Here is a 245,865-nt window from a genome sequence, read left to right as displayed (position 1 = left end):
GATTACAGGTGGGAGCTACTGTACGCCTGGCCTTATCTAAGCTGTTTCCCTGAAAATGCCCGTCTTGGGTAATGATTCCATTGGCCCCACCATGCCCTGTCCTGCTTTCCTGGCTGTGCCCAAGCTTGGTCCCTGCCTGCCTGCCTGCCTGCCTCACTCTCTGGGTCTCGAGCTCCTGTGACACGTGACTCCTCTCTCTTCCTGGAGTGATCCAAGCCCTGCCACTTCCTGACTTTGCCCACATTGTACCCTCTGCCTGGGGCAACTTCATGTCTGCCCATTGTCCCTTAGGCCTCAGCCCAGGCACAAGCCCCTGCCTGCAGAGGTCATCCAGGCCTCACCAGGCTACACCCTCTCATAAAATTGGATTTCCTCCCTTCAGGGCAGGTTTATAATGAAACCCTCCTCAGAGGCCAGCTGCGGTGACACCCATCTGTAATCCCAGCACTTTGGGAGGCTGAGGTGGGAGGATCACTTGAGGCCAGGGGGTCGAGACCAGCCTGGGCAACATAAGAGAGACTCTTGTCTCTCTTGTCTCTATAACAAATTTAAAAATTAGCTCCCCAGGCCAGGCTCAGTGGCTCCTGCCTGTAATCCCAACACTTTGAGAGGCCGAGGCAGGTGGATCACGAGGTCAGGAGCTCGAGAGCAGCCTGACCAACATGGCGAAACCCTGTGTCTACTAAAAATACAAAATTAGCCAGGCATGCTGGCACGCACCTGTAATCCCAGCAACTCGGGAGGCTGAGGCAGGAGAATCGCTTGAACCCAGGAGGTGGAGGTTGCGGTGAGCCAAGATCACGCCATTGCAGTCCAGCCTGAGCAACAGAGCAAGACTCTGTCTCGAGAAAATAAAAACACACAAAAAATTAACTCGCCATGATGGCACATGCCTATAGTCCTAGCTACTTGGGAGGCTGAGGTGGGAGGATTCCCTTCAGCCCAGGAGTTTGAGGCTGCAGTGAGCCACTATGATTGTGCCACTGCACTCTAACCTGGGCAAAAGCGAGACCCCAGGCTAGAGTGCATGATTTTGGGTCACTGCAACCTCCACCTCCCAGGTTCGAGTGATTCTCCTGCCTCAGCTTCTTGAGTAGCTGGGACTACAGGCATGTGCCACCACGCCTGGGTAATTTTTGTATTTTTAGTAGAGACAGAGTTTAGTAGAGACCATGGTGAAACCCCATCTCTACAAAAAACAGCTGGGCATGGTAGTGCACACCTGTAATTCCAGCTACTTGGGAGGCTGAGGCACGAGAATCATTTGCATCTTGGAGGCAGAGTTTGCAGTGAGCTGAGATCGCACCACTGCACTCCAGCCGGGATGACAGAGCAAGACCCTGTCTCAAAAAAAAAAAAGAAAAAGGAACAAACAACAGCAACAACAACAAAAAAACCTCTGTGTCAATCACAGCCTTCGAGCTAGGGGAGAGGCGGCCGAATTCTGCCCTCTGCTAACGAGCTATAGCTTTGTGGAAATGGGTGAGTGCTGTGCCCTTGTGAGCCTCAGGGCCCCATCTGTAAAATGGGCATAACTGTCATGCCCGTCTTTAAGAACAGCCTTGGGGGTAAATGAATGGAAGTCATGGAAAGATCTCAGCCCACAACCTTCCACAGAACAGGCGCTTCTCACACAGTAAGTAGCAGGAGTGCAGAGGCTGCAGGCATGAATCCAGCCAGACTGCCTGGGTTCAAGTCCCAGCTCCCACGTCTTGGTAACTAAGTGGCCTCAGACAAGTTACTTAGTATTTCTTTTTTCTTTTTTTTTTTTCAGACGGAGTTTTGCTCTGTCACCCAGGCTGGAGTGCAGTGGTGTGATCTCGGCTCACTGCAACCTCTGCCTCCCGGGTTCAAGCAATTCTCCTCCCTCAGCCTCCTGAGTAGCTGGAATTACAGGCACCTGCCACCACACCCAGCTAATTTTTGTATTTTTAGTAGAGACGGGGTTTCACCATGTTGGCCAGGATGGTCTCGAACTCCTGACCTCGTGATCTGCCTGCCTCAGCCTCCCAAAGTACTGGGATTACAGGCATGAGCCACCGCACCTGGACACGTTACTGAATATTTCTGTGCCTTGGTTTCTTCATCTGTGAAATGGGATTGTTGTGAGAATGCAACGGGATTCCCAGGGCAGTTCCTAGTGCATAGTCTGGCTGCCTTTGTGTGTGTGTGTGTGTGTGTGTGTGTGTGTGTGTGTGCGTGCGTGTGCATGTGTGTGTGTGTTTAATATAGAGACACGCTATCACCCTCCTGTCTCCACCACATCTCAGATGGGAAGGGAGAGTGTCCTGGATTAGCCACAGGCCAAGCATGGGTCATCCCTTCATCTGCATAGGGCGCCAGTTCACATTAGCCTTTTATGAGCCACAGACCAAATCCTTCATCCAGATAAGGGGTAGCCAATAGAACCTCAAAAGCAGTACTTAAAACCCAGGAGGCTGGGTGCCATGGCTCGTGCCTGTAATCCCAGCACTTTGGGAGGCCGAGGTGGGCCGATTAACGAGGTCAGGAGTTCAAGACCAGCCTGTCCAACATGGTGAAACCCCATCTCTACAAAAAATATGAAAATTAGCCGGGCGTGGTGGGTGCTTACCTGTAATCCCAGCTACTTGGGAGGCTGAGGCCAGAGAATCACTTGAACTCAGGAGGCGGAGATTGCAGTGAGCCAAGATCATGCCACTGTGCTCCAGCCTGGGTAAGAGACTTCTCAAAAATAATAATAATAAAAAAAAAACACAAAAACAAACTAACAAAACACCTAGGAAACTTTGTAACCAGGCTCTTGAGCCGCTTGCTTAGGCCCACTCCCGCCCTGCAGAGTGCTTTATCTGTTTCATAAATTCCTGCTTTCACTGCTTCCTTCCCATGTTTCATTGCTATGTTACTTTGTGGGTTTTGTTCAATTCTTTGTTCAAAATGCCAAGGACCTGGACCGCTCACACTCACAGCCCTGCTTCCCGGAACAGGCCTGGCTGAGTTCCAGCTATGCAGGGAAGCCCAACTGTGGGAGGCGGGGGACCCTGGACTCCCTCTCATGATCTGGACAGAGATGGGGTCTGGGGGTACACCTGGTCTCAGACCAGCCCCAGATTCTTTTGTGACCTGAAGGCAGCTGGCTGGTCATTGGAACTGGCAGAGTCCCTCCAACGATTCAGGGAGGGAGCCTCTGAAGCAATCTTTAGAGTGACATCTGGGACACAGTGAGGAACCCCCTGGCTGCTGAACGAGGGGTGTCGGTGAGCCAGGACCACTGGGCACCAAGGGCCTGAATCCAGGCTCCTCTGCCCCAGGACTCGTGGTATGCTGTGACTGCAGGGACAGGCAGGACCCCATCCCCTTCTCCCCAAATGCAGTCACACCCAGACGGGCCCACTTGCAAGGGTCCTGCGCTTCATTTATGCTCTGCTGTCCTCATCTTGAAATTTTTAGCACATGCCTGTAATCCTACCACTTTGGGAGGCCGAGGCAGGTAGATCGCCTGAGGTCAGGAGTTCGAGACCAGCCAGGTGGAGAAACCCTGTCTCTACTAAAAATACAAAAATTACCCAGAGGTGGTGGCGGGCACCTGGAATCCCACCTACTTGGGAGGCTGAGGCAGGAGAATCACTTGAACCCGGGAGGCAGAGGTTGCACTGAGCCAAGATCGTGCCATTGCACTCCCGCCGGGGTAACAGAGTGAGACTCCATCTCAAAAAAAAAAAAAAAAAAAATTCTTAGTAACTTCTGAATAAGGGCCCCACATTTTCATTCTGCACCAGGCCCCACAAATGATGTAGCCGGCCCTGCACACCTGCCTTGCTCACCAGTTGCCCAAAGTGGCTGACCTGGAAGGATCCTTCATACTCTGAAGCCCACGGTGCTTATGTCTTGGGAACTGCATCCTTTACTCTGAACAAACGGCGGCCAGGTAGAAGAGGCTGTAGACAGGCCCAGAAGAACCTCACAGCCTCTATCTTTCCCTTCCATCTGGTAGGTTGGGCTGCCCGAGCTTCCCCTGCACAGGGCGACCCGCAGGAAACTTGTTTCAGACAGCTGTGTATATTCTCCCAGTGAGGTGACAAAGTCAGGAGGAAGGAAACCTCGGGTCGGGCTGGAGAACTCTTTGCTGAGCTTGTTCACTGCTCCTGGCATCCCCACTATGCAGAAGAAAAGGGGACTCCCCAAGCAGTGGGATCCCCCGCTTCCCAGCCCAGGCTCTGTCTGCCTTGGCAGAGGCTGGGCTGGCTGAGCACCTGTGGGCAGCCACGCACCTCAGGATGTTGCGCTACAGCCTGACCCTATAGAAAGCCAAGTGCAAACGCTGCTCATGAACCTCCACTCCCAAGAATCAGGCTGCTTGGCCTTGTCTCTGCTGTGGCCCCACCACTCGAGCCCTTCCTGCCAGGCTTGGAACCTCCATGGCCATTTAGGGACAGCATCTAAGCTACCTTTGCAACCTTGGCCTTAGAATGGGCTGTTGCACAGGGAGCTCAGCAAATGTTCCTCCAAGTGCCTCAGGCCCCGATTCCCTCTCATCATCCCTAGAATAGCTTTTCCTTTTGAGATGCTCAGGACAGGCAGACACAGGCCTCCTGTTCCCAAGAAGCAGAGAAGGGGACATGGGGCTGCAGGGCCAACACAGGGAGAGTCTTCCTGAGTCCTCCTCCTGCCAGCTGGTCTTTGCAGCTGCGGCCAGCCCTGGAGGCAGGAGACACAGCCCCAGGGTTCTGCGGCAGCGCCTGCCCCCATTCCTCCAAGACGGCGTTCTGGGTGCTCTGAGCAAAACTGGATGCTGGCAGGAAGCAGCTCAGCCCTGGCCTTCGCGGGAAGGGCAGGCACCCTCTCCTGACCTGGGGCTTCCCAGGCCCTCCTTTGGCACGTACTGAACTGTTTGCGGAACCATCTATGCCACCTCCCTCTTCCCTCCCAGGCTGAGACAGGACAGAGCCGCTCTTTGGAGCTCCTTGTCCCTGTGCAAGGCCAGGGAAGCAGAGGGCAGGGGAGGAGATGGCAGGACCAGCGCTGCTTCGGCTTCGCAGCCTCCACCTCCATAACCAGACAGAGCAGGAAAATCAGACTCCAGGCCTGGGAGGGCAATGAGTCCAAACGCCTTCCCCTTCCTGGCTGTCACCCAGAAGTCCTCCAAGATGCCAGAGCAAGGGCTTTTCATCTTTACTTTCCTCCTGAAACCTGAGACCCCATGAAATCAACAAGGAGCAAGTGAGTACTTCCCAGAGGAAGCTTTACCTCTCAGCTGCTTCTCAGGGAATATCTACCCCAACGCTGAACTCCTGAAGATTTCAGTTAAATGCAACCCTCAGCCTGATCCCACGGGGAGCCCCAGGGTGTGAACTGCACATCTGAGATTGTCTTTGTTTTTTTGAGATGGAGTTTCACTCTGTTGCTGAGGCTGGGGTGCAGCGGAGCAATCTTGGTTCACTGCAGCCTCCGCCTCCCGGGTTCAAGGATTCTCCTGCCTCACCCTCCTGAGTAGCTGGGACTCCGGGCACACACCACCCCAACCTGGCTAATTTTTGTATTTTTAGTAGAGACAGAGTTTAACCATGTTATCCAGGCTGGTCTCAAACTCCTGACCTCAAGTGATCCACCCACCTCGGCCTCCCAAAGTGCTGGGATTACAGGCATGAGCCACTGCTACCAGCCTGAGATTGTCCTGTCACCTACAACACCTGGCCCACCCTGAAAGTCACAAAAGTCACATCTCCCCCTTCTCATTCCAGTCTAAGGATAAACAGCCGCAGCACTTCTCAGAGAAATTTGCACACCGGAGGATACTTTCCAAAGTCCTTTCACATCGTGTACAGGAGCCCTGTGACCTAAGAAGAGCAAATGTCTTTACCCCGTTTCTCAGATGAGTAAACAGAGGCCCAGGGAGACAAAGTTAACTTGCACAAGGCCATGAAGCATTTTGCCAGAAGTGGGGATGTAATCAGTCCACGCACGATTCCCAGGCATGGAATCTTTCCAGTACCCTAGTGCTCACCCACACTCTCCGCCAGAACTCTTTTTTTTTTTTTTTTTTTTTTGAGACTGTCTCGCTCTGTCACCCAGGCTGGAGTGTAGTGGCGTGATCTCGGCTCACTGCAAGCTCCACCTCCCAGATTCACGCCATTCTCCTGCCTCAGCCTCCTGAGTAGCTGGGACTACAGGCACCCGCCTCCACGCCCAGCTAATTTTTTGTATTTTTAGTAGAGACAGGGTTTCACCGTGTTAGCCAGGATGGTCTTGATCTCCTGACCTCATGATCCGCCTACCTCGGCCTCCCGAAGTGCTGGGATTACAGGCATGAGCCACTGCACCTGGCCGACCTGTTTCATTCTGCTTTCTTCCCATCTGGCTACTGACCTCCCCTGTCCTGGTGTCATCTGCTGTCATTCATGATGACCCTGCTCATTAGCTGCCCTACCCATGCTCCACGCACTCAGCTGTGGCGGTGCAGGAGGAAGTCCACCTGGGGAGTCCACTCCTGAGCCAGGAGTCCAGAGCAAGCATCTCCAGCCCGCTTCCAGGTGCTTGGCCCCGTGATGGTTCATTCATTTATTCTCCAGACCCCTACTGAGCACCTGCCTCATGCCCAGCCCTGAGCAGACAGCAGTGAGCAGGTTCCCACCCTCACTTTCTGGTGTAGAGCTGTCCTCTCTGGTAGCAAGTGCTGAGAGAGGGGCCCAAAACCAATGGTACCTCCACCAGGTGATCTGGCCGTGGGAAGCACAGGGGTGGCGTCACCTGACTTCCCAGCCCTCCTTGAAGCTGACTCTTGCCTTTAAACCCATGGAGCTTTCTTTCTCTTTTTCTTGTTCTTTCTCTTTTTCTTTTTTCATTTTCTTTTTCTTTCTTTCCCTTTTTCTTTTTGTCTTTTTTCTTTGTCTTTCAAGAAATTGAGGCCAGGCATGGTGACTCACCTGTAATCCTAGCACTTTGGGAGGCCGAGGTGGGTGGATCACCTGAGGTCAGGAGTTCAAGACCAGCCTCACCAACATGGAGAAACTTCATCTCTACTAAAGAAAAAACAACAACAACAAACACAACTAGCATGGTGGGAGATCACATCATTGCACTCCAGCTTGGATGACAGAGTGCGACTCCTCAAAAAAAAAAAAAAAAAAAGGCCAGCCGGGCACAGTGGCTCATGCCTGTAATCCCAGCACTTTGGGAGGCCAAGGTGGGTGGATCACCTGAGGTCAGGAGGTCGAAACCAGCCCGACCAATGTGATGAAACCCCATCTCTACTAAAAATACAAAAACTAGCCAGGTATGGTGGCACGCACCTGTAGTCCCAGCTACTCGGGAGGCTGAGACAGGAGAATCGCTTGAACAAGGAGGCGGAGGTTGCAGTGAGCTGAGACGGTGCTATGGCACTCCAGCCTGGGCAACACGAGTGAAACTCCATCTCCCAAAAACAAACAAACAAAACAAACAAACAAAAAAGCCACGTGATCTGAGACTCAGCCTACAAGTGCTGGCTTTGTCAGTCCCATGTTCTGACCAGGGCCTCATTGACCATTGCATTCCATGCGGGGTGAAGCTAGTAGAGAGCGGCCTTGTGCGAAGGCAGTAAGGCCTGGAGCTGGGTGCCCTGAGTATCTGTGATGTCATCTAACTTCTTGAAACAGTGTATCGGCCATGAGGCAGGAGACGGAGATCTCATTCCTCTCTCAAGGTGTTCTCCATGCGGCCCTGGACACATCTGTTAACTGTTCTGTAAGACGCGGGTATTGATAGCACCTGCTTTGTGAGATGATTTTGAGGATTAAATGAGAAGAGGAGGTTGGGCACCACGGCTCACACCTGTAATCCCAGCGCTTTGGGAGGCCGAGGTGGGTGGATCACCTGACGTCAGGAATTCAAGACCAGCCTGGCCAATATGATGAAAGCCAGTCTCTACTAAAAATAACTTCTTTGCCCAGTTACCTTCTTTTTTGGGGGGATGGGGGTGGGGAGACAGCTCCTCACTCTGTCACCCAGGTGGGAGTTTAATGATGTGATCACTGCACCCTCGGACTCCTGGGCTCAAGCAATCCTCCTACCTCATTCTTCCAAAGAGCTGGGATTACAGGCACGAGCCACTGTGCCTGGCCCAATGTCTTTATTTTTTATTTATTTATTTTATTTTTTTTTTTTGAGCCACAGTTCCACTCTTGTTGCCCAGGCTAGAGTGCAATGGCGCGATCTTGGCTCACCACAACCTCCGCCTCCCAGGTTTAAGTGATTCTCATGCCTCAGCCTCCCCAATAGCTGGGATTACAGGCATGCGCAACCATGCCTGGCTAATTTTTGTATTTTTAGTAGAGACAGGGTTTCTCCGTGTTGGTCAGGCTGGTCTTGAACTCCCGACCTCAGGTGATCCACCCACCTCGGACTCCCAAAGTGCTGGAATTACAGGCGTGAGCCACCATACCCGGCCTGTTTCTTTATTCTTGTCCTTCCATCGACGTGGCGCCTATTTTTTTTTTTTTTTTTTTTTGAGACTAGTCTTGCTCTGTCACCCAGCGGGGAGTGCAATGGTGAGATCTCAGCTCACTACAACCTCCACCTCCCGGGTTCAAGCGATTCTCCTACCTCAGTCTCCTGAGTAGCTGGGATTACAGGCGTGTGCCACCACACCTGACTAATTTTTGGTATATTTAGTAGAGACAGTGTTTCACCGTGTTGGCCAGGCTAATCTCAAACTTCTGACCTCAGGTGATCCACCCGCCTCAGCCTCCTGAAGTGCTGGGATTACAGGCATGAGCCATTTTCTTTCTGCCCAGCTATTTTTTTCGTATTTTTTGGCTAGACGGGGTCTCACCCTGTTGCCCAGGCTGATCTCAAACTCCCGTCCTCAAGCGATCCTCTTGTCTTGGCCTCCCAAAGTGCTGGCATTACAGGCATGAGCCACTGCACCTGGCCTTCGCTTTGAATTAAAGTGGCAGGCAGGAAGAAGCATCATCTCAAAAATTGATGGTGACAGCGACAGCGACTACATCTAGCTTGCACAGGTGGCAGCTTCTGTCCCACTTCGGTGGTGCCAATTGTAGCTTCTGTGCCAGCAGAGGCTGTGGGGTCTTCACCTGGCCAGCTTTGCCCAATGGCCTCTTCCCAATTTGATTTTCTGACCCTTTCAGAGCTCCTAGGAACTAGCCAGTACCTCTGACAAAGTCCCTTTCTGCTTCGAGTTGCCAGAATTAGTTTCTGTTGGTTAAAACTAAGAACCTTGATTCTCACAAAAATAGGACCAGGACTGGACAGAGCAAGAAGCCCCAAAGGAAACAGGAGCAATTGAAGGCTGGAAAGTGGCCAGAGGACAGTGAAAATCCAGCCGGTATTATGGGACAGGACACCAGCAGCCCCATGACACGCCCTGGCAAGACAGCTAATCCCATTGTCCCCGGGAACAAAGTACCCATCAAAGGCAAGGCTTTGGGGGACCTAATGGCTCCTGCCATAGAAGAGAATAAAGATTACACTGAAGTCAAGATCTGCTGGGCAGGGCGGTCATGTTAACAGTGCCACATAGCTTAAATGAAAAGACAAGCTCAGAATCCAAATTCTTGGCTCAAGGTATGGTTAGAAAACCCGAGTGTGCCTGGCCAAAATGGCGAAACCCCGTCTCTACTAAAAATACAGAAATTAGCCAGGTGTGGTGGCGGGTGCCTGTAATCCCAGGTACTTGGGAGGCTGAGGCAGGAGAATTGCTTATATCCAGGAGGCGGAGGTTACAGTGAGCTGAGATCACACCACTGCACTCCAGCCTGGGCGACAGAGTGAGACTTTGTCTCAAAAAAAAAAAAAAAAAAAAAAAAACACCAAAACTCAAATGTGTTATTTTGCAGCTGAGAGAGCAGAAAAAACTGAAAACTTGATCCAATGGTTACAGAATGACCAAGGGGACCCACACCTTAAAAGGCCTTTATTTGGGAAAGAGTGAAATGTGGAGACCAGAGGCTATGAAAATTAGGCTGTGTGGAAAGATAGGGAAGCCTTAGGTACCTAGCCCCTCCCCTCCCCACCACCCTTGCCAGCCAAAGCTTCCTCTTTGTCACTCTGAAGATCCTAGTAGCAGGAACTCCCTTGCGGGCAGTTAGGTGTTCTATGTAGCTGAGGTATGGCCTGCAGCGACGGGTGAGTCTGTTTCTACACTGCTATAAAGAAACATCCAAGGTTGGGTGCGGTGGCTCATGCCTGTAATCCCAGCACTTTGGGAGGCCGAGGTGGGCGGATCACCTGAGGCTTGGAGCACGAGACCAGCCTGACCAACATAATGAAACCCCCTCTCTACTAAAAATACAAAACTAGCTGGGTGTGGTGGTTCACGCCTGTAATCCCAGCTACTTGGGAGGCTGAGGCAGGAGAATAGCTTCAACCCGAGAGGCAGAGGTTGCAAAGAGCCGAGATCACGCCATTGCACTCCAACCTGGGCAACAAGAGCAAATCTCCATCTCAAAAAAACAAATACCGAGACTGGGTAACTTATAAAGAAGTTTAATTGACTCACAGTTCCACACGGCTGGGGAGGCTTCAGGAAACTTACAACCATGCAGGTAGGGGAAAGCAGACACCTTCTCCACAGGACAGTTACGAGGATCTAAGCACGAGAAAGAGGAACTGCCACGCTTTGAAACCATCAGATCTCGTGAGAACTCACTCACTGTCACGAGCACAGCATGGGGGAAACTGCCCCCATGATGCAAGTACCTCCACCTGGTCCATCCCTCAACCCGTGGGGATTGTAATTCGAGATGAGATCTGGGTGGGGACACAAAGCCTAACCATATGGGTGGGACGGATGGCAGTTATTTCCAGGGTGGGCTGTAGCCTCTTCCTCCAACCTACATCTCCTGTTTCCCAAGCTGGTAACCTGGATGCCCTGGGTGACCTAAGAAGCCATGTGCTAAAGATGTCAGGACCTCAGTCGGCCAGGGTTCCCCCTTCCCCATTTCAGTTGAGGGAGGAAGAGCCTTTCAAGAGCGAGAGCTAGCCAGCAGCTAGCATTTCCCTATGTAACACACCCTGTAATGACCCTGCCCCGAAGGAATCTCCTTATAAGCCCTACCCCTCATTTTCTCCAGAATTAAATAACAAGTCACATCCCCGCAGGCCCCAGGGGCCAAATCTAGGAGGGTACTGAATCATCAAAAAACTCCACAGGGGAAGATACTGAATCACCAAAAGAAACTAAAGATTTTGCTAATTGATATTGGCTTACTCACAGTACATGGTTGGCTAAAAAATTTTTTTAATTGATATTGGCAAAACTCTGGGAAGCTGATCTGAGAATGAATTCTGAGGGTGCAGGACGGGCGAGGGAGGAAGGGGATGCTAGATAGGGATGAATGTACCGATATGGAGGATTCCACAGGGACAGCTTGAGAAGCTGGGATTACAGGCGTGAGCCACAGCGATAATGTAGTACTTTCAATGCTGAAATCAGGACAGTGCCAGGCAAACTCGGACAATTGGTCAACCTAGCTGTTAAGTAACTAACTTGCTCTAAATCACAGTTATTAAGCGGCAGGGCCTGTATTCAAATGCAGGTGGGCTGACTTCAGATTCAAATGGTTTGCTTTTGCCAGTGGTTCTCAATCTTGAGCATGCAAACCTGGAGGCCTTGTTAAAATTCAGATAGCCCCATCTTCAGGGTCTCCAATTCAGTAGGTTGGGGCGGCCGAGAATTTGCCTAACCAGCTCCCTGGTGATGCTGAGGCTGCTGGACTGGGAAGACTGGGAACCAACTGAGAAGACCTTTGTATTTGGCTTTCTCACCTCCAGATAAGGACTTTTTAACTTTTATTTTGTGAGACAAGGTCTCAATCTCTCACTCACGCTGAAATACAGCTTATGATCATGGTTCACTGCAACCTCAAACTCTTGGGCTCAAGCAATCCCCTGCCTCAGCAATATGAATAAACATATTGGAGGCCAGGTGTGAGACTCCACCTCAAAAAAAAAAAGTAAAGGAATAGGGCTGGGCACGGTGGCTCACGCCTATAATCCCAGCACTTTGGGAGGCCAAGGCGGGCAGATCATCTGAGGACAGGAGTTCGAGACCACCCTGGCCATCGTGGTGAAACCCCGTCTCTACTAAAATTACAAAAAAAAAAAAAAGCCGGCATGGTGGTGGGCACCTGTAGTCCCAGCCACTCGAAAGCTGAGGCAGGAGAATCGCTTGAACCCAGGAGAAGGAGATTGCAGTGAGCCGAGATCACGCCACTGCACTCCAGCCTGAGCAAAAGCAAGACTCCCTCTCAAAAAAAAAAAGTAAAGAAATAAAACAACGGCTACTCCATAGAGCAGCCCCGAGGGCTGCTGGTTGCTCATTTTTATGGTTATTTATTGATTATATGCTAAAGAAGGGGTGGATTATTCATGCCTCCCCTTTTTAGACCATATAGGGTAACATTCTGGCGTTGCCACGGCATTTGTAAGCTGTCTTGGCGCTGGTGGGAGTGTAGCAGTGAGGACGACCAGAGGTCATTCGCATCACCATCTTGGTTTTGGTGGGTTTTGGCCGCGGCTTCTTTACTGCTTGTGCCGACCTCTCATCTCATCCTGTGACTTAGAATGCCTCAACCGCCTGGGAACACAGCCCAGTAGGTCTCAGCCTCATTTTACCAAGCGCCTACCCAAGATGGAGTTGCTCTGGTTCAAAGGCCTCTAACAGAAGCTAAACACAGGTGGGGGCTTTCAAAGAAGCAGATCCAATGCCCACTGCCCTTCTTCACTCCCCTAATAGATGTAGGGCACCATGGACTTTTACAGACTGAGGGACATACTCTGGATGAGAATAGTTTACCCTATCAAGGAAAAGTAAGTTCCCCAGATGAAACGCCACAGATAACAGGCATACTGTAAGTCAGGCTTTGTACGTTTTCCAAAACTCACTACAGGGATCCCCTTTGAGGTGCAGAATCTTGTATCAAAATAATCACGATTCCTTTGCCAAGGCCTTTTGATGTCATGGTCCGTGTTTTTCTCCGGATCGTTGGGCATGCGGAGGCAGGAGGAGAGCCTGGCAGAGTGAATGACAAACGCAAGGGAGGCTGCAGAGGGCAGGGAGTGAGGGCGGCCCAGGGCCCAGCCCGGCGGGAGCCGCGGAAGAGAAGGACCAGCCAGCCAAGGGCGGGCGGCTCCAGAGGAGGCCCGGGACTCCCCAGTTTCCCAGCCTCTTCCACCCCACGCGGATCCCTGCCCTGACGCTGATTCAGGGGGTCAAAGCCTCGGGCAGGGCGGACCGCGGCGGTGACTGAAGGCGCCCCAGTTTCTCTGGGTGTGGCCTGCGGACCCCCTCGGGAGCAGGTCGTCCCGCACCAGTGTCTGCCCCCGGCCCCCAGGGACACCTGCACCCGCCCCACTCACGACGGCGCGTCAGGTCCCCAACCAGGCGTGGGGCGGGGTGGGAAGGTCTCGGCTCGGCCGCCCCGCCTGTGCTGTCCCCACCGCCCCCCGGCCTCGGGCAGCGCGCGCCCGGGTCACCCGCCTCCCGCGGGCATGCGCAGGGCGGCCCCTCCGGGCGCTGCGGCCGCGGCCCGGCCAAGGGGCAGGTCCCGGGTCCGGGAGGAAGAGGCGCGGCTGCTGGCTGACCCGGGAACCAGACCGAGCCGGAGAGCTGGCCCTCCCGTCTCCCACCGGGCAGGAAGGCCTGGCGCTCGCAGGCGACCTTGCGCCAGTGCCCGGGCAGGGATCAGGGGGCTCAGCGCCTTCGCGGGAGGTAGAGAGAGCTGGGGGCATCTGTGTGATCACCCCGCGTAGGTCCGCGCTGAGCCAGGACACAGAACAACTGCCCGCGCCCGGTTAGACAGGCGAAGCCCTGGGAAGCAGTGGGAGAGGGAAAGACTGGGCCGGCGCGAGGCCGCATGCCTGTAACCCCAGCACTTTGGGAGGCCCAGGATGGCGGATCGCTTGAGCACAGGAGTTCGAGACCAGCCTGAGCAACATGGTGCAACCCCGTCCCTACAAAAAACACAAAAAATAGCGGGGCGTGGTGGTGCGGACCTGTGGTTCCAGCTACTTGGGAGGCTGAGGCAGGAGGATCGCTTGAGCCTGGGAGTTGGAGGCTGCAGTGAACCCTGATTGCACCCCTGCACTCCAGCCTGTACGACAAAGCGAGGCTCTGTCTCAAAAAAAAAAAAATAGGGCCGGGCGCGGTGGCTCACGCCTGTAATCCCAGCACTTTGGGAGGCCGAGGCGGGTGGATCACGAGGTCGGGAGATCGATACCATCCTGGGTAACACGGTGAAACCCCTTCTCTACTAAAAATACAAAAAAAAAAAATTAGCCGGGCGTGGTGGCGGGCGTCTGTAGTCCCAGCTACTCGGGAGGCTGAGGCAGGAGAATGGCGTGAACCTGGGAGGCGGAGCTTGCAGTGAGCCGAGATCGTGCCACTGCACTCCAGCCTGGGCGACAGAGCGAGACTCCGTCTCAAAAAAAAAAAAAAAAAGAAAAGAAAAATAAATAAATAAATGACAGCCAGACTCACTGGGTTTGATTCCCAGCTGTATGATCTTATGCAAGTTACTCAATCTCTCTGCCTTCATTTCTTCCGCTGTAAACTGGGATAGTGATAACCCCTTGTGGGTGATGTCTGAGGAGCTGGGTGAGGGAGCGGGACTGCACAGGCTCTGACTACCATTGGCCCTGGTGCGATGACACTCCGCCGGTGGGGGCAACACACACGCGTCGTCTCCCAGACATTCAGAGCAACTTCTATTAATACCCTGCCTGCCTGGGCCCCAGCCATGAGAACTGCCCCTCACTGAGGCAGAGTCTGGTCTTCCTCTTCTTGGGGAGACCCAGAACTTCCAGAGAGTGTCCTGGACCATGAAGGTGACCAGGAAAGGGAATAGGTGGGTGGAGGCCGCTGCAGTGAAGCCTCAGGCCCCCTCTGGTCTCTCCAGGGTCATCCTGGATCATCTGAATTTCCCTTTGACATGAGCATGCACAGGTTCAGCTGATTCATAATTTAATACCCTGTGGGGTTCATGCCACAGGGAAGCTCTGCTGCCCCACAGGGTCTGAGCCAGGTGGAAGAGAGCAGCCTTTTTGGACCACTGGCGGGGTCCTCTCCTTCGGCATCTAATTGAAGCCCATCTTCCCAATCAAAAGCAGGCGAAGGGCCCCAGCTTCTTCTAACACTCACTCCCTGGCCCTCACTGGCCTCCCTGCCTCTCTCTGCCCAACTTCTGGCATTGTGCAAGGTCTGAGACCTGTTTGGACATGAGGCATGTGGTCTTAACCTGGCCCTTGTTCCAGACAGGTGGGCAGACAGGTAACCAGAGCCGGTGCTCCCAGGGCAGGCGAGGGAGCCATGTGGTCAGGCCTCAGGACCCTGGGCCCCACTGGGAGATGTGCTCCTGGGCTGGAAGGAAGCAGAAGAGAGCAGGGCTCAATGGCAGCCCAGGCAGTCCCAAGATGGCAGCCCTGCTGCACTCGGTCTGGAAGTGCCCATGGCCGTGGTCCCTGTGGCGCTCCAGGCCTTCCTAGCAGAGGCTGCTGGGAGCTGGTGCCATGCTAGGTTTTGCCTCTGCCTCCACCACAGTTCATGGGGCTCCCAGGAACACCAACAAACCCAACAGGTTCCCAGGCAGCAGCTTTCATGACAGGAGAGGGTCCTTGGAGAAATCCCCTGCAGAGCTGTAGCTCTAGTCCTTCCTGCATGGCCTTGCTGTATGAAGCTGGGCCCGTCGTTGCCCCTCTGGGCTCAGGAGCCCACAGGTACAAGGCCATCAACAGGGCATCCTCTATGGCCCCGTGTGCCCAGACCCACTCTGAACCTGCCACCTAGATACCCTTGCAGGCTGGACCGGGTCAGCAGCACCCCCAGGGTCAGGGATCAGAGAAGGGGAGCCTCAGGAAGTCCCTCACCAAACTGGCAGATGTAACGGTTTCGGGTTTTGCAGCGCTGGTCGTTCCAGTTGAAGGCAGCTGAAGCCTGCAGCTCCATGCAGTTGCCAAACCTATAGGCCAGGGTGTGGTGCTCAGGAGGCAAGAGTGAAGTCAGGGATCCGGGAGAGGCCTAAGCCCTCCACCCATCAGGACCCTGCATCTCAGCGGCTCCAGTGCCCCCACCTGCCGATGGGGCTGCTGGGAGACAGGCCCGCCCCAAGCCCCCAGCCCTGTTCCACTTCTCAGGGAAGCCCCTTCCTGGGGTAACAGCTCTGCCTACCCCATGGCAGCACTCAGCCACACCAGCCTGTGGGGATGGTGGGGACTGGAATAGACAGCCCACTTGAGAGGTACACCTGGGAACCCAACAAGGCCCAGACTTCCTCCAGGCAACAGGCCAGGGGCACAGGCCGGCTGTTGGCAAGGAGGGCTGGCTGAAATCGCTGGAGCCCTTGGTGGCCTTGCAGCTGGACCACCTCCACCCTGGCCCTGGGCATTGCTGGGCTTTGAAGAGCAGGGTGGGGCCACATGACCAGAGGGTTCTTGCTACAGGATGGCTGGTGGGTCTGCAGGTGCAGGGTTGTATTGTGAATGAGTGCAGGTGGGTGACAGCTAAGGAATGCTGGCATCAGTGTAACTGATGCAGGCAGAGGGCATGCAGAGGGAGGGGTGAGTGGATGAGAATTGGAGGGATGGAGTCACAGCCAGGGGACACTGGGGATGGACAGATGGATGGAGGCTTCCTGGGTCCCTCTCTCCCCCATGTGACGTGCCTTCTGGCTTGCATCTCCCTCACCCCACCACCGGCCCACACCAGCTGTGCCCACAACTCTCTGGCACCTGGGCAGGCACCAGGGAAGGATCAGACCCTCAAAGGGCCCAGCCAGGCAGCGGGATGGGGGGCTCCACCAGGCAGGCCCAAGTGAGAAGGAGGCCCAGGGGAGGGAGGCACCCCACACTTACCCGTGGTTGTCAGGCTGCTCAAAGGCAAAACTGGTGAAGGCCTGGTGCTCCCCTGTGGCCCAGCGGAAGGAGTCCTTGGCGGTCTTGTAGGTGAGCCCTGGGCCGGGGTAGTCAAGGTTGGCCCACTCAGACCCTGGAGTCTGCTGCCAGCTGCCTTTCTGGCCCCTCTTCCCAGCGCTGGCAGCCCCCATGTGCTCCCTACCTGGGCCCTCCCCGGGAAAGGGGGTGAGCAGCTGGCCCTGCTCTGGGCTCCAGGCCCTCAACACACCCTTGCCATCTGCTGGCAGCCGCCATGGCCCAGGGTTCCTGCAGCAGGGTGGGGCATCACAACCCCTTACTCGCCATACCCCCAATCAGCTGGGCACTCACCGATCCAGAAGTTCGTGGTCTCGAAGTCACTGTCAATCACCTCGTTGGTGGTCTCCAGGCGGCCCAGATAGAAGGCGAGGATGTCCTGCACTTTCTGGCTCTTGATCTGGGCCAGCACCCCGCCTTTCCTCTGTAACCCCACCCTGGGTCACACAGGCAAGGCTCCCAGAGCCCAGGCTGCCCCTTCCTGCCACCCCTGCCCATGGCCTAAGATGCCACGTGTGTGTGCTGGCCGGGCTATCATCACCCCCAGCCCGCACAGCCTCCCTTCCAAGAGCAGGGGTCCCTTCTGCTCCCGTCTGCTTCTCTTCTCCCTGTGCACAGGGGCGCGACCAGCAGCCCACGAGCCCAGGCAAGGTCTGGCCCCTGAGGAGGTTCTGTTTCACCTGCACAGTGTCTTAAATATATCCAAGTTGATTGCCAACCCCAGTAATTAATTGTGGTTTCGAGAGTTGCCAGTGGAAGTCTGGGTTGCTGGTTTTCTTGAACAACCCCGAGCTCTGGCCACCCTGACCTTGCATTCCTGCAAGGAAACCAGTGGCTGGAACTCCCTTAGATGGAGGTTGGTCTTGACCTTGGCCCCTCAGGTCAATAAGTGACCTCCTGGCTTCTATGAGCCTTGGGGTCCATGACCCCTGCTTTACGCTGATGAATAGGGTGAGGTCAGAGACATTGAAGGAACCACTCTCACTCCAGGGTCCCTGCATTAAGACCCTCACTTGAGGCCCTAGGGGGTTCCTAGGAAGCTAGGGGTGACTGTCACCTGACATTTCATCCTGGCTCTGTAATACGTGTCTGCCTCTGAAGACACCATGAAGCAGTCTCCGTCGATCCTCAGGTCACAGGTGTGGAAGGGAAAATGCACCTTGGCTGGGGTAGGGGAGCCTGAGTTTGTGTGTGGACTTCAGAATCCCTGCCCTTTCCCCTGCCCTGCCGGGGAGCTAAGCTCAGGGTGCCCCTTTCTCTGGCCACCTGCTCCAAAAGAGTGGGTGGGAGGGTCAGGAGTGAGCTGGTAAGTTGGAATATTGAGCTTGCTCTCTCTCAAAAGAAAAAAAAATCCATGGTTTATAGCATTTGCCAATTTCTTTGGTGTAAATATCCATGCTGTGGCCAGTTTCAAGATCTCAATGTGTTGTCACTGAATGAGTTGGAAAGAGAGACACACAGCGGGCTCCTGGGAGCTGATGCCCCATTGAAGGGGGGTCTTGAGAGGAGCTGGCTCTTTGGGGGCCCTGGGGCAGGACTCACTGGCACACTGGGCTCCCCCGTAGCCGATGTCACAGACGCACGAGCACTCCTCCTCCCGGAACCGGCCGTGCACACACTGCAGGCTGCACCTCACTGCCAGGGCAGGGCAGTGGGGCAGAGGCTCAGCCCACAGCCTTCTGGACCCCACACTGCCCCCCAAAGGCCTCGAACATCCAGGGAATGCCAACCACAGCAAGAATACCCCTCCCAGAGAGAGAACCCACCAAGGCTTCCGATTGCTGGCACGCCTGGTGTCTTTGGTTTGGTCCCCATTGCAGAGTGAGGCATATTGGAGTTTGGGAGGTGACCTGCCCATGGTCACAGAGTGGGTTAGGGTAGAGGGGCAGTAGGGCAAGAATCCACTTCTGGGTCCTAATTCTGTCCTCCTCCCAGAGCCTAAGGGGCTGAACCTGATTTCACTTTGAATCTCTTGCACAGCTCAGGGTCTGGCAAACAGCTAGTGCTCAGTGAATGCTTGTTGAAAGAATGTATGCAGTGGGCAGACTCAGGGAGTACACAGTCAGCACCTCTGACACCCTTGAGACTCTCAGGAAGTGTAGCAGCCCTAGGACCTGCCACGAGAGCAGGGCTGGGCACACCCAGGCTCCAGTGCCCTCACCTTGGCAGTATCTGCCCGTGTAGCCAGGGGGACAGTGGCAGTGGCAGGTGCTGATGTTGAGACGTCCATGGTTCTGGCAGCTCATGCGACAAGGATTCCTGGGGACCTCTGGTCAGAGGAGGAGGGGACTCTGAGAAAAGGGTCTCCTCCCAGCAGGCCGGGCAGGAGCCTCCCTGGGTGCTAAGGGCCAGGGCTTCTGGGACAGCCCAGTAGGATGCTACCACCCCCACCCCAGGGTCAGCAGACTGAGCCCTCATGCACTCACCACAGAGCCCCCCTGCATGGTCCCAGGCTTTGAAGCAGCCTGAGACACTGGCTGTGCAGAGCGAACACCAGGCACCCTTCTTATAGGGGACGATTGTCTTCCCGTTGACCTCCCAATTGCCTCTGTGAGAACGAGCAGGCACCACAGGGTGTGGGAGGGCCTGGCCTTGGGCAAGGCAGTGGCAGGGCCCTGCTGCCTGCCCCCCTGGCCCCTTCAGCTCCTGCAGCCAGGCCAGGGAGTCAGGGAGCTGGGTGAGATAGGGAGATTCCCTGGGAGAGAAGAGATGGCCTCCAAACCAATCCTGGACAAACTCCCTGATACCAGAACCAGTATCCAGGAAGGGACATCCGCAGAGCAGCACCTTCTGCATGGCCAGAATCTTTAGCACCCTCTGCCTTTCCTCTCCTCCCCTCTCCCACCAAGGGTGCAGAGCAAGGCATCAGGGACTTTACTTTCGGGTGGATGGGTGGGAATCTCACCCTCGGTGAAAGCACCCCTCCCTGTCTCCCAGACATCCCAGCAGAGGGTGTAGCAGGGCTTACCCGGGGGAGTAGGCACAGACAAAGGCTTCTATCGCTGCCTGGCCTGCAGAGCACAGGTGCCGCCCACAGCCCAGCTGGCTTGAGGTGGCCCACACGAGCTACAGGAGACACAGGGGATCAGAAACCCTATTGTGAACCACCCCTGGGGAGGGGGACACAGCTTTCACTATCATCCAGGCGAACAGAGGGCTCCCTTACCTCCTCGAGGGCTCAGGAGCAGCAGCTGTCCTGGGCAGGGGTAGAAACATGGGTGGGAATAGTTCAGGAAGGCTTATTTATTTATTTATTTATTTATTTATTTATTTATTTATTTTTGAGATGGAGTTTTGCTCTTGTTGCCCAGGCTGGAGTGCAATGGCCCGATCTTGGCTCACCACAACCTCTACCTCCTGGGTTCATGTGATTCTCCTGCCTCAGCCTCCCGAGTAGCTAGGATTACAGGCGACTGCCACCATGCCTGGTTAATTTTTTTGTATTTTTAGTAGAGATAGGGCTTCTCCATGTTGGTCAGGCTGGTCTTGAACTCCTGACCTCAGGTGAACTGCTTGCCTCGACCTCCCAAAGTGCTGGGATTATAGGTGTGAGCCACCGTGCCCGGCCTAGGAAGGCTTTCTTAGTTGAGAGGGGGATGGAGAGGGGAGGTATCTGAAATGAGGGGAGATTGTTGATGGGTGGAGGGGAGTAGCCAAAAAAAGACTGGAACATCAAGGGCCTTGTGACTGCATGGTGACCACAACCATTCATTTCTTGCACTAGGCCACTCCTTTAAATGTGACTCTGCAGCTTTTTGCAGCAAAGAGAGGTGTCTCTTTCCTTGCTCCTTGAATCTGGCTGGCTCTGTAACTGGTTTGGCCACCAGAATGCCACAGAAGTGATATACTGAGCCGATTTTGAACCTAGGCCTTAAGAGACCTTGCCATTTCCACTCATTCTCATAGAACCATGCTCAGTCACCACATGAACAAACTCAGTATAGCCTGGTGGAGTCTGGAAGGCCTCATGGAACAGAGATGAACCATTAGAGGCCTTTTTGCACAGCCAGCTCCCAGCCGGCCCCCTAGTTGATTGCAGGTGTATGAGTGGGCCCAGCCAAGACCAGAAAACCTCCCTGCTGAGCCCAACCCAAGTGGCTGACCTGCAGAATCGTAAGCTGCTAAATTTTGGGGTAGTATGTCATGCAATAAAAGCTAATAGATAGAGGTCTGCAAACCAGTTTAAAGTCTTAGAATCAGCAACAGCTTGGAAATAGCACAAATGGTCAATATATAAGAAGAGTGAAACAAACTCTCCAGTAGAGACTGTAAATGACATGTACAAGACTGGCTTGAAGCAGGCAGATGTGAACATGTGATCATATACATGTATCCAACACTTAAAGAATATGTATCATTTTTAGGAATGCATGGGACTTTTGCAAACCACAAAGGAGGACCACACATTAGACCACTAAGCAAGTTTCAACAAATAGCAAAGAATCAGCACATCCTACAGGCCACATTCTATGAATTCAATGCAATGAAATTTAAAGTAAATAATTTACAAGTAAATAGAGAAGATAACATAGTTTAGAAACTTAAAGATACACTTCCAAATCTAAAACAACATCATGGCCAGGTGTGGTGGTTCACATCTGTAATCCCAGCACTTTGGGAGGCTGAGTTGGGTGGATCATGTGAGTTCAGAAGTTCAAGATCAGCCTGGCCAACATGGCAAAACCCCGTCTCTATTACAAATACAAAAAATTAGCCAGGCATGGTGGCACACACCTGCAGTCCCAGCTACTCCGGACCTGAGGTGAGAAGATCACCTGAACCCAGAAAATTGAGGCTGCAGTGAGCTGAGATTGCACCACTGCACTCCAGCCTGGGTGACAGAGCCAGACCCTGTCTCAAAACAAACAAAAACAACATCATGATTGGAAATAGAAAAAACATCAAAACTTATTGGATGCAGCTGAAATCGTTTAAAGGGAAATTTATAGCTTTAAATGTATATAGTAGAAACAAAAAAAGATTTAAAATTAATGATCTAAACATTCACATCAAGAAAATTAGAAACAATAATAGAGGCTGGGCATGGTGGCTCAAGCCTGTAATCCCAACAGTTTAGGAGGCCAAGGCAGGTGGATTACCTGATGTCAGGAGTACTAAAAATACAAAAATTAGCCAGGTGTGGTGGCAGGCGCCTGTAATCCCAGCTACTCAGGAGGCTGACGCAGGAGAATCTCTTGAACTGGGGAGGTGGAGGTTGTAGTGAGCTGTGATCGCACCACTGCACTCTGGCCTGGGCAACAGAGCAAGACTCTGAATCAAAAAAACAAAAACAAAAACAAAACAAACAAAAAACAACCACCAACAACAAAACAGAGTTAGGTTTTTCACACCTTTGAGTCTGACAAAACTTAAGGAGCCAAGGCTGGGCACGGTGGCTCACACCTGTAATCCCAGCACTCTGGGAGGCCGAGGCAGGCGGATCATGAGGTCAGGAGATCAAGACCACCCTGGCTAATACGGTGAAACCCTGTCTCTACTAAACAAAATACAAAAAAATAGCCGGGTGTGGTGGCGTGTGCCTGCAGTCCCAGCTACTAGGAAGGATGAGGCAGGAGAATGGTGTGAACCCAGGAGGCGGAGCTTGCAGTGAGCCAAGATCGCACCACTGCACAGTAGTAGCCTGCGCGACAGAGCAAGACTCCGTCTCAAAAAAAAAAAAAAAAAATTAAGGAGCCAGAAGATCTTCGGGAAGTGGGAACTGGTTTGCTGGTCTGCACAGTTGGTGTAAGTACTTTGGCAACACCTAGTTGTAGGGGCACATGTTCTTTTTTTTTCTGAGCCAGGGTTTTACTCCTGCTGCCCAGGCTGGAGTGCAATGGCACAATCTCAGCTCACTGCAATCTTCACCTCCCAGGCTCGAGCAATTCTCCTACCTCAGCCTCCCAAGTAGCTGGAACTACAGGTGCACACCATCACACCTGGGTAATTTATGTGTTTTTTTGTAGAGGCAGGTTTTTGCCATGTGGCCCAGGCTGGTCTCGAACTCCCGGGCTCAGGCAATCCTGCCACCTTGGCCTCCCAAAGTGCTGGGATTACAGGCGTGAGCCACCGCACCCAGCCTTGTGTAATATTTAAACATGCACAACCCACTTGCACAGGTAGGAGAGGTATTAAATATTTCCTGGGATTTTGCTTGTGTTTTTCAGCGCATCTGAAGAGCGCCAGGTGTGTGTAGAAGACCCTCAACAAATATTTGTTGAATGAAGAGAAAAAATGGAAACTTGCTTGGCAGTGATGCTCCTGAACTTTGGGAAGATTCCCTGCAGGGAGGGACAGCGGGAAAAGGGGAGGAGCAGGGCTTTAGTTTAGTAGCATCTTCTAAACCTAGGTAGTGGGTAAGAGTGGGGCCGTTTTAAATTTATGTTTGAGGCTGGGTGTGGTGTCTCACACGTGTAATCCCAGCACTTTGGGAGGCCCAGGCAGGTGGATCATTTGAGATCAGGAGTTTGAGACCCAGCCTGGCCAACATGGTGAAACCCTATCTCTACTAAAAATACAAAAATTAGGGGGGTGTGGTGGCTCGTGCCTGTAGTCCCAGCTACTTGGGAGGCTGAGGCAGGACAGTCACTTGAATCTGGGAGGCAGAGGTTCTAGTGAACTGAGATCAAGCCATTGCACTCCATCCTGGGTGACAGAACAAGACTTCGTCTCAAATAAATAAATAAATACATTTATGTTTGAAATTATTTATATTTCAGATTGAAAAAAACTGGCTTAGGCCAGGCATGGTGGCTCACGCCTGTAATCCCAGCACTTTGGGAGGCTGAGGCAGGCAGATCATTTGAGGTCAGGAGTTCGAGACCAGCCTGGCCAACATGGTGAAACCCTGTCTCTACTAAAAATACAAAAAAATGAGCTGGGTGTAGTGGCGCACACCTGTAATCCCAGCTACTTGTGAGGCTGAGGCACAAGAATCGCTTGAATCTAGGAGACGGAGGTTGCAGTGAGCTGAGATCACGCCACTGCACTCCAGCCTGGGGTGACAGAGTGAGACCATGTCTCCAAAAAAAGAAAAAATGTGGCGGGGCACAGTGGCTCACGCCTGTAATCCCAGCACTTTGGGAGGCTGAGGTGGGTGGATCACTTGAGGCCAGGAGTTCAAGACCAACCTGGCCAACATGGTAAAACCCCATCTCTACTAAAAGTATAAAGCCATTAGCCAGGCCTGGTGGCACATGCCTGTAGTCCCAGCTAGTCAGGAGGCTGAAGTACAAGAATCACTTGAACCCAGGAGGCGGAGGTTGCAGTGAGCCGAGATCACGCCACTGCACTCTAGCCTGGGCAACAGAGCAAGACTCCGTATCAAAAAAAAAAAAGTAAAATTAAACCAATTGGAGGAAAAGGAATCCCAACATTTAGGACAAACTGTAGCCTCTTCTGAGATGGCCCAGTGGAAGTCTGTATCTGGGAGCTGGCACACTGGCCTCACCTGCAGCACACTCACCTGCGTGTAGTGGGTGCAGGTGGCGTTGTGAGCACACTCTCCTGCCGCGTGGCTGTACCGCTGCCCCTCTGCAAACCATAGGCTGACCACTTCGACAAAGGACACCAAGCCTGCGGGCAGCAGCTGCATGTTCCAGCCCACTTGCAGGGTGCGCCACGGGCCGGACGCCAGGCTTGGGGTTGGGGTTCCACAGAGGGCTGCCCTGGCTTGAGCCAGTTGGGCCAGGCTGTCACTCCAGTCCTGGGGGCAGCACAAACAGACATCTGTGGGAGGCCTTTGACTGCTGGGCCAGGCCTCAAAGATTCAACTCCCCTGCCATCTCTGAGCATCCACCGGGTGCCAGGTCAGGCGGCAAAGAGAGCACTGGATGAGGAGTCCTGCTGGAGGAAGCACTGGTGTTGTCTGATGTCCCTCCAGGAGGAGCCCAGCTCCTCTCATGACTGAGCCTCCATCTCCAAATCCTGTCATGGGCATCCTTCGGCCCTGCCCAGGCAGTGGGACCCACTCCTGCTGTCTTTCTCCCATCTGGTCATGTGAGCAGTGCCCACGCGTTGCAGACTGGTTCTGTGTTTGGGCCCTGGCCATTGTCAGAAAGGCTCCACTGCTCCCACCCGGCCATGCTGCCCTCCTGTGATGCAAAAAGCCCTACAGCCATGCCTCTCTGCCCTAGTCTCCTGCCCCCAGGAGCCTGGCCTCATATGCTCCCCACCACGCACAGGTGACCCCGCCCCCTCCCTCTTCTTTTTTTTTTTTTTGGGAGAGTCTCACCCTGTCGCCCAGGCTGGAGTGCAGTGGAGAAATCTCGGCTTACTGCAACCTCCGCCTCCCAGGTTCAAGCAATTCTCCTGCCTCAGCCTCCCAAGCAGCTGGGATTATAGCCATGTGACACCACGCCTGGCTAATTTTTGTATTTTTAGTAGAGACGGGGTTTCACCATGTTGGCCATTGCTGGTCTCAAACTGCTGACCTTAGGTGATCTGCTTGTGTCAGCCTCCCAGAGTGCTGGGATTACAGGTGTGAGCCACCGTGCCCAGCCCCCTCCCTCTTCTTAAACAAGGGGCCTGGCAATCACCACCCCTGGGTGACTTGGTGCAGTCCCCTGATCTCCCGAGACTCCCTGAGCTCATCTGTAAACGGAGCAGGGAGGTGCCTGCAGGATAGGACTCACAAGCACAGAGTGGATGCAGGGAGGGGGGCCCCTCGGGGCTGCACCCCAAGCCAACTTCATCCTGCACTAATGTCCATCGGGGTTTTACCTCTGATGAAGGCTGGGGCCAGGAGCTGGGGGCTCCCCGGGTCCCTCAGCAGCCCTCCACCCCCACAAGACCTTCAGTCTCCACTGTGTCCAAAGAAGGGGTGCCCTGGAGCCCTAGAGGCCCGGAGGGTGCTTGGGGCCGGGCCACGAGGGAGGCTGAGCCATGGAGCTCCATTTGCACCTTTATGGAAATGAAGTTTTCTAGGACTTTGACAAAAGGGCCCTGGAAAGGGTGCCAGCTGCCAGCCAACGACCACCGCAGCCCCTCCTGGGGTCCCAGGCAGGAGTACCCAACCACAGAGGTCACAGCTGGGAGCACCCCTGGTTGCCCAGGGTCTGAGCCTGAGGAGAGGCAGAGCCAGTCAGGGCTGGGAATGGGGGAGAAGCGACCCCCCGCATTTAGCCACCCCACCCCCACCTCCTGGGAAACTGACCCTAGAGTGCTCAAGGTCGCCACCGTGGCCGCCTGCCTTGGAGGAGTTCATGGGAAGCAGCCATGGGGAACCCTCCCGCCCCCACCACCCTGCCCTGGCTCCCTGGCCTGCTAACATGGGCTGGGGCTGCTGGGGTCCCAGACAATGGGGGGCAGCATTTCTGAGCCTCCAGATGACAGTCCCAACCCCGCAGCCCCAGCCGGGCTGGTGGGGAACTCTATACCCCCGACCCCCGGCCCCTGCTGAAAATGTGGAAAATGTGGACGAGTGAGTGAGCAGAGAACATGGGCAAGGCCCGTCCTAGTGGCTCAGATAAGCTCAGGAGGAGGCGCTGGGTCCTTGCCGCACAGAAGCCCCTCCCCAGCCCAGCACGACCTTCTCCCTCCCTGGCCCGGCCGCCCATCCTGCAGGGCTCCTCGTGAAGCTCCCCTTCCCTGGAGGAGGGGATCCGGCTCCTCCTGTGGCTCCTGGTCTCTGTGGCAACAAGATGCCAGGGAATGCCCAAGGTCCTGCCCTTCAGGCGAGTGGGAGCCAAGGGGCCCGACCTCCTGAACTGAGGGTGGGGGGTTAAGAAACTGCAGAGACCCCCAGCAACCAGGGCCTCCATCCCTCAGGGGCAAGGTGGCTGGCTGTGCCTGCCCACCCTGGTCAAGTGGAAGGGCACCTGGACAGGCGTGAGCTGCCCTCTGGGGTCCACGCCTCCGGCCACCCCCCTGGCAGAGCCCAGCTGGGTCGGGTACTCACCAGCCTCCGCATGTCAGCCGCAGGGGGCTGGACCCAGCTGCGCAGGCGGTTGTGCAGGGAGAGGAGCAAGAAACTCTCCTTCCTGTTCAGGGCTGGGGTGGAGAGAGAAGGTCAGGCAGCCTGAGGATGGGGGGACCTGAACCCAACACACGGCAAAATAAGCATGTGTCCCCGCCCTTGGAAAACAAGATGGGAGAGGAGTGTGGTGGGTGCAGGGGACGTGGGGCATAGCAATGGAGCGAGGCTGAGAGAGAGACCAGGTACAGCAGGCGTGGGCTGAGTGCTGGGGTTGGGGTGGTGGGAGGGAACAGCGGTGGGGGCTGGGTGTAGGGGGGCCAGCCCTGGCTCCCAGCAGGCCCCTGTCTGGGGCTCCTCTGGGCCACTGAGTTTCTCCAGGCCCCAGCCACAGCGTTCCTCGGGCGTTCCTCCTTGACCCCAGCCCTGGCCCTCCTTCCTCCTCCTTCTTCCCCGGTCCAGCATCCACCCCTCACCGCCCACAGGCTGTCCCAGGGCTTCCTCATTAAACCACCCGCACGGCCTGGGGCTCAGGCCTGGGACCGGGCTTCCAGAAGTCTCCTAGCACCCACTCCTCAGAGCTCGTAATGGTGCCTCCACCTACCTCCTCACCAGGTGTCCCTTACCTCCGGCCATCGGAGCCTGCTCCTGCAGCTGAGGTGGCCACACCTCTGCCCAGGTGGTGCCAAGGAGGGCCAGGAGCACAGCCAGGAGATGCCCCCAGCCAGGGGAGGTCTCTGGATGCAGCATGGGTCTGTTGGGCCCGTCAGGCGCTCTGTGCACAGCCTGGCTCAGCCACCCGGCTTGTTTCTCAGGCTGGATGGAGCTATTCACAATCTCCAGGAGTCAGGCTGGGCTGGTGGACAAAAGAGGGAGGCTGGTGAGTGAGTAATCAGTGTGTCCAAACAGCCTCCTGTTGGCGCTGGCATGAAAAGAGACAACTCCGGGGGATGCCTGCCTGCTCCGGCCTCGGCCTGGCCAGCCCGCCCCCGACAGCAGGCAGAGTGGCATGCACTGACCCGCGGCCCCTGCTAATCATTGTGGGATTATTAGCACCCTTGGGGAGCCCCCAGAGACCCCGCTGATTGGCCCGCGGACATTCCAGTGCTGCAGATTAGTGACCGATGGCCGTGTCCTGGCTGGGACAGTGTCCTCCGAGCCCACTGATGGCTTCCGCTCCCCAGCCCCGGGCCCTGGGAGGAGGACCTCGGCTATGGTCCTTCTGGTGAGCAGGAACTGGGCAAGACCCCAGGGGAGTTCTTTCCTTTCTTGGGAAGCTCGTCCCAACCCCCCAGCCATGAATTAAACATAGGCAAGAGGTAACCGCACACCAGAGGGGTGCAATCTGTGGGCTCAAAGGGGGGTGGGCTGAGGCTGCACCTGCACGGGGAAAAGGGTGCCTTAGGAAAGTCTGTCTGGGCAGGGTCGGGGGCTGGGCCCAGCCCCGGTGCCCACCACCCTCACCCACGTGACTACAGGCCAGGGGGGAGTGAGGCAGGAGGAGTCAAAGCAGGCGGGGACCAGAGCACGTGATGCCCTGGGCTGACTCCAGTCCTGCTGGGATCACGTCCGCCTCTAGAAAAACAGGCGGCGTAGCAGATGGGCAGCACGTTGCCATGATGTGCCATGGCCCGGCCGTGGCTGGCGTGATCCCACCAGAGTGAGCTGGAGCAGATCTGCACCATGGGCCAAGTTTCTCAGAAAATACATCGCTTCCTGCGGGCTGCAGCCTAATGCCCACGTTTCTCTCAGGGCAGACCAAAGGTTATTCAACCAGGGCAAAGGACAGCCTTGCAAACCAACTACGTCCTCCTTCTGGAGTTTGTGTGACCCCTGGCCCCTGAGCCCACACCCTCTCGGAGCAGGGTTCCAACTCCGTGGAAGCTCTGCTGAGATGCAGGTAGGGTTGGCTTTCCTGGGGAAACACCAGTGGAATGTGGCTATCGTCATGGGTGCCAGGGATGGGGATGAGGCCAGGCATACAGGCCATGAAGGCAGTCTGGAACTGCGTGTCCCCCACAATACCTAGGGGCTCAGGAGTTTCTTCTCCCTCAAACAGAAACCCAGCACCCTCAGGGTCACTGCATGTGGGTCCTAGCAATGCTTAATAGCTACCTGTTTTTTGATGTATTTTTATTTTTATTTTTTTGACAGTTTCACTCTGCCACTCAGGTTGGAGTGTTATAATCTCAGCTCACTGCAGCCTTGACCTCTTGGGCCCAAGTGATCCTCCCACCTCAGCCTCCCAAGTAGCTGGGACCAGGTGTGTGCCAACATGCCTGGCTAATTATTATTTTTTTTTTTTGGTAGAGACAGGATTTCATCGTCTTGCCCAGGCTGGCCTCCAACTCCTGGGCTCAAGGGATCTTCCCACCTTGGCCTCCCAAGGTGCTGGGGTTGCAGGCATGAGCCACCACACCTGGCCAAGCCACCTGTGTTTATGGAGCTCACAAAGCCTGTTTGCATGTGTGAGTTCAAGTTATTGCCACAAGAACCTGGTGCGGTAGCAGATGGGATGCCCGTCGTGTAGATGAGGAAATGGGCTTAGTGTGTCTAAGGGGCTTGTCCAAGGTCACTCAGCGAGTGCATGGAGCATCCCAGTTAATCCAAGGTTTCTGCCTTCCCATTCCCAACGCTTTAATTCACATCCTGATCTTTCCCAGTGCAGTTTCCACAGCTCTGCTATGCCGGGTGATAAAAGACCCACTTCCTACAATTGGGCTTCCATGGCAAACACGGCCAGTTGACCCATACAGTATGATGCCAGGCACTTGGGACAGGCGGGAGAAAAAGATATTTTGGGGATTAGGGTGGAGCAACTTTTGAAGGGTCCCATGGCCCTGGCTCACTGCAAGAAGAGTCCCAGGCCGGGTGTGATGGCTCATGCCTGTAATCCCAGAACTTTGGGAGGCCAAGGCAGCCAGATCACTTAAGGTCAGGAGCTCGAGACCAGCCTGGCCAACATGGTGAAATCCTGTCTCTACTAAAAATACAAAAATTAGCTGGGCAGGGTGGTGGGTGCCTGTAGTCCCAGCTACTCGGTAGGCTGAGGCAGGAGAATTGCTTGAATCTGGGAGGCGGAGGTTGCAGTGAACCAAGATGGCACCACTGCACGCCATCCTGGGCAACAGACCGAGACTCTATCCCACCCCCGACCCCTCAAAAAAAAAAAAAAGAGTCCCAGGAGAGCAAGGTTCAAGGGCCAGAAGAGAAGCTGAGTGGATAAAAGATTAATGAGACACTGGAAGACCTAGGCTGGAACCGACACGCTGTGTGACCCAGAGGATGGCACTCCCACTCCTGAAACTCAGTATCCAATGGTGTAGAGCTGGGATGACCTCTCTGCTGGGCCCCTAACCAGGGCATTGCAACTTGGTTTCCATGGTACTCCCTCCTGGAGTACCATGGAGCCTGCTCGGTGGCTGGGGTGGGTTTGGAGAATGGGCAGCCTCATTCTTGCAAGGCAGCTTTCCCCAGGTGAGGCTACTACAGGGTTTACATCCACCACCCAGATTGTAGGATTCACATTTTGCTATATTTTCTTTATCACCTGTGTCTCTATCTATCCCACCCCTCTCCAGCTCATGCATAGCTGATACCTCTTCTCACAGTCTGCATTTGAAGGTTATAGCGTTCGAGTCATTTTGTCTCTTCCTGAAGCAGCTCCTTTCTTTAAAGCCTTGAAATCTTGTTGATGGTCTCAAAAAAAAAAAAAAACATTTAACTCTAGGAGAGTTGTGGCCACATTTTCTTTTAAAAATTACATGTCCAGGCCAGGCGTAGTAGCTCACTCACACCTATAATCCCAGCACTTTGGGAGGCCAAGCTGGGTGGACTGCTTGATCTCAGGAGTTTGAGACCAGCCTGGGCAGCATGGTGAAACCCTGTCTCTAAAAAAAATACAAAAAATTAGCTGGGCGTGGTAGCACGTGTCCATAGTCCCACCTACCTGGGAGGCTGAGGTGGGAGGATAGCCTGAGCCAGGGATATCAAGGCTGCAGTGAGCTGTAATCGTGCCACTACACACCAGCCTGGGTAACAGACCAAGATTCTGTCTCAAGAAAAAAAAAAAATTAGGCCAGGTGCAGTGGCTCATGCCTGTAGTACCAGCACTTTGGGAGGCCAAGGTGGGCGGATCACCTGAGGTCAGGAGTTTGAGACCAGCCTGGCCAACATGGCAAAATCCCGTCTCTACTAAAAATACAAAAATTAGCTGGGTATGGTGGCACACACCTGTAATCCCAGCTACTTGGGAGGCTGAGGCATGAGAATCACTTGAGCCCAGGAGACAGAGGTTGCAGTGAGCTGAGATCACACCACTGCACTCCAGCCTGGGCAACAGAATGAGACTCTGTCTAAAAAAAAATCATGTCTATTTGATTTTTAAATTTTTCTTGAGACGAAGTCTGGCTCTGTTGCCCAGCTGGAATGCAGTGGCACAATTTTGGTTCACTGTGACCTCTGCTTCTGGGGCTTTGACCTCCACATCCCAGGCTCAAGCCATCCTCCTACCTCAAGCTCCTGAGTAGCTGGACTGTGGGTGTTAGCCACCATGCCAGGTAATTTTTGTATTTTTAGTAGAGATGGGGCTTCACCATGTTGCCCAGGCTGGTCTCAAAGCTCAAGTCATCTGCTGGGATTATAGGCGTGAGCCACCACAACCAGCCCCAAATTAGTATGTTGAAGTCCTACCTCCATTACCTCCATGTCACTGTATTTAGAGATAGGGTCTTTAAAGAGGTAATTAAAGTTAAATGAGGTCACTGGGGTGGATCCTGATCCAGTCTGACTGGCCTCGTTATAAGAAGAGACACAGAGGGAAGATCCTGTGAAGACACAGGGAGAAGGCCGCTATAGACAAGCCAAGGAGAGAGGTCCTCAGAGGGAACCAACCCCCCGGCACCTTGATCCTGGCCTTTATGCCTCCAGAACTCTGAGAAAATACATTCTGTTTTTTAAGCCACCCAGTGTGTGGTACCTTGTATGGCAGTCCTAGCAAACGAATACAGCCCTTATGCAAAACATACAGCTAATATCACACTTAACAGTGAGACCAAAGACTTTCCTCCCTAAGATCAAAACAAGGCAAGGATGTCTTTTCTCACCGGTCCCACTAAACATTGTACTATTGAATGCGCAATTTGTGCAATAAGTTAAGAAAAAGACATTAAAGGCATCCACACTGAAAAGAAAGAAGTAAAACTATCTTCATTTGCAGATGACATAATTCTACCGTAGAAAATCCGAAGGAATGTATAAAAAAAAAAAAAACCCTACTAGAATAAAGGTCTCAGAATACAAAATTAACATACCAAAATCCACTGCATTTCTACAAATTGGCAATAAACAATCCGAAAATGAAATTGAGGAAACAGTTCCACACAAGGCCAGGCACAGTGGCCGACATCTGTAATCCCAGCACTTTCCGAGACCGAGGCAGATGGATTGCTTGAGGTCAGGAGTTCAAGACCAGCCTGGCCAACATGGTGAAACCTCATCTCTACTAAAAATACAAAAAATTAGCCAGGCGTGGTGGTGGGCAACTGTAATCCCAGCTACTCTACTCAGGAGGCTGAGGCAGGAGAATTGCTTGAACCCGGGAGGTGGAGGTTACAGTGAGCCGAGATTGCGCCACTGCACTCCAGACTAGGCGACAGAGTGACTCATTCTCAAAAAAAAAAAAAAAAAAAAATCCATACACATAAAACTGTAAAACAACATTGCTGAGAGAAACTAAAGATCTAAAAAAATGCATAGACATTTCACATTCATGGAATAGAAGACTCAATATTGTTTTATTGTTTGTTTTTTGAGACTGAGTCTTGCTCTGTCGTCCAGGCTGGAGTGCAGTGGCGTGATCTCTTCCTACTGCAACCTCCGCCTCCTGGGTTCAAGTGATTCTCCTGCCTCAGCCTCCCGTGTAGCTGAGATTACAAGCACCTGCCACCATGTCCAGCTAATTTCTTTTCTTTTATTTTTTTTATTTTTTTTGAGACAGAGTCTCACTCTGTCACTGAGGCTGGAGTGCAGTGGCGCGATCTGGGCTCACTGCAACTTCCACCCCTTCGGTTTAAGTGATTCTCCTGCCTCAGCCTCCCAAGTAGCTTGGATCACAGGCGCCCGCCACCACACCCGGCTAATTTTTGTATTTTTAGTAGAGACATGGTTTCACCATGTTGGCCAGGCAGGTCTTGAGCTCCTGACCTCAAGTGAGCCACCCACCTTGGCCTCCCAAAGTGCTGAAATTACAGGCATGAGCCACTGCATCTGGCCAATTTTTGTATTTTTAGTAGAGACAGATTTCACCATGTTGGCCAGGGGAAGACTCAATATTGTTAAGATAGATGGTAATTCTCTCCAAATTTGTCTATTAATTCAATGCAATGCCCATCAAACTTCCAAAAGACTTTTGTTGTTGTTGTGTTTATTTTAAAGCAATTGAGAGGCCAGGTTTGGTGGCATGTGCCTGTAATCCCAGCTATTTGGGAGACTGAGGCAAGAGGATCCCTTGAGCCCTGGAGTTTGAGACCAGCCTGGGCAATATAGCAAGATCCATCTCAAAAAAAATTTGAAAACTGGATCTTAAAATTTGCATGGAAAGGCAAAGGAATTAGAATAACCAAAACACATTTGAAAAAGAATAAAACTGGAGAATGTATACTACCTGATTTCAAAACTTGCTATGAAACTTCTAGTAATCACATCTATAAGATATGGAAAAAGGGCAAGACATATAGATCAAGGGAACAGAATGAACAATACAGGAAAAAACTCTTACATTTATGGCCAATTTATTTTGTTTTATTTGAGGGTCTCACTTTGTCACCCAGGCTGGAGTGCAGTGGTACCATAATTGCTGAGTAGCCTCGAATTCCTGGGCTCAAGCCATCCTCAAGCCTCAGCCTCCTGAGCAGGTAGGACGATAGGCACATGCCACCATACCCAGCTACTTTTTTTTTTTCCAGACAGGGTCTCACTCTGTCACCCAGGCTGGAGTACAGTGGTGTGCTCACGGCTCCGGGGTTCAGGTGATCCTCCCATTTCAGCGTCCCAGGTAGTTGGGACTATGGGCATGCACCACCATGCCCGGCTAATTTTTTGTATTTTTGGTAGAGACGGGGTCTTGCCATGTTGTCTAGGCTGGTCTAAAACTCCTGGGCTCAAGCGATCCTCCTGCCTTGGCCTCCCAAAGCGCTGGCATTACAGTTGTGAGCCACCGCGCCCGGCCCTATTCTTTTTTTTCTTTTTTTTGAGACGGAGTATCGCTCTGTCGCCCAGGCTGGAGTGCAGTGGTGCCATCTCGGCTCACTGCAAGCTCCGCCTCCCGGGTTTACACCATTCTCCTGCCTCAGCTTCCCGAGTAGCCGGGACTACAGGTGCCCACCACCACACCCGGCTAATTTTTTGTATCTTTAGTAGAGATGGGGTTTCACTGTGTGAGCCAGGATGGTCTTGATCTGACCTTGTGATCCACCTGCCTTGGCCTCCCAAAGTGCTGGGATTACAATCATGAGCCACCGTGCCTGGCCCTTCTTTTTCTTTTTTTTAGATAGGGGTCTCACTATGTTGCCCAGGCTGGAGTGCAGTGGCTATTCATAAGTGCAATCACAGTGCACTGCAATCTCCAACTCCTGGTCAGCCGCTACTTCTTAAAATGTTTCTCTGTCTGGTTCATGTTTCAAAGTCTGGTTCATGACTCTGCTACACTTCAGTTTCAAAAGCTGGTAGCAAAGGAAAGAACATGCCAAGAGCTGAGGTTCTGCTGTGATGAGACCACCCAAGCTCCCCGTATCTATACCAAGGGATCTGTTGCCCAGGCTGGAGTGCAGTGGTGCGGTCTTGGCTCACTGCAACCTCTGCCTCCCGGGTTCAAGCGATTATCCTGCTTCAGCCTCTCAAGTAGCTGGGATTATAGATATGCACTACCACACCCGGCTAATTTTTGTATTTTTAGTAGAGATGGCGTTTCACCATGTTGGCCAGACTGGTTTTGAACTCCTGACCTCAAGTGATCTGCCCGCCTTGGCCTTCCAAAGTGCTGGGATTACAGGCATGAGCCACCGCACCCGGCCTGGATGACTTACTTAGCTCTTCAAGGCTTACGGAAGTTGGTACCTTGTGGAACTAGGCTGGGGAGGTCTGGATGCCAGATGTTCTTCTGAGGTTGCTGTTCTTATAATTGCTGTATTCAAATATATCACCCAGTTGAGATGAAATGCCTAGAGCACAGCTGCGGAGTGGGACCAGCTGGGCTGAGGAGGGAATGAAGTACAAACATCCAGCGATGTTCAGGGCCCTGAAGCAGCTGGGAAGCGCAGGCGTTCAAATCACCAGAGGCATGGCTATATCAGCTCACATATCATGCACACAGATGCATGTCCTAGGCGTGGAAACAAAGCTCCCCAGGCCATGGTTAACTCACCGCATGCACCTGGAGTTCCATCTGCACCAAGGCGCCAGTGGTTACTTTTAGAAATAAACAAGTCACAACGAGGACATTATGTGAAGTGAAATAAACCAGTCACGAAACGACAAGTACTATATGATTCCACTCGTAAGGAGGTAGTTAAGAGGAGTCACAATCAAAGGGACAGAAAGGAGAATGGTGGTTGCCAGGGGCTGCAGGGAAGAGGAATGAGGGGTCAGAGTTTCCATTTTGCAAGACGAAAAGAGTTCTGGAGATGGATGATGGTGATGGATACACAACGTTATGAATGTATTTAATGCCACTGAATTGTGCACTTAAAAATGATTAAGATAGCAATTTGTGTATTCTGTGTATTTTACCACAATAAAAAACAAAACAAAAACAGCCAGGCACGCGGTGGCTCATGCCTGTAATCCCAGCACTTTGGAAAGCCGAGGCGGGAGGATCACCTGAGGTCAGTAGTTTGAGACCAGCCTGGCCAACATGGCGAAACCCTATGTCTACTAAAAATCCCCAAAGTGCTGGGATTACAGATGTGAGCCACCACACCTGTCCCCACTGGGATTTTTAAAGTATATCTGGAAAGATCCAAAAGCAGCCAGCAGCGATGGTTGCCTCCGGGAAGGCATCAGGGTGGCTGAGGGACGGAAGAGTAAGGGAGGCCTTACACAGCAGCTCCTTTGCATCTTTCAACTGAACCTTCACCAAATTTTTAAATAAAAATAAAGGTGCATGATCAACAATCAAACTTCTAGGACCATCCCCTAGCAGGACAGCAGCAGCAGCAGCAGCACACAGACCTGCCCGAGGGCGTTTCCCGGAGCTCCACAGCCACCAGCAAACTGTGGGACACAACTGCCACCCCCTTTAGGAAGAAGGTGAGCATATTACAGAACTGCAATCATACAGAATATCACACTGTGGCTAAAGAGTTAAGTAGTGTCTACTTCGACGAACATGGAAAAGGGTCCATAGCATCTCATTTAATGAAAAAAGTGAGTTGCGCAGTGTGTACAATATTCCATTTTTGGTATATTTAAAAATCATATGTGTAAACGATTTGCCCACCCTCACAGAAGCGTCTGGAAATGCCACCGCCAATTGTGAACAGTAGGTCCCTCTGGGGACAAGGGTTGGGGGAACGATTTCCACTGGGGCATGTCTTATTGAATTTATCATGAGACATCTGGACCTTTTCCAGTAATTTTGTCCAAGTACAGCCTTGGCCTGTTGCCTGAAAATAAGGTTTTGGAGCTGGAGGCAGTGAGTCCAGCTGATGAACCCAGGAGGGAGCTCGCTCTGAACACGTCTGCCCCGCTGAGCATCGGAGGCACAGTCAGGGCCCTGCTTGGTCCATGACAAAGTCACTTCCTTGTCAAATGCATCAAGACCCGCCAGCATGGTGATCTGTCAAAAACAAAAAAAAGTGGGTGGCAAGCCCTTACGTGACCCTGAGGTCAAGATCACAGAGTCCCTCGACCGTCGTGGAACTTGTGAAACCTGAGTATTTCCCAAATAAATGACTGCCTACAACACTCTCCCTGCAAGCCAGTTTCGGAAGCCCACCCAGTCTGTAGCTGTTATTGTTCTGCACCCCACAGCAACTGCTTGGAGACCCCCGGGTCCAGCAGGCGAAGGCAGAGGGTGCCGAAAGGGTACAGTGGGGCGGCCGACCAAGGGCTGAAGCCGGTGACCCCTGGGCCAGGACTCAGCTGCCCAGCCCAGAAGTGGGGGGCTGCCTCGGTCCATGACACACATGCTTCTCAAAACCAGCGAGGTCAGGGAATTTCCACCCCTATCCAGGCCTAGAGGGTCTGTGAGGCCTGGAGTCCTCTTGACTGGTGGACTGTGGGTTTGTAAACATCCACACCAACACCACCCACAGCTGCTGATTGTTTATTGCACAAGAAACTGGCAATATCGAGGCAAGGGGCGGGCATTACAAAACAATCTGGTGACCAGCCCATGGCTAGCAAAGAGCATTCCGTACAGACACTTCAGTTATATACACGTACGCACACACACGCACGAACACACATGAACACCCGTGAGCCTGATGCTTCCAAACCTCACCAGCAGCTTGCACCCTGACCCACCCTGGAGCGGCTTCCGTGGTAACGTGCCACAGGGAAGTACAGCAAATGACTGAAAGGGACAGAAGAGGTTGCGCTGTGGCAAGCTAAGCCACTCAAATCAGCACACACGACAGAGGCAGACGCAGGCTGCACCTCCCGGGCGGGGGGAAGGTCGAGAATCTGGGAGCATGGAGACTGTGCTTGGAAGGCACCTGGGACCAGTCCAAGGGGCTGCCTGGGGTCCTAGAATCCTGGGGGCCCAGGCCGGGAGTCTGCCATGACTACTGCCCCAGCACCCCGGTGGGGCATGGTCACCTTGAAGATTTCAATATGACCTATGAAGATTCCAATTATGGCAGAGTCCCCGTGTTGGAGGCTGGCGGGAACTGCAGAAATCAGATGGGGCTATGCAGCAGCTCAGGGCCTTTCTGCTGGTTTTCATGTCCTGTGTGCAGATAAAGCCTCACACCTATGCAGAATGAACACTTTCCGCTGGCGGGCTGCACTCCATTCTGAACAGGGGACCAACAGGCCCGCCTGGAGCTCCAGGGGCTGGCAGGGGAGCTCCACAGCCGGACCCCTGTGTCCCGCCACTGGGGACTGCCTGGGAGACCCTATCTAGCAAAGGGATTTCTTCTCTATTGAAGGCGGCAAGGCTAGGAGTGGCGCTCGGGACCTCAACCCCTCTCATTCTGCCAGGCTTGGGGACGAGGTCCCTGCCAGCCTGTGCCGCCGGGTCAGGCCCGCCTGAGCTCATGGAACCGCCAGGTGGGTTCCTGAGAGGCGTGGCTGTTTGGGAAACTCTTGGACCCAAAGGCCTGGGTCCCTCAAGGTCTCAGAACACCTGGGGTACCAGCTCCTGGACAGAAAGTGACAGCAGCGTAACAAAAAAACCTGCAACCCTACAACACAACCACTTCAAGTTTATACATGGACAAAGTCTGAGGGAGTTTGCTGTTTTTGTCCCGTGGATACCCAGGCAGCTTAGACAAACCTTCATACGCTGAGAATGAATTAACTGGCCGGCATGTGTCCTGCGACTCAGCCTCCACCGCTGGCGCCTGCTAGGGAGGCAGGCAGAGATGGCCTCGCCCCAGGGCCCACTCCCTCAGACCTTCACTTCATCTCCATCATCAGAGAGGCTCAATTACAGGCAGAACCTCCTTTGCTGGCAAAGACCCTTGGCGCTCTCAGTCCCGAACAGCCACCCCCAGTGGCCAGTCTCCTCGCCGAACTAGTCCGGGAGGTCTCCGGCCTCTGCGGCAGCCCCTGGGGATGCAACACCTTCCCTTGCACACTCACATACACCCAGGGTGGGGTCTAGAGGACAGGGGAGAGTTTTGCAGAGAGGGTCAGCCCTCTGGAACTTTGCAAAGGTGGGGCCAAAGGCAACTAGGGGGCTTTATTCCAGACTGCCATCCGCGGGTCGGGGGAACTGCAGGGCCTCCTGGGATCCGGCTTTTCTGCTAGCAGCGAGATGACAGTGTGGTCCCACACAGAGCCACGTCCACGGGGGCCTCCCAAGGGCTGCGGGGCCAGTGGCCTCTCAGGCAGGGAGGACTCAGGACTACATGTGCGCTGGGGGGGCGTGGGAGGGGCAGCCTCGGTTACTCCTGTCCAAAGCCCTCGGTCTCCTCAATGGCATACAGCAGCTTCTCTCTCAGCTGTTCGTAGCTCTTGTAGGGTGGAAGATCCAGACGGTTGAAGCTATCGAGAGTGGGGAAGCACGACAGTCAGCCCCAGGAGGCCAGGGCTCTGATAGCCCCACCACGCCTGCCTGCAGCAGGGCCACAGGGCTTGCACCACACTGGCTAGGGCTCAGGGGCTGCCAGTCAGGCCTTCACATTGCAGGTGCCTGGACCATGGGGTGTTAAGGGAGGGGCCAGGACAGCTGGAAATTGGTTGCGGGGGACACTTAGGGCAGTAGCTCTTGGACTACTGGAACAGAAGTGCTTCATATGTAAAACCCGGTAGATCAGATGCCCATCACAGCCCCATCTCTCCAACCCAACATCCCAGGGCCACGCAAAAGCTGCCAGACTCGAGGCTATGAAGCTGCTACACCCACTGGGCTGTCCCAGGAGCTCATCGGGTCTGAGGCCCCCCGACCTCCCACTAAAACCAGCAGGCTCACCAGGTGTGGCTTCTGGGCAGCCAGGTTTCCTTGCCAACTTTGTCAATGCAAAACTTCTGTGGTCCGTTGCTACCTGTGATCCAAGGTAAAACACACCGACGTCAACAGAGACGTCCCTTCCCAAAGCAGGACCCTCTGGCTCCACCCACAGATGGGCTCGGCCCCAGGACGCAGAGGCCACAGCTCTTCTCCATTCCACTGACGTGCTTCCAGGAAGAGACTAGGTTTCCCCCTCCCTCTGAGCTGTCCTCACTGCCAGCCAGGACGCCAGAGGGCGAGAGAAAACATACCAATGAGTTCGGCAAATCCCCCGACGGGCAGGCGGCAGGTACCAGTGACAAACTGCAGCAGCCGGATCCTCTTCTCGTTGTCCATCTCCTTCACCACCTGGAAGTCCGCAAGTCAAGGCACAGTCAGGCAACCCACGGGGTCCAGTACTTTGCCCGAACGTGGAGCTCTCTAGCTCGGTGGGGCCCCTCTTTGGGGCTGAGAACACAAAGCCAGGTTGGCCAGGGGATGACAGCCTCCAACCTGAGAAACCCCAGAAGTGCTTTTGCTAAGAGGCTGTGTTTGCATGAAATTCCCACCAGTCCATGGGACATCTCTGGGTCTCAGGGACACCTCGGGCTGGGTATTCTCTTCCCATCCACGTTCTGCTTTTAGAGATGACTAAATATGGGAGTGACTGCTTAATGGGTATAAGGTTTTTGGGGAGATGAAATGTTCCAGAATTAGATAGTGGTACCAGGTGCACAACACTGTGAATGTACTGGAAGCCACTGCTCTGTCGCCCAGGCTGGAGTGCAGTGGCACGGTCCAGCTCACTGCAGTCTCCACCTCCCAGGTTCAAGTGATTCTCATGCATCAGCTTCCCGAGTAGCTGGGATTACAGGTGTCCACCACCATGCCTGGCTAATTTTTTATACTGTTAGTAGAAAGAGGGTTTCACTATTTTGGCCAGGCTGGTCTTGAACTCCTGACCTCAAGTGATCTGCCCACCTCGGCCTGGGTGGGAAGCCAAGGAACCCAAAGTGGAAAGCCACTGAATTGTGTATCTTAAAAAACTTAAATGGGTTGGGCACAGTGGCTCACGCCTGTAATCCCAGCACTTTGGGAGGGTGAGATGGAAGGACTGCTTGAGCCCAGGAGTTCAGGACCAGGCTGGGCACCATAGCAAGACCCTGTCTCTATTGAAAAAAAAAAATTAATAGTTAATTGTATGTTATACAAATTTTACCTCCACAAAAAATTTGTATACGTACATATGCACACAGACATGTACTAAGAATATCTGTAATCGCTATTTTTTTTTTTGTATGCTGTACTTCATAACGACAACAACAAAACCCATACGTATAAAAGAATCAACACATTAATTATACATAGGATGACAGCTCTTTCTGTTTTCTGGAGCCAAGCCCCTGCCTTCCTGTCCCATCTGGCTGGCAGGGGACCTCTCAACCAGTGGCAGCTGCTGTCTGCCTGCAGGTCTGTCCCTGCACACCAGCTGGCCCAAGGCTGACCACTGACGACCTCCTGTCACATCCACCGGCCACCACTCAGCTGGAACTGTCCCCGTTCATCCCAAGGCTGGTCTATCGTCTCCTTTTGCAAGGTGTGGGAGGCAAGGACAGGGCCAAAGCTGAAGGTCCTTGCGCGTGAGGCCTCCTCAGGACCCGTTTCCTTTGGTTGATGGCCCAAATGTCCCTGCCAAGGCCTGGGCCTGGGACCCACCTGCCAGAACCACTGGATCTGCTTGCTGTTCTTGGTGTAGTGCCGGTAGATGGTGCTCTTCTGCCAGTCGCTCATGTCTATCTCCTGCATGCCGCACAGCATCAGCTGGGGAGAGGCGGCAGTCAGCATCCCCGGCGGGCCCCTCCCCGCACATCGTCCACTCGCTAGCACTTGACATTACCCCAAACATGTTCAACTAGCTATTTTTGGTGTCAGCGTTAATAATATGGGTAATGTAAGTCCCTGCTTTCTTGAAACAAGTGTCTGGGGAAGGGTGGGTCCCAAATCAAACCCATCTGCCCTGCCGAAGTGGGAGTTTTACGCTGAGTGTCTGTGGGTACACAGTGAGCGTATCACAGAGCAGGATCGCCCCAGAGGCAGGGGCTCAGGGTCCCAGCAACCTCAGACACTCACCTCCAGCTCTTTCTCGTCAAAGTAGCGCAGCCACTCCAGCGGGGCCACCTCGTTGAAGCCATCCAGGAAGGCTTTGGTCTGCTCTTCCACGCCTCGGGTGAAACGCCAGTCAGTCAGCAGCCTGAGACCAAAGAGCAGCCATGGGTGGAGTCTGAGACCCACTGCTCAGGGGCGGCTCCCGGCCAGGCCGCGTGGCCGTTACCGCGCAGGACCACCAGATCAGCAGAGCCCACTTCGCACACCCAGACCCAGCCTGCTGGAGGACCTAGAGTGCGGCCCTGAAAACCTCACAGTGACCTGCAGACACCGGAGTCTTTGAAATCATCCTCACCACCACCTCCTCCTGCTCCTGCCCCCAGCACCGACTGAACCTCAGACGTATGGAAGCGTGGAGATAAAGACTAAAGCAAGAGGCCTGAGGAACAGGCACGGAGAACGGGCACACGTGAGATGGTGGGTCTAGACACACAGGCCACAGAGATCCTTTCGGCCCGGAGAAAGATGCAGATGTCTCAGCTTGATGCCATGTCAAAGAAATTCCACGCTGCAGGCTTGAAGTCTCCCACATGGCGAAAAAGCACAGCTGGGAGTCGGTAACTAAGGACCTCGGCTCTGGTTCCCCCAGCTCGCGCCATCACATGACCGCCCACCAGCAGCCACCATCAAGGCAAATGCAAATGGCATCCACAGTGACCGATGGGCCACAGGTGGGGGCCCATCTTTCTCTGCAACCCACTAGATCTCCACGCCACCCCTGGAGCGGAGCCCCCGGCGCCTGAGACTCACATGATGTACTCTTCCTTGTTCTCCTCCGTGACCCGGATGCTCTCGCCGCCCTCCTTCAGCTCGTGGGTTGTCACCTTGCCCAGTATCTCCATGTCCTGGATGAAGTACAGCTCCAGGCCACATTCTTCCAGGTTGTTCTCTCTGGGGGCACAGGAGACCAAGTGGGGAGATGTCTACCGTGGCAGGGTCTTTCCTGGATCCTGCTCTGTTGCCCGTGGGACACCAAGGGCCCACAGGTGGCCTAGAATCCTGAACAGTGACAGGGGACAGCTCCCTGACTCAAGAAGAAGGTTCTAGAACTGTCCCCAGGGGACCCAGACGACATTCCTCTCCACAAGCTCTTATAGAGGCTGGACAAGAGCTCAGGGGCCACACTGGCAGACAAAATAAAGGCCATCAGTACCTGCTTCCCACGCAGAGACGTCCCTCCTATCAGCGCAGTGGGGCAAGGGGGCAGGGAACTCACTTGATCCAGACAATGGAGTTGTAGAACTCAGGGTCAATGGACTCCAGGTCTTTCAGGGTTGGTCTCTTATTGAGCATCCGCTTGTAGAAAGGGAGGGTGAAGCCCGTGTCGATGAACTTTCCGTGGTACAGCGCCTGGGAAGGAAGAGGCACAGCACAGAGGTTTGGCCTTCCCTGGGCACTGCCAAGACCAGCTCTCGGATGCTCGGTATCAAACTCTGCTACCGCTACCCGCCTTCCTTCCCTGACAGAACTACAGCAGCAGCTGCCTCGGACGCAGCGGGAGGGCCTCAGGAGTAAACAACGCCTTTATCCTGACTTGTACCTACAGAGGGACTCCCACCCTGCCCTGCAGACCGCAAGGACTGGGCAGAGCCAGCTGGTGCGGGAACCCACGTCCGGGCCCGCATCTGCCCTGCACGCTGGCCGGCTGGCTCCTGGCCTAGCAAAGGTCTGCCCCACGCTCACAGAAAAGGCTTGCTCAGAACAGCTCCAGGTGGCAGCCCTGATTCACTGGCGCTCAGGGTAGGTGGCAAAGGCAGCCAAAAATAATGCAGACACCACTGACAGTGAGAGCTGGCGGCCAATGGTGAGTAATAGTCTAGGGTTTTACCCGTCTGTCCTGTTGGCTGCTGGGCCAGGCGGGTCTCTAGACCTGGGAAGAATGTGCCCATTTCCAGAGCCCAGCACCTTGGCCAAGAACTCCTTGACGATGGGAAGGGCCGGCCATATTTAGTCACAGGCTCGTGGGGCGCTTGGGTCCTCCTAAGAGGGGAGCCGGGTGGGACACTCAGGAAGGCAGGGGAAGAAGCGAAGGAAAGGAGAATTGAAACATCTCCAGCTACGAATGTGGCTCCCACGCTGTGCCTCCCACGGGCTCCGCTTCTCAATCCGGGTTCTCCACGCTCCCAGGACCCTCAACGGGGCACGTGGCAGGACTTCCCTTTCCATATTCACATTGTGTCCCTCTTTCCAGTTAAATACAGACGCTGGGACGCCCCTCCCCAGAACTGGCTCACTTTCTGACAGATGTCCCTACACCCTGCACCAGCCAGTCTACTGTTCACCAGGAGGCAGCGTGGCGTGAACAGCAGCCCCCATGGACTGGCGCGCCCTCTCTGGGCTCTACCCTTCACCCCCATAGAGCTGGTAACCTAAAAATGCAAAAAGCTGGAGATAGTTCTGGAGAAACCAGAGCTTTCTCAGTGGCTGCCCTGTAGGTACTGAAGAGTTTCCATGTTGCTTTGCATAGGACTTGTCAAGAGGGGGCCCAGGGTCTCTGGGCCACAGACTTTACATTTTGTTCTACACTAGTGTTGACTCCAAATGCCCTTCCAGAAGGCTTAGTGTCTCAGTGGGACATTCCCAAATGCCGTGACAGTGTCACCTCCCAGAGACAGGCAGCAGGTGGGCAGCTATGGTTTCACCTGGCCCTGTCATCCCAAGGCCCTCAACAGAGCACATATTTAATGTTCAGTAAAGTCTGTGGCCCAGAGACCCTGGGCTCCCTCTTGACAAGTCCTATACAAAGCAACATGGAAACTCTTCACTACCTACAGGGCAGCCACTGAGAAAGCTCTGGTTTCTCCAGAACTCTCTCTAGCTTTTTGCATTTTTAGGTTACGAGCTCTATGGGGGCAAAGGGTGGAGCCCCGAGAGGGTAAGCCAGTCCACGGGGGCTGCTGTTCACGCCACGCTGCCTCCTGGTGAACAGGCCCAGGGCCTCCTCCAATGCTGCCCCTTCCTGGAGGTCTCAGAGAAAGAGCAGATTCCCCTGGTGCCCCTGGCACACTTCACCAGGAGAGGGAAGAGGAGGGAGAGGAGGAGGGAACTAGGCAGACCCCTGGGGCCCCCTTACCATGGCGATGAATCTGCCTATAAAGCGAAAGTAGGTGAGGTGGTCCGGGTTGATGGAGGAGGCGGGGTTGATCTGCAGGCAGTAATTGTTCTTTCCGGCATATTCAAATAAACAATACATAGGGTTGAGCACCTCGTGAGACAGGAGGAAAAACCACTCTCTGTGAGGGAAGAGACAGAAAAGACAAGAATAATGGGTCCCTTCGTGCACATCTGCACAGGAGCTGTGTCTCTTCACCATCGTGTCTCAGGTTAGTATGGGGACACGTGTCCCAGGGAGTCGAGCCCTGTGACAAGCACCCAGGCTAACCTATATGAACAGCTGGTCAGTGAACAGGGCAGGCTCAGACCTACAGTGAACCAGGGCGGCAACTGCATTTGAGGATGATATTTGGGAAAACGTGTGATTGTCAGCTCCCAGGTGATGTGTTCCAAGACTTTACATCACAATATCCAGAGCTTCTAATGGTAAAGGGGGTCCTTGTACCCTGGGTCACCATGCTCAGTTGCATAGGCTGTGCACTGCACAAGGGCACGATGCATGTTTATTACAATAATTTTTCTGCAAAGGTTCTGTTTGAATAGCAACTACCCTGTTTCCACTCTACCTGGGTGGGCAACATAACGTAAATACACAGCAACACATTTCCAACCCCAATCCATGACAATGTAATCCATGCTGCCTTCAGATGAGAAACCTCATGCCCACCAGCTACGCCACACTCTTGCACTTTGCCCTCCCTTCACCCCTAGACCCCAACACCATCCCCGTTCCCACACTTCCACGCATTCATCTGAACCAACACCTGTGCCCTGGGTGCGAGCCTCAGGCATGAATTCAGAGTCCTTTTGGGCTTGAGCTAAACCAGCAAGGGGATGTCCCAAGGGAGCCAGTCCCCAGCTGCTGGGCTGTTTGTGGCTGGGCAGACGAGGAGTCCTTCGACGCAGAGGGTGCCCCGGTATCCTGTCCGTGGTTCTACCCTGTGGTAGAACAGCATGACGTAACCTACCATAGGGTAAAACCACTGGCAGGACACAGAGAGAGACACACACAGGGCGCGGCCACACCAGAAGCCCACCAAGCAGAGCCTGGAGAGGAGGTCACCATGGAAAAAAGGAACATCCATCCACGGGGCCAGCGCAGAAGGCAACGCCACCACCGAACAGAGGACCAGAAGCAAGTTAACCCAACACCAAGCGGGAAGACATGCCCACACCGGGAGAGGTCTCGAGCGGAGAGGTCGCTGCGGGCCACAGCGCTCTCTCTCTCTGCCGGGGCCCTTCTGCCCTGCTGTCCAAGGCAGCATTTCCCAGAGGGCCTGTTAACTTTTATGGGTGGACCAGGGTAAAGGCAAGACAATGCTTTGGACTCTTTTTAGGGTGACATAAGCCGTTACAGTTTTACTGACCCCAGGCATGTGACATGCAGTTGAGCCCTGCTCAAGGCCCTGTGGATCGTGACACAGCTTATCCACACGGGGACACCTGACTTCACCTGCCCTGGCTGCCTTAAGAGGAGGGGATCCCAGGGTCAACTCTAATGGATGACCACATGGCCCCTATATTCAACTGCCCAGATGCTGCTGGCCTGGTTGTTAAAGTACAGAAACATGACACATTGGTAGATAACAGAGCCATTGTACTGAGCTCTCGCCCCTCCCAGGAGTCCTCCGTCGCCTCATGACCCAGTAACTAAAGGCTTAATGTCCAGCCCAGCGGGGCACCCCAGGCCCCTGTTCCAGGCCCAATGGACTGGCCACATGGATTCACGTATTTTGTTTTTTTGTTTGTTTTGTTTTTGAGATGGAGTTTCGCTCTTGTTGCCCAGGATGGAGTGCAATGGCACGATCTCGGCTCACTGCAACCTCCTGCCTCCCAGGTTCAAGCGATTCTCCCGCCTCAGCCTCCCCAGGAGCTGGGATTACAGGCATGCACCACCACGCCCAGCTAATTGTGTATTTTTAGTAGAGACGGGGTTTCTCCATGTTGGTCAGGCTGGTCTCGAACCCCCGACCTCAGGTGATCCACCTGCCTCAGCCTCCCAAAGTGCTGGGATTATAGGCATGAGCCACCGCGCCTGGCGGGTTCATGTATTTTGAATGCCACACTGTGCCCATTCCTGAAGATGCATGAGAGCTTTGGGAGGGAATGTGAGCAGGGGGCAGGCAGCTTTCTGGCCATGGATGCTGTAGCCTGGGGAAGCGGGGTACAGGGCAGCCTTCCGGGGCACTCAAGCTCACCTGGCAATGCCCCCATAGTCCAGGCCCTCCTCGCCACGCATGATGATGTAGAGCCGGCGGCGCAGGTCATAGGGTTTCATGTTCATGATCTGGGAAGACAGAGCATCGGGCCAGCCTGCCACTCTCCCTTCCACAGCAGGCAGGGGCGGGAGGGACAGGGGACTCTAAGGCCCAATATCCAGCAGACACAGTCACCAAGACCCATGCCCTGGAAAGTCTGCAGTGTCGGTTTAACAGGCCACGCGATAGGAGATGGGGTGCTGGGAGGAGGGCGTCGGCCTGCCACCGGTTTCGGGCACCATGATCTAACCTGTTGGAAGGAATCTTCGAAAAGCGTCTGCCTGGAAACGCTGATCTTCACGTGGCTAGGTAGGGCATTTGACTGAAAAAAAAGAAAAGAACTTTAAATCGAGCCTCAAGTGGTCATCTGTTCTCCTGTCTGTATGAACAGGCATTCCCCAGCCTGCTGGGCCAGGAGGCAACAGCATGTCCCCTAGGAATGAAAACTCGCTTCCTAGAGACAGCCAGCTCCGGGTTAGACAAGTGTCTTGCCCCCGCCTAAGACACAAACATTCCGATACCTGCTGCTGTGCCGGGAACTCACACTGAAATAACTCAATAACCCCAACTGCCACGGGAGCCCCAGTACCAGAACTCACATGGCAGAGGAAACGGAACTGGTGATACTTCCACCGAAAACTGCGGTCATAAGCACCAGGGGAACCTTGCTTCGTCCTGGGAAGAGCAAAGATGTTTAGGGGTTCATGCAATTTCTCAGAAAATGAATAACTTGTCTTTGTCAGCCCTAAGGAAAGCTGGTGCTATGTTAATTTAAAGATTAGTAATGTAAGGTGAGGAAGTGACTGTCATTAAGATCCTTGAAGAATAAAAAAGAAAATCTAGAAATAAAGCCAGACTTCTTGCTTTTAGAGAAATAACTCTAGTGTCATTCGGAATAAACAGGATAGTCCCTTCCTCCCCATCCCATCTTATTTATTTGTTTGTTCGTTTTCTAGAGATGGAGTCTTGCTCTGTCACCCAGGCTGCAGTGCAGTGGTGTGATCATGGCTCACTGCGGCCTCGAATTCCTGATCTTAAGCGATCCTCCCGCCTCAGCTTTCCAAGTAGCTAGGACTACAGGAGTGTGCTACCATACCAAGCTAATTTTAAATGTATTATTATTTTTTAGAAACAGGGACTCACTCTGTCACCTGAGCTGGAGTGCAGTGGTGCCATCATAGCTCACTGCAGCCTCAAACTCCTGAGCTCAAGGGATCCTCCCACCTCAGCCTCCTATGTAGCTGGGACTACAGGCATGCACCACCACATCCAGCTAATTTTAAAATTTTTTTTGTAGAGATGGGGTCTTGCCATTTTTCTCAGCCTGGTTAATCTTTTTTATTCTTGTGGAGACACGGTCTCGCTATGTTGTCCAGGCTGGTCTCAAACTCCTGGGCTCAAGCTATCCTCCCATCCCCTTTAATATGACATCAACCTTGGCCACTAGAGGGCAGTAAGGGCAGTAGAACGCACCACAGGGGCCACCCAAAGTGGGCCTCCCAGAGCCAGAACAAGGACAGCCTGGGCCTCGGCTCCTGACACTGCTGCTACCTGCACAAAGTCCTTACCCCGACTCAAACCCCGGGCGAGGATCCTTAAAGGTGGTGGTGCGGGTATTGTGGTCCACAAAGTATCGCACCCCCTCACTGGTGTATTTCATCTCCCATCCTGGGGGCAGAGCTGGTTCCTGGATCATCCTGGAAACACGAGAAGAAAAGGGTGAAGGGCTGGCCCCACCTTCTGGACCTTGGTGGTTGGAGGCTGGGTCCTCAAAGTGTGGCTTTGTCTCTGCAGAGCCCATGAGGGACCTTGAGGACATGCACCCAAGAAGCATGACCCAAGTCGTGAGGACAGTTCTGCAGCACGGAGAGGTCACTTATTATCTCATGGCCAAAAACCCAGCTCTGCATGGATGGCATTGGACTGAGCAGCCACCAGCAATCCTGAGGCACCCTGTGCCCCAGCACAGCTTCACTTGGGGGTGTTGGGAGACCAGGATGCCCTCAACCTTTTTGCAATCCAATTATCAGCAGCCAGCACAATCAGTATGGAGACCAGCAACACCCGCCAGCCGGGCCGCCCTCCATCCACCAGGAAGGTCTATTTAAGAAACCCCTTTTAAGCTCTCATCAGGCCAACAGTGTATCTGTACGGTGAGAGTCTCAAGACACTTGTGTCTAAAAGTCCCTGACATCAGCCCTCTGGGAGGATGCAGTCCAAAGCCACCTGCCCAATGCTGGAGCTGCACAGAGACCCAGCCCAGCCCGGCCCCCCTCTCAGCCCAAGTCCTTACCCCTGGGTCCGGGGATCCTCCCACTGGGTCGTGCGAGTGTTATGGTTCACGTAATATACCCGTCCATTGTCCTGTCTCTTCTCTGCCACATGAGAAGAAAGAAAGAACATCAGATTCAAACACGGAGAGCCGGTGTCCTTTCCCTGAGGTTCCCACCTCCTGGGTGCTGGGTCTGAGTTTATCTCCCTGTTGTCAGCCTGTTAGAGAAGAACCAGCCAAAGCCAAGCTCACTCACACTTGTCACTGGGAAAGGGACAAAGAGGGTCCTTCCTTGTTGGTGGTGGTGGTGGGGGGGGGGGGTGACACACTTCCAACTCGAGATGAAGCACTTCTTTGGTTGGTTGGTCGGAGGGAGGGGGTGGTGTGGCCACCCGGAGGGAGCAACACAGCTCAAACCAGAGGCATAATTGCTCCCAGCTGTGTGCAGCACGGAAGCCGGGCAGTCCCTAACCCGCCAGGCCCCCGACCCAAGTCCCTCACAGCTGATCCCTGGTCCTGGGACCCTCTGCACTGCATGCAGCTAACCTGGGCGCCTCTGTCCTACAGGGCGCGGTCCTTATGGGGTGGCTGCATTTTCCTCGCACCTCTCTGATCAGTGCTCTGCACCCTGCGCCCCTGTACCCTCCAAGTTCTCCCTCTTCTCCCACTTACAGGCTAAGTCTTGTTATAAAACTCTCATACCCTGGCACGCCTCTTTCTTGCTTATAAGCAAATAAATGATATCTGGGGCTGAGGACACTTACACTGCCCAGCCTCTTCTTAGACTTGTATCTTTTTTTCCTTTTTTATATAAAGACAGGGTCTCGCTATGTTGTCCTGGCTGGTCTCGAACTCCTGGCCTCAAGTGATCCTCCCGCCTCAGCCTCCCAAAGTACTGGGATTACAGGCAATAAGCCACCGTGCCTGGCCTGCCTATCCTGTTCTTACGCCTAAGTATGTGCTTTGAGACAGGGGAATGTTCATGGAGTGGGGCTGGGGAACAAATACACTTTTCCTCTGCTCTGAACAATCTCTGTTCTCTTGCCCTTTACTGATATACTGATAAGGGCTCTGGGGTCCCCAAGGGAGGAGTCTGGGCTCCAGGGGCAGACCCAACCCTAGCTGGTGATTCTGGACCTTGAGAGGGATTGAAAGGGATAACCTCTCAGCTCCAGGTAGACAGGAGAAAAAAAAAAAAAAAAAAAAAAAACTAGGGGGTAAAGCTCTTGGCTCAAAAGAGGTCACCTTTCCCAGGAAGTTCCTGAGCCTTCAAATCTGCTTCTCTCCTGAAAACAAATGATGCTAATGGCTCTCCTTTAGCAGCATTAAAGACAGCATTAAAGGCAGCATTAAAGAAACAAAAATAATCAGTTCCAGAAGCTACAGGGAACCAGAAAGCTGAAAAAGGAGCAGAACAGGGAAGTGCAACAACCCCCTCCTGACTCCAAGACTCGAGCTGCAGTGCTCCCAACACCAGACCAAGGCCTCAGTCTCCCTCCCACTCTCTGCCTTACCTGGTATCTATGACTCGACTGAAATTTTACAAACAGACATTATTTGTCAATCATACCTCAATAAAGCTGGAAAAACAAATAAATAAAATAAAAATAAAGACAGGCTGGGCATGGTGGATCACGCCTGTAATCCCAGCACTTTGGGAGGCTGAGGCAGGAGGATCGCTCGAGCCCAGGAGTTCGAGACCAGCCTGGGCAACACGGCGAGACTTCATCTCTATTTTATAAATAAAAAATAAATAAAAGAAAGCCAAAGGAAAGAAAGAACAGGAGGTGCCCAGAGCTGTTACAGAGCTACCACCACCTCAGAACACACAGAAGGAAGGCTTCCCAAGAGGTTTCCAGGGGAGGGGCTGCTCCCAGCCCCGAAGCTACTGCTTTGAACTAGATCCTCCACGTCTGCCCTGTTAAGAGCCAAAGCCAAGGCTAACCACAGGGCCAGGGGGATCTGTCCAGCGGGCCTGAGGCTTGTGTCGTCATTTCTGGCACTGCTGCTGTGTGGAGGCCTCCCAAGGCCAGCTGGCTGCCTCGCGGCATTCAGTTTCCGTTGGGGGCTGGGAAAGACCCCAGGAACACCTGGCTCGACCTCATTTTAGGACAAATGGACTCAGACATATTCAGCCACAGGCCCAGGGTCAGGGCTGCCGAGGGCAGATGTGGATCTGAACCCGAGGTGTCCTGAGTCCCACAGCAGTGTGTGGGGAAGATGCAGGGTCTCTCCTGGGGCAGCAGAGAGGGACACCAGCAGGCTGGGTTAGCAAGCTGCCGATCACTCTCACTTGGTCTGGCTGTTCTTCCTGTTCATTCTCGGTGAGCCCTGGGGAGGCGGCCCCAGCCACAGCCCTGGGGCAGCCAACACAGATCCCCAAGGATCTGAGATTCAGAAGGAGCCCTGGCCTTTAGCCAGAATGTTCTTCCTCTTAATTCTAGACTATGACAGTTTTGTGGGTTTTTTTCTGATCGTTCATTAACAGCATCGACTCTGACCACGGCTCCTCCATTTCTATCTCAAATATTTCCACACTTAGCATTCGAGAGCTGTTTTCAAGTCTCCATCAGCTGTGCTTACCTGGTGACCATCACTCAGCAGAACTGGCATGAAAACCCACTTGACTGGGCTACATCACCTGCCTCTACAGAGCCTCAAACACACTAGAAGTCCCCGGCTTCTATGCCACTGGCTACTAAACAGCAGTACAGATTCTTGTTTAATCTGACGCATTTTCCCCTGCCTACTGACGACGCAGGGTCTTCAGAGTTTTACTCTCTCACATTGGAGTTGCTGCCAATCTCTGAGATACTAATGATCTTCCTTTGATCCAGGGAGCCATGTGGGGCAGCTGTCTGCGTAAGGGATCCCTGAGCTGAACATCAACAAATGTGTGGAAGCTTCACTAAATGATCTCTCCAATCAGAAGGACCAGAAGGCCCTTCTGGCACATTGGACTGCAGTGCTCACTGACTAAGTGGTACCCTGCAGGTATAACAGGGTTGACACAACCTCTTAAATAACTACCCGAGAGCAGAAGTGTCTGCATCGAGAAGATCCAGCTCCAAAGCTGCATGTTTCCAGGCATCAGATGCCCATCCTATCACTGCCAACTTCCCAGGATGCACCTCTCCATCTTTGTTGTCGAGCGCACCCCCTCCCAGTTTCACACCATCTGTCAACACCACCAAACCAACGTTTACCGTCTTCTGCTGGCCTAACCAATAAATGAAACCCAACACATGCTGGTTCCCGCAAAAACTGCTTTCTTCTGCTCCCAGTGACTCTCACAAGATTAAATAAAACTCTGCCCCAGCTCTATCAAATGTGCTAAGTCTCATCATCTCTAATGACCCTTTTTGCATGGCTACTCCTTCCTAGAATAGCCATGAAGCCTATCATCTCTCCTAAGTCATGGATGTCCATCCCTTAACTCACTGTCAGCAAATCACATCAAGGACTTGGGATACGTAAGAGGCGGCTACCAAGGGAGAGGAGAAATCTACACGGCGATAATAACTAGCAGCGATGCGTTTCCAGAGTCACCACCTGGCATTAAACTCTCGTATCTGCTTCCCTCTGGTCTCTTTCACAGCTATGTCAGAAATAAAAAGGTGGCTTCTATCAGTCAAAATTAGACCAAAGCCCTCCAACATCTCAGCTGCAAAGAAAGATTTGTTAAGGTGGATCATTCCAACCATACGGTCACAGATCTGAAACAAATCCATTTGGGAGTTAGGCAGTGTCAAAATATCTTAGTGGTAGCATGGACTCTTGAGTAGACACCTTGAAACTCAAGACCAAAAGCCAATAGCCCCCCAGCTGCTCAGGGACATCTTTTCTTAGGGTCACACTCCTTTAGCGATGGTGGGTGGATGCTACAGTTGTTCGGTGGAGCTTGGTTACTTTCCCAGCTGCCCAGCTCCATCACCTGTAATTGCTCTGGTGGGGCATGCCCAGAGAGTGTGCTGGAGAGGGGAGAGATGGAAAACAGAGGGACAGGAACAGGGAAGGAAGACACGCGGGAGGAGAGGACAGAGCACCGTGGCTGACGGAAGGCCGAGGGCCGGGAAGAGAACTCAGTACTTACCCCAGCCAGGAGGGAGGGGGCCCAGGGGATCATGGTCAGTCGAAGCACTCGAAGACTAAACACAAGAAACACAGCAGAACACAGAGGTTACAAAAAGCCACTGGTGAAAAAATAAATCAATCAATAAAAAATAAAAATGCCAATGACTGGCTTCCACATTTGAGCACTTTGCAGGGAATGCAGTGGGACTTTAGGTGGCATCTGCTCCTCTCAAAAGTCTCTGTTTTTTGTTTTGATTTTTACAGAAAAACCAAAAAAGAACCCTGCGCACGGAGGGCCCAAGTGAGTTTTGGAAAAGGTAGAGCGACGGGGAGGAGGAGGTATGCGGATGAAGGTGTGCCAGGGTGGCAGAGGCAGGGAGCAGCCCTGGCGTGGTAGGAAGGCCCGGGAAGCAGGCTCGGCCCAGTGCCTCCGCTCAGCTCCGGCTCAAGGCGGCCAAGGCGACTGAAATCACCACCACCTCCAACTTTCTCCAAGAACCACACGCAGGAGGGGAAAAAATATCGCAGGCCTTTCCAATGAAATCATTCCCACAAGCCCTGCCCACGCCCAGAGCTTCCTGGCTGGGGCCCAGCCCTCCTCCCTCCACCTCGGCGTCTCCCCCAACCTCCCATCTGGGTGTGCAGCGTCCACCCAGACTGAGGGCACATTCATGCCCCAAGCCCTCACCTCCCCCAGGAATGTTTTCCTTCCCCTTTACAAAGCACCTTTATTCCTCCCTTGCCTGAACCTGAAGTTGCTCAGTGTTCTGTGTTTGTCCGGGGCGGGGGGGGGGGGGGGGGGGGTTGGGGCTGGGGGCGGGGCAGCAAGACAGAAGGGGAGACAGGGGAAAGAAGGGGGAACCGGCTCCAGGGCTTCAGGGTCACTGTTTACATTAGAATCCCCCCCACACCCCCTCCAGCCAAATTCTGCTTCGAGGTCCCTGGGGATGGACTGCAGTGGACCAGGCATTCTCATATCCTGCGGCGAAGGGGGGTGCTGTCAAAAAGTTCTGGTTGTTAAATAAAACAAGTATTGTTCCACTCTTTCTTCCTTTCTTTTTTTTCTTTCTGAAGCATTTTTATTTTACTTACTAAAATTTAATCGTTATAAGAGGGGATCAAGTTCTAAATGCGGACTTCAGGCTGCTGGGCTGGCCCCGTCTGGGGGTGCCGGGGCCACACATGGGCAGGAGGATGAATGGGGCTCAGTGTCGGCTTGAGAAAACATTGGTGGAACTCAACTGCCAGCAAGCCCCCTTCCACAGCCCTCCCTCCACCCCCAGCTGAAAGGACAGAGAAACTTTCTTTCCAAGGTGGCAACACAGGCCCCTCTTCCAAGCAAGTTCCAACAAAGACGTTTAAGTCTTGAAACCATAGGCTCTTGACAGGACGGAGCCCCCTTTCAGGGCAGGGCCTCCTGCCCACACAGAATGCAAGTGCACGGAGGTGGGGGAAGCTCACCTTGATTTAGGGCCCCTTATCATTGATCTCTAGCTGTGCCTAAAATTCTCCATCACAAATCACGTTGAATCATTACTGAAAAAAATCTCCCGAATTCCAAGTCATGGGGGCGTGTGTCTGTGTGTTGGGGGGTTGGGGGAGATAGGGTACAGCATCTCATAAAATCCAAGTTCCTCCAACTCTGTTTTGTAGTTAACACATTAAAAACATTCGGCAACAGAGGCAAAGGAACAAATGCGAAAACACACGTATTCTACATCATGGAGCCAGAGGCACTGGGTAAGTGCTGAGCTACAGCAGCGACCTTGCAAAAGGGAAGGACTATAGAAAAGGTTATTTTAAGACATTAAAAGAAGACGCATTTGGTGTAAAAGTGTTTGCTGCTTCAGGTCTTGTTTTGGAGTCAGTAGATCATCTGTAAAGCGTTCAGGGTTCTCCTGGGAAATCAGCTACCAGCTGGTACCAACCCACCTTCCATAGGGGCATGGTCATCTTTTGCTTAATTCTACAAATCAATAGACCAAAAAGGTCTTTACTGACAGTCTCCCTGACTAGCACTAAACTAGGATCAGAAAATACTGATCAGCCCTTTTCTGAATCCTTGCCTTTTAAAAAAAATCTCAGCCTTCATGCAATGTTGGCTCTCTTTCGTTAAAGGGTTTTTAAAAAATTTTCCTTGGTATCCTCTGATTGTTATTCTATCAGAACGCCCCCCCCCCACCCCCCCAACACACACACCTATAAGAAGCGAGGAGAAGAGGAGGCAGATAGGAAAGGGAGAGACACCAGAGACTGATAAACACAAACAACATTTATTAGGTTGGTGCAAAAGTAATTGTGGAGTCATGGCGGCCGGGTGCCGTGGCTCAGGCTGGTGATCCCAGCACTTTGGGAGTCTGAGGCAGATGGATCACTTGAGGTCAGGAGTTCGAGACCAGCCTGGCCAACATGGGGAAACCCTGTCTCTACTGAAAATACAAAAATTAGCCAGGCATAGTGGCAGGCACCTATAATCCCAGCTACTCAGTAGGCTGAGGCAGGATAATCGCTTAAACCCAGGAGGCAGAGGTTGCAGTGAGCCGAGATTGCGCCACTGCACTCTAACCTGGGCAACAGAGCGAGACTCCGTCTCTAAAAAAAAAAGAGTCGTGGCAAAAACCACAATTTTGCACCAACCTAATAAAATCAGAATCAATGGGAGCTGATCCTCACAATTTTACTTTTCATTGTTAAATAGAAGCACTTGACGATTTTGGATACTTCTTCCCTAAGGTACGCAGTACAACTTGAAAAATAAAGCCAGAAGGAAGGAACAAGAAGAAATGAAAAATAAAAACTATGCATCATGGCCAGAAAACCAAAAGCCAAAAACCCCACACCTCCTATGAGCCAACCGGCTGCCCCTCCTCTTCTACCACATTCCCCTAAAATGAGAGATGTCAAGGTGTTACGTGGAGCAGAAAAGGATGGAGATGGGGGAAAGCGGGACTCTGCAGCCAGAAGGGAGATCCTAGATGTTCTCTATCACTAGGAGCAGAAAAGAACACTGTGGAATCCTCTTCCCGGGTAACGGTCCCTGGGTTGGGAGATCTGGGGTGCAGGCCATGAGCCAGAGAGCTCATGAGAGTTCAAGTCCCTTGGGAACTAAGCACAAAGTTCCAGTAATATTTTAAGATACAAACTCAGAAATAAAGAATGTCTAGCAAATACAGCTGAGGGTAAGAAAGGTCTGGGAAGGGCATAAAGGTTGCAGAGTGGAACGCAGGCATTTTTTTTTTTTTTTTTTTTTTTAAGGATGCACCAGACGGATGCAGAACAAAATCCAGGTGCTTGAGAATTCAATGCAAGGGGCTCATTGCAGAGTAAGAAACAAGTTGTCTGTTTCTCGATAATGCAATTTGGAGTCCACACCCTAAGAGCCACAGAATAATCTGTTTCGTTTACCTTTTTTTTTTTTTTGAGATGGAGTCTCACTCTGTCGCTCTGGCTGGAGTGCGGTGGCATGATCTCAGCTCACCACAACCAACCTCTGCCTCCCGAGTTCAAGCGATTCTCCTGCCTCAGCCTCCCAAGTAGCTGGGACTACAGGTGCCCGCCACCACGCCCAGCTAATTGTTGTATTTTTAGTAGAGACGGGGTTTCACCATGTTGGCCAGGATGGTCTTGAACTCCCGACCTCAAGTGATCCGCCTGCCTCAGCCTCCCAAAGTGCTGGGATTACAGGCATGAGCCACCGCGCCCGGTCAAAATAATCTGTTTCAATACTGCAGAGAGAGATGCCCCAGAAATTGCCGGCCGTGTGATAGTCCCGTCACAACAGCACAATATGCAAGGCTGTACCAGGCATCTTCAGTGGGTCCCAGCAGGAACACGATACAAGACGGCAAAAAGAAACTGCAACGGTGAAACAAGCAAACGAAAAGATACACGATGATCACGGGCAACATTAGCACACTAGGAGTTGGGAAAGGGAAACATGGCAGAAAAACTAAGAACCAGAATTTAGAGGAACTGGAAAAGGTGTGTGTTGAGGCAGACAGCAGGAAGGAATTACAGGAGACTGCAATCTGGGATTCCCTTGATTTCCATTTTGAACTGTATTTCATGTTCTCTGCAGTAAAGCAAAGAAGAACAAGGTCTCAGTTGAAGCCCAGCAAGAGGAGGAGGGGAGGCCGCTAGCTAGTCTAGTATTGGGTCTTAAGTCTTCCGAGTCAAACTCTGGGCCTAAGCCAAACCCCAAAATAACTATATGAAAGCAACCCTTCTTACTTGTAACCAGGACATGGCACCATAGCAAACAAGAGGAGAAAACCAATGCCAGAGGGGGAGGAAAATCAACAGAGAGACATTGAAAGCAGACCAAAGAAAGATTCCTGCCACATTTTTCAATATGAGTCTTGTTTCATGGAGAAAAGGTAACTATCACCTCCATGCAGAACCCTCCCACATCCCTAGCGAGGCTGAGAAAACCATTTTAGAGTACTCAGAAAGAAGAATTTTTTAATGTTTAATTTTTACTTCTAGGGAACCCTCCAAGTCAAAGTTCTACCTCTATAAACCCAGAATAATGTTGCTAAGAGAGGCAAGCAAAAGGAAGGAAGACTCCAAAAAGACCAGGCAGATGTGAGCTCCAGAATCTGGGAATCTTCCCTTTCACACACCAACATCTTGGTCAACCCACAGCCTAACTAGTGGGGCTTTTAAGGGGAAAAAAAAGTTGCTTTAATGCATTTTATTTTATTTATTTATTTATTGAGACAGGATCTTACTGTCATCTAGACTGGAGTGCAGTGGCACTATTATAGGTCACTGCAGCCTCAAACTCCTGGGCTCAAGTGATCCTCCCACCCGCCAGTCTTCCAAGTTGCTGGAATTACAGGTGTGCACCACAACATTCGGTTCCATTTTTTTTTTTAATGAGAAATTTTGGATAATCAGGTAGACAAAAACCATGTGAAACTCCTAAAATACGTCCTTGTCTCTAAGTCAAAGGACAGATAGGTCAAAGAAGAAAGATGCCCCAGACCTTCCCAGTTTTGCAGCCACAACCACCCAAGAAAATGGCAGGAAAAATCTTTGGGGCCCAGCTCAAAAGGAGCAATCTCTGAAATGTGGTGAAAGACCAGATTCCATCCAATTCTGAAACATGCCAGAAGTGGATGTCAGGCATGTGTGGCAGGCATGGGTGGGAAGCCTAGCCCAAGAAAGTGTGCAGAGCTGCACTGGGCTAGACAGCGGGGCCCTGGCTGGAGAGGGGCATGATCGTTGACCCTGGAGCAACTTACTAAGACAAACACCACACTTTCTGCTCACCTCTGCTAAGGAAACTGAGGTCCTCCATGGTTTCCTCCCTGTACAATGAGCAATCCATCCCCACAGACAGAACTAACCAAGGGAGATGCTACAGTGACTTATGGCTGATGATTAAAAGTCGGGGGTCCATCAGCTGGGTGTGGTGACTCACACCTGTAATCCCAGCACTTTGGGAGGCCAAGGCAGGTGGATCACTTGAGCCCAGGAGTTCAAGACCAGCCTGGGCAACATGGCAAAACCCCATCTCTACTAAAAATACAAAAAATTAGCCAGGTGTGACTGTGCATGCCTGTAGTCCCAGCTACTTGAGGGGGCTGAGGTGGGAGGATCACTTCAGCCCAGGAGGTCAAGGCTGCAATAAGCCATGATCATGCCACTGCACTCCACCCTGGGTGACACAGAATGAGACCTTGTCTCAAAAAAAAAAAAAAAAAAAAAAGTCAGGGACCCTAGCTCAAAACATTTCCAGCCTGCAATGCACCATCATATCCTGTGTTAGTTCTGCTGTAGATCCCAACCTTCGCATCTAAAGCGCTCTGAGAAAATACAATCAGCCAACTTGGGAGTCCCACGTCTCCCTACCAAAGAGGCTTTGCAGCTGGGCTTCCCCACCTCCAGCTCATTGTGGACCCTCTAATGGGATGGAGACTCCAGCAGGTGGAACTGGGAGGGTTCCCACAGGGACACGGTATAGGAGACTGTTTAGGCAGTTAGTTTGAAACCAGAGCACCCACAATTCTGGACTAGAAAATTTAAATGTGGGCCAGGCATGGTGGTTCACACCTGTAATCCCAGCACTTTGGGAGGCCAAGGTGGGCGGATTACCTGAGGTCAGGAGTTCGAGACCAGCCTGACCAACATGGTGAAACCCCGTCTCTACTAAAAATACAAAAAATTAGCCAGGCATGGTGGCGTGCGCCTGTAATCCCAGCTACTTGGGAGGGTGAGGCAGGAGAATTGCTTGAACCCGGGCGGTGGAGGTTGCAGTGAGCTGAGATCATGCCATTGCACTCCAGCTTGGGCAACAAGAGTGAAACTCCATCTTAAAAAAAAGAAAAAAGAAAAGAAAAGAAAATTTAAATTTAGTCAGGGATGGAGCTGAGATCATGCCATTGCACTCCAGCTTGGGCAACAAGAGCAAAACTCCATCTTAAAAAAAAGAAATAAGAAAAGAAAAGAAAATTTAAATGTGGTCGGGGATGGTGGCTCATGCTTGTAATCCCAGCACTTTGGGAGGTCGAGGAGGGCAGGTCACTTGAGGTCAGGAGTTCAAGACCAGCCTGGCCAACATGGCAAAACCCCCATCTCTACTAAAAATACAAAAATTAGCCGGGTGTGGTGGTGGGCACCTGTAATCCCAGCTACTTGGGAGGCTGGGGCAGGAGAATTGCTTGAACCTAGGAGACAGAGGTTGCAGTGAGCCGAGATTGTGCCACTGCACTCCAGCATGGGCAACAGAGCAAGACTCCATCTCAAAAAAAAAAAAAAAAAAGAAAGAAAAAGAAAAAAGAAAATTTAAATGTTACTCTTTAGGTAAAGACCACAAAAGGTTTTGAGCCAGTAAATGGATGCAATGACAGTGACATTTGAAGACTGCTCTGAGGGGAATAGGCCAGATGGATTGGAAGAGAGAGAAGGCCAATGGAGAGGACAATTTAGAGGCTGCTCTAGCAACTCAGATGGGAAGGGGCAGAAGATGATCAAGCATCAGAAAGAAGGAGGCTCAGCTAGACCAAAGATAACAAACTTTTTCTGCAAAGGGTCAGACAGTAGGCTTAGGCTACTTTAGGATTTCTGAGCTGTACAGTCTTTATTGTGATACTTAACTCTACCATTGTACCACGAAAGCAGCCACCATTAATATGTAAACTGCTGGGTGTTCTTATGTTTCAATGAAACTTTATTAACAAAATGAAGTGGCAGGCCAGCTTGGCCCATGGACTATTATTTGCCAATCCCTGATCTAGATGAGCCCGAGGATCCTTCATCCCTGAGAATGTGTCAGATAATAAAGATCTAACAAAAAACCAGTAGCAGTATTTTTTGTTTTTGTTTTTGTTTTTTTTTTAGAGACAGGGTCTCACTATGTTGCCTGGTGATTGCTTTGATCTGGAAAGGTGAGGGATGGGAGAAGTCAAAGCTGACATTCAGGGTGCAAGTCAGGGAAAATGGACTTGAATGAAGGGGGCAGAAATGAAAGCCGATCTTGGAAGAAAGACAGGGAATTCAGTTTTAGACACGTTGATTCCTTAAACACAGAGGCTAGACATGGAGCTGCTGAGTGAGGAACGCTGGAATTTGAGGAATTTCACTGTGATGAGTAAAATCTCCAGGGGCAGAGCACTGACGTTGCCAGACGCTGTTTTCCCTGCTCACTAAGCAGGTCAACAGAGAACACGTGAGGCTGCACATTCGCAAGCGCAGGGAGGCGGCCCCACCTCGGGCCAAGCGCCTGCCGTCTCACCTGGTAGAGGAATCTTTGGCTGAAGTGCTGCATGGCCCCCTGGAGCTGATTCCGCTGCGACTGCCACTGCTCATAGTTGCGCACGTACTCCGCGGTCGGACGCTGCCAGGTGGTGGTCCGAGTATTGTGATCCACATAGTAAAACCTGCCTCGGGGATCTGTGCGTTTTTCCCAGCTGGAAATAGGAACCTCAGAATGAATATAATGACCACCCCACTCCCATCCCCCAATTCTAGAAAAGTCTCAGGATGCCTAGCACAGCCGGGCAGGCCCTGTCACAGAGGTTGCTGGGGCTTAGCTGATTATAGCAGACATCTGTGGTTGTCTCTGCAGCACCCAATCCCTCCTTGCCATTAGCTCTCAATTTCTAATTTGGGGATCCATGTGGTTCTGGGGAAGCTGACTCTGTTCCCAACCTCAGAGTTGCATGGTTGCCTGGACCAGAAGTGCACATGTGATGTATGTTGAGCCAGCCACAGCCAATCTCAGGACATCTGCTAGCAAATCTAGGAAAAATAATAGTTGCTCATCCTTTCTGAATATGACTGAGGAAGCATGTGGTCCTGGGGGCCACTGGCTATTATTTTGGACCCGAAGACAATAGGAAGTTGACCCAGTGGATGACAGAGCAGAAAAATGGGAGAAAAGCCAATTCCTTGGTGATATTGTTGAGTAGCCCAAGCTTCGCTTGGAATCAGGATTGATATCTAGAATTTTCAGTTACATGAGCCAATACATTCCCTTCCTTATTTAAGCCAGTGTTGATAACAACTTTTGTTACTTGCAACTGAAACTCACCTGATATAAGGTGCCAGTGTAAACATGTTGCATGGTCTTCGGTTTTGTTTTGTTTTGAGACAGAGTCTCACTGTTTATATTTTTAGTAGAGATGGAGTTTCGCCATGTTGCCCAGACTGGTCTCGAACTCCTGGACTCAAATGATCCTCCCACCTCGGCCTCCCAAAGTGCTGAGATTACAGGCGTGAGCCACTGCACCCGGCCTCAATGATTTTTTTTTAAACTCAAGGCCTCCCTAAAAATGGTTTCCCCTCAAGTGGTTCCTAGGACCCACAGTCAGTTCCCAGATTTTGTCTGGATTCTGCCTGCTAGAGTGCCTCACCTTCATGACCGGCTGTCACCCTTCATTCAATTGAATGCCACAGCTCTCTCCCCACACCCAGGCCTTTCCTCAGTCTCCTCATGTCAATTCTCCTCCCAGGGATGAAACCAGGCCAACATCATTCCCGCTGCTATCAATCATTCAGCCTGACTGCTGCTTTTTCACTGTCTCCCTGCCTCTGACTTTCCATTTTCCATTCCTATGTCCAGATCTGTATCACCTCACCCCTGGACTACTGCTCCTACCCCAGAATTAACCTCCCCACTCCATCCAGCCTACAAATAGCCATCAGAGTAACCCATTAGACTGAGCCCTTCGGTCACACTCCTGCTCAAAAACTTCAATTGACCAGCCTAAGCAACAGAGGGAGACCCCCATCTCTATAAAAATATTTTTTAAAAATCAGCTGGGGGTGGTGGAGTGTGCGCCCTTGGTCCCAGCTACTTGGGCGGCTGAGGTGGGAGGACTGCTTGTGCCTGGGAGGTCAAGGCTACAGTGAACTATGATTATGCTGCTACACTCCAGCCTGGGCGACAGAGTGAGATCCTGTCTCAAACAACAACAACAACAACAACAACAACAACACTTCAATTGACTCCCCATTGCCCTTGAGTCAAAATCCTTTAGTAAGTACACAAGGCTCACAAAAATCTGGAACCTTCCTAGCTTTCTCATAATTTGTCTAAACTAGTAATTTTTATTTATTTTTATTTGTTACCAAATATATATATATTTTTTTGACAGGGTCTCACTCTGTTAGTCCAGGCTAGAGTAGAGTAGCAGGATCATGGCTCACTGCAGCCTCACCTCCCAGGCTCAAGTGATCCTCCCACCTTAGCCTCCTGAATAGCTGGGACCACAGGAATGCACCATCACATTCAACTAATTTTTTAAAAAAATTTTTGTAGACATGGAAGCCTCCCCATGTGGCTCAGGCTAGTCTCAAACTCCTGGGCTCAAGCAATCCTCTCGCCTCAGCCTCCCAAAGTGCTAGGATTACAGGTGTGAGCCCCCGCACCTGGCCCGAAGTCATATGTATATAGTTTTGAAACATAAACAGGACTGCAGGGAATATAATGAAAAACGATGGTCTCTTGCCCCATTGCTGACTCCTGTTCCCCGAAGGCAACCACTTTCAACTCTCAATTGCTTCTACTAGTATATGTGTACATCTGTGTCTCTAAATAACATGTCTATTTCATTGCTTTTTGTCTTTTCTTTAATACAGAGACAGGATCTCACTATGTTGCCCAAACTGGATTTGAACTGCTGGGCTCAAACTATCCTCCAGCCTCAGCCTCCTGAGTAGCTGAGTAGTCTCAGGTGTGCACCACCAAGCCTGGCTCATTATTTCTTGATTTTTGCCATATTTGCTATCGCTTATGGACTTTCCACTACCAAAGATGAGGGATGAGGATGTAGGTATTGTATTCCATCCCTCAACTATCTCCTCCCCTCGTCCTCTCAATATGGAAAATCACCATTAAATCAATATTCAGGGTTTGGATGACAATGTAGAATACTATAAGTACATTTCCTTACTTGTAACAACTTTTTTCTTTTTTCTGGAGGTGAGAACTTCCTTGTTGTCTTCTGTGTGGTTTTCAAGAACCTATCACTGATGCATCCCCAGATTCTCAGACGGGACAGGTGGCCTGGCAGTGGCCTTCCTCTCTCGGCCACATCTCTCCCTCATCTGACGTGGACAGTTGTGTGTCCACCTCACACCTGCTCTGTGTCCTTGACCTGACTTGCCTTCCCTTCTCCTCCTCCTGGGAGATTCCACGGCCTCGGGGTTAAGTTCCCTGCGTCTTGTATCCCATTCATTCTTCTTTCTTGGCTTCCTGGTGGGATTTGGTGCGATAAATCATGGAGTAGCTTCCAAGACAGGATGTATCAAGGTTAATTTTTTGAAGCCCAGAATGTCTGAAGATGCCTTTACTTCTACTCTCACACTCAAATGTTAAAATAACTCAAAGTTGATTTCTAGACAGGAAATCATTTTCTTTTTTGTTTCTTTGAGACAGGGTCTTGCTCTGTTGCCCAGGCTGGAGTGCAGTGGCATGATCATGGCTCACTGCAGCCTCGACCTCCCAGCTCAAGTGATCCTCCCACCTCAGCCTCCCAAGTAGCTAGGACTACAGGCACGCACCACCACGCGGGGCCAATTTTTTGTTTTTTGAAGAGATAGTGTCTCACTGTGTTGCCCAGGCTGGTCTTGAACTCCTGGACTCAAACGATCCTCCTGCCTTGGCCCCCCAAAGTGCTGGGATTAGACGTTTGAGCCACTGTGCCCGGCAGGAAATCATTTTCCATCGGAATTGCGAAGGTCCTGCTCTACAGCTGCTGAGAAGAAGGTTCCTGATCCACTCTTGGTTCCTGATCCTTTCTAGGTACTCTGTTTTTTCCCTCTGGAAGTTTCTGAGGCTGTCTCTTGGCACTCAGAAATTCAATCAGATGAGCCTTGGGGTGAGTCTTTTTTTATCCTCTGGGCTAGGCATGTGGTGAGCTGTTTGAATCTGGATACTTGAGTTCTGGCAATTTTCTTTTCTAATGATTTCCTATTGCCTGTTTCTCTGTTCTTTCCTGCTATTCCGCAAGTTCTTGCTAAAGAACTATTCTTCAGATATTGAATGTCTTGGTCACATCTTCTCATCTTCTTATCTCCAAATTTATCACTTTCTTTTTTTTTTTTGAGACAGAGTCTTGCTCTGTCGCCCAGGCTGGAGTGCAATGGTGTGATCTCAGTTCACTGCAACCTCCGCCTCCCAGGTTCAAGCGATTCTCCTTCCTCAGCCTCGCGAGTAGCTGGGATTATAGGCATGCACCACCACACCTGGCTAATTTTTTATATTTTTAGTAGAGACGGGGGTTTCACCATGTTGGCCAGGCTGGTCTCGAACTTCTGACCTCAGGTGATCCACCTGCCTCGCCCTCCCAAAGTGCTGGGATTACATGCGTGAGCCACCATGCCCAGCCCAAATTTACCTTTCAACCATTCTACTGAATTTTTCATTTCTGTTGTCATATATATTAATTTCTAAAAGCTCTTGTTTTCTGCCTGGTCCATTTCATGGCCTCCTGTTCTTGTTGCACAGATGCCATTATTTTCTCCCAAATCTTTGAGGATATCAATTATAATCTGGTTTTCCTTTCCAAAGCTGTTTTTCAGCTTCCTATATTATTTTCACCAAGTCTCTTTTTTCTGTCTGCTCATCTTTGGCTGTTTGTTCACATTTATTTTTATTTATTATTATAATTTTTTGAGACAGGGTCTTGCTCTGTCACCCAGGCTGGAGCGCAGTGGCACAATCACGGCTCACTGCAGCCTCAACCTTCCAGGCCCAACTGATTCTCCCACCTCAGCCTCCCAAGTAGCTGGGAACACAGGCACGCACCACCACATTCAGCTAATTTAAAAAAAACTTTTTTTTGGCCGGGCGTGGTGGCTCACGCCTGTAATCCCACCACTTTGGGAGGCCGAGGTGGGTGGCTCACCTGATGTCAGGAGTTCAAGACCAGCCTGGCCAACATGGTGAAACTCCATCTCTACTTAAAATATATATATATATATTTTTTTTGTAGAGACTGGTTCTCCATATGTTGCCCAGGCTAGTCTCGAACTCCTGGACTCGAGTGATCCTCCCGCCTTGGCCTCTGGAAGTTCTACTTCCAGATCCTCCTGCCTTGGCCTCTGGAAGTTCTACTATTACAGGTGTGAGCCACCGTGCCCAGCTGTGTTCATTCGCATTTAACAGTGAGCCATTAAAACACTGACTGAGTTCTGTATCCTCAGATGAGGGCTGCAGACTGTAGAGTGACCAGGAAGAGTCTCAGCTATTTCACTAGAAGGTTCCCAAATATCACAATCTATGTTTCTTTCTCTTAGACTATCACTTTCCCCAGCAAAAACAAACAAACAAACAAACAAAACTACCCTCCAATTTTCAGCCTGGGGAATGGAGATAGCATCTGCATTTAATCTCTTGTTTCTGAGTTCATCCTGGCCTTCAGCTATAGTTTGTGTCCCCTGACCTGGTCCTCCCACTCTCTCTGCAGCTTCTCAATGTCAGAGGCAGTCATGAGGCTGTCTGTGTGTGTGTGTGTGTGTGTGTGTGTGTGTGTGTGTGTGTGTGTGAATCTAACTCCCTGCAAAAACTTCCAACTCATCTTCCAACTGATCTAAAACCAATGAGGTTTGGTTTTGTTTTTTTTTGAGATGGAGTCTCGCTCTGTCGTCCAGGCTAAAGTGGTGCAGTGGTGCGATCTCAGCTCACTGTAACCTCCGCCGCTGGGGTTCAAACAATTCTGCCTCAGCCTCCCAAGCAGCTGGGACTACAGGTGTGTGCCACCATGCCTGGCTAATTTTTTGTATTTTTAGTACAGATGGGGTTTCACCGTGTTAGCCAGGATGGTCTCAATCTCCTGACTTCATGATCCACCTGCCTCGGCCTCCCAAAGTGCTGGGATTACAGGCGTGAGCAACCGAGCCCAGCCAAGGTTTTAATCTCATTCCACACCCATCCTTGGTGCCTCTAATCGCTGAGGCTTTCCAGAGCCCCATGGTGCACATCAGCCGGCTTCCTGGTGGATTCCTCATCCTGCAGGTGTGGGTTTCGTTCTCTCGGCTCTGCCATTTATCTATCAGAAACTAAACTTTGATTAACATCTCCCATATGCTATTTCTCCTCTTCCATCCCTTTATTGTTGAAGGTTTATGCCTTTTTAATACCTTTATTACTATTTTAGTGGGTTTTCAGGAAGAATAGAAATAAACACATGTTCAAGCCACATGTTTAACTAAAAGTACTCTGCTGTGGTGAATTTCCACTTCTAAGAAGCACGATTGCACTCTTTACTTCAGTTGAAATCTTGCACAGAACAGTGACTGGAGGCCCAGTCAGCCCTTCCACCCTCTTTGGCTCCGGTGGGCATCTCCCCCAAACCTGAGAGCCCCGCCGGGCACACTTGGACCATCTTTACTTCATACAACCCTTCCACTCCAGCATAACCACCCCATGCATCCTTCCCCAAACACATCCTTTCCCTTCCCATATGCAGGCAGCCACCTCCACTGTCCCCCCAACCTGGATCATCTTCCTGCAAGAGTTGGAGACACTGCCCTCTGTGAGGCCTCCTCAATCCTCCTGTTTCACAGTGATCACTCTTTGCTTACCTGTGGTCTGAGCATTGCTTAAGAGTGACTGATGAGCAAATGGATGCATTCACCCTGAGCTACTAGGTCCAATACTTATTGCTCCCGGATAAAAGGACCCATTCTCATACAAGTTTCCTGTGGGTTTCCTATGCAGGGACGGCCATGATTAAGTGAATCGGTGGTTCAATCTTGCTCCCCAGGGACTAGGTCTGTTGAGATCATGGCTCCATCTGTAGTTTCAAAATTGTTTTCACCATGGTTAATACTTCCCTGGAGGCAGGACTTCTGCCATTAATGAGAAATGAAAGCTTAAGCATTCATTCTGTTCTCTCTGGATCCCCTGTGATTACAGAGCAGAAATGAGAGCTAGAGGCTCAAAGTTCTTGACCTAAAACTCAGGAAGGACTAGTAAGCTATGCAGGGCGTACAGGTGAGCCATCTCCCAGGAAAACATGAAAACTACCCTGAAATAAGACAGCTTGATTAGTAGTGTCCCACCTCAACACCTGGAGGAGAGCAAGTCCCCAGCGATCCTTAGAAGGTACCACTGAATATCTTTACTTAAATTCCATGCAAATGCTCACTGGGTCAAGGCCTACGTCCCTCCTAGACAAGAGAGGTTAAGAAGAAGCCACAGTAGGCTGGGCGCGGTGGCTCACGTCTGTAATCCCAGCACTTTGGGAGGCAAAGGCAGGCGAATCACAAGGTCAAGAGTTCAAGACCGGCCTGGCCAAAATGGTGAAACCCTGTCTCTACTAAAAATACAAAAAATTAGTTGGGCATAGTGGTGGGCGCCTGTAATCCCAGCTACTTAGGAGGCTGAGACAGGAGAATCGCTTGAACCCAGGAGGTGGAGGTTGCAGTGAGCTGGAGATTGCACCACTGCACTCCAGCCTGGGCAACACAGCGAGACTCCGTCTAAAAAAAAAAAAAATGCCACAGTACACAGAGCTCCTGCTGTTTTAAAGTGCACATGTTATAAAGTACACAAAGTACAAGTGTGTAATACATACTGTTAAAGTCAATGTTTAATTTGTGACACAATTATAGAAAGTCAAATATTGACTGGGTATTTGATAATATAAACAAAATACTGTTAATGATATTAGAGTTTTATTTTGAATAAAAGAATATGTTTTAAAAATACATAGTGAAATATGGATAGATGATGTGACATTTGGGATTTGCTTCAAAATTACCTAGATCAGGGTGCGGGGGATAGGTTGGGGGTTACAGATCGGGAGTTAGCAAATTTTTTCTATAAAGCGCTACACAAAGTAATTATTTGAGGTTTTGCAAGCCATAGAGTCTGCTGCAATTACTCAACTCTGCCAATGAAGTACAAAAACAGCCAAAAACAATAAGTCAACAAATATGTGTGGCTGTGTTCCAATAAAACCTTATTTACAAAAACAGTCAGAGGGCCGGATTTTGTCCACAGGCCATCATAGTGTGCCGACTAGTTTGTACAGATGAAACAAAACCCGCCATGAGTTGATAATTTTTGAAGCTAAATGTTGAGTATGTGGGGGTTTGTAACATTATTCTCTCTATATCTATTTGAAATTTTCCATAATAACATTTTCATAATTTTCATAACAAAACGCTTAACCTGTTTTTTTGTTGTTTGTTTTTTTCTAATTTGAGAAGTCCATGTTTAACTTTGGTAACTTCATTTGACTTCAAGTCAAAGTGGAAAACAGAGTGAGCACTGATGATGACAGGTTATGAGTTTCATCCTCCAGGAGGTACGGAAAAAAGGAAAACTCAAGCATTCTACTGGAAAACTGGAGCTAAAAGCAGCCCATCCATGGAGAATTATGGGACCAGAAGATGAGGTGGGATGTGTGTGGCACACGCCTGACAGCTGAACCAAACAGGGCACATGGGCTCTCCTGAGAGTCCCCACTTCCGACAGCCTTTCCCTCCACAAACTCAGGGCAGGGGAAGTGTGCATATTTTATACAGGAGCCCTTCATGGCTACTTTACTGGGAGGTGATTCTTTCTTGGAGCAGAATACATCCCCTTTTGAAAGCTCTCGGGACCAGGAGACACATGTGGAAAGAACTTTCTGTCCCTGGCAGACAGGGAACCAAACCCCTTCTCCTTGAACTTGGACAGTCTTCCCTCTCTTGGAAGCCTCTCTCATCCTTTGTTTTTGGATAACTTGGCGGCATTCTCGCAAAGCCCTGCCAAATAAGAAGCACTCTGCCTTTAGGGACAGGCTGGGCATAGGGTACGGCGGAACGCATCAACACTCTAAATCTTGGCTTCCCATGCGCCTTTTGTTTCCCAGAGATCTTCTAATAATTCTAATATGTCCTAAGACATGGAAGCAATATTAAGGTAAGTGGACAGGAAAAGCAATCAAGTGACCCGGAATAAACGTCACTGTGCTATGCTACCTCTGCAGAAAGGGACCGTTTCAAGAAGCCATTGGGTGACTCATGGTGTCAGTTCCAGAGTCTCAGGTCTTCTCAGTTGATGACTTACCCTGGAGGAAGGGGCCGCTCCCAGGTGGTGGTCTTGGTATTGTGGTCAACATAATAGACACGTCCGTTGGGCAGCTCTCGCTGTTCCCATCTGAAAAATAAAGTCAAGGGTAGCATGAGACACACAGTGGAAAGGCATAGGCCCCTGTTAGAAAGGAAGACCTTCATCACTCATGTGGCTAATTTACAGGAAGCATCAAAGATGACATGTGAGGCCGACCCAATGGTGAAGCCGGTTCCTGCTGTGGCTGAGAGTGCCAGCCAGGAGTGCTTCTTGAAGAAACTATAATAGCTCCCCTGTATGGAATCAATGGACCAGGATCCACTATAGATCACTCTAAATTTCCCTAAATGACTGATAGGAATATATATTCCATGGATTTTTTTAAAAAATTCAGCATTTCTCCACCATTTCACAAAGGTCCCTTTAGGAACATGATGAAAGCTGAGGACCCTTTCCCTTCAAAATGCACTTAGGACAAAAATGCACTTAGGTAGCAGGTGATTCAGAGATAATACACAAGCCCGATCAGTACAAAATACAGCCAAGGACCACTTATCCCCACACTCCTGTTATTTGCATGCAGTCTGACAATAACTCTACTTACCTAGAATATAGTAACCTATATATAAAGGATGCAAAAATGTATTTATATAATGCTTACCACTTTCTCAAGGATATTAATGGTGCTGTGGGCCTTTATGTTTTACACTGAATTTATTTACTTCTACTTTTGGGTACTGTCTAGGAGAAGTTGACCTTTTCTGGGAAGCTACTACAGTCAGTTCTGCTGTAATGCTCGCTTTGAAAATGCAAATTTGTTCCAATGCTATTGATATAGAAGCAGACGATGTGAGCATAATGGGAATTCTATTTGCTTATGCATGATTTTGTCTGTGAGAAACACTAGATGAACACAGAAGACTTCCCCTAGCTAAACCTAGTTACACAAGAATGCACAAAACCCACAGGCATCTAGCAGCCTCCTCAGTTTACAATGTATTAATAGGCTACACCGTCAACATGTGGAGTTACAACTCCCATCTGATTTCAGATAGCCCTCCATGCACCAGTTCACAGTAATACTCACAAGCTCCAACTTCTGACACCTGCTTCCACAAGCAAACTTCAGGTCTTCTCAAGAGAAAATGCCATATTTACTGTAGTGTTATCTATTTCGTAATCATTTAACATGTGTAAAACTGCTATCATTATTAGGTTCCTTTTTAATGTGTCATTGACAAATATTTTTAGTATTACGTTCCTACTCACTTTTCCCCACAAGCCCTGTGGTTTTTATCCTTTTAACATATTTTTCTTTTTATTTTTTTAAAGACAGAGTCTTGCTCTGTTGCCCAAGCTGGAGTGTGGTGGTGTGATCATAGCTCACTACAGCCTCTGATTCTTGGGTTCAAGTGATACCCCTGCCTCAGCCTCCCAAGTAGCTAGGAAAACAAGTGCATGCCACGAGGCCCAGCTAATCTTTTTATTTTGTAGAGACAGGGTCTTGCTTTGCCCAGGCTGGTCTTGAACTCTTGGGCTCAAATAATCCTCCCACTTCAGCCTCTCAAAGTGCTGGTATCACAAACCAACGTGCCTACCCTCTATGGTCTTTAACTGCATAATTCTGCATCACGTGCTGACTTTTAGGAGCACATATGTTATAGCAGAACTAACTGTATATGAAAAAAAAAGTCCTAACTTCTACTATTAAGCCTGATGTATCTACACTGATAGATATTACCTGTACTCAATGCCATTTCTTATTTAAACTGGGATGTCTGGTTAGTGGACTGCATTGATCAGCCCCTCAGAAGCTAGTCCAGAAACAGATACGTAAGGCCGGGTGCGGTGGCTGACGCCTGTAATCCCAGCACTTTGGGAGGCCAAGGCGGGCAGATCACAAGGTCAGGAGATCAAGATCATCCTGGCTAACACGGTAAAACCCTGTCTCTACTAAAAATATAAAAAAATAGCTGGGCATGGTGGCAGGCACCTGTAGCCCCAGCTACTTGGGAGGCTGAGGCAGGAGAATGGCGTGAACCCAGAAGGCGGAGCTTGCAGTGAGCTAAGATCGCACCACTGCACTCCAGTCTGGGCGACAGAGCAAGACTCCGTCTCAAAAAAAGAAAAGAAAGAAAAGAAAAGGAAAGAAAAAGAAACAGATACATAAGGTTTTCAAGGTAAGAAAGAAGCAGAGGAGACACCATTACCCACTGAGAATCTACCATGAGCTACAGGCTAACACCATGTATGCAATCCTTGCCTCCATCCTTTAAGGTGGAATCACCATCACCACTGAGGAAACTGAAGCTCAGAGAAACTATGTAACTCTTCAATGGGATTCAAACTCAGCTCTGCCCCCCAAGCCCATGAGTTTCACCATGCTTTGCTGAAAGGAAGAATGGGAAGAAAAGGAAGATGAACTGAAATTTATAAGGACTCTACTAAATGGCCATGTGCCAGGTGGCTTCCCAATCCTGATCTCAAAGTTAGCAGCCTTCCCTAGCACTGGCATCGAGGTAGGATCAAGATGACTAGGGAGGAATTATACAGGTTGAGTAGCCCCTTCTCTAGATGCTTGGACCAGAAGTGTTTCAGATTTTGGATTTTTTGTTTTCAGATTTTGGAATATCTGCAGAATACATACCAGCTGAACATCCCTAATCTGAAAACCTGAAATCCTAAATTCTCCAGTATTTCCTTTAAGCATCATGTCAGAACTCAAAAAGTTCTGGATTTGGGGGCATTTCAGAACAGGAATGCTCAACATGTAATGGGTCCACAGATATTTCTAGGCTCCATTTTAATCACAATCTTCTGCTCAGATCTGATCTCCTGGAAGAAGGTACACATTTTGCACCACTAGGAGGGCTGGCCCCAAGAACAGTGAGATCTGGAGGTTCTACACACCCCCCAAAGCTGACAACTCTTGGTTGGGGACCAGAGTGCTACTGTTTAAAGACAAACATTAGACAAAATAAATTTAACCAAGTTTATTTAAGAATGATCCAGGAACTGGGCAGCACTCAGAACCAGGAGAGGCTCAGAGAGCGCTGCCAAGCAGTGTGAGCGGCAAGTCTTTAGAGGCTGAACACGGAAGCAAGGTAGAGAAATCATCTAAACAGCTACAGCTGGGCGTCTGCCTTATTTGGGCGTGGTCTGATCAGCTGCCTGCCTGTGACTGGCTGGAACCCAGCTATTTGTTACAAAAAACATATACTCCTAATTTGGGTTTTGGTTGGTTTACGTACTAAGTTAGGTTGTAGTTTACTATGTAAGAACTGGAAGTATGGAGACAGCTTCAGGCTAATGGCCTCTTGCTTACTTATTTAACATGACAAACACCATTAAATAGCATGTAGGGATGTTTTCTCTCCCGGGCATTCTTGCTCAAGGCTCTGACTGATGAGACTCCTGGGGATTTGACCCAGATGCCCTGGTTCCTCCCACTGCAAAAGGGAGATCTTCATATTTCATTTAGTATTTTACCAAAAGGGCAGGATCTGGCAAAAGTGGCCAGATGAAAATGCACACTAGGGCCAGGTACAGTGGCTCATGCCTACAGTACCAGAACTTTGGGAGGCTAAGGCAGGAGGATCACTTGAAGCCAGGAGTTTGAGGCCAGCTTGGGCAACATAGCAAGATCCCATCTCTATAAAAAAAAAATTTTTAAATAGTCAGATGTGCTGGCACATACCTGTAATCGTACCTACTCAGGAGACTGAGGCAGGAGGATCACTTGAGCCCAGGAGTTGGAGGCTGCAGTGAGCCGTGATCACACCTCTGCACTCCAGCCTAGGCAACAGACCCCAACTCAAAAAAAAAAAAAAAGAAAAAAGAAAATGCGCACTGGGTATAGTTAAAGATCTTCTCCCTCTGAATGCCCTTCTGATTTAAAAACAGAGGAGTAACAATATTGCCAGCTCAAGAGGCTGGTGTTTCATCTGTGGGGATTTGGCAGGGCCTTCTAGCACAGAAGGCAGCCGACATACTGTAGCTTCACAGCAATTCTCCAAATACCTTCTGTCTGCTCGGTAACAGAGGAGCAAATCTGATACCCTCTTTATTCATCTGAATTTGGAAATGAAGAAAGTCCTGAGAAAGATATTTGGCTTAAGGATAAGTATTAAAAAATGAAAGCGCTGAGCGCCAATGGCAGCAAGCCTCTCTTTTATAACATCTGCTCCTAATGCAATTTAAGTAGCTGAGAACTCTCCAGCACTCCCGAAGAATTTAGCTGCATCCTTCCCTTCCTTGAAAACAGTTCTTTGGGTAGTTTTGTGGCACAAAAGCCCTAATACTAGTACGCTCATTTTTCAGTCACTATTTGGAAAACTCTAACATTTGGGTGGGCTGCCCCTTTTATAAAGACAAAATATCTGTTGTAGCAATTGGAGCTTAAAAACAAAACTTAAACACATTTTTCTTTTTTTTCTTTTTTTTTTTTTTTTTGAGGCGGATTCTTGCTCTGTCTCCAGGCTGGAGTGCAGTGGCGCAATCTCGGCTCACTGCAACCTCCACCTCCTGGGTTCAAGCGATTCCCCTGCCTCAGCCTCCTGAGTAGCTGGGACTACAGGTATGCGCCACCACACCTGGCTAATTTTTTTCTATTTTAGTAGAGATGGGGTTTCACCATGTTGGCCAGGACGGTCTCGATCTTCTGACCTTGTGATCCACCCTCCTCGGCCTCCCAAAGTGCTGGGATTGCAGGTGTGAGCCACGGCGCCCGGCCATTTTTCTTTTATTCCAAAAATTCTTTCAACTTTCATCTTATCAGCAGTCTCCACTTTTGACATCTTTTATGTTCATTTGAGACAAGGAGAGAAACACTGATTTTATTACACTTTGGCTAACGTTTTAATATGAAGGTAGGCTAATGCTTCAAATTCCATGAAATAAATGTCAGTAATTGACACAGTGGTATTCCCACACACTGCCAGAAATGAAATCAGTGCTGAGTCCTCTTCCCTTATATTCAACAGTTTCAGCAGGTCTTCAGAGGACACAGGCCCAGATAAGGCCCACCCTTCCATCTTTGATCACGGCTGATGCTGGAAATGAAAGTCTCTCTTTCAGGGACTATTATTGTCCCGCAAAGCTCAATGTCCTTCTATGAACCCCCTCAACTGGCTTAGCGAGAAGAATAGTTGCCAGAGGAACAAGACCTTTCTTCCATCACCTTTTTTGATATCATTTTTTCCTTTTGCAGTTGGACCCCTGCTCAGATTAAATGTCCCTGCGGGTCCTCCCTGATCCACGACCTGGCCTGCCTCCCTTTCTCACAGAACCTCACTCCTCCCTCACCTGCATGGCTATTCATAATTCACACAAATCTCTCCCCTTCATTCAGGCAGCACAGTCGGTGGATTCTATCACCAACCAGACGAGCCTCCTGATTCCCGTTCCTCCTCAGTGGCCGCTGACTCACATAGCTGGAGCCTCCGACTGTCTTGGTTTGGTCCCCCCCATGCCAAGAAAGTGACACTGGTATCAATTTTTCATCAGCGCATCCCTGTCAGAGGTTATATTTCTGTCACTTATAAGCAACTCCTTCACACTGAGATTAAAAGGCTTTTCAATCAAACTACCCATGGGTCTCAACACTGCATCTTGGTCACATGGGTCATCTCCTGTCCCCCTCGATAGCTTCCGTTGATGCTCTCAGGAACAGTGTTCAAAGCACCAAGCTTGTTTTCAGTCCCTACCCAACACATTGCTCCTTGGCCTTCAATGAGTAACATTTGGTTGGATCATGGACTACACGAGGTCTTTGTACTTCAAAGTACTTTAAAAGCAGTCTCCGTCTGACTGCAATTAATCTTAGGTACTTTTTCTTTTCCCTAAATTACCTTTGCACTGATGGATTGTAGCTGCCCTTGGTTCAGTTGTATATGAACCATGTTCCAACCCTACGTCCCAATCCACTCACAATTGCCATCTTCACAGGTTAAAGGCTAAACATCTCCATCTCATTATTAGAATGACATCAGCATCTCTCTCATGTTATCAGACAGGAAATCATCTGGTCTCCTGAACCATGTTTTCTTGTCAAAGGTTTCCCAAAGGTCTTCAGGAAATTAATGCTCAATTACCCGTTGTTACAGTATGTGTTCAACCATTCTGATCACCATATTTCTTGGTCAGATTCACCTGTTTGAACCAAATCAACATTTCACCAAGAATAGGATTAAGCTAAAAGGGATTAAAGCTGGGCAAAGAGTTCAAGTGAATATTAGATAAATTCTCTATTTATATATTTATTTATTTAGAGACGAAGTCTCGTTCTGTCACCCAGGCTGGAGTGCAGTGGTGCAATCTCAACTCACTGTAACCTCCATCTCCCAAGTTCAAGTGATTCTCCTGCCTCAGCCTCCCGAGTAGCTGGGATTATAGGGACTCGCCACCATGCCTGGCTAATAGAAATTCTTTTCAAGTGGCCCTTATAAATTGATATACCAAAATGGTCAAAATTTCAGTCTTGGTAAGAGCATTATCAGCTTGTATTATTCATTAATTTGCTTACTTTTCATTGACACAAGCACTGGGTATTATTAGTAAAGCTAACTCAATCAAAATCCACTCTCTCCATTAGAAAATAAGACCACGTGAAACCCCGTCTCTACTCAAAATACAAAAAAATTAGCTGGGCGTGGTGGTACATGCCTGTAGTCCCAGCTACTCGGGAGGCTGAAGCAGGAGAATGGCATGAACCCAGGAGGCAGAGCTTGCAATGAGCTGAGATCGCGCCACTGCACCCCAGACTGGGCGACAGAGCAAGACTCCATCTCAAAGAAAAGGAAATAAGACCACACCTGAACCCTTTCACATCCTAAAGAAAAGATGTCTTGCTGGTTACTTAGACAAAAATTAAACTTAGGAAGAATACACTGGAAGTACTCAAGTATTCTTAAAGCTGCCTCTTCAGAAGTTCAATGCCCCACAGGCAAAAGCTACATAAAATCACATTTTTGTATTCTATGCTCCTATAATAAATGTTTCTGAGCCAAGTCCTATTCTTCCTCCAAGCTTTGGCCACTTCCGGGGAGAACCATAAGATTTATTTCTTCTGTAGGGATGTTTTCAGGCTGTTTTATGAGTCAGCAATCTGTCTGCAGTGGAACATAATTCCTGTGCACTGTGTTTAGTGCTTCAGTAGGTCCTTTGTAAACTGGGTAGGAAATGTGTTAAACTCAGTCCTTCCCCGAAGGACCCTTCCTGAAATAAGGAACTAGCCTTTAAATCTAAGCACACTAACCTTTTAATAACTCAACAACCAGCACTTTATGCCTCCAAACACAGGATGGCATGGGAGCAGCTACCAAAGCTCCTGAATTAAGTCTTTCTTCTTATCTTTTTTATCTTTACCAAAGCTCCTCAATAGAGGTTGGCAACACTAGCCAGGCACAGTGACTCACGCCTGTAATTCCAGCACTTTGGGAGGCCAAGGCGGGCAGATCACCTGAGGTCAAGAGTTCGAGACCACCCTGGCCAACATGGTGAAACCCCGCCTCTACTAAAAATACAAAAAATTAGGCAGACATGGTGGCACACACCTGTAGTCCCAGCTACTCAGGAGGCTGAGGCAGGACAATCGCTTGAGTCCAGGAGGTGGAGGATGCAGTGAGCTGAGATCGCACCACTGCACTCCAGCCTGGGTGACAGAGCAAGACTCTGTCTCAAAGAAAAAAAAAAAGTTGGCAACATTAAAATATATGCATCTATAAAAAATTCTTTAAATTATCTTTTTTAAAAATAGAGACAGAGTCTCGCCATATTACCCAGGGTGGTTTTGAACTCCTGGGCTCAAGCAATCTTCCTGCTTCGGCCTCCCAAAAGTGCTGGGATTACAGGCGTGAGCCACTGCACCCAGCCTCTAAAAAATTCTTTTTAACATTTTTGCAGATAAAAGGTTGGTAGTATAGGGATAGTTACTATCAAGAACGATCAATGGGAGCAAAAATGGGTACACTCTTTCCAAAGGGCAATTTGGCCAAAAAACCTTTATTATGTGAATACCATTTAATTATTTTTCTTGTGAATGGCCCTTAACTCAGCTACTTTACTTCTAGGACATATCCCAAAGAAATAATTAGGTGTCAAAAATTTAGCTATAAGTGCATCTGTCACGGCATATTACAGCAGTTACAGAAAAACTGGAAGCAACCTAAACACCCCCAAATGGAGAGTTAATCAAATAAATCATGTTATTCCTATAATGGGTATTCATTCCTTAAAAATAACATTGTAGATAAATATTGACTTGTTCAGGTATTTACAATATATTGGGTAGAAAAGGCAAGTTTAAGGTAATATGCCTAAGACAATCAAAATTTTGTTTAGAAATTATATATTGTTTTTCATCAAATCTAAAATGCCATCGATTGTAAGATTATTAAACAAAACACTAAGAAAATAAAACACTGCCAATTAAATTATGCCACCCCAGTGCCTATAAATCACATCTCGATTTTTTTTGTTTTTTTTTTTTTTTTGAGACGGAGTCTCACTCTGTCACCCAGGCTGGAGTGCAGTGGTACAATCTTGGCTCTGCAACCTCCGCCTCCCGGGTTCAAGCAATTCCCTGCCTCAGCCTCCCGAGTAGCTGAGATTACAGGCATGCACCAACACACCTGGCTAATTTTTGTATTTTTAGTAGAGACAGGGTTTCACCATCTTGGCTAGGCTGGTCTTGAACTCCTGACCTCAGGTGATCCACCTGCCTCGGCCTCCCAAACTGCTGGGATTATAGGCATGAGCCATTGCGCCCGACCCACATCTTGATTTTTTAAACAAGTTAAAATGTGAAATAACATGCATATCAGAATAAATAAAATATGGAATGTGTATTAAATTTGTGTTGTTGTTGTTGTTGCTGAGATGGGTATCTCCCCATGCTGTTCAGGCTGGTCTTGAACTCCTGGGCTCAAGCAATCTGCCTGCCTCAGCCTCCCAAAGTGCTAAAGTTACAGGCATGAACCACCAAGTGTGGCCTGTAACATTTTTATGTAACTTAGGAGTAGGGAAGAATTTTAGACAAAACACAAAAGACACATGAAAAAGATTACAGATTTGGCTATTTAAAATTATTAACTCTTGTACAATAAAAGGCACCATAAGCAAATTGAAAAGACAAGCCACAGACTGGGAGCAAATATTTGCAATGCGTATAATTGAGAAGCAATTTGTACCTAGCATTATTAAGAATCCTGCAGATTGGCTGGGTGTGGTGGCTCATGCCTGTAATCCCAGCACTTTGGGAGGCCAAGGCAGGTGGATCACCTGAGGTCAGGAGTTCAAGACCAGCCTGACCAACATGGTGAATTCCCGTCTCTACTAAATACAGAAAAAGTATCTGGGAGTGGTGGCACATGCCTGTAATCCCAGCTACTCAGGAGGCTGAGGCAAGAGAACTGCTTGAACCTGGGAGGCAGAGGTTGCAGTGAGCCAAGATTGCGCCATTGCACGCCAGCATGGGCAACAAGAGTGAAACTCCGTCTCAAAAAAAACAAAAACAACAATAAAAAAGAATCCTGCAGATTAAAAATAAATATATATAAAGACAAATAAAAAAATGGACAAAAATAAATAGGCAATTTATAAAAGAAGAAACCAAAGAACCTAATAAAGACATGTAAAAAGAGGTTCAATCTCAATAGTAATCAGGGAACTTCAAACTGAATCCTCAAAGAGGTACCATTCATGCCCATTAGACTGGCCCACATGAAGCGAATCTGACAACACTAAGTTTTAGCAGGAATGCTTATGCATGTTCACAGGAGTATGAATTGGTTAGGTGACTCAGGCAATTTGATAATACCTACTAAAGTTGAAGATCTTCATTTCCTATAATGCAGAAATTCCAGTTGCTGTACAAACCTTTAAGAAATAACTGGCTGGGAGTGGTGGCTCACACCTGTAATCCCAGCACTTTGGGAGGCCGAGGTGGGCAGATCACCTGAGGTTGGGAATTTGAGACCACCCTGGCTAAAATGGCGAAACCCTGTCTCTACTAAAAAAACAAAAACTAGCCAAGCATGGCGGCAGATGCCTGTAATCCCAGCTACTTGGGAGGCTGAGGCAGGAGAATCACTTGAATTCGGGAGGTGGAGGTTGCAGTGAGCCGAGATTGTGCCACTGCACACTCCAGCCTGGGCAACAGAGCAAGACTCTGTCTCAAAAAAAAAAAAAAGAAAAAGAAAAGAAAAAGAAAAAGAAAAAACCACGTACACAAAAAGGCATGCACAGGAAAACTTTACTGCAGCCATTGTTTCATTGTTTTTTTTTGTTTTGTTTTGTTTTTTTGTTTTGAGAATGGAGTCTCACTCTGTCGCCCAGGCTAGAGTGCAGTGGTACGATCTCGGCTCACTGTAACCTCCGCCTCCCTGGTTCAAGCCATTCTTCTGCCTCAGCCTCCCGAGTAGCTGGGACTACAGGCATGCGCCACCACACCTGGCTAATATTCGTATTTTTAGTAGAGATGGGGTTTCACCATATTGGCCAGGCTGGTCTCGAACTCCTGACCTTGTGATCCGCCCACCTCGGCCTCCCAAAGTGCTGGGATTACAGGTGTGAGCCACTGTACCTGGCCTACTGCAGCCATTGTTTATAGCTGTCACGAAACAAGTAAATGGATAAATTTTTATCTGTTCATGTAACAGAATACCGTATAGCAGTTTAAATGCATGTCCCAAGTTCCATGTATCACTGTATACAAGGAATGAGATCAGAGAGTTGATGGAACCTTCAGCTGTACTGGTAACATCTTATACATCAAGGGGTTAAAAAGAGTGGTTAAAAAAAGACCTCCTCAGGTGCTGGGCATAGTGACTCACACCTGTAACCCCAGCACTTTGGGAAGTTTAGGGGAGCAGATTGCTTGAGCCCAGGAGTTCAAGACCAGCCTGAGCAACACGGCAAAACCCCATCTCTACAAAAAATATAAAAATTAGCCTGGCATGGTAGGATGTGCCTGTGGTCTCAGGTACTCGAGAGGCTGAAGCGAGAGGATCACCTGAGCCTGGGAGGTCAAGGCTGCAGTGAGCTGAGACCACGCCACTGCACTCCAGCCTGGGTGACACAGATTCTGTCTCAAAAACAAAACACACAAACAAAAAAAAAGACGGGGGGAGACCTGTAGCAAATGCAGCACAGAGCCAAAGATGATGAGCCACAGGTATTTTTTACATTCTTCTCCATTTGTATCTGCATGCTTACAATATTTTACAATAAAAACGAATGGATTTTAAAAGCATATACTGGAAGATTATCAAATTTTGGTAGATGTGTGTTATATGTGTGTCTGTATATGCGGTGGCAGGCAAATTGCTTAAGTTCTCCTCACTTGCAAGATGAGGATAAAAGTAGCTCTCTCACAGAGGGAAGACTGCATGAAATCATCCATGTAGGAAACTGGGCAGTCCCCAGCACCTTAGAAACACTTAGAATACACGGTAGCTGTAGTTAGTGTTTAAAAAAAAAAATACACACAAGCTGCAGAAGAAATACCAATGGTCAGCTCTGGGTGGGTGTTTGTTAACTGTTGTTATTATGTACTGTTCTTCTCCCGCCTCCAATTTTTTTCTAATTTTCCATCAATGGGCTTTTATAATAAGATCAAAAAGAAACTTTAAAAAATTTTAAGGGCCACTGAGAATGTGATATCATTTTTCCACTCATGTAACATCACTCCCTCTCTTTGGAAGCCAAGTTGTATGCTGGGTACAGGGAATACACAGACGGACACAATATTCTTTGCTCTTGAGGAGCTCTCAAGAAATTGCAGTGAGGATGGGCACGGTGGTTCACACCTGTAACCCCAGCACTTTGGTAGGCCAAGATAGGAGGATCGCTTGAGCCTCCAGGAGTTCAAGACCAGCCTGGGTAACATAGCAAGACCTTGTCTCTACAAAAAGTACAAAAATTAGCTGGGCATGGTGGCGCATGGTAGTCCCAGCTACTTGGGAGGCTGAGGCAGGAGAACTGCTTGAGCTAAGGAAGTTGAGGCTGCAGTGAGCTATGATCACGCCACTATACTCCAGCCTGGGTGACAAAATGAGACCCTGTCTCCAAAAAAAGGAAAGAAAGTGCAGTAGAAATGAAAATGAATAATTATGCATGAATACATACATACAAGGTGAAAACATCTCATGGCCCAGCCTCCGACAACAGTAGAATCTTTGGAAATAAGAGTTTAAGTTCTGAGATGGTGATGAGGAAGCCAGAAACACGCGCTATTCCATGTGACCTAAGCATGTAATAATCCCTGCAGAGTCACAAACTAACCATACTAAGCAAAGAAACAAACTGGAGGAAAGACACAGATGCTCACAGTGTAATCCTTTAATCTGATGCTACTCAAAGAATGGTCTACAGCCCAAACTGTTACTGTTCTGTGACCAGAAAAGTACTGAAGTTTCTAAGCACTTAGAAACTTTTTTTTCTTTCAACTGAGACAGGGTCTCCCTCAGTCATCCAGGCTGAAGGGCAGTGACTTAAACACAGCTCACTACAGCCTTGACTTCCGGGACTTATGCGATCCTCCTGCCTCAGCCTCCAGAATAGCTAGGATCACAGGTGCACACAGCTGATGTTTTTGTTTGTATTTTTTGTAGAGACGAAGTCTTGCTATGTTGCCCAGGCTGGTCTCAAACTCCTGGACTCAACCAATCCTCCTGACTCGGCCTCCCAAAGTGCTGAGATTACAGGCATGAGCCACCACGCCTGGCCCACTTTAGAAACTTTTGTACCAATCTGACATTGCTGTAATATCCACATATGTGCTCAATAGATTCGTCTCATTGAACAGAGTATAGAATAAAAGGATTCACAATAGACAGAATATTTTAAAATAAATTAAAACAAAACAACAACCAAAAAGGACTGTTTTCTCACAAATAGTTTTGAGAAGTGCAGTGTTAAAACTCCTTGGGTAAGACTCTTTGGCTAGTGCTGAAGTTGAGTTTGGAATGAAATTCAATGGCAGCGCCTGGTTTATAACTTAGCAGAGAAGCTCCAAATTCCAACATCTCTTAGAGTGTCTCCACAAACAAACATCCAAGAACTCTTACAAGGCTGTCATCCTTGATACTGTCTTAAGGGCCATCTCAAGAGAGTGCCTCTGGATATCCATAATTGGGCAGGGGGGTAGAGGAGATGGCAAATCCGAATGATCCAGAAAACATCCCTCCTCAATTAATTCCACTTGGAGGCAGGAAACAGAAGGGGCAGCCAATGGCTGCGGGAGAAAAAGCATGGTGTGAAATGGCAGAGCTGAGGTAAGTCGGCAGTCCAAACACAACGCCCTCCGTTATGTAAGAAACCACAGTGGCGTGCTGGCTGCCAGGGCAAAATAATGTGCCTCTGTGTGTGTGGGACCGAGGGAGCTGCAAAGACTGTAAGGGACACACTTGGAGTTTATCTAAGCCATGTACACACAGTTGGCTCATTGATAATGAGCATTGGGTCCCCAAAGTGGGCTGAGCGCTGAGAAAAAACAGATACAGGGCCCGCAGACCAGAGCAGCCTCGCTTCCCATTGCCCATGGCCTGAACCACTATCTCACCAGCCCCCTCAAACCTTCCTGGCACCCCTTCTTTCACAGACATTTGCAACCTGAAAACTTCATACCCCTCCAGTTGGCTTCTTTCATGCTAGTTAATTGAAAAGCTATGGAAAGCAGGAGGGTTTACAGATGGGGACAGAGAAAAGGGATGGGGAGTGCTATATTTGGACATCTTCAGCCCAGGTTTCAGCAGCCTTCAGTTCTTAAAACGTGCAGACGTGTGTAACCACGTATGGCCAAAGTCTCATCTGCTGCATATTTCAAAAAGACAATGCAGCCAGGTGCGGTGGCTCATGCCTGGAATCCCAGCACTTTGGGAGGCCAAGGCGGGAAGATTGCTTGAGCCCAGGAGTTTGAGATCCGCATGGGCAACAGAGTGAGACCCTCATCTCTACTAAAAAAAAAAAAAAAAAAAAAAAGCCTGGGTATAGTGGCATGCACCTGTAGTCCCAGCTACTCAGGAGGCCAAGGCAGGAGTATTACTTGAGCCTTGGAATTTGAGGCTGCCATGAGCCATGATCGTGCCACTGCACTCCAGCCTGGGTGACAGAACGAGATCCCATCTCAGTTAAAAAAAAAAAATGCAGCAACCTGAAAAATACAGCCATGAGATCCCCAAGAGAACCTTGCTCCTGTCACTCAGTGAGGGAGATTGGATGAGTTGAGAAGATAAAGTTAGAAAGACAGAGTCCCCTGAAGGGCCCAGAAGGCAATCAAGCTTAGCTCAAATGCCTCAGTGAAGAGGAGCCGTGCTGCACAGTATCTGCCAGTGCGGGAAGAGCGATCCTTTATGAACAGAGAAGAGCATTCTGAGGGCTGGGTGCGGTGGCTCACTCCTGTAATCCCAGCATTTTGGGAGGCCGAGGCAGGTGGATCACTTGAGGTCGGGAGTTCGAGCACAGCCTGGCCAACATGGTGAAACCCTGGCTCTACTAAAAAATACAAAAAATTAGCTGGGCGTGGTGGCGCAAGCCTGTATTCCCAGATACTCAGGAGGCTGAGGCAGAATTGTTTGAAGCTGGGAGACGGAGCCTGGACCAGCAGAGTGACATTCCATCTCAGAAAAAAAAAAACAAAACAAAAGCAAACAAACAAACAAAAATAGCATTCTGAACTATGAGAGATGCATATTTGAACCCAAAGCCAGTCAAGCCAGTGAATGACAGCATTAGGCTCAACTTTCTTGCCCTTGGGAAGAAAATGCAATATTGCTGTCATAGCTGTTCTTTCTTTGAGGCATCAGAGAGGCAAAAAACATTCATCTAGGTGAAGGAAAGAAAAAATAAGATGGCATTTAAAAGCACTCATCCATTCATTGCAAACATGTCTTGGGGGCCTACTCTGTGCCAGGCTCCCGGCCACCTTGGCGTGCAGAGCCAAGAATAGCAGAGAGGCAGAAAACAAGCAAGGACAGGTGTGAGAAGAGTGACAGAGGAAGGACATGCTTCTTCCTGTATATCAGGGATCAGGGAGGGGGTCCCAGAGGATTTACTGATTAAGTTGACACTTGAAGATGTATAGGAATTAATGGACAAGATGGCAAGGAAGGTTTCAGAAAGAGTGGCCAGCATGGGGGAGGATCCTAAGTCTGGAGAGGGTGATGCATTTGTCAAATTAAAGTTAAGTTATCGTGGCTTAGGCAGAGATGTGGAGCGGATCCCACCGAAGGCTTGAAGGGTAGGTGCGGTCATATTACACAGGCCTTTTTAGACCTTATTAAGGATTTGGGAATTTATCCCCAAAGACAATATGAAGCCACTGGAGCATTCTAAGTGGTGAAAGGTCATGCTCAGAGCTTTATTTTTGAAAGTTAAAACAGGGCCGGGCGCAGTGGCTCATGCCTGTAATCCCAGCACTTTGGAAGGCCAAGGCAGGATGATTGCTTGAGCCTAGGAGTTTAAGACCAGCCTTGGAAACGTAGGGAGACCTTGTTTCTGTGAAAATAAACAAAATTAGCTGGGTGTGGTGGCAGGCGCCTGTAGTCCCAGCTACTCAGGAGGCTGAGGTGGGAGGATCACTTGAGCCCGTGAGGCTGAGGCTGCAATGAGCCAAGATTGCACAACTACACTTCAGCCTGGGTGACAGACGGAGACCATGTCTCAAAAAAAGAAAAGTTAAAATAGATGGGAAAGGGTAAGAACAGTCACTCGAGTGACAGATCATGGTAATTTGGTCTGGAATATTGCAAAAGCATGTAGCCAAGTGGGCAGATTTGAGAGTTGTTTAAGAGAATCATTGTTTCAATGAGAACACATGGACACAGGGAGGGGAACATCACACACCGGGACCTGTCAGGGGCGGGTGGGGGGCTAGGGGAGGGATAGCATTAGGAGAAATACCTAATGTAGATGACAGGTTGATGGGTACAGCAAACCACCACGGCACGTGTATACCTATGTAACGAAACTGCACATTCTGCACATATACCCCGGAACTTAAAGTATAATTAAAAGAAAAATCATAAAATAAAATTTTAAATTAAGAAAAAGAGAGAATCATTGTTTCATTTAACTATTTCCTGGAGTCCCACTATGTGCCAGGCTAGGTACATATGTGCTAGGTGCTGGGCATACAGGGGCAAATAAGAAAGACACGATCCCTGCCCGTATGGCACCTAGAGTATGGTGGAAGAGATGGTCACTTAATAAATCGTATGCAAATTACACCTGTGATAAATGCAAAGCAGGATCAGTATGGGAAGCTGAGACAGCACAGTCTGGAGGCCCAGAGGCAGGGCTTGATGACTGAACGGATGTCAGGGTCAGGGGAAAAATGTATGACTTGAAGGTCACCTGGGCAGATGGTGGCACCATTCCCGGGAGGGGGACCAGGTTCTAGCCCGGATGGGATGGGTAAGACGATAAGTTCTGTTGGGTTGAGATAGCTATGTGGAACTGTCCAGGCAGTGAGTCAGGAGAGAACTGGGCTCAAGAGGCAGATATGGGACTTAGCATCAGATCCCAGAGGCAGCCAAGGGAATGGCTGAGTCGAGCCAGGGGGAGAACTGAGTGACCAGAGCATGCATCGTGAAACAGTCTGGTAGCAAGAACCATTTCTTGTTTAGCACTGCATCTGCCATACCCAGCACCTGACCTGCCATCTCTTAAATAGTAACAGATATTTTGTCTAATGAAAGAATCAACAGTGTAAAACCTCGACTATAGAACTTGGGCACTAGTAGATACTCAATTCAGCTGCTGCATTTATATATCCTCATAAAAGATAAAGGCATTCTGCAAACTCAAGAAGATGCAGTTCCCATGAGATAGCACTCCAATCCCTCTGCCACAACACACCCTTTGTTGGTACTGGAATTAGAAATGACAGATTTCCTTTTCTCATTGGTCCCCTGACTCTGGAACACCAGGGGTAAATTAATAACCCGCCTTGCCTGGATCTCCTAAACTTTTAAGTAAGCTGGGGTGGGGCTGGCAGGCCTATGAACTGGAAGGATCGCTGGCAGAAATCGTACTCTCTCTGGCTTCCATCAGCCAACCAAAAGCCTGCCGTGCTCCCTCTTAGACACTCAGCAGTGCTAGTCAGTCTCCAGGTAGGTGGCTGACGATCTCCAGGCCCTGAGTCAGCCCACAAAGCCCTCCTAGCCATCTTAGAGAAGAGCACGTGGAAGCCGTCTGGGTTGGAAAATTGGGTCTCCGACACCCTTCTCTGGACCATCGTACATGTTCAAGTGGGGAGCAGCCTCCCCAGGCCCACACGTGGGCCTCATCACGTTCTAAATGCCCCAAGGAAAAGATGCTGTTTAGGCTCTACCTCAGAAATGTGTTTCAGCCTCTGGCAGGATGAGGGAGGGGAATCGGCTTCCCTGGGCTGCTCGATCTGCCAGACTTAGAATAAAGAGCGTTTTCAGAGCCTGGAGTTTTCCAGCTGCCTGGAAACAGGAAGTGCCCAATCCCCGAGAACAGTAACCCTCACACACACCCTACATAAAGACATGTTGAGCCATTAGCCCTAATTGCCTGTGACTGACACAGGAGTGAGGCCGGCCTTCCAGGCATTCGCTCAGCGGAAAAAAAACAAACAGCACACTGGGGACACAGGCGGCCATTTTCTCTCCTTTCTGCCAACATGATTCTGCTCTGTTCCCCCCAAATTATAACATACAGGCTTGAAATTACAAACCAAACAAAGGTCTTTCGAGTATTCCTTACCACATACAAAAGAGAAATATCTCTATAGGGAGTAGCTGGACACGAAGCAATTGATTAGTGAGCTTTTCACTTTAACCTTCACTAAAATCAAAAACCTCACAAAAAAACATCCCAGAGCTGCCTCTCAATCCTGCCAATTCTCTCCAGGTTTGAGGTACAAAGGTATGTGGAACAGGACTTTCTGAACAGACGGGAGTTAGGTAGCGTGGTGCATGACAGGAAAACAGTACGTACGTAGTAAAGGTCACATGTGCCTTCCGATAAAAGATTTTTGTTTTGACAACTGGGTTTTTGAAAGTGGCTTAAGCCAGCCTGGGCAACATGGTGAAACCCTGTCTCTACAAAAAAAAAAAATTATCCAGGCGTGGTGGTGCACACCTGTAGTCCCAGCTACTTGGGAGGCTGGGGTGGAAGAATCGCTTGAGCCCAGGAAGTCAAGGCTGCAGTGAGCCAAGACTGTACTACTGCACTCCAGCCTGGGCAACAGAGTGAGACCCTGTCTCAAACAACAACAACAACAATGAAAGTAGCTTAATAATAGAATAAGGAGATGGGATAAGGGAGTGAAAAAAAGAATAATACAGCACCTTGTAGTCAAGTAAGAGGCCTTAAACCCTTCCTTTTTCCTTTATGAGTCACAACGGTTCACAGGACACACACCACCAAGTCATCGTCAACCAGATCACCAGCAACTAGAGTGATACAGATGTGGGTTTCCTCCACACCAAACTGATAACCAGGAGAGGCAGTGAAAACTGGCCCCAACCATGATCAGAGCTGCGGAGAAAGGACTTCACCTCCCGGTTCAGAAGCATTCCCTTCCTTTAGGGCCCCTTCACAACCACTTGAAAAATATCACTTACCAGGTGTAACACCAACCAATCAGTGAGGGCTTCATGTTCACCATCTTATTTGAGTCCCTTAACTTCCTGGGGAGATATGTATGATGATTATCTCCACCTTACCAAGAGGCTAAGTCATTCGGCCAAGGTCACATGGTGGGGGGATTCAAACCCAGAGCTGTTTGATTCACAGGTCCATGCTTGTAATCTCCACTCACCATATAACCAAACTTGAACTTCCCTTTGGCTTACAGCGGCTGTCTTCTTATCATTCAAGGTCTTTGCTGTCAGATTTAATTTTTATTTTTGAGACAGGGGTCTCGCTTCATAGTTCAGGCTGGGGTACAGTGGTGTGATCATAGCTCACTGCTGCCTCTAACTCCTGGCTCAAGCAATCCTCCCACCTTGGCCTCCCCAGTAGCTACGACTACAGGCACAGGTCACTGTGCCCACATTTGTGTGTGTGTGTGTGTGCGGAGGCAGGATATCACTATATTGCCCAGGCTGGTCTCAAACTTCTGACCTCAAGTGATCCTCCCACCCCAGCCTCCCAAAGCACTGGAATTGATTGGCACGTGAGCCACCAAGCCATCTGACTGAACTAAAGGATGGCAAGAGGGCCGGGTGTGGTGGCTCCAGCCTGTAATCCCAGCACTTTGGGAGGCCGAGGCAGGTGGACGACGTGAGGTCAGGAGTTCGAGACCAGCCTGGCCAACATGGTGAAACCATATCTCTACTAAAAATACAAAAAAATTAGCCAGCATGGTGGTGTGCGCCAGTAGCCCCAGCTACTTGGGAGGCTGAGGCAGGAGAATCACTTGAACCCGGGAGGCAGAGGCTGCAGTGAGCTGAGATCGTGCCATTGCACTCCAGCCTGGGCGACAGATTAAGACTCCATCTCTAAAAAAAAAAAAGGATGGCAAGAAAACTTGTAGTTTATGTTAACTTAAGTCCCAATTATGAGAATAACATACAGCAATATTCACAGCCTAAAACACAACTCCTCCGTGGGCTGATAAGATAAAATTCAAGAGAGAAAAGCTGTTTTCTAGGCAGGATCTAGGCGAACACCCTCCAATGATTCAGGAAAGCAAAATGAGCTCCTTGTTCCGTAAAAGCCACACTTTTTGAGTCAAGCTGTTCATTTGAAGTCACGGTACAAGGTAGCATTGATTCTGCCCCAGGCGACTGAGATTCTTTTTAAGATTTATGTAGAACAAGCAGTTCTTCCACATCTCCCTTGCTTCAACGCACAGCAGCCTCCCCAGAGGCTACTAGCCACTAGGTAATAAATAACCACGTTGTTTCCGCCCCCGTAAAGGAGCCTCAGTCTTTGAGGAGGAGAGATCTGTTACGGGACAGAAGACTACTCACCCGGCAGGCAGAGCGTCGGGGGCCTGGGCAGCCGCTGGGAGCTGCTGTGTACCCGAAGTGCTGGGTTCCTCTCCTTCAGCCGGTGTGGCTGGGGCAGGGAGAGAAGTCGTGTTGGGATTCGGGGTCACACTCAAGGGTGCAGCAGGTGGGGATGTCACACCAACAACGGAAGGTTCTTCGGGATCAGTGGCTGTTGTGGGTTCATCATTCACTGAAGATGCACAAATCATACTTTAAAGATCAACTAAGAATGAGAATTTTATTTATACTTGCTAGGTTTTTCACTTAATAGGCTCACATGGTATCTACAATGTTACACTACATGTATTGGGCGACAGCAAAAAGTTTTACAAAACATGACTTTGGAAAGTACAGCAAGTCATTAATGCCTGTCCAAAGGAAATCAGGATGAATCCGAAATAAATATATTAACACTACCTTTTTTACATAACTTTATCAAGTTTTTCTAACATACTGTGGTTACATTTACATTTATTGCAACAAAAGAGTAGCAGGAAAGATCAACATAACAGGAATGTGTTGGGGTCGGGCGCAGTGGCTCACAACTGTAATCCCAGCACTTTGGGAGGCTGAGGCGGGCGGATCACTTGAGGTCAGGAGTTCGAGATCCACCTGGCCAACATGGCAAAACCCCGTCTCTGCTAAAAATACAAAATTTAGCTGGGCATGGTGGCGCACACCTATAATCCCAGCTACTTGGGAGGCTGAGGCAGGAGAATCGCTTGAACCCGGGAGGCAGAGTTTGTAGTCAGCCAAGACTATGCCACTGCACTCCAGCCTTGCAAAAAATTTGCCTGACAGCAAAATTCTGTCTCAAAAAAAAAAAAGTGTTGGGGCTAAATGCAGCAAGGCCAAGTTTATAGGGTCACATCCTTTTCTTTAAATTTGTCATTTGTTTGCTAGACATGACTAGCACCTTCTTTCAAAAAGCTCATACACACTAAAGAGGCAGAAAACTTCCAGTAATGTGCTCATTCTTTTAAAGGCTCATGCTCAAAGTAGGAAGCAAGAAGGGCTCATAGCTAAGGGTCTTCTCTCTGAGATAATAGACAATGAGACAGAAGTGAAACACACTAGTCCCCAAGTCTCCCTATTTCACCATCTCTTCACCTCTTTGATGATCACTTACGTTCACAAGGACCCCAAGGTGCATTGCAATATCCTCTAACTCAAAAAAGGATCAAATAAGGTTTCAAAGAACTGTGGTTTTTTGGAAGTGATAAGCTATATGCAGAGAATTTTCCATATATATGATTGCATATGTGTACATGTACACTAGAAATTCATAGGAAAACACCTTAGTCATCATTTAGCCTCATCTTCCTAATGCAGAAATTCTTTTTGTTGTATCCCTAACAAGTGGCTATCCAGATTCTTCGTGAACATTTCTTACAGGGAGCTCACTACAGAATCATCCCATCATTGAACAGATGTACTTGCCAGAAAGTTGGTGAGGGGTTGTTTTGTTTTGAGACACAGTCTCGCTCCGTCACCCAAGCTGGAGTGGAATGGCGCCATCTTGGCTCACTGCAACCTCTGCCTCCCAGGTTTAAGCAATTCTCATGCCTCAGTCTCCCAAGTAGCTAGGATTACAGGTGTGTGCCACCACACCCAGCTAATTTTTGTATTTTTAATAGAGACGGGGTTTCACCATGTTGGCCAGGTTGGTCTCGAACTCCTGGCCTCAAGTGATATGCCCACTGCAGCCTCCCAAAGTGCTGGGATTACAGGCATGAGCCAGGGCACCTGGCCCAGAAAGTTGTTTGTTTGGTTTTTTTTTCTTCATGTGAGGCTGATTCTATTACCTGGTCTGAGTCTCCCCATCTCTATCTCCAAAGCAATTCAGAGTATCTAGGCCGGATACCTAGATACTTTGCCTCTAATTCCAGCACTTTGGGAGCCTGAAGCAGGAGGATTGCTTGAGCCCAGGAATTCCAGACCTGGGCAACCTAGCGAGGACTCATCTCTACAAATAATTTAAAAGAGTAGCTGGGCATGGTGGTGCCCACCTGTGGTCCCAGCTACTCAGGAGGCTGAGGGAGAATCACTGGAGCTGAGGAGGTGGAGGCTGAAGTGAGCCATGATTGCACCACTGCAACCCAGCCTAGGTGACAGGGTGAGACCCATCAATCAATCAACCAACCAATCAATGGCTACTGTTTCATGTTAGTATTCCCTCTTCTAGTAAAGAGGCCTACCATTTCTTCAGTGTTTCTAGGCAACCCCCCTTTCCTGATCATCTGGCTGCCCTCTTCGAGATATCGTCTACTGCCTCTTCTAGCTAATCATATCAGGAACTAAACATAATAAATCAGATACCATGAGGCCAGCAGAGTCAGATTACCAACTTAAATACCAGGTAACATTTCCAGAACACCAGCATGTGCAGGAAAGGTGCAAAGCACTTTAGATCATCTCATTTAGGCCTCACATGCAACCCCACAAGTTAGTTACAATTGATATCCCCACTTAACACTTAAGGAAACTATAGCTCAAAGAGGCTACAACACCTCTCAAGGTCATGTAGCACCTAATTCACACCCTGCTGTCTGCCTCCAGAGCCTAAACCACTTGTCACTATGCTCCACTTCTCCCTCTCTGCACATCCTCTAATTCAACCGAAGATTATAATAACTCTTAGCAACCATGTAAAAATTGGCACACATGGAACTGGTGGTCAGCTGAAAGTCAAATTTCTTCATATGATGTGATGGATGCCAAGCTAGATCTTAACAAACAGGTAAGAGCCTGATGCTAGAAATTGGCTATGATTTATTTGCTTGTTTTCTCTGAAGTATATAAAATATTGCCTGGTACACAGGCTAAATTAGTTGTTTAATAAATGACTAAATCTTGTGCAATTAATGTTTCCCTAACAGAAATGCAAGGCTTGATATTTATATTCCTATTCTATCTCAGGCAAGCCAGTAAAACACAACAGATGGCAATTCACTTTATGCACAGCTACACATTTTACTCAATTTTTAAAAAAATACTATGACTTTTTTCAGAGCTAGATGAATTTATTCTAAAATTTATTAGGAAAACTAAATACACAAGAATAGCCATGAACATTCTAAAGAAGAAGAATGGTGTGTGTGTGTGTGTGTGTGTGTGTGTGTGTAGGAGGAGTTTGTAAAAGAGTGGTGTGTGTGTGTAGGGGGAGTTTCTAAAGTATTAAAACATACTACAAAGCTACAGCAATTAAAACAATGTGGTACTGATGTATGAGTAGGCAAGTGTCAATTAATAAGAAAGTTCAGAAATAGGCTTAAATAATTAAATAATTCACTGAAGCCTGCAAAATAGTAATATTCTAATTTTACCACACCTTCTTCATTTATTAGCTACAATACTTCTATAAAGAGAAACCTCCCCATATCAACTATTTGGCTTCCTGGAGGTTCAGTTTGTAAAGAAAAGGCAGGAGAAATGCTTGCTTCTTTCCCTTTGTTTACCAGTCTTCAGAATGAGTTGATTTCCTTGCATCCTCTAAAAATGAACAATGAGGTTTCATTTTGTTTAAGAATCTTTATGAGGCACTGGATTCAAATATGTTTTAAAATATTTCAATCCATTGTTTTTTGTTTTTTGTTTTTAAGATAGGGTCTTGCTCTGTCACCCAGGCTGGAGTACAGCGGCACAATTATGGCTCACTGCAGCCTTGACCTCCCAGGCTCAAGCAATCCCCTTGCCTCAGCCTCTCAAGCAGCTGGGACTACAGGCTCATGCTACCATGCCTGGCTAATTTTTAGTTTTATTTTTTGTAGAGATAGGGTCTCACTATTTTGCCCAGGCTGGTCTCAAACTCCTGAGCTCAAGCAATCCTCCCACCTCAGCCTCCCGAAGTGCTGGGATCAGAGGCATGAGCCACTGCACCCAGCCTAATATTCTTTTTGATCCTAAAATTGTCCCCATCCTTGGCTGGAGTTAGTGGGGAAAGGGGAGATGAACGAAGCTCTTCAAGTTAGCTTCAAATACTATGGGAACATTCTAAGATAACTACTAAATGAAAAAGTGCAGAACAATGTATAATTGTGCTATCATTTGTGAGTTTGTGTGCATACACATGTGTGTGTTTTTTCAAGGAATATATATATATACGCTTGTATGTTCCAAGAATATCTTTGAAAGAATCGCAAGAAACACAACAGTGGGCCTTGGGGGAGGAAACTGAAGGTGAGCAGAATAGGAAAAAGACATTCTTTATACTGTCTAAGCTTTTATTTTTTTAAAGTTTTAGTAACATATATGTACTACTATTAAAAATAATTATTACAAAATAGCTGACCACGAAAAGAACAAAAGCAGAGCCCCCATGGCATGCCAGGGCAGAAGACCCTCCAATCAACACTACTCGGATCTGACTGGTTTATGCAGCTGCAAATCTAGTTAGAAAGGTTCCCTCCAGGGCTGTACATGTCCACAGGCCTAACCAAGAGCCTCTGAGTCAACCTGGTTCACCCATAGTAGCTCTTCTGTTTAACAGTTTTTGCAGGGTGGGGTGCGGGGAGGGAGAGCATCAGAAAGAATGGCTAACCGATGCTGGGCTTAATACCTAGGTGATGGGTTGATCTGTGCAGTAAACCACCATGGCACATGTTTAACCGAGGTAACAAACCTGCACATCCTGTACACGTACCCCGGAACTTAAAGTTGAAAAAAAGAAAGTTTGTGCTATACCTTGAGTTCAGATTTGGAAATAGAAAAATATGAAGGCTAGATATCCTAGCATGGACAAGCCTTCTGTGCCCACGAACACTCATAAGTACCCTTCTTCTGCCCTCAAAAAGTAGGAGTAAGTGAGTGTGTGTGTGTGTGTGTGTGTGTGCACATTCTTAGAACATGAAAGCTTGAAAGAACCTCAGGAGTCAATCCACCCCATCACAACTCATAGTCAGCAGAAATTAAGTTCTAACAATACATTACTGGCCCATGGTCACCCTGGTCAACCAGGGACAGGGCACCATACTCAAGTCTAATGAGGCTTCAAATAGAAAAACTGGATTGTCAAAGACAAGGAGTTACAAGTCCATCATGCCTTACAGAATTGCTGTATTAATTTTTTTATTTTTGAGATGGAGTCTCACCCTACCACCCAAACTGGAGTGCAGTGACATGATCTTGGCTCACTGCAAACTCCACCTCCTGGGTTGAAGCGATCCTCCTGCCTCAGCCTCCCAAGTAGCTGGGATTACAAGCGAGTGCCACCACGCCTGGCTAATTCTTGTATTTTTAGTAGAAATGGGGTTTTACTATGTTGGCCAGGCTGGTCTGGAACTCCTGACCTCAAGTGATCTGCCTGCCTCAGCCTCCCAAAGTTCTGGGAGTACAGGCATGAGCCACCGCACCCGGTCTGCTGTATTAACTTTTAACTGTATTCAATATAGCCAATGTTCTCTAGCTTTTAACCCTAATTATTTGATGTACACCCATATCTCCCCAAAAGGACTGCACCCATCTTGAGAGCGAGGGCAGATTTGTTTCCCGCATTTTTCACTACTTCCACTCTCTGTCCCTTGTGTTCTTGCTGCATCTCTTTGCCGACATCGGCCTTCTTCCCTGGACGCCCTCCCCACCCCTGCGGCCCAGGGAAAGCACTGCACACTGTGAAGCCAACAGCACCCATGGTCTCAGCTACTCAGTCGCACAGCCCCTGTGACATGCTGTTTTGACTTTGCTGATGTGTGGTTTCAACTTCTTTTCTGGAACAAGATCACAGGGCAGAGGCCTTATCTTATATGCTTTACATTGTCCGTAATGCTTAACATTTGACAAATATTTGTTCAAGAAATACTTATTCAATAAGCCCAATAATCTAGCAAAAGAAAGATATTTGATTGAATAGGAGAGTTTCAAAGGGAAAAGAAAAGAAATAAAAAAAATTAAAAACTAAAAAATAAAAGAAAGATATTTGAAATAAAACCACCTGACATTTGTATAACAATATCATTTACAAAACAGGTTCTTTAGGCTGGGCGCAGTAGTTCACACCTATAATCCCAGCACTTTGGGAGGCCGAGGCAGGTGAATCACCTGAGGTCAGGAGTTCAAGACCAGTGTGGTTAACATGGTGAAACCCCGTCTCTACTAAAAATACAAAACTTAGGCTGGACGGGGTGGCTCATGCCTGTAATCCCAGTACTTTCGGAGGCCAAAGCGGGTGGATCATTTGAAGCCAGGAGTTCGAGACCAGCTTGGTCAACATGGCAAAACCCCATCTCTACAAAAATTAGGCCGGGCGTAGTGGCTCACCTCTATAATCCCAGCACTTTGGGAGGCCAAGGCAGGTGGATCACTGGAGGTCAGGAGTTCAAGACCAGCCTGGCCAACATGGCAAAACTCTGTCTCTACTAAAAATAGAAAAAATTAGCTGTGTGTGGTGGCGTGTGCCTGTAGTCCCAGCTACTCGGGAGGCTAAGGCAGGAGAATCGCTTGAGCCCAGGAAGGGGAGGCTGCAGTGAGCTGAGAGCATGCCATTGCACTCCAGCCTGGGTGACAGAGTGAGGCTCTATCTAAAAAATAAAAAATTTAAAAAATTTAAAACCACAGGTTCTTTTTGTTTTATTTTGGAATAATTTTGGATATTACTTTCAGAAAATCTGAAAAGATAGTATGGTCTTCACCCAGTTTCCCTTAATAATACTATCTTATATAATCATGGCACATTTGCCAATGCTAAAATAATAATTAGTATACTACTATTAACTAAACTCCAGACTTTATTTGGATTTCACCAACTTTTGCACTAATGTTTTATTTCTGTTCCAAGATCCAACCCAGGATCCTGCATTGCCTTTAGCAAGTTTACTTTTATTAGCTCATTGATCCTCCCAATGCCCTTATGAGGAAGATATTATTATTCCCATTTCACTGCAGACAAAACTGAGGCTCACAGAGGGACCACTCAGAGAGGCGTTGTGCAGTCAGCAAGTAGCAGAACCAGTACTCAAACCAGAACACCACGAAGTAAAAACAGTGGGCGTGGGGAGCAAAGACAGCTTTGATGTTTCCCAAATGGGAGGAAAAGTAGGGTACCAAGGACCAGGAAAGTGGGGTACCAAGGAGGGAAAGTGGGGTACCAAATGGTAAGCAGTAAGATGGCAGTTGCATGGCCTCTGCTTTCTATAACCTTGGGTATTTCACAAGGTTCCCTCTGTGATGTTGGTGAAACATTCTAACTTTATGAATCACATATTCATTCAGGACTGAGACACACTCTAGTCACAGTTAGCCAAAAAAAAGATCAGGAATTGGAAATTCTTTTGCTTAATCCTAGAGACACTGCCAGCCCACTGTGTGTTCCAAGATGCTTAGGTGCGTGTGGTGTATCACAGACTCGTGGTGGACACTCAGGACTTCTCGGCCCTGCACTCAGGCACATAGAAAGCCAGCACCAATAACAACAGAAGTTCTTTCTACTGAAGATCAGCTCGTAACATGTAGGCCACAGTAAAGCAGTTGGTGTCTTTCACCCGTGAAACACAAGCAACTGCACTGCCAAGGCAGCTGATCAGTCGGCTCTTCACGAGAGCAACCAAAACTGGACAAAGATTTCGTAATTAGCACGGCATGGGATGAGTGAAGCTCATATAAAGAAAAACAGTTATATTACGTGAGGAAAAAAGGAGCAAAACTTAAAAATGGACGAAGCCATACTGTGTTACCTGATTGATGGGAAGGTAAAATCCTTCCCCGGTGTATATACAAATGAACACGGTTCCTACTTACATCCTACTGTGCTTCAAAGAATTCAAAGTCTGAAATTTGTTTTGAAAATGTATGAACGATCAAAGAATATCATGGAGGAAAAAAAAGGCAAAACTAGCTCTTCCAGACATTAAAGAAAATACGATAACACATCAGTAATAAAAATCATATGGGACTCACTCAAAACAAGAAACAAATTCTCACTGTATGTAAGAATGTTAAAAGTGATCAACACTAAAAAAAAAAATCACAGTAAAAAATGACACTGTTTAATGTCTTTGTGATAATAGGATCCCAGCATAGAAAATAATTTAGACCCAGTCCTCATTTTATATACATGTCTATATAATATATATTATGTACATGTCTATATAATATATATTATGTATAAATACATATTTATAGTTATATATTATAGTGACACATATAACACTATAAATTCCAATGGGATATTTATTTTGATAACATAACATCATGAAGAAAGCAAGCGAAAACAGAAAAAAGTATTTATCTGTGCAGATCCAATGTGGCCATAAAGAAAAAAAAAAGTATCTCATTTTATAGACAAGAACTTTTACATTATTGACGCAAAAACCGAAATTATACACATTTTTTAAATGCACAGGCCTAATTATTTTTAAAATTCTTAAATCCTTTTCTGCAATACTCACAGAAGTAAGATAAAATGCAAAACAGTGATATGGGAAAACTTATAAATATAACAGATAAAATTTGCAGCTATACACGTCATGCCCATTAGCATGGGCATGACATGTTAAATACAAAATTACCATAGTAATTCCACTCCTAGGTATACAACCAAAAGAACTGAAATCTTGGGCTCAGATACTTGTACAGCCAAGTTCTCAGCCGCATTATTCCAACAGCCAAAAGGTGGAGACAACCCAAATGTCCATCTACAGATGAACTGAGAAACAAAATGTGGTATGTATATACAATGGAATATTATTCAGCCTTAAAAAGGAAGGAAATTCTGATACACGCTACAACATGGATGAATCAAAAATGCCACACTAAGTGAAATAAGCCAGACACAAAAGGACACGTTAGTCTACTTATATGAGGTATCTAGAATAAGAAAATGCAGAAACAGGAGAATAGGGGTCACCGTGGGCTGCGGGCGGGGGGCGGGCAGGTTGGGGGGAAATGTTATTGTTTAATGGATACAGAGAATCCATTTGGGATGATGAAAAAGTTCTGGAAATGGACACTGGTGGTTATAGTTACCCAACATTGTGATTGTACTTAATGCCACTGAATTACACACCTAAAAATGGGTTAAATGGTAAATTTCATGTTATGTGTTTTTCACTACAGTTTTTTAAAATTGTACCTAGAATATACTAAGAACTTATATAAACCTCTAAAATAAACTTCGAAATCTCGGAAGGACAAATGATCAAATACTATGAAAAGAGACACAAGAAAAAAGAAATAGTTAAGCAACTAGTAAATGAGGAAACGCAACGAGGTTAAACTTTTTAACCAATGAGGTGGCACTTAATACTATTAGCAAAAAATTATAAACTGATATTTACAAGGCTGCAGAAAAAATAAACCTCATATACCACTTTATGAGTATTTTATACTACTTTGGATATATGATTGATCCTCTTAGAAAGACGGTCTGCTAATACACACTAGAGCTCATTTTTAAAATTCACATCCTTTGTCTTAAGAATTTCACTCAAGAAGAAACAAAGCTATATGCAGGTATTTACAGCAGAATTTTGTAACAGGGAAATACACAAGAATTAAGGAATGGTTAGATGAATTATGGAACATTAACTGCAAAATAGTATGAGGTCACTTTTAAAAAGCAAAGAAGAAGAGCACATAGATACATGAAACCATGTATAAAAACAGGCTGGGTGCAGTGGCTCACGTATGCAATCCCTTTGGAAGGCCGAGACAAGAGGATCGATCCAAGCCAGGAGTTGGAGACCGGCCTGGGCAACAAAATGAGACCCACATTCTATAAGAAAATTTTAAAAAAGAAAAATGAAGTGAAAAATGTATATATTCATGCTGCATAATTAAAACTCCATGAAATTATTCATAAAGATAAAAGCTCTGTGCCAGGCACCCTGCCAAACACTCTGCATGTTTTATATACAGGCATACCTTGTTTTGTTGAGTTGCACTATGTGATTTTTTACAAACTGAAGGCTTGTGGCAACCTGACATCCAGCAGGTCTATTTCTCAATCATTTTTCCAACAGCATGAACTCACTTCATGTCTCTGTGTCACATTTTGGTAATTCTCAGAATATGTCAAACTTTTCCAACTTAAAATTTTTCGTTATTGTTATTTATATCCATCATGGAGATCTGTGACCAGTGATCTTTGATATATTAATATTGCCATTGTTTTGCAGTGCCACAAACCCCATCCATATAAAATAGCAAATTTGGGCTGGGCACGGTGGCTCACACCTGTAATCCCAACACTTTGGGAGGCTGAGGCGGGTGGATCACCTGAGGTCAGGAGTTTGAGATCAGCCTGGCCAACATGGTAAAACTCCAGCTCTACTAAAAATACAAAAATTAGCTGGGCACGGTGGCATGTGCCTATAATCCCAGCTACTGGGGGTGCTGAGGCAGGAGAATCGCTTGAACCTGGGAGGCGGAGGTTGCAGCGAGCCAAGATCATGCCATTGCACTCCAGCGTGGGCAACAGCATGAGACACCGTCTCAATAAATAAATAAATAAATAAATAAATAAATAAATAAATAAATAAATAAATAAATAAAAAGCAAATTTAATAATAAATATTGTGTGTGTTCTGACGGCTCCACCGCCTGGCTGTTCTCTCTCTCTCCTTATATCCTACATTGGCCTCTAAGTGTTCAAGCAAAAGGAAGAGTCATATGTCTCTCACTTTAAATCAAATACTAGAAATTATTAAGTTTAGTGATAAGGAAGGTGGGTTGAAAGCCAAGACAGGCCAAAGCTGGGGCTCTTGTGACAGTGAGCCAAGTTGTGAATGCAAAGGAGAAGTTCTTGAAGGAAATTAAAAGTGCTACTCTGATGAACACTTGAGTGATAAGAAAGTAAAACAGCCTTACCAAGAAAAGTGATAGGGAGAAAGCGATAGGGAGTAGTCTGAAAAGAAGATCAAACCAGCCTCGACATTCTCTTAAGCCAAAGCCTAATCTGGAGCAAGACCCGAACTCTCTTCAATTCTATGAAGGCTGAGAGTGGTGAGGAAGTTGCAGAAGAAAAGTTGGAAGATAGCAAAGATTGGTTCATGAGGTTTAAGGAAAGATCCCTCAAACACAGCATAAAAGTCCAAGTGAAGAAAATGCTGAGGAAGAAGCTGCAGCAAGCTATCCAGAAGATCTAGCTAAGATCTTTGACGGGGTTGGCCACACGAAACAACAGCTTTTCAATGTTGACGAAAGAGCCTTCTATTGCAAGAAGATGCTATCTTGGACATTCATAGATAAAGAGAAGTTCATGCCTTCAAAGCTTCAAAGGACAGGTTGTCTCTCTTCTTAGCAGCTAATGTTGCTGGTGATTTTAAGTTGAAGCCAATGTTCACTTAACATTCTGAAAATCCTAGGGCCCTTATCAATCATGCTAAATCTACTCTGCTTGTGTTTTATAAGTGGAGCAACAAAGCCTGGATCACAGCACATCTGTCTGCAGCATGGTTTACTGAATATTTTAAGCCCACTGTTGAGACCTACTGTTCAGGAAAAAAGATTCCTTTCAACATATTACTGCTCATGGATAATGCACCTGGTTACCCAAGAGCTCTGATGGAGATTTACAAGGAGATTAATGTTGTTTTCATGCCCGCTAACACAACATCCATGCTGTAGCCCATGGATCAAGGAGTCATCTTGCCTTTCAAGTCTTACTATTTAAGAAATACATTTTATGGCTGGGCACAGTGGCTCACGCCTATAATCTCAGCACTTTGGGAGGCCGAGGTAAGTGAATCACTTGAGGTCAGGAGTTTGAGACCAGCCTGCCCAACATGATGACACCCTGTCTCTGCTAAAATACAAAAATTAGCCGGATGTGGTAGCAGATGCCTGTAATCCCAGCTACTTTGGAGGCTGAGGCCCAAGAATCACTTGAACCCGGGAGGTGTAGGTTATAGTGAGCCAAGATCATGCCACGGCATTCCAGCCTAGGCAACAGAGTGAGACTCCATCTCAAAAACAAAAAACGAAAAAAAAAAAAACCCAAAAAACATGCCCCAAAAAAACCAAATACATTTTATAAGGCTATAACTGCCTTAGATCATGATTCCTCTGATGGATGTGGCCAAAACCCATTAAAAAACCTCCTAAAGGCTTAAGCCTACAATCCCAGCACTTTGGGAGGCCAAGGCAGGCAGATCACCTGAGGTCAGGAGTTCAAGACCAGACTGGCCCACATGATGAAACCCCATCTCTACTGAAAATACAAAAATTAGCTGGGTGTGGTGGTGCATGCCTATAATCCCAGCTACTCCTGGGACTGAGGTAGGAGAACTGCTTTAACCCAGGAGGCGGAGGTTGCAGTAGTGAGCTGAGCTCATGCCACTGCATGCCAGCCTGGGCAACAAGAGCAAAACTCCATCTCAAAAAAATAAAAAAATACAAAATAAATAAAAACTAAAAAGGACTCACCATTCTAGATGCCATTAAGAACATTTGTGATTCATGGGAGGAGGTCAACATATCAACACAACAGGAGTTTGGAAGAAGCTCAAACCCTGATAGATGGCTCTGAGGGGTTCAAGATTTCAGTGGAGGAAGGAAATGCAGGTGTGGTGGAAATAGCAAGAGAGCTAGAATAAGAAGTAGGCCTGAATATGTGACTAAACTGCTTCAATCTCATAAGAAGACTGGAATAGATTAGGAGTTGTGTCTTATGGATGAGCAAAGAAAGCAGTTTCTTGAGATGGAATCAACTTCTAGTGAAAATGCTGTGAACATTGTTGAAATGACAACAAGGATTTAGAATATTCCATATACTTAGTTGATAAAGCTGCGGCAAAGTTTGAGAGAATTGACTGCAAATTTGAAAGGTTTTCTACTGTTGCTAAAATGCTATCAAACAGCGTCGCATGCTACAGAGAAATCTTTGATGAAAGGGAGAGTCAACTGATGCGGCGAACTTCATGTTGTCTTATTAGAAATTGCCACAGCCACGCTGACCTTCAACAACTACCATCCTGATCAGTCAGCAGCCATCAACATTGAGGAGAGACCTTCCACCAGTGAAGAGATTTCCACTGGCTAAAGGCTCAGATAATTGTTAGCATTTTTAGCAATAAAGTATTTTTTAATTAAAGTGTATACATTTTTTAGACATAATGCTGTTGTACCTTTTATGGACTATAGTATAGTGTAAACATAACTTTTATATGCACTGGGAAACCAAAAAATTCATGTGACTTGCTTTTTTGTGATATTCACTTTATTGTGATAGTCTGGAAACAAACCCATAATATCTTGAAGGTGTGTCTGTAATTTACGCCTTATGACAACTTATGAGATATATACTTTTGCTGTAATTTTTTTTTTTTTTTTGACACAGGGTCTCACTCTGTTGCCCAGGCTGGAGTGTAGTGGTGCCATCTCAGCTCACTGCAACATCTGCCTCCTAGGCTCAAACGATCTTCCTGGCTCAGCCTCCTGAGTAGCAGGGACTACAGATGCATGTCACCACGCCCAATTTTTGCCCTAATTTTATAAATGAGAAAACTAAGACCTAGCGAGTCACTGGGCCTTAAACGCATTAAAGATGAAGAATCGGAATCTGACCACGGCTGATGCAACTTCTGACTGATGTGTATGGAAATTACATTTAGGGAAGAAGTAAAATATGTAAAATTTGGGGGTAAAGTCTTCAATAAAGAATTAGCAAGTAAATCATCCCATACAAGTCTCAATGAAGGGCTATGCCATTAGTCTGTTTCTTGATTCCACCACTTCTAAAACTTAGAAATATAATATTTATACAGACAGGCTGCCATTCACTCTTGTTTTATAAAAATGGATACTTTATGGTTGTGACAACATAAAAAAACCACCTGGAACCCAGCTCCGGTTTGGCCTCAAATTTCTTTTTCATGCATAACTGCAGTGCGCAGCCAAAAAAGGCTGCTAAATAAATCTCGCAAGTCTGTGGAAACTCTTCCAGGAGGCAGAGCTCCCCACCACCACCATCTTGGAACTGGTCCTCAGAATTCTCACAGCAGCAGCCTGAGGGATGAAGATGTCCTCATTCACACCCTCGACCCCCCTCTGGTCCTGCGCTGCTGAAGAGGGGAGCTTCTGCCTGCTCCCTACGGCAAAGGTGACACTGTTCTGTACCCTTGGGGCAGACGTTATATAAAGTACAGGCTGCCTGTGAGGTAAAGGTGAACCACCATCACAGCAGAAAGGGGAGAGATGGACATCAAGCCCTCAGCACTGGAGTGGGCAGAAATCCCTAAAATACAACTGCCCTTCAGAGATGGATCTTAGGAACAGGTTTGGGCACTGAGAGACACCACCATGAAACACTTCCAAGGCAGTCCAAGGTTAGAGACACCTGGCTTTTGAAGACACGGCTGGCACCTGCCTTGTCTGCTAGAACATAACGTTCCTAGAGATAAGGACAATAAGTAATGGTACCTAAAAATAAATGTAGGGGAAATACAGCTCTATTGAAATGTCCAAGAGTGACTCAAGGACCATCACCAAAGAAAATCAATTCACCAATAGTTTTTATAGGAAAAGCAGAGGTAGCTGTGGGAAACCATGATCTCAATAACACAGGCATCTGGCAGAACAAAGCTGCTAGTAGCTCTGCCATGGCACCTGGGAATCAGCTGGTTCCTAAAAGCCAGTCCCCCGTCCCCATTTGTAAACACTGCCCTCCTCCACAAGCCACTGAGTTTTCTAAGAGAAAAATGCTCGCAGAGCTGCCTATGGTTCTCTATACTATGGCTCACGGCCATCACTTTGCTGTCTCCTTCACACAGACAGGAAGGCCAGGCTCAGCTACCACCGGATGTTCCAGCACAAGGATACAGTGGGTGGCACAGGGGCGCCAGGCAGCTGAGACGGCAGCCCTGGGACTCCCCACCTGCAGCTCCTCCTCTTCCCCAAGGCTCAGGGTGGGCTAGTCAGTTCACTCAAGTCCTTCAGGCAGCTCCCAAACTTCAGGGAGGAGGTCAGGCCACTGCACTCACAGTGCGCTTTGTAGGACACAGACCACTCCATCTTGCGGTCCACTGAAGATGACAGGGTACCCAGGCAACAGCAGCAGCCACGGGGACTCTGAAGCCCCCATATGGTGCTGCCACAGAACTGAAGCGTATTGCAAAGGAACCCAAATCAATTTCTTCCACTCAGTAAGTTTGTCACAGAGGTCACTTAACAATGCCACAACAACACTTCCGTGAAAAGCCACGCTGCTCTGGGTCTCCTGGCCTTTACGCCACACCTCTGCTGTCACGAGCACTAGAAAACCATCTCAGCGTCACTTACCAAATTTCAACACCTGCATTCCTCTACCTACAATTCATCCAAGCGAAACATCTACGTCCCAGCCCAACTGCCCGAAATGAAGACAAACTACCAAACGACCAGCAGTCTCTAAAGATTTGACAATCTTTGAGAAGTTTATAGAAATGAATGGGTTTGTTTTTTCTTTTTCCTTTTTGACTCTGTCCTGATGAGAGAGAGGGAGAGCAGGACGGAAAATGAGTTGTTTTGAAATAGGTCCTTCCCGTCTCACTTACGGGGAAGCAGAGCCAAGTGTGGGGAAGTTCCATGCGCACGTGGACGGCACTGTCTCCTCTCAAATGGGGCCCCCGTCGGGATGGCCCCTGCACACCCCCAAGTAGTTACCTGGCTTTGCCCCAGTCAGCATCTCAACCCATTCACCAGTGGTGCCATCATCTGACTCAGCTCTTAGCAACAATACTTAGTCCTATATTTCCTTAGTCTGATAATTCCCTTACGTGAAGGAAATAAAAAATATGCTATGTATAAATGAGATATCCTCCCCAACATGAAATCCAATGCAGATAAGAAATGAATAGAAAGGCTAGGCGCAGTGGCTCACGCCTGTAATCCCAGAACTTTGGGAGGCCAAGACGGGCAATCACGAGGTCAGGAGATCGAGACCATCCTGGCTAACACGGTGAAACCCTGTCTCTACTAAAAACACAAACAATTAGCCGGGCGTGGCAGTGGGCGCCTGTAGTCCCAGCTACTCAGGAGGCTGAGGCAGAAGAATGGCATGAACCCGGGAGGTGGAGCTTGCAGTGAGCCGAGATCGCGCCACTGCACTCCAGCCTGGGCGACAGGGTGAGACTCCGTCTCAAAAAAAAAAAAAAAAAGACATTTCTTTTTATTGTCTTTATAGAAAGACAAGACTTTTTATTTCTGTGCAAATGAGTATTTTAGAAGAGCGCAGTCATATGGAGAATAACCTTGGCTGTACAGAATATGCCAGAGAGAGAAGAAGATGGGTCAGTAGAAAGACTGATGGATTCAAATCCAGTTTAGTCCTAGAGCCTTCTGACGCTCACCCTCTATTCTGACACAGTGGGCAGGATCCCGTGTCCACGTTAGAACAGGTGAGAGCCCACAGCTTCAGTGCAGGCTGGCGTGCGGTGCCATCACTCACCTGTGCCATTGGCCAAGCCACTGTGGCCTGAGTTCTTGACGGGCTGGCGGTGCCGGCTCCGAGCACCGGGGCTTTGCTCGCCGGTTGCTGGGGTTGTTCTGGCTGAAGCACCCAAATGTCTGTGCGTCCTGGGGGTTCAAAGTAGAAAGCAGACAGACATAAGTCACTGTGAAAAGGACAGAAGTGTTTCCTACCTAAGTCATCATATTCTCTTCTCCTGCCATTTATTGGAAACAAGACCTTTAATAGCCCCTCTAGTTTTGGACTCAACAGAAGCTGGTTCCAAGCAGAGAGACCCAGGGAAGTTTCCTTTTTGGTAAAAGCTCAGAAGGTAACTTTGTGTAAACTTTTCCACTTCAAGTAAACCAATCCAGAGTGAATTGCCCCTACATCTGAAATAATTGGCAAAATATCCTGTGACCATCACATTATTTTTATTGGGCTCAAATGTTACAAATAAACAAGAATCACTGGACAGGCTCAGATGAAATATTTCCCCCATTAGGCAAGAAGAGCTCAAAACTTATCCAAAGCAATTTTCTCTATAGCTAGAAAGATGATTCCCTTGGCAATAAAAGTCAAAGGGCATTAAACAACTTTCAGTCAATGCATATGTTGACACTTTTTGTTGTTGTCATTCACTTGCTTGTTTAGAGACAGGGTCACACTCTGCTGCCCAGGCTGGAGTGGCACGATCATAGCTCATTGCAGCCTCAAACTCTTGGGCTCAAGTGATCCTTCCACCTCAGCCTCCCCAGTAGCTGGACTACAGGCGCACAGCACCACGCCTGGCTCATTTTTTTATTTTTGGGGAGATGGGGTCTTGCTATGTTGCCAAGGCTGGTCTCGAACTCCTGAGCTCAAACGATCCTCCCGCCTCAGCCTCCCAAAGTGCTGGGATTACAAGTATGAGCCACTATGCCTGGCCTAGACATGTTTTATCTAGAAAAGATGACTCAACAATCCATCCAAGTAAATGAGAAGCAATGCAGAAATGGACCCAAATCACAAAGAAAAGTGTGGAATTTAGCAGCAGAAAACCTATCAGGCATCTTCAGAGAACACAAGGCAACAGGCAGCATGTGCTCTCAAGTTCTTTTTGCAGCTTGACTTTGCCCACTCAGTGAAAATGTCTAAGCCTCCCTGTCCTTCGGTTCATCTGTTTCACCAAACGAGGCTCTTCTACTACTTAGTAAGCATCTACTACTTTGCAACTGTGAGATGGTTCAAATACCATCCAGTGAAGAAAAGATCACCCCTCTCCAGACAGAGAAACAGAGACCCAGAGACAATTTGTACCATGCAACATGGGGCGATAAAACTACTCTCAACAATAAAGGTAGCTGGGCACAGTGGCTCATGCCTGTTATCCTAACACTTTGGGAGGCCAAGGCGGGAGGATCGCTTGAGCCCAGGAGTTTGAGACCAGCCTGGGCAACATAATGAGACACTGCCTCTACAAAAAATAAACAAAACTAGCTGCACTACCGGTGCATGCCTGTAGTCCCAGCTACTCAAGAGGCTGAAGTAGGAGGATCATTTGAGCCCAGAAGGTAGAGGTTTCAGGGAGCCAAGATCACATCACTGTATTCCAGCCTGGGTGACAGAGTGAGTGAGAGTGTCTCCAAAAAAAAAAAAAAAAAAAAAAAGGCCAATAAATAAATAAAGGTAATAATAATGGCTACAGAAGTATATAATATTCACTGAACTCTAAAATTATGTTCCAGGCACTGTGTGTGCTATGCACGTTACATGTATTTTCTCATTTAACATGGGAACCCTAAAGGTACATTAATATTATTATCCCCGCTTTACAGATAAGCAAACAGACACAGAGAAGCTCTACAGAAAGTAAGCCAAATGATGCAAAGATTCATGTACAGGCAGTTTAATGTCAAGAGCCTAGGCTCTTAGGTCAGAAGATGGGACAGGAAGCCTGAACTCAAGCTGAATTCCTCTTGGGCTATTTTTTTGTTGGTCATTGGGACAATGGTGAAATTAAGAGCTATAATAGAAAGTTCCCCACTGGGAGGATCCACCCCCAGCAGAACAACCCTGCTGGGAGTCTTTGGTCCAGTGTGTTGGGGCGATCAACAGGAGGCTCCTTGAGGGATATGAACCACCCAGACCAGCTACCTTCTCTAAAGTAAGAAACAGAATTTGACAAGATGAACATAAACCAAAATCTTAATCGTCATTATCTTTGGATATTGGGAATACAGAAGCCCTTTTGTGCTCTTCTAGATTTTTCCAGCTTCCTTCATTGAGCTTGTATACTTGTGAGTAAGGAAAAAAACATGAATTTTTGGCTGGGTGCAGTGACTCACACCTGTAATCCTAACACTTTGGGAGGCTGAGATGGGATGGCACTTGAGCCCAGGAGTTTGAGACCAGCCTGGGCAACACACGGAGACCCCACCTCTAGCAAAAAAATTTTTTAAATTAGCCAGGTGTGGTGGCATGCCCCTGTGGTCCCAGGTACTCGGGAGGCCAAGGCAGGAGGATCACTTCAGCCTGAGAGCGTGGCAAAAGAGTGAGACCTTGTTTAAAAAAAAAAAAAAATTTAAGCTTTTCTTGCCCCCAATCCCCAACAAAAAAAAAAAAAAGGAGAAAAAGGGAGAAACGTAGCAAACTCTGGAGTCCCTCACACCTAAACACTGCATGGCAATGGAGACAGGGTACGACTGAACTGTGGAAATAAAGACTCAATGTGGACTCTCTTTTTCCATCTTAACTTTTTCCCTGAGCTAATTTCATAAATCAAAAGCTGTTGGCCGCACACAGTGGCTCATGCCTGTAATCCCAGCACTTTGGGAGGCTGAGGCAGGTGGATCAACTGAGGTCAGGAGTTCGAGACCAGCCTGGCCAACATGGCGAAACCCCATCTCTACTAAAAATACAAAATTAGCCAGGCATGGTGGTGCGCGCTTATAATCCCAGCTACTTCAGAGGCTGAGGCAGGAGAATCACTTAGAACCCGGGAGGTGGAGGTTGCAGTGAGCCAAGATTGTGCCACTGCACTCCAGCCTGGACAACACAGAGAGAGACTCTGTCTCAACAACAACAACAAAAAGCTGTCAACCACACCTCAGTCAAAGATGAATATTTCAAAGCTCCCACTTCATGGGAAGAAATGTTCACCTTAAGCATTTCACCACAGCTCCTCCTGAAAAGTGGAATGAGCACAAATGAGTTCCAAAGGGAAAGGCAGGCAGCCCTCAGCAAGCTGGTGTGTGTGTATGTGTGTATATCTGTGTGTGTATGTCTGTGTGTGTGTGTGTGTGTGTGCACATGTGTATGTGTTGAGGGCAGAGAGCTTGAGGGAGAAAACTGGTTAATAGAAGGTTTGTTTCAGCCAAGGATCCCTTTACTAGGACAAAAAGCCTCTCTGATTTGGAACTTGCAGCCCCCAGGAGCAAGCTGGACCCCTCAGGGAGCTGCAGGACCTGCAAAACGTGCACTGTCAACCCCTCAGACAGACCTGTCCATGATCAACTCCAGCCCCGGGTTCCTTGTCCCTCTGCAGAGCAGCTGAGCATGACAATAGGGTGGGTCCCATTACTCCCTGGCCCCGCCCTCCCTTCCCAGAAAGGGCATGTGGTCAGCATGGAGAGAGAATACTTTCAGAAACACTTAACCACTAATGATAGCGGCTTACCCTGAATGATGGGCTGGGCAGGGCGGGATCAGCCCTAAGCTAGGGGCAGCTGGGACCACTTTGCATGAACTGCCACCTCCCTGCCCGCGGCCAGCCACCACCCCCCAACACACACACAAACAACACATCCCCTCTCCCCAGATTCTCCCCTTGCCCTAAATCTGGAGTTTCCAGTTTTTGGCTCTTGTGTTACCTTTAAAATAAGATGCTTAAAGGAAGAGAAGGCCTCAACATCTGAGGCAACTCCTCTCTTTAGCAGTTTCCTCTCTTGGAGAACTCACTCAACCCATAAAAGATGGGATCATATTGTGATGAAAAGCTGGCCCAGATGCTGAAACCACACATCGTGGGCCAAAATAGCACCCAGACAAATGCGGGGTGATGGCTGAGACAGCCAGGCTCGGCTCTGCCCATGACTTCAACCTTGGCCCAAGCCCCCTCACCATTTAGGGGGAGGGGACGAGTTATACAGCCCCCAGGGCAGGCAGAAAGCAGTTAGAATGGCAGTGCCAGTCAGGCCAAACTCCACAAATGGTTTTAAGTCAACTCATTACAGAAATTCAGCTCTCTTTGTAGCTCGCCCTTCTCAGGATGCGGTGTGTCCTCACTCAAGGTCCTCTCTCAAGAACTGAGGCCTCCTGAAGGCAGGCCAGCCACGACCAGGACCCACGCTCCCCAAAGCGGTTCTGACACAGATGAGGTCCCCAGGACAGAGCTGCTCACTGACACTTGGCATTTAAGCTTTGATGGTCAAAGCCCTGGCCTCCATCCTCAGCTACACCCTGACAGCCAGAGCCTTGGGTGTCATGGGACACCTGGCCTCGCCCTTCATGAGGGCCGCTGAAATGTACTCAATCATCCTTTTCTGAGTGTTAGGCCCCATTCTAGAGATAAAGCAGAGTCCCTGACCTCAAGGAGCTTCCACCTTAGTGGAAATGCTGTGATTTGTAATTCTGCTGAGACACAAATTTCTATCATAGCACACAATGCTGCTTTGGGGAAGCCACCTGCTGGTGAGTGAGCCTGGCTGACCACGTGACAGTGTCACCTCAGTGCAGCCTCGCTGACCATTGTCACCTTTGCAACAGTTCATGTGGAGTAATTAAACAAAACAGGATTTTGTTTGTTTGGTTTAAAAAAAAAAAAAAAAAAAAAACCTTGGCCAGGTGCAGTGGCTCATGCCTATAATCCCAGCACTTCGGGAGGCTGAGGCAGGTGGATCACCTGAGGTCAGGAGTTCGAGACCAGCCTGGCCAACATGGCAAAACCCCATATCTACTAAAAACAGAAAAATTAGCCGGGCCTGGTGGCGCATGTCTGTAGTCCCAGCTACTCAGGAGGCTGAGGCAGAAGAATCACTTGAATCCAGGAGGCGGAGGTTTCAGTGAGCCAAGATCGCACCACTGCATTCCAGCCTGGGCGACAGAGCGAGACTCCATCTCATAAATAAATAAATAAATAAATAAATAAAAACGGAACTGAAAGCAAGACCTCAGGAGAGATATTTGCACACACAGGTAGACAACACCATTATTCACAATAGCCAAGAGGTAGAAGCAACCCATCCTCGACAAATGGATAAAGTATGGTATATGCATACATATGAGTATTACTCAACCTTAAAAAGGAAGGAAATTTTGACACAGGCTACCACATGGATGAACCTCGAGGACATTCTGCTAAGTGAAAGAAGCCCGTGGCAAAAAGACAAATCCTGTGTGGTTCCATTTAAATGTTACCTGGAGTAGCCAAACTAATTGAGTGAGAAAGCGGGATGATGGTTGTAAGGAGCTAGGGAGAGGGGGAAATAGGGAAGAAATTTGTAGAAAGCAAAAATATCTAATAAAATGAGGCTAGGTGCAGTGGCTCATGCCTGTAATCCCAGCACTTTGGGAGGCTGAGGCAGGAGGATCAATTGAGACTGGCCCAGGCAATGTAGGAAGACTCCGTCTCCATAAATAAATAAATAAATAAATAAATAAATAAATAAAATGTGAAACATTTTTTTAAAAAGCATTTTGTGGCTTCATCAAAATTTTTAAACTCCTGCTCTTCTAAAGACACTGTCCAAAAAAATGACAAGACAGTCCACAATACTGAGAAATAATAATAAAATCCTAAGCTCCTCAACCAACTGAATGGACCCCCCCTCTTGGCCAAGAAGACGCCAGAGAAACCTTAAAAACCTTAATTCCCAGCCATGATGAGATGCGAGGTCAGAGACACCTCGTTACACCCCCTCCTTCCCTAGCCACCATAAGTCTTTCTATCCTCAGTGTTGAACAAAAATCAACCCTCTCAAAAGACTTGTTCACTGCTGATTTCAACCAATGGCCTCACGCTGCCTTCCCTTTTGTGGTTTCCACACAGCAACTGACCAGCATTCCTTCCTGATAAGAGGCCACTGACTATGGTGTGGTTCTGGCCAGGCCACGGAGGCTGTGCACTCAGTATCTTTCTGTCCTCTGCTTCACCTTCTGATGGACAGGGTCTAACAGTAATACATTTAAATATTAAGTGTCCATCTCAAAGGGCAACAAGGGACACATGTAACAAACGTGTTAGTTTATGACACATGCATGTGTGTCCCCTTCATAAATATTTATAGCTTCTCTTATAACCTGATAAATATGTAAACTTAGCCAACCAGTTTAGCGTAAATTACTGTCTCATCTTTCCCTCCCTTGAAATGCTTGCTTTTTGGTTTCAGGTAGAGGCTCCACTTCCTGCCTGCAGGTTATGGTACCCCCCTTTAGAAATGAAGCTCTCTCTTCTAAATTTATAGAGTTTGTGACTTTTATGGTTGACAATATATATCTGATAAAGGAATTTTATCTAGAATTGATAGAGAACTCTTAAAATTCAGCAATCAGAAAACAACCCCAATATTTTTTAAATAATCAAAAGATTTGAGGCTGGGTGTGGTGGCTCATGCCTGTAATCCCAGCACTTTGGGAGGCTGAGGCAAGGCGGATCACCTGAGGTCGGGAGTTCGAGACCAGCCTGGGCAACATGGCAAAACCCTGTCTCTACAAAAATAACAAAAATTTGCTAGTTATGGTGGCAAGCGCCTGTAGTCCCAGCTACTTGGAAGGCTGACGCAGGAGGATGGCTTGAGCTTGGGAGGTGGAGGTTACAGTGAGCCGAGATCACGCCACTGCACTCCAGCCTACGCGACAGAGCCAAACCCCGACTAAAAAAAAGATTTGAACAGACATATCACCAAAGAAGATCTACAGAGGGAAAATAAGCACAAAAAAAGATGCTCAACATCATAAGTTCTTCGGGAAGTGCAAATTAAAACTACAATGAGATATCATTACATATCTATCAGGATGGACAAAGTTTTTTAGGCTGGACGTGGTGGCTCACGCCTGTAACCCCAACACTTCGGGAGGCCGAGGCAGGCGGATTGCTTCAAGTCAGGAGTTTGAGACCAGCCTGGCCAACATGGTGAAACCCCTTCTCTATTAAAAATCGAGCCATTGCACTCCAGCCTGGGTGACAGAGCCAGACTCTGTCTCAAAAAAAAAAAAAAAAAAAAATGCAAAAATTCGTCAGGCATACTGGCTGGCACCTGTAATCTCAGCTACTCAGGAGGCTGAGGCAGGAGATCGCTTGAACCCCGGGAGGCCAAGGTGGCAGTGAGCCAAAATTGTGCCACTGCACTCCAGCCTGGGTGACAGAGCGAGACTCTGTCTCTCACAACAAAAAGAATGGACAGAGTTTTTATACAACTTACGGTAATAAGTCCAGATTAGGATGCAAAGTAATTGGAACTCTCATACATTGATGGCGGGAACACAGCCACTTTGTAAACTGTTTGGCAGTTTCTTATAAAGTTAAATATATGCTTAGCATGCAAACTGACAATCCTACTCCTAAGTATTTTTAAAAATTAATATTTTCAGACAGGGTCTCACTCTGTCACCCAGGCTGGAGTGCAGTGGCGTGATCATGGCTCACTGCAGCCTCCTGGGCTCCTGCAATCCTCCCACCCCAACCTCCCAAGTGGCTGGGATCACAGGTGTGCACCACCATGTCCAGCTCATTTTTGCATTTTTGGCAGAGAAGGGGTTTCACCATGTTGCCCAGGCTGATATCGAACTCCTGAGACCAAGCAATCTACCCTCCTTGGCCTCCCAAACAAAGTGCTGGGATTACAGGCATGAGCCACCACACCCGGCCTCTCCTAGGTATTTACCCATGAGAAATGAAAACATGTTTGCATAAAAGCCTGTATGCAAAAGTTCACAGAGGCTTTGCTTGTAATCGCCAAATACTGTAAGCAACTCCAAGTCCTTCAATTGGTGAATGAGTAGACCAACTGTGGTACATACACATAGTGGAATAAACTCAATGCATAAAAGGAATGAAGTGCTGGTACATGCAGCAACAGAGGTAAATCACAACCGCATTATGCTAAGTAAAAGACACCAACGGCTATACGTGTACATTTCCATTTTTAAGATATTCAAGAAGAGGTCAAACTTAGAGAAAGAATACAGATCCATGCTTGCCAGCAGCGACGGGTACAAGGAGGAGCTGGCTACAAAGGGGCACTGGGGAACTTTCTGGGGTGATGAAACTTTCTTTATCTTTTGTTTGTTTGTTGCTTTGTTTGTTTTTGAGACGGAGTTTCACTCTTTCACCCAGGCTGGAGTGAAGTGGCGCAATCTCGGCTCACTACAACCTCTGCTCCCCCAGGTTCAAGCAATTCTCCTGCCTCGGCCTCCCTTGTAGCTGGGATTACAGGCGCCTGCCACCTCGCCCAGCTAATTTTTGTGTTTTTAGTAGAGACGGGGTTTCACCATGTTGGCCAGGCTGGTCTTGAAGTCCTGACCTCAGGACTTCACCCGCCTCGGCCTCTCAAAGTGCAAGGATTACAGGCATGAGCCATCATGCCCAGCCTTTCTGTATCTTGATTACAATAGTGGCTACCTGGCTGTATGCTTTTGTCAAAACTTTCAGAACTATACACTAGTAAGGGTAAATTTTACTGTTTGTAAATTATAGTAACTTAATAATTTAAAAAAGCCATTTGTGGAGAAAATGTAAAAGTGAGCAAAAGTTGTAGAAGGCAGGTATGGCGTGAGGGTATACTCAAAAAAAAACAGCAAGAATGTGGATGGGAATGTGATTCAGGCAAAATTCAAGACTCTACAAACATTTCTAAATTAATACATGTAGGATTCTATAAAGACTAGGGACATATCTCTCCCAAATGCCGAGAATTCATAGCTAGGCCGGGGGTGGCGGCTCACACCTGTAATCCCAGCACTTTAGGAGGCCAAGGGCGGAGGACTGCTTGAGCCCAAGAGTGCAAACCCAGCCTGGCAGCACAGGGAGACCTCGTCTCCATAAAAAATTATTTTAAATTAGCCAGGTATAGTGGCAAGTGCCTGTGATCCCAGCTATGCAGGAGGCTGAGGTGGGAGAATCATTTGAGCTGGGGAGGTCGAGGCCGCAGTGAGCTGTGATCACACTCACACCACTGCACTCTATCCTGGGCAATAGAGCAAGAGACCCTGTTTCCAAAAAAAAAAAAAAAAAGAGAATTCATGGCTGGCTGGATACCAGGTTCCAAGCATACTTTTCTGTCTTGGTAAAAGAGGCCCAGAATATGAAAGGGAGGTTCATTGACCCCAGATTCAGGCCCACTGGTATTCAAGTTCAGCAAAAGAGAAGTTTCAAGGTATAAAAACTGATTATTGGCCAGGCATGGTGGCTCATGCCTGTAATCCCAGCACTTTGGAAGGCCGAGGTGGTTGGATTGCCTGAGGTCAGGAGTTCGAGACCAGCCTGGGGAATGGAGGCTGCAGTGAGCTGAGAGAGGTCCTGCTGCTGCGCTCCAGCCTAGGTGACACAGCGAGACTCCATCTCAAAAAAACAAAACAAGGGCCAGGCGCGGTAGCTCACGCCTGTAATCCCAGCACTTTGGAAGGCCGAGGTGAGTGGATCACCTGAGGTCGGGAGTTTGAGACCTGCCTGACCAACATGGAGAAATCCCGTGTCTACTAAAAATACAAAATTAGCCAGGCATGGTGGCGAATGCCTGTAATCCCAGCTACTCAGGAGGCTGAGGCAAGAGAATCACTTGAACCCTGGAGGCTGAGGTTGCAGTGAGCCGAGATCACACCATTGCACTCCAGCCAGGTCAACAAGAGCAAAAGTCTGTCTCAAAACAAACAAACAAAACAAAACAACCTGATTATTGATTTTCCTCCTATAAAACAGGCACAAAAAGTAAAATTGCCTAATAAAACTCCTCTCACATTCCAATCCGGGTAAGCAGTATTTGCCTAGGATTACTAGAACCAAGAGGGCTCCCCACCTCAAGTCTGTCCTTCCTCTGAGCACACTCTTAACTGGTCATTGTCTTTTAATAGCTGCATGGAAAAAAAATTCAGTGGAGCTGGGCCAGTTTCCAGCAAGACAGAACCAGAAAGAAACAGGCACTTAAAATAGAAGCATGAAAAAATAAAAAAGGAAGCCGTAATGGGAAAAGAAACAGTGTCCACCACCCAGAGAAGCACCAATAAATAAACCTACTCCCACCTGCACCCTCCTCAATTATTCCTCCCCACTCAAATGTGGATTAGAAAAAAAAAAAAAAAAGGAGAGGGCGGGTAAAAGGAGAAGTGAACCGGGAAAGGCACAATTAGAGTTAAAATGGGCCCCTTCTGGTCATTGCAAGCGCAATTTACGGCTCCATTCCACACCCTACCTCTGGACTGCCAGCCTCACAAATGACAGGGAAGGTAAAAATAAAACCGCTGCCAAGTCCATTCTAAATTACAGAAAGACTTCCGGAAGACAAACAATTTCCTTTTGCTCACCCTAGAGTACAGAGCAACCTTCTCAAAGGTGGCAATTTCATTAGACTAAAAAAACTCACCTTGAGAGAGAAGGTATAGTAAATGGTGACTTGTCCAATCTACTTCCAGGCTGTATGTTGGGCTTAGCTGAGAAGAGTGCTCAAATGCCCTCCCAAACTTGAAAGAGAGCTAGAGAGTTCAGAGGGGAAGGGTTCACCTGCTCAACGCGGCCATTGATGGCTTGAGGTACCCTGAACAGAGACAGCAGCCTGTGATTTGTCCTATGACCTGAGATCCCCTGACCCTGAATTATGAGTGCATAGGACACTGTTGCCGCTTAGGAGATGAGCATCCCCGTCAACCTCCACTGTGCACAGGAGGAATCTCCATGGGGCTGGCCCCCAAGGAATGCAGAACACAACCTGTACAGGTGCGCCAGAAAAGCCTCTTCACTTTCTCGCTACTGGCATCATTCCCTGTTTGAATCTGGCCCACTCACTGCCTCCTTTTACTAAAGCTCCAGACCAGAAAGGACTACACAGGACCTTGAATGAATGGGGGACTACAGTATATTAGAGTGTTCTTTCTTTCCTTTTTTTTTTTTAAATAGAGATCGAGTCTTGCTATGTTGTCCTGGCTGGTCTCAAACTCCTGGCTTCAAGCAATCCTCCAGCCTCGGCCTCCCAAAGTGTTGGGATTAGAGGCATGAGCTGGGTAGAGCATTATTTCTAAGTGTTCTGACACGACAAATCACAAGGCAGGAATTCAGCAGGAGGCAGGCAGGCTCCAAAAAGAATATGTTCAATGGACATCCCTCAAAATACCTCTCTAGAACCCTACCAAGGGATAGTCAGACCCTTTGCTGATCTACTTGCCCAGCATTCTCTTCCTGGACTTTCCACCCAGGTGGCCAAATTCCTAGGCCAAATCTCAGTCCAAATGTCCCTCATCTCCCAGGCTACAGTAAATTTCCTTTCACTCTCTCATAACATCCTAATTGTTCCCTTTATGGCACTGCTATGTGTCACTACATATTCATGAGGGCAGAGATCATGTCTTGTTTTGTGAACCTCTGGAGACTCAGCACCTAGTGTGTGCCTGGCCCACAGTAGGATTCAGGAAATATCTGTTGAATGAAGGAAAGATGCAAGCTGTCAGGTTCAAAATCACTCTTGGGCCTGTAATCTCCAGTACTTTGCATATTCTTTCCAATCCAGTCACTCATCACCTCCCCGACTCCTTTAAAGAATGGAATCGGACCACCACGCCTGGCTAATTTTTTTGATTTTTTTTTTATAGCGATGGGGGTCTTGAACTCCTAAGGTGAAGTGATCCTCCCACCTCGGCCTCCCAAAGTGCTGGGATTACAGGTCTGAGCCACCATGGCTGGCCCATTAGAGAGAGTCTTTCTACTGTGGGGAGAATTTCTAAAATGACATCCCTCTCACTCTAGCCCCCCTCCAATGCCTAAAACCTGTGAATATGACAAGGTGCCACACCCTTGAGTATGTCGTCGTGTACCACAGCAGACCTTAAGAAAGGGGATCATCGGGCGGCGCGGGGGTGGGGGGCGGTGGTCTCTCAGTCTAATTAGCATCACATCACCTCCTGGAAGCAGAGCACCTTCTCCAGCAGGTGGCAGGAGAGAAAATCAGAGAGATTCAAATCACAGGGAGATCCGACACTCCTTTCCTGGCTCGAAGGTGGAGGGGGCACCGTGAGAAGGAATGCAGGGGTCGGGGCCAGGGGGAAGCTTAAGGAGCTGAGAGGGACCCCCGCTGATGGTCAGCAAGGAATGGGCACCTCAGTCCTACAACTGCAAGTAACTAAATTCAGCTAAGGACCTGAATGACTTTTTTTTTCTTTTTCTTTTTTTTTGAGACAGGGTCTCCCTCTGTCGCCCAGGCTGGAGTGCAGTGGTGCAATCACAGCTCACTGCATCCTCGACCTCCCTGGGCTCAAGCGATCCTCCTGCCTCAGCCTCCTGAGTAACCGGGATGACAGGCATGCGCCACCATGCCTAGCTAATTTCTGTATTTTTTTGTTGAGATGGGGTTTGGCTATGTTGCTTAGGCTGGTCTCAAACTCCTGTACTCAAGCCATCTGCCCACCTCAGCCTGCCAAAGTGCTGGAATTACAGGCGTGAGCCACTGTGCCCAGCCCTGAATGACCTTTGATACGAATTCTTCCCCAGTGTATGCAGATAAGAATGCTGTCCTGCCAGAGCCTTGATTTTGGCCTTGTGAGACCCTGAAGGGAAAAGTCAGTCATGTGATCTTGGACTTATGACCTACAGAACTGTGAGCTAATAAATGGTGTTGTTTTAAGCCCTGAGTTTGTGGTGATTTGTTACACAGCAATAGAAAATGAATGCAAATAAATGACAATTCAATTTCCACAGTAGAAGATGGAACTTTCAAATACATGCATGACTAGGGAACAGCCTTGACCCAGTTCTTGCTGGTCTAGTTCAGCAGCCCTCATACAGTTATGACATCACTCTGTGGGATCCAGTGCCCATGTCGAAGGGGCAGCATTCCAGTGATCCTAATGTCCTCAAGGAGACACTCAATCCTAAGATTCAAAAATCACTTGGGAATTTGAACACCTAGTATAAATGAGATATTACCTATTCTTAGAGGGTAAGTAACATTCTTTTCTGGCAGAGTTGAAGTACACGGACTTTACACCTTCTTTTCCCAAACAAGACTTATTTATGTGTCAATTCTTCTCTGATTCCAATATTAACCTTAAAAGCTGCAAGGATTTGAAAAGAACAGTCGGTGAAAAGCATTCAACACAGAAATATCAATCATGAAGAAAAAAAACAGATGAAGCCACAGAGACTGTGCAGGCAGTGGGACCCCAGCACACTCTTGGTGGTTCACCTTGCAAGCACAAGGTGGTTGTGATAAAGGGCGCCCCCTCTTCTCTGTGGTCCTCAAATTATCGCATCTCAGGAGTCAAGGCGGCAGGGAACGTAAACCAGCAACATCACCCACCCAGAAGTTTTGGCGACTGAAGAGCAGGAACACGAGACTCTTTCAGCTCAGCAAATATTTATTGAGCTGCTACTACGTGCAGTGAGGCACTATTCTAGGTCCTGCTGGGGACACAAAGATGAATAAGGCACACAGAGCCGTGGCCTGGTGTTTGAGTGAAAGCTTCAGCACCACTTCCCCCAAGCCCCTTCCTCCCCAAAAAAACAACAAACCAGGTGGAAGAAATAACTCCTCGGAAGTCTCCAATTCATCATCCTTTTTCTAAGTGTAAAGAAAAATGTATAACTTTATTTAAAAGAAAACTTTTTTTTTTTTTACTGGTTCTAAAGGTAAAATTTCAAAGAAAAGGAACAAAACCAACCGGGCCCTAATCTCCCATTCTCCACTACAAAATAATGAGTATCTGCACCACATCCTACTCTAGGTTTTCACTAATTTCATTAAATTTTCTTTGTGTCATTTTGTCGTTATAGAGTTGTACTGTTAGGCCGGATGCGGTAGCTTACGCCTATAATCCCAACACTTTGGGAGGCTGAGGAAAGAGGATCCAAGACCAGACTAGGCAACACAGGAAGACCCTGTCACTACAAAAAAAAATTTTAAAATTAGCCAGGCATGGTGGCGCACACCTGTAGTCTCAGCTACCTGGGAGACTGAGGTGGGAAGATCGCTTGAGCCTGGGAGGTCGAGGCTGCAGTGAGCTGCGATTGTGCCACTGCACTCCAGCCTGGGTGACAGAGCGAAACCCTGTCTCAAAAAAAAAAAAAAAAAAAAGAGTTGACCTTCAAAGGCCATTTGAAAACACAAAACACACAAAGTAGACCCAACATATAGACATGCTGTATATAAAACTCAGCGTAAGGCCAAACAGAAAATCTTCAGGCCGGGAGCCAGTCAATGAGTTCTTGTTCTCTTCACACCACTGGATGCAGAATTTCACACTCCATTATCAAATAATCAGGGAGCCAAAGATACCTTCAACCCATCAAGACTTTTCTTGAAAAGGCAGACCAAACACAGTGGAAAGTGGAAAGTTACGCCAGGCGTGGTGGCTCACACCTGTAATCCCAGCACTTTGGGAGGCCAAGGCAGGTGGATCACGAGGTCAGGAGTTCGAGACCAGCCTGGCCAACAGGTGAAACCCCATCTCTACTAAAAATACAAAAACTAGCTGAGTGTGGTGGAGCGCGCCCAGCTACTCGGGAGGCTGAGGCAGGAGAATCGCTTGAACCCCAGAGGCAGAGGTTGCAATGAGCCGAGATGGCGCCACTGCACTCCAGCCTGAGCGACAGAGTGAGACTCTGTCTCAAAAAAAGTAAAAAAAGTGGAAAGTTAGTCAAAGATGGGAAACAGAAACTGTAGGACAGACAGAAATTAACAAGTAAGAGGAAGAAAACAACTCTAAAGATATCAAGAATCACGAGAAACATAAATGAACTGTGACAGTTTAAAATCATATGGTTTTTTAAAACTCCAGTTAAATGCTGTTACAAAAAAACACTACCTAAAATATAAGTACCAAATAGGTTAAAATGAAATGAATAGGGAAAAAAATATGCCAGTGGATACAAAACAAAAGGAAGCTGGGATAGTTAGGTTAACGTCACACCAAATGGGTTTTGTTGTTGTTGTTGTATTTTTTTTTTATTATTATTTTTGAGATAGAGTCTCCCTCTGTCGCCCAGGCTGGAGTGCAGTGGCGTGATCTCAGCTCACTGCAACCTCCACCTCCCAAGTTCAAGCAATCCTCCTGCCTCACCCTCCTGAGTAGCTGAGACTACAGGCACATGCCACCACACCCAGCTAATTTTTGTATTTTTAGTGAGATGGGGTTTCACCATGTTGGCCAGGATGGTCTCGATCTCCTGACCTCGTGATCTACCCACCTCAGTCTCCCAAAGTGCTGGGATTACAGGCGTGAGCCACCACACCTGGCCACCAAATGGGTCTTTTAATGATTTTTAAAATTAAGGTATAATTTACATAGAGTAAAATTTACCCTTTCTAAGGGTACAATTTGGCAAGTTTTACCAAATGTTTATAGTGGTGTTACCATCACCACAACTGAGACATAGAACATTCCCATTGCTCCCAAAATTTCCTTGTGCCCCTTTGCAGTCAATCCCTCCTCCAATGCCCCCACATCTTCAGATTGGATTTCTGTCCCTAGAATTTTGCCTTTTCCAGGATGTTATATAAATGGAATCATATAGAACATAAGCTTCTATGTCTGGCTTCTTAAGCTTAGCCTAATACTTTTAAGAGTCATTCACGTTGTTAACTTACTTTTTATTTGTCAGACCAAATAAATATACATCTTTTTTAGAGATGGGAGTCTTGTTATGCTGCCCAGGCTAGACTCGAACTCCTGGACTCAAGCAATCCTCCCAGCTCAGCCTCCCCAGTGGCTGGGACTATAGGCACATACCACTGTGCCTGGCTTCAGACCAAATAAATTTTAAGAGAAAAAGCACTAAAAACAAGAATAACAAGATAAGGACAAAACGTTCTATTCATCCATAAGACATATGTCAAATTGTACTCTAGATCCAATGAAATAACCTCAAAATACATAAAGCAGAAATTCATCAGAATGATCTGGCGCTACCCTTTACCAGTGTCATCTCTTCCTATGACTCCACTTCCCCTTCCTCTCCAGTGGGACTGGCCTCTCCACTGTTCCTTCAACTCCAAAGGCATATTCCTAACTTAAGGCCTTTCCAACAGCCATTCTTCTGCCCAAACTCTCTTTCCCCAGATATCCTCATGGTTACACTCCTTGCCTCCTTCAAATCTTTGCTTAAAAGTCACCTTCTCAACAACACCTCTCTTGACTGCCCTATTTAATACTGCAACCGGCTCTTATATGATACATTTATATATATTTTTCGCATAAATCAAACTCATTTTTTAAGTAATAAAAAATCAATAAAACCAAGGGAAAAAAGGAACACTCTGGGATTCTGCATTATTATAGAAACCAAGGCACAAAATGTTTCTAGAGAGGACTAGTCCATGATGTTAAACTGGCAGACAGGTCAGGGGGGCTTTGGTGACTGTCATTGCAGCAGAATGATAGAGGCAGAGGGCAGACTGAAGTGAACTAAAAAATACTTAAGAAATAAGGATGGCAGACCCCAAGAATATTGAGACAAATACCTCCACTATATTTTCAATAAGTTAAGGGTGAAGAAAAACTTCATGAAACCCAGTACATGTGAAGCAGAATATAAATTCTAGATTTTAGTTCTGTTACTATTTTTATCTAAAACAAAATGAAAAGCCGGCTGGGGCTCAGCGGCTCATGCCTGTAATCCCAGCACTTTGGAAGGCCAAGGCTGGTGGATCGCTTGAGTTCAGAGTTCAAGACCAGCCTGGGGAGACCTTATCTCTACAAAAAATCTTAAAAATTAGCCTACTGTGGTGGTGCACACCTGTAGTCCCAGCTATTTGGGAGGCTGAGGCAAGAGGACCACTTGAGCCTTGGAGGTTGAGGCTGCAGTGGGCCTTGATTGCACCACTGCACTCTAGCCTGGATGACAGAACAAGACCCTGTCTCAAAATTTTAAAAAACAAAAAAGAGGCTAGGCACGGTGGCCCACACTTGTAATCCCAGCACTTTGGGAGGCCAAGGCGGGTGGATCACCTGAGGTCAGGAGTTCGAGACCAGCATGACCAACTTGGCGAAACCTCGCCTCTACTAAAAATACAAAAATTATCCAGGCGTGGTGGCAGGTGCCTGTAGTCACAGCTACTCAGGAGGCTGAGGCATGAGAATCGCTTGAACCCAGAAGGCAGAGTTTGCAGTGAGCCAAAATCGTGCCACTGCACTCCAGCCTGGGCGACAGAGCAAGATAAATACACTCAAAAATAAATACACTTAAAAAAAAAAAGAAAAGCCTACATACAGAATTGATTCAACGTTTGAAAGGAGTCATTCTATTTAGGCTATTTAAATGCCACCAGAAAGGCAGTCACTAAACCAAACCCCAAATCACCACCTCCACAGACCTTGGCACTTTAAAAGGAGCCATCCAGTTCCAACAGAATCCGAAAGGAAAAGTCGAACCTCATCTCACCAAACCACAGCCACAAACACCATGGCTGAAGCACCCCTCTTTCCTCGCCATCCACATCTGTCTAAAGCATTTGCAGCCAGTTCTGTTCTGGTCTTCCATCAGCACATGGTCAAGCTGCCAAGCTCTCAAGACTAGAAAGTCATTTCTCCAACACCCATACTCTTTTTATTGGCTTCTCTCTAAACTTGTCCCCTTTCGATCACAATTTTCTAGGACCAAGAAGTAGTAGAATCCAGATACAGATCTGGTTCAAGTAGAACTAGCACTCACGTGCCCTGAATTGTGGTGACCCTTATTGTGGCCCTGTGGTTCACTGTCAGGAATACGATGTTTCTCTCTGTGTCTCTTCAGTTAGATTCTCATTCCTCCTCCTATGGGTGCACTTTCAGAGAAATGACTCTGCCCCAGAGCCAGGCAGTACCAATGTTCCATAAACCCTGCTGAACACCAAAGCCGACCATCATGGGGGATGTGGTTTTAAAGTGACATCTTCATTAGCTCCCCGCCTCTTGCGTCTCTTGTCTCCATGAATGGCAGCACAGTAGAGGAATCTGGGAGTACCCCCCTCCCTCCTTACCCTTCACCTTGTCTCATTAGCCAGCCATGCAGTCCTGCTTAATTACACCTCCTAGGTATTTCTCTTGTCTCCTCTCTATTCGCTACTGCCCAAGGCTAGTCATCAATTGCAACCTCACCAGTTCCTGCAAGAGTCCTCTTCGTCAGTCCCTGAGTCTGGTCTCAGCCCCACTGTATCAGACATTCTCACCCTCTTCTATCCCATATGCCCGCCCTGACGCACTGCAGGGCCTAGAAGACTTCCAGACCTTCCTGCAGATAGGCTCTGGGTGTGATTTAGGTTGCACCAATGAGAAGTTCTTGCAGGAGAGTTGGAAAGCAGAAGGAAGGCAGAAGCCATTTGTCCTGTGGTGGTGGTGACTGGCAGGGGCTCCAGCAAACTCCATGCCTCATCGCCTGCACACCCACTTCATACACATAAAGCGGTCGCAAGGGCGCAGTAGTTTCTTGGCATGTGAACTGGAGCTGCAAGCCTGTGAGCCTGTAACCAAAGACCTCAGGGAGACCCCTCACTCCTATTGCATCAGCCCATCCAGTGACTTTTATAAGCATCTAATTCCCCATATTAAATCCTTTTCTGCTCAAAATACCTAGAGTGTTTTCTGTTTCCTGCAATGAACCCCAACTGATATAGCTCCGAATTCATCCATTAGACTACTTTCCTGAATAATTTACCGCAGAAATAGCCTTACCATTGCCTTGCTCAAAATCCACTGGTTCCCAGTCTCCAAAGAATAAAATCTACAGTCCTCAGTAAAACACAAAAGGCCCTTTGTGAACTGCTCTTGCCTTCAAACCATCTCCTACAGCAGGGACTGGCAAACTTTCTGCAAAGAGCCAAATCGTAAATCTTTTAGGTTTTGCTGACCATATGATCTCTGTTCTAACTACTTAACATACCATCGTAGCATGAAAGTAGCCACAGACAATATGAAAATAAATGAGTATGGTCATATAAAAATAAAACTGTATTTCCAAAAACAGGTGGTAAAGAGAATGAGAAGACAAGCCGCAGACTGGGAGAAAATATTGGCAAAACATATATCTGATAAAGAACTGCTATCCAAAATATACAAAAAATGCTTAAAACTCAACAATAAGAACATGAACAACCAGATTTTTAAAATGGGCAAAGGACCCGAACAGACACCCTGCCAAAGAAGATATACAGATGGAATATAAGCATATGAAAAGACTCTCCATATCATAGGGCGGGCAAGGCAGCTCATGCCTGTAATCCCAGCACTTTGGGAGGCCGAGGTGGGCGGATCACCTGAGGTCAGGAGTTCGAGACCAACCTGGCCAACATGGTGAAACCCAGTTTCTACTTAAAATACAAAAAAATTAGCTGGGTGTGGTGGCAGGTGCCACCCAGCTACTCAGGAGGCTGAGGCAGGAGAATCACTTGAACCTAGGAGGTGGAGGGTGCAGTAAGCCGAGATCACACCATTGCACTCCAGCCTGGACAACAGAGTGAGGCTCTTTCTCAAAAAAAAAAAAAGACTCTCCACATCATATATCATCCAGGAAATGCAAATTAAAGTGAGATATCACTAGATACCCATTAGAATAGCCAAAATCCAGAAAATGGACTACATCAAACCTGGTGAAGATGTGGAGCAACAGGAACTCTCACTCACTGCTGGTGGCAATGCAAACTGGTGCAGCCGTTTTGGAAAACAGTTTAGCAGTTTCTTACAAAACTAAGCATACTTTTACCATATGACCCAGCAATCATGTTCCTTTGTATTTACCCAAGTGAGTTAAAAACTTTGTTTTGTTTTGTTTTGTTTTAGCTGGAATCTCGCTGCTCTGTCGCCAGGCTGGAGTGCAGTGGCGTGATCTCAGCTCACTGCAAACTCCACCCCCCAGATTTAAGCTATTCTCCTGCCTCAGCCTCCCGAGTAGTTGGGACTCCAGGAGCGCACTACCACGCCCAGCTAATTTTTTTTTTTTTTTTTGTATTTTTACTAGAGATGGGGTTTCACTATGTTGGTCAGGATGGTCTGGATCTCTTGACCTTGCGATATGCCCGCCTCGGCCTCCCAAAGTGCTAGGATTACAGGCATGAGCCACCATTCCCAACTGAGTTGAAAACTTTTATCTGCACAGAAACCTGCACACTAATGTTTATGGCAGCTTTATTATTCATCATTGCCAAAACTTGGAAGCAACCAGTAAATGAATGAATAAAACTGTGGAGGAGGAATGTAAAAGTGAATGGATAAACTGTGGTACATGCAGACAATGAAATATTATTCAGTACCCAAAATATCAAGCCATGAGAAGACGTGAAAGAAACGTAAATCCCAATTACTAAGTGAAAGAAGCCAATCTGACAAGGCTATATACTCTATGATCCAGCTATATGACATTCTGGAAATGGCAAAACTATGCAGTCAATAAAATATCAGTGGTTACAACAGGCTGGGGACGGGAGGGAGAGATGAATAGATGAAGCACAGGGCAGTGAAACTACTCTGTATGACACAGTAATGGTGGATACATGTCAGGGCCAAGGCACGCGGATCACTTGAGTCCAGGAGTTCGAGACCAGCCTGGCCAACATGGGGAAACCCCATCTCTACTAAAAATACAAAAAAAAAAAAATTAGCTGGGCATGGTGGTGCATGCTTGTAATCCCAGCTACTCAGGAGGCTGAGGCATGAGACTCACTTGAACCTGGGAGGCAGAGGTTGCAGTAAGCTGAGATTGCGCCACTGCACTCCAGCCAGTGGAATGACAGAGCGAGACTCTGTCCAAAAAAAAAAAAAAATTAAAGAGTGAAACCTAATATACATTTTGGACTTTGAGTGACAATGATGTGTCAATGTAGGCTCATCATTCTAACAAATGTACCACTCTGGTGGGGGATGTTGATAGTGGGGAAGAGAGTACATATGTTTGGGGGAACCTAAAAGTACTCTAAAAAAAACACGGCAGATTTCACCCAGCGAAAACAAACAAACAAACAAGAACACCAACAAAAAAGCAGATGGCAGGCTGGATTCGGCCTGCAAACCCTAGTTTGCTACGCTATCATCCCTAATATCTTACATGTCAACATTACTAAATGACTTTTATTTCCTCAAATATGTCAAGTTCTCTTACTCCTCCTTGCCTTCACTCATGCTGTACCCTCTGCCTGCAGTGACATCTCTGAACCCCACTTCGTTGGTCTGGCAAACTCCTTCAAAATACAGCTCAAATGTGGGAGGTCTTCCCCAAATCTCCCAGGCAGATCTAGGTAATGTCCCACTACATTCCTCTTGCATGTGTACATACCATCACCATGGATCCATCACACTAGACTCTAACTGTCATCCATGCATCTGTCTCCTACTAGAGACACTCCCTGATGTCAGGGACCCTGACTTTTCATCTTCTTTTTTTTTTTTTTTTTTTTGAGATGGAGTCTCACTCTGTTGCCCAGGCTGGAGTGCAGTGGTGTGATCTCGGCTCACTGCAAGCTCCACCTCCTGGGTTCACACCATTCTCCTGCCTCAGCCTCCCGAGTAGCTGGGACTACAGGCGCACACCACCACGCCCGGCTAATTTTTTTGTATTTTTAGTAGAGACGGGTTTTCACCGTGTTAGCCAGGATGGTCTCAATCTCCTGACCTCATGATCTGCCCACCTTGGCCTCCCAAAGTGCTGGGATTACAGGCGTGAGCCACCGCGCCCGGCCGACTTTTCATCTTTTAATCACCACGACAGCTCAGAGCCTGGCATTCATGTATATCAAGTGAATATTGCCTTCAACGGCAGAGATTTGCCTTCCTTCCTCCTAGTTCATAACCAGCTTTCTGGCGCATGCCACATCTGGCATTATAAACATCTCTCTAGGCTCATACAGAGTAAATGCCAAATAAATATCTATGCAATAAATAAATGTATAAGGTACCATGTATCATTTTAATTGATGCAAAATTAATAAACCAATGTATAAATGAGTGTGTAATTAATCTCCATGATTTTTTTTTAAGAGACAGGGTCTCCCTATGTTGTCCAGGCTGGAGTGCAGTGGCACGATCATAACTCATTGCAGCCTCAAACTCCTGGCCTCAAGCGATCCTTCTGCCTCAGCCTCCCAAAGAGCTGGGACTCAGGCATACAGCCACCATGCCCAGCCATGATTACTTTTCAACGTCTGGCTTGGAGAATGCAGTGGGACCCTTGACCACTGTCTCAATCCTATTCCATATTTACCAACTGCTCAGAAGAAAGCCCTGCCTACAAGCAGGGACTTTGAGCAGGCACTATGTCTTAATTATAACTGAATGAATGAATGAATGAATGAATGAATGAATAAATAACACTTATTCCATTGTCTTCCCCAGCAACAGAAATGAGGCAATACCCAGATTTTAAGTATAAGCTACTGCATGGGAGGACTTCCCTGCTGACAGGGCAACATCTCTAAATAACTGCAGTTCCCAATCAAGCAGCCTTTAGTCACCTCAGTGGAAGGAGGGGTGGCAACCGCCAGCCAACAATGACTGTGAGAATGGCCTAGTGCCCAACGCTCAGCTCCCATCCACCCTCCACCCCTCCTCCCTGCTAGCACTGCTTCCCAATTCTCCCCTGGCCCTCCCAGGACTTCCTGAAGTGTTCACAGTGGACTCACACCCGCCTGAGTTTATTTTTCTTTCCTTTCTGGGATAGGCTGTCTGCAGACACAGTTGATGATCTATTTAGAGCTCACCAGAGACGGTTAGGCTTTATAAGTCTCCGAGATTACAGATCTTTTAAATCTTCAGAGGCCGTTAATGCCAAGGCAAGGGAGCCAATAAATCTGATATGTTTTCATCAAAGCAGGACCAAAAAAGAAGAGTAAAGGAGTGAGAAAGAAAACTATCTAAGAGGCTCTGAAAGCTGATGAGGGCCACAGGAAAATCCAAGGTCCCCAGCCCTACATGCACACACAAACACACACATACACACTCTCTCATGTGCGTTCACATGCATTCTTAAACAAAATAGCTTAAATACATATACACATAAGAAAGGAAAATGAATTGTTGAAGCCTCTATATATAGCTTCTTTTTTTTTTTTTTTTTTAGCAACAGCATCTAGCTCTGTTGCCCAGGCTGGATTGCAGGGTCTCCATCTTGGCTCACTATAGCCTCAAACTCCTGGGCTCAAGCAATCCTCCCAACTCAGCCTCCCAAAGTGCTGGGATTACAGGCATGAGCCACTGCACCTAGCTATCGACACTTCGCTTCTTGTTTGTTTTTTTTTTTTTTGAGATGGAGCTTTGCTCTTGTTGACCAGGCTGGAGTGCAATGGCACGATCTGGGCTCACCACAACCTCCATCTCCCAGATTCAAGTGATTCTCCTGCCTCAGCTCCCCACGTAGCCAGGATTACAGGCATGCGCCACCACGCCTGGATAACTTTGTATTTTTAGAAGAGATGGGGTTTCTCCATGTTGGTCAGGCTGGTCTTGAACTCCCAACCTCAGGTGATCCACTCACCTCAGCCTCCCAAAGCGCTGGGATTACACCCAGCCTGCACGCTGAGACACTGCGCCCAGCTGACAGCTTCTTAACTAAGATCCCTTATGTTAATCCCTATTAATGAAAAAATTTATGAACCAAAAAGCAAATTAAATACATTCTTCTCATTTTGTTGTTATTGTTCCATTTCCCTGTATGACTATGGAAATTTTACTGAGATTCTAGACAGAGGAGCCAGTTATTCAAGCCAGAGGAAGTCATGAGGTGCTAGGAGGAGCAGCTCCACTCACAGACAGTCCTGTGGGCTTCATTCCAACTTGACTCCCTGCTATGGTTTGGATGCAGTTTGTCCCCACCAAAATTCATGTTGAAATTTGATTCCCAATGTGGCAGAGTTGGGAGGTGAGACCTAGTGGGAGGTGTTTGGGTCATGGGGGTGGATCCCTCATGAATAAATTAATGTCCTCTCATGGGGGTGAGTGAGTTCTCTCTGTTGGGAACCTGCAAGAATGGGTTATTAAAAAGAGCCTGGCCAGGCGCGGTGGCTCACAGCTGTAATCCCAGCACTTTAGGAGGCCGAGGCGGGCAGATCACCTGAGGTCAGGAGTTCGAGACCAGCCTGACCAACATGGAGAAACCCCATCTCTACTAAAAATACAAAATTAGTCGGGCATGGTGGCGCATGCCTGTAATCCCAGCTACTCAGGGGCTGAGGCAGGAGAATAGCTTGAACCTGGGAGAAAGAAGTTGCAGTGAGCTGAGTTTGCGCCATTGCAGTCCACCCTGGGCAACAAGGGTGAAACTCCATCTCAAAAAAATTTTAAAAAAAGATAAGAAAAATAAATAAAAAGGCAGGGCATGATGGCTCACGCCTGTAATCCCAGCACTTTGGGAGGCCAAGGTGCGTGGATCGCCTGAAGTCAGGAGTTTGAGACCAGCCTGACCAATATGGTGAAACCCCGTCTCTACTAAAAATGCAAAAATTAGTCGGGCATGGTGGCATGTGCCTGTAGTCCCAGCTACTCCGGAGGATGAGACAGGAGAATTGCTTGAACCTGGGAGGCAGAGTTTATAGTGAGCCGAGATCGTGCCACTGCACTCCAGCCTGGGCAACAGAGCAAGACTCCATCTCAAATTTAAAAATAAATAAATAAATAAATAATAAAAAGAGCCTGGCAGCAGGTGTAGGGCCTGGCACACACCTGTAGTCCCAGCTACTTGGGAGGCTAAAGCAAGAGGATCCCTAGAACCCAGGATTTTGAGGCTGCAGTGAGCTGTGGGTGAGCCACTGCACTCTAGCCAGGGTGACAGAGCAAGACTCTAAATATATATTTCGTTTAAAGAAGAATAAAATAATGAACACCTGGGACCCACCACCCAGGCAAAGAAACAACATGACCAGTATCTTAGAAACTTTCTCTGTACTCTTTTCTCATTACACCTGTCTCCCTCCTCCCAAGATAACCTCCTGAATTCAGGGTTCATTATTCCCATTCTTTTTTCTTTTTTTTTTTTTCTTGAGACAGAGTCTCACTCCATCACTCAGCTGGAGTGCAGTGGCGCAATCTCGGCTCACTGCAACCTCCACCTTGGGGGTTCAAGTGATTCTCCTACCTCAGCCTCCCGAATAGCTGGGATTACAGGTGCACGCCACCATGCCAAGCTAATTTTTATATTTTTAGTAGAGAAGAAGTTTCGCCATTTTGGCCAGGCTGGTCTTGAACTCCTGACCTCAAGTGATCCACCCGCCTCGGCCTCCCCAAAATGCTGGGATTACAGGCGTGAGCCACCACACCCAGTCCCATCCATTTTTTATAGTTTTACTGCCTCTGAAGGTATCCATACAACATGTATTGTTTGGCTTTGCATTTTTCAACTTTCTACGTATGACATCCTACTATGTACTGTTTTCTATGACCTGCTTCTCTTGTTCAACATTATGTTTCTAAGATTCCACCATATGGATATAACCATTTTTCACCCATTTTTACTGTGAGACAGTATTCCATTATAGGAGTGTAGGACAATTTATGATATAACTCTTTCTTTACATAATCAGACCTCTGATTCCATATTAACACAGTCTGTGGGCAAACAAATGTATGCCACATGAATTGCTGGTGGCAGTCCCATGCTGGCTTCCATGTGCCAGACCAGATAAGTATTCTTTTTTTTTTTTTTTTGAGATGGAGTCTGGCTCTGTCACCCAGGCTGGAGTGCAGTGGCTAGATCTCACCTCACTGCAACCTCCGCCTCCCAGGTTCAGGCAATTCTTCTGCCTCAGCCTTCCAAGTAGCTGGGATTATAGGCACACACCACCATGCCTGGCTAATTTTTGTACTTTTAGTAGAGACAGGGTTTCACCATGTTGGCCAGCCTGGTCTCAAACTCCTGACCTCAAGTGATCTGCCTGCCTCAGCCTCCCAAAGTGCTGGGATTACAGGCATAAGCCACCACGCCCAGGCTTCATCTGATTATTCTTGAAGAGGAGGCAAGATCCCACTAAGAAATGGAGCTGTGAGACCTTGCTTAGCAAGCAAGTGGTGCTCTGCGGGATGAGCTTGGACGAATGAACCCCTCAGATAAAACCCTTTCACAGTTCCAGTTCTGCAGCTTTACCACGCAGAGGAAAGAAGGAGAGGAAAGGGTTGCTTTGACATTGCAGTCTTCACCTTCATGGGCAGGTCAGAGCACCTTTGTTTGATCACAGTGAATAGCACCCAAGTCCAAGAAAAACCTACCCTTCAGACAGCAAAAGCTAAATATTTAGTCTGGGAGACAGCAGGCAGAAGCCCATCATTCTCTCTGCCCCCAGAAAGCAAGGACAGCAAAGGACTGCCCTTGATCCCAAAGGTCTGATTCATCACCTCCCAACTACAGTCCTTGATGTAAATGCACCGGTAATGCCTCACTTCCCAGGCTTAGCAGGGAAGGGGGGTAGGCATGTACAAACGAGTCTCCAGATACAAAGAAAACCCACTGCCACTTTCACCGAGTGCTCCCGTTGTGTAAGGCCCTCTGACTGACACGCCTCATCTCAGTTCATTCCCACAATAACCCTGTGAGACAGGTGATACCCCCACTTTACACCTGAAAAAAACTGGGGATCTGAGAGGTTTTGTGACTTATCCAAAATCATATAGCCAGTAAATGACAGGCCAGAATTCGATCTGCATCTCCTGATTCCAAAGCCCTACACCTTTATCCAATAGACTCCTTGGCCACCGCCTACAGTCATAAGCATGTGTGCACAGTGACCTTCATACCTGCAACAGCAAAGTGGAAAGGGGGCTTTTAAGGAGGCAAAGAGACAGCCTTTGGATAATATTTGCAAAAGTATTTTCTGCTGAATGGCAACAGGTTCCATGTGAGTGCAGAATGAATAGTTACTTAGATGGCAGAGGCCAGGGAAAACTCAGATGCTACACGTAGTAAAAGCCTGCAGCAGCTAACAGACTGCAGAGGACTCCGATAAGGCTTACACTATCGGAAGGCACCTTGCTCACCAGTAACTAACTAGCACTGAATGTCTACCACGTGTGATGGGCCAAAATGCATCCGATTTCCTGTTGCAGCCTGGCTGCTGCAACACCGATGACCTGGTGTCATTCTCAACACCAATGACAACAAACAAGGTTTAACAGGATCTCTGAATTTCAAGGTCGATCAACTAGAGGAATTCAGAGACCAGTAAATAGGTCAAGAATTTAGATCCAAACTTGTTAATAGCTGAATCTGACTTTGAGCCCCAAATTAAGTTATATGGGTGTGTTTGAGACAAACTTTCCAACTCAGCTAAAAGACTAAGATGCAGTTACTAGCACCAAAGCTGAGAAGGCATCACTCTCTAAAGAGTGAAATACTCAAGTATTCCTTCCTCTCTAAAAGAGTGAAATGCTCAAGTATTCCTTGCCCACCGCTGTTCTAGCTTAAGAAATTGTTTCCTCCAGTTCCAGGTGCCCATCATGGCTTTGTTGACACAAGATTTGCCAATTACACTGTCATTCATCACCCCGTGAGACCCAACTATTGTAAGTCACCTACCGAGACACGGAAAACATGACTGGTCTTTGGGAGTGAGGCAATGCCTTTACAGTGACTTGGAGAAAAGAGAATGGGGAAATGGCATCTCTGCTTCTAATAAAGGTACGGAAAAAAGATCCGAACATCCATCTTGTCTTGCTCCCGCCACTTGCCAGTCACCACAACCTCATAAGCCCACAAAACAACCAAATCTGGAGAAGCTGACAGCTGTCCTCAGAGGGATCTTTTAAGATGCTGCGGGTATTGGCTAAAATCATATTCCATTTTTCAAAGCATTATTCCCCCTCCCTAGGGTCTGTTTGGGAAGTTTTTTTGTTTTTTTGTTTTTTTTACAGACATAGTCTCACTCTGTTACCCAGTGCCCTGTTGCTAGCTCAGTGCAGCCTCAAACTCTTGGGCTCAAGCAATCCTCCCACCTCAGTCTCCCAAGTAGCTGGGACTACAGGCACACACTACCATGCCCAGCTCATTTTTCTATCTTTTATAGAGACAGAGCCTCCCTAGGTTGCCCAGGCTGGTCTTGGAACTCCTGGCCTCAAGCGATCCTCCCACTTTGATCTTCCAAAAGAGCTGGAATTACAGGCATGAGCCACTGTGCCTGGCCTCATTTGGGAAGATTTTACTGCCAGTTACTCACCTACTTTCCGCAAGTGATAAAGATTTACAAACTACATTCGTAGTTTGTACATTTAAGATTATTTTCCTCAAAATGTCCTTTAAATATCTGGGGATTTTGCACACTGCAATAAACAATAAACAAAGGTGCCAACCCTCTCCCCTCATCTCTTTATACTTAGAACTATTTTCCTGCCTAGACGTTCAGTTGCCATGGAAATGAGTTTGCACCACTAACACAGGTATAAAATGGGAATTTCAGTAAATAACATTATGTCATTTGTAATACGTATAACAAGTATAATATTTGGACTCTAAGCATAGGAGGTCTTAACCAACACTACAAGGGAACCATGGGCCACCCCCAAAGCAGAATGCATGACAGAAAATTGCACAAAGAACCATTGCTCTAAGCATTTCTATGTGTGTCCTGGAAGAATAACTGTGGCTGCAGCCCCGGACATACAAAAAAGCAGTCAGGTTTCCTGTTCAACAGTTCTTTTTATCCAATAACCTACTTAGCCAGTCCCAATCTTCATCAAGGAGCCTCTGACCCTTCTAAGAATCCTGAATTCTTTCACAACCATAAAAAAGAATAAAAAATAAGTCAGGTACAGTGGCTTACGGCTGTAATCCCAACAGTTTGGGAGGCCAGGACAGGAGAATCGGTTGAGTCCAGGAGTTCGAGACCAGCCTGGGCAACATGGTAAAACCCTATCTCTACAAAAATAAAAAAATTAGCCAGGCATGGTGGCACATGCCTGCTGTCTCAGCTACTCAGGATGCTGAGGTGGGTGGATTGCTTGAGCCCAGGAGGTCACGGCTGCTATGAGCTGTGATGGTGCCACAGCACTCCAGCGTAGGCAACAAAGCAAGACCCCATATCAAAAAACAAAACAAAAGAATGAAATCCTTTGCAGAGACATGAATATAGCCGGACAGTGGAGGCCACTATCCTAAGCAAATCAATGCAGAACAGAAAACCAAATACCACATGTTCTCATTTATAAGTGGGAGCTAAACATTGAGTACACATGAACACAAAGATAGAAATAATAAACACTGGAGACTCCAAAAACAAGGAGGGAGAGGAGCAAGAATTGAAAAACTACCAATCAGGTACTATGTTCACTATCTGGGCAATAGGATCATTAGAAGCCCAAACCTCAACATCATGCAATATACCCATGTAACAAACCTGTACATGTACCCCCTGAATCTAAAATAAAAACAAAAATTAAAAATCTAAATTCAATTAAAAAAAAATAATAAGGATCCTAAGCTCTGGACTCCTCTATTAGCTTCCTTAACTACTGAGTCAGTTACAAGAGCTCTGGAAATCTCCAACAGTTTCTACCATAAAATGTTCCCCGCCATGTCCCAACATGTTTTCAATAGCTCTAAGCAACTTCTTAGCTCTTTGTCCTCACCAAGGGGGGTCTTACCGGGATCTTCCACCAAAGCAGTTTGTGCTGGGGGGCTGGTGCCGGTTCTCTGGAGCTACCGCTGTTCCACTGGAGTCTCTCGAAGGCAGCTGTGATCCTAGAAAGGAATCAATCACAAGAAAAGACAGAAGCATTGAGGAGCTCAACTCGTGTTTGAGATTTGACGGCCAGGAACAGAACTCCGTCTGTGTGTTAGAGTTGCCCACCACCACGGGATACGGACATCCGGCAAGCTGCAGCCACCAGGAGAAGAGGAACAGGGACGATCATATGGATCCGATCCATGCCATGGAGCAGTGGGGCTCAAATCTTGGAAACAGCTTCTCTTCTCCAAGACATTCAAGAACATCCAAGGCACTTACAAGCACATTGCCTTATCCATTAAATGAATATGAGCCTCAAAAACATGAGATAGAGAACAAACGCTAACCATGCAAAGTAGGGGCCAGAAATCGGGGGCATTTCTCCATAATACACCCAGAGAGCTTTTACAAAGCCAAATCAGATCATCATAGTCTTCTGCTAGAAACCCTTCAACAGCTGTTTCTCAAGATGAGGTCCAAAATCCCTACCAAATGTTTCAAGGCTGCGTGATCTGAGTTGACCTGTTTCTCTGATCTCACCTCCTCCATTCTCTCTCCTTCTTGCTCCTAATAATCCAACCACGCTGACTGCCTCTGTTCCCACCACAGGCCAAGCCACCCCTTTACCCCACACTCCCACATCGGCCTGTCTAAACTCCTCATCCTCCAAGTCTCAGCTTCCTCAGAGAAACCTTCCCTGACCCCGCAACTTAGATGAGATCTCCCCCAACAAAGTACAGGAATCTCATAGCACCCTGTGGTTTTCACTGATAGCTTTTGTTACAATCACAGCTATGTAATTATCTGTGTGTTTACTCATTTGATGTCTAACTTCCCCTGCCCTCATCAAGGAGACTGTAAACCTGAAGCAGTGGAGACCATGTGAATTTGGCCCACTGCCATCTGGCTAGCGCCTGGTCTAAGACCTAGTGCATACCAGAATACAATTACATATATATGTGTTGAATGAGTGAATGACACATGTTTTTCTCCAAGCACCAAAGCACCCCAAGCACCGATCAGTCCAGTTAAGGAATTTTTCTCCACAGTCAAGGCCCATCCGGCCACTGAGATTCCAACCAACTGCCCTTGAATTGCAATTCAAATTGCACCCCTTTGAAGCTACAGAAATCCTGCTTGGTGTCTGGAAAGTGCCATGGTTACATCACATCTAACAAAACATTTAATGAGAAAAATTATGGAGAAACCCAACCCATTTCAGACCTCAGACTTCATGAAATAATTTCCTGCTAGATCCAAAGGTGACTAATTTCAGACTAGATCAAAAGAAACAAACTACCAACATTCGGGACAGAGCAGGGGACTCTCTCCAAATTCCCTGCTCTGTCTGTATTTTGCTAGTGTGTATCTCTAGAAGAACACAGCGTCCCCTTCCCAACCAATGCCTCTCATAAAAACACCTTCAACCTCCCCAAAAAGTGTAACTGTATTGGGAAGGAAAATAATGGGCCAAAGTCACATTTGATAAAGATATTTCGTTTTCCAAAGTCCACATGGGATGAAAGATGTTTTTCTCTGCTATCAAACCAAACAATTACATATTTACAAAGACTGGACATTTACTGTGACCCTTGATCAGAAAGTGGCCCTTGAAAATTCATGTTGTGATACTGATCCAGGGAGCTAAGAAGAGTCTGGGCTAGCTATGGGCCAGGCTGAGTGGGAATCAAACCAAGATGGCCTAGTAAGAACCAAGCTCTCAGCACCTCCTGGCCCCCGCCCAGCCCCACCCCGTCCCGGCACAGTCCTGAGGAGCAGGGCGGCACTCACCATCTGTCAGGGCACTGCCATTAGGCACATTTCCCAGATCAACAGTCGGCCCGTCCAGGAAAATTGTCAGCTCTCCGCCTGAGACAACGCTGCCTTTGTTCTCCGTCTGCAGGTTCAGGGTCAGCTGTGTGTTCTCCACTGTAGGGTACAAAAGGCAACATGGATGGGCTAAAGCGAATGCACCCCAAGTTAAGATTCTCTAAATTAGAAGCTTTCATTTCACCTTTGCTGGCTTCTCTGGGAATGCTTTCTCCACATCTTCACATTTTGCCTCGTGGCATGGAAAAAAGAGTGGGAAGGAATATGTCTAATGAAATCACTGTTGTATCAGGCTGGAGGGGAAGCTGCACGCTTTCTAAACATTTCATATCACTGGGTCAGCACCATAATTTCCACATTACTGATGTATTAGTTTGTTTATACTTGCAGGACTGTGAGAAAAGCATAGGGATATTGATGGCGTACAGACGAAGAAATTAGTTGCAAGTAATATCCCCCTGCCCATAGAAACCGAGGAGACCCTAAGGAACTGTCAACAGGAGGCATCTCCATCTAGATGAGGGATTGCAGGGGCTTATTCTTTTCTTATTTGTGTTAAAACATGTTGTTTTTTAAAATTTTCAAACCTGAAAATGTATTGCCTTGAAATAAGGAAAAAAAAGTTAAAACAATGAAACTTCAATACAGGTTAATCAGCCCCATCAGTGACTTAAGGAGAGAGAAGTGAGAAGTGGCCCAGAGCACCCCATCCCCAAGGATAGCAGGCAGATTCAGTCCTGTGGGTGACTGTAGCAGAAAAACAGAACAAGCTGACTGGAGGCAGAAGCACCAAGCCCTAGGCAGGCTAGAAACTGCTGCACACACACCCTCCACCCTGCTACTGAACTTGGCTGTGCTGAATAGCTTCTGTCTAGTTAAGTGTTTAGTCCACACTGAATATTTCAGTTCCCTTCAGTTCAGTCCAGCCAGGAGCTATGGCGTTCGGTTCAGGGCTGTTTAATAATTACCAAGAGGGAATCAGCCTTTATGAGGATTTCCACGGGGTCCGTCCACGCCACATCTTACAAAACCACATATCTGAACCTCCCTCCCCACCCGCCCCACCCAATCCAACACTTTGTTTTATTTCTTAGTTGCTACTGCATGATTATAAGCTATCTTACCTGTCTTCTAGAACAAGGTAGAGTATGTATAAATGTCTCCATAAGCACACTAAGGTAAATTTCAGCACTTTCTAGAGATAACCCCCCTTCCCCCATCCCCCCCAAAAAAAGACTGCTCTAAATCCCTCTACAGATACAACCCTTTAAGAACTTAGCAGAAAATTCTGCATCAAGTCAAAGATCTATTATAATAAGATAGAAACCAGTTACCCTTTGGGTTTTCAAGCTCTCCTAAGAGCTCTACCTTCCCTTAATCTCTCTTCCCTGCCATGGATCTCTCCAATTCTTTTCTGAGTGAGTCTGCTGCTATTTTCAGCCAGTTCCACTGAGGGCCTTGGTGAGTACTAAACGTTTCTATAAAATAACACTTGTAGTTTCCAAAGGAAACGAGTTCCTTCAAAAGCCAAGGAGTATGGGAAGGAACTGAGGCCTTTCAACCCCCAGCCACCTCTTGCCATCCCTGGGAGTGGCCACTTGGGAAGCAGCTGCTCCAGCCCCAGCAGAGCCTAACCCTACAGCTTAGTCCACATCCTGAATGCAGCCTCGGGAGAGATCCCTGGCCAGGCTGCCCAGCTAAGCTGCTGCCAAATCTGGCCCCCTGAAACTATGCAGTCGTAAGTGTTGATTATTGTGGGCTTTTTTTTTTTTTTTTTTAAGTCAAGGAGGGTCTCCCTCCTCCCTTATGCCAAGATCCAGTGCCTAAGTCTCTGGCAATAGGGTTTTTAAGCACGTGGGTTAAGAGAGGGTGTGGTCAGGCACTCTGAGTTTAATTCACAGTTCTAGTCCCTGAGAGCTGTGCACCGTGAAGCAAACTACCTAACCTGAGCATCAGTCTCCCTACCTGCAAAACAGGGGTAATCATGGCACCTTTTTCAGAGGACTCTTGCAAAGAAGTAAATGGCACCTACCGAGTTCCTAATAAGCTGTCATTTTTATCATCTCCCTGTTGACTTTCCTGTGTTTAGGAAGATTCCTAATTCCTCTTGGTCTAACTTCTCATTCACTGCATTTGTTTTTTGTTTTGCTTTTTAATTTTTTTTTTATAGAGACATGGTTCACTATGTTGCCCAGGCTGGTCTCGAACTCCTAGCCTCAAGCAATCCTCCCACCTTGGCCTCCCAAAGTGCTGGGATTACAGGAGTGAGCCACCGCACCCTAGCCTTCATTCATTTTATAGTCATTCTTCTCTTGATCCTTCTGATCCTTCTGAGACTTTTTTGGGCTGTGAGCACAGAATCTTCCAAGGTAAGCCACAGACCCATCACGCAGACAAACTGTCCTTTCATCTTGTTTCCAGGTCATCTCCTAAAGGCGCCCAGCCTTCTGGCTCCAGGACACACGCCACTGTTGGAAGCGTGCTGAGGGATGAGCATTCTGAAAGGCTCCTTGATTCCTGTCCTGATACCTCAAAGGTCATCATTTCATAAATGGAGTGTTGGCACTTTTTTTTCCTCCTTCCTGGAGGACTGATAATGTTCAACAGGAGAGTGGAGGAACCCAAGGCCTCTTGTTGCTAATTTCTACCCCCGTGACAGTCACACTGCCATGGGCCTTGGACAGAAGGCAGAGAGATAGCCTGAATTTTCCTCTCCATGGTCTCGTCTCAGGGATCCAAGTTAGCTCTTCTATCTGGTTTATCTACTCATTGTCTCCAGTGGAATCATTATATATTTGAAGGCTCAGAAGCCATCATACAACACCTTGAGACACATTTTGCCTTCAAAAAGAGCCAATGGGCTGGGTGCGGTGGCTCATGCCTGTAATCCCAGCACTTTGGGAGGCTGAGGTAGGAGGATCACCTGAGGCCAGGAGTTCAAGACGAGCATGAGTAACACAGTGAGACTTTGTCACTACAAAAAAATTAATTAAAAGCAGCCAGCCAGGCTCAGTGGCTCATGCCTGTAATCCCAGCACTTTGGGAGACCAAGGAGGGTGGATTGCTTGAGTCCAGGAGTTCAAGACCAGCCTGGGAAACATGGTAAAACCCCATCTCTAATAAAAATACCAAAAATTAGCTGGATATGGTAGTAGGCAACTGTAGTCCCAGATACTGAGGAGGCAGACGTGGGAGAATCACCTGAGCCTGGGAGGTCGAGGCTGCAGTGAGCCAAGATCATGCCACTGCACTCCAACCTAAGCAACCAAAATGAGACTGCGTCTCAAAAAAATAAAATAGGACTGGGCATGGTGGCTCATGCCTGTAATCCCAGCACTTTGGGAGGCTGAGATGGGCTGCGATGGGTGGGTCGCTTGAGCTCAGGAGTTCGAGACCATCCTGGGCAACATGGTGAGACCCTGTCTCTATTAAAAATACAAAAAATCACCCAGGCCTGGCGGGGTGCACCTGTGGTCCCCACTACCTGGGAGGCTGAGGTGGGAGGATTACTTGAGCCCGGGTTGGGGGCATACATTGCAGTGAGCCAAGATTGCGCCACTGCACTCCAGCCTGTGTGACAGAGCGAGACCCTGTCTCAAAAAATAAATTAATTTAATTTAAATTTAAATAGCCAATGAGGAGAGGGAGGGCCTTTTTTCTTTAAACTAAACTTTTGAGAACATAACCCTCCTCTGTTCTATTTGAGACCTCTAGCTGTCACCATGATAACCAAGTGATCTAATTTACTGTCACTGAGAGCAAAGCAAGGCAACCTGATGCCACATGCTTCACATGAAAGAGGGAGATAGAGAAACATTAAATGATACCATGAGGAAGCAATCAGATGCCAGAATGTGAGACATCCATACAATAACTGTCCTGAACTCCTGAAAATGTCAATGTCATTAAATTCATTTAAAGAAAAAAAAAAAAAGGAGGCAGGATGGAGACTCTTCTAGATCTAAAGAAAACCAACAAATGCCATGCATGAATTGTGACTAAACCTTGGTTTGAAAAAAATACTTGGCCGGGTGCGGTGGCTCACGCCTGTAATCCCAGCACTTTGGGAGGCCGAGGCTGGCGGATCAGGAGGTCAGGAGATCGAGACCACGGTGAAACCCCGTCTCTACTAAAAATACAAAAAATTAGCCGGGCGTGATGGCGGACGCCTGTAGTCCCAGCTACTTGGGAGGCTAAGGCAGGAGAATGGTGTGAACCCAGGAGGCGGAGCTTGCAGTGAGCCGAGATTGCGCCACTGCACTCCAGCCTGGGCGACAGAGCGAGACTCCGTCGCAAAAAAAAAAAAAAAAGAAAGAAAAAAATACTCTTGGGATAAATGGAGAAATTTGCATACAAACTGAATATTAGATGATGTTTGAAATTATTGTTAACTTTTTTAGGTTCAATAGTAGTACTATGGTTTTATGGACAGGCACGGTGGCTCACGTCTGTAATCCCAGCACTTTGGGAGGCCGAGGTGGGTGGATCACCTGAGCCCAAGAGTTCGAGATCAGCCTGGCCAACATGGTGAAACCCCATCTTTACTAAAAATACAAAAATTAGCCAGGCATGGTGGCACACACCTGTAATCCCAACTACTTGGGAGGCTAAGGCAGGAGAATCACTTAAACATGGCAGGCGAAGATTGCAGTGAGCCAGGATCGTGCCACCACATTCCAGCCTGGGCAACAGAGCAAGACTCTGTCTCAAAAAAAAAAAAAAATTTACTTTGGTTTTATATGAGAATGTCTTATTCTTGGGAGATGCAAGAGTAGATGAGAATGATATATGCATTTATTTTCAAGTGATTTTTTAGAAGAACAGGGTGAAGTTTTGGGGATTAAAGTGTCATGATAGCTGCAATTTACCTTCAAACGGCTCAGGAAAAAAAATACACCCAGCCATATACTATAATAACACATAGATAAAACAAATTTGGCAAAAAAATGTTAACTAGTGCCAGAAATAGGTGGATGGCATTTGGGTGTTCATTGTATCACTCTTTCAATTCTTCCATATGTTTGCAAATTTCATAATAAACATTGGGGAAAGGTTTTTTAAAATTGGCACGGTTATTTAAAAAATTAAACTTCAGAGAACAGAACACCTCATTATTTGCTTTTTTAAAAAATTGAGCCAGAGGAACCCTATAATACATAATGGGACTAAAGAAACCATTAGCTAATTGAGTGACAGATTCGAGCATACAGGGGAGGCTGAAAGGCGTAAGTGTGGCTGGAAAACATATACTAGAACCTTAGTTATAAATAGCAGTCTTAGCCACCTCACCTCTGGGGCCCTCTGTTTTCACTACAGCTGTGCAGATGGCTCTACAGAGGCCCTTTCTATTCCAGTATGTCTTCCTGCTGCCTTTGGAGGCATTGCTCAAAATCAAGAAACCCATGAAAAAGTAGGTTTAGTGAGTCCATTTCCATAACTGGAATCTGAGTTAGCATATAGGAAGCTCACAAGCTCCCCTCAAGCTCATCAAGCCCTGCTCTATCTGCATCCGTGCTGTTCACATCCGTGCCTTGAGCACCTACTATTCTAGTGACTCAACAGGAACAAGATGGGCAAAAATCTGTGCTCCTAGAGCATTTACATTCTACTTGGGAGAAACAGACAATAAGCAATTTCTTTTCTTTTTTTCCTTAAAAAAAAAAAGCAAATTGCATAATCTGTTAGAAGGTGGCAAGTGCAGGCTGGGCGCCATGGCTCACGTCTGTAATCCCAGCACTTTCAGAGGCCAAGGCAGGCGGATCATTTGAGGTCAGGAGTTTGAGACCAGCCTGGCCAACATGGTGAAACCCCGCCTCTACTGAAAATACAAAACATGAGCTGGGTGTGGTGGTGGGCACCTGTAATCCCAACTACTCGGGAGGCTGAGGCAGAAGAATCGCTTGAACCCAGGAAACAGAGATTGCAGTGAGCCGAGATTGCACCATTGCACACAGCCTGGGCAACAAGAGCGAAACTCCGTCTCAAAAAAAAAAACTAAAAAAAATTTTTTTAATGAAATAAAAAAATTTAAAAAAGAAGGTGGCAAGTGCAATAGGAAAAAATAAAAGAAGGGGGATGAAGAATGCTAAGCTGGGAGAGGATGTGGGGTAGAGAAGAAAAACCCCCCTGGGAAGGTGACAATTGAGCAAAGACTAAAGGATGGGGGAAGTCACGTGGGTATCTGGAGGAAGAACATTCTAGGCAGAGGAAAAAGCAAGCCCAGAGGTGCTAGGTGAGAGAGCATGCCTAGCATGTCTGGGGAATGGCAGGGAGGCCAGGGCAGCTGGAGTGGAGCAAGGGAAGAGAGGAACAGATGAGGGCAGGAGGTAACCAGAGCCTCCCAGTCAGGCCTTGGGACAAGGTCCTTGGCAATTGCTCAACATGGGACGGGGCTCCGTTACAGGGTTTTGAGCAAGGAAGTGACCTGATTCCTGCTGTAGCACAACCAGTCTGGCTACAGGAGAAGGGCTGAGGTACACAAGACCAGGTAGGAGGTCACTGTGGTAATCCAGGCAAGAGCAGATGGTGGTTTGGGCAAAGGTGATGGCAGTGTCTTTAAGAAACACAGTGTCTGAGAAGATTCTACCCTGGCCTCCTCCCTAGCATGAGTTAGAAAGCCCCAGGACTCCCCACCGAGCACATCAGCCAGGCCCCGCAGGGCCACTGATCTCTTGGAATCAAAGCTTTGGGCAAGTCACAGGCAGGGGCTGCAAACAGTGCCAATTTAGAGCATGGCTAGAGGAAGTCTGATTCAATTAGGACTAAATGGAACATATATAATGAAAATATTCAGCTGGCAAGAGGCTTAGGTTTCACCAAGAAAGCCAAAGGCCTAAGCTCATGCTAACTTCAGTAATCAGCAAACATACTTCTTCAGCTATACGACTGCACCCTTCTGTTCTAAGTAATAACTGGTTACCAATACCTTCTAATGCTACTTTATGGAGGTCGACAGACAGCAGTAAGGCTGAATATGAGAATCTAGGGAAAAAGACTCTGGGAAGTCCCCAGGGACTGTGCCCTTTGAAAGACAGCCCTTTAAAAGCCAGCATACCAAGAGAGACAATCAGACACCACGTGCCTCCTGATGGAAACACATATCACCACACCAGAGAAAAAAAAGAACCAAGGTCAGTCTCAGCCTCTAGATCTGCCCATGAGGGACAGAGAGACACGCAGACCCACACTTTCGGGAGACATACAGCAAAATCCAAAGTGTGGGAAACTGTAAAGGACACGCTGTCCAGTTTCTTCAACAACACACTGCAAGGAGTAAAAAGAGGGAGGACAACCTCTAAGTTAAGAGAGACTGAAGAGATACATCAATCTTGTTTGGTTCCTGACTCAGACAAACCGATGGCTTAAAAAGGCTGAGCACAGTGGCTCACGCCTGTAATCCCAGCACTTTGGGAGGCCAAGGCAGGGGGCTCGCTTGAGTCCAAGAGTTTGAGACCAGCCTGGGCAACAAAGTGAGACCCCATCTCTATAAAAAATACAATAAAATAATTAGTTGGACGTGGTGGCGTGCACCTGCGGTCCCACCTTCATGGGAGGCTAGGCAGGAGAATCACTTGAGCCCAGAAGGTCAAGGCTGCAGTGAGCCATGTTTGCATCACTGCACTCCAGCCTAGGCAAGAAAGCAAGATCCCATCTCGAAAAATAAAAATAAAAAATAAAAAGGTTGGGCCAGGCACAGTGGTTCACACCTGTAATCCCAGCACTTTGGGAGGCCAAGGCAGGCAGATCACTTGAGTTCAGGAGTTCAAGCCAGCCTGGCCAACATGGCAAAACCCCATCTCTACTAAAAATACAAAAATTAGCCAGGTGTGGTGGCACACATCTGTAATCCCAGCTAACTTGGGAGGCTGAGGCACAAGAATCACTTGAACCCAGGAGGCAGAGGTTGCCGTGAGCTGAGATCCATGTCACTGCACTCTGGCCTGAGTGATGCAGTGAGACTCTGTCTCAAAAAACATTAAAAATTTTTTAAAAATACAATGAAAGGGTTACACTACAACTGGGGACATGTAAAAACTGACTAGATAGTTCAAAATATTAAGTGATTACCATTGAGTTTTCTAGGTATGAAATTGGCATCATGGGTTGGGTTTTTAAGAGTTCTTATCTTTTAGAGAAATACACTAAAATATTAATATTTATAGTTGAAGTATGTCTGGGATTTTCATAAAATTAATCCAGCAGGGGTGGGATGGGAAGTTAGATAAGACAGGAATGGCCCGTCATAGATGGCTGCTGAACTGGGTAATGGCATGTGGGGATTCATCGACTGTTTTTCCACCTCTGTGTATGTTTCACATTTCCTATAACAGTTTTTGTTCTAGTAACTGGCCACTATCAAACAAAACAAACCAAAACAAACAAACAAAGAAGGCAGGGCGCAGTGGCTCACACCTGTAATCCTAGCACTTTGGGAGGCCGAGGCAGATGGTTCGCTTGAGCTCAGGAGTTCGAGACCCGCCTGGGCAACATGGTGAAACCCTGCCTCTACTAAAAACACAAAAATTAGCTGGGCATGGTGGTACCTGCCTATAGTCCCAACTACTTGGGGGGCTGAGGCAGAATAATCGCTTGTGCCCAGGAGGTCAAGGCTGCAGTGAGCTGAGATCAGGGTACTGCACTCCAGCCTGGGTGACAGAGTGACACTGTCTCAAAAAAAAAAAAAAAAAAAAGTTTTTGTTTTCTTTCATGCCAGCATGCCTAAGGTACTAACAGCAACTATAACAATAAAAACTTGCAAGAATTTGACAAAATATAGTTTAAAATATAAAAAGGTAGAAGACACATCAGTCAAGCTGTTTGGGGAATAACTCTTACTCTTATTTTTCCTCCCTTCAAAGCCTCAGATTTGCAAGTGGCTTCAAGTTAATAATTTCCTACTGAGAAGAGTTTGTACGTGCAGCAAGGATGAGTCATATTTTTCTAAGAGTTACTTTTTCCCTTTCTTGACCTGGATTTTTAAAAATATGTTGTTTGCATGTGGTACTAATAAATATAGATAAATAGGGCATGGAAATTGCCGTCCTTATTCCAACAAAAGAAAAAAAACTACATAAACTGTAACTGCCAGACCATGCTACTATAATGCAATTCCGTTACAAAATCCAGAACTCTTGCCTGGAGAGTTTCACAGCAAATGTATGAAAGAACTTTCTAGTTTGGGGTCTTTTCTCATTATTGTCCCTCCCCACCCCATACCACCGAAATGTATGTGCATGTCAAAGGAAAAATAGTTCTGTTTTCTTTTGGTTCCTAATTCAGAATACAAATGTTAGGATTTACCTGGAAATTTGAGAAACATGAAACAAGAAAGAAAGGAGAATTTTTTAAAGGGAGGCCAAGGACGCCAGGATTAAGAGTCTCTGAAGCCCGATGAAGATGTGACTGATTTGGCCATTAACATAAGACCTGCTTAGTGAAACCAGCCTCCTTCTTCCTGCCTCCCTCTGCCCTCAATCCCATAGGCCCATCAAAAGCAGGTGAGAGTAAGCAGCACTTCATTAACAGGCCCGTGTTCATTCTACACAGAACTGCAAACACTGGTACACAGAGGAAGGGAACCGGGGGAAATTCCAGAAGGGCAGAGAGTAAACAGTCTCCTTTCCATTCCCCAGTTCCCTGAAACTCAGACACACACAGGCTGGAGTCTACCCCAGGTCTAGAGAGAAGGCTCTTTCACATTTCCTTTGCAGTAAAGGAAGCCAGATGATTCCAGGATTTACTGTTACGATGGCTCTTCAGCTTCCAACCTTAGCCAGAGCCTAACAACAGAAAGTCTCTTCTACCCAGCTAGGCCAACAGTGAACACTGGTATTCCTGTTGGGGCACCAATACTGACTCTGCTCACTCCACCTCCCCGCAGCCCCCCAACACTCACACTCTGGCAGGGTCTTACCCAGAACCCAGAATGTAATGAGAACTCTGGCTTGGTCTTGCAGTCTCTCTTTGGGCTACTACCGCTGGGAATCTACCCTTTATCATTGCTAAATTAAAGTTTTGGTCTCCTGGGGGTTGTATGAACTCTTCTAGAGAAAATAGCCTCATTTTTACAAAGCCAGTTTACAAACTTTTTCTCTGTGTCTTGTTCATTTATTCAGGAAACATTTCCTGGGCTGGGCACAGTGGCTCATCCCTGTAATCCCAACACTTTGGGAGGCCGAGGCAGGAGGATGGCTTGAGACCAGTTTGGGACCAGCCCGGGCAACAAAGTGAGACCCTCATCTCTATAAAACAGAAAAAAACTAGGCCGGGCATGGTGGTTCTCGCCTGTAATCCCAGCTCTTTGGGAGGCCAAGGCAGAGAGATCGCCTGAGCGCTGGAGTTCAAGACCCACCTAGGCAACGTGGTGAAACCCCATCTCTACTAAAAATACAAAAACTAGCCAGGCATGGTGGCATGTGCCTGTAATCCCAGCTACTCGGGTGGCTGAGGCAGGAGAATCACTTGAATCCAGGAGGCGAACGCTGCAATGACCCAACATCGCGCCACTGCATTCCAGCTTAGGTGAAAGAGTGAGACTCTAACTGAAAAAAAAAAAAAAAAATTAGCTGGGCGCAGTGGCGTGTGCCTATGGTCCCAGCTACTCAGGAGGCTGAGACAAGAGGATTACTTGAACCCAGGAGGTTCAAGTAACATTTGCTGGGTGCCCACTATCTTCCAGACAGTGCTTGAAGCTATGTTATCATGGAGAATGGAAACAGACGTTGTCCCTGCTTTTAGGAACCTTACAATTAATTCAGTGGGAGAAGTGGAAGTAACAAGGAAATGTAAAGTTGCAACTGTAAGAAAAGGTTTCATGCAAGAGATATTAACATATGGTCCCCTGAGCAGCCAGATGCTTGGCCTGGTCAGGACATCAGGAAAAGTTTCTTGAGAAACTGATAACTGTCATCTAAGTTTCAAGAAGACAGCTAGCAGGGTAGGGCAGGGCAGGGAGGAAGACCATCCAGGCAGGGGAAATGTTGTGTGCAAAGGTCCTGTGGCACAATGAGCTGGGTGCATTCAGGAAAGTGGGCAGAGATGAACGGGGCTGGACTGGAATGAGATCCAAATGGGTGGGAAGACTGAGTGGTCACTGGACATTGCAATGCCTTGTGACATGCTGTGTTAGAGAGTTTTTCTGTATCCTAAGAGCCACTGCACAGTGCTAAAGGGTTTTTTAACTGAGGTGTGACAAGATCAGCCTTGCTGGATTAATAATCATTCTGGCTTTGGTGTGGAAAACAAGCCGGAAGAAAGGAAGGACAGAAACAGGCAGAGCAGACAGGAGGCTGCAGATGAAAATTTTGGCAGCCAGGAAAGGACTAGAGCAGAAGAAGTGGAGCTGAAGAAGTGGGCAGACTTGCAAAAGTAAAAATCAAGATAATCTGAAAAGAGATTAGAAAACGGGGTGGGCAAGAGGGGTCGGGTATCGAAGACGGCTCCTGGGTTTCTAAAGCACTTAACTGGACAAATAGAGGCTCTATACGATGAAATACAGAATACGGGAACAGGACCAAGTCTGAGGAGGTGACTTGCACATGTTGAGGTGCTTCTGACAGGGAAACCCCTGTCAGGGAACACCACAGGGAAACACCAAGAGAGTCGTCAGATACGTGGGAAGAGAGCTCAGAAGTAATTCAAATCTGTGGCTCACCTGCACACGGTGGTTTGCATAGAGAGGAAGTTCAAACAGGGATGAGATCATGGAAGAAGAGGATGGAATAATAGGAAACTCCCATATTTAACAGTTAAATAGATGATGACCTTGCCAAGACGGGTGGATCACCTGAGGTGAGGAGTTCAAGACCAGCCTTGCTAACATGGCAAAACCCTATTTCTACTAAAAATATAAAAATTAGGCCAGGCACGGTGGCTCACATCTGTAATCCCAGCACTTTGAGAGGCCAAGGCAGGCGGATCACCTGAGGTCAGGAGTTCAAGACCAGCCTGACCAACATGGAGAAACCCGTCTCTACTAAAAATACAAAATTAGCGGGGTGTGGTGGTGCATGCCTGTGATCCCAGCTACTCAGGAGGCTGAGGCAGGAGACTCGCTTGAACTAGGGAGGCAGAGGTTGTGGTGAGCTGAGATCGCGCCATTGCACTCCAGCCTGGGCAACAAGAGCGAAACTATGTCTCAAAGAAAATTAATAAAAAATTAATAATAGATGATGACCTTGCAAGAAAGACAGAGAAGAACAGCTGGAGAGATGGGAGGAAGATCAAGAAGGGTTCCTGGGAAGGCAGGAAAGGGGAGCCTCTAAGCATGGATGGGGCATCTGCGCTTAGGAGGAGGGAAAGAAAGGAAGGTGGATTGGGCACTCATGTCCTCATTTCAGTACATAACGGACTCATCAACCAGGACCACCCTTATTTCTCTTGATTCAGGGTCCCAGTGCTCTACAGGCAAGGCCCATGCAGCTACACACATTTTCCTTTACTTAAAAAAAAAAGTACATATGCACACACAATTCAGCACCAGTTACCCATTACAGTCACCCACGTAACAAGGTACCCCAGAAGGAGTCTCGGGAACCAGCTGTGGATCCTCTTAAAACAAGATACAAAGACTTCATCCGTCTTGGTAAATCTCTCAAGCCGTAGCATATTTTAATTTTTTAAAAGGTACCTGGGGAAATAAATACAGATCTGGGAAGGTTAAGTCTTTAGAATAAATTATCAGTTCACATCATTACTGCTGCCTTGTCATTAGTGCTCCTCGTCTCCAAGGCGAGGGAGAGTCCCTGCCACACCATTAATCCCCTGCCCAGGCCCTGCCTGGCTCCAACAGATCACCCATGCTCTGTGCCCTCAGGGAACCGCAGCGGCCACAACCACCTCTCTCAGTTGCCAGGTATCAAAGCCATGTTTATAAACACCTTCCAAAGAACAAACCTCCTTTTAAATGTTCTTTGCAGAGCAAAATGTAGGAGTCCTCTTAGAAAATTATTTTTTAAGGTTACAATTCTGCTTTCAAAAAAATTCCCTTATATACATTGGAGTTTTTTTACAAATTATAATTTCAGATGAGGGACCTATTATGCCCCAATTAAGATTTGGATTAGTGATTATAAAGCGTGTACAACAACATGGAAAATTATTCATACCACAACGTTAAGTTTTTATTTTTTTTGAGATGGAGTCTGTCGCCCAGGCTGGAGTGCAGTGGCGCGATCTTGGCTCACTGCAACCTCTGACATTATAGAATGCACCCTATTATTAAAATCATGTAAAAATAAGTATACAAAGGGGCAAAGAAATAAATGAACTAGGGAAAAATGATAAGTTGTGTTTGAGCAGTAAGATTATGAAATAAAGATTTTCTTTGTTCAATTTCCATTAATTCCACAGTAGTTTTTTTTTTTCATAATTTCCATTTCAGTTAAACATTAGACATGTACGCAGGAGTGTCAACAAGTGAAATGACACAAGGCATGAGATTTTCTTGCAAATACTTCCCCAAAAGATGGGAGCTAAAGATGAAGGACAAGTAGATGTGTGCTGGTTATCATTTAAGCTGGGTAACTGGTGCTGGATGGTCCATTATTCTCTCCACTTTTTTTTTTTTTTTTTTTTTTGAGATGGAGTCTCACTCTGTCACCCAGGCTGGAGTGCAGTGGCATGATCTCGGCTTACTGCAACTCCGCCTCCCGGGTTCACACCATTCTCCTGCCTCAGCCTCCCGAAGAGCTGGGACTACAGGCACCTGCCACCATGCCCGGCTAATTTTTTTTTGTATTTTTATTAGAGACGGGGTTTCACCGTGTTAGGCTAATTTATTTTTTTTTTTGTATTTTTATTAGAGACAGGGTTTCACCATGTTAGCCAGGATGGTCTCGATCTCCTGACCTCGTGATCCACCCGCCTCAGCCTCCCAAAGTGCTGGGATTACAGGTGTGAGCCACCGCACCCAGCCAGTATCGCCCACTTTGAAAAACTTTGTATGAAGTCATTGCAAACACAAGCACAAATATACACATAAAAGCTACAGATGCAAGGCCGAGCACAGTGGCTCATGCCTGTAATCCCAGAGCCTGAGGCGGGTGGATCACCTGAGCTCAGGAGTTCGAGACCAGCCTGGCCAACAAAGTGAAACCCCATCTCTACCAAAAATACAAAAATTAGTCAGGCATGGTTGTGCATGCCTGTAATCCCAGCTCCTTGGGAGGCTGAGGCAGGAGAATCACTTGAACCCGGGAGGTGGAGGCTGCAGTGAGCCAAGATCGCACCACTGTACTGCAGTCTGGGCGACAGAGTAAAACTCTGTCTCAAAAAAAAAAAAAAAAAAAAAAAAAAAAAAAAGCCACAGGTGCAAAGTTGAGGTCATTCTAGGCCCAAAGCTCTGCCCTTTAATTTTTCACTTGTAATCTATGAATCTTTTCAAATATATACAGATGCAATCTATCCACTCAAGACGGTTGGGGGTTCCTCCCTCCAAGAGAATGAATTCATGCAATACATGTGTTATAAACATTAATTAATTGAGGGAGAGAGGAAAGGGGCAAGAGGAAGGAAAAAAGGAAGGAACAAAGGGAAGGGGGAGGGAGGGGGAGGAGGTGAAGGGAGGGAGGGAGGGATATTATTTTCTGAGAAGTGTGTGCCTTACTGTCCTGGATGTAATAAACAGCACTCCCAGGCCAGGCCAGGCACTGAAGTCAGAGTCCCACTCTGTACCTAACAGTGGCACTAACTGCCCACTTATGCGACTGTGACACTCTTACTCTGGTCCAGGATTACCTTCCCTTTTGACGGACCACTCTCCCACAAAGAATAAGCCTCCTACACTAAGAAAAATACTCCAAGAATCCTGGTAGTCTGAAGGAAGAGGGAAAATCAAACACTGCAACGAGATAAATGAGGTCTGATGTTAACATGGCTATTCCGGCAGCCACAGCACCTCCCCTGGGAGAACCTGGGAGACTGGAATGGACGTCACGCGGAAGCCGCCTGAATGACTGGTGCGGAGCAGAGGCCCAAACACCAGATGAAGTGTTTCAGTTTTGTTTTTGGCAAGGGGAAGGAAACAGCTCACATTCAGGCAACAATCTCATTTTCCTGTCACCAGGTCAAGGCCACCATTCCCGGCCTGCAGCAGGTGTTCATTTAGGGCCTGAATGCTACACGGCTGATGAGAAACAGCACAGGCCCTTGGAGAAGATGGCCCAACGCCCCTCTGCCACAGGCTCAAGAGGAATGGAAGAAGTTTCTAGAACTGTACAAATATAATCCTACACTAATGGTAACCTGATTTCGAAGAAAGGTTTCTTCTGAAGACAAGGTGATGTTTTAACAAAAATTTTTGGCTGGGCATGGTGGCTCAAGCCTGTAATCCCAGCACTTTGGGAGGCTGGGGCAGGCAGATCACTTGAGGTCAGGAGTTCGAGGCCAGCAGGGCCAACATGGCAAAACCCCTTTTCTACTAAAAATATAAAAATTAGCTGGGTGTGGTGGTACACACCTGTAATCCCAGCTACTTGGGAGGCTGAGGCAGGAGAATCGCTTGAACCCAGGAGCAGAGGCTGCAGTGAACGAGACCGCACCACTGCACTCCAGCCTGGGCAAGAAAGCAAGGCTCCACCTCAAAAAAAAAAAAAAAAAAAAAAAAAAAAGAAAAAGAGAAAATTTAAATTAAAAAATTTGTAAATACAAATAAATAAATAAAAGAAGAGAAGTTTCCCAGTCTTTCTCCAGGGACTCAACCTCTAGACCTGCACTGTCCAATATGGGAGCCACAGCTACCTGCAGCCATACTTAGAAGGTGGCTGGTATGGATTAAGATGTGCTGTGTGTCACAAAGACACCCCTGAGGCCAAAAAGTATGTAAAATATCTCATTAGTACTTTTCTTTATACTGATTACATGTTAAAATAGCATTTCAGATATGTGGAAATAAGCTACATTATTAAAATTAATTTCACCTGTGTTTTTGTGTTTACTTTTTTCTTTTTTGAGACAGTCTCACTCTGTCGCCCAGGCTGGAGTGCAGTGGTGCGATCTTGGCTCACTGCAATCTCTGCCTCCTGGGTTCAATCGATTCTCCTGCCTTAGCCTCCCAAGTAGCTGAGATTACGTGCCACCATGCCTGGCTAATTTTTGTACTTTTAGTAAAGATGGAGCTTTGCCATGTTGGCCAGGCTGGTCTTGAATTCCTGGCCTCAAATGATCCACTGGCCTCAGCCTCCCAAAGTGCTGGGATTGCAGGCGTGAGCCACGGTGCCTGGCCTATGTTTTGACTTATTTTTAATATGGCTAGTAGCAAATTCTAAATTATACACACACCTCAAATTCTGTTTCTATTGGACAGCACTGATCTAGCACCTGCCTCCTCCCTGCCGTTGGCCTCCTGTGTGACTTGACAGCAACCAGCTTGTTCCTGCCTCAAAGCTTCCCACATGCTGTTCCCTCCACCTAAAATGATTTTCTCCTGTTCCTCTAGACAATTCCTTTTTCTCTTTCTGGTGTCCAGGTGTCACTTCCTCCAGGAAGCCTTCCTTGATAAACACACATGCATGAACACACACACACAAACACACACACACACACACACCCCACCCAGGCCAGGCAAAGTCTCCCATGATGCATTCCCAGATCATCCTGTACTTTGCTCCATCGCATCTGTCACAACTGGAATAGTTTGCACCATTTGTTCGACTTTCTGTTTTCCTCTCTAGAGTCTAAATTCCAGGAGGACAGGGATGCTGTCTGCTGTTCACCACTTCAGCGCCAGCCTCTAGCTCGGAATTCAAAGGTGCTTACTGCACGAAAGCTGATAAATCAGCCTCAGGCCCTGCCCCTGCTACAAGCAAGGCTCATGATCCTAAGAAAATGCCCTACAGAGAAGAAAGAAACTCTCACACAAAACCCTGACCCAACACGAAGAAACTCTTAAGTCTAAGAAGGAAAGAAAAGCAGGGGCCAGGCATGATGGCTCGTACCTGTAACTCCAGCATTATGGGAGGCTGAGGTGGAAGGATCGCTTGAGCCCACGAGTTTGAGACCAGCTCGGGCAACAAAGGGAGACCCTGTCCCTACAAAAAATACAAAAAAGCTGGGCATAGTGGTGTGCATTTGTGGTCTTAGCTACTCGGGAGGCTGGGGTGGGAGGATCGTTTAAGGCCAGAAGTTTGAGGCTACACTGAGCTACGATGGCACTGCACGCTAGCCAGGGTGACAGAGTAAGACCCTGTCTCTTATTTAAAAAAAAAAGAAAGAAAGAAAAATAGCCGGGCATGGTGGCTCACGCCTATAATCCAAGCTCTTTGGGAGGCCGAGATGGGAGGATTGCTTGAGGCCAGGAGTTTGAGACCAGCCTGACACAGTGAGACTACATCTCTACAAAAAAAAAAAAAAGAAAGAAAGAAAAGAAAGGAGAGAAAAAATGTCTTGGCCACCTACTGCAGACTAAAATGCAAACAGTCACAATATACCTGTAGAAAAGGAGTAAGAGGAAAGGCCTTGGCCAGCATTCAGCATTTGCAGCAGAATCACCCTTTGCTCAAATATGTGTTCCCACGAGGCTGACCGACTTCCAAAGCCGACACCTCACAGAACACTCTGGAGGCGGCAGCCTGGACCAGGGGAAGGGAATCCTGACAGAGAGCTTTTCTTCTCTCTTCAGGTGAGGCTCCACAAGGCAGCCTCTCAGCCAGCACTCAGTGACACAGGGGGCAGGACTGTTGGAACATTCGTTGCAGGGCCTCCGTGTTTACTTTTCGAGACTTGTGGCTAAAAGGACCTTTTCTTTCCAACAGTTTTCAGCTGATATCAAAGCCAGGAAAAGGGCCCTGGCTGTAACTTTGAGAAGTTGAGGGTGTGGGGCTGAGGGAGGGGGTTGCTTTTGGCATCTTTGGGAATTCCTTGAGGTTCTGGCCTGGGCATATCTGCCTGAGGTGCAGGATGATAGAAAGCGACACACAGAGGGCTTTTCAGAGACCGCTAAAGACAGCCTGAAATCCCAAAGCCTGGCATCTGGTGCCAATCAAAAAAACAGTAGTCGCTGATGTAACTGCAACTCGATCAGGGCGAAATGAAACAACGGCTTGCATTTGGAGGCTGGAGCTGGGCTCAGCCCATAGCCTCCCCGGAGTGGGCAGCACGCACCACACTGGTCCTGCTGTCAGCCTCCGAGGTGAGCCGGACACTGGCCGCAAAGACCTAAGTCACAGGAAAAGACGTTCATCCTCAGTAATTAGAGGAGAAAGTCACTCTTTCAACGTCGTGTGTGTGTGTGTGTGTATGCATGTATTCATGGTTTTGTGTTGTAGGCACACAAAAGTGAACAAAATTCACAAAACGCCTGCCCCCATAGACCTTACATTCTATTTGTGGAGGACAATGAATGAGAAAAATAAACAAAATAAACAGTAGTATATGGGGATAACCGCTTACAAGAAAATAAAGCAGAGAAGAGAAACAGGGAATGCTGGGGAGGAGTAGTCACAATTAAGACAGTTTTTTCAAGGCCACAATATACAATACATGTGGTCCTATTTTTTTTTTTTTTAAGAGACAGGGGACCAAGAGCGGTGGCTCACGCCTGTAATCCCAACACTTTGGGAGGCTGAGGTGGGTGGATCACTTAAGATCAGGATTTCAAGACCAGCCTGGCCAACATGGTGAAATCCCATCTCTACTAAAAATACAAAAAAATTAGCCAAGCACAGTGGCACATGCCTTTAATCCCAGCTACTAAAGAGGCAGAGGCAGGAGAATCACTTGAACCCAGGAGGCGGAGGTTGCAGTGAGCCGAGATGCACCACTGCACTCACTGCACTCCAGCCTGGGCAACAGAGTGAGACTCCATCTCAAAAAAATAATAATAACAAAAAATAAAGAGACAGGGGTCCCACTCTGTCACCCAGGCTGGAGTACAGTGGCATGATCACAGTTCACTGCATCCTCGACCACCAAAGCTCAGGTAATCCTCCCGCCTCACCCTCCTGAGTAGCTGGGACTACAGGTGCAGACAACCACACCTGGCTAATTTTCCTAATTTTTGTAGAGGGTCTCACGATGTTGCCCAGGCTAGTCTCGAACCCCATCCATCCCCTGCCCCCGCCTCAACCTCTTAATGCACTGAGATCACAGGCAAGAGCCACTGTGCCCAGCTGTATGATTCCATTTCTATAAAATGTCCAGGAAAGGTAAATCTACAGAGACACAAAGTAGATTCGTGGTTGCCAGGGGCTGGACGTGGAAAGGGGAATTCACTATAAATGGGCACAAAGGATCTCACTGGGGCGATGGAAAAATTCATGGCAATGACTGCATGACTCAGTAATGTTTTTTTAAATCACTGAATTAATGATTTTTAAAAATCATTTTAAAATCCCTGAATTACATGCCTTTTTTAAAAGGCATGACCAGGTACAGTGGCTCACACCTGTAATCCCAGCATTTGGGAGGCCAAGGCAGGAAGATTGTTTGGGGCCAGGAGTTCAAGACCAGCCTAGTCAACATAGTGAGATCCCATCTCTAGAAAATTAAATTAAATTAAAATGAAGACAGTATTATCAAAGAAGGCCTCACTGAGGTGATATTTCAGTGGACTGGAAGGGGTCAGTTTCAGGAGAGATTTAAGGCCAGTGCCAAGGGTCAGTGGCAGGAGAGCAGCACTGGGCTGGAGAAACAGCAGGGAGACCTGTGGCCCAAGGGGTCTGGAAAGCGGAGGAGCATGTTTGAGATGAGGTAACAAAGGAGTAACAGACACACATAAAGGCATCACAGGGGGCCGGTGGGCCCATAGGGAATGACTTTGGTTTTTATGGAGTAGCAATACAATTTGACTTCTGGTTTGAATTATTCTGGCTGCTGCATTCAGAACCGTTCCATAGGAAGACAACAGCAGACGCAGGGAGACCCATTAAGAGGCCTTTGCAATAACAGTCAAGAAGTGACTTGGACATGGGTGACAGCAGCAGTCACAGTGACAGATGGTCGGATCCCAGAATATATCCTAAAGGCAATGCAGACAGGAGGTGCTGATGGGACAGAAAATGAAGTCAAGGAAGGCACGGAGGATTTTAGCCTGAGTGACACAGAATTGTCACTGCTTCAAGATGTAGAAAGCTGTGGGAAGCAGGTGACTCAGATTTCAACAGTTCACCTGAGGATGTTAATTAGACGTAAATACTGTCTTTGGTTGCCAGGGGAGAAGCCCTAGCTGTGAGTTTTGGGCATATAGGCCAAATTTAAAGCAAGGAGGCTGGATGTGCTTGTGAATGAAAGGGGGGTAAATTAACAAATGAACACAGGACAAAGCCACCATGGAGCACCCCCATGTTTGCAGACTGGGGAAGAGAAAAACGAGCAAGGGAGACTGAATGAGAGTGACCAGAGAGATGGACAGAAAACCCACAGAGTGTGGCACCCTGAAACCAAGGCAGAACATATGTCAAGCAGGAAGGATCGATTCATTGTGTCCAATCTATAAGGCCAGTGATTACAGCTTGAGAAGTGACCATTGGGTTTGGCAACACGGAGGTCACTGGCGACCTTGGGACAAGCAAATGCAGCAGAGCAGCAGAACACCTCACTGGAGGTTCCTCAAGAAGAAAAGGAGGTCAGGCGCCGTGGCTCACACCTGTAATCTCAGAACTTTGGGAGGCTGAGGCAGGCAGATCACTTGAAGTCAGGTGTTTGAGACCAACCTAGTCAACATGGTGAAACCCCATCTCTACTAAAAATAAAAAATTAGCTGGGCGTGGTGGCGGGCACCTGTAATCCCAGCTACTTGGGAGGCTGAGGCAGGAGAATTGCTTGAACCCGGGAGGCAGAGGTTGCGGTGAGCCAAGATCACACCACTGCACTCCAGTCTGGGCAACAGAGCAAGACTCCATCTCATAAAAATAAAATAAATAAATTAAATAAATAAATAAAATAAAATCTAAAATATAAAACAAAATAAAATAAAATAACAAAGAGAAATCACTTTGCCTAACAGACTAAGGTAAGTTAAAAAGACTGACAACACCCAGTGCTGTTGGAGACACAGGGAAACAGGTATGTGGCACCCTTACAGTGTGTAAATTGGTCCAGACTCTGCCATGGACACAAGCAGCATGCATCAAAAACTTGAAACACGCCCACCTTCTGACCCAGCGACTCCATGCCTGGGAATTTACTGTAGGAAAAAAAAAAGAGGAGCATAAAGGTATCTTTACAAGAATTTAGGCTGGGCACAATGGCTCACACCTGTAATCCCAACACTTTGGGAGGCTGAGGCGGGAGGAAATGCAAAAATTAGCCAAGCATGGTGACACAAGCCTGTAATCTCAGCTACTCGGAAGGCTGAGGTGGGAGGATCACTTGAGCCTGGGAGGTCAAGGCTGCAATGAGCTGTGATCACACCCCTGTGTGACGGCGCGAGACTCCATCTCTTAAAAAAAAAAAAAAAAAAGAGTTTAACAAAAAGTGCTGCTAGTAATTGTAAAAAAAATAGAAAGGGCCAAGAATGAAAGACTGGTTAAACTGTGGGTACATTTATACAAAACAAAAACCAAGCATCTGGCTGGGCACAGTAGCTCACACCTGTAATCCCAGCACTTTGGGAGGCCAAGGTGGGTGGATCACCTGATGGCAGGAGTTCGAGACCAGCCTGTCCAACATGGCAAAAACCCTGTCTCTACTAAAAATACAAAAATTAGCTGAGCATGGTGGTGCACATCTGTAATCCCAACTATTCGGGAGGCTAAGATGGGAGAATCGCTTGAGCCTGGGAGGTTGAAGCTGCAGTGAGCGAACATTGCACCACTGCACTCCAGCTTGGGTGACAGCATGAGACTCTGTCTCAAAAAACAAAACAAAACAAAACACACCCATTACTGTAGCCATTAAAACTGACCTAGTTTCACTGATGCGGAAAAAACTGGGTGAAAAAATCAAGTTACAAAGAAATATGTATAATGAGTTCCCATTTGGGGGAAAAAAAAGGCATACATACAAATATGATTATATGCCCCCCAAAAACAGTGGCTATATTACAAAGTATTAACTGGATTAGGTCTGAATAACAGAATTCCAAATGATTTTAACCTTCTTCCTTGGAAGGCAGAATGTATAGAGGTTATGGGCAGAGGCTCTAGGAACAAAAGAACTGGGTTAAATCCTAACTCTGAGAACTCCTTATAGGACAACTTTGGACAAGTTACATAGCATCTCTCCACCTCAATTTCTTCATCAAAGGGGATGGCACCACAATCTACCTTGAATGTATGGAGGAAGAATAAATGAGTTTACACGTATATGTGTGTGTATATGTGTATGTGTGTATGTGTATATGTATACGTGTGTATATGTATACGTGTGCACGTGTGTATGTACATGTGTACATGTATACGTGTGTATATGTATATACATATGAGGGAATTCAGAAAAATGACTGATACATACTAAGCACTCGGAATATTGTCCTTTTTAGTAATAGGCACGAAATAATAATAATCAGAAAAATACTAATAATGTTTTTAATTTTATGAGCCTGTATTGCTTTTTTTACTTTTTATTTTATTAGCTTGCTCAAGAATGATTTAGTGTATATATATTTATATATTATATATGTATATATATTTATATATTATATATTTATATATATTATATAGATATAGATTAGATATAGATATAGATATAGATTTTTTTTAATAGAGCGATGGGTCTCGTTATGTTGCCCACGCTGGTCTTGCACTCCTGGCTTCAAGTCATCCTCTCACCTCAGTCTCCAAAGTGCTGAAATTACAGGCGTGAGCCACTGCACTGGGCTAAGTAATTATTTTTAATTGTGGTAAAATATACATGATATGAAATTTTACACAGCTTTTGCAGTCATACAAAATATTAATAATAATGTTCAATTTGGGGAGCAAGAGAAAAACTCTCAGAATCTAGTATTATTGTAATCATTCCACAAGATTGAAATAGTGGTTTACCAGGTTGAAAAAACTAACTGGGTATGCAGGACTGGGTTAGCAGTTTCTACCATGAAGCCTGTTGAAGGCACCAGGGTCTGTAGCTGTCTTTTACTTTTGTCCCTTGCTGCCTCCTCAGCTGAAGAATGGTGAGTAATTTATCCAATTTAAGTTTAAAATTGCCAGCCTGGGCAACATAGTAAGACCCTGACTCTACAAGAAATTTAAAAATTAGCCTGGTATGGTGGCACACGCCTGTAGTCTTAGCTACTCAGAAAGAAAATAAAGCAGAGAAAGGAAATTGGGAACATGTGTTGAGGCCATAATATACAGTATGTATGATTCCATTGCCTTTTTTTTTTTTTTCGAGACGGAGTCTTGTTCTGTCGCCCAGGCTGGAGTGCAATGGGGCGATCTCCGCCTCTCAGGTTCAAGCAATTCTCCTGCCTCAGCCTCCCAAGCAGCTGGGACTACAGGCACCCGCCACCACACCCGGCTAATCTGTGTATTTTTAGTAGAGACGGGGGTTTCACCATATTGGCCACGCTGGTCTCAAACTCCTGACCTTGTGATCCGCCCACCTCAGCCTCCCAAAGTGCTGAGATTACAGGCACCGCGCCCAGCCCCTGCCCCTCTCCTTTTTTTTTTTTTTTTAAAGAGACAGGGTCTCACTCTGTCACCCAGGCTAGAATACAGTGCCATGACCATAGTTCAGTGAATGATCTATGGCCTAGGGCCAGGAGTTCAAGGTTACAGTGAGCTATGCTCGAGCCACTGTACTCTAGCCTGAGTGGCAGAGTAGGTCCTTGCCTCTAAAAAACTAACAATAAAAATTAGGCCGGGTGAGGTGGCTCACGCCCGTAATCCCAGCACTTTGGGAGGCCAAGATGGCCTGATCACCTGAGATCAGGAGTTTGAGACCAGCCTGGCCAACATGGTGAAACCCTGTCTCTACTAAAAATACAAAAATTAGCCAGGCATGGTGGCTCATGCCTGTAATCTCAGCTACTCAGGAGGCTGAGGCAGGAGAATCGCTTGAACCCAGGAGGCGAAGGTTGCAGTGAGCCAAGATCGTCCCACTACACCCCAGCCTGAATGACAGAGGAGTGAGACTCCATCTCAAAAAAATAAAAATAAATAAATATTTTTTAAAAACTAATAATAAAAATAAATTTAAAGTTGTTTTTAACTGAAGAGCAACTTTTTAAAAATTTCTTCTCTTCTCCCACTGACTCAAGTTCCAAGGTTCAGTAGTTTTATTTATCTTCCAGCTGAAAAACTGGAAAAACAGTGCTGTGTTTACTTTAAAATAAATGCGTACACTGTCTGTCAGGCACAGCTGCTCAAGACCCACGGCCCATCCACCAGAACACTCCATCCTCACGGAGCAATAAGGGAGGAGGCCCACCGCTCATGACTGGCCTGTCTGTTCTTGGAATGCAAAGTGCTGTAATAACCCTCTGCTTAAAAGATTTTTAAATAAATAGGAGGTTGTTTTCTTTTTCTTTCTCTTTTTGAATCTGGTAGACACACATGAGGAAAGAGAAGAAACACACACAGAACATGGACAGCGTAAAGTACGGAGCTTTTCAAAATCAACTTCACCTTTCATGGCGGTGTGGGTACAGGAATTCTCAAATCGCCTTCTGTGCATTACAGATGTGAAGGAATTTGTAAATATATAAATAGTGTTGAGTGCCAGGGTTCTCATGAGAGTGGAGGAAGGTTAGGAAGAGCCCTGTGGAGCTGAGTTGGAATTGGTGGATTGGTGGCTTCAGTACAAATTCATAGTGTTTAATATACAGGTTCAGTAGCCAGGCACAGGACCGCACACCTGTAGTTCCAGCAACTCCGGAGGCTGAGGCAAGAGGATCGCTTGAGCCCAGGAGTTCGAGGCTACAGTGACCTATGATCACACCACTGCACTGCAGCCTAGACGACAGAGAAAGACCTTGTCAAAAAAAAAAAAAAAAAAAAAAAACGACCCCACATTTGGTATGGAAGGTACCTGACTTTATTTTCCCTCAAGTGGTTTAGCTTACTGGTTCTCAAACAAGTGTGTCCCTGAATCCCAAGGGCTTGTTGGCCGGAGAATTTAGGTGTCTGACATATTTCCTGGAGATGCTTGTGCCACTGGCCTCAGGATCACACTTCAAAAACCACTGGGTTAGCTGATGATCTTAATGCCACTTGTTTGCCTTTCTCTTCTGATTTTAAATGCCATCTTTATCACATAGTAAATTTTACCTATATTGGATTATGTTGGGACAAAAATATATGATGGGGACATGTGAAAAGATACAGCAGCAAGCTTGAAGAGGCAGCCACTGGCCAAGCCAGAGATCATTTTAGCATGAAATCAACACCAGAGGCCAGGCACAGTGGCTCACAGCTGTAATCCCACAGCACTTTGGGACGCCAACGTGGGAGGATCACTAGAGCCCAAAAGTTTAAGACCAGCCTTGGGCAACATGGTGAAACCCTGTCTCTACAAAAATACAAAAAATAAAAACAAAAAAATTAGCCAGCACACACCTGTAGTCCCAGCTACTCTGGAGGCTGAGGTGGGGGGATCGCTTGAACCCAGGAAGCTGAGATTGCGCTACTGCACTCCAGCATGGGTGACAGAGCAAGACTCTATCTAAAATAAACAAACAATTAAAAAAACAACAAAAAAAGGCTGGGCGCAGTGGCTCACGCCTGTAATCCCAGCACTTTGGGAGGCCGAGGCGGGTGGAACACCTGAGGTTGGGAGTTTGAGACCAGCCTGACCAACATGGAGAAACCCCATCTCCACTAAAAATATAAAATTAGCTGGGTGTGGTGGCACATGCCTGTAATCCCAGCTACTCAGGAAGATAAGGCAGGAGAATCGCTTGAACCCAGGAGGGGGAGGTTGTGCTGAGCGAAGATCGCGCCATTGCACTCCAGCCTAGGCAACAAGAGCAAAACACCATCTCAAAAAAAAAAAAAATTACACCAGAAATAAGTTATAACCCATGGAATAAAATCTGAATCCACGAGTAGAAGCTGATAATACATACCTACACACATGCATACAGGAAAACGGAAAGCCCTTCTTTGCAGTACTATGCCAATTAATAAATGCAGAAGGAAGGATGGAATTCAAAAATAAAAATCTATAGGCATCAGAGTAAAATCACCAGATGCAGAAACTAGCAGGTGAAGGTTTGATGAGGAATAGACATTTACACAGTCTCAAAGTATCTCCCCGTAAATTATAATACCTTTTCATTGACAAGGGGAAACTAATTTTGCAGTGGAAAAACCTGACACACAGCACCCTAAGTGATGAAAGTTAATGTCATCAATAATAAACAAGCTGAGTCATGAGCTTCCAGATATGCTGCACTGAGAAGGACACAAAGTCACTCCTGGGTGTTCCTGCCAAGAATGCACACTCTGAATCTAACCATGAGGAAAAGCAGACAGCCCCAAGTTGAGGGGAATCTGCCAAATAATTTTTAAAAATTAGCTGGGCAGGGTGGCACATATCTGTGGTCTCAACTGAGAGGCTGAAGTGGGAGGATTCCTTGAGCCCAGGGGATAGAGGCTGCAGTGAGCCGTGTTCACACCACTGCACTCCAGCCTGGGCCACAGAGCAAGACTCTGTCTCAATTAAAAAAAAGAAAAAAAAAAAAAGGGGGGGTTGGGGGCATGCGCGGTGGCTCATGCCTGTGATCTTAGCACTTTGGGAGGTCGAGGCGGGCAGGTTACCTGAGGTCAAGAGTTCAAGACCAGCCTGGCCAACATGATGAAACCCCATCTCTACAAATATACAAAAATTAGCTGGGCATGATGGCGGGTGCCTGTAATCCCAGCTACTCAGGAGGCTAAGGTGGAAGAATTGCTTGAACCAGGAGGCAGAGGTTGCAGTTAGCCAAGATCATGTCATTGCACTCCAGCCTGGGCGCCAGAACGAGATTCCACCTCAAAAAAAAAAAAAAAAAAAAAAAAGGTCTGTACTCTTCAACAACGCCGATGCCAATGTCATGAAAGACATAAATACCCTAAGGAACTGATGCAGATCCAGATTTAAAGAGACAGGACAACTAAACACTGCATCTTGCATGAGGTCCTGGACTGTGACAGCTGGGAAATCTGAATTAGACTAACAACACTGCAAAAACAGGAAATTTCTTAGTTTTGTTTATTGTACTGTAGTATCCTTCTCCTTTAGGAACCAGACACATCAGTATTTAGGGATGAAAGAAACACGAGGTTTGTAATTTACTCTAAAATGGCTCAGAAGAACACAGTGAAAGCAAATGTAGCAAATTTTAACAGTTGGGTGAAGGACGACATTGAGGAGTTATTTGTTCTATTCTTGTAACACTTCTCTGAATTTGAATTTTTTATTTTTTTGAGACTGGGTCTGGCTCTGTCATCCAGACTGGAGTGCAGTGACACAATCACAGCTCACTGCAGCCTCTAAGTCCTGTGCCCAAGTGATCCTCCCACCTCAGCCTCCCAAGTGGCTGGGACTACAGTTGCATGCCCACCATGCCCAGCTATTTTCTTTATTTTTATTTTTGTAGAGACTGGGTCTCACTACAATACTGAGTCTGGTCTCAAACTCCTAGGCTCGAGAGGGCCTCCCACCTCAGCCTCCCAAAGCGTGGGGAGGTATAAGCCACCAGACCCTGCTATTTTTTTATTTTTTGTAGGGATGGAGGGGTGGCATGGGTCTCACTATGTTGCCCAAGCTGGTCTTGAACTCCCACGCTCAAGCAAACCTCCTGCCTTAGCCTCCCAAAATGCTGGGATTACAGGTGTGAGCCCCCACACCTAGCCTGAAATTATTTAAAAATACAAAAATTGGGGAGGGAAAAAACCTACTTCAAGCTACATTCACCTCCTTGAAAGTAGGAGATTCTGGGAAAGCCAAAGTCTGCAGTGTTCCTGGGAGAGCTGCAGGAGTGGGGAGCTACAAGAGGAAATGGAGTATTAGACCCTACCTGCTAACAATGTAGAAAGAAATTAAGAGCAGCCAGTGGGTGGGAACAGATGAAACATGCTGGTAAGTCTTGAAGCTGCATCATGAAAATTATGTTTGAAAATTCCACCCGGGCATGGTGGCTCATAACTATAATCCCAGCACTTTGGGAGGCCAAGGCGGGCCCATCACTTGAGGTCAGGAGTTCGAGACCAGCCTGGCCAACATGGTGAAACCCCATCTCTACTAAAAAATAGAAAAATTAGCTGGGCGTGGTGGTGTGCACCTGTAATCCCACCTGCTCAGGAGACTGAGGCAGGAGAATTGCCTGAACCTGGGAGGCGGAGGTTGCAGTGAGCGGAGATTGTGCCATTGCACTCCAGTCTGGGCAACAGAGCGAGACTCCGTCTCAAAAAAAAAAAAAGAAAATTCCTCTAGTAAAAAGATGTTAAGGCTGGGCGCAGTGGCTCATGCCTGTAATCCTAGAACTTTGGGAGGCCGAGGCAGGCGGATCACAAGGTCAGGAGATTGAGACTATCTGGCTAACACAGTGAAACCCCATCTCTACTAAAAAAAAATACAAAAAATTAGCCAGGCGTGGTGGTGGGCGCCTGTAGTCCCAGCTACTCGGGAGGCTGAGGCAGGAGAATGGCGTGAACCCAGGAGGCGGAGCTTGCAGTGAGCCGAGATTGTGCCACTGCCCTCCTGTCCCTGGGGGACAGAGAGAAACTCCGTCTCAAAAAAAAAAAGATGTTAAAAAACTCAACTGGCAACATCAAAAGCTGGGTTCCACCCAGAGATGACTAGAACTACCTTTAAGAGGCAAACCAGCACTTTTGGGCAAGTCTTTTTGCAGCCATGGCCAGGGCAATGTCCCCTAAGAGAGAAGTCAGCCCAGGTTGACCATCCGCCACTGCGGGACTTGAGTGAAACCCTGCATTACAGCATCCCTCTGCCAAAGGGAGGCAGAAAACAGCCAGCTGAGTTTCCCAGCCAATGTCCAAGTCCACCCAGGGGAAACAAGGGAGCAAATGAAAGAACGAATTCTGTCCGTGGAAGAGGAGAATGTCAGTTAGGGCAACCATCGCCCATCAGGTCCTTCCCCAGGAAAAGATGCTGCGGGAAGACTAGGCCACGGTGAAAGGAGTTACCTAACCGCACTGTGACCCACTTACCCTACACAACTGTATGCATGATTTGACACCACTCTGCAAACATTGTTCCACACCAAGAGCAAGGGGCAAGCCCATGGGGCTGAAATGTCCCATGTTAACGACAGCTTCCCCACTCCACACCCTCAAAGCTTCTTCCTTTTCTTTCCTTCTTTCTTTTTTCTTTTTCTCTCTCTCCCCTTCCTTCCTTCCTATCTCTCTCTCTCTCTCTCTCTCTCTCTCTCTCTGTCTCTCTCTCTCTTTCTCTTTCTGACGGAGTTTCACTCTTGTCACCCAGGCTGGCATCCAATGGCGCAATCTCGGCTCACTGCAACCTCTGCCTCCTGGGTTCAAGTGATTCTCCTGCCTCAGCCTCCCGAGTAGCTGAGATTACAAATACACACCACCACGTCCAGCTAATTTTTTGTATTTTTAGTAGAGACAGGGTTCCACCATGTTGGTCAGGCTGGTCTCGAACTCCTGACCTCAGGTGATACACTCACCGTGGCCTCCCAAAGTGCTGGGATTACAGGCGTGAGCCACCGTACCTGGCCACCCTCAAAGCTTCTGCATTTGTCTCATCCTAGAATTCCCTCCTGAAACAACCTCAGGACTGCCTTCCCTTTAGGCAAGACAGTCTCGCATCCGGAAACAGGGTCTCTGTGGTCCATCTCTGAGATTCAAACCTCCCCATCTTTGGGAAGATTTGCAATTACCAGAAATAACCTGGCTCTAAATAGAAGACTTTATGAAACATGGCTGGAATGTTAGGTACATAGGCTACGTACGCCATTGTCATCCTAGAAGATTCGTTTTTCTAAGAAAAAGCCCACTGCCCTGTTGCAATCCACATTTTCCAACAGACTCTGATCTGATTTGCCTGCTACCCAACCCAGCCACATGCACAACGTGCTACGGCTGGTGCCAGCAACAGCAGCAATAGCTACAACCAATACCACAAACAATATAACCACTGGAAAACATCCACTTAAATAACTCTGGGTTTGAAGATAAAATCACAACAGTAATTACAAACGATCAGAGCACAGTAAAATTTATGGGATGGCAAATTGGTACAACACTAGAAAACTGATGGTGTCTACTAAAGGTAAGCATACATCCACCCTATGAACCAAAGCTCCTAGATCTGTACATATGCAATAGAAATGTATGTGTGTGTCCTTCAAAATACATGTCCTGAGAGTGTTTATGTCAGCGTTGTTCATGATGGCCAAAAACTGGAAACAACTCAAATGTCTACCAATAGGAGAATGGAGAAATAAATTACGGTATATTCATAAAACAGAACACTACACCCAAATACAAAGACAGGCCATGGCCGGGTGCAGTGGCTCACGCCTGTAATCCCAACACTTTGGGAGGCTGAGGCAGGCAGACCACCTGAGGTCAGGAGTTCAAGACCAGCCTGGCCAACATGGCGAAACCCTGTCTCTGCTGAAAATACAAAAATTAGCCAGGCATGGTGGCAGGTGCCTGTAATCCCAACTATTCAGGAGGCTGAAGCAGGAGAACTGCTTGAACCTGGGAGGTGGAGGTTGCAGTGAGCCAAGATTGCACCATTGCACCCCAGCCTGGGCGACAAGAGTGAAACTCCATCTCAAAAAAAATAAAAATAAAAATCAAAGACAGGCCAGGCATGGTGGCTCATGCCTGTAATCCCAGCATTTTTGGAGACCAAAGTGGGAGGATCACTTGAGACCAGCCTGGGCAATATAGCGAGATCCCATCTCTATTAAAAAAAAAAAAAAAGACTATTGACACATGCAAAAAAAGGTCATATATCTTTAATCTCAAAGATATAAAATGAAAAGCCAGGCACAAGAAAACATACTGCATGTTCTCACTAATATGAAATTCAATACTAGGCAAAGCTAAACAATAGTGATAGAAGTCAGAATAGTGGTTATTTCAGGGAGGAGAAATTAACTAGAAGGGACAATGGGAAACTTCTGGGGATGCTAGAAATATGCTATGTCTTGATGTGGGTGATGATTACGCAGCTGTGGACACATGTACATATTCAAGTTGCAACACTAAGAATGCTTTTTGTTTTGTTTGTTTGTTTGTTTGTTTGAGATAGGGTTTTGCTCTGTCACCCAGGCTGGAGTGCAGCATGATCACAGCTTACTGCAGCCTCTATCTCCCAGACTGAAGCAATCCTCCCACCACTGCCTCTCAAGTAGCTGGGACTACAGGTGTGCAACACCACACCTGGCTAATTTTTTTAAATTTCTTTTTTGTAGAAACAGGGTCTCACTATGTTGCCCAGACTGGTCTCAAATTCCTGAGCTCAAGCAATCCTACCACCTCAGCCTCCCAAAGTGCTAGGATTACAGACATAAGCTACTGCACCTGGCTGCCCTTTCATTTTCCTTTTTCTTTTTCTTTTCTTTTTTTTTTTTCGGAGAAAGGGTCTTGCTCTGTCACCCAGGCAGGAGTGGAGTATCACAATAACAACTCGCTGCAGCCTCAGCCTCCTGGGCTCAAGCAATCCTCCCGACTCAGCCTCCCGAGTAGCTGGGACCACAGGCACACACCACCACATCTAGCTAATTTTTTTAAATCTTTGTAGATATGAGTTTTCACTGCTACATTGAAAGAAAAAAAATTCATTATCCAGGGGTGAAAATTCAAAGACAAGTACAAAGCAAACATGTTTTCATTATTAAACAAAAATGGACAAGGATAGGCCAGGCACGGTGGCTCACGCCTGTAATCCCAGCAGTATGGGAGACTGAGGCAGGTGGATCACCTGAGGTCAGGAGTTCAAGATTAGCCTAGACAACATGGTGAAACCCCATCTCTACTAAAAATACAAAATTAGCCGGGCATGGTGACGTGTGCCTGTAACCCCAGCTACCAGCTATTTGAGAGGCTAAGGCAGGAGAATCACTTGAACCCAGGAGGCAGAGGTTGCAGTGAGCCAAGATCATGCCATTGCACTCCATCCTGGGCAAAAAGAGATAAACTCCATCTCAAAAAAAAAAAAAAAAGACAAAGATAAATGCAGTAAGCTTTCAACCTGAAAAGCTATAAATGAATGAATGAATGAATAAATAAATAAATAAATAAATAAATAAAACAGATCTAGGGCAAATAGTAGAAAAGTTAATAAAGCTAAAGACAGAAATTAATATTACAAAATATGGTATCTGACAAATCCAAGAAGTTGTTCTATGAAAAGTAAATTTAAAAGCAAAAATGAAAAACAAAAATGTTTAAGTTAGTCAAGAAAAAAACTGGGGAAACACACAAATAGCAAAAATTTAAAGTAAAAAATATTACAGACGTTTTTAAACTGAGAATGATATTTAAAACCCTTATTCTAATAAATTTGAAAATCTCATGAACCGATTTTCTCAGAAAAAAATGAGTTAACAAAATTGAGTCAAGACGAAACAAAGAAGCTGAACAAACCAGTAATTATGGGGGGGAAAACTGAAAAAAAAAGTCATCAAAGAATTATTTCAAAGCAAGATGCCAGACCCAGTTGGTTTTATGGGTGAGCTCTTTGCTGCACTCATGGAACAGATAATTCCCATGTTATAGAGACTGTTCCCAAAGTTGGAAAGCACATCAATTTACTTTATAAAATTAGCTTGGCCTTGATTCCAAAGCTGACAAAAATAGACCAAAGCTACAGACAAATACCACTAACGAATATAGATGGAAAACCCCAATATAAAATATTAACAAACAATTCTAACAAAATTTTCAAGGAATAGTCTATCTTGAGCAACTAGGTATATTCTAGAAATTCTAAGATAATTACTATTAGGAAATTCATATAATAGATTTTTAAAAATCTTTTCTAGAGACAGGGTCTCACTCTGCTGTCCAGCCTAGAGTGCACTGGCACAATCATAGCTCACTGCAGCCTCAGAATCCTGGACTCAAGTGATCCTCCTGCCTCAGTCACCCAAGTAGGTGGGACTACAGGCGTACACCATCACACCTGGCTAATTTTTTTTTTAATTTTTAGTAGAGACAGGGTCTTGCTATGTTGCCCTGTCTGGTCTCGAACTACTGGCCTCAAGTGATCCTTCTGCTTCAGCCTCTCAAAGTGCTGAGATTACAGGTATGAGCCACTGTGCCCAGTTGTAGAAATTAATACAGTAATTTAAAGAAGAAAAATCATATAATCATTCCAATGGTTGCTTAATAGATATTTGATACAAAGTCAACACCCAACCTGGGCAACATAGTGAGATACCATCTCTAAAAAAAAAAAAAAAGAAAAAAAATTAAATTAGTAACACACCTATAGTCCCAGCTACTCCAGAGACTGAGATGGGAGGATTGCTTGAGCCTGGGAGGTAGAGGCCACAGTGAGTGGTAATCATGCCACCGCAACTCCAGCCTGGGCAACAAAGCAAGATCCTGTCTCAAAAAAAAACTCAACATCCTTCCTGACTTTTTTTTTAACCTGCAGTGATTAATAAATCAAAAAGATTCCCAGTCAGAAAGGTGCCAAAAAACAAAATAAAAAAAGAAGAATAAAGCAAAAAGGTTACTAATACCCAGCCTTACACCTAGAAGTTATTTATTTACTAGAGGGCATTTCTCTATCACCACTAAAACAGAAAGTTTTATGCAAGGCAACTAACACAAAATAGAAATATAATTATCTCTTAGGATTAACAAAATTATCAGTGTCACAACCCACATAAAAGTCTACCAAGCAGGCTGGGCACAGTGACTCACGTCTGTAATCCCAGCACTTTGGGAGGCCGAGGCAGGCAAATCGCCTGAGGTCAGGAGTTTGAGACCAGCCTGGCCTTCATGATGAAACCCCATCTCTACCAAAAATACAAAAATTAGGCATGGTGTTGGGCGCCTGTAATCCCAGCTACTAAGGAGGCTGAGGCACGAGAATCGCTTGAACCCAGGAGGTGGAGGTTGCAGTGAGCCAAGATCATGCCACTGTACTCCAGCCTGGGTGACAGAGTGAGACTCCATCTCAAAAAAAAAAAGTCTACCAAGCAAACTCAAAAGAAACTACTGCAAACCTATACTAAAGGACTCAGTAAACTGACAGATTACAAAAGAAAATGCAGAAACAGCCATCTACCAACAATACTGAGTTAGAAGACAGAATAAGAAAAGATCCCACTGAAAATAATACCAAAGGTTTTTAAAATTTAAAGTGGAATCTATTTAAAGATAACTTCAAAATTATTTGAATTAATTTAGAAACGTTCCATGTTCCTAGGTGGGGAGTTCAGTATGAAAATTCCCCATTACGTTAACTTTACATATGACAGGACTCCATAAAATCTCAAGAGATTTTTTTGGGGGCATGGAGAGTAGGAAGAGGAGAGAATCTGACGAAACTGTTAAGGTTCATCTAGTGATGTGATATATGCAAAGAAAAGAAGCATGAAGACTTTGAAAAAAAAGAGAAACTTAACTGCCAGGTATTAAAACATAATTTTACAATAGCTTAGACAGAGTGATTTGGAAAGGCTAATAAAACGATGGATTAAATGGAAAGTCCCTAAGCAGGCCCAAATACACATATGTTTTTAATATAAGCTGAAGCAACTCAAGTCATTGGGGAAACAGATGGATTATTCAATAAGTAGTGCTAAACCAATCAGCTACATATTAGGGAAAAAAATGAATTAGATCCCTATTTGTACTGGGCACAAAAATAAACTCATGTGGATGCAGAATTAAATGTGAAAAAATAAAATCATAAACACCCAGCAAAAAATAAAATCATAAACACCTAGGAATAGAGGTGACCATTTACCTCATCTCAGAAGGGGGAATGCCTTCCAAAGCATGAAAGAAAATGCTGAAAACATAAAGGGTGTCAGATTGGACTACAGAAAGTTAAAAACATACAAAGTTAGAATGCAAATGAAAAACTAGAAAAACATTTACAAATGGTAAGACGAAGAATAATAACCTTAACAAATAAAGAGTTCTTTCAACACCAAAAGAGAAAAATGCACACTTCAATATAAAAATGAGCAAAGGACATTAATAGGGCAATAAACACTTTTTTTTAATCCTTCAGTATCCTTCAACAAATCACAGCTTTAAAAAGTAGGGTGGAGGCTGCTCTGCCATTCTTTATTCCTTTACTTTATTTTTTTTTGAGACGGAGTCTCGCTCTGTCATCCAGGCTGGACTGCAGTGGCACAATCTCAGCTCACTGCAACCTTCGCCTCCCAGGTTCAAGTGACTCCCCGGCCTCAGACTCCTGAGTAGCTGGGATTACAGGCGTGCGCCACTGTGCCCAGCTAATTTTTGCATTTTTAGTAAAGACAGGGTCTCACCATATTGGCTAGGCTGGTCTCGAACTCCTGGCCTCAGGTGATCAACCCGCCTCCGCCTCCCAGGTCTGGGATTACATGTGTAAGCCACTGCGCCCTGCCTTCCTTTACTTTCTTAACAAATTTGCTTTCACACACACACAAAAAAAAGTAGGGTGGAAGTGGGGGGCCTCAGAGATAGAACAACGAATGAATGGACCTTCCCAAACCCAGGTTCAAGCAAACCAAATGTAAAACTGCAAAACGACATGTTGAGAAAAATGGTGAAACTATGAACAGGTTATTAGACATAAAGAGGAATTCATGTCACTATTGCTAGATGTGATAATGATACAGTAATTGTGTAAGATAATGTTCTTTTTTTTATGTAAATGTTCCAAAGTAAAAAAAAAAAATAGAAAAAAGTAGAAGAATTAAAATAAAGAAAATGTCCTGTTTTAACAAGATGCATGCTGAAGAATCTAGGATAAAATGTCAGGAAGTCTAGAATATACTTTAAAATACTTCTTATTGAGAGGCCAGGAGATCAGAGCAAAAAAGTAAAAAATAAGAAAATAAAAATAATTCAGCCAAAAAGAAATAGGAAAAGCAAATCCATCATAATGTTAATAGTTATCAAATAGGAAAAAAAAAGGTTTTTTTTTTTTACAAGTAATATCCAATATATGCCAAGGTACAATACAAACCAGAAATTTCAGCCACTGCTGATGGGAAGGTAAATTGTACAGGTCTCATAAGTATTTATTTGAAATGCTTGGGACTGGAAGTGTTTCGGATTTCAGATTTTTTCAGATTTTTTCAGTTTTTGGTATATTTGCACATACATAATAAGATATCTTGGGCCAGATGCGGTGGTTTATGCCTGTAATCCCAGCACTTTGGAAGGCCAAGGTGGGCAGATCACTTGAGGTCAGGAGTTCGAGACCAGCCTGGCCAACATGGTGAAACTCCCATCTCTACTAAAAACAAAAAAATTAGCCGGGCATGGTGGCAGGTACCTGTCATAATCCTAGCTACTTGGAAGCCTGAGGCAGGAGAATCACTTGACCCCAGGAGACAGGGGTTGCAGTGAGCCGAGATCGCGCCACTGCACTCCAGCCTGAGCGACAGTGCGAGACCCTGTCTCAAAAAAAATAAAAGAAAAGGAAAGAAAAATCTTCTGACGCATGTTACAACATGAATAAGCCTTGAGGACATTATGCTGACTGAAATAAGCCAGTCATAAAAGGACAAATACTGTATGGTTCCACTAACATAAGCTACCTGGAAAAGCCAAATTCACAGAAGCAGAAAGTAGAGCGGTAGCTGCCAGGGGCTGGTGCGAGGGGAGGATGGGGAGTCATGGTTTAATGGGCACAGAATTTCAGTTTTGCAAGGTGAAAAGAGTTCTGGGGATAGATGGTGGTGATGGTTGTACAACAAGGTGAATGTACTTAACACCACTAAACTATACACCTAAAAATTATTAACGTGATTAATTTTACATCATGTGTATTTTATCACAACTAAAAAATATAGGCCGGGCACGGTGGCTCATGCCTGTAATCCAGCACTTTGGGAGGCCGAGGCGGGCAGATCATGAGGTCAGGAGATCGAGACCAGCCTGGCCAACATAGTGAAACCCTGTCTCTGTTAAAAATACAAAAATTAGCCGGGCATGGTGGTGGGTGCCTGTAGTCCCAGCTACTCGGGAGGCTGAGGCAGGAGAATCGCTTGAACCCAGAAGGCAAAGGTTGTGGTGAGCCAAGATCGCGCCACTGCACTCCAGCCTGGGCAACAGGGCAAGACTCCGTCTCAGAAAAAAAATAAATAAATAAAAATAAATATATATTGATACATTTTTAAAGAGAAAAAGGCATATTGCAAAATAATATGTTCATGTATAATCTCAATTTAGTTTCATTGATGTCATAAACATCAATATACATCTACAAATATAAAAAAAGATCAGAACAAGGATCTGAGGGGAAAAAATCATTTAAAAGATAAAATTTAAAAGCTCAAAAATGTATACATCAAAATGTTAACAGTTGTCAGGTATAGTGGTGCACGCCTGTGGTTCCAGCTACTCCGGAGGCTGAGGCAGGAGATGGCTTGAGGCTGGGAGTTTGAGGCTACAGTGAGCTGTGATCGTGCCTATAAATAGCCACTACACTCCAGCCTGAGCAATATAGCGAGATCCCATCTCAATCTAAAAATTAATTAATTGGCCAGACGCAGTGGCTCGCATCTGTAATCCCAGCACTTTGGAAGGCCAAGGCAGGCGGATCACTTGAGCTCAGGAGTTCCAGACCATCCTGGCAACATAGTGAGACCTACTCTCTACTAAAAATATGAAATACAGCCAGGCCATGGTGGTGTGTGCCTGTAGTCCCAGCTACTAGGGGTGGGGGCTGAGGTGGGAGGATCACTTGAGCCCAGGAGCAGAGGCTACAGTGAGCCGAGATTGCACCACTGCACTCCAGCCTGAGTGACAAAGTGAGAAACCTGTCTCAAAAAATATATATATATAAAAATAAAAATTAATTAATTAAAGTAAAATTGCTTTTTTTTTTTTTTTTAAGACTTGCTCTGTCACCCAGGCTGGAGTGCAGTGGCGCAATCTCGGCTCACTGGAACCTCCACCTCCCGGGTTCAAGCGATTCTTCTGTCTCAGCGTCCTGAGTAGCCGGGATTACAGGCGCCCACCACCATCCCTGGGTAATTGTTGTATTTTTCTTAGTAGAAACAGGGTTTTGCCATATTGGCCAGGCTGGTCACGAACTCCTGACCTCAGGTGATCCACCCGCCTCAGCCTCCCAAAGTACTGGGATTACAGGCGTGAGCTACCACCCCTGGCCATAAAATTGCTTTTAAAAAAACATTAAGAATAACTATCAGGCTGGGTGCAGTGGCTCATGCCTGTAATCCCAACACTTTGGGAGGATGAGGCGGGCAGATCACCTGAGGTCAGGAGTTCAAGACCAGCCTGACCAACATAGTGAAACCTCATGTCTACTAAAAATACAAAAATTAGCTGGGAATGGTGGCACACGCCTGTAATCCCAGCTACTTGGGAGGCTGAGGTGGTAGGATCGCTTGAACCTGGGAGGCGGAGGTTGCAGTGAGCCGAGATTGCACCACTACACTCCAGCCTGGGCAACAGAGTAAGACTCCATCTCAAAAAAAAAAAAAAAAGAAAAAACAATAACTATTACTAGGTGCTGTGCTTAGGGGCAAATTTTGTTTTCTTTCTGTAATTTACAATTTCTACAAGGACTTTTGCTAACCAAAAGCAAAAGTATATTGGCTGGGCAAATGAAGAAGAAAAAAGGACCCTCATGCTGGTTGCTGCATCCTAATGTGAGGCTATCCACAAGTATATTTCCAAATATTGCAATAAATAGAATTCTCCCTGATGATCAAATTACAAAAGGCTGGCTAGGGTTTGGGAAAATAAACACCAATTCAGAAGACAAAGCAATCAGGGAGTTCTCTGCAGGATTAAAGTGGAGGCGCATCTCTGGTTTTAAACAATTCCTCGGGCCAGTGTGGGTTCAGCACATCTCTAGGTGCCCAGCCGAAAAGAAAAGACCAGAGGAGGCTCAAAGACCTTTCAAGTGGCCCATCGCTTAGAAGGACAGGCTTGGAGAGAAAAGAAAGACTCTTAAATCATGTAACACGCTCGCTGGGACGCAACTCTCCCCACCCCCACCTCTCTCTTAAGCTACATCCACTTTCAGAAAATACTTTGTAGACATCAAGAGAAAAAGGAGCCTTTCTTTCCATGCCATTCATTCGCCACATATGGTACTGCTCTGAATAGAGGCCTTATGAAGGAGGGTCCAATACCACAGCCATGGGCCATGCCACTGACCACAAACAGCAATAAATAGATGAGGATTTATATGTCCGTGACGTAGAGGCACGTTGGCTAATTCAGATGGCGTGTCCATCACGTTCCAACATCCAGTAAATGTTTACTGAGTGCCGAGTAAGCACAGGGCACTATTTGTAATACTATCCCAGACACACACGTGCACACATGCACACAGGCATGCACACACACACATATACGTATACACACAGCTCCTTTGTTCTGTTTTAGGGCTGAGGCTAGAAAAGCAATGATTTAGGCTAGAGGTATTTGACAGTTTCATTCAACATATCACACATCTCCTGCAATGGGAAGAGGAGCAGAGGCAGACAGAAAGTTTCCAGTCCCTAAGGAAGGATAAAGGGCAACACACCACTGCATCACATTACTAGAGGCCCTGGACAAAGAGGGCTAAACTCTGTAGTGGAGGCAGAGAGGAGCCCTCAGCCTTCCTAAAACTCCAAAGACAGCATCCAAGGAGAACAGAGGTACCGCAGCCCCTAGTCCTGGGGGAAATTGCAATACCAGGTTGATCTGCCAGGTCCTCCCATCCCCACCCAAGAATCATGTCGGCACCCCCTTCATCATACGTACTTTTGCCCCCATTGTTCTTCAAGACGTTGGAGAGGTTGACAGATGCGGTGCCTAGCAGTTCATTTCTCAAGGTATGGCAGCTCCAGACCTTTAAATCTAAATGACTCTGGGCCGTGACATTCCTGGAAAACAAATACCTGATTCATTACATCCAAGCAGATCATTCCTATAACTTAGAAGAAAACATTTAAACTAAACTGCTGACATCCTGGGGAGGGGGAACCAAAACAGGCAGACACCCACATATATCCTTTCCCCTCTCAAAGCTGACCCTGTAACCCTCTAGCTAATAATGAACGCTCTATGAGCTCAATGGTGTAGGAACACCTAAAAAGAGTCACCTTGGGTACCATAGGTAGAAAAAGTCGGAGGTGCCACAGGGAATCTGTACCTCCCACAACCCCCTCGGAGCACCCTCTCTCTTTCCCCATCTTGCTGCGTTCAAAAAGAAGGGGCTTTCTCTTACAAAATGATGATCTCATTCCAGAGAAGCTCAGAGCTCCCAATGCGCTTCCCAGTCTTCTTGGTCTCACTGGGGAGTCCATCCACCGCCACCTCCACGTAGGAGTTAATTCGAGGTTGACGATTATGCACCTTGGGCTTTGCGGACACCACTGGGAGAGAAAGAAAGAAAAAGTCAAAGATGAGTCCCAGGGCTCCCAGATGCCCCCCTGTGGCAGATGTTCCGGCTCTTTTTAGTTATTGCTTTAAAAAATAAATCAATACATTTTGTTTTGTCTTGATTCTAAAAACTTTTTAAAGAAATGTGAGTACACACACCAAAAAAAATATGAAGTGTAAAAAAAAAAAAAATCATCCCTAACCTGAAACCACTGGGATAACTGCCAGTGATCATCATCACCAATTTATCGTTGGTAAATTGCCTTCCAGATTTTCATCTTTTATTTATTCAATTATTTAAAAATTCTTCACCCCCATAAGTCACTCTTAAATGACTGCAATACAAGCCCATAATAGGTATATGTTAACTATTCTTTCATTGTCGAATAGACTGCTTGCAATTGTTCGCTCTGGGGAAATTACCGTGAACATATACATCTGCCTGCCTTTCTTGAGTATTCCTCCGAAGGATATACACACTTTTTAAAGTTCTTAAAACTGCCCATTCCTTTCCAAGAAAGGTAAACCCATGTCGCCTCCCATCAGTGCTACAGGAGAATATTCATTTTACCAGACATCACAGAGTGCTAAGGGATATGCTTGTTCACTTTTTGCAAATCCATGGGTTAAAAATGCATAGTGTAAAGATAACAGCTAAGGCCGGGCGTGGCGGCTCATGCCTGGATTCCCAGCACTTTGGGAGGCCAAGGTGGGAGGGCTGCTTCAGCCCAGGAGTTCAAGACCAGCCTGGGAACATAACAAAATTTATAATTTTTTTTTTTTCTGAGATAGAGTTTCGCTCTTGTTGCCCAGGCTGGAGTGTAATGCCGCAATCTCGGCTCACGGCAACCTCTGCCTCCCAGGTTAAACAATTCTCCTGCCTTAGCCTCCTGAGTAGCTGGGATTACAGGCGCCCGCCACCATGCCTGGCTAATTTTTGTATTTTTAGTAGAGACATGGTTTCACCATGTTGGCCAGGCTTGTCTCAAACTCCTGACCTCAGATGATCTGCCTACCTTGGCCTCCCAAAGTGCTGGGATTACAGGCGTGAGCCACCGCACCTGGCCAATTTATAAATTTTAATTGAAATAAATAAAGACAATATTTAAGATTTTATGAGTACTTATTAAAGACCCTCTGCCATGTGCATACATTTTCTAACTGAATCCTCACAACAAACCCATGAGGCAGGGAATATATCATCACCCCATTTTACCCAGGAGAAAACAGGCTTGAGAGGCAAGGTCACTGTCCCACTCTACATAGCCAGGGAGCTACAAGCCAGACTGTGCACCCGGCCGGTCTGATTCCACATCATGCTGCATATTATTATTGAACTTTACTTGCTTGTTCTATTGCTGTTCTTCGATTACCAGCAAGGTTGAATATTTTTGCCATGTGTCGTTAGTCATCTACATTTCTTCTTCCGCTCATAGCCTTCATGTGGCAACAATTCTGATGTTCGTTTGGGACCAGCAAGCCAAAGACTCACGGAGCACAAAGCTACACAAGCATCACACCGAGGAGCTAGACAGACATCCTAGTGTATATTACCCCTGGTGGAAACGCCAGGTCACTAGGGTAAAACACATCTAGACGTCTCCCATCCTGCCCCAAATCAGAGATACAACTGATGCTCCCTTGCCTGTAATGGCAAGTCTATCCTAGCCTGAGCTTCCCTGTTTGAGTATAAGCAAATCCCTCCCTCCCAGACTCTTCTGAAAGGTGACAGTCCTACAATGGCGTCTACAACTTGGCAAAGGCCAAATTCACCTTCAGATTTTTTATAGCAGTAACTATCTTCCTCTGGCCCCAAAGGAACAGAAGGGAGGAAGACAACAGATAAAAAATCAGCTGTGGCTAAGATTCAGAAGCGACAAGGGAACGGTACTAGGGACAAAGGTTTGTGGTACTGAGGCATGGCCCAGGGTAGAAAAATGAGGTGCAGTGATTTACACACGGACCAAGGTTAACTGAGGCCACCTGGTGGTAAGAGCATGAATCTACATGCCTTTAAAAAAATAGGGACTACAAATGGTGCATGACTTAGGACGTTTGACTTTACAGGGGTGCAAAAGCGATATGCATTCAGTAAAAACTGTATTTTAAATTTTGAATTTTGGTCTTTTCGCAGAATAGTCATATGCGGTACTACTGGGCAGTGGCAGTGAGCCGCAACACCAGTCAGCCACGTGATCACAGGGGCAAACAATTGATACTCTGCCGTGTACCCCTTCGCCAGATGATCTCGCCTAGCTGCGGGATATCGAAGCGTCCTGAGCACATTTAAGGTAGGCTAGGCTAAGCTATGATGCTCGGCAGATTAGGAGTATCAGATGCATTTTCAACTTGCGATATGTTCAACTTATGATGGGTTTTTCAGGACGTAACCCCACTGTAAGTTGAGGAGTATCTGCGCTCATACACATACACATTTTTTCCTGAAACTCTGAGAGTACGCTCTAGACGTTGTGCCCCTTTACTCTTAAATATTTCTGGGTGTATTTCCCAACAAACACATTTTTTAACATAACCAATAGCACAGTTGTCAAAATCAGGACATTTAACTTTTTATAATACTAATATTTAATTTACAGACTTTATTCGTATTTTGCCAATTGTCCTATCAATGCCCATCATCGCCAAAAAAAAAAAAAAGAAAGAAAAAAAATTTGTTCTGGTCCAGGCCCCAATCTAGGATCATATGTGGCATTTAGTACTCTTATTTTGAAGCAGGGCATGGTGGCTCACGCCTGTAATCCCAGCTCTTTGGGAGGCCGAGGCAAGCAGATCACTTGAGGCCAGGAGTTTGAGACCAGCCCGGGCAACATGGCTAAACCCTGTCTCTACCAAAAATACAAAAACTAGCTGGGCGTGGTGGGGCACAACAGTAGTCCCAGCTACTCAGGAGGCTGAGGCATGAGAACTGTTTGAACCCAGGAGGCGGAGGCTACAGTGAGCTGAGACCACACTCCAGCCTGGGTGATGGAGAGAGACTCTCACAAAAAAAAAAAAAAAAAAAAAAAAACCTCCTATTTTGAAGTTTCCAATCTATAGAAAAATTGAAATAGAACAATAAATACTGTATACTCTTCACCAATTGTTATCATTTTGCCACATTTGCTTTCTGTTCTATGTGTCTATAGCATCACTACCCAAGAGAACTTCCATGATGACGAAAATGTTCCACATCTGTGCTGCCCAGTACATTGCCATGAGACACATGTGGCTATTGACACTTGAAATATGGCTAGTGCAAATAAGGATATGATTTTTAAATGTTATATAATTGTAATTTAAGTGTAAACAGTTCTATGTGGCTACAGTGACTATTCTATTGGACACCAAAGGTTATAGATAAATGCCATCTATGTCTCTGTGTGTGTGTGTGTGTGTGTGTATATATATCCACATTTTTTTTCCTAGGTAAAACCATTTAAAAGTAAGTTGTAGACGGGCTGGAGTGCAGTGGCACGATCACGGCCCACTGCAGCCTCGACCTACCCGGCTGAAGCGATCCTCCCACCTCAGCTTCCTGAGTAGCTGGGACTACCAGTGTGCAACACCACGCCTGGCTAACTTTTTGATTTTTTTTGCAGAGACGGGGTTTCACCCCATTGGCCAGGCTGATCTCGAACTCCTGGGCTCAAGGAATCCACCTGGACTCAAGCGGTCCACCCGCCAGAGCTTTCCAAAATGCTGGGATTACAAACATGAGCTACTGCCCAGTCCCCAGACATATTTTTAAAGCCATTTTTCCCCCAATTCAGTACCTAATCAATATATACAAACTGCCTGTGGCTACTATCTCCTTAATCTTTTAAAATCTAGAACATCCTCCCTTCTTTTCCATGGCAATGATTTTTGTTTGTTTAACTTTTTGGTTTTTTTCTTTTATAATCCCAGCAGCTTTGCCAAGGCAACAATGATTTTTAAAGACTTCCACCAGCTGTTTTAAAGAATGCAGCAAATTCTACATTTTTCTAATTGTGAAACTGCCTTTGCAAAATTATGACAGAGAAATCGGACATAGTTGATTCCATCTTACTTCTGATTTCTAAGCTGTCCTTGGTCATTCCTGGGCATGGGCCAAGCTAATTTTGGGAGAAATTTAGTTTATAGTTTCTTTTTTTTTTTTTTTTTTTTTTGAGACAGGGTCTCCCTCTGCTGCCCAGGCTGGAGTGCAGTGCTGCAATCTCATCTCACTGCAGCCTCCACCTCTGGGGCTCAAGCGATCTTCCCACCTCAGCCTCTCAAGTAGCTGGGACTACAGGTGTGAGCCACCATGCCTGGCTCGTATTTGTATTTTTTGTAGAGACAGGGTTTCCATGTTGCCCAGGCTGGTCTCAAACTTTAAGCCTGAGCTCAAAGTCATCCACCCGCCTCAGCCTCCTAAAGTACTGGGATTACAGGCATGAGCCACCACACCCAGCCTATAGTTTAATCTTAAAGCAAGGATAGCTGGGCATGGTGGCTTATGCCTGTAATCCCAGCACTTTGGGAGGCTAAGGGAGGCAGATCACTTGAGACCAGGAGTTTGAAACCAGCCTGGCCAACTTGGTGAAACCCCATCTCTACTACAAGTACAAAACTTAGCCGGGCGTGGTGGCGCACGGCTGTAGTTCCAGCTATTCAGGAGGCTAAGACACGAGAATCGCTTGAACCCAGGAGGCAGAAAGTGCAGTAAGCTGAGATTGTGCCAACGCACTCCAGCCTGGGTGACAGAGCAAGACCCTGTCTCAAAAAAAAAAAAAAAGAGCAAGGATAATAACAGCCCTTCCCAAAACGAAACCACCTTTGTAAAACTAATCCACAGCCACAAGGTTAGGATTACGGGAGGGGCTTGAATTCTAATAAGAGGTAGGTATAGTTTCTATAATCCCTTACTGCTCAGGAGTCATGAAGCCACAGGTCACAAGAGTTGTGACTTCCCCAATTGCTCCCATAGATAACATCGCTATTGCAGAACCTAAGGTTGGTCTTTTGAGATTTTTTCTGACTTTCTGGCAATCTACTGACTTTGCCTGGGCCCGTGACTTGACTCGTGAAACAAATTATCCTGTGGCCCCACCCAGAAGCAGACTCAGCACAGGACCATTTTCCACACCTCTATAATCTCATCCCCAACCAATAAGCAGCACCCATTCCCTAGTCCCCTACCTGTCAAATTGTCTATAAAAACCCTAACCTCTGAGCCTTCAGGAAGACTGATCTGAGTGATAACTCTGTCTCCCATACGGCCTGTTTTGTGTCAATTAAACTCTTTCTCTAATGCAATGCTACAGTCCCAGTGAATTTATTTATTTATTATTATTTTTTTTTTAGATGGAGTCTTGCTCTGTCACCCAGGCTGGAGTGCAGTGGTGCAATCTTGACTCACTGCAACCTCTGCCTCCCAGGTTCAAGCAATTCTCTGCCTCAGCCTCCCAAGTATCTGGGATTACAGGCGCCTGCCATCACACCCAGCTAATTTTTTTGTATTTTTAGTAGAGACAGGATTTCACCATCTTGGCGAGGCTGGTCTTGAACTCCTGACCTCATGATCTACCCACCTAGGCCTCCCAAAGTGCTCGGATTACAGGCATGAGCCACCGCGCCCAGCAGTGAATTTATTTTATCTGTGCAGTGGGCAAGAAGAACCCACTGGGTGATTACAATTGTTTCCTCATGATTAGATTCGGTTTAAAGGCCAGGCACAGTGGCTCACCCTGTAATTGCAACACTTTAGGAGGCCGAGGCAGAAGGGCCACCTGAGCCCAGGAGTTCGAGACAAGCCTGGGCACCACAGCAAGACCCCAAATCTACAAAAAATAAAATATTAGCCAGGTGTAGTGGCTCACACCTGTAGTTCCAGTTACTGGAGAGGCTGAGATAGGAGGATCCCTGGAGCCCAGGAGGTCGAGGCTGTAGTGAGCTGTAATTGTGCCACTGCACTCCAGCCTAGGTGACAGAGTGAGACCCTGACTCAAAAGAAAGAAGAATACTACATAAGTTATGTCGTGTACCTCTTACCACATACATTAGGTTGTCCTGCCATTGGGGATACTAAGTTTGAACACCTGCTTAATGTGGAGTTGGCCAGGTCTCTCCACTGACACATTTGTAACCTACAGTTAATCAGCAGGGTGATATTTTGAATATTTCTTGTTCTTAAAAGACAGGCCAAAATAAAGATATGAGCAAGTTTATCTAGAAAGTCTCTTTCATGAAATATATCTTTATACACAGAGTCACGACTTTATGTGAGATTTAGCTTTTAAAGTCAACAAATCAGGCAAAAATCACATAAACACAAAATTATACACTGAAAAAGCTCTTAAGAAGGGACCACAATAGAGTCTGGCATCTGCTCTCTCAATAAGTTCCAAACAGCTTGTTTCTTGTTTTATTATACTATGCTTTTCAGAGATCAGTTTTTCAGTGTTTCTCTAGTAAAATATCAAATAAAATAGCTGTCCTACATATTTAAGGGCCTCGATGCATTTAAAAATACACCTTAAAACACCAGGATCACACTGTGGGCAGGCACAAGGGAACTGGAAACCCCACAGTCACACCCCACAGGTTACACTATCAGCTTTCTTCATGAAATGCACGGGAAAAAGAACCACCTACGCTATTTAAATGGTTATTTCTCTCTTTCTCTTTCCCCCCACCATTTTCCTGAATGGTATTACCAAATCTGTGTAGGTTAAATATGTGTATAATGAGATACACCAGTATTATCAAGCTGGCTCTTTCCACCCTGGTAAGAAAATTCACCTTCAAGAAAGGCAACAAAAAAGCCTTTAGAAGTAAGTATGTGCTGGCCAGGTGCAGAGGCTCACATCTATAATCCCAGCACCTTAAGAGGCCGAGGTGGGGGCCAGGCGCAGTGGCTCACACCTGTAATCCCAGCACTTTAAGAGGCCAAGGTGGGAGAACTGCTTGAGTCCAGGAGTTTGAAACCAGCCTGGACAGCACAGCAAGACCTATCTCTATAAAAAAAATTTAAGAATTAGCTAAGTATGGTAGTGTATGCCTAGAGTCCTAGCTACTCAGGAGGCTGAGGCAGGAGGATTGCTTGAGCCTATTTTGAGGCTGCAGTGAGCTGTAATCATGCCACTACATTCCAGCCTGAGCAACAGAGAAAGATTCTGTCTCAAAAAAAAGAAAAGAGGCCAGGTGCAGTGGCTTACGCCTGTAATCCCAGCACTTTGGCAGGCCGAGGTGGGTGGATCACCTGAGGTCAGGAGTTTGAGACCAGCCTGACCAATACGGTGAAACCTCGTCTCTACTAAAAATACGAAAATTAGCCGGGTGTGGTGGCAGGTGCCTGTAATCCCAGCTTCTTTGGAGGCTGAGGCAGGAGAATTGCTTGAACCTGGGAGGCAGAGGTTGCAGGGAACCAAGATCACGCCACTGCACTCCAGCCTCGGCGATAGAGCGAGACTCCGTCTCAGAAAAAAAAAAAAAAAAAGAAAGAAAAGAAAAGAAAAGAAATAAGTGTGTGTGGCTGAATAACATGGCCCCAAAACAGAGACCTCAGGATGTTACCAGGTCCAATAGGCCAACTTCTGCTTTGACCTAGACTTGCTAATTATTAGCTAAGGTAATAAAGTCTGTAGCCCCCAGTTTAAAACCATATTAGTTCACTCTAACTCATCTCCCTACTCAAAAGGGCAGAAGCAAGGCAAAAGACTCCAAGAAATATAATTAAAATATTTCAAGACTACAAAAAAAAGCAATAATGTAATAAGAAACAGGCAAAGAACATGAACAGGCAATCCATAGGAAAGGAAATACAACTGCCCTTAAATATGTAAGATGCTAAACACTGGCCGGGTGCAGTAGTTCATAACTGTAATCCCAGCACTTTGGGGGGCTGAGGCAGGCGGATCACTTGAGGTCAGAAGTTCGAGACCAGCCTGGCCAACATAGCAAAACCCCATCTCTACTAAAAATACAAAAATTAGCCAGGTGTGGTGGCACATGCCTGTAAACCCAGCTCCTTGGGAGGCTGAGGCATGAGAATCGCTTGAACCCAGGAGACAGAGGTCGCAGTGAGCCAAGATCACACCACTGCACCCCAGCCTGGGTGACAGAGTGAGACTCTGTCTCAAAAACAAACAAAAAAAAAGAGGCTAAACATCATACAGTTGACCTTTAAACAAGAGAGGTTTGAACTACGAGGGTCCACTTTTACATGGATTTTCTCCTGCCTTTGCCACCCAAGAGACAGCAAAACCAATCCTTCCTCTTCCTCCTCCTCCTCAGCTACTCAACATGAAAATGATGAGGATGAAGACCTTTATGATGACGCACTTCCACTGAATAAATAGTAAAATTTTTTTCCTCCTTATGATTTTTTCTCTAGCTTATTTTATTGTAAAAATACAGTATATAATACATGTAACATACAAAATACGTGTTAATCAACTGTTTCTCTTTTTTTGTTGTTTTCTTTGAGACAGAATTTCGTTCTTGTTGCCCAGGCTGGAGTGCAATGGTGTGGTCTCGGCTCACAGCAACCTCGGCCTCCCGGGTTGAGGCGATTCCCCTGCCTCAGCCTCCCAAGTAGCTGGGATTACATGCGCCTGCCACCACGCCTGGCTAATTTTTTTGTGTATTTTTAGTAGAGGCAGGGTTTCACCACATTGGCCAGGCTGGTCTCGAACTCCTGACCTCAGGAAATCTGTCTGCCTCAGCCTCTCAAAGTGCTGGGATTACAGGCGTGAGCCACCGCACCCAGCCAATCAACTGTTTCTGTTATTGGCAAGGCTTTCAGTCAACAGCAGGCTGTTAGTAAAGTTTTGGGGGAGTCAAAAGTTACATGTGGATTTTTTTTACTGAGCAGGGAATCAGCACCCCTGACCCTCATGCTGTTCAAGGATCAAATGCATAAGTAAAGAAGTGGGAAATAAAACTACACTGAGAACACAAGCTTGCACCAATGAAACAGGCAAAAGTTAAAAGTCTGACAACATTGTGCTGGTAAAGATGTAGGGAAACAGGCACTCTCGCACATTGCTAGAAGGGTATTCCTTCCAAGGAAGGCAATCTGGCTCTCAAAATTACAAAAATGCATCCCTTTTGGTGTATCTTGGAAGAGACACACAAGAAACAATACTGGTTTTTTCCAAGCAGGAGCACTGAAGGACTGCAGGAAAGAATTTTGAACTATAGGAGGCTGGGCACGGTGGCTCACGCCCGTAATCCCAGCACTTTGGGAGGCCGAGGCGGGGAGATCATGAGGTCATGAGTTTGAAGCCAGCCTGCCCAATATGGTGAAACCCCATCTCTACTAAATATATAAAAAGTAGCCAGGCGCGCTGGCACATGCCTGTAGTCCCAGCTACTGAGGAGGCTGAGGCAGAAGAATTGCTTGAACCCGGGAGGCGGAGGTTACAGTGAGTCGAGATCGCACCACTGCACTCCAGCCTGAGCAACAGAGCGAGACTCCATCTCAAAAAAACAAACAAACAAAAAAGTTAGCCAGGCCTGGTGGCACACACTGGTAATCCCAGCTACTTGGAAGGCTGAGACAGGAGAACTGTTTTAACCTGGGAGGAAGAAATTGCAGTGAGCCGAGACAGCACCACTGCACTCCAGCCTGGGCGACAGAGCGAGACTCTTGTCTCAAAATATAATAATAATAAAATTAAAAATTAAGATTTTTAAACTCCATGAGTATATTATATAAATAACATTCGCATTTCAAAAATACTCAAGAAAAATATTCCCAAGAGACATAATTTTGCCTCTGGAGGACCAGGCTGAGGGGTCTGAGCTCAGATACTGAGAGCCACTCTCCCATCTGTGACGGCTGCAGAGCTATGGAACCCGAAGCAATATTCTTTCGTTCAGGCACTATTTACTGAGGGCCCACTATGTGTCAGGCACTGTTCTACTGGCTGGGGTAGTTAACAGTGACCAAAGCGACAAAAATCTCTTATTGTGGATCTTACACTCTATTGAAGGAGACAGTCAACAAATGAAATAAATTAATTAAACAGGGACAAGGGCTGATAAGAAAAATATAAAGAAGAGAGGGAAATAGATGTGATGAAGTCAATGAGAAAGGTAGCGTTGGATCGGGGATCAGGAACAGGGTGGCTTTTGAGAAAACGCCTAAGGAAATAATGAAGCGAAAAGCATTTCACTCAGAGGGAACAGCAAGTGCAAAGGCCCAGAGGCAGACGCCTGCCCAGTGTATTCACTGAAGAGCAAGGAGGCTGCGGCACAGAGAATGTAGACCAGGAACAGGAGATGAGAAATGCGGGGTGGGGAAGGGTCACATCACATGGGAGCTTCGGCTTCTACTGTGAAATGGAGCACCCTTGAATGGTTTGAGCAGAGGAGTGACAAGACCCAGCTTACATTTTTTTTTCTGAGACATGGTCTCGCTCTGCTCTGTTGCCTGGGCTGGAGTGCGGTGGCACAATCACAGCTTACTGCAGCCTCGAACTCCTAGGCTTAAGTGATCCTCCTGCCTCAGCCTCTGATTTTTTTTTTTTTAGAGACAGGGGTCTTGCTCTGCTGCTCAGGCTGGTCTCAAACTCCTGGGCTCAGGTGATCCTCCTGCCTTGGCCTCCCAAAGTGCTGATATTACAGGCATGAGCCACCACACCTGGCCCATTTACCTTTTAACAAGATCACTGGCTGCTGTGTGACCAACAGACTGAAGGAGGGCAAAGTGCAGAAGCCGAGAGACAGGACAGGAGGCTACTGCCTTAACTCAGGGTGGAGACAATGGTGGCCTGGACTAGGCTGGGACCTAGGGGTGGTGAGAAGTGGCTGAATGTTGAGTGGCACATTTTGAAGATCGAGTCAACCAGATACGCTGATGGGTTGATACAGACAATGAGGAAGAAAAACCAGGACCTCAGCTATAGACAGGCTAAATTTTAGATGTTTACTAAATATTCAAGTGAAGGTAACAAACTGGCTGCTGGTTATAAATCAGGAGTTCAGAGGAAAAGCCCAGAGGAGTGATCTTCTGTTGGTAGCATTTAAAGCCAGAGGTTGGAAGAAGCACCTAGGGAGTGAGTGCAGGTAGCAACGAGCCCTAGGGCACGAACAGGTCACCATTTTATTTTATTCAGTTTTTATTTTAATTTGTTTTTGGGACAGGGTCTCACCCTGTTGCCCAGGCTGAGTGCAGTGGTGTGATCACAGCTCACTGCAGCCTTGAACTCCCAGGCTCAAGCGATCCTCCCACTTCAGTGTCCTTAGTAGCTGGGACCAGCTAGCATGCACCACTACGCCTGGCTAATTATTTTATGTTCTGTAGAGACAGGGCTTCCCTATGTTTCCCAGGCTGGTCTTGAAACTCTGGGCTTAAGGGATCCTCCTGCCTCAGCCTCCCAAAGTGCTGAATTACAGGCGTGAGCCACTGCACCTGGCCTGAAATCACCATTTTAGACAATTTTAGCTAAAAGTTCCCTATTTTCCTGCTCCTTTATTTTCTTTCTTCTTCAAGAATTACAGCTACAAGATGACAATCCCATGAGAATAAATAATTAACACATGTAAACTATTTCACAAAATTTGGCTCCCCAGACCAAGGTGTGGTTAGATTCTCCCTCTTCCCTGGGCGTAGACAAGATGAAGACATTATACAGTGCCACTCACCTTTCAAAGTGAGCTGAGACTTCTCAAAAGGCAGGGCCACTCCTGCCCGGCTAGAGCTGGCAGATGCCATATCATCACCGTGAAGCTGTAAGACAAACAGAAAAAAGAATTTAGAGAACATCTGATAAGAAGACAGAGGAGTTTAACTCAATTTCAATATTTAAGCTTAACAGGCAAGAAAATAGAAACGTCCAAGCAACTGCAACCAGGGTATAGTTTGTCTTATAATGACTTAATGAACCTGGACAGGTCTTAGGATAGACTAGAAAGGACACAGGACTGTTATAGCAAAGTCTAGAGGAGGCAGAGTCTACTAAGACACCTCTGCCAGGCATGGTGGCTCACATCTGTAATTCCAGCACTTTGGGAGGCCGAGATGGCCAGATCACCTGAGGTCAGGAGTTTGAGACCAGCCTGACCAACATGTCAAAACCCCGTCTCTACTAAAAAATACAAAATTATCCAGGCATGGTGGCGCATGCCTGTAATCCCAGCAACTCCAGAGGCTGAGGCAGGAGAATCGCTTGAGCCCAGGAGGCGGAGGGTGCAGTGAGCCAAGATCGGCCATTGCACTCCAGCCTGGGTGACAAGAGCAAAACTCCATCTCAAAAAAAAAAAAAAAAAAAAAGATTGGCTAGGCGCAGTGGCTCATGCCTGTAATCCCAGCACTTTGGGAGGCGGGTGGATTACAGGGTTGGGAGTTCAACACCAGTCTGGCCAAGATGATGAAATCCCATCTCTACTAAAAATACAAAAAAATTAGCCAAGCATAGTGGTGGGTGCCTGTAATCCCAGCTACTCAGGAGGGTGAGGCAGAGAATTGCTTGAACCCGGGAGGCGGAGGGTGCAGTGAGCCGAGATCGTGCCACTGCACTCCAGCCTGGGCAACAGAGCAAGATTCTGTCTCAAAAAAAGAAGAAGAAAAAAAAAAGACATCTCCAAAAAGAACATCACAGATTCACAGCAGAAAGACAGCTAATCTAGTGTGCTACCTGTAGAGCAAGTTTGCTGCAAACACCTCAAGGAGGGTCTCTGGCCAAATGAGTAGAATCTGACAGTAATCCTTGCTAAAAGTATAATGCAAGAAAAAAAAAAAGGAAAGAGAAAAAGAAGACAACTAATACAATTATTTAAATGGGTAGGCTGGGTGCAGTGGCTCATGTCTGTAATCCCAGCACTTTGGGAGGCCAAGACAGGTGGATCATCTGAGGTCAGGAGTTCAAGACCAGCCTGGCCATAATGATGAAACCCCATCTATATTAAAAAAAAACAAATTTGTCGGGCGTGGTAGTGGGTGCCTGTAATCCCAGCTACTCGGGAGGCTGAGGCAGGAGAATCGCTTGAACTCGGGAAGCCGAGGTTGCAGTGGGCCGAGACTGTGCCATGGCACTCCAGCCTGGGTGACAGAGCAAGACTCTGTCTCGAAAAAAAAAAAAAAGATGTGCAGCATCATTCGCCATGAGGTGTCCCTGTCATTCCGTCTTGGCTAGAAGCAAGTCTATCTTGTACTTTGAATGGATATTTTACTTGTATGTGATTTTGGAATATCATCATTTGACATTTGAAAAATATTGGTTCATTGAGTTCTGCAGATTTTCCAAATGTTGACACATTTCATTATGCAATATCCAAAAATCACATTTGTGAATGTCACCACTGATCTCATCAGACAAGTCTTTAAGCATTGGGAAGCCATTGAGCTCTTGGTAGTAGATAAAAGCATTCCAAAAGTCTAACTTTCCCTTAAAATCTTTCACTTAAAAACTCATATCCGCTCCCCTTCCTCCCTCCTTCCATCATCTCTACTACCTTGTCTTTTGTCTTTTTTTTTTTTTGAGACAGAGTCTCACACACCTAAGCTGGAATGGTACAGTAGCACATTCTCGGCTCACTGCAGCCTCCACCTCCCAAGTTGAAGTGATTCTCGTGCCTCAGCCTTATGGGTAGCTGGAATTAGAGGCACCAGCACCACCTGGCTAATTTTTGTATTTTTAGTAGAGATGGGGTTTCGCCATGTTGGCCAAGCTGGTCTCGAACTCCTAACCTCAAGTGATCCGCCTGCCTCAACCTCCCAAAGTGCTGGGATTACAGGTGTGAACCACTGCACTCGACCACTCTTTCTTTGCTTTTAAAAAAAAAAAACTCATATTTTATCATTGGTAACAAATACTGTGTTGTTTTCCTTGAAGTGTCGGGCTCACTTCATTCGTTTTCAAGAAAAGGCTTGCCAAATACCCAAATCTAGTAACACATTTGTCTGTTAGATGTTTAAGTAAAAATGGTACTTCACCCAAAAAGCAATTAATTCAGCTCTCAATTCAAACAACCGTGCTTTTTCCCAACACACCATTATACTTCAACAGGCGGCAGAAGAGCTTTTGGAGTACTGCCCATTTCAGCACACAGAATATTAAAAAGACGTGCTCAGGAGTCAAGACTTCATAAAATTAATGAATTTTACCACTTCATCAAGGACATTCTCAGGCGAACCTGGCTTTTTCTTTTCTTTATACTGAGAGTATGTGTGGTGAAAGATACCATGACCACAGCAACAGCCCAATTGGTGCTAGCACCAACTGCTTTACTCACCTTTGCTTCTGGAACATTGGTGTGAATGGGATCACAGTGAAAAGGCAAAGTGTTAATGTCATTATAAAAATAGTTTTGGCCAGGCGCAGTGGCTCACGCCTGTATTCCCAGCGCTCTGGGAGGCCAAGGTGGGTGGATCACCTGAGGTCAGGAGTTCGAGACCAGCCTGACCAACATGGTGAAACCTCGTCTCTACTAAAAATACAAAAATTAGCCGGGCATGGTGGTGGGTGCCTCTAATCTCAGCTACTTGGGAGGCTGAGGCAGGAGAATTGCTGGAACCTGGGAGTCAGAGGTTGCAGTGCGCCGAGATCATGCCACTGCACTCCAGCCCGGGCGATGACAGCAAGACTCCGTCTCAAAAAAAAAAAAAAAGAAAAAGAAAGAAAGAAAGAAAAAGAAAAGAGTTTTAACCTTGCAAAACCCTAAAAGAGTCTGGGAGGCCTCCCAACGTCTGAGGACCACACTTGAGAACTGATGCTGTTAAATTCTTGTGCCTTTGTATCTTATGTTTTTTAGAGATGGTATCTCACTCTGTCGCCCATGCCGGGAGTGCAGTGGCATGAACATGCTCAGTGCAACCTTGAACTCCTAGACTCGAGCAATCCTCTCACCTTGGCCTCCTGAGTAGCTGGGACTATAGATGTGCCACCACAACTCTAATATTTTGTTGTTGTTGTTGTTGTAGAAACGAGGTCTCACTACGATGCCCAGACTAGTCTCAAACTCCTGGCTTCAAGCTATCCTTCTGCCGCAGCCTCCCAAAGTGCTGGGACTACAAGCATGAGCCACCAAGCCTGGCCAAAATTCCTGTTCTATTCAACATCATTAATACCTTCTGTCATTCTATTTGTATGTGACCTTTCTCCCTGCCGTCCCATTTTCTTTTTTTTCTTCAATATTATTATTATTACTATTTAGACACAGGGTCTGGCTGTATTGCCCAGGCTAGAGTACAGTGGCTACTCACAGGCATAATCATGGCTCACGGCAGCCTCGAACTTCTGCACTCAAAGTATCTCCCTGCCTCAGCCTCCTGAGTAGCTGGAAATACAGGATCGGACCACCAAGCCCGGTGCCTGACTTATCTTAAAGAGTTGTTCAGCTTTAAAACATGGTTATTAATTCACCATATTACTCTAAGAATGAAAGCCCTTGGCCAGGCGTAGTGGCTCACGCCTGTAATCCCAGCACTTTGGGAGGCCAACGCAGGCAGATCACTTGAGGTCAGGAGTTTGAGGCCAACCCGGCCAATGTGATGAAACCCCATCTCTACTAAAAATACAAGAATTAGCCGGGCATGGTGGCACGCACCTGTAATCCCAGGTATCCGGAGGCTGAGGCAGAAGAATCGCTTGAACCTGGGAAGCAGAGGTTGGAGTGAGCTGAGATCATGCCGCTGCACCCCAGCCTGGGGGAGAGAGTGAAACTCCATCTCAAAAAAAAAAAAAAAAGGACAAAAGCCCTTCATATGAGAATTAAATATAGCTACAGGAGAGGCACAGTGGCTCACATCTGTAATTCCAGCACACTGGGAGGCTGAGGCAAGAGGATCATGTGAGCCCAGGAATTCAAGACCAGCCTGGGCAACATAGTGAGACCTTGGCTCTATTTTATAATTTAAATTTAAATTTAAATAAATGTAGCTATGGCTAAGTGACAATGATTTTGACATTTTCCATAGCTAAAGTCAAACAATGTCACGCTCCAAGATTTTTAGCAAACTCGAACAGAATTTGTCTTATGTGATATATCCAGTTTCCAAAAAGATTTAAAGTGGCTAGTTTTTCTAGACTAGTCTGTAATAAGCATTTTACTTCCACTGGAAACCTCTGAAATGGTACTTAGCAAATGGAATACAATACCAAACTCTTCTTATCAAGAGCTCCAGAAAGACCTCCAGATTACCAAATCCCATAGCAATTCTCCATCTCCTCTTACATGACTGACCTATTGGCAGCATCTGACACAACTGATCACCCTTTTGTTCTTTAACTGCTTTTTTCCCTCAGCTCTGGGGACACCAGTCCTGCCTCATCCTCCTCCTGCCCCACTTGAGCCTTCTTGGTTGGCTCCTGCCCCCTCCTCAACCTCAAGCAATCAATGTTCTACCTCTTCTCAGTTACCTCATTCTGTCTCAGGCTTTGAATGTCATCCCTTTGTTTGTCTGTTTGTTTGTTTGTTTGAGATGGAGTCTCGCTCTGTCACCCGGGCTGGAGTGCAGTGGCGCTATCTTGGCTCACTGCAACCTCTGCCTCCCGGGTTCAAGAGATTCTCCTGCCTCGGCCTCCCTGGTAGCTGGGATTACAGGCACCCGCTAACACGCCCAGCTAATTTTTGTATTTTTAGTAAAGACAGGGTTTCACCATGTTGGCCAAGCTGGTCTCGAACTCCTGACCTCAGGTGATCCGCCTGTCTCAGCCTCCCAAAGTGCTGGGATTACAGGCATGAGCCACCTCGCCCGGCTCCGGAAATTTAATCTTAACAGTATTGAGAGGTGGGGCCTTGAAGAGGTGATTGGATCATGAGGGCAGATTGATGTTACTTCAGGGCTGGGGCCATTATCTCAAGAGCAGGTTTGTTATAAAAGCAAGTTCAGCCCCTCACGTTTCTCTCTAGCTCTCCTGCCTTTCCTTCCACTTGGGATGTGGAGTACAAAGGCCCTCGCCAGGATGTGGGCCCTCCACCTTAGACTTCCCAGACTCAAATACAAAGAATAAATCTCTTTTCTTTATAAATTACCTAGTCTCTTTATAAATTATCCCGTTTCTATTATCCAGTTATGGAAACACAAAATGAACTAAGACACCGTCTAACTCAGAGTAAAAGCCAGCGGGCGCCTATAATCCCAGCACTTCGGGAGGCTGAGGCGGGCGGATCACCTTGTGCTCAGGAGTTCAAGACCAGCCTGGGCAACATGGTCAAACTCCATCTCTCCAAAAAAAATACAAAAATTAGCTGGGTGTGATGGCACATGCCTGTGGACCCAGCTAATCAGGACCACAGAGTTGGGAGGATCCCTTGAGCCCAGGAGGTCAAGGCTGCAGTGAGCCATGATTGTGCCACCGCACTCCAGCCTGGGTGATACAGTGAGACCCTGTTTGAAAAACAAAAACAAAAAAAGAGTAAAAGCCAAAGACCTGCAAATGACCTTTGACGTCCTATGCAATACCTTCCCCCCATTTCCACACCCCTCTCTGACCTCATGGCCCACTTCCTGCTCCCCAGTATCCCCCCACCCTCATCATGCTGTGACTACTGCCACACAGGCCTCCTCACTGTTCAACTATCCCTTGAACGTGCAGACAGACTCCCATCTCAGTTCTTTTTTTTTCCTTTTTTAAAGCCAAATTTAGCATTCAGGGGTTGTATACAAACTTTAGTGACACTAATGTTAATAAGTTCTGATAACCCACTACCATAGGACCAACCTGTTTTTTTGAGACAGGGTCTAGCCCTGTCACCCAGGATGGAGTGCAGTGACATGATCATAGCTCACTACAACCTTGACTTCCTGGGTTCCAGTGATCCTTCCGCCTCAGCCTCCTGAGTAGCTGGGACTACAGGCATTTGCCACCACATCCAGCTAATTTTTTTCCTTTCTTATTTATTTATGTATTTATTTTTTGTAGAGATAGGATCTCACCATCTTGCCCAGGCCAGTCTTGAACTCCTGGCCTCAGGCAATCCTCCCAGCCCCACCTTCCAAAGTGCTGGGATTACAGGCATGAGCCATTTCACCAGGCCAAAAAGATGATGTTTTGACTCACTTAGACTAAATTTGTCTTGGCAAAGCAGTAAAAAGATCAACTCTCTTTGCTACTCATCAGATTAGAAAGAGATGAGAAGCCTGACAATTAGTGTTGGAGAGAAGTCTCACATGCCTGTGGAGGCAGCGCACATTAGATGGCAGCTGACAACCTCCGGCAGAGTTAAAGACGCGTAATTTTGGACCCACCAGGATTCTACTCCCAGGCATTTGCAGAGGGAGAAATTCTCCAACACACACAGAAGAGGCCATGTTCAAGGATGTTCATCATAGCAGTATTTGTAATAGTAAAAAATTATAAACAACTTAAATACCCATCAATGGGGGAATGGATAAATTGTGATATATTTCTAAAATGGAATGCTATATAGTACCTGAAATACATGAATTTAATCCACATTTACAAATCCCAAATGATAATGCCAAGAGGGGAAAAAAAAAAAAAAGGGCAAGTGGCAGCCTTAGTATGATGTCTTTGGTGTACACTTGAACTTACACAAAACAACTGTATACATTGTTGTTGTGGACACACAAACGTTTAAAAGTATAAAAGTACAACGGGAAGGAACCACACCAAGTTCAGAACAGAAGTTCCCTCTAGGGTAGGGGAGGAGGGAGCAGGGGAATTGGAGTGGGGAAGAGACCAAAGGAACCTCAACTGTATCTACAACATTTTATCTTTCAAAGAAAAAAGTTCTGGGGCAAATATGGCAAAATGTTCATATGCATTAAATTCAGATGGTGGTTTTTATGACTGTTTGTTATCTTCATCTCTAACCATTTTATATGTTTGATCTCTTTCATAATTGAACAATAATTTTAAGGGGAAGCAAAAGATCGTATCTTGAATAATGCAGGAAAGATTACAAATAATTATAAATTGAGCCTTGGGGCTTTTAGTTAACAGGGGTTAAAGCACTAAAAGCTGGAAATCCATTATTTACAGACTTTAAAAATAAAAGAATATTTTAGAAATCTTTACTTCTATTGGGACTCTTTCTTTCCTAAGGCAACTCAACTAATGGTAGTTTTTAAACTATCTTGTTCTCCTGAACTGTAGCAGTTTTGAGCCTTTGGTCCTGACTCTTAGAGAATGGAACTTGAAGCCCATACATGGCCTGTTCAACAGAAGAAAGACCAAACTTTTTGATCTACACTTCAGGGCCGCAAAACTAAAACAATCAGATAAATTCTAAAGAAGGCTCAGAAGGAACAAAGGCAACTGGGAAGGCAGGAGAAACAGGGTAGATAAAACATCACCATGTTTTCTTTCTCCAGTGTCTTTTAAAATTGCAGTCCACTGCTTATATAACAGTAATCCATGTTATTCTACAGAGCTTTGTCTGGAGTTCCAGATCTAATGAGCAAGATACCACGCTGACATTATATAATGTAAGCATTTGGAATTGTAAAACCTTTCCAATTGATGCATAAAGAAAAATAACCGGCCGGGGCCACGCACAGTGGCTCACGCCTGTAATCCCAGCACTTCGGGAGGCCGAGACAGGTGGATCACCTGAGGTCAGAAGTTTGAGACCAGCCTGGCCAACATGGCGAAACCCCATCTCTACTAAAAATATAACAAATTAGCCGGGTGTGGTGGCGGGCGCCTGTAATCCCAGCTACTTGGGAGGCTGAGGCAGGAGAATTTCTTGAACCTAGGAGGTGGAGGTTGCAGTGAGCCAAGATTGCACCATTGCACTCCAGCCTGGGCAACAGAGCGAGACTCCATTTCCAAAAATAAATAAATAAATAACCGGCCAGGTGTGACAGCTCACACCTGTAATCCCAGCACTTTGGGAGGCTCAGGCAGGCGGATCACTTGAGGGCAGGAGTTCGAGACCAGCCTGGCCAACATGGTGAGACCCCGTCTCTATGAAAAATACAAAAATTAGCCAGGAGTGGTGGCGCAACTATAATCCCAGCTACTCGGGAGGCTGAGGCGGGAGAATCGCTTGAACCCGGGAGGCGGACGTTGCAGTGAGCCGAGATTGCGCCACTGCACTCCAGCCTGGGCAACAGAGCGAGACTCTGTCTCAAGAAAAATAACCGTAACTATAGAAAGGAACAGATCCCATCCCCATCAAAGTACTTTCAACCTCTTAGCTTTTGCCTCCCATCTTAGACAAGGTTCCTAATGTGTATTAGGTCCAAATCCCCACTGTCCACTGCAAGAAGCTTAGGAAACCTGAGGCCCAGACTTTACACTCTGTCTCAGCAACATGAACAGATGACTCCGTACATGTACTCAAGTAATTTCTCCCCTGCTAATAGCCATGGAAAGTAATTGCATCCTAATCACTCCAAAACTCTGAGTGAGCATAAGCTTTGCTGGAAGAGGGAGAAGGGGGTCAATGTTTAAAATATAACTAAAGGTTACCAGATGAACAAAGTATTTCATTATTGAAGAAACTAATGGACTTATTGGGAGGGGGATGGGAAAGTCAAAATGTCCCCCTTTACTAAGTCTGGTAGATCTACTGAAATTTCTCAAAAAAAAAAAAAAAATATATATATATATATTTATAGTATGAGTGTGTATGTATATATGTGTGTGTGTGTGTATCTATGTGTGCGTATATATATGTGTGTGTGTGTGTATATATATATATATTTGAGACAGGGTTTCACTCTGTCACCCCAAGCTGGAGTGCAGTGGCACAATCATGGCTCACTGCAGCCTCAACCTCCTGGGCTCAAGCAATCCTCTCACCTCAGCCTTCTAAAAGGCTGGGACTACAGGCACCAGCCACCAGACTCACCTAATTTTTTAAATTTTTTGTACAGATGAAGGGGGTCCCTATGTTGTTCAGGCTGATCTGGAACTCTTGAGCGCAGGCGATCCTCCCACCTCAGCCTCCCAAAGTGATGGGATTACAAGCATGAGCCACCACACTTGGTCTCAAAAATATAAATAACATATTTATATATAATATAAATACAAACAACATATTTCCTCTGAACTTATCCTCTACATAAATCTTGACAAGCATTTTAAAAATAAAATACAAACTAATAGGGTAGAAACTATAAAAGTTGTATACCAAACTATAATAAATAAAAAGATTTTTTTAAAAGAAAATATAGGCCGAGCGCGGTGGCTCATGCCTGTAATCCCAACACTTTGGGAGGCTGAGGCGGGTGAATTGCTTGAGGTCAGGAGTTCGAGACCAGCCTCGCCAACAGGGTGAAACCCCATCTCTACTAAAAACACAAAAATTATCTGGTCGTGGTGGCAGGTGCCTGTAATCCCAGTTAATAAGGAGGCTGAGGCAGGAGAATTGCTTGAACCCAGGAGGCAGAGGTTGCAATAAGCCAAGACCGCACCACTGCACTCCAGCCTGGGTGACAGAATGAGACTCTGTTTCAAAAAAAAAGAAAATATAAAAGTATATCACACACTAAGGAAAGTATTATTTCACAAAAAGTTTTACCAAATAAATATACATGTATATATATTAATAGGTGCACATATGATATATCCATATGTATATTGTATATACACATATGTATATATATCCATATGTATATTGTATATACACATATGTGTATATATATATCTATATACTGTTTTAAAATAAATATATATACATATATATATACACACACACACATACTGTTTTAAGATATAAAATGTATGTCTTACCAAAGGTTGCAGTCAAAAAAGCTTGAGACTACTGGTCTACAACAATCCCATCTAAGGTAGGGTTTTAGATTAAACAAGCACTACAGAACCTAATAAGCAAATACTACACTAGGGACTAATTTCATTCAGAGAAATGTCATCAGTTTATTATCATTTTATTTTATTTTATTTTATTTTTTGAGATGGAATTTCGCTCTTGTTGCCCAGGCTGGAGTGCAATGGCACAATCTCGGCTCACCACAACCTCCGCCTCCCAGGTTCAAGCAATTCTCCTGCCTCAGCCTCCAGAGTAGCTGGGATTACAGGCATGCACCACCACGCCCAGCTAATGTTTTGTATTTTTAGTAGAGACAGGGTTTCTCCACATTAAGGCTGGTCTCGAACACCTGACCTCAGGTGATCCGCCCACCTTGGCCTCCCAAAGTGCTGGGATTACAGGCGTGAGCCACTGCGCCCAGCCTATTATCATTATAAGTTAAGAAACTTCCCACATCTAGGTAAAACAATCTCTAGAGCTTAGGTAAGAGGCATTCATTCATTTGACAAATATTTATTGAGCATCTATTATGTACTCTGCACTGGTTTTGGTGCTAGTGATATACTGGTGAATAAAACAGAAAAAAAAAATCCTTCTTTACAAGATTCTCCTGGTAAAGAGTCAAGAAAGATTCCCTCCTAGCTCTAGTTGTGGGAAGTAACCATAGTGAAATAGGCCCAGAGCAATGGCCTACTCTCCAGGGAAAAAGACTTTACCAGAGCCTTATCCTACTCGGTGGAAGAGAATTCCCCTGACTCCAGCCCTCTTTAGCCTTTCTGTCTCATCTAAGGGGAGAAAAACAGTTAAATACGAGTGACAGTCATAGCCTGGGACACAGGCCCACTAAAAGACTAGGATTTGACCATGAGGCTATAGAATGCTTCCCCTCCCCCATACTTTGCTGTCACACCAACAGGGCTCCAGTACAATAACAGGGAATTAGGGCTGAAAGGCATACACTGTATTTAAGAAGGAGTTTTTAGGGAAAACCAAAGATAACAGGGGAGACAGAAACAAGGACACTAGAGGAATTTGAAGCCTCAGATACCTACAGTTACAGCAATCATTAAACACAGACCAACTCTTAGCCAGATTAACATGAAACACCATACTAACAATACTAATGGCCTATTTATCTCATTTCCTATTACCTAATACATCATGTCCAGCTTTCTTTTTTAAACAAGAACTAGGGAGGGGTAAGGAAGAGGAACTGATCAGCAGGAAGAAGGTCAATGTCTAGCTCTCAATGAAAAATTACAAAACACACTAAAAGGCAAGAAGAAACAGTGTGAAAAAGAAATAAAGCAAGCATCAGAACCCAACTCAGATAGGACAGATTTTAGAATAATCAAACAGGTAATGCAAAATAACTATGATTACTAGGTTCAGGGCTCTAATGGAAACAGCAGACAACACACGAGAATAGATGGGCAATGTAAGGAGAGATATAGCAACTATAAGAGTCAACAGAAAATGCTAGAAATCATAAACACTGTAATAGAAGTGAAGAATGCCTTGATGGGCTCATCAGTAGACAGGACATGGCTGATGGGGTTTAAGATACCTTACCCCAAAACATGACACCTTGGCATTTAAGAAAACAGGAAAAGCAGGAAGTCACTCTCAGCTTCCTCTCACCCTTCTCCCATAAAGCAGGTCATAAAGCCTATGAAAGATTTTCTGACCTTCCCCTGAAACGGGTCATATGACCCTCCTTTGAGAGATGCCCTCCTTATACCCCAAGGAAAGAAATATCCTTCTCTGAAAACAAAAGGACACAGAGAAGAATCTGAACAAACAGGACTTGTTAAATTTCCCCCAGTGTATTACCAGTCAGTCATACCCCTTTTGTCCAATCGTATTTCTCCACGATTGTCCACTCTTCATCAAACCTAAACATAAATACACATTATCTGTTTCTCCAGGTCTTAGTCATGTAAATTTATATGATATAAATTTGCATGCTTTTCACTTTTTCTTTTCTTTTCTTTTTTTTTTTTTTTTGAGACAGTCTTGCTCTGTCACCCAGGCTGGAGTGCTGTGGCGTGATCTCAGCTCACTGCACCTCCACCTCCCAGATTCAAGTGATTCTCATGCCTCAGCCTCCTGAGTAGCTAGGGTTACAGGTACATGCCACCATGCCTGGCTAATTTTGGTATTTTTAGTAGAGATAGGATTTTACCAAGTTGTCCAGACTGGTCTTGAACTCCTAGGCTCAAGCGATCCTCCTGCCTTGGCCTCCCAAAGTGATGGGATTATAAACGTAAGCCACAGCACCTGGCCAAAATAGAAATTAAAAAGGCACGAACAGGAAGGTCTCACTGAGAAGGTGACATTTGAGCAGAGATCTGAAGAAGCTGAAGGAAGAAACTGAGAGTATCTGCAAAACATTCAGACAGATAAAAGGGTATGATGGCCAGCAGTGGTGGCTCATGCATGTAATCCCAGCACCTTACGAGGCCAAGTCAGGTGGATCACTTGAGTCCAGGAGTTCGAGACCAGCCTGAACAATAGGGCAAAACCTCGTCTCAACAAAAACCACAAAAATTAGCCATGGTGGCACATGCCTGTAGTCACAGTTACTCGGGAGGCTGAGGTGAGGTGGGAGGATCGCTTGAGCCTGGGAGGTCTAGGCTGCAGTGAGCTATGATCACGCCACTGCACTCCAGCATAGGTGACAGAGCAAGACCCTGTCTCAAAAAAAAAATGCTGTTGAGGTGACAGCATGTCTGGGGAATACAAGGAAGGAAAGGGGCCAATGTTGGGGGGAAACGTAAGATGGGAAGAATAACAATAAGATAACAGATGTAATTGAATGTGTAGAGTTAGGTTAAATTATCCTTAATGAAGGATCAAATGCCTTGGAGCAGTGGTTCTCCATCCTTTCTAGACATCTGAATTATCTGGGGAGCATTAAAAAAAAAAACAACACTGACCACCAAAACCTACCCTCAGAGATTCCCATTTAATTGGTCTGGGGTGGGCCAGGGACAGCTGTGTTATTTAAAAATTCCCCAAGTGATCCTAATATGAAGCTGGGTTGAGGACCACTGGTTTAGTGTTAACGAATTTGTTGAAACCTCAACTAATGTGACTGCACTAAAAGGAGTGCTTTAGACCTCAGCTAATTTGGCTGAACTAAAAAAATGCAAAAAATTTGCATAGAAAATTATGCAAATGAAAAACTGGGGCAGCTGGGCGTAGTGGCTCATGCCTGTAATCCAAGCACTTTGGGAGGCTGATGTGGGCAGACTGCTTGAGCCCAGGAATTCGAGACCAGTCTAGGCAACATGGAGAAACCCCATTTCTACAAAAAATACAAAAAATTAGTCAGACACGGTGGTGCATGCCTGTAGTCCCAGCTACTCAGGAGGCTGAGGTGGGAAATCACCAGAACCCGGGAGGTCAAGGCTGCAGTGAGCTGTAATCACTCCACTGCACTCCAGCCTGAGCAACAGAGGAAGACCCTGTTTCAAAAGAAAAAAAAGAAAAGGTGGCTGGGCGTGGTGGCTCATGCCTGTAATTCTAGCACTTTGGGAGGCCGAGGTGGGTGGACCACATGAGGTCAAGAGTTCGAGATCAGCCCGGCCAACATAGTGAAACCCAATCTCTACTAAAAATAAAAAAATTATCTGGGCGTGGTAGTGAGTGCCTGTAATCTCAGCTACTTGGGAGGCTGAGGCAGGAGAATCACTTGAACCTGGGAGGCGAAGGTTGCAGTGAGCCAAGATTGTGCCATTGCACTCCAGCCTGAGCGACAGCGTGAGAGTCATCTCAAAAAAAAAAAAAAAAAAAAAAAAGGAGCAACGTGTATCAGTAGGAACAGAATACAATGAAGGAGCTCCCCGTCAGGACTGTTGCTAAGGAAACAAAGTAGTAGCGACACTAGCATCTTCCTAGAGGCCAGTTCTTCCCTTAGCCTTCCAGGAGCTCTCAATACACACAGCAGACTACACACACATTTATCTCTGTTCCCTTCTCAAACTCCATCAAAATGACAGGAAAGCAATACAAAAAGGTGAAAACCCACAGAAAGGGAAAAAAGCACAACGGAAATAGCAGCAAAATTTTGGAAAATGGTTCCAGTGTGTCGAAACTGAAACTTAGCTGCCCACAAGAGAGGTCAACAGAAGGCAAGCGGACCGGCAATGAAGAATTCCAGAAAGGGTCAATCACTGGTGGTGAGGCAGGAGGGAGGACTCGACTCAGGACCAGACTGAAGACTGGCTGAAACAGGGAAGAGGCACCAAAAGCACCTCCCCACAAGACACACCCACCAGTGCCCTGACAGTGTGCCAATGCCATGGTAATGCCCCAGAAGTTACCACTTTTCTAGAAATGTCTAATAGCCCACTCCTTAACTTGCATATAATTAAAACTGGGTATAAATATGACAGCAAAACTGTCCCTGAGCTGCTACTAAGGACACACTGCCTATAGCGTAGCCCTGCTCTGCAGGAGCAGTCACAGAGCTGTAACTCTGCTGCCTCAATAAAGCTGTTTTCTTCTAATACCAGCTTGCCCTTGAATTCTTTCCAGGGCAAAGCCAAGAACCTACCCAGACTAACCCCCAGTTTTGGGGCTCACGTGCCCTGCATCAGTAGTACCAGGTACCTCCGAAAGTAAGGGCAGAAGTGGGGCTAAAAACAGGAGGACTGGCAAAAGCCTATCTTGGGAACGATTAGAGTCCCAGAGTCCCCTCCCCACCCAGTTCAACCAAGCAGTTGCCCCTTCCTAATCCCCAAGCAGACTTTTAGTCCAGCACTTTGGGAGGCCGAGGCAGGCGGATCACCCAAGTTCGGGAGTTCGAGACCAGCCTGACCAACATGATGAAACCCTGTCTTTACTAAAAATACAAAATTAGCCAGGTGTAGTGGTGCATGCCTGTAATCCCAGCTACTTGGGATAGGCCGAGGCAGGAGAATAGCTTGAACCTGGGAGACAGGTCGTGGTGAGCTAAGATCACACCATTACACTCCAGCCTGGGCAACAAGAGCAAGACTCTGTCTCAAAAAAAAAAAAAAAAAAAAAAAAGACTAAAAAGACTTTTAGTTTCTCAACAGGTGAAACCAAACTCAAGACTTCAGGCATAGTTGACAATAGGGATAAGGCACCATATTGACCCAGCGAGACAGTGCAAGTCTACATTATAAACTGAAAAGGTTAATTTCCCCCACCCAACTCACCTTCCCGCACTTGGGTCCTAGCATACAGGGGTACTTCACACCTAAATGTCAACAACCATTGCAGAAGTCCTTGGCCAAAAAGCCAGATATAAAAACAAACAGAGAGAAAAAGAGAATTGTTTTTCAGCAATTGACAAGCTGACCCTAAAGTAAGGAAATGCAAGGAACCCAGAATCGCCAAAACAATCTTGAAAAAGAACAAAGTTGGATGACTAACACTTTCCAATTTTAAAACTTACTACAAAGCTACAGTCCTTCAGGCTGTGTGGCTCATGCCTGTAATCCCAGCACTTTAGGAGGCCCAGGCGGGTGGATCACTTGAGGTCAGGATTTCAAGACCAGCCTGGCCAACATGGGGAAACCCCGTCTCTACTAAAAATACAAAACTTAGCCGGGCATGGTGGCAGGCACCTGTAATCCCAGCTACTCAGGAGCTGAGGCAAGAGAATCGCTTGAACCCGGGAGGTGGAGGTTGCAGTGAGCCGAGATAGCACACTGCACTCCAGCCTGGGAGACACAGCGAGATTTCATCTCAAAAAGAAAAATAATAATTATTAAAGAACTTTTGACAGGAGAAAACAACCACACATCAGATTAAGCTACTGGCAGCTCCTGCAATACCTGAAGCACCTGATCACTTTTATCACCCTACCTCAGCAACAACCTTTCAGACCTGTCAGTCTTCTGGAAGCTAATAAGCTGAACCACTCATTTGCCTTTGAGTGATCCAGAGCAAGTTACTTACTGAGAGGATGGAGAGGAAAAAGCAAACTCAGTTTCTTCCTGCTATACTCTCACAACACAGAATACTACCTTTTTTTTTTTTTTTTTTTAATAGAGACAGGATTTCACTATGCTGCCCGGGTTGATCTCAAACTCCTGGGCTCAAGCGATCCTCCTACCTCTGCCTCCCAAAGTGCTGGGATTACAGGTGTGAGCCACCACGCCCAGCCCCACAGAATACTTCTGACACCAGATGTGTGGGAGCCCCATATACCAAGTAAGCAATCAATTCTGCAGCTGGCAGACACCAGCTGGGTGTCCTCTAATTCAGTTCCCACACCATCCACCTGGAAGTAGCATCAGATCCCACAGGTTTAGTGCCCCAAGACTGCCCCTGACTTGCGACATCAATTGCAAGCTCCAGGTTGTTTTACCCGTGCTTCTGACCAACCGGCTATAAATCGAGGTTCTTAGGATTGATAAATTTGCTAGAGCAACTCACAGGACTCAAGGAAACACTTTATTTGCATTTACTGATTTATTATAAAGGATATTATGAAGGATACAAATGAAGAGACGTAGGGCGAGGCATGTGAGAAGGGGCACAGAGCCTCCAAGCCCTCTCTGAGGGTGCCATCCTCCAAGAACCTCCACGTGTGCAGCCATCCAGAAGCTCCCCAAACCCAGTCCTTCAGGGTTTTTATGGAAGCTTCATTACGCAGGCATGATCAATTAAGTCACTGCCACTGCAGATCAAGTCAACTTTCAGTCCCTCTCCCTGTCCCAGAGGCTGGGTGTGGGACTAAAAGTGCCAACCCTCTAACTACAAGGCTGGTTTCCCTGGCCACTGGCCCCCAAATCCTGAGACTATCCAGGAGTCCCCAACCAAAGGTCAATTATTAGCACACAAAAAGACACTGACCAGGTGTGGTGGCTCACACCTGTAATCTCAGCACTTTGGGAGGCCAAGGCAGACAGATCACCTGAGCTCAGGAGTTCGAGACCAGCCTGGCCAACATGGCGAAATCCCATCTCTACTAAAAATACAAAAATTAGTTGGGTATGACGGCATGTGCCTGTAGCCCCAGCTACTTGGGAGGCTGAGGCACGGGAATCGCTTAGAGGCTGCAGCGAGCCGAGATTATGCCACTGCACTCTAGCCTGGGCGACACAGCGAGATTCTATCTCAAAAAAAAAAAAAAAAAAAAAAAAAGACACTGATCACTTGGGAGATTTCAATGATTTTAGGAGTTATAGGCCAGGAAATGGGAGGAAGACTAAATATATATTTCACAAAATCACACCTACCCTCTCTAAATCTCAGTTTTCTCATCTGTGAAATGAACCCAATAATAGTACTTACTTTATAAGATTACTGTACTGACTACATGAATTCAGGTAAAGCAGAGGACACACAGTAAGAGCTCTTCAAATATCAACTACAAACGAAACCACTTCTCGATACTGAAATTCTTAGCTCTGGCATTACAAGCACCTCAATTCCTAAAATTCTTGACCCAGCTTTGAGTCAAGAAACCAGTGAACACTGATCTTGAGATGAAAAGACCTGTGTAGAAGGAGCCAGGGAAAAGCAGAAATTACTCACCAGTATCCAGTATCAATATTTTATTTCTTGTTTTAAAAAATTTTTTTCAATATAATCCATGGGTTCACAAAGATTTTATTTCTAATTAACCAGCTGTAGAAACAGGCAGAGCTTATTTCTAACTAGAGATAAACCTTGCACCCACTTCTTTTTTTTTTTTTTTTTTTTTTTTTGAGATGGAGTCTTGCTCTGTCACCCAGGCTGGAGTGAGTGGTGCAATCTCGGCTCACTGCAAACCTCCACCTCCCGGGTTCAACCAATTCTCTTGCCTCAGCCTTCCGAGTAGCGGGGATTACAGGTGCCTGCCACCACGCCCGACTAGTTTTTTGTATTTTTAGTAGAGATGGGTTTCATCATGTTAGCCAGGATGGTCTCGATCTCCTGACCTCATGATCCACCCGCCTCGGCCTCCCAAAGTGCTGGGATTACAGGCATGAGCCACTGCGCCCAGCCTGCACTCATTTCTTGAAAGATATGCAAGGAAAAGCTCTGTCCAAAAGATTCTCCTGTTCTTCACAGGCTCATGCTACTCCAACACTAATGCTTCTTTCTTGGCCTCCTTCCTCTGTCCAGCATTGAGTTACTACCTTCCATTCTCCAAAGGTCCATATTGAAAAACAATCAAACAGAATCAACTTTGCCAAATGACATCCTTACAAAGACTAAGCACGGAAAAAGAGAAAACGGGAGGGAGCAGGGAGGTACACTATTGGAAGCCCCGTGGAATTACAGGCTAAGAATAAAAGAGGCTGACTGGAAAGCAGATCTGAAGACAAAACAAGAAGCAAAAGGCATGGGTGACTTGAGGAAGAGGACGGGCCCTAGGTCAGGACTGCCATGTCTTGGTACTTGTTATTTTTTATTTATTTAATTATTTTTGAGAAGGTGTTTCGCTCTTGTTGCCCAGGCTGGAGGGCAGTGATGCAATCTCGGCTCACTGCAACCTCCGCCTCCTGGGTTCAAGCGATTCTCCTGCCTCAGGCTCCCAAGTAGCTGGGATTACAGGTGTCTGCCACCATGCCTAGCTAATTTTTTGTATTTTTAGTAGAGACGGGGTTTCTCCATGTTGGCCAGGCTGGTCTTAAACTCCTGACTTCAGGTGATCTACCCACCTCGGCCTCCTAAAGTGCTGGGATTATAGGTGTGAGCCACCATGCCTGGCTGGTATTTTCCTAATAGTTATTATTAGTAGTAATGATTTAAATCACTGAATATTTGCTATAAACTGTGGTGGGGTGAAAAACAGGGAACTGCAATCTTCTAAAAAGATTTTGGTTAGAATCTAACCTGTCCCATCATCCAGAGGAAACATCTTCCCTTTTGTTCCCATCTTTCAGAAATTCCAGAGCCCTAGCCAGTTGTGGTGGCTCACACCTGTAATCTCAAACACTTTGGGAGGCTGAGGCAGGAGGATCACTTGAGCCCAGGAGTTCAAGACCAGTCTGAGTAACATAGTGGGACCCCATCTCTACAAAAAAGTTAAAAATTAGCTAGGCATGGTGGCACATGCCTATAGTCTCAGCTACTTGGAAGGCTAAGATGGGAGGATCACTTGAGCTCAAAAGGTTGAGGCTGCAGTGAGCCATGATCATGCCACTGTACTTCAGCCTGGGTGACAGAATGAGACCTTGTCTCAAAAGCAAAACAAATAAAGAAGAAAGAAAAGAAATTTCAGAGTCCATAATGTGGAGTCCTAATAAGATAAGTAAGCAACAACGAGGAAGGGGCCTCAGGTAGGGGAAAACCATGGACAGTCGTTCTGAGAAATGATTAATCACAAACAGCCCTCAGACGCATCAATCCCCACATAGCCCCCTCCAGCACAACCCTGTAAAACTTCCCTCCATCTCCTGCCTCTTTGCAGACAGCCCCTTCTCTGCTGTGCTGCCCATTGCTTTCTTGCAACATGTTTTCACTTTAATAAATCTGCCTTTCTTTACCTGGTAAATTCCCTTTCTGCCTGTGACACATAATAGTCCTAAGGGACTCAAAGTCGCTCAAAAGCAACTCACTGGTTTGACTCCAAAGGGAGTTTATGTTTATATAGCCACTCCACCCATCTCACTAATGATAAGTGGTAGAAGGACCAGATGTGGACTCTGAAGACCAAGATTCAAATGGCCATCTCTTTCATTTCTTAGCTATCTGACCTCGTGAGGGTCACTTCACCTCAACAAGGTTAAATGTATAAAATGGTGGGATGCCTGACAAACAACATGCATTCAATACATGTTTGAAAAAACCAATACATATTTCAAACATAAAAAGCCCATTATCCATCCATCCTGGAGGCCTAAACTGGATGCCAACCCAGGAAGCCAGACTAATTCCAGAAATTGGCACTCAAATTGATTTCAGGGTGCTATAAAGATGCACAGTTGGAAGAGTAGCCTCATTAAGAAAAAAGAAACCCATTAGCTTGTGGTTTTCAAAAAGATTAAAAAAACAAAACAAAACCCCTATTCCAGTACTTTGGGAGGCCGAGGCAGGCAGATCACTTGAGGTCAGGATTTTGAGGCTAGCCTGACCAACCTGGTGAAACCCCATCTCTACTAAAAATACAAAAATTAGTTGGACATAGTGGCAGATGCCTGTAATCCCAGCTACTCAGGAGGCTGAGGCAGGAGAGTCACTTGAACCTGGGAGGTGAAGGTTGCAGTGAGCCAAGATCGTACCAGTGCACTCCAGCCTGGGCAACAGAACAAGACTCCAAAAATAATAAAATAAAATATAGGATCCCTAGAAAAGCCTCTCTCTGAAGGTGATGGTTGAGTAAAGATCTGAGGAAGTGAAGGGGCCATGTGGCTGAATAGGGGCTTAAGGGTCCAGGCAGAGTTCAAAAGCCCCACATAAGGAGTACCACTGGCAGGTTTTGGGACCAGTCAGGAGGCCAGTGTGGCTGGAGGGGATTGAGTAAGCAGGAGTGGAGAGAGGAGGTCAGGGTGGTGGTGGGTGTGGGAGGAGAGATCAGGTCATGGAAGGCTTGCAGGCCATTGTAGGGTATTGGTTTTCACTCCAGTTAAGCTGGGACAATTGGAGGGTTTGAGTTGGGCAGTGGAGTGGACAGGATCCACCCTGCCTTTTAACAGACTTGCCCTGGGTCCTGTGTGGAGAAAGTGAAGGCCAGCCAGGGTGGAAGAGGGAGACAAGTTAGGAGGCTGTTGCCATCATCCAGGGGAAAGATGCATCCAGGGTGTACTCTGAAGTACAGCCAGTAGGCTTTGTGGACGAGCTGAGTTGGATGTGGGGTGTGAGAGAAAGAGACGAGTCAAGGGTGACTCCAAGGTCTTTGGCTTGAACAACTGGAGGAATGGAGTTGTCATTAACTGAGATGGGGAAGGCTGTCTGAGGGGCAGGTGTAGGGCTCAATTTTGTTGATGTTGATTATAAAATGCCTGATAGGAATCCAAGTGAAGATATTGTGGGCAATTAGATCTAGAAGTCTGGAGACAGGCCTAGGCTAGACACACATATGGAAGCTGTTAGCATGTGGATAGTATTTAGAGTTAAGAGACTGAGCCAGGTGCAATGGTTCATGCCTGTAATCTCAGCACTTTCGGAGGCTGAGGCAGGAGGATGTCTTGAGGCCAAGTGTTCAAGACCAGCCTGGGCAAAAGTGAGAACCCCCCCCCGCCCCCAACTCCCCATCTCTCCAAAAGCAAGACAGAGTCTCGCTTCGTCACCTAGGCTGGAGTGCAGTGGCACGATCTTGGTTCACTGCAACCTCCATCTCCCGAGCTCAAGCAATTCTCGTGCCTCAGCCTCCCGAGTAGCTGGAATTAGACACATGTGCCAACAAGCCCAGCTAATTTTTGTATTTTGGATAGAGATGGGGTTTCACCATGTTGGTCAGGCTGGTCTTGAAATCCTGACCTCAAGTGATCCGCCCGTCTCAGCCTCCAAAAGTTCTGGAATTACAGGCGTGAGCCACCGCACCTGGCCAGGATCCTATTTAAACTGCAACCTACATCCCTCTTCCCTGCTTTATTACAACATAATACATATTATACTTAGTTATCAATGTGCCCTTCTCTAATAAAATTGAAGATCCACAAGGGTGGGGATCCTTACCTTTCTTGTACTGCTATATTCCCGGCATTCAGAACAGGTTTGTCCAATAGAAATAAGATGGGAGCCACAAGTGCAAGCCACATTTATAATTTTTTATTTTTCTAGGAAATACATTTTAAAAAGAAAAAAGTGCTGGGTTTCAAGTCAAGGTTAAGTGGGAAAAAAAAAAGACAAAAAGGTGAAACTTTTTTTCTTTTTCTTTTTTTTGAGACAGGGTCTCACTCTGTCACCTAGGCTAGAGTGCAATGAGTGGCACGATCACAACTCACTGCAGCCTCCACCTCCCCAGGCTTAGGCGATCTTCCCACCTCAGCCTCCTGAGTAGCCAGGCGGGCGCCACTGCACCTGGCTAATTTTTGTATTTTTTGTAGAGACAGGGTTTCACCGTGTTGCCCAGGCTGGTCCCAAATTCCTGGGCTCAAGCAATCTATCCACCTTGACCTCCCAAAGTGCTGGAATTATAGGCATGAGCCACCATGTCCGACCAACTATTTATAATTACGTTGTATTTAACCCAATAAATCCAAAATGTTATCATACATGTTTATACATTATATGATCGTTTACTATAACATAGAAAGTATCAATGAGACATTTACTTTTCTTCATGCTAAGTCTTCAAAATCCAGAATGTATTTTATGCTCACAGCATAGCTCCAGTGCTCAGCAGCCCCATGTGGCTAGTGTACACCATACTGGACTCTACAACAATGCCTGGCAAAGACAGAGTGGGTACTTATAAATATTCACTGAATGAAAGAATGTTTTCCCAGGAAGAGGAAGCTATGGTAGAGTACAGCGTTTTCTAAACTTCATTTACTCACATTCTACATTCACAACTTTTTCTGTGTGATCTTTTTCCTTAAAATGTTACACTTTTTATTCCTGAAAAATTATGTAAAAATAAAACTTTCAGTTGGGCATGGTGACTTACACCTGTAATTGCAACACTTTGAGAGGCCGAGGTGGGAGGATCACTTGAGCCCTGGAGTTTGAAAACAGCCCGGGCAACACAGCAAAACCCCTGTCTCTACAAAAATTAGCCAGGCGAGGTGGCACCCACCTGTAGTCCCAGCTGTTTGGGAGGCAGACATGGGAGGATCACCCGAGCCCAGGCAGGTCAAGGTTACAGTGAGCCGTGACTGTGCCACTGCACTCCAGGCTGGGCAACAGAGTAAGATCCTGTCTCAAAATAAAATAAAAATAAAATTTTCTATTGTGTCAATAAATGAAAAAGAATGGATCTAAGGATTAAGGGCCTGGGCTTGAGTCCCTACTCATTTACTAGCTCTGAAATCTAAAGTAAGGACTTCATTAAGCCTCAGTCTCTTCATGTGATATAGGGACAATACTGACCATCCCAATTTCAAAGGGAAGGTTAAGTGAGATGTTGGTATACGCTCTTTGTAAATGGGAAAGTAATCACGAAGTGAAAGAGACTGAGAAGCCAATCCAAGCCTTTCTCTCGAGCCTGTTTTCATATGGACCAATGACACAGATAATCACAAGCTTCTCTGACAAGAAAAAGAGTAGCAGACTTGGGTTCAAATCCTTTGTCACCGCTTACGCCGGTGTGACTTTTAGAAATGCATTTATTCACCAAATATTTATCAAGTGCCCACAACATGCCAGGCACTAGGCTAGTAGCCAAATAAAATATAAAACCTGCCCTTGAAGGATTTGCAATCTAGCAGGAAGAGGCCAGCAAACAAGAAAGAGCAATAAATTGTTTTAAAAAATCAAGTCGTCTCTCATAAGTCTGTTTGTTCCCTGTGAAATGAGAATACATCTTCCCAACCTCACTCATAGGCGCTGCTGCAAAAACTAATTTTTAAATGTTTGTCAAATAACTCCAAAAACTTGAACTCATAATACATTAGGAAAGTACTTTTTCCTACTTGTAACCCAAAACGATGCTGGCTGCTGTGAATGTCCAGTTTGAACATTCGTTCCAGTTACACCGCACTCACGAAACTCCTTTTGCTTCTGCAAATTTTAGTAAACATGAGAAACAGGAGGATGAACAGGCTTTAACACAAGTATTCAATCTCAAAATCATGATCCAGGTCACAGTTCTAAGGAACATAACACAGACCTCTCAGGCACCCTACCTAGTTACAGTTCGTCAAGATAAGCAGTCACAAGATAAGCTAAGGGAAACTGAATAATTTAAACGGAAGAAAGAGAAAAGTCATAAAGCAGTCTAGGTAGACACTTCTCTGTCCAAGATTTCAGCAGTCACTATGTTGCTGAGGTAACGCTGGGCTAGGTCAACAGTGTAAGCTAAAAGCCATTTTACAGGCAAAGTGCCCACACTTATTTTTTTAATTTATTTTCTTTTTTTGTTTTTTAAAGCCTCGATGATGGCCCGTTCAGGGAAAATCTCAAAGAAAAATGAGCTGAAGGGCTAGGCTCCCAATAAGTGGAAACCCTATCCACGCAGGACTAAGTGGGCGCCAGGGAAGCAAGACGATCAAGATTCTGTGATCCCTCCTGAAGTTTAAAAACTGAATGGGACCGTCATCAAAGTCTCGGGTAACAATCATTTCCAAACAGGAAGGAAGGGAGAGACTCTCAGAGGGGGTCCAGGCAGCATCTTCTTCCCTCTGGCTCCACGCCATAAACCCATTTTCAGGCACCGCCTTCCAGCTCAGTTCCAAGTCGCCCCTTCCCCTGGTCCCGATCCCTCCACAAAGATCGCTCCTCTCCATGCCTGGGAACCTAAGCTCCTCTCCCCTTCCGGGAGGACTCGCTCCAGCTGCACCCTTGGCGGCCGGGGCACCCATTTCGGAGCAACCCCCCGCGGGCCGCGGCGCTCCCACCCCTCTCGGGCGGGAGCCGGGACACCCCTCCTCGGAGGCCGGAACCGCCGCGCCAGGCCCCTCCCACAGGAAGCCGCCGCCCCCCGGCGCCCGGGCCGCGCCGCCCCCGGCCCACCCTGCGCCGCCCGCCGCCCCCGGCCCGCCCCGTGCAGGCAGCCAGCCCGCCGCGCCCCCCGCGCCAGCGCTCGCTACCTGCCGTGGCCACAGAAGCGGCGCCGAACTCCTCTCCTACTTCCGCCTTCCACCGCCCGCACTCGGGCCGGGTCACGTGACCGCGCGCGGTCACCTGACCCGGAAGAGGCTGGCCAGGCTCGCAGGTGCGGGCCACCTAGGCCTGGCCTGGGCACCTCTGGCCTCGATGAGGCCTTTTTATCGTCTCTGTAGTTGAAAGTGGAAGGGTTTCTGCTCACCGGATGGTCCCAGGCAATCAAATAAATTGAGGGCTCACTGAATGCCATCTACTCTGCCCATCAACTTTATGGAGGCAGGGACAGGTACTAGCCCCATTTTACAGGTGAAACGAGACCTTCAGACTGTTAAGTCAGCAAATACTTAATTGAGCTCCTTTAGTAGGGTTGCCAGATAAAGTACAGGGCACCCACTTAAATTTGAATTTCAGATAAACAACAGTGTAATATGTATGTCCCAAATACAGAATGGGACATATTTATACTAAAAAAGTATTTTTTGATTATCTGAAGATCAAATTGAATTGAGTATCTGTATTTCTATTTCCTGGCAACCTTATGCCTATTATGTGCCAGGCACTGTTCTAAGATCCAGGACCACAAACATCTCAGCCTTTGTGGGGCATCTGTCCTTGTGACATGAAGCAAAAGTACAAAAGCTTAAAAACTCCTGCTTGGCTCCATAAAAAGCCCCTCCACACTAATCCAATCGCATTCCCTTAATCTACAACTACAGGGCACAGAGAACTTAATGAATTATAATCCAGGTAGGTAGGTAGGTAGGTGGATAGATAGATGATAATTTTTTTTTTTTTTTTTTTTTTTTGAGATGGAGCCTCGCTCTGTCGCCCAGGCTGGAGTGCAGTGGTGCAGTCTCAGCTGACTGCAACCTCCGTCTCCCCGGTTCATGCGATTCTCCTGCCTCAGCCTCCCGAGTAGCTGGGATTACAGGTGTGCACCACCACGCCTGGCTAATTTTTGCGTTTTTAGTAGAGACAGGGTTTCTCCATGTTGACCAGTCTGGTCTCGAACACCTGACTTCAAATGATCCGCCCACCTTGGCCTCCCAAAGTGCTGGGATTACAGGCATGAACCACTGCACCTGGCAGAGAAATATTTTTTTTAAGAGATGGGTCTGGATAGGTTGCTTCGGCTGGGCTCGAACTCCCAGCTTCAAGCAGTCCTCTTGCTTCAGCCTCCCAAGTAGCTGAGACTACAGGCGAATGCCACTGTGCCTGCCAATAACTCTATTTATTTATTTATTTATTTATTTATTTATTTATTTGCTTGCTTGAGACAGAGTTTCACTCTTGTAGCCCAGGCAGGAGGAGTGCAGTGGCTCAATCTTGGCTCACTGCAACCTCTGCCTCCCAGGTTCAAGCAATTCTCCTTCCTCAGCCTCCTGAGTAGCTGGGACTACAGGCGCCCACCACCATGCCTGGCTAATTTTTGTATTTTTAATAGAGATGGGGTTTCACCATGTTGGCCAGGCTGGTCTCAAACTCCTAACCTCAGATGATCCACCTGCCTTGGCCTCCCAAAGTGCTCAGATTACAGGTGTGAGCCAATGTGACCGGCCTCCAAGAACATTTTAAATAGACATTCTTGACTGATGTTCTGGACAAGTTGAATGAAGGCTCAGTTTAATCACCATTGATTAAAATTAATACTAATGACGTAATTAGCCTCAAAGACTTGTACTAATCTGTTATTTTTGGGTCTTCGAATTGGGATGGATTCTATCATGCATACAAATTAAATTGGCTGGTGGGGCGTGGAGGCTCACACCTGTAATCCCAGCACTTTTGGAGGCAGAGGCAGGTGGATTACCTGAGGTCGGGAGTTCGAAACCCACTTGGCCAACCTGGTGAAACCCCATCTCTACTAAAACTACAAAAAAATATATAAAAAAATTCGCCGGGCATGGTCCGGGTGCGGGTAATCCCAGGTACTCCAGAACCTGAGGCAGGAGAATTGCTTGAACCCGGGAGGCGGAAGTGGCAGTGAGCCATGATAACGCCTCTGCACTCCAGCCTGGGCGACAGAGTGAGACTCTGTATCTAAATAAATAAATAGGTTGAACACTTAGTCTCTACTTTTTCTAGTACCACTCCAAATCCAAGAGATTAACTTTCAAGGAGATACAGTCCTGTCTTTGTACATTAAACCCTATATTAGTCTCATTTATAAAACTACTATAACTAAAACTTCTCCAGTTCCATTGATGGCAGTTTTACTAATTCTGTTCTAGATAAATTAGAGACTATTTCCTTGACTTACTAGCATTTGTTGGTTTCGGTTTGTTTTCTTCTTTCATATTTCATTTTTTATCTTTTGTTGCTTTTTTTTTTAACAACCCTGCAGAAAAGATTTAGTGGCATCTGAGTAAGTGTTCACCAAAGGGGAGAAGGGACAGGCAAAGAGCACACACTGCACATTAAAAGAATAAAATCTGACAGGGTGCGGTGGCTGGCACCTGTAATCCCAGCACTTTGGGAGGCCAAGGCGGGCAGATCAGACTGTCAGGGGCTCGAGATCAGACTGGGCAACATGGTGAAAACCCATCTCTACAAAAAATACAAATATTAGCTGGGCATGGTGGCACACACCCGTAGTCCCAGCTAATCGGGAGCCTGAGGCTTGAGAATCGCTTGAACCTGGGAGGCGGAGGTTGCAGTGAGCCAAGATTGCACACTGGATTCCAGCCTGGATGACAGGGTGAGACTCTGTCTCAAAAAAAAAAAATTGATATGATAAACTAGAAAATGAGAAATAGCTTCCAGCCATACTCTGTTACGGCAGGTAGCACAGGCACGTTCTAGATAATGAAGAGACTGAGTGGTGAGAAAGGTTGAGCCAGGTGCAGTGGCTCACGCCTGTAATTCTAGCACTTTGGGAGGCGAAGGCAGGTGGATCACCGTACATCAGGAGTTCGAGATCATCTGGCCAATATGGTGAAACCCCATCTGTACTAAAAATACAAAAATTAGCCAGGCGTGGTGGCGGGCACCCATAATCTCAGCTACACAGGAGGCTGAGGCAGGAGAATTGTTGAACCTGGGAGGCAGAGGTGGCAGTGAGCTGAGATCACACCACTGTGCTCCAGCCTGGGCGACGAGAGCAAAACTCAGTCCCCTTCCCGCCACCCCAAAAAAAGAGAAAGACTGAGTTTGGGTAATTGCTGAAAGGCAACATTCGGTAGCACTGAAGGATTTTTGGGGTAGGACAGATAAATGACAATTGAGGAATACAACTGGAGTGAAGACTTCATGAAGAAAGTTTGGATGAAGACCCAAGTCAACATTCAGCAAAATTCACCAGATCTTATAATCATAAAATTTCAGATTTGCAAGGAAACGTAGAAGTCACTAAATACACCTTCTGTTCAATTCAGCAAGGAATTATTTGCTACCAAATTATGTGTGTTGCTTAGGGAGGTGGGGTGAGACTATTAAGACAAATTAGACAGACTCTGGCCCCACGTTGCTCAAAATGAAGTAAAGGCACATAAGCAGCAGTCAGTATAACAGAATGGGTAATTAGGTGGCTCAGGGACAGCACCGTGGTCTCACACCTGTAATCCCAGCACTTTGGGAGGCCAAGGCTAAAGGACTGCTTGAACCTGGGAGTTTCAGACCAGCCTGGGCAACATGATGAGACTCTTGTCTCTACAAAAGTAAAAATGAAAAAAACTAGCTGGGCATGGTGGTGTGGGCCTGTGGTCCCATCTACTCGAGAGGCTGAGGTAGGAGGCTCACTTGAGCCTGGGAGTTCAAGGTTGCAGTGAACTATGATCATGCCACTGCACTCCAGCCTGGGCAACAGAGAGAGACCGTGTCTCAAAAAAAAAAAAAAAAAAAAAGAGAAAGAGAGAAAGAAAAGGAAAGGAAAGAAAAAAGAAGAGAAGAGAGAAAAAAGTGGCTCTGAATCAGTTTGTCTGGGTGTTACGTTATTTTCACCACTTACTGACCATGTCAGCTAGACCTAGTGGCTTTAGTTAGCTATCCCTTGTCTGTAAAACAGTACCTATCTTGGCCGGGCGCGGTGGCTCACGCCTGTAATCCCAGCACTTTGGGAGGCCGAGGCGGGTGGACCACGAGGTCAGGAGATCGAGACCATCCTGGCTAATACGGTGAAATCCTGTCTCTACTAAAAATACAAAAAAAGTCGGGCATGGTGGCGGGCGCCTGTAGTCCCAGCTACTTGGGTGGCCGAGGCAGGAGAATGGCGTGAACCTGGGAGGCGGAGCTTGCAGTGAGTTGAGATCGCGCCACTGCACTCCAGCCTGGGCGACAGAGCAAGACTCCGTCTCAAAACAAAACAAAACAAAAAAAAAGCTTTTCTCGGGACGGGAGAGGCCGTGTAGCGTCGCCGTTACTCCGAGGAGAGACCAGTCGGTAGAGGAGAAGTCGAGGTTAGAGTGAACTGGGAGGCACTTTGCTGTCTTCAATCGAAGTTGAGGGTGCAAAAATGCAGAGTAATAAAACTTTTAACTTGGAGAAGCAAAACCATACTCCAAGAAAGCATCATCAACATCACCACCAGCAGCAACAGCTGCAGCCGCCACCACCGCCAATACCTGCGAATGGGCAACAGGCCAGCAGCCAAAATGAAGGCTTGACTATTTGACCTGAAGAATTTTAGAAAACCAGGAGAGAAGACCTTCACCCAACGAAGCCGTCTTCTTGTGGGAAATCTTCCTCCCGACATCACTGAGGAAGAAATGAGGAAACTATTTGAGAAATATGGAAAGGCAGGCGAAGTCTTCATTCATAAGGATTAAGGATTTGGCTTTATCCGCTTGGAAACACGAACCCTAGCGGAGATTGCGAAAGTGGAGCTGGACAATATGCCACTCTGTGGAAAGCAGCTGCGTGTGCGCTTTTCCTGCCATGGTGCATCCCTTACAGTTCGAAACCTTCCTCAGTATGTGTCCAACGAAGTGCTGGAAGAAGCCTTTTCTGTGTTTGGCCAGGTAGAGAGGGCTGTAGTCATTGTGGATGATCGAGGAAGGCCCTCAGGAAAAGGCATTGTTGAGTTCTCAGGGAAGCCAGCTGCTGGGAAAGCTCTGGACAGACGCAGTGAAGGCTCCTTCCTGCTAACCACATTTCCTCGTCCTGTGACTATGGAGCCCATGGACCAGTTAGATGATGAAGGGGGACTTCCAGAGAAGCTGGTTATAAAAAACCAGCAATTTCACAAGGAACGAGAGCAACCACGCAGATTTGCACAGCCTGGCTCCTTTGAGTATGAATATGCCATGCGCTGGAAGGCACTCATTGAGATGGAGAAGCAGCAGCAGGACCAAGTGGACCGCAACATCAAGGAGGCTCGTGAGAAGCCAGAGATGGAGATGGAGGCTGCACGCCATAAGCACCAGGTCATGCTAACGAGACAGAATTTGATGAGGCGCCAAGAAGAACTTCGGAGGATGGAAGAGCTGCACAACCAAGAGGTGCAAAAACGAAAGCAACTGTAGCTCAGGCAGGAGGAAGAGCGCAGGCGCCGTGAAGAAGAGACACGGAGGCAGCAAGAAGAAATGATGCAGCCACAGCAGGAAGGATTCAAGGGAACCTTCCCTGATGTGAGAGAGCAGGAGATTTGGATGGGTCAGATGGCTATGGGAGGTGCTATGGGCATAAACAGCAGAGGTGCCTTGCCCCCTGCTCCTGTGCCAGCTGGTACCCCAGCTCCTCCAGGACCTGCCACTATGATGCCGGATGGAACTTTGGGATTGACCCCACCAACAACTGAACGCTTTGGTCAGGCTGCTACAATGGAAGGAATTGGGGCAATTGGTGAAACTCCTCCTGCATTCAACCATGCAGCTCCTGGAGCTGAATTTGCTCCAAACAAACGTCGCAGATACTAATAAGTTGCAGTGTCTAGTTTCTCAAAACCCTTAAGAGAAGGACCCCTTTTGGACTAGCCAGAATTCTACCCTGGAAAAGTGTTAGGGATTCCTTCCAATAGTTAGATCTACCCTGCCTGTACTACTCTAGGGAGTATGCTGGAGGCAGAGGACAAGGGAGGGGTGGTATTAAACAAGTCAATTCTATGTAGTATATTATTTAATCAGTTCTGTGTGGTGCATTCCTGAAGTCTCAAATGTGATTGTTGAGGGCCTGGGGAAACCATGGCAAAGTAGATCCAGTTAGAGCCCATTAATCTTGATCATTCTGTTTTTTTTTTTTTTTTTTTTTTTTTTTGTCCATGTTGTTTCATTTGCTTGCCCTGCCCCCGAGATGGAGTCTTACTCTGTCGCCCAGGCTGGAGTGTAGTGGCACGATCTCGGCTCACTGCAATCTCTGCCTCCCGGGTTCAAGCTTGTCCAGGCTGATCTTGAACTCCTGACCTCGTGATCCCCCGCCTCGGCCTCCCAAAATGCTGGGATTACAGGGGTGAGCCACCGTGCCCAACCTCACTTGCTTTCTTATCTTTACACTCCCCCAGTCCCAGAGAAACTGCCACATACACCACAAAAACCAAACATCCCCCAATGACCTTAGCCCCATTGCTCCATTCACTCCCAGGTGAGAATTCAGGCAAACGTCCACAAAGGTCACAGGCAACGTACATACGGTTCTATTATATCCCATATATTACCCCTTCATGTCCTAAAGAAGACATTTTCTCTTAGAGATTTTCATTTTAGTATATCTTTAAAAAAAAAATCTTGTGTTAACTTGCCTCCATCTTTTTCTTGGGTGAGGACACCCAGGAATGACCCTTTTGTGTCTATGATATTGCTGTTCACAGCTTTTCTTGATAGGCCTAGTACAATCTTGGGAACAGGGTTACTGTATACTAAAGGTCTGACAGTAGCTCTTAGACTCGCCTATCTTAGGTAGTCATGCTGTGCCTTTTTTTTCCATTGGTGTATTGTATTTGATTTGTCTCTGATATATTTGGAGTTTTTCTGAGAACTGGAGCAGTAATGCAGCATCGACCTATTAAAATACATTTTAAGCCTTTAAAAAAAACAGTACCTATCTCATAGGGGTGCTGTGATAACGAAATTAGGTAATCTGTATTGATTGACTTTTAACCATAAGAATATATACAGGTTTTAAATTTATTTATTTATTGAAGAGATGGGGGTCTCGCTATGTTGCCCAGGCTGGTTTCACATTCCAGGGCTCAGGCAATCCTTTCGCCTCAGCCTCCTTAATAGCTGGGACTCTAGGCGCGCACCACTACACCTGGCAGGTTTTATCTTCAAAGGTAAAGAAGGCACTAAGGTCTAGATGCTGAAGCCGATTTCCCAGGTGTCCCCCAAGGTTTGACCCCGCCCACACTTCTCTGGCTATGCGGGCGGCGTCGCTGCGCATGCGCGCGAGTAGAGCAGGGAGGTGCTGGTGCGGCCGCCAGGAGGCGCAGCTAAGTCGCGGCTGCTCTTCCTGGTTCCCAGAGGCCCAGACTTGGACATAGGAGCCGGCGCAAGCTCCGTGCGCATGCGCGCTCCCCTCTCACGCAGCCAACATGGCTCCAGTGGAGCACGTTGTGGCGGATGCTGGGGCTTTCCTGCGGGATGTGGCTCTGCAGGTACGGGGAGCTCCCTCCGGGACGAGAGAGATCTGGGCTGGCCGCCCCTTCGGGAGTGCGTGGAGTCGCGCGGAGCGTTGCTTGGTGCGGGTGGGTCTGAGCTGGGGCGTTCTGTCCGCAGGACATCGGGAAGAACATTTACACCATCCAGGAGGTGGTCACTGAGATTCGGGACAAGGCCACACGCAGGCGGCTCGCTGTCCTGCCCTACGAGCTGCGGTTCAAGGAGCCCTTACCGGAATACGTGCGTCTGGGTGAGTGCCTCTGCCCTAGCGTTGACGGGAAGCTGGGGTCCAGGGCGCAGATGGCACCCAGTTGGGTGCGAGTTGGGGTCTAGCTGCCTTATCAGAGCAGTAGATTTACAGCCAGCACTTTCTAGGAGATTGTGGTGGGAGAGAGGCTTCCTGGGTCTGGAGTCCTCCAGTAACTAGCTGTATGCCCTCGGGCATAGCATTCAAATTTGGGCCTCGTTTACCTCATCCGCAAAATGGGAATAATAATTGTATCTGTCTCCAAGGTTGCTGTGAGCATGAACTGAGGAATATGGCAGTCAGCACAGTGTCAAGCACTTTGCAGACACGCAATAAATTTATTTGGATTTAAAATAAGAGTGTGGATCTCTTGCTATTACTCTGGTCTATTTCTTTTCAGTAGATTGGGCTGATGACTGGATACAAAGATCTGCACCTGGCAGAGCTTTAAAAAGGGAATGCTTTGCATTGTATTAAATGTGAAAGAAAATTAAGCTGGGCGCGGTGGCTTACGGCCTGTAATCCCAGCACTGGGAGACCGAGGCGGGCGCATCACCTGAGGTCAGGAGTTCGAGACCAGCCTGACCAACATGGTGAAACCCCGCCTCTACTAAAAATACAAAATTAGCTGGGCGTGGTGGTGTGCTTCTGTAATCCCAGCTACTTGGGAGGCTGAGGCAGGAGAATTGCTTGAACCTGGAGGTGGAGGTTGCAGTGAGCCGAGATCGCACCACTGCACTTCAGCCTTGGCGACAGAGTGAGACTCTGTCTCAAAAAAAATAAAAAATAAAGAAAATTAAAGAATTGTCTCTTGGCTTAGGAGTCAGCGTTGTTCTCTTGTTGGGAATCAAGGTGATACCCAGGAAAGGCCCCTCAGTGGTTGGAAGTGTTTTAGAGGTTAGAGACTGATAGTGGAGATGATGTTACCTCCTCTGTTTGTGATTTCTACGATTTTCTCCACCAACTTAGTAGCTCTGTGATCTTTGCCAACTTACTAAATCTTTCCGAGGAAATACTAATAGTACTTCTGAAGAATGGCAAAGGATGAAATGAATTAACATATAAAGCTTTTAATGCAGTGCCTAGTACACAGTAAGTGCACAGTAAATTTTCGTTGCTGCTAATGTTTGTTTTTCAGGAAATAAGAGCAATATACCTAGTGTTCCTTGTACCAGGGTAGCAGGAGACATCTTTCTGTTAATTTCAGGAAATTTTAAGTGTTTATTATGGATGACTCTGGAGAATAACAGCAGTCTGACATGTATTATGCATTAAGCACATGCTTTTTGTTTCCTCATAGACTACTACAATTACAAGTTGAGCATACTGAATCTGAAATCCAGAATGCTCCTAAATCTGAAACTTTTTTTTTTTTTTTTTTTTTTTGAGATGGAGTCTGGCTGTGTTGCCTAGCCTGGAGTGCAGTGGCACGATCTTGGCTCACTGCAGCCTCCACCTCCTGGGTTCCAGCAATTCTTCTGCCTCAGCCTCCCGAGTAGCTGGGACTACAGGCACACGCCACCACACCTGGCTAACTTTTGTATTTTTAGGAGACAAGGGGTTTCACCATGTTGGCCAGGCTGGTCTCGAACTCCTGACCTCAAGTGATCTACCCACCTCAGCCTCCTGTAGTGAGGTGTGAGCCACCACGCCCCAACTTTCTTCTTTTTTTTGAGAAGGAGTCTCACTCTGTCGCCCAGGCTGGAGTGCAGTGGCGCAATCTTGACTCACTGCAACCTCCGCCTCCCAGGTTCAAACAATTCTCCTGCCTCCGCCTCCTGAGTAGCTGGGATTACAGGCCCCCCGCTACCACACCGGGATAATTTTTGTATATTTATTAGAGACAGGTTTCACCACGTTGGCCAGGCTGGTCTCCTGACCTCAAGTGATCCGCCCACCTCTGCCTCCCAAAGTGTTGGGATTACAGGCGTGAGCCACCACGCCTGGCCCCAGCCAACTTTCTGCTCCTTCCTCTGCATTTGATAAGGGTGTTACAGTAAATCTAACTGGCATGAATCTTGGTGGTGGAGAATACAAATTTCTCAACTGCGAGTAGGAAAAGGTCAGAAAATGGATAAAAGTGTTAAGGTTTTTCATGACATAGTGATCCTTTCTAAATTGTTTTGATACTTCCATTATTTTGATCTGTTCTAAATTGTTTTGATACTTCCATTGGTTATCCAAGGTCATATGGCTTTTTACCTCTAACTGAAGATGTAAATCTGTTGTTTACAGTGACTGAGTTTTCAAAGAAAACAGGAGACTACCCCAGCCTCTCTGCCACGGACATCCAAGTGCTTGCACTCACATACCAGTTGGAAGCAGAGTTTGTTGGGGTGTCTCACCTAAAACAAGAACCACAGAAGGTAAATCAAGAGGATGGGTTTTTAAAAGCTTTGTATTATGGGAACTGTCAGGTATACAAAAGTAGAAGGACTAGTGTAATGGACCCAGGGTTCCCATCATCCCCCTCCAATTATCTCTTAGCTAGTCTGTATTCATCTACACTGATCCACAGCCCTGAGTACTTTTTTTTTTTTTTGAGATACAGTCTTGCTCTGTCGCCCAGGCTGGAGTGCAACGGCATGATCTCGGCTCACTGCAGCCTCCGCCTCCTGGGTTCAAGTGATTCTCTTGCCTCAGTCTCGCGAGTAGTTGGTGGGATTACAGGCGCCCACCACCACACCCGGCTAATTTTTGTATTTTTAGTAGAGACGGGGTTTCGCCATGTTGGTCAGGCTGGTCTCGAACTCCTGACCTCAGGTGATGCGCCCGCCTCGGCCTCCCAAAGTGCTGGGATTATAGGCATGAGCCAGTGCGCCCAGCCTCAGCCCTGAGTATTTTAAACTCAGACATCGTATACTATTTCACTGATAGATATTTCTTGGTGTACCTCTAAAGATCAAGACTCTTAAAAACTTTAAAGCCATCATTACACCTACACAAAATTAATAGTAATGCCTGTTATCAAATATCCAGTCAACGTTCACGTTCCCCAGTTATTTTGTAAATGTTAAAGAGTTTGTTTGTTTGGATCAGGATCCCAGTGAGGTTCATACATTGCAATTGGCAAGTGTGTCTCAGTTCCTTTTTTTTTTCCCTCCTTGATCCAGGGTCTAGCTGTGTTGCCCAGGCTGGTCTTAGAACTCCTGGGCTCAAGTGATCCTCCCACCTCAGCCTCCTGATTAGTCTCTTTTGATCTGTAGGTTTTTGGGAAAGGTTTAAATTTGGAAAATGCAAAAAGAATAAAAATCTATATATCTGTATATAATAATTTTTTTTAAAAAAAGAACTATTTCTGGCCAGGTGCCGTGGCTTATGCCTATAATCCCAGGGCTTTGGGAGGCCAAGGCAGGAGCATTACTTGAGCCTAGGCATTTGAGACCAGCCTGGGCAACCCCGTCTGAGGCAGGAGGATCACTTGGGCCCAGGAGATTGAGGTTGCAGTAAGTTGTGATCATACCGCTGCACTCCAGCCTGAGTGACAGTGAGACCCTGTCTGAAAAAAAGAGAGCTTTCTGGAGGTAAAAAAGAAGGAACACTAAGTACTTGCAAGTGTTTTTTCAAACCTTGCTTCCTTCAAAACTTTGACTTCCTATTGTGTTTTTAGGGTCTTACCCACTGTGGCTAGGTTGAAGAGACTGATGCATTTGTGCCTGCACCCATTGTCTATTTCTAAGCCAGAGGATTTTAGAAGTCAAAAATTTTAACCTAATAATAATTCATTTTCAATAGTGTTGACAAATAATTGCTTAATCTTCTCTGCCTAAAGTCATCAAAACTATGGTGGACTCATATTTTTGCACTAGTTGAAACTACCCTCAAATTTTTTTAAGAAAGATGGGGTCTCTCTGTGTTGCCCAGGCTGGTCTCAAACTCCTGGGCTCAAGCCATCCTCCCACCTTGGCCTCCCAGAATGCTGAGATTACAGGCATGAACTACCACACTTGTTTTTTGTTTGTTTGTTTGTTTGTATTTTAATAAGACAGGAGCCTGTCATCACCTGGGCTGGAGTACAGTGGCACTGATCACAGCTCACTGCAGCATCAAACTCCTGAGCACAAGCAGTCCTCCTACCTCAGCCTCCCGAGTAGCTGGGACTGTAGGTGTACACCACCATGCCTGGCTAATTTTAAAATTTTTTTATAGAGACAGGGTGTCACTTTTGTCCAGGCTGGCCTCAAAATCCTGGCCCAAAACAATCCTCCTACCTCAGCCTTCCTAAGGGCTGGGAGTTAGTGAGCCACTGCACCCAGCTATTTTTTTATTTTTATTCTCTGATTTTTTTAAAACATTGGATGTCAGCCAGGCTCGGTGGCTCCTGTGTGTAATCCCAGCGCTTTGGGAGGCTGAGATGGGCAGATCACTTGAGGCTGGGAGTTTGAGACCAGCCTGGCCAACATGGCGAAACCCCATCTCTACTAAAAAATACAAAAATCAGTGGGGCATGGTGGCGCACACCTGTAATCCCAGCTACTTGGGAGGCTGAAGCATGAGAATCGCTTGAACCTGGGAGTCGGAGGTTAGGTTGCAGTGAGCCAAGGTTGTGCCACTCCCCTCCGGCCTGGGTGACAGAGCAAGACCCTATCTCAAAAAAAAAAAATGGATATCCTTTTTTTTTTTTGAGACAGAGTCTCACTTTTGTTGCCCAGGCTGGAGTGCAGTGGCGTGATCTCAGCCCACTGCAACCTCCGCCTCCCGGTTTCAAGGAATTCTCCTGCCTCAGCCTCCTGAGTAGCTGGGATTACAAGTGCCTGCCACCACGCCAGGCTAATTTTTGTATTTTTAGTAGAGACAGGGTTTCGCCACGTTGGCCAGGCTGGTCTCCAATTCCTGACCTTGGGTGATCCGCCCACCTCGGCCTCCTAAAGTGCTGGGATTACAGGCATGAGCCATCGCGCCCGGCCAAAAAAAAAAAAGCTGGATATCTTTAATTTTGATAACAAGAGGTATATGTTTTTTGTTTTTTTAAAGGTTAAAGTGAGCTCATCGATTCAGCACCCAGAAACACCTCTGCACATTTCTGGTTTCCATCTGCCCTCCAAGGTAATTTCTTAGACAAGCCAGGCCCTTCATGCTCTTTTCTGAAACATGTCACATCTCTCTAAGTCATCTGTTCACAGCGAACTAAATTTACACGGACCAATAACATAGTTTGTCCAGCCCTGTCTGATCTGACTTGTATATCGTATGTGATTTCATCTGTGACCTGAGAGGTGGCTACAGATGAATTTTCAGGTTTTAAAATTGTTTCTTTTAATTTCAGCCTAAACCCCCACAAGAAACAGAAAAAGGACACTCAGCTTGTGAGCCTGAGAACCTGGAATTTAGTTCCTTCATGTTCTGGAGAAACCCTTTGCCCAACATCGATCATGAACTGCAGGAGCTGCTGGTGAGGCCTTGACTTTTGGTCTTCTGACGACAGCTCAACTTCTCCTCCACTGCTCCTGTGGGCTGGGAGTTTGAAAGGTCTGTTGATGTTTCAGATTGACAGAGGTGAGGATGTTCCAAGTGAGGAGGAGGAGGAGGAAGAAAACGGGTTTGAAGACAGAAAAGATGACAGCGATGACGACGGGGGTGGCTGGATAACCCCCAGTAACATCAAGCAGATCCAGCAGGAGCTGGAGCAGTGTCACGTCCCCGAGGACGTGCGGGTTGGCTGCCTGACCACAGACTTCGCCATGCAGGTGGGTAGGGTGGGCCTGGGCCGTGTGTCACACACGTCATCGGCAGTGGTCCTACCGAGGTGTACAGATGTACACGGAACTGGTGCTGTGCAGCGCTTCTTTTCCTGGTTCTGGAAACCACCTGTGCCATTTGGTGATTTTTAGTTTTGCTTAGAGGCTAGACAATCGTGATATAATGACAACATTTGTATAGTACATTAAATGTTTAACGTTTACTATGTATGATTTTTTTTTTCAGTATATATAATGCCATGTGGTCAGTCAGGTTCTTAACACAGGGAGAGAGGGTTTTCAGCCCAGCAATGAGTGTATTTGGCCCAGACAAAATAAAATGTCTGTTGAGAGAGCTTGCTAATGACAGGTCATGGAAAATGACGAACACAGGCTCCAGGACGGTGTTAGAAAGACACCTGGGCCTTCATCCTCGTTTACACATCGAGAGGCCTCCCCATGCTGAGTTTCCTTCGCAAAAGCCAAGGAATATGGGCAATGTAGGCTTTGTGAAGTTCCCTTAACTGTAATTACAAAATGAAATGTGAAAAGAAAATTGATTTCTTCTTTAACTTGTGGTTGTAGAATGTTCTGCTGCAGATGGGGCTGCACGTGCTGGCGGTGAACGGCATGCTGATTCGTGAGGCCCGGAGCTACATCTTGCGCTGCCACGGCTGTTTCAAGTATGTAGCTGGTGACCTGGCCCTGGTGCCCTCTGTGGAACACTCTTCCTGTTTCTTTTTTTGTTTTGAGACACAGTCTCGCTCTGTCACCTAGGCTGGAGTGCAGTGGTGCAATCTCAGCTCACTGCAACCTCTGCCTCCTGGGTTCAAGCAATTCTCCTGCCTCAACCTCCCAAGTAGCTGGAACTAGAGGCACATACCACTGCACCCGACTAATTTAATTTCTATATGTTTTTAGTAGAGGCGGGGTTTCACCATATTGGTCAGGCTGGTCTCGAACTCCTGACTCCAAGTGATCCATCCACCTCAGCCTCCCAAAGAGCTGGGATTACAGGTGTGAGCCACCACGCCTGGACACTATTCCTGTTTCTTCTACAGACTTGTTTAAAGAGAGCCCTACATTATGTGTTTTTCTTCCACCTCGTCATTCCTCTGGGGCCTGGGTTCTGTCTCCACCTGTGCACTGAGAACTTGGGGACAGAGGTTGCCAGTGACCTCCCACCGTATCTCAGTGGCATGGGGTTAGGGACATGGGTTCTGGAACAGTGAGCCTCATTCTTTAGCGGTACATACCGAAATGTCTGTCCTTGGAATGTCTGGGATTTGCTTTGACATAATCCACAAGTAGAAGGAGTGGGTGGGGGTGGAGATGAAATAAGACTGGCCGTGAATTGATAGTTTTTGAAGCTGGGGGGGCTGGATACATGGAGGTTTGTTGTGTTTTGTCTGCTTTATACTTGAGAGATTTTCTGTTTACAAAAAGAAGAGTACATGGGTTCAAACCCAGATTCTGTGTCCTGCTGCTGGTGTGATTTTGCAAAAGCTGATTGACTTCTTTGTGCTTCAGATTCTTTTCTTTGAGACGAGGTCTCACTATGTTGCCCAGGCTGGTCTTTAATTCCTGGCCTCAAGCAATCCTCTTATCTTGTCCTCCTAAAGTGGTGCGATTACAGGCCTGAGCCATCTGCCTATCAGATTCTTTTTATCTTTTTTTTTTTTTTTTTTTTGTTGGAGACAGGGTTTCTCTCTTGTTGCCCAGGCTGGAGTGCAGTGGCACGATCACGACTCACTGCAACCTTCGCCTCCCGGGTTCAAGCGATTCTCCTGCCTCAGCCTCCGAGTAGCTGGGACTACAGACAGGCACCCGCCACCACACCTGGCTAATTTTTTGTATTTTTAGTAGAGACGGGGTTTCACCGTGTTAGCCAGGATAGTGTTGATCTCCTGACCTCTGATCCGCCGAACTCAGCCTCCCAAAGTGCTGAGATTACAGGCATGAGCCACTGCGCCTGGCCCAGATTCTTGTTTTTGGTGTTTTGGGTTTTTTGTTTTTTTCTGAGACAGAGTCTCTCTGTTGCCTGGAGAGCAGTGGCACAGTCTAGGCTCACTGCAATCTCTGCCTCCCGGGTTCAAGCGATTCTCCTGTCCCAGCCTCCTGAGTAGCTGGGACTACAGGCACCCGCCACCACATCTGGCTTTTTGTATTTTTAGTAGTGACAGGGTTTCACCGTGTTGGCTAGGCTGATCTCAAATGCCTGAGCTCAAGTGATCTCCCTGCCTCGGCCTCCCAAAGAGCTGCGATTGCAGGCATGAGCCACCACATCCGGCCCTATGAGATGCTTAATAAGATTGAGAAGGTGGTTGTGAGGAACTAGGAAGACAGTTGTGTCAAGGACTCTGTGGTATCCAATACATAAGCAGCGTGCCTATCGGGTGAACTGTTAGTTTCTTGACCACTGACCTCTCATTGCTTTTCTGACTCTTGAGTTGGTTCCTGTGGTGGGTCAGGCTGGTGTTCTGTAGGGAGGCCTCTGGGACCCTGGAAACTGCCTGGTAGGCCTGGAAGAGCCTCTGCCGCAGCCTTGCTGGTGGAGTGTGGCCTGAGGACCTACTCTAGGGTGGCATCTGCCATTCTGCAGGCTCAGGCTGGGTCTGGGGGCATCACGTAGATCATCTGGTGGTGCCCCTTGTTGTAGAGGCCGATGAGGAACTTGCTGAATCATCAAAGGTGCCTCTCTGGGTCCCCAGCTCTTCCACTGGGAGGGACGTTGCCTGTGTGAAGCCTCATTCCCTGAAGTCCTGAGCATAACCCAGCACTCAGGCTTGGGGCCCCGCCCCGCCAGCCACTGTGGCTCTGCTGGTGGCCAGCCACTCCTCAGAGCGGCCCATACCTTCCTCTGAAGCTTCACGTCCCTTTGCTGCGTCAGGCTCATGATAGTAAAGCCCGTGGCTTCATAAAATTCCATTTTCTCCAACGTCCTTTGTTACAGAAGCACTAAATTCACCAGATTAACACTCAATTCTTAGAAACACTTGGAATGTTCTTCATGCTTGTCAGATTAGCCCCGTGACTGCACAGTTTGATGTACAAAATAATTAGGTCCCAACACTTGTTACGAGGTGCTTAGTTCACTCACAAGAGACTTCAGGTAAGGCATTTGGCTTCCCCAGCCGTTCCACGCAGCTCTTGTGTCTTGACCATTGGGAATTGATGGAGAACTCCAGAAGGACAGGGACCAGGGCCACTGCTTTGCCGCTGACAGCAGCTTTCTCCTGTCGAGAGTCCACTGTCGGGGCTTGAGTGCATAGGTGGGGGAAGTCTTGGTTCTGCCCTCAGTGCCCGGCTTAGTTCAGCCACAGCAGCGTGTTTCCTGTCTCTCTCATTAATATGCTCTGCTGCCTCCAGAGCTGCTCCCGAGTTAACACCCAGGCTGACATTTGGAGAGAAGGTAGCTGGTGGTGTGACGAGGTGCCCCTCGAGAAAGTGCCGTGATGTGAAGGGCATTGATTCTGGAGCCAGACTGCCTGGGTTTATCTGCCATGGACCAGCTGGGTGACCTTGAGCAAGCTGCCTTAACTTGCCTCAGTTTCCCCATCTGTAAAATGGAGACGGTGCCATCCTCCCAGGACTAGTGATGTGAACCCTACAGAACAGGGCCTGGCGGTGTGTAGGAAGGGTTTGGGATTCACCTAACTGCATCCTGCTCGCTTGCACACTTCCTTACCTGCCCCTCCTGGGGTTTATCTGTCCCTCAGAGGGACGTGGCGGCCCTTTGCTGACAGCTTCAGTGGCCTCCGTCTTTGTGACATGTGTGGTGCGGTTCAGCCCTTCCCTGTTTCTTCTCCTGAGGCCCGAGACCCACCTTGTGCTCTGGGGAGGCGTTTGCTGCCTGTGGCTTTGGTACAGATCATCTCCTTTTGTGTCTCCCAGGACAACGTCTGACATGAGCCGAGTGTTCTGCTCACACTGTGGGAACAAGACCCTGAAGAAAGTGTCCGTGACCGTCAGCGACGACGGCACCCTGCACATGCACTTCTCCCGCAACCCCAAGGTGCTGAACCCCCGCGGCCTCCGGGTGAGTGGCGCCTCTCCCAGTCCCCTCCCAACACCAGAGTCAAAAAGAACAGAAAGGACAAAAGAAAACCTAGTCTAGTCATTTCTGCAAGATGGGCGATTGAAAGCCTGTGACCTAGGTACCAAGACGGAGCGGGGAGAGTGTGTGACAGATGCCATCTCATGAGAAGCGACCGGTTATTTGGGCAGTAGCTGTGAAAGGCTACGGTAGCGGCTCACGAAGTGGGAACTCATTTGGAGTAAGGCGGAGGTTAGATTTGTGCAGGAGTTGAAGGATGGGCAGGGTCTCGGGAAGCCCATGATGCAGAGAGGAATGGGTGTGGAAAGCACAGCACGGAAGAGAGGGCCGGACGGGCTACATGCGCACAGCTGCCGACGCAGAGAATCGGGAGGGAAGGATTGGAGGACGAATGAGTGGCACTGGCCTCTCCCAGCAGTAAAATAGCCACGTGTGCATGAGAAGAACCTTTACTTTCAATTTTGAAATAATTTTCAACTTATAGAAAAGTTGTAAAAACAGTACAAACAATTCCTGGGGTTTTTCTTGTTGTTTGAGACAGGGTCTCACTCTGTCACCCAGGCTGGAATGCAGTGGCGTGATCTTGGCGCACTGAAACTCCACCTCTGGGGTTCAAGCGATTCTCCTGCCTCAGCCTCCCAAGTAGCTGGGACTACAGGCACACGCCACCATGCTTGACTGATTTATCTTTAGTAGAGATGGGGTTTTGCCATGTTGGCCAGGATGGTCTCAAACTCCTGACCTCAGGTGATTCGCCCACCTCAGCCTCCCAAAGTGCTGGGATTACAGGCGTGAGCCACCGCACCTGGCTAATAATTCCTGTTTACCCGTCACCTGGATTTCCCAGGGTTAATCATGTACCACATCTGCTTTCTCTTTATACATGTACATATTTTTTTCCTGAACCATCTGAGTAGATTGTACACATAATGCCCTTTTGCCTTGAAACAAGGACTTTATCTTATGTAACCACAGTGTAATTATCAAAATCAAGAAATCAGCATCGCTGCGATACCAGTGTGTAATCTGCAGACCCAACTCCAGATTTTGCCAGTTGTTCCACAAATTTCCTTTCTGACAAAAGAAGGGGATTTTTTGGGTCCAGAATCCAGTCTAGGATGAAACGTTGCATTTTGTCATCTTGTCTTTTTTCGACTGGGGTCCTTTCAGTCTTTTGTCGTAGATGACCTTGACACTTTTGAAGAGTATGAGTCCGTTCCTTTGTAGAATGTCCTTCCCCTTGGGTGTGTCTGGTATTTCCTCGGGATTGGATTAGATTGGGGCTATGCAGTTTTGGCAGGAACACCCCAGAGGTGATCCTGATGTGTCCTTCTCAGGACTTCGTTTCAGTGGGTAAATGATAATTGTCTAATTTACTGGTGATACTAACTTTGATCACTTGGTTCAGTGGCTTCTGCCACCTTAATCCCCTGTAAAGTTATTTATAATACTTAATTTGTAGAAAGAGACTGAGACTATGTATATATTATTTCTCGTTGAACTTACCTAAAGTTGCCTGAAACAGTTATTATAGTGATTATTGCCAAATGGTGATTTTCTGTCATTCCTTCCATGTTTATGACCTGGTATTATACTGTAAAGAAGAACTTTCCTTTTAGTCTCATTTATTGATTTCTGTGAGTGTGGTCTTGTGGATTTTTGTCATAGTCTACAGGTTGTGATCTATCACTGTCATTTTGAGCCTCGCGTTGTGCCATGTGTGGCCAGTGGGAGCCTGTGTTCTTTTGCCAGATCCTAGTCTGTCAAACTTTATGGCACAACAAGAAGTTCCCAGAGACTCAGCCATCTCCTGCCTGTGCCCCAGAATCTGCCATTTCTCTCAGGAGCTCTGGTTTTTTATGCAGGATGGTTTTTAGAAGTAAAGATCTGGGGACTGGGTGTGTCTGTTGTCCTGCGGTGTCATTGCATCTTGGCTACAATGGACAGAGCTAGGAAATACATACATGTGTGTGTAAATACACACTGGAATGTTTTGTATTTCTATTTCTGTATTGTCTTTAGCTGAAGGTATGTAGTCAAAATACTGTGTTCGGTTTTTCATATGTGAATTGAGGTGGGAATCAGGTGGGAGGCGGCGGCATGTCACACGTAGCATATGGTAGGCAGTCAATTACCACCCGCTGTCATCTGCCTGCAGCAGGATCTGCAAGGTCGGCTGCACCTTACCAGCCATGGCCTTGTGTGACTGTGGCTCCCCTTCTTCTAATGGCCCTTCCTTGTCTTATTTCCAGTACTCGCTTCCCACTCCCAAAGGGGGCAAATACGCCATCAACCCCCATCTCACCGAGGATCAGCGCTTCCCTCAGCTGCGACTCTCCCGAAAGGCCAGGCAGAAAACCAACGTGTTCGCCCCTGACTACATCGCCGGGGTGTCACCCTTTGTCGAGAACGACATCTCCAGCCGCTCAGCTACCCTGCAGGTCCGGGACAGCACCTTGGGAGCTGGGCGGAGACGCTTAAATCCCAACGCTTCCAGAAAGAAGTTTGTGAAGAAAAGGTGAAGAGCGAGTTCCCGCAGGCAAATTGGATGGGCGTCTGGCCGCCGTGGAGTTCCGGTGACCCATTTCCCCAGCCGTGTCGTCTCCAGGACCACCCGATGGAAATAACAGGCGGGCTTCACGGTGCGGCTCTGCCTGCCCATGCCCCGCTGGGTCTGCAGGGAACTGGACTGTCCCATGGCCTGTGAGCACCGGAGCGCCTGGCTGCCTGCCAAGGAAGTGCAATTGCATAAAAACAGAAAGAACAACGCCCTGGAGCCAATCTTCAAGAAAGGAATTTCCAAAGGATAATATTTTTCTAATAAATGCGGCTGCAACCTCCTGTGCATTTAATTAAATAGGCCAAATTTTTGCTGCTTAGGTCATCTCAAGGCTGATACTTGAGCTGTGTGCCCAGAGATCATGCATTTAGATTTATCTTTTTACCAGAAAATACAAGGTTATAATAAAACTAAGAACTACCATTTCTTTCTTTTAACCTGTTCTTTTTTTGAGAATAGTTTCCATTCGTCTGGAAAGTGCAATGTGGTGAGCTCCCTGACGGCCTTTCACCTGGATTCCCCACGGTTCCGCCTCATCTTTCTCTGCACACACAGTCACAAAGTATGAGTCATCTAGGAAAAGGATATTCTTTTGCATAACCACGGTAGAGTTAGCAAATTCAAGAAATATCACATTGGTACATTACTATTATGTAACATGACAGCACTGGAAGTCACCCTGTATCAGTTCGTTCTTCAGCTGCCTAATGTTCCATTGCGAACAGCTATGAAACAAACTCTGTTAAGTACTTACTCTACATTAGCCCATTTAATCCATAGAACGTTAATACAGGGTACGGCTCCTGTTATTTCGAGCAGTCCTGAGCTACAAGAGGTAAGTGACACAGCATGTGAGTGGCTGGGCCAAGATTTCAGCTTAGTCCATCTGTACTTTTTTTTTGAGACAGTCTCGCTCTGTCGCCAGGCTGGAGTACTATGGCTCAGTCTCGGCTCACTGCCACCTCGCCTCCCAGGCTCAAGAGATTCTTCGGCCTCAGCCTCCCGAGTAGCTGGGATTACAGGCAAGTGCTGCTGTGCCCAACTAATTTCTGTATTATTATTATTTTTTTAAATAGAGACTGGGTTTCACCATGCTGCCCAGGCTGGTCTTGAACTCCTGACCTCAGGCGATCCACCCACCTTGGCCTCCCAAAGTGCGGGGATTACAGGTGTGAGCCACCACGCCCAGCCCCATCTGTGCATCTGTGGTTTTTTTGTTTTTTTTTTGTTTGTTTTTTTTGAGATGGAGTCTTGCTCTGTCGCCCAGGCTGGAGTGCAGTGGCGCGATCTCGGCTCACTGCAAGCTCCGCCTCCTGGGTTCACGCCATTCTCCTGCCTCAGCCTCCCGAGTAGCTGGGACTACAGGCACCCGCCACCGCGCCTGGCTAATTTTTTGTATTTTTAGTAGAGACAGGGTTTCACCGTTGTTAGCCAGGATGGTCTCCATCTCCCGACCTCGTGATCCGCCCACCTCGGCCTCCCAAAGTGCTGGGATTACAGGCGTGAGCTACCATGCCCGGCCTCCATCTGTGCTTTTAAGCCACAAATGTACCAGTGGAGATGGTAGGAAGGAGGGTGAACACTGCCCGCTTTCTGTCCCCATCTTTGTGAAACTCCTGCTCTTGGGAGGATTGATGGATTGACACCCAACTGGAGCACAGGGTACCGGAGGAGAGGTGAGTAGTGGTTACAGCCTGGGTGACTCCAACGTGCCCTTTCCATTTCTCCCCATACTCTGTTCTGTCAGACATAGAGAAAGTAGGCCGAGCACGGTGACTCATGCCTATAACTCCAGCAATTTGAGAAGCCGAGGCAGGATCGCTTGAGCCCAGGACATGGAGAACAGCCTAGGTCAAAAGAATGTCTACAGAGAACACAAGAGGGTAAGGCTTTTAGCTTAACTGCACCCCTGTTTCTCACCGTCATCTTGGAATTCCTTCCCTTTCTCCTCAGTCCCACCCATTTCATTCTGTATTTAGTAGCCATAAGACTACTAAATAAGACTGGTCAGGATTTGGCCAACAGTCTATATGTAATTTTTTTTTTCTTTTTGAGACTGTCACCCAGGCTGGAGTGCAGTGGTGCAATCTTGGCTCACTGCAGCCTCCGCCTCCCAGGTTCAAGTAATTCTCCTGCCTCAGCCTCTGGAGTGGCTGGGACTATAGGTGTGCGCCACCACGCCCATCAAATTTTATTTGGTAGAGATGGGGTTTTGCCGTGTTGGCCAGGCTGTTCTCAAATACCTGACCTTAGGTGATCTGCCTGCCTTGGCCTCACAAAGTGATGGGATTACAGGCATGAGCTACTGTGCCGGGCCTCACATATAATTTTAAAAAGTCTTGGACCAGGGCCAGGCATGGTGGCTCACTCCTGTAATCCCAGCACTTTGGGAGGCCGAGGCAGGCGGATCACCTGAGGTCGGGAGTTCGAGATTAACCTGAGCAACACGGAGAAACCCTGTATCTGCTAAAAATACAAAATTAGCCTGGCACGGTGGCAGGCACCTGTAATCCTGGCTACTTGGGAGGCTGAGGCAGGAGCATAGCTTGAACCCAGGAGGCGGAGATTGCGGTGAACCGAGATCGTGCCATTGCACTTCAGCCTGGGCAACAAGAGCAAGACTCCCGTCTCAAAAAAAAAAAAAAAAAAAAAGTGATAGGCCAGTTGCTGTGGTTCACGCCTATGATCCCAACACTTTGGGAGGCCAAAGTGGGAGGATCGCTCAAGTTCAGGAACTTGAGACCAGCTTGGGCAACATAGTGAGACCCCATCTCTAAAAAATATACAAAAATTAACATGTATGATGATACACACCTACAGTCCCAGCTACTTGGGAGGCTGAGGTGGGAGGATTGCTTAAGCCCGAGAGGGTGAGGTTGCAATGAGTTGAGATCATGCCACTGCACTCCAGCCTGGGTGACAGAGAGAGACCGTGTCTCAAAAGAAGAAAAACTTACTGCCTGGACGCAGTGATCCAGACCAGTAATCCCAACGTTTTGAGAGGCTGAGGCAGGCAGATCACTTTAGCTCAGGAGTCCAATACCAGCCTGGCCAACATAGTGAAACCCTGCAAACAAATAAAAATCAGTGAAACAAACAAATTAGTTGCACATGGTGCCGCCTGTAGTCCCAGCTACCTGGGAGGCTGAGGTACGAGGATCACTTGGGCTCGGGAGGAGGAGGGGGTTGCAGCTGAGATCCTGCCACCAAACTCCAGCCTAGGTGACAGAGCAAGACCCTGCCTGTCACAAAAAAAAAAAAAAAAAAAGGCATGGCACAGTGGCTTACACCTGTAATCCTAGCACTTTGGGAGGCCAAGGTGGGCGGATCACTTGAGGTCAGGAGTTTGAGACCAGCCTGGCCAACATGGCGAAACCCCATCTCTACTAAAAATACAAAAAAAAGCCAGGCATGGTGGCGCACGCCTGTAGTCCTAGCTACATGGTTGGCCAACATGGCGAAACCCTGTCTCTACTAAAAATACAAAAATTGGCTGGGTGTGGTGGTGGGCACCTGTAATCCCAGCTACTCGTGAGGCTGAGGCAGGAGAATTGCTTGAACCTGGGAGGCGGAGGTTGCAGTGAGCCGAGATGGTGCAAATGCACTCTAGCCTGGGCGACACAGCGAGACTCTTACATACATACATACATACATACATAACATACATACATAGACATAAAAATAAGAATAACCAAATAACCAGGCCGGGCATGGTGGCTCACGCCTGTAATCTCAGCACTTTAGGAGGCCAAGGCCAGTGGATAACTTGAGGTCAGGAGCTCGAAAGCAGCCTGGCCTACATACTGAAATCCCGTCTGTACTAAAAATACAAAAATTAGCTGGGCCTGGTGGTATGTGCCTGTAATCCCAGCTACTCAGGAGGCTGAGACAAGAGAATCACTTGAACCCGGGAGGCAGAGGTTGCAGTGAGCCGAGATGGTGCCACTGCACTCCAGCCTGGGCGACAGAGCAAGCCTCCGTCAAAAAAAAACACGACTCAATTTGCTACCTTGAATCAAGTCTCTTCAGAACAAATGAATGTCCTTTTTGAGAGAAATTAGCATTTTGTTGTTGTTTTTGTTTTTGTTTTTTTTTGTTTTTTTTGAGATGGAGTCTTGCTCTGTCACCCAGGCTGGAGTGCAGTGGCACAACCTCGGCTCACTGCAACCTCCATCTTCCAGGTTCAAGCGATTCTCCTGCCTCAGCCTCCCGAGTAGCTGGGATTACAGGCGCATACTGCCACACGTGGCTAATATTTGTATTTTTAGTAAAGATGGGGTTTTACCATGTTGGCCAGGCTGGTCTTAAACTCCTCACCTCAGGTGATCCACCTGCCTCGGCCTCCCAAAGTGCTGGGATTACAGGAGTGAGTCACTGTGCCTGGCAGAAATTTCAGTTTAATCAGAGTGTTCTAAGCCCAGTGAAGGATGGCCTAATTCCGGCATTACATAACTTAAATTAGAGCAGGACACACCAAAACACAGGAAGCCCAACACAATGGTGTGAGTGCTGTGTAATAGCCATAGTGGTGGTGGGTAGGAGGACAGGAAGGGATGGATGGGGTTTCTAGTAGAAGAATCTCTTCTACCCTAATACCAAGAACATTTTCTCCCCCAGAAATACTTGGCTGGAATCCACAGGAACCACTGAGGACAACCCAGGTCCCCAGACAGGCTCAACAATGGCTCTGAGCTAATATACAAAGTCCGTCATCCGCAGCACAGAGAAAAGGAAGGGGGCTTTGGGGACTTCTTGTGCAGAAAAGCAGCCACCCAGGTGGACACCATGCATTAGCAGGTGGCTCATGAGGATGCTTGTGTTCTTTCATCAGAAGGAGAGGACTCCTGAGAATTCTCCAACTCCCGGCTTTTAATTTCTAGATAAGACAACAAAGCTTCCTACAGCTCTGAGGTCCTGGCCTGCTCCCTGGGGACATACGGGGACCCTGAGGACACTGTTGATACATAATGCCTGGTACATACTCCTGGGATAGAGGCCTGCTTCAGAAAAGACCAGGGGAAATGTACAGTCTTGGTACTGAGAGCAAATTAAAGCTGGAAGAAACCATGAAGACAGAGAAGAGCATTAGCAGCTGACTGCGAATGAAACTCAAGAATTCTTACTCTAACTCTGAGAACAAGTTAGGGGCTGGCAGCCGACTGTTAAGCCCAGTGGCCTGGGTACAAATTCTGGACTACATCACTGACTGGCTGTGTAACCACAGACAAGTCACATAATCAGTTGGTGTCTCAGTTTCCTTATCTGTAAAATGGGGATGTTATTCTCTACCTCGCACCACACACAGAGATTCACTCAAAGCGGATCATACACCTAAATAAAAGAGTAAAAACTACAGAACTCTTACAAAAACACATACATATAAATTTTCATCACCTTGGGTTAGGCAATATATGACACCAAAAGCACAACTGATAAAAGAGAAGGTTGGCTGGGCGCGGTGGCTCACGCCTGTAATTCCAGCACTTTGGGAGGCTGAGGCGGGCAGATTGCCTGAGGTCAGGAGTTTGAGACCAGCCTGGCCAATATGGTGAAACCCCATCTCTACTAAAAATACAAAAAAAATTAGCTGGGCCTGGTGGCTCACGCCTGTAATTCCAGCTACTCATGAGGCTGAGGCAGGAGAATTACTTGAACCCGGGAGGCGGAGGTTACAGTGAGCCGAGATCACGCCACTGCACTCCAGCCTGGGTGATAGAGCAAGACTCCATCTCCAAAAAAAAAAAAAAAAAAAAAAAAGGTTGAGGCCAGCCACAGTGGCTCACGCTTGTAATCCCAGCACTTTAAGAGGCTGAGGTGAGTGGATCACCTGCGGTCAAGAGTTCAAGACCAGCCTGACCAACATGGTGAAACCCTGTCTCTACTAAAAATACAAAAATTAGCCAGGCATGGTGGCGGGCACTTGTAATCCCAGCTTCTTGGGAAGCAGAGGTGGGAGGATTGCTTGAGCTGGGGAGGTCAAAGCTGCAATGAGCCGAGATCTCGCCACTGCACTCCAACATGGGCGACAGAGTGAGACTCTGTCTTAAAAAAAAAAAAAAAAAACAGGGCAGGGAGCAGGCACAGTGGCTCATGCTTGTCATCCCAGCAGTTTGGGAGGCTGAGGCAGATGGATCACTTGAGGTCAGGAATTCCAGACCAGCCTGGCCAACAGGATAAAACCCCATCTAAACTAAAAATACAAAAAATTAGCTGGGCTTGGTAGCACATGCCTGTAATCCCAGCTACTTGGGAGGCTGAGGCAGGAGAATCACTTCAACCCAGGAGGCAGAGGCTGCAGTGAGCTGAGATTGCACCACTGTACTCCAGCCTTAACAACAGAAAGAGACTCCATCTCAAAAAAAAAAGGAGAAGATTGATAAGCTAGAACAGACGGAATACAAAGACCTCAGGTGCTTACGGAGAGAAAAAGCAGATCACATCCAAATGGTCAGGAAGCAAGTGATAAATTCTCCCTGAAAACTGGAGAACATAGATCAATGCCTTCAAAATTCCAAGAGGCAACAATTTTCAACCTAGAATTCTACACACAGCCAAACAGGCACAGGATGTATCTGAAAACTTATTTCCATTTATCCTTTTTTTCTTTTCTCTTTTGAGACAGTCTCGCTCTGTCACCCATGCTGGAGTGCAGTGGCACGATCTCGGCTCACTGCAACCTCCTCCTCCCGGGTTCAAGCGATTCTCCTGCCTCAGCCTTCCGAGTAGCTGGGATTACAGGCATGTACCACTACACCCAGATAATTTCTGTAGTTTTAGTAGAGACAGGTTTCACCATGTTGGCCAGGCTGGTTTCAAACTCCTGACCTCAAGTGATCCAACTGCCTTAGCCTCCCAGTGTGCTGGGATTACAGGCGTGAGCCACTGTACCTGGCCTCACTTATCCTTTCTTAGGAACTACTGGAGAATATAATCCAGAAAAAAAGAAAAGAAAAGAAAAGAAAAAGTGGGGGAGGAATAAACCAAAGAGGAAATATGAGATCCAATATAAAAGAAAGGCAAAAAGAACCCCAGAAAGACAGCAGTGCGGCAAACCTAGAGAATGATGAGCCTGCATTGGGAGAGAAGGCTTCCAGGAAGACTTTTTCTAGAAGAATAAAACTGATAAGAAACCTGATGAGTTTAGCCAAATGAAAAGTAGGCCAGGCACAGTGGTGCATACCTATAATCCCAGCTCGTGGGGAGGCTGAGGTGGGCAGATTGAGCTCGGTAGCTCGAGACCAGCCTGAGCAACATAGGGAGATAACATCTCTACAAAAAAAAATTTTAAAAATCAGGCTGGGGCTGGGCGTGGTGGCTCACACTTGTAATCCCAGCACTTTGGGAGGCCAAGGTGGGCGGATCACCTGAGGTCGGGAGTTTGAGACCAGCCTGACCAACATGGAGAAACCCCATCTCTACTAAAAATACAAAATTAGCTGGTTGTGATGGCACCTGTAATCCCAGCTACTTGGGAGGCTGAGGCAGGAGAATCGCTTGAACCTGGGAGGCGAAGGTTGCAGTGAGCCGAGATCGTGCCACTGCACTCTAGCCTAGACAACAAGAGCAAAACTCTGTCTCAAAAAAAAAAAAAAAAATCAGGCTGGGTGCGGTGGCTCACATCTGTAATCCCAGCACTTTGGGAGGCCAAGGCAGGCTGATCACCTGAGGTCAGGAGTTCCAGACCAGCCTGGCCAACATGGCGAAACCCTGTCTCTACTAAAAATACAAAAAAAGTTAGCCAGGCATGGTGGTATGTGCCTGTAATCACAGCTACTCAGGAGGCTGAGGCAGTAGAATCACTTGAACCCGGGAGTCATAGGTTGCAGTGAGCCAAGATAGTACCACTGCACTCCAGCCTGGGTGACAGGGTGGGATTCCGTCCCCTCCCCACCAAAAAAAAAAAAAAAAATTTAAAAATCAGCCAGGTATGGTGGTGAGTGCCTGTAGTCCCAGCTACTCAGGAGGCTAACGCGACAGTATTACTTGAGTGTAGGAGTTCCAGGCTGCAGTGAGCTAGGATCACATCACTGCACTCCAGCTTGGGGTACACGGTGTGCTTATTTGTTTTTTACAATTTAGATGGTTTGGGAACAATTAGTGCTGGTGGCATAGAAAACTAATGGGAAGGCCAGGCGTAATGGCTCACGCCTGTAATCCCAGCACTTTGGGAGGCCAAGGTGGGCAGATCACTTGAGGTCAGGAGTTTGAGACCAGCCCGGACAACATGGTGAAACCCTGTCTCTACTAAAAATACAAAAATTAGCTCGGCGTGGTGGCATGCGCCTGTAATCCCAGCTACTCTGGAGACTGAGGTAGGAGAAATGCTTGAGCCCAGGAGGCAGAGGTTGCAATGAGCTGAGAGAGCATAACTGCACTCCGGCCTGGTGACACAGAGAGACTCCATCTCAAAAGAAAAAGAAAAAAAGAGGCAATTATTAACCCTAGGAAAACAAAAGGTTGTAGAAGGAAATGTAATTATAATTCGCTGCATGGCTCATTGTTACGATAGCATAAATAAAACCTAAATATTGATTTAGCCAAAAATTTGGATATTGCCATATTGGGAAGAAAAGGAGAAAAGGTGAAGGTGAGGGGGAGTGTTAAAGTGCTTGTTCTCATCTTTCATAGTAGATATGAATCAATAATGTCTAAAAATGATAAATAAAAACCAGCATATTACTTAGAAACGTGGAGGTAAATACCCCAAAGCACCACTAAAAAGAGTGCTGGGGCTGGGTGTGGTGGCGGGCACCTGTAATCCCAGCACTTTGGGAGGCCAAGGTGGGCGGATCACTTGAGGTCAGGAGTTTGAGACCATCCTGGTCAACATGGTGAAACCCCATCTCTACTAAAAGTACAAAAATTAGCTGGGCATGGTGATGGGCACCTGTAATCCCAGCTTCTTGGGAGGCTGAGGCAGGAGAATCACTTGAACCCAAGATCGCACCACTGCACTCCAGCCTGGGTGACTGAGTGAGACTCTGTCTCAAAAAAAAAAAAGTGTTGGGAAGGAGACAATTCAGGAAGGTTGGAGTGGGAGATGCTGTTTACCATAAGCTCAGGAAATTATGGACTCTTTTTTTTTTTTTTTTTTTGAGAGGGACTCTTGCTCTGTCGCCCAGACTGGAGTACAGTGTCGCAGTCTCGGCTCACTGCAAGCTCTGCCTCCCAGGTTCACGCCATTCTCCTGCCTCAGCCTCCCAACTAGCTGGGACTACAGGCGCCCGCCACCACGCCCAGCTAATTTTTTTGTATTTTTAGTAGAGATGGGGTTTCACCGTGTTAGCCAGGATGGTCTTGATCTCATGACCTCGTGATCTGCCCACCTCAGGCTCCCAAAGTGCTGGGATTACAGGGGTGAGCCACCGCACCCAGCCTGGAAATTATGTGACTCTTAAAATTTTGTACAAGCTTTATATTAAATTAATATATATATTTAAAAAAAAATTTTTTTTTTAGACAGAGTTTTGCTCTTGTTGCCCAGGCTGGAGTGCAATAGCACGATCTCAGCTCATTGCAACCTCCGCCTCCCAGGTTCAAGCGATTCTCCTGCCTCAGCCTCCCCGAGTAGCTGGGACTAACAGGCGTGCGCCACCACGCCCAGCTAATTTTTGTATTTTTAGTAGAGACGGGGTTTCACCATCTGGGTCAGGCTGGTCTCGAACTCCTGACTTCATGATCCACCCGTCTCGGCCTCCCAAAGTGCTGGGATTACAGGTGTGAGCCACTGCACCTGGCCAAAAATATTTTTTAAAAGATAGTTTATCTGCATATTACTTCAATAACTAAAATTAAAAAGTAAAAACAAAACTAATAGTCTCAATTCTCCTTCTACAGATGTGAGAATCAGGACTCAGTGAGCCTAAAATATTTAGTTTATTTCATAATTTTGATAAACGTACCACATTTCACATTTATGTAAATATTATATAAAATGTAAGCATTGCAATTTTCCTCTAAATTTTGAAGTACTCAAAAATAAAATGTTTATTTAAAAACTTCAAACACACAGCCTAGTTTCTTTTTCTTTGTGTAAAATGTTTTGTTGTTGTTGTTTTTAAGAGACAGTGTCTCACTATGTTGCCCAGGCTGGCCTCGAACTCTTGGGCTAAAGAGATCTCTCACTTCACCCTCCCAAGTAGTTGGGAATACAAGAGCACACCACCACTGTAAAACTTCTTATACTGGAAAAATTTAAATATTCTTGGAATTAAGAATAAAATAATGAATGCCCATGTACCATACATTTTGTTTCAATACTCAGAAACATTTTGCCAATCGGTTGTTTTTGAAATAGTTTAAGGCAAAGGCATGACATAATTTCGTTTTACCTCTAGACACTTCAATATGCATGTTTAATTGATACCTGACTTCAAAAAAAAAAACTATCATACCTAACTAAATATCATCTAATATCTATTCTCTGATTTTCTCAAAGATTTTTTTTTTTTTTTTTTTTTTTTTTTGAGACAGAATCTTGTTCTGTGACCCAGGCTGGAGCGCAGCGGCACAATCTCGGCTCACTGCAACCTCCACCTCCCAGGTTCAAGGGATTCTTGTGTCTCTGCCTCCTCAGTAGCTGGGATTACAGGTGTGCACCACCACACCTGGCTAATTTTTGTACTTTTAGTAGAGACGGGGTTTCACCATGTTGTCTAGGCTGGTGTCGAACTCCTAACCGCAGGTGATCCACCCATCTCTGCCTCGCAAAGTGCTGGGATGACAGGTGTGAGCCACTGCACCCGTCCAAAGATGTCTTTTTATAGATGTTTGTTTGCATCAAGATCCAAACAATGTCTGCATATGACATTTGCTTGTTTTATCTTGTTAAATCTCTTATATTCTTTAACACAATTAACTGATGGTTAATTTTACCTGTCAGCTTGACTGGGCAAGGAATGCTCAGATAGCTGGTGGAACATTGTTTCTAGGTGTGTCTGGGAGGGCGTTTCTGGGAGAGAGATGAGCATTTGGATCGGCAGGCTGCATAAGGAAAATCGCCCTCACCAAGGTGGGCAGGCATCATCCACGCCACCAAGGGCCCGAGTACAATAGAGAGGAGGAGGCCGGGTAAATTTGCGTACTCTTTTCTTGAGGTGGGACATCATCTTCTCTTGCTCTCGGGCACTGCTGTTCCTGGTTCTTGGGCCTTTGGACTGGGAGTGGCACTTGCAACGCTGGCTCCCCTGGTTCTCACTCTTGAGTTTGGACCAAAACCACACCACCAGCTTTCCCCAGCCTCCTGCTTACAGACAGCAGATTATGTGACTTCCCAGCCTCCAGAATCAAACGAGCCAATCCCTCATAAAATACAGCTTTTTTTTTTTTTTTTTTTTTT

At 47.0% G+C, this 245,865-nt stretch overlaps 3 protein-coding genes, 1 long non-coding RNA gene, 1 other non-coding gene and 1 pseudogene across 12 annotated transcripts; 3 read left to right on the top strand and 3 right to left on the bottom strand.

Annotated features, from left to right (window-relative positions):
* Window positions 1-12,293: 12,293 nt before the first annotated feature.
* Window positions 12,294-35,883, bottom strand: LOC115930161 (C-type lectin domain family 18 member A). 6 transcript variants are annotated; one of them, XM_063699692.1, is made up of 13 exons: window positions 34,928-35,883; window positions 30,412-30,511; window positions 27,439-27,668; window positions 26,798-26,889; window positions 19,868-19,965; window positions 19,326-19,447; window positions 19,061-19,168; window positions 18,442-18,534; window positions 17,957-18,063; window positions 17,194-17,323; window positions 16,825-16,921; window positions 15,841-15,932; window positions 12,294-12,988 (listed from the first exon to the last, which is right to left on the bottom strand). In XM_063699692.1, the coding sequence occupies exons 3-13, from the start codon at window positions 27,560-27,562 to the stop codon at window positions 12,861-12,863; spliced, it is 1,191 nt and encodes a 396-aa protein (XP_063555762.1). In that variant the 5' UTR covers window positions 27,563-27,668; window positions 30,412-30,511; window positions 34,928-35,883; the 3' UTR covers window positions 12,294-12,860. The 6 variants fall into 6 exon arrangements, with proteins under 6 accessions (XP_063555762.1, XP_063555763.1, XP_063555758.1 ...); XM_063699693.1 differs by having other exon boundaries at window positions 12,294-15,334; window positions 34,928-35,882; XM_063699688.1 differs by lacking the exon at window positions 34,928-35,883 and adding an exon at window positions 24,365-24,604 and having other exon boundaries at window positions 30,412-30,651.
* A 1,238-nt stretch (window positions 35,884-37,121) lies between these two features.
* WWP2 (WW domain containing E3 ubiquitin protein ligase 2) lies at window positions 37,122-214,518 on the bottom strand. Of its 2 annotated transcripts, XM_055364249.2 has the most exons (25): window positions 214,441-214,516; window positions 193,700-193,820; window positions 189,797-189,881; window positions 178,029-178,176; window positions 177,563-177,684; window positions 137,760-137,897; window positions 135,886-135,982; window positions 106,189-106,316; window positions 89,811-90,021; window positions 69,862-69,951; window positions 61,090-61,264; window positions 53,371-53,425; window positions 49,299-49,380; window positions 48,574-48,702; window positions 47,605-47,680; window positions 47,256-47,327; window positions 46,946-47,034; window positions 44,707-44,866; window positions 42,850-42,983; window positions 42,384-42,524; window positions 41,598-41,718; window positions 41,184-41,288; window positions 39,740-39,836; window positions 39,450-39,522; window positions 37,123-39,022 (listed from the first exon to the last, which is right to left on the bottom strand). In XM_055364249.2, the coding sequence occupies exons 2-25, from the start codon at window positions 193,778-193,780 to the stop codon at window positions 38,923-38,925; spliced, it is 2,709 nt and encodes a 902-aa protein (XP_055220224.1). In that variant the 5' UTR covers window positions 193,781-193,820; window positions 214,441-214,516; the 3' UTR covers window positions 37,123-38,922. The 2 variants fall into 2 exon arrangements, with proteins under 2 accessions (NP_001266488.1, XP_055220224.1); NM_001279559.1 differs by lacking the exon at window positions 193,700-193,820 and having other exon boundaries at window positions 37,122-39,022; window positions 214,441-214,518.
* Window positions 45,654-45,763, bottom strand: MIR140 (microRNA mir-140). The gene has a single exon (NR_106294.1). It is a non-coding gene; the product is annotated as a microRNA mir-140 (primary transcript).
* A 4,241-nt stretch (window positions 214,519-218,759) lies between the features above and the next one.
* Window positions 218,760-221,058, top strand: LOC101152380 (non-POU domain-containing octamer-binding protein-like; annotated as a pseudogene).
* A 724-nt stretch (window positions 221,059-221,782) lies between these two features.
* On the top strand, window positions 221,783-234,950 carry NOB1 (NIN1 (RPN12) binding protein 1 homolog). 2 transcript variants are annotated; one of them, XM_004057891.5, is made up of 9 exons: window positions 221,783-221,981; window positions 222,103-222,235; window positions 224,468-224,598; window positions 227,207-227,278; window positions 227,499-227,624; window positions 227,719-227,919; window positions 228,496-228,593; window positions 231,805-231,949; window positions 234,220-234,950. In XM_004057891.5, the coding sequence occupies exons 1-9, from the start codon at window positions 221,919-221,921 to the stop codon at window positions 234,487-234,489; spliced, it is 1,239 nt and encodes a 412-aa protein (XP_004057939.2). In that variant the 5' UTR covers window positions 221,783-221,918; the 3' UTR covers window positions 234,490-234,950. The 2 variants fall into 2 exon arrangements, with proteins under 2 accessions (XP_004057939.2, XP_055222273.2); XM_055366298.2 differs by lacking the exon at window positions 224,468-224,598 and having other exon boundaries at window positions 221,894-221,981.
* Window positions 234,951-235,372: 422 nt separating this feature from the next.
* Window positions 235,373-239,880, top strand: LOC134757440 (uncharacterized). The gene is made up of 2 exons (XR_010131364.1): window positions 235,373-236,410; window positions 239,145-239,880. It is a non-coding gene; the product is annotated as an uncharacterized lncRNA (long non-coding RNA).
* Window positions 239,881-245,865: the final 5,985 nt, after the last annotated feature.

The sequence above is a fragment of the Gorilla gorilla genome, chromosome 18 (assembly GCF_029281585.2).
Source record: "Gorilla gorilla gorilla isolate KB3781 chromosome 18, NHGRI_mGorGor1-v2.1_pri, whole genome shotgun sequence".
In the NCBI taxonomy this organism is placed as follows: domain Eukaryota; kingdom Metazoa; phylum Chordata; class Mammalia; order Primates; family Hominidae; genus Gorilla; species Gorilla gorilla.
This window is presented reverse-complemented; position numbering and strand designations above follow the sequence as displayed.

Coding starts and splice junctions, on each gene's coding strand:
- LOC115930161 (XM_063699688.1), bottom strand. CDS start 27,562: ATGCTGCATCCAGAGACCTCCCCTGGCTGGGGGCATCTCCTGGCTGTG. Junction 18,535..19,060: donor CACGGGCAGATACTGCCAAG/GTGAGGGCACTG, acceptor CTGCCCTGGCAG/TGAGGTGCAGCCTGCAGTGT. Junction 16,922..17,193: donor GACCACGAACTTCTGGATCG/GTGAGTGCCCAG, acceptor ACCCCGGCCCAG/GGCTCACCTACAAGACCGCC.
- WWP2 (XM_055364249.2), bottom strand. CDS start 193,780: ATGATCTCAGCTCACTCCAACCTCTGCTTCCCAGGTTCAAGCGATTCT. Junction 137,898..177,562: donor GAAGAACAATGGGGGCAAAA/GTACGTATGATG, acceptor TGTACCCTACAG/TGGAGAACACACAGCTGACC. Junction 42,525..42,849: donor AACTCCATTGTCTGGATCAA/GTGAGTTCCCTG, acceptor CTGTGCCCCCAG/AGAGAACAACCTGGAAGAAT.
- NOB1 (XM_004057891.5), top strand. CDS start 221,919: ATGGCTCCAGTGGAGCACGTTGTGGCGGATGCTGGGGCTTTCCTGCGG. Junction 222,236..224,467: donor ACCGGAATACGTGCGTCTGG/GTGAGTGCCTCT, acceptor TGTTGTTTACAG/TGACTGAGTTTTCAAAGAAA. Junction 227,920..228,495: donor CCACAGACTTCGCCATGCAG/GTGGGTAGGGTG, acceptor TTGTGGTTGTAG/AATGTTCTGCTGCAGATGGG.